The following is a 222,631-nucleotide window of genomic DNA, read 5'->3' as shown; positions in this document are numbered from 1 at the left end:
CGAATGTGTGACCGGGGGGACAGTTGGCATCCCCGAACCGCAACGCGTCACCTTGCCGATCGCCTTCCGACAGAACGAAGTGTCTAGTGACGCCCCCTGGTGGCAACATTCATCTTTCTTTTCTGCTGCAACAAGCCCTACATCGATTGTTCGCTGTTGCCAAGGTGATAGTCGGGAGACGCTCCGAGGAGCGTTTGCAAACAGAGTCTGTCTCCGGGTCACGCGATGCGAGGAGTTTTAAAAGCACGAGACTTAAAGGTTAAATGATTGAGGACAACGAAGTGGTTCGTGCTTATCAGCTGTTGGCTTCGATTTTGATTGAAGCGGATCCCATCTTCGTACTGCCGATAAGATTCCATCATACAGTCGACAGATTTTTTTCAGCATCCCGAAAAGGTCATTGGGACGTCACTTCAGGTCAGTACACAAATCTCGCTTCATGCATTCGTTGTATTTGCATTACTTCTATAGTCCACTGCATGCAAAGCCAAAGACAATCAAGGGAGCCAATAGAAGCGATAAATTTTACAGTTTAAGATTTGTATGTGTGGCTATTCAGTTTTCTTGATGATTAAAAAAAAACATCTTTATTATCATATAGAGAGACTTCTGGCAATTATCATAAATCAACATCAGTTCGTAAATCAACTTGTCTATTTCATATATATAATCATCAAGTAACGATAAAAATACCTAGAGGCTAGCTCACCCTTATTGTACGCACAATGCGCTAAAATATCATTTTTGTTATGTTGAGCCCATACACGAGAAGTTGGTTGACCAACCTATAGTATGCTAGTATCATGTATGGATAGCGTACCTAGGGAATTTTCGATCTAAAGAAACATTCAAAGCTTAAGTGGGACTTAGTTCTTTTAGAAGCAATGGTAAGGATCATTGCTAAAACTAGAAACAATTGTTGCTATGGAAACCTAGCATCACATCTTTCTGTTGTTTCAAACAAAAAAAACTATTTTTTTTAATATGTAGGAAAGAGTCATTTTTGATATAAATATCAAAATACACACACCATCCTTCGAAATGTATAAGGACAGTTTAGCCTTATCATTAGTGTAAAATCCGATACAAGGTAGCAAAGATTCGCTCAGAACACAAACAGAATCCTTAAGAGCTAAATGCTCCTCATGGTCCTGTACAATTAATACATAACGAAGTGGTAACTTTTTACAGGGATCTGTTGCAGCTGAGGAAATAATGCCATTTGTTAATTATTTCTAATAGAACGGTTATGTGCCTAAGAAAAGAGTATAAGGAATACCTGTCTCGAGTTTTATTATTATTATTATTATTATTATTATTATTATTATGTAAAGTATCTACTTTCCGGGTAGCTTATTTCGATGATTTACTACTTTCACTAAAATAATATTTTCTTAAGGCTAGCTTTCACACACACACACACACACACACACATACGTGTGTGTGTGTAAATAATATGCATCAGTATAAACTTTTTATTTGTTCAAAATTATGTCCACTAGTTCGCGATTTCTGTGAAAAATATAAAAATATCTCCCTACATGAACTTATTCATTCCTTTAACAGATTTATAGACCCTAATCAAATCTCCTCATATTCGTCTTATCAAAGTTTGCAACCTACAAGTTACAATCAACCTGTCTTTCTCTCTCTCTCTCTCTCAACTATCCTTTTATTCATTTCAGTGCGTTTAACACTGAAATGAATAAAAGGATAAAGGCACATTACTTTAACACTTAATGTCGTGTTAAAGCAATGCGCAGTGCCTTACTAGTATCACATGCTTTACTAGAATCCGAATATGTAATGTGAAAACCGTTATTTCTGACGTCTTACTAACCTTCATAAGGCTCAAGTACCAAAATCTCTAAGTTCGCTATCTTTCCAGAGTAGATTCCTGGTTACATTTATAACTTCCTTGCGTAAATACAAAGGAACTGATTTAAAGCATTAGTCCTCTTTCCAGTTGCCAGTGCTTGTCGTGTTTCGTACAGGTGAGGGGTAAAGATATCTGCTCTGCTTTATGACCGCACTGCTGAACAACAGATACCGTGATACTAAGGGAAAAATTTATCCCAGATTTGCAGACAGATGCCAGCACAACATGGAGAAAAATAATTAGTCAAAGAAAATAACCGAAATTACTAAAAGAACACTTTCTACATTTATTTTAAAAAACAAAATAAACTCTCTATACTTTTTGATTTCCAAGCGTATTTTAACTTCAAAAAATATTCAGAAAACTGACTGTATTTTTGAAATTCTAAGATCAATTTATTCTGATCACGTTCTCATCTTCAGGTTGACTTTCTTCATAGGTTATTGCCCGTTTAATAAATATTTAAAATCTTTACGTTTTGAGATACCGAATACCTTTCTATTACGTCATTATCTAAAAATCTAAAAATTAAATTGTTAGCAGTTTTCATCCGATAGTTTATATGTTATTAATGAATGCAATGAATAATTGTCTAGAGAGTTCAAGTAGCTATAGTCAGAGGCACCTAGAGATTTAAAAACATCCACACAATTCTGTATATGACATGAACATTATATATAAAATAAGTGCATGAAAATACGAATAAAATGCTACAGAAATCATGGTAAAAAAAAAGTCGTATTCGACATTTGCTAGATCTGAGGTTGGATTACAAGCCATAACCAGTCAAATCCGAAACTAGGAGAGAAGGGAAGCCCGCTGTTGATGCACCGAAATAATAATAATAATAATAATAATAATAATAATAATAATAATAATAATAATAATAATAAATATTCTTCTATTTAAAACAGTTTTTTGTGGAAATTTAATCCTAAAAGTTCCGATAGTGTTGCCATCTATGATCGAGGCCGAGAACTTTTCAGACCACCGTCGTATCAAAGAACTTATTATTAAAACGTTAAGAACACAAAAGTTCTCGGCTTCGATCATAGATGGCAACACTATCGGCAAGATTTTTTTTGTAAGTTGGTACATCTGTCATAAGCATCCATGTGAAATTACAAGTCATTCTATTAAATAGTTTGTTTTATACAGCTGTCTGAAGCAAAAGTGTTGTCTGTATCCCTTGAAATGGATAAAATTGACTATTGTGTGGCTATAAATTTCTTCGTAAAAGAAGGTTTAACACCAAACTAAATTCATTTGCAGTTCATAACAGTTTACGGGCACTCTTTTCCTTCGTTTTCGATAATTAAGAAATGGACTGCCGCGTTTAAACGTGACCGTACCAGCTTTGAAGATGATCCACGTGAAGGACATCCAAAAAGTGTAACAACACCAGAAATCATTGATCAAGTGCACGATATGGTATTGGATGAGTGGCGAGTCAAAGTGCATGAAATGGCTCAGACTATAGTCATAAGAACGTGTAGGATATATTTTGCATGAAGAATTGCAAATGCAAAAGCTTTGCGCAAGATGGGTGCCGCGCTTGCTCACAGCAGATCAAAAACGCACTCGCATGAAAATCTCTGAACAGTGCTTGGAGCGTTTTAACAAGAATAAAACTGATTTTGTGCGTCGAATTATTACTATGGATGAGACTTGGATTCACCATTACACACCAGAATCCAAACAATAGTCAAAACAGTGGACAGAAGCCTGTTGTTCAGCGCCAAAGAAGACAAAGTCGGTTCCATCAGCAGGAAAAGTCATGGCATCAGTGTTTTGGGATGCTAAAGGCATTTTGTTTATTAATTATCTTGAAAAGGGTAAAACAATAACAGGGGAATATTATTCTGATCTTTTAACCAGACTAGACGAAAAATTCGTGAGAAGAGACTCGGTTTGCAGATTAAAAAAATCATCTTTCATCATGACAAGGCACCTGCCCACAAAGGTGTTTTGGCAATGGGAAAATTAAGGGATCTGTACTATGAATTGTAAGAACATCCACCCTGTTCCCCAGATTTGGCTCCCTCTGACTTCTGTCTCTTCCCAGAACTAAAATTCTTCCTCGCTGGTCAGCGTTTTTCTTCAAATCAAGAGGAGATTGCAGCTGTAGAGGGGTATTTTGCAGATCTTACTACAGGGGCGGGATAATGGTGCTGGAGCATCGTTGGAATAAATGTATTAGCCTTAAGGGAGATTATGTTGAAAAATAAAAATAATTTTTAAATTATAAATTCGTTTTTTTCGTGGTTAGGCCGAGAACTTTTCACACTACCTCTTATATTAATGGGGGTTTAGAGAGGCATGTTTATAAAAATAAATAAATAAATAAATGGATTCTAAAGATACTAAGCTAATTTCCAATAAATAATGAAGAGATAATCACTTGATATCCTATTTCAAGATTCTATTTTTTTCAATTTCATGGAAACAAAAGTTTCCCGTAATTATATTTCTTCGATATTATAGAAATTAGAACTAAAATAGAAACACTTTAACAAACAATTTTGTGGCTGCTTCATGAGCGTGTTTGGTGTTTCTCATTTGAATGCTCTCAAGACTGACTTTCTTTTTTTTTTCTTTAGTTAATAATGAACTTGCAAACTTTTATAAGTTTCGTGTCTTGTTTACGCACGAAAAAAAAAAGTTTACAAAGTTCATTATTAACTGTAAGAGCAAGTTACACGCAAATACATATTTTAGCTTCCTTCAAGTAAGAACGATGTATTACTGATGAGCAATGGCACAAGTGTTGCCTTAGAACAATGTTTGGTAGCTCCTACTGTGCATTTAGTTATTAGTACTTTGGTCACCATAACAACGGAGGGTGTGCGAATCTGTTTGGGTGGTAGTACGTGTGTGTGTGTGTGTGTGTGTGTGTGTGTGTGTGTGTGTGTGTGTGTGTGTGTGTGTGTGTGTGTGTGTGTGTGTGTGTGTGTGTGTGTGTGTGTGTTCGCCTGAGTTGTTTCAGTCATCTGCTAATGTTGACTTTTCTCTTTGGAAGTGGACAAATATCCACGTGCGTAACAGATAACAGAGAACTAGTCCAAGATTACTGTTTACATAGAGGCAAAGAAAAGAGATCAGACTACAGAACGAATACACACACAACCTTTCTTATCACGAATAGGTTATAAAATAATTAACCGGGCTTCCTCAAGTAAGATAGATTACATAAAGTGATTAAGACGAAGCTCTTTCTTCTAATTAGTATAAGAAATACCGACGAAATTGTGTAAATACTAGTGGACGTTTCCTTCTGGTCATTGGAGTGCTTTTAATTTGCAAAGAAATGTTGTTGTTTTTTTTGTTATTGCTAGATGGTAAACTGTTGACAATGTGTTTAGCAAAAACGAGTTATCAGTAGGTCGCTTTTGAAACGAGCTGTCAGGAAATTTATTTAACAAAATTAATTAGTAATTGGAAAAGTGATTGAAGAAGAATAAAAAATCCAAGCTAGTTAGTTTCCTGTAATTCAATTAAACAAATATTTACTTTCAAGATAACCTGAAAAGAACTCCTGACTGGCAACTATTACAAAGCACTTCAACTGAATAGCACAGAAATTGAGTAGTTTTGCATAGGAAAAATAATTAAAAACACCATTATACTTACGCTGATTCCAGAGACATCATACATACATGTCTGATATTCAGAACATGAATCACCTTTGACCTACGATACACAGCATGCCAAAATAACATACTCTCTATCGATATGTAACCTAGAATTTAAAAAAATATATATTCCACCATTGCGTACGAAGAATATCTCCTAATACGGACTTTCACGGTAAGTTTTATAACTCCATAATGTTCACCTCTTTAAAATCGAGATTTGAGTGAGCTTCTCTGTAAACACTTTTATCTTAAAACCTAGATGTCATACGTTCTGATTTTGTGAGACAGACATTGTCCTATTGAGTTGTGTGAGATTCTTTGCCACCAGTACTCTGTTATTTCAAATTGCACAGTGATGTTGTAGTCAATGGATCTTTCATTAAAAACTAGGTCCGTTATTTTACATGAAATCAGATCTGTGAAGACGAGCTGTTCCCAGTTCCACTCATCTATTGGACGAAAATCGTAAATGTGTGATTCATGGTTCCATAGAATGTCTTTCCACTTTCTCTGATGGTGTAAATTCTTCTGGGAGTGTAGTAACATCGATATAAATCTGATTGTTCAATAACACGTGTTGTTCATTTGACCTCAGAATGCCACGTAGAGTGGGTTCAAATCGACAGCCTTTTATTGAATGGAATTTTTTATGAATATGTGAATAAAATCACATGAGACAGCAGCTATAAATAACCAGTGGATTATTATAGGGTACTGTTATCTCTGCGTGTGTGTGTTCTTATTATCAAAATAAAATCTCAGATACCTGCATGACTTTGCAGCATGGGCCTTGAGGTAGATTTCTTTGTCCCAATAGCAGCGCTACTCCGTAAGGTTTTTTGCGGTAGTGGCAATATCAATTAGGTACAGCTAGGTTTAAGGAACGCAGAATTTCCCCTTAATGCTGGCTTGTTATCCAAATGGGCAGCCTATCAGCTCTCCGACTAAACAGCTGTGAGTTTAAATCCCATCTTTGGCATGCATGTTTGTTTAGGTGGGAGATGAATTTCATTTTATTCATCGGCTTATTGCAAGCCTGAAATGGCTTGGAAAAAGTTTCACACTGGATCTCTACAGCAGCAGTCGCGAATTAACATACAGGACTACTGTACGATAAATTTTCAACTTTTCCACTAAGAAATCATTTGATAAATATAAGTGCTATTTTTTTAAAAAAATTATTTGTATTAATTTTCTTTTATTGATCTCTAAAGACGCACTGATCTTAGACTTTAAAGATATAAAAAAATAATAATTTTATTTGTATTAATTTTCTTTTATTGATCTCTAAAGACGCACTGATCTTAGACTTTAAAGATATAAAAAAAATAATAATTTTATATCTTTAAAAAGTCTAGGATCAGTGTGTTTTTAGATTTGAAGTCTAGCATAACGCGTCTTCAAAGATCAATAAAAGAAAATTAATATAATATATTAATATAATATACCTTATCCTTATAAGGACTGGCTTAAAGGGGCGAAGCAAGAATGCTTTTCATCTTCCCCGTTATCTGTAGAGGACAGTGTAGGGATAAGGTGTTATTGAGCAATTAAAGCTCTGATCATGGCAGGAGGGTAACAGCAATAGCCGAGCCTCAGTTAGAACTTCATTGGCTACAGCATTGCCATCCATTACCCTCCAAGGGTATTGGATTGAATGAATCAATTACCTTCAGCCAATATAATATACAAACTTTTTTGATTCAAATATAATTACTTGATGAAAATTATTAAATTCTGTTAATATAAAAATACCCTTATTATAGAAAAATTGAAATAAATTTAGGAATAATATAAAAAAAATCATTTTAAGATAACAGATGCAATAATGTTTCAAAGTACTATTTAAAAATATCAAAAATATTTCAAATAAGAGTTTTTAAACTCCCTAATATTCTTCGAACAATGTTGCTTGCGCGGAAAATCTCTGATGCTGTACATTACAGAAAAATGAGATTTTTCAGTCCATTGTTATTAAACGATGGCTTTCATATCTAGAATGAAACCTTTATTAACTGAATAGCTAAAAATGCTTAAATATCTTTTCTGTCCTTCATTGCTTTATTTCTTTTGCTTTCAGGAATTTCTGGAAGAATTCTTTAAATTTTTGCGTTTCTTTTGACTGGTAAACTGTCGTCATTTATCCCAGCTGTTTTCTTCTTAATTGTAATGCTTAAAATGATAAGAATCTTACAGGGAGAGTAAAGAAACTTCAGATAATATAGTCTGGAACTCTAGACATCTGCTTGATTAAAGATTACGCCTATTTATTCCGGTAATCTTAAATATATATATATAAAAAAAACCTTCTTCCCTGTCAAAGATAATCCGGATATTCTGACTGCTCTTCTCTTTTGCAACGTAACCATGCCAACTGGTCTGCTTGCTTCTCGCCTCTACGTCAGTTCTTGCTTGACATTCTCTGTTCGGTCTCCCACATTATATTTTAAATATATGTTTGGGATATGGGCATAAACAAAACCGTTTTACAATTATAATCTTGCCATCTCCATCAGTAATTTAGAAGCATCTACACATGCGATTCGATATAAAAATTAATTACTTTTATTAAATGATGTTTTGTTTGCTTTTATGATACATATAAAAATTGGATTTCATTGTGACGTTTCAATGTCATGACGAAGGGCGATATTTCTTATTTCTGTTTTGATATTGATCACTGTTACAGAAAACAACATAGGCGATCCAATCACTGACTTTCTCGCAAAGGTTATCAGAACAGAATCCTGAAAGTCTTTTTTCCATCTTCTCAAAGACCGATGAATTCTATTTTGTCGTGTTTTAACTCCGACTCACGAGAAATTTCCTATCAGTGAACATTAGTCATTTGTCCAGCTCTATAACCACTTCATAAAATTCTGTCACGTATCTCAAATTGTATACTGAAGACGTAGATGTCGTGAGAGTTGTGATCAAGTAGGCAGCTTAATTGGCTGAGTAGAATTGTGTCTTTACTTGGAGAGAGCAGGTATCCATTCAGCCTAATTGGCTGAGTGGATACCTGTCTTCTACTGAGTGGATAGTGTACCTACTCTCCAAGTAATCGGTTCAGATTCGAATCCTGCTGTGAACATGGATGTTTGTGACTGTCTTTAGTTGGAAGATGAATTTGAATTTTATTACTTTGTTTACTGGAGGAGTGATAAAGTTCCGTGTTCTGTCTCTACATGAATATTTTCGGATTATGTAAAAAATAAAAATAAAACTTTAGCCAAAATCCTTACCCACGGTAGTAATGTAGACTAGATTTACAACGTATCGTAGATAGGAGCACATTAAAAAATAATTCATTTCATAAGACTTTTCAGTTAACGGATCAATAATAGTGGTGAAGCCTCCTTCATTAGAAAAAGGCCTCCATCTTGTAAACATACTTTTAAATATACGTATTTCTTTTCGAAATTCAGTCATGTGAAATATTAATTAAAGAACGTTGTTAATACATTTTTGAAAATAACATTTTTATTGCGTGCGTATTTTAAAAGTAAACAGCAAAAAATAAATAAATCATTTAAATTTAAATCGATGCCGAAAGATTAAGTTGCATGGATTAAATTTAAACAACTACTTAATTTGAAAGGAGATGATGGATACTTCATTTCTTTTATTAAAATGTCAACTATGACCGAATAGAAAGTTATTATAATTTTCAATTCGGGTAAAGTTAATTGTTCCGTGCTAATTTTAAATCTATATTAGTGAGTGTTTTTTATTGCAGATGAAGCAATGCAGGTTTCTCTGACGTCAATACTATTCAAACTGCTGACATTACTCTTATTGCAAGAGTCGTCACAGCCAAAATTCAATCTGCTGGAACTCCAGTTACTCTACAACTGTATTCAATAGAATACAGCTTACCTGATTTGAAGTGTTCAAATCAAATGAATGAAATAATTAGAATCTTTTTGAAACTAGGAAAAAAAATTAGAAATTTGGAATATTGTTGTTCTTACACTGATCGTGCTCTCGTACGAATTTCAGAATTTGTTCGAAATGGAGGTTGATTTTGATGGGGAACCTCCTCTCTTACAATCGATCTAATCCTTTATGTATTTCCTCTAAAAATAAGTTAGATCTTCTAAACAACATTTTAATATGTGGAAAGTATGTGCCAAGCACCGAGAAAGTGGAAACTTGCCAGCGATTTAGAAGTGGCTACTTCAAAAGGAAATAATGTGAGTGTAGGACTGTCTGGAGCTAGAGCCGAAGCAACTGATTCTCTAAAGCTAGTTTTTTCTGAGTATTCTTCTGGCAGTTTGTCTGTTTTCTATTCGCAATGAAAATCACAGTTTTCGGGAGGAAAACCCCGTATGAAATATCAACCAAGAAGTAGCCTCTAGTTGTAGGCTACTTGTCACTTTCTCAGTATTTAATCATCACCAATTCCTGATATGTGCCCTTCAAGGAGTTTATATAATATTATAGTACTACATAAGTAACACTACGACATTACTAGCTTCATATCGACAGTTTTATTCCAAATGAAAACGCTATTTACTAGCCTCCAATATTTTCAGGTGTCACATTTTGATCTTCTACGCCTATAACATTTTATAGGCTTAGAAGCAGGCAATGAGAGCAGCATTAATCCAACTCGATCTAGTTTAGAGGAAAAACCTTCCTCTGGGTCTTTACCCTGCCACCAAGGCGTCAAACACTCATTTCGCTAACTTTTCCTCTCCCATTTTGTTTAACTGACCATTGCACTTGAGATTAGCGCCCTTCTCACAATCTTAAATGAAAATATTGACAAGCTTCGTAATAAATATTTTCATTTTTAATATAATCAAGTATCAAGTTCCTTTCTAATATGACTTACTTAATGGTACTACCTGTTCATTCCCTTAATTCTCTCATAACTCAACTATCTTATTCCATATAAATTTGTCTAGCTGGCTTCTCACCATAGCTTTGCTAATTCTGTTATCTATTTCCTAATTAAAACAACACTTTTAAATAATAAAATTCAATGTTTCTTTTCTCTAGGTCAGTATTTACTAAACCTCGGAGTGAAGTGGTCATTCAAAATTAATTATCCAATGGGAGTGACTTACGAATACTGACATCTAATACTGATAATCTAATTGGGCCTTTTACATTTCAAGCGCTGTACAACACGTTTTATGAAAGCAACATAACTACAAATATATTTTTGAAATTAACATGAAAAATCTTTTAAACTAATATGTTACTCAATTCTTTAAATAAAATAGAACGAAGTGTGACACGCTAAGAAGGTTGATATCGAATAATAATTAGTATCTCAATTATGAATCCTTTGAAAAGGTTACGTTATCGCTCTTTAATAAGTATACAACAGTTTATTCTTCACATAACGGCATCAACTCGTATATCCGTCCTAGGGGGCGTAACTAGTAACATTTCTGGCTTAACGGGTGAAGCAAAAGCTTTTCGTATTCCCGGCTATCTTAATAGAGACTGTGAGTAGAAAGAGTTTATGAGCTATATTGCTCGCCCTGAGTGGGCTAGGAGATTAATCCTCAGTGAGAGGGTTGAGGATGGCTTTAGTTCTTTTGTGCTTAGAATAGTCCATTGCATCATAGTCAGCGGCCAGTTGGATCAGTCTGTTAGGATGCACAGTTGCTTTTGAAAAGAATTTGGTTGCTATAGTTTGCATGAAGGTGTAGATATAGGGGACCTCCGTGTCGCGATGCAGTTGGACAGTTCGGATGAAGCGCCCAGGATCATTCTAAGACACTTGTTCTGAATGCGTTGTAATTTAATGATATTTGAGTTTGAAGTATGGCTCCAGGCCGGTGAGGCATAAGTGAGTATTGGACGAACCATCAGTTTGTATATGAGAAGTTTGATTCTGGTGCTCAGTTTACTGTTTCTGTTAATTAGCGGATAGAACTGGGCTATGGTTTTTGATGTGTTTGCACATCAAGAGAGTCTTGATATGGGAGTTGAAAGTCAGTTTACTGTCCATTACTACACCGAGATACTTGATCTCTGTTTTCCACTGAATTTTTGTGTTAAGGAGGAGAATATCTTCTTTGGGAAGCACTGATTGTCTAGAGAATAAGACGGCTACGTTCTTCTGAGGATTCACCTGGAGTCGCCATTTGGCAAAATATTGTTCTATTTGCAGTAGGTTTTCTTGCAGTTTCTTGATGGCTAAGTGAGGCTTTAATGATCTGGCCAATATCGCTGTGTCATCAGCGTAAAGAGCTTTAATTGAAGATAATGGGTTGTGTGGTATATCATGCAGGTATAAGGAGAATAGGATTGGTGCTAGTAAGGACCCTTGTGGAACTCCAGCCAAGATGTGTTTCTGTGAGGACACTACTCCACTTAATCTCACTTGCATGCGTCTATCGCAGAGGTACGTCTTGATGAGTTGAATGATTCTGATTGGAACACCGGATGATATAAGCTTGTATAGCAAGCCATAATGCCAAACCTTGTCAACTGCACTGGCTAAGTCTAGGAAAACAGCCCCAGTGCATTGACGCCAGTTAAAACCTGTAATGATATGTTCCACCAATCTGTGTATTTGTTGTGTGGTACTATGCAACTGTCTGAAGCCAAACTGCTCCTCAGGCAGGATGTTTAACCGGAGTACAGAATCTTGAAGCCTAGTAAGAATTACCTTCTCAGCAATTTTTCCGAGATTAGAGATGAGACTGATTGGTCTGTAATTCTGTGGCAAAGTGGGATTCTTTTCCAGGTTTATGAATTGGAACAATGTACGCCAATTTCCAGTAGGAATGGAAATACTTGTAGTGAAGTATGGAGTTGGTTATGTTTGCCAAATGAACAATAGCTTTGCGAGGTAGAAGTTTTATAACTTTGTTGGAGATACCGTCGGGTCCAGGAGCCTTTTTATTTTTGAATTTCTGAATAACAGCATATATTTCAGCAGGTGAGGTGGGTGTAATTTGAGTAGAATGTGTGGGAGCAGACTTGAGCGAATATCTGACATTACGGTGTATCTTGTAGATATGACTAATGTCAAGGTGATCGTATGCGGGTTTGCATTGATTTTCAAGGTGATTAGCTATTGCCTCAGCTTTATCAGCATCAGTGTGGATGAGACCTGAATCTGTTTGCAAAGGGGGAAGAGGTTTATTTTTGTTCTTGATCTTTCGGATAAGATTCCATACAGAGTGGCTGTCAGTGGAGATGGAGGTCAGTTTTTCTTCCCAGAGTTGAGTTCTATGAGCTGCGAGTGCATCTCTCACTGCAGAGTATAACCTATTTAAGATCCGTTTATCTTGTGGCGCCCTAGTGTTATGGTATCTTTTTCTAGCCCTATTTTTTTCCCTAATCAGATTCATAGTATCTTCAGGCAGATGGTTGGATTTGTGGGTGGTTGCAGGGGTAGTAACTGCTGCACAGGCTGCTGTAATCTGTTCTGTCAGATTTTTGACAGCTATATCAATTTCCTCTTTTGATTTAATGATGGGAACAGGACCAATATATTTTGGAAGCACCTTGGAGAGCCTTTCCCAAGGAATAAATGAGTGAGGGGGTGGGGATAATTTTTCAAGATTTCCTAATTTTAACCGTATTGGATTATGATCTGATGATAAATCATTGATTGTCATTAAATTGTATTGGAGTCTGATGTGCTGCAGTATGGCTATGTCCAATACATCAGCCCTGCCATAGGTGTTGTGATGGGTGGGATCAGCAGGGCCTATTACGTGAAGGTTGTTGAAATCAGCATAGTTCTGTAGTATCTGTCCATTTTTGTTAGTGGAGTGGCTATTCCAGGTAGAATGCTTGGCATTTAAATCACCTGCCACAATGGTAGGCTCTCCAGTATCAAATATAGCGTTCAAATCAGAAGGTAGTAATGATTTTTGAGGTGGATGGTATGCTGCAAAAAATTTTAATTTGCCTACTGAGCTCGTGAGAATCTCGATGCCAGTGACCTCGAGATTGGAGGTAGAAGGAATGTTTATGGAGTGATGAGAGATAAAATTCTTGATGAAAATTGCCGTGCCTCCACCTCTGTGGGTTGATCTGTCAGTTCTATACGACTGATATCCATAAATTTTGGGATTGTCCGCTGGTCTTAGATGCGTTTTATTTATTAATAGAACATCTGGCCGATGTGTGTGGGCAAAATTTTGGAGTTCTAGGATCTTATTCCTTAAGCCGTTTGCATTCCAGGCTATTATTATCTCTAGGGCTTCTGGTTTTAATTTTTTACCGTTCATTAGTGAGCGCTGAAATGATGACTTGAGTGTCTTTTAGAAATCTGTTAGTAGAACTTTGTGAAGGATTAGATCTGCTGAAATCTAATAGCATATTTGCCAGGGACGCGGTAATGATAGCTGTCAAATTTGGACGTGATGGTGACTGTTCTAGAGATGTCTGTTTAGGGCGGGTTACATCCTCATATGTCCTGGACTGCCAATTTAGAGTCGTTTTTGGAGGGACCTCAGTTTTCAGCAGATGGGCTTCTGAGTCTTTATTCTGAACTTTAGGAGGCTGTGAAGTAGCCGCAGATGTAGGTGAACTGATGGAAGGAGTGAATGTTCCCTCTTCAGATTTCCTGTTACGTGGATTGTACAAGCATCCTCTGTAGTTGGATGTGTGAGGACCGCCACAATTGGCACGGGTATATTTTGGTTTAGAACAGGTGTTCGTTGGGTGACCAACCCCACACTTCAAACATTTAAATTCGGCCCTACACATTTTCTGGGCATGCCCAAACTTTTGACATCTATGGCATTGCCCAGTAGAAGCTCTCTTCCTTAACGGTTCTACCGAGATTTTCAATCCACAGATGGTTGTCAAGTCATATATGTGTTTATAGGTTTGACTGATCTCGATCAGCACTAATGGCATTGGAGTCTTGTCCCTCCTGGTCATCCTGCTGACCTTGATTGGTGGTAAATCACTCGAGTGCAGGTCTGTGATGATTTCGTCGGTGGAGACATCCTCAGGTACGCCTCTAATCACAACCTTGAGATTTTTTTCCGAACCGAGTGAAAAAGTATGGTACTGAATTCCTCTGGAATTTAGTTCTGTTGTTAACCTACGATAGCCTGTGACAGTTTTAGGGTGAATTTTTACACCATCTGTGATATTCTTTGCATTGTTATATGAGATCTTTAGGTTGTTCATTATGTTCTTTAGAGTCATCCATTTGTTCTTCTCACGCAGGATAATCGGGGGGATCTTTTCCCTTGCGGAGGTAGGTGAGTCTGGGGCAGAGCCATCTTCTTCCATGACATCTATAATTGGTGATTCGGAGGTCGCAGTTTTGCGCTTTTTGCTTGCGCGAACCTCCTGAAAATCAGTGTGGTCAGTACGGGAATGATCTTCAGCCGTTGTTGTTTTTTCAGTAGCGTTGTCTTGGAGTAGTTCAAGAAGTTGAACGTCATCTGTATCAACTTCTTGGATTTCATGAACTACTACCTTACCTGGCCATTTTGTGTGTAGCAGATTTCCAATATGCTTGAAAATAGCCAGGAGCTGTTTGAAGGTGAGTTCCTCGTACGGCAGGTCTGTGGTTGGACCCACGTTTTGTTCTGGATAACAGGACATGCTTTCCATTTCTGTCTACCGTATAGTGAAAACAGGTAGTTTCTAAAATAACAACTGATGCAATGAAACAATGGCGATGCTGATGGCAGTAAGCCTAGCGTATCGCCGTTGTTTCGAAAAAGGTTAACTTACCTACTGAATTAGTTTTTATGAGCCTATTCAAGAACCAAACCGGTTGACTATACCAGTAGGACTATTCACTGCCAGTAAAAATATTTGTTGAGTTCATTAAATCACATTTTATATCAAATATCAGAATCGCGAATCATATGTATGAGCACTAGGCAAAACGCCTTTTTTTTTTTTTTTTTTGACGTATGAAAAGGGAAAGAAGGATGGGTATGGTATATTTCGGTATAAATTTGGTGTTTTGGTACCAAAATATATTATGGTATAGTATATATCTTGTGTTGTGGTTATTTTTCTTATGTCAACTGTCAACATTGCTGGGCCTAAAGGGTGAAGCAGATGCTTTTCATATTCTCCGCTGTCTGATGAGGAAAACTGTGAGAGGAAAAATATTAATGAGCCTGTTGCTCGGCCTGAGTGGGCCTGAGGATTAATCATTGAAGTTGCAGTTTAAAATAGCTTTTGGTCTTTTGTACTTGGTGTAATCTGTTGCGTCGTAATTTGAAGCTAGTTGAATTAGATTATTAGGATGCACAGATGCTATTGAAAAGAACTTAGTTGCTATAGTCTGCATGAAGGTATAAATATAGGGGACTTCCGTGTCCCGATGAAGTTGCACAGTGCGTATGAACAATGGTGCGTTCAGGATTATTCTGAGACATTTATTCTGTACGCGTTGTAGTTTGAGGATATTAGTATTAGCAGTATGACTCCAAGCCGGAGAAGCATAGATGAGTATAGGACGAATTTGCTGTTTCTGTTTATTAGAGGATAGAGCTGTGCAATGATTTTTGATGTCTTTAAACATTGAGACTTGATACGGGAGGTGAAAGTCAATTTTCTGTCCAACAATATGCCAAGATATTTGATCTCAGACTGCCAAGGGATTTCTGTGTCAATTGGAAGCATTGATCTTCTGGTCCAGTAGAAAGCATTGATCTTCTGGCGAACAGTACGGCTACGCCTTTCTGAGGATTTATTTTGAGTCGCCATTTGGTGAAATATTGTTCAATTATCAGTAGATGCTCCTGCAGTCTTTTGATTGCTAGGTGCGGTTTTAAAGATCGCTAATATCGCTGTATCATCTGCATATAAAACTTTGATAGATGACAGTGGGTTGTGAGGAATATCACACATATAAATGGAGAAAAGAGTTGGTGCCAGTTGTGATCTTGTGGGACACCATCAAGATTTTTTTTTGTATGGAGAGTGTGCCATTTAACTTAACTTGCATGCGCCTATCATAGAGGTATGATCAGATCAGGTGAACTACTTCCAATGGTATTCCAGATGTTATCATTTTATATAGCAAGCCGTAGTGCCCGACTTTGTCGAATGCACTGGCTATGTCAAGGAAAACAGCCCCAGTGCACTGACGCCAGTTAAATCCCGTGCTAACATATTCTACCAATCTGTATATTTGCTGTGTGGTACTGTGAAATTGTCGGAATCCAAATTGCTCCTCAGGGAGAATGTTTAATTTGTGCACCAGTTCTTGGTCTAGTGAGAATGACTTTCTCCGCAATTTGGCCTAGGTTGGAGATTAGGCTAATTAGTCTGTCGTTTTGAGGTCATCGCGGGTCTTTTCCAGGTTTATGGATTGGGATTACATCTGCTGGTTTCCAGTGGGAAGGAAAATATTTGTAGTGTAAGATGTAGTTTATAATGTTAGTCAGATGCACAATAGCTGTGTGGGGTTGTAGTTTTATCACCCTGTTTGTGATTCCATCAGGTCCAGGAGCATTTTTGTTTTTAATCTTCTGATTATGTCGTATAATTCTACAGGTAATGTGGGTGCAGTTTGACTAGAGCATGTGACAGAAAGTTTGAGCGAAGATCTAACATGTCGATGAACCTCGTATATGCGATAGAAGTCTAGATGGTCATTATGAGGGTTTGCATTGCTTTTCTAGAGATGTTACTATTGCCTCGGCTTTGTCTGCTTCGGTATGGATAAGGCCAGTATCTGTTTGGAGAGGAGGAAGAGGTTTGTTTTTATTCTTATTGTTTTTGATAAGATTCCATATGGAGTGATTGTCAGGAGAGATAGAAATCAAGTTGAATCTGTTCAAGATTCTTTTATCTTGAGGTGCTCGCGTGTTGTGATATCTTTTTCTTGCTCTGTTCTTTTCTCTGATCAAGTTCATAATGTCTTCTGGCAAGTGGTTAGATCTGCGGCCAACAACTACCCACAACGTGGGTAGTTGTTGGAACGGCTACTGTTGCAACGGCAGTGTTGATTTGTTTACTTAGATCATTTATAGCTGTTTCAATTTCCTCTGTGGATTTAATCAGTGGTACAGGGACCAATATATTTTGGAAACGCTTTGGATAGCTTATCCCAAGGTATATCCTGGTTTCCCAGCTTTAATAGAATGGGGTTGTGGTGATATGAAAGATCATTTAGGGTCACTACACTGTACTGGAGTCTTGCATTCTGTAGGATAGTTATGTCTAGTACATCAGCACGACCGTATGTGTTGTGATGGATAGGCGCTGTGGGGCCTGCCACAACCATATTGTTGGATCCAGAGTAGTTAGCAAGGATGTGACCATTTTTATTTGTGGAACGGCTATTCCAGATAGGATGCTTGGTGTTTAAGTCGCCAGCCATGATGACAGGCTCCCTGTTGATCAGTACAGCGTTCAGATCTAAAAACAGTAATGTTTTGTGTGGAGGATTATATGCTGCGAAAATCTTTAGTTTGCCCACCGTACACGTGGGAATCTCTATGCCTGTAATCTCAAGATTAATGGTGGATGGAATATTTATAGAGTGATGATTGGTGTAATTTTTAATGTAAATAGCAGTGCCGCCTCCTCTTCAGGATAATCTGTCAGTTCTGTACATCTGGTATCCATTTATTTTGGGATTATCTGATGGTCGGAGATGGGTTTCATTTATCAAGAGTATATCTGGCTGACGCCTTTGGGCGAACTCCAGGAGCTCCAAGATTCTACCTCTTAATCCGTTCGCATTCCATGCTATGATCTGTAAAGAATCTGGTTTTATTTTATTTTTGTTCATGAGTGAGCGCTGAGATGATGACTTGTGTGTCCTTCAGAAATCTATTTGTAGAGCATGGTGAGGGGTTGGATCTGCTAAAATCCAACAGCATATTTGCCAAGGAAGATGTAATGATAGCTGTCGAATTTGGATGTGATGTTGGCTGTTCCAGGGATGTCTGTTTAGGGAGAGTTACATCTGCATATGTCCTAAACTGTTGTTTCTGAGTTGTTTTTTAGGAGCCTCTGACTACAGCAGATAGGATTCTGACCCTTTATGTTGATTCTTTAGGAGGCTGTGAAGTAGTCTCTGATGTAGGTGTGCTAAGAGAGGAAGAGTATGTTCCTTCTTCTGGTTTTCTGTTTCTTGGATTGTGCGCGGATCCTCTGTAGTTGGCTGTGTGAGGACCGCCACAGTTGGCATATTTAGCCAGGGTAGGTTTTGGCTTACAGCATGTATTTGATGGGTGGCTCACCCCACATTTTAAGCATTTAAATTCAGCCTTGCACATTTTCTGGGCGTGACCAAACTTCTAACATCTGTGGCATTGCCCTGGTGAAGCCCTTTCCCTCAATGGTTCTATAGTGATTTTCAGTCCACAGATGGACGTCAGATCATATATGTGCTTGTAGGTTTGACTGATCTCTACTAATACCAGTGGCATTGGAGTCCTGTATCTCGTGGTCATTCTGCTGACCTTTACGGGTGGTAAATCTTGCTGGTGTAGATCTGCCGTGATTTCTTCTGTGGAAACATCTTCAGATACACCTCTAATCACTACCTTGGGGTTTTTTTCTGATCCTAGTGAAAACATGTGGTTCTGAATACCTCTGGTATTCAATTCAGAGGTTAACCGTCGATAATCCATCAGTCCTGGGTTGGATTTTAATACCATCTGTGACATTTTTCGCTTGGCCGTATGAGATTTGTAAGTTGTGCATCGTAGTACTTAGCGACATCCATTTATTCTTTTCACGCAGAATAATTGGGGGTATCTTTTCCCTTGATGAGGTAGCAGAGTCCGTGACAGGGCCATCTTCTTCCATTTCATCCGCATTGTCCTTATAAGGACTGGCTTAAAGGGTCGAAGCAAGAATGCTTTTCATCTTCCCCGTTATCTGTAGAGGACTGTGTAGGGATATAAGGTGTTATTGCGCTATTAAAGCTCTGATCATGGCAGGAGAGTAACAGCAATAGCCGATCCTCAGTTAGAACTTCATTGGCTACAGCATTGCCATCCATTACCCTCCAAGGGTCGACGTCTGTCATCCGCATTGGGTGGTTTACGTGACCTTATAAAGAAAAGTTATATGAAACAAGACCAGGTGTTTAAAATTTATTATTAAAATAATATAGATTTTTAAACAAGTAATTTTCATAATAATTAGTTTCGTATATCCCGAACTTAAAAATATAAAAGATAAGAAACTTCTGTAAATAATGTATTGTTGTAAAGCACTTATAAGGTATTTTCATGATTTCGAATGCAAAACCTAAAGAATGCTGTCTGTATTCTATCCAATTGACACTGTTGACTCAAAAATACAGATGGCGAATTTCTGTGCATTAGACGTCTGCATACGAATGGTGTAGCTATAAAATTTTCCGATATTTTAGTATTCGTAACTTAATAAATTAACGTGAAATAAGAAAACGCAACAAATTTACAAACAGTAATGAGTAAAATAGTTAAATTTATTTTTAATTATTATATTACACTCGCTGTATGAGACAATAACATTAATTCTTAGCTCAATTTTAAAACCATTCAAGTTAGACAATTGGGGGGCGGGGAATCTATGTGCCAAACCGGAACATTATAGTAATTGAAGCTACCTTTGATGGCAAGTTTATTCTTCAATAATGAATACCGTAATTTTTATAACTAGATATTATTACTTTTTTAAAATTTAATTAACACGTTATTATTTTAATCTTAAAAGAAACTTTAAAGTATTATCTTTATTTTACTTATGTATTATCTTATTATCTTATGTATTAACTAACACAATAGCGAATAGTCTTGATTTCGCATGTTAGAGCTGATTAGGCCTAATTATGTTGTTAAAAACAAAGTCAAAATCACTTAATCTCTAAAACCTTGGTTACACAGGCACGCATTTTCACTATGGATGAGTGAATGAAATATTCTGTTCAGACTGGCTATTTATGATCGATAATGTCTTTTTTTTTATTGTTGTTGCGGTTAAGGGATTGCCATTTGTAACCAAAACTGCTGTTCTATAGCCCATAACAAATACAATTCCAGTGGTGTGTCTAGAATATGAGTGCCATTATTCCCAGCAATGATTTCACACACCATTTAAAGCATTGTGTAGTGAGCAACTCACAGTATGTGACGTGAAATATTGGCAAGTCCCCCTTTCTCTTCATGGTTTCTTTTCTTTAGTTAAGATTTGGCTTAACGCAATCTTTCACAGAACATCAGCATCATATTTCGAAGACTGTAAACGGATCTAACATAAAGGAATTGACAGATGATAAACTCTCTTTATACACAAGGTTGGTGCCAAGTTTTGTTCCGATAATATTTGACTCACTCTTTCTTTATTATTAAACAAATACTTTAGATAAAGAGAACTTTTATTTTACTGTTATTTTAGTTACTTTTGTCATACAAATGGCTGTCTAAATTCCATTAGTAGACAAAGGAATAGTTTACATAAGTTAACTTATTTGTATATGTCTACATTTGTATTCCATAAATAAACTTAGAATAAAAATGACCAAAAGGTATCCGTGGTTTGAGGGTAACTGGGAAACATAGTTGTCCTCCACTTGAAACAATAACATGGATTACTCTGTTGGCCAAGTAGATGGCATATCGGCTATGCCATCAACAGACTATGGGTTCGAATCCCACTGGAGGCATGAATGTCTGCGGATTTCTTTTAGGTAATAGATGAACATCGCATTAACCCACCACACTGCTTACTGGACACATCAAGTTAGAAAGAAAATTCCGTGTGTAATCTTTGATATGTAATCACTATCTAAACATTGCATTCAGCTTCCTGTTCCCTCAGTACTTGGCTAATGTTTTTGAAATATCATTATTTTTTTTTTACTTGAAATAAGTAAAAAAGCAAAAATAGTCGATAAACAAAAAAAACAGCGTTGCTCGAAGTCTGTTGAATGATGTGATCTATCATATCTCCGGCATTTTATTATTTTTTTAAAATTCCTCCTTTACAATCCCGCCCTTCATTTTGGTCCAACTGTGCGGAAATTATCAAGAGACTTGAAGTAATATAGAAATAACTATGTTCCATATTTGGTCGAAATTGTTTGAGCGATACGGACTTGTGAGTTCGCGGAGATAGCTATCACTGCAATGCACCCCCCCCCCCCACCTCCTTTTAGTGTGATTGGATTTAAATTCTCGCTGGAGAATAAACAGGGTAATGAACATTTGCAAATTTGGTCCAAATTGGAAAAATAAATCAATAATAAGAAGAATAATGACAGTTTTTAGCCGTTTTTTCCAGCTATTTCATTATTATTATTATTATTATTATTATTATTTGGATTTGATCTTTTTTTAATCACCTAAAAATTCATTCAATAAAGTAAATACGATCGAACAGGTCACAAATTAGGATTTCTACTTTATGGAAAAGATTTCCGTAAGATGTTTAGAGGATTTTCTGCATGCACTATATCAAAATGCTTTCTTTTATTATTATATTGTGCTGCCCCTCTGTTACAAAATGTCATACATATAACGGATCACAGATTCTTTGTTTTCCCTCCCTCATCCATAGAATAACAATGTAAGGATGAAGTCGAGACAACTTTTTTTAAGACAAAGCAAGAACTTTTTATATTTTTTCTATTAGCTGCAGGTGTTGTTGGAAGAAAAACTGGAAAATTCTGAGAGATGTGCGAAATCGTAGAAAGGTCTGATCACTACCCGAAAAAACAACACGGTCAGATATGAAGATACAAATAATGGCTTGTGTGGTGAGCGTTGTTGTGTCGTCAATGCTCTCAGAGCCATCCTTTTATTCTTGATTTCTTCGTTTTTCGATATCAGCCAGGTTTGGCGAATCATAAGCTCAGAATTTCTATAGAGTTGGCATCTCTACTTTAAAGCTATTTTCAGATTAAAATACTTCTTCATGGTGGTTGAAATCTAAAAATTATAATCAGAAATTGATTCCTTCTTCTTTTATTTATTATATTTTTTATCTAAATAGATTTGGCTTTAAGCCTTTGATTCGAATAGCAACAAATTCAATAGGAAAGCACATACTTCTCCTTAACATTGAGGACAATTCGGCGTATGTAATCATTTTACTCGACGCCATTTTGTATTTCTTCTCACAGCGGATGCAGAGGTTAGTGGAAATTATCAACAACGCATTTACATAGCAAGTATTCAAGCGACGTTTGTATCGCAGTAATTTTTCTTTTCGTGATTTAGAAGTACAGAACTTATCAGAAAAGGTCGCCTTCTACCGGACCATAAATTACATAACACACCCGTTATGGAAGGGTGGGGGAGGAGAAGAAAGTTCAGTGGTTTGCAGTCACGACCGATACAACCTAAAGCTATGAGGCCAGTGTATTATGTCTTCGAATTGCATCTGTTATTCTGGAAGATTCGCCTGTTTTTCGGGAAGAGAAACACAGGAGAGTTTCAGGGAGAGTTGATATTATTAACAGTTTTTTTAAGCCACTTCAGACCTCTACTAGACGGAGCAGTGGAGCGGATCTAACTACTCAGCCAACCAGAACAGCTAATAGTAGACTGAGAATCCATTATGTGTGCGATCACTGCATGATAGGAGGAGTATGAAAATCCAAACGTCATTAATAATTTGCTGTTTTCATTTTACTCGTTTTAAACACGCAGACAAAGATATTCCAAAGTAGTCATTGCTAATAAAACATAGACGAAGTCGTTTATAAAAGACAAACTCATTTCGAATAAAAGTACAGCACAAAAGAAAACGAGCTGTTCACAAGAATCTGAAGCTAATTCTTAAAACACAAAGAAAAAGGTGGAAACAATAATTCGGAACACACCCTGTGTAAACAATCCCTTGTTAATGCGTTGCCTTCAGGCTAATTAAAGCTCTGTGGTGTCTGTGTCGGCTAACATCGACAATCAATTGTTTGCATATCAGCGGAGTCGGCAAATATCGACATGTGGAAGAAACCAATTGTTCTCTGAAGATTCAACGGAGGAAAACCTAGTTGGAACTGGTAAAACCAGAAAATTTGTGTGTGTGTGTGTGTGTGTGTGTGTGTGTGTGTGTGTGTGTGTGTGTGTGTGTGTGTGTGTGTGTGTGTGTGTGTGTGTGTGTGTGTGTGTGTGTGTGTTTTCTTTTCCTTAGAAAATTCAATGATTTTCTGCAGCAAAATATAACTCGAACTGGTCGATGAACGTGCAACGGACAGACATAATATAATGTCCCTTTAAATGCCCAGTCTTCATAGTTATAGTACGATTCCCATTTTCTCACTAATAATAAAAACATATTGTATGCTAAGTTGTATGTTTCGAATAGATTAATTCTACTCTTGTACATAAACTCCAATTTAATGCATAAAATATAAAATTGCAAGCAGATGAAAAATCACTATTATTTTAATAATTTTCACGTAATTCATGCTTTGTATATTTCACATTTGTTTCGTCTATCATAAAAGAAAATAGAAACACAGCACGTTTATAAGTATAATGAAAAGTTTAATTAGAAAAATCAGTAATCTTTCATAATTCTTACACGTAATTACACTTCGGGAAAGAAGTTAAATTTTAATACTGATGAAAACGTTGTATAAGGCACAGAAATAGCAGATAATATTTCCTAATTTCAGTCAGTTCCATTCAAGTCCACTAAGCGATTTAAATGCTGAAATGTACTACAGTCAGGGAAGAACGCATAAAATGAAATGTTTATACTTTCAAAAATAAATATAACAAATAACATTTACGTATTCTTTACCAGCTGAAGGATCTTATCTATTCGCTGTTAATATGGTGTATAAAGTAAGTAAGGGTTCCCTTTATCAAACCACTAAATAGTTTTTTATGCCCAGAGAATTCTTGCAAATATATATTTAGGATAGAATCCTGGTCAACAGAGCAACTTTTATCGGTCAATTTTCACAGATTATGTTAAATTCTATATTATAAGAAAGCATTGCTGGTGCTAATTATTTTAAACGTGTCAATTAGCAATCCTGAATCGAGTATTAACCACAACATTTCCATCGCTACGCTATGTTTCTAAAACAGAAACTATTAACACCTGCGGATTCAAACTTTTATTAAACTTGTTTTAGTTGTAATAAATGGAATTTACATAAAATAAATCAATCCTCTGACACCATTTATCGTTCTTGACAATAGGCAGAACTCTTTTGGCACCAACTTTTGGAAATCGGTGGGCAGTGGGCTCCATCTTTCATCATCATTGGTATTCGAGTGCATATCTACAACATGTGTTTGCTTACTAGCGACAACAATATGGCAGACAATATGTCATCTAGTATTAGCTGCTATTATTGTGTGAAATACTGAGTTTTTCTGAGTTGTGGATTACAACCTCGAGAAGTAAATTTCAAATTCACTGCTCTCCAACCAACAGGGTGTGGCTTCGAATTTTGCTGTAGGCATGGATCTTTGTGAGTCTTTACATGGTATATAAATTTCATTGCCTCGTGTGTACACCATTATCCTGTATGCTGGAGGCTTAAAGTAGAATCTGTACAGCCAGGATTCCGGATTATCCAATCCTTAGCCTATTCATGGCGATTGTGCTACGAATAGGAGTAAATGACTTGACTCCTCTTACGATTATATATATAAGATGTTTACGTATGTGGCGAACTCTCTAAAAGAAATACTAAAATCGTTTATTTTTCTTACTTGCGATCGATTTTACATTGTTCTTTGTCATTCTTTCATATTTCATTTTTGAAAACCATAACAAAAACAAAAAGGTTTTCAAGAGATAGGAAAGATTAAACAACAGGAAAACTACAGTAGCTTAAAAGGTCCAACTAAAAAGAAATGACCGATTGTGGAGTGACAATAACGGATATTTGTTTGATCCTGTAAAAAAAAAATAGCTTACTGATATATCGATCTAAGAAGTTCTGTTGAAGAGAAGTCAAACACCAACTAAATTATCAAATAACTTATCAAAATAAGTCTTTTTTAATTATTGGATTTCAAGTAACAGTCATTAAATTAGGTTTCCCATTTACACCACTAGAAAAATTGATTTCAATGCAGACGAAGAATATCCTTAATTATGAATACGAAAGATCCCAAATGGCACTAGTCTTAAAAACTATTTGAGGCCATTTTCATCCTATCCAAACAGTCAGTGATTATTGTTACATAATTTATTACTTAACAATGGAAAGCCAAATATTCTTATCTATTGACATTTAATAGATAAAAGATAAAAGGCTTCTATTGATATTTAATAGATTAAATGTTTCTTTCCAGAAATACGAGTACTTATATTAGTTTCAAATATTGTGTAGTGTTTGGGAATATCCCATAGTAACTAAGGCATTATGGCTGTTAACTAAGTGGGAGTTAGAAAGTGTCAAATTGGCGGAAATAAATTCCAAGGATTCTATAGAAAACCTTGTTACACTTCTGTTAATTTTGGAACCCTGTCAACATTTACTGATCAATAAAAAAATAAAAAAAAATTAAAACAAATACTAACATTAGTAGCAAGGGTAATGTTGCTTTTTCATCTCTATTATACGAGTCCAACAATAAAGTAACGTAACTGATTTCTTTATTGAAGAGTATGTAGCTACGATTGCAAAATCATTAACTTCATCTAGAGATGGCAATGTCACGAACGCTACAAATTACTCAAGTTTATATTTAGATTATTTTTTGAGTATCGTCGATTTTCTTGCCATCCATTAAATATCTTGGGGAGTAAAGCTGGGAATCATATTCTAATATTGGCCAGACTAGTTTAATGGTATCATAACTGTCTCATACGTTCTTGGTATATTCTATTGCGTATTGCGTTCTTATGTGCAACTATCAAAAGAATTTTTAAAATGCAAATATCTGTTTTATCTGTAGTCAAGTACGCATATTTTTTTTCATCACATCGTAGCTATTAAATTAGTGTATTTCCCTCGAGGGTTCAAAGTCAGTCGATTTTTAACAACTGATCTCTGCTTAACAAACCCATGCTACTCGCGTGTCCTGCTGAGTTAGAAATTCCTTCTTGTATACGATATTACAGATTAATTTTTTCACAATTCATGCATTCTTGAATGCAAGTAGGTCAAGAGTAAAGATGGATTCGTAGAATGATTATTATTAATTGCCTGTTTTCTCTGGTTGATTTGCCTGTTTTGAAGGGTGAAAAACTCGAGTATCCTTGTCACCACCATCTCCTTATGAGGCCGAAAAACGCACATTTAGTTGCAGAAATCATTTAAAGTTCCTTCGCGTCTAGACTGGGATTTTATTGAGATAATGGCTGACTTCATGAACGACATGACAATACGCCACACATATTTGAAACAGAGAATTACTATAATTTAGGAAATTCAGAACAAGTATCGAAATAACTGTAGACGATCATATATATCTGTAATGATTGAAATCTCTCTCTCTCTCTCTCTCTATCTCTCTCGGGTCTAATTTTCAACTAAAAATGGTTCGACTAGTACATAGGTTCCCAAACTTTTTCGGGTCACCGCCCATTTTGCAAGACATAAATTTTGCAACGCCCCCATTAAATTTTGTAACGCCCCCCCTATTATACACACATATATACATGCTCTATTTTCTGATTGACATAGAAAATTGACATCTATTTCTATCTGACATGGTAAATTTTCAAATGATTAAATAATTGAAATAGAAAATTGATTAAAAAAATTGATCGTGTAAGACGGGCATAAGATGAATTAAAATGCAATATTTAAATTTTAAATGATTATCTAATCGCAAAATCACGAAAATAATTAATTTTTAAATATATATTATTGATTTCTTTTATAAAGAGCCACCGACCCCTAGACCCCCCCCCAAATGCTTCTGATCCCACTATAACCCCCCTAGAAGGCTTCAGCGCCCACTGGGTGGGCGGTACCGCCCACTTTGGGAACCTATGGATTAGTACAATAGAGATACTAATTTTAATGGAGATTCTGCGTACCAAAATTTATTACATTTTATTTTTAAAAAAAATGAAACTTTTAAATATACAGCTGAGAATTACAATGTTACTTCTAACTTGATCGCCAAGAAAGAACAAAAAACATATTTTTACTAAATATATTTATATTAGAAAAGTATAGTTACTCTATTCAATATAAGAAAGAAAAGAATTCAGTGAAATTGCCAGCTAGTCATAAAGACTTTTAATACAACGATAAGTATTACCATTAGCTTATCTGCTGTCCAACTAACAGCCTGCAGCTTCAAACCCAATCCCGGCGTGAATGTCTGTGATTGGCGGAGAGATACTTTATCGACCAGTGCGAGACCATCGCCCAGCATATTTGAGGTCTGAATTGGCTTAAAAAAAGTTACATGTTTCGTCTGTACAGCAGGGTGCCCAGATTATGTAAAAATAAAAAATAAATAAATAAAAACCAATAATAAAATAATGATTATTATTCTGACCCCTATAGTTGCACGATTGCTGGCGTAGATAAGGTAATTTGTTTTCTGTTGTGGGAGAGGAGATTTTGACCAGGCACAATCGACTTAATAAATAACTACTAGTTAGGGATAGGAACAAACACGAGATAACGACGAATGTTTGCAGTATTCTCAATCGCCTTTCATCTAACAGGAAACAGAAATGCCCTCAATTGCCGTAATGGGCACTGGTGGATATGGCTGCCTATTGATTAAAAAAAGTGTTAAAAGAATGTCTCCTATTTCCTTTGAAGAACAAAAAAACTTTAGAGAATATACTTTTATTCATTTACAGTGACACTAATCCTTGATTTTACAATAAAATAAATTAAAAAAACGGATGCTAAAAGCATCGAGTTAGATAAACGAGAAATTACATAAAATCAATAACAGGCCTTGAGCGCTTTTTAAAACTTTTTTTTATTTGTAAGAAGAATTATTAGCTTTTTTTTATCCTCTATTTACAATACGTTGTGTAATTCACCAGCGTAACGCTGAGTCAACAAGTACACATTCTTTATTTCAAAGGTTAATATGATATATTAATTTCTCAAATTAGCCTCGACTTTCATATCAGCCAAATGCACTTTTCTGCTGATTACGTCAACGATAAAGTGGCGACTCCGTCTATTAATATGTCATTCTTGCATCTCGAGCGTTGTTTGTATAGTGACCTTGAGGTTTTATTACTTTGTTTATCTTACCGTTTTGGCAGCGTTTTGTGTTTCACCTCCTATTTCATCTTTCAATGCTCTTTCTCATCCTCCATCTCTCACACTGACACCAAACGAGCATCCTGGTTATCGCATCAATGTTACGCCATTGCTAGGTAACCAGCAATGGATACGATATGTGAGCGTCTCTCTATCTATACATGCATGCAACTTTTTCTTTTCTGTTATTCCACACTTCAGCTTAGTAGTATTAGTTTTACAGTTTCATACTTCTCTGGCTTTGAAAAATGAGCTCCGTCTATCTTGGAAAGCAATTTTCTCTTCGTAGAGACAACCTTTAAACTATTGTTTCTTATGCAGCTTTTATAGCCTTCAGACCATTAAGACTTTCTACAAACATGCTGTAGAATGGTCATGCTGAAAAATAACCTTTTAGCAACAACGCAGACTTACAACTATACCTAGGCAATGAAAATCAAACGCTGTGATGACAGTCAGACCTCTTCTTACAATGAAAAGATCTTTGTAGGAGTCTGAATATTTGAAAAGATTCTGCTAAAATACTTAACTTGAAATGACTTCTCCAAAAATATGTGCAATGACCATAAAAATAGGAACAAAACTGAATTTGCTTTACTTAATGCTTAAGTTGTATCATAGTGAAAGATTGCTTAGAAAGAAATTCTAAGCTAAACCCATTTCCATAAGAATAGGAGCATCATAGTAGGAGCAACAAAATTTCCATGAAAATAGAGATATCGTAACTACGGGGCACGTAAATCTAAAGCACTCAGAGAGGCAGCTATTTTCCACAAATGGAACCTATATCCTTGCATACAAGTTTTATTAAATCATACATTTTTATATCACTCCCATACTTGACAGGCCGCAATGCTTGTGGTAAATAAATGTCTGTGGGCTAAAATGTCAAGGGCAAACTAATCTGCTAATATTCTTTTTTGAAGACCTACAAGTCATACTCTTCTTTTTTTTTTAAATTACGAAACCCGTGGTGCGATCATAATTAAAGAAAACATACGTATTAACCACAGTGAAAATTATTTAATTGTAAATATTTCATCCTAAGTATCTTAGGACATCATCAGTACAGTAGTTTAAAACAATAATAGGAATAACATACAGTTAGGGCGCATGATTACAATAGAATCTCATTAAACGTGCGTAACGTGCTACAGAAGTAAAAAAAAAATATTTAACACAATTTTGTATGAGAATTTCCCATACTTTTGGAATAGTAAGAACGTCGTTGCGGTTTAAGTTTGGTCTGTATAGTAGGGCTTCAGAACTTTCTTTATATAAACGTTCATGTTTATATAACAATCTATGTAAAAGGTTAGACTTTTTCCAATTAATCCTATGGTTTGGATTTCCAATTCCGTGTTGAGAGAGGCCAGATATCTGCGGTTTAAAAAGACGAATGTGGTCTTGATGTTCCGAGATGCGTTTCTGAACAGACCTACCTGTCTGTCCAATGTAAGACAATTTGCATGAGCATGGAATCTCATAAATGCCAGGCAACATCAAAGGTGAGAGTTTGTCCTTAGGAGAAGGTAACAAGTTGTACATTTGACCTTTCCAGATGAAATAACCTGATACAATAACAAACTTGAACAATTCAACTATATCAGACGAAAATTAAATGTTCCAGAAAGAGGCCATACATTTGCGATTTCACCAAAGTGTTTCCCATATTTAGACTTCATACATGATATAGAAAGGAACGTCAACCATCTCTCCAGTATTGAAGCCAACAGACTTCGATTTGAAGTAGCTAAAGTGATCTACAATGCCAAATCTTCAGAATTAAATATCCCACCATCAGAATTGAAAGCTATCATTTCCTTAAAACCTAATAAAAAACATAATTATTACTAGAGCTGATAAAGGAAATACCACTGTTGTTCTTGATACCAATTCATATGACCGAAAAATGAATTTACTTCTTCGAGATCGTGATACCTACGCCAAATTGGATTATGATCCTACGAAACATCAACTCAGAAAATTAAATAAGCTACTTAATGAAACTTCCTCCTTAGATGAAGAATCAATCAAAAATCTTAAGACATACCAACCAAGACCTCCTAGAATTTATGGCATACCTAAGCTACACAAAACTAATGTTCCACTTAGACCCGTCGTAAACTGTATCAGCTGTCCAACTTACAAGTTATCAAGATTCTTATCTAACCTTCTCCGCCCTCACATAGGCCACTCAGTCTCTTCAATCAAAAATTCTACCGAGTTTCACACAAAAATTAAAGACATTCAACTATCAAAAACTGACTTCTTAATCAGCTTCGACATTGTCTCCCTTTTCACGAACATTCCCATAAAGAAACAATAGAATTACTAACTCAAAAATTTCCGTCTGATATAGTTGAATTGTTCAAGTTTGTTATTGCATCAAGTTACTTCACCTGGAAAGGTCAAATTTACAAGCAAGAAGAAGGAACAGCAATGGGATCTCCTTTATCACCAAACCTTAGCAAACTTGTTTCTAGAACACCTTGAAAAAAATATTCACTTTTGAACCCAAACCAAAAATTTGTTTAAGATATGTCGACGACGTATTTGCAGATAAAATTAACCTTCTTCATCATCGCATCAACTTTACGTTAGAAAAGGAATCTCCACAGGGTATCTCCTTTTTGGATTTACACATCCAAAGAAAAGAAGACGGTTCCATCGCCACGTCCGTCTTTTGCAAGCCTACATTCTCAGGTCGCTACATTCACAATTCTTCCGCTCATCATCCATCTCAGAAATCTGGCATTATTAAATCACTAGTTTCCAGAGCACACAAATTCTGCTCCTCTGAAGAATCTTTAAACCAGGAATTAGAAGTAATCAAAAATACCATCCTAAATGGATATAATCTTAAAACAACTCAAAAAATCATCAGTCACTTCTTCACACATCAAACCAGACAGGAAAAAGTCCATAGGATTCCCATACCTTACGTTAAAGGCATCTCTGAACGGCTTTCTAAAATTATGAAGAAATACAATTTTGCCACTACTTACAAACCTATCAACCAAATTTACTTGTTACCTTCTCCTAAGGACAAACTTTCACCTTTGATGTTGCCTGGAGTTTATGAGATTCCATGCTCATGCAAATTGTCTTACTTTGGAGAGACAGGTAGGTCTGTTCAGAAACGCATTTCGGAACCTCAAGACCACATTCTTCTTTTTAAACCGCAGATATCTGGCCTCTCTCAACACGGGATTGAAAATCCAAACCATAGGATCCATTGGGAAAAGTCTAAACTTTTACATTGATCTTTATATAAACATGAACGTTTATATAAAGAAAGTTCTGAAGCCCTACTACACAGACCAAACTTAAATCGCAACGACGTTCTTACTATTCCTAAAGTATGGGAAATTCTCATACAAAATTGTGTTAAATATTTTTTTTTACTTCTGTAGCACGTTACGCACGTTTAATGAGATTCTATTGTAATCATGCACCCTAACTGTATGTTATTCCTATTATTGTTTTAAACTACTGTACTGATGATGTCCTAAGATACTTAGGATGAAATATTTACAATTAAATAATTTTCACTGTGGTTAATACGTGTGTTTCTTTTAATTATACTCTTTTTTTTGTAGGAATACTTTATGGAGAAGACTATTCCACAGAATGAAGGAGAAGCTGTAGTAGCAAGTTATTTGGAACAGAAGTTCTACTGTAAAAGGATGTTGGACAATCTGGCATTCATGTTCCTGTAAGATTAGAAGAAATGGGGATATAATGGTCGCACGTTCTGTTGAAAAGCGTCCATAGCAATGTTTGTTGAAGAGATATAATGTGGAAAGTGATCGTCTAGGAGATAATGGCCGAAGACAGTTTGTGAGAGAAATGGTTAACCGAATCGTTCCACTGAAGAATAGCGAGGAAACCAATGTTCAGGTCATCACATTTATTGTGATGATCTCGAAGCTTGAGATGTATGAGCACCGCAAAGTTTATCTTCGGAGTAGACTAACAGCTCATTTATGCCACTTTGCTATATCTACACACTAACTAGAAATTAGCAGTAAAATTAGAAACCTATACATTATAACATGTAAACAACATATCCATGGTAGTAAATAGCACAAACAGAAAAAAATGTACTGAGTCTACCAAACAGCATGATAGAATTATCGCAAATAATGAAAAAAGAAAACTAGACTCGACGCTGATAGCAATTATAAACACTGCTGATAATCTACATAGTAATCGCATACTCGCATTTAGTAAAATAACAAAATTGAAGCAATAACGAAAATAAAAATATGCGCTCAAGACAGACAAAATCCATGTATAGCACAAAACATGTTTTCTTTATATCTCTTAATATACAAAGAAAACATGCCTTATGGAAACAAGACCCCTCTTAGCAATAGAGCATTACAAACCGAATACAAAAGGAGAACGGAATTATCTTACAACAGAGATTAGAAAAGCAGAAAGAACCTACTATAGAAACAAACTATCAGCAGCAGAGAGTAATATAAAGGAAACGTGGAATGTGATGGCCGATATGCTAGATAATACACAAAGCCACTACCCTTTGAAATTATAAAACACAAGTTTCATTGCGCGCTCAGATCCCTGGCACACTTGGCAAACGACTTTAACCAGCACTTGGCGAACCTTTCCACACAAGGCAACACTGTCCATTGGGACCTGGAGTAATCCATACAATGTGGTTCTCAATAGTAACAAAGGAGAAACTCTTATAATTCACCAAATTAATCCCATCAAAGGACCACGTATAGATGGAATCAGAAAGGAAGATATCAAAAGACACTCATCTAGCCTAAGTCCTGTTATTCTAAAAATGTTAAATGAAATCTTCGAATCAGGCTACATATTAGCACTGAAGATGGCATTAATCACTCCCATTATATAAACGAGGGAAAATAAATTATAAGTAACTACATAACTATTGATTGCTGGATTGTCGGTGATCGATAAAATTATGGAAGGGAGTGTATATCACAAACTCTCCACATAAATAGAAAAATTCCACATCATCCAATTATAATGTACCTTAAAAATCTTTTGACACAACAATTTACAAAACCTTGGTAGACAAGACACATATGTGAACTGAAGGACCTCTATTCTTTTGGTTCAAAGCGTACATGGAAAATAGAAAGCACATTAAACGTATTGGATCAGCACACAGCAGAGCGATACAAACAGCCTAGGGAGTCTAGCAAGGAGCTGTTCTTTCTCCAATTCTCTTTAACATATACATGCACGACGAATAATATCTTCCAATACGTAGACGACAAGGCCACAAAATGATTGATTTGTATCATTGTAGACTGTGTTTGTATCAATAATGATACAAACACAGTCTACGCAAACATGCAATACGATATTAATCTGATTACCAGCTGACTATCAGAAAACGGCACACATATAAACGCTGGGAGGTGGGAATGTAGCTGATATTCAAAAAACCCAGAAATGGCTGAAGACAGTCTGTGAATAAGAAGTCTTCTTGTTATATGCGAGGCATCATCCTTATTAATACCGTAACAGACGAATACATCACGATACCTTGGACTTTATTTCCATGATAAATTGAAATAGCCATATAAACCATCTGCACAAGAAGCTCCCGAATAATAACAAGTAGACTATATCGATTTAAAGGCATGGCGCTCACATCCATAAAACCTTAATCTATAAAGCAATATGTGAAAACATCTTAAGAAACATAATAACAACTTACGCATTGTGTGCAGACTACGAACGAAATAGATCATAATCGTTGCAATATAAAATGGTGACTGATTTACTGGGAGCAAAAAAGGTGATGCCACGTTAGTACGGCAGCGAAGACAGAACAAAATAGTTAAAGTATATGTAAAGCACTTATGCTATCATACACCTAACCTACAGAATAAGAACGGAATATCAGATAGCAAAACGACAAATGCTGTACATTACATAGAAATATAACAATCATTATGGGAAAAACCACCCGGAACTTTTATATGCCCGACATGATCAACAAACTGCTCTTCGATAAGGGAAACCTCAAGGGGGCCCTACAAAGAGCTGAAAAAGGGAAATATATCGATAGTACAGGGGGCACAGAAAATTATGGGAAACTTACACCGAATACGCAAAAGTTCTTTCAAGTACTATGGACAAGGACAAACCGAAATAAGGACACAAACATGCTTTGTCCATGTTTGTGTCCTTACGTTTGTCCATGTTTGTGTCCTTACGTTTGTCCATGTTTGTGTCCTTACGTCCTGGAGGTCTCAGGGAGTCAACGACTCATCGAGGGAGGCTATAAATCATCCAAACCAGGTATCATATCTTTTCTTAAATTCATTTACACCCCCTAAAGGCAAATTATTCCACTCACTCACTGCTCCTTGTAAAAATATTATTTCGAATTACTGTGTCAATAAAAACCAATCATTTATAATGGACAGAAAGGGAAAAAAAAAAGATTGTCATCAATTAGTTTTGAAACTAAGACTGACAACCATGCAGTTTGAAAAAGACGCAAAATATAACCAAATACGCATTCACGCAACCGAGCTCAGAAATTTTTCTTACAGGGCAACTGAATATTATTCATTTATTCAGAAGAGAAATTTCCATTGTCAATATTTCCACCGTTTTGGAGGGAGTTGAAATCAAAAGAGTTAGATCGAGTGGCAGTGCTTTTTTTTTTTTTTTTTTTTTGAAAAATCCGATGATGATGTGCAGAGTCATCCGGCGTTTATCAATCGTTTTTGGCTTTCCTACTGTACATAATTTCGGTTGGTTCGATATTGCCACAGTCAATGGTCCGATTGAAACTAAACGTGAAGAAACCCAAACGGTATCGCATTTCATTCAATTTCAACCACACTGTACAACTGTTATTGAAACAAATTATTATGAAATTTGGTATTCAGAATTGTCTAGCCATTCGCATTTTGATTTCAATTAGACCATTTGCAGACACACACACACAAAAAAAGAAAAATATATATCGAATGTATTGGTTTTTAATGATTAATTTTCTTGAGCAAAATTTGACAAAACGTTTCGAACTGATATAAGTCCAAAGGCTGGATGAAATTTGGTATTTATGCTTTCTATTGAAATATTTTATTGTTTCGATTGGAGCATTTGTCGAAGCAAAACTAAGCAAAACCAAATTAAATTTTCTTTCTTAATTTTTCTTTCTTTCTTTTTTTCGTTAAAATTCCATATTTATTGACAATACAGTTTGGAATGATTTCTTTATTTTATTTTTCTGTAATTAAATCTTTTTATTGACAAAACGATTCCAAATGATAATGATTCCCTCCTGAATTGATAAAATTAATTGCAATTTGGTATTTCGAATCATGGCGAAAATTGCTGAATCGTTTATTTTGTTCTATTTTAATGGCAAAATTATTTAAAACAAAATTAGATATATAAATAAATCTGATATATTAATAATTTTCAAATATTTTAAAATAAAAATAAAACTTTTCAATTCTTCAATAAATTTAAATTTCGTTTAAAGACACCAATATAAAATTTGTATTATTTATTAATATGTGTGCATAGAAAATGTACAAAACACGAGGGAGATGCCGTGATTAATACCCTTGGAGGGTAACGGATGGCAATGGTGTAATAATGAAGTTTAACTGAGGTTAGGCTGTTGCTGTTACTCCCTAGGGCGCTGAGATTCGAGAGTTATGAGTACGCTCTCTTAAGGTTTTTGCCTTAAGGGAGCAAAATTTGAGTCTCCGGGGGTGAAGGTGTTTCCTGCACTGCCCGCTGAGGGGCTTTGTCGGTGAATGCTTTTCTTCGGAATTTGAGTGGTTTGGCTCGGTGCTGGTGTGTGGGTGGAAGGCCATCACTGAGTGGAGCCAACGCTGAGATGGACGGTCTTTCGCCCACAATTAGTGGCCTAGGGATCGTCGGAATTTTTAGAGACGGCTTTACCTTTAAATATGGCAATGCTGTACCAGTGAAGTTTAACTGAGGTTCGGCTGCTGCTGTTAACCCCCTGGGGCGCTGAGATTCGAGGGTTTTGAGTTCGCTCTCTTAAGGTTTTTGCCTTAAGGGAATAAATTGAGTCTCCGGGGAAGGTGTTCTCCGGCATGGCCCGCTGAGGGGCTTTGTCAGTGAATGCTTTTCTTCGGAATATGAGAGGTTCTGCTCGGTGGTGGTGTGTGGATGAAAGGCCATCACTGAGTGGAGCCAACGCTGAGATGGACTTTATTTCGCCCACGATTGAGTGGCCTTGGGATCGTCCGAATTTTTAGCGACGGCTTTACCTTTACATATGGCAATGCTGTAACCAATGAAGTTCTAACTGAGGCTTGACTATTGCTGTTACCCTTCTGCCATGATCAGAGCTTTAATAGCTCAATAACACCTTTTCCCTACACTGTCCTCTACGGATAACGGGGAAGATGAAAAGCATTCTTGCTTCGCCCCTTTAAGCCAGTCCTTATAATATAATATATAAGGACAAAACACAAGATTGAGAGATGAGATGATGGGATCGATTGAAAACTTTTGATGAGATCGGACATGTTATTGTAGACTGTGTCTGATTGAATTTTATAAGGTTTTTCGGGAATCTCACATTGCACTGGCGCTAACACAGTTCGAAACGTACTGTCTCCCCCACTGCATGAAAAATTCACGAGGTCTGATGGCCGTGTAGACCCCACCCGCGACGAGGACCAGTGGTGTGGATGTGTGGTACTTTAGAAAGGTAAGTTTTCGCTCTGTGGCCAATTGAGTTCTTCACACTCCTTTCCCCTGTTATTAGGGCATTATAAACTTTAACATATATTGTTTTGCTGGTAGACACCCGTGTGTGTCTACAGGATTTGCCAGTAGACCCTCCAAAGTCTACAGGATTATCTATAGACACCGGAATATTATTTGACAATATACGGTCAACAATAATGGAAAACGTAAAAGACATTAAGGACGCCATTCAAAATTTAAACAAAGATCTGACACTCGACATTCTTAAATTTACCTTAAAGAAATTTGAGACAGAATATCCTGGCTGCCTGAGTTTCAAGTTAATGACAAGGAAGAAGTTGATGTTGACACTGAAGGGGATTTCACACCTGTTCTACCACCAAAGACTCCCCCGACACTGTGATCGGTCGCAAGAGGAACAATGAAACAAAAGACGTAAAACATCTGAAGACGATATGGAAGAGGATGTAGCAACACATGATACCCAAGTTACTCAAGATAAAAAAGAAAAGTTATCCTCCGAGATAAAGAGAAGTGGACCTCACTCTCAAGGTACTTAGGAGAACAAAACATCAACTTCTCCAGGGCAAGAAATACTGATGAGGGTGTAAAGATTCATCCTGCTACTGTTTCAGATTATCATGAGATGACGAAAATGCTGGACAACTCCAAATTGCCCTTCCATACCTTCGCACTAGCAAGCGAGAAAAATCTTAAAGTGGTGCTTAGAGGGGTTGTTTAGGGCATCACAACTGATGAGATCACTGCCGACCTCATCAGCCAAGGACTGATCCCCAATCAAAATCAGCAGGATGCTGAGATCTTACAAAAGACCAATGCCGCTAGTGTTGGTCGAAATCAGCAATACACAGAAAAGGATATATGAAGTGACAGATATTTACAGGCTCAAAATTACAACCAAGCCTCTAAGGAAGAAGGCATTGGTAGGACAATGCCATAGATGCTAAAAATTCGGTCACGCCCAAAAGCTGTGCAGAGTTACCTACAGATGTCTGAAATGTGCAGAGGAACACCAGACCAACCTGCATAAAGCCGAGATCTACACCTGCTTGTTGTGCTAACTCTAGAGGACCACATCCCGCTAATTACAAGGGGTGCCTTTTCCAGTCAAAAAATCGTGGGTCAGCAAGATGGAACCCTTCCCCCTCCCCCCATGCAATAACACCATAAGCAACCAAGTAGGTCGCCCTCCTAATCGAAATACCTCACATTCAGCAGCACAGGAAGGCACACAACCTTCATCCATGTCCAAAACATACGCAGAGGCGACACGAACTCAGATTCCTTCATCTCAAGTGAAAACAAGCTCCAAGTTAACATCAGTTCTAACTGCTTCACTTGCCACAATGTGCATGAATTCAGCAAAGAAAGCACCTCACCATCTTCCAGAAAGAGATTTTATCTAGAAACCCAATCCATATTGACAGCTCTCTACAATATATAAAAAATTCAAACCAAACTCCCTCATGATTATAGCATGGAATGCTAACAGCCTGACAAATAAAATTCTTCAGTTGCAAGAATTCGCAAACAGATACAATCCGAACATAATCTTGACCAGCGAATCCCACCTCAGACCATATAACAAAACAAGATTAAGAGGATAAATAGTATACAGGACAGACAGCCTTAACTATAGTGGTGGTGCCACAGCCATTTTTATTAAAAAATTATTTAAGCCACAATGTTTTAACCAACCATCAAACTCAAACTTTAAACCTTGAAGTGATAGGGGTGGAGATGCACACCAACAACGCAGGTAGACTTAAAATCTATGAAGCGTACAATCCTCTTAGCATTCCACTATTGACATCGGATTTAAACTCCAGCCTCGGCTCCACGGATTCCATAATTATAGCAGGAGACCTCAACTCCAAACATACAGCATGGTTCAGTTCGTCAATCAACTCCAAAGGCTGTACTTTATTTAACTACACGTCACTCAACTCACCAATAGTATCTGGACCTACCCAGCCCTCCCACTACAGCCCATCAGGAATTTCGGATGTACTAGACATAGTTATCGCCAGGAACATCAGATACCAACATCAGCTGGAGACATTAGAAGGGCTTACTTCAGATCATAATCCCATCCAGCTTAAGCTCGGTACTCAAGTTCAGACCTCTCCTCAACACTCTTTTATAGGATGGGATAAGCTCTAAGGTTCTTCCAGATCACATCGGCCCACCTCCTGTTATTCGCAAAAAAGAAGACATAGACAGCTGTAAGCAACCTAACAAAACAAATTAACACAGCAATAACATCAGTCACACAAGCCACTGTCTTCCACTCGTTCCAGTCGGATTTCGGAAGAGATAATGGACCTCATTAGGGCTAAAACCAAAGCCAGAAAGCGATACCTCGACACGAGAGCACCTCAGGACAAAACAACCTTAAACAACTTGAACAGACAGATTCGAGAAGCTCTCCAGACACACAGAAATTCCGAATGGGAATCTAAACTTACGGAAATCAACCCAGAAGATGACTCCATATGGAAATTTCTAAAAACTCTTCATACCAAAAGACAGCTCCTTCCTCTATGAAGACCAAACATTGAATTGCACATTCAGATGAAGAAAAAGTAGAAGCCTTAATTGACAATCTGGAAAATCAATGCAGTCCATCTTACGAAAACTTAAATATTAATCTCATTTATAAAGTTCATCGTCAAGTCAGAAAAGCCTTAAGATAGCCTAAGAATGATTCAGAGCTCATCACCCTCACTACTCCAACAGACATAATCAATATTATATCCCACTTGAAGAATAAAAAGGCTCCTGGTCCCGACGGCATCACCAATAGAATAATAAAATTACTCCCAGGGAAGGCTATAATTCATCCAGTACTTTCCCACAGTTTGGAAAACTGCTTACATCATCTCTCTGAAAAAGCCTAGTAATAACCTACAACTCCCCCAAAGCTACAGGCCCATCAGTCTTCTTTCCTGTCTCAGCAAATTAACAGATAAAATCATCCTAACAAGGCTACAACTAGCAGTGGACAAACATAAAATAATTCCATATGAGCAATTTGGTTTTCGCAAAGCTCACAGCACAGTGCAAGAAATTCACCGATTAACAGAACACATTATCCATGGTTTCAACTGGCACCTCCACACTGCTGCTGTGCTCTTGGACGTTGCCAAGGCCTTTGATAAGGTCTGGCATCAAGGCCTTATCTTCAAACTTATTGAAAACATCCCAATTAAGCTAGTAAAACTTATTAACTCATACCTTAGCAAAAGATACATGCAAGTAAAGCTTAACGGAATTGTTTCATCAAGGCGTAAATTCTAGCTGGTATACCTCAAGGTTCCCTTCTGGTCCCACTACTGTTCACAATTTACGTATCAGACATCCCTTGAAATTCAAGAACAACTATTACGGCCCTTTATGCCGACGACACCGCTATTCTAGCAAGGTCTCTCAGCCCTCGCCTGGCAATCAGTAGACTCCAAGGAAGTATCAAGGCACTAGAAAAATGGTTCACCAACTGGAGGATTCAAGTAACCCGCTCAAAAGCTCAGCCATTATTCTCTAGAAAAAAGGTCTACACTAAAGAAGACGAAATCTTGCTCTCTGGTCAAAAGATCCCATGGCAATCAGACACCAAATATCTTGGGGTACTACTGGATACGAAACTCCTTTTTAACAAGCACATCAATCTCATTGGCTCCAAGACATCCAAATTAATAACTCAACTCTATCCAATGGTCAACCGCAAGAGTAAACTGAACTTACAAAATAGATTACTAATTTACCGGATAGTCATACGTCCAATTATTACCTACGCCTCACCAGCATGGAGTCACACTTCACGATCAAACATTTCGAAACTACAAAGGATCCAAAATAAATGCCTAAAGATGATCCTAGATACCCCATGGTTTATCAGAAATTCACAGATTCATCGAGAAACCGTCACTCCGTACATCTCCTCCCTTCTTCGTGATCTCCCAGAAAATTTCTTCGTCAAGTCAAGTTCACATTCAAACCCTCTGATCGTACAAGCTGTCAATTACAATGAAACAGAGTACTACAAATAAAAAAAAAACCGAAGGCTATTCTACTCCCAGCTGATCATAACTAATACAATACAACTTCCCCCCAGAGGGCGAGCTTAAAGCTCACAAAACTCCCTTTCCCAAATAACTTCCTTTACAAAGGGGAATGTGAAAAGCATTTTTGCTTCACCCATCCTGACAGTAGCGTTATACGTTATACAAAACAGTAATTATGTATATTTGACGCGATGTGGCTTGATGATTCCATTAATGATTCCTTCACTTCTCATTTCAAGTTTTGGTGAATTAATCCGGAAAATGTTTGATTTGGTTTTCAGTGTAATGCATTGTGCTCGAGAAAGTTGATAACCGAATACAGCGGATATCTCCGCATATAGTCAAACAGTCACTTAGTTTTAGTTTGGAACATTAAGATTTATTCTTTTTATATGATTTCATTTTTATTTATTATTTTATCATATTTTATTTTTCATTTATTTTGATTTATTATTTCATTTTTATTTTATAATTATTATTTTTTTATTGTTAATCTCATGTTAAGATGCAGGGTAAATATGGTTTTGTTTCATCTTTCAGTAACAAACTGTTGATGACAATAATTACAAATAATTGTCATTTACGCAAATTTCGCATAATTACGCAAAATAGGCAAAACTACTATTACAACAAGTAATTAATTATATGAATTTACTTATATTACTTCATTACTAATGTTAATAGTTAAGAAGCAAACAAACCTTTGGGTCTGTTTACATTGCTTTGTTTAACGCTACCAAATAATAAAGCGCATATTATCGAAAGATCCAAAATCTATTTTTGAAACAACAATAGGAAAACATTGCTCAATACCATGACTACCTTCGTATCGCAGTCGTTAGAAATCCCTAGATTCAAATCGCATCTAGTTAGCAAAAAATTTGAATATTTTAAATTTTAAATTTTAAATATTTTATTCGTTTTTTTAAATATTTACATATATATAAATTTTTTAAAATATTTTAAATATATATAAAGTTTTTTAAATACACACACACACACACTGCTTGGAAAAAAGTCAACGGAGAAGACTCCCATGGGAAAAAGGTTCATTGTGCAAAGTAACGAGTCACGTGTTTGTAGTCGGCATAAACTGGAGGAATATGATGCTCTCAAGTCAGTGCAACTGTGTGCGTATGAAATGGCTGCGAGAAAGGAAATGAAGGGATCTAAAAGAGTCGTTTTGACAAGATGGCATGTTGCAGGCCTATCTATTCGGAAAATTGATGAAAACAGGGGCCATCCCAAAAGGGGTCAACAATCGGTGATACCATACTGAGATGGAAGCGCAGGGCTATCCGCAGTGGACGGTTCACTACACTCACCGAACCTGACCGTAAGGTGCTATGTAGGATAATATGTAAATATCGCTATTCGTCGGCCGACTCGTTGAATGCGGAGCTCTGGGCATCGACTACAAAACAAATCTACACAAAAACATTCAGAACCGAGGCTCGCAACATGGGTTTTCATGGTAGGACCGTAATATGCAAGTTCTATATTATCCGAACCAACATGCAGCGTCATTTTCAGTGGTGCAATGAGCGTGTACGGTGGGACGTGGAAGCTTTGAGATGTGCTATGGAGAAATGAATCACGTTACAGTCTCTACTGAGCAGATGTAACATGATTTGTTTCTCCATAGCACAGATCTCAAAGCTTTCACGTCCCACTGTACACGCTCTCTGCACCACTGAAGACGACGCTACATGCTGGTTCGGGTAATGTAAGACTTGCATATTTTCCTTGATTGGCCTCGGACATCTGCTCCGAGGTCAATCAAGGAAATGCCACGAACATCAACTCCGCAGGCATTTGAACATTCCGGACAATGTACCGTATGTCATAATGCTGCTGCTGCTATAATTACGTTGTTGGTTTATGGACATGACAATCACAATGACTGGCCTCCCCAGAGTCCTGATCTCAATCCTAATGAACATCTTTTTTGGAAGAACTGGAGCGTTGGGTGAGGTGAAGGTGCGTCCGTCCCACAACAGTCCAAGACCTCATTACTTGGCTAGGAAGAATGGTCAAAAATTCCCATTGATCACTGTTGCACGCTTCTAGAAAGTATGCCCCGTAGGACTGTTACAGTTGTCTCAGCGAAAGGAAGCCTTACATCTTATTAAAGTGGGGGCAATGGCTGTTTGTTCCTCAGACTAAGATGTCCGTTACCTTATTTCCAAGCAGGTGTATATGTATAAAGGAAGTTTAAACTTAAAAGCTTCTAGATAAGTGTTTCTTTTTTTTTTAACTCTTGTAATTAAAGATAATACCTTAAGTTTTGAAATTAAAAGAAAAAAAAATCCTCTACTACCTTTATTAATAAAAGATACAGGAAAGGTTCCTTTAGCCCTGACTTTTTGAAGATGATTTTCATGCTCGATTCCTCTCTAAGCTCATAGAATGGTAATATAAGGGACGAGATTATTGTGGATGAGTGCCACAATTTCGAGATCCTAAACTTTATCACTTATAAATTATATAAAAATAGTGTGAATTCTATGGTCTATTCATTGAGCGATGGGGCTAAAACACGTTTTCGGGGGGGGGGGGAGATGCGTCATAACTATAACTATCAAAGAATGACCAACTTGGTAAATGGCGAAGAAAACCTAGAAAAGGTTCCTATAGTTATCGACTAGAATCAAACCTATAACGGTCTTTCATCGGATGATCTAACTCTAGGGAAACAAATGCCCTTTCCACAAGGGTGCACAGGTACCATTATAAGATACATCAACCAATATAGCACTATTTTCTGGTTTTAAAATAATATTTAAGATGTGAAAAAGTTGCTTTGTTTTTAATCTAAATAATAAATTATTTTTTATAAGAAAGTACTTTAACGTCTTGATATCATTGTAGATATATACCGCGTCACACGAATATTGCATTTCCCAGAACCTTTATTCTCTCCAAAACTGTGAAGGCATTTTTTAAGCGCGGTCATGATCTAGAACGTATTTTTGGATAGAGGAGGTGATGAAATCTTCTCGTGCTGTTCCCAATACATCATTTCAGCTCCTCTTATGATCTTTGGGGAAAAAAAAGAACAATTGCAGTAGAGGGGGGGGGGATGGCTTATATTTTTGCTTAAATATCTTTGTGCAGAAACTATAAAACATAGATGTAAAAATATTTATGAGCCTCTGAAAATAAACGAAAAAAAAAGCATTTGGTTTTGTTTTGTGCCGTTTTTGTATTTTGTGCTCTTTAACTATTATACCTTATTCTGACATAAATAAGGCAGTGAAACATATCGATGTTTTTGTTGAAATAATTTCAACGAGATGGTTTCCACACTCATTGAATTGCAAGACATTCCATCTCATTGAATGTCTTGCGATACTGTTTGTCCTCGTGACATATTTATTTCAAAATTATTTCCACTTTAATATCACTTGTTTTGCATTATTTTATTCTCCTAACATTGAGAATATCTTGGAAATTGGACCATATTCGGTCTATTCTTAAAGAGAGAGAGAGAGAGAGAGAGAGAGAGAGAGAGAGAGAGAGAGAGCATTAATATCAAGCACTAATGTGCTAAAATCAATGTACCAACTGATTTTAGTTCATTAGTATTAAACTAATTATTATATTAATTTTATGTGTTTTTGTTTTGCATTTTTAAACATATATTTACATAATGGAAAAGACACTCTGCTACAGAGACCAAAAATCGAATTTTTCAATCCCTTCGGCCCTCCAAAAAGAGAGGCAGTGTCACACCAATCGATGAAATTTATCATCCACCCAAAAATAAACACAACAGCTGTACCAACTATTGGGGTGCGAACACGCTAATCGCTCGCAGAACCAAGGCTGGCTAATTAAGCTATCTGCCTGATATTTTAGATGGCTTCCTATATATAACACATTATTATTATTTAATAGATATTTCTTACTTTGTTTGGAAACTCTGAGCTCAAATATTGTCAAGAGTACAATGTATAATTTCTAGGTCTTTTCAGATAAAGCTGATTGAAATGGTCAATAGAAGTATAAGTATTTTTTTCCTCAAGAAAAATTTAGGTGATAATGATCTGGATTCTAGTCTAACGTCATTTATAGTGTTTTTAAAGTGAAGCCTTTAGCTTATCTCACACGCATGTGGCAGAATAACTTAGGTTCTCCTGAAAAACATAAAAGTCTGTTAAAGAAGATATAGACTTTACAGGGATCCATCAGTGAACAGAATTAATCGCCATATTATGGCATTAATTAGACTTATATAGAGAACATTAGTCGGTCATGTTTTTCGCCTCTGTAAACGGACAAACTAGTCAAATTACGGTCAAAGCAACCAAGGTTATGTGAAGCTTTGACCATAATTCCAAACAACAACAGTAACAAAAACACAGGCTTACGTGAAGACAGATTACTTAGTTGTGACAGTTTAGATTGGAATCGGGCACAATTCAAATCTCAAAGATACTCGGGTTTTTTTCACCTACAAAAACAGACAAACCAGCCAATGAAAATATGCAATTGTTAGACATTAGATACTCTCCTCGTGCTCTATATGCTAATGCTAAAGGTTCCTAATAACTAAGTCTAATATTTCAAATAATGAAGTAGAAGAAAGCGATATTTTTTCTAATTTTTCTTTATGTGAAAGTGTATCAAAAGGTCAATAGATACCGTTTTTTTCTTCCAGTAAACACTAAACAAATATAGTTTGTTGTTCATGATAGTTTTCATCTGCCAGTGTTACATCACCTTTGCCATTTCAAGAGGTGCGAAGGGACTCGAAAAATGCCATATTTGGTCTATAGATCGTGGTTTTTGGATTATCTTAGTCAGATAATGGTAATAATGTGATATAAGTTTTGTACTGTAATTACGATCGAAGTAGCTAAGACTATAAGTTTAGTATATTATGTTGTCTGGCAATTACGTGTGTTCCTCAACCAGTTTGACTGTGGTATGTGATAAAAAAAACGTTTCTCAGATAAAAAAAAATCCTGCCACCTCCGTATGAGATCATCTAATTCACATTTAGTTGAAAAGCCCTTATAATTAAATGCTGTTACAACAGCACTTCATTTATTACAACTAGAATAATCAACAGTTTCATCGATAATCATTAAAATCAACAATGAACCCGACACTGAATTCTGTGAAATTTAGTAGCTGCTCATACCGACTAAAGATATGCCCATTTATTCGTTTTGCTATATTTCTTCAGTTTGTTTACAATTAGGTAGTAGCATCAAATATTTTACTAAAATCCAAGAATATTTTTCTTAATATATTCTTCCCACTCTTTGTCATTGCTTATTTTCCACTGCATTAAATTTCTTTTCATAATCATATATATTTTGTTATCAGAAGTGACATTATAATTCCTCTTCTCCTCTCAAACTTGACAAACTATTTTTTTATCTCTGTTCAATTCCTGTAAAATTCATTTACATGAAAGTTTGTAATAACAAATATTTTATCTCTTATCAGCTGTTATTAGATAGCTATATTATTCACCCCTCTCCATTTATTGAAATATTTTAAATACTACTGAAGAGATCAGATCTTTACCACAGAGCCCACTTTTTTTATATTTTTCCTCATTTGACAACGAAATAGACTAGCAGTAGTCCTGTGTACATTTTTGTTCAAAAATTGAACTTTATTAAGAAATTTTTCAAGTGAATGGCTTACCGAAATGAAATGCATCATCAAGCCACTTTGCTCTTTAATTTTTTTAGTGTTACAAAAATGACTTATTTAAATGGATAAGATACTTTTTAATTGCATAATCTATTGCGAAGTTTAGTTAGAGAATTTTCCCAACTAAAAATCAAAATAAGTTTATGTCCGAAAGTTGTTCTAGTCTTTCTTTAGTTGATGATTGGGAATGTTTAGACTTTGTACTCTTCAACTGTAATACTATAATTTAACTGTTCTAAAATTTTTGAACCCAAAAAAAAAAAAATATATAAGAGCTTTTCAACTGCAGATGAAAGCCAGTTTCATAGAACAATAGTCAGCAAAATCCGTACGTTGCTTTAAGATAAGAGAAAGTTGCACAAGGGATTTAATGGACGTAGTTCTTGTGGTGTTTGATTTCTGGATAAAACACACAAGCAGAATTTGTAAATATGAAGAATGTACACTTAAACAAAGTGATAATAATTATTATTATACATGTTGTTTAAATCTTTAAATCTAAACCTATAATTTTATAATTTCGATCAAATCTTTTTACCCACAGTTCAGAAACGCTACTCTCATTGATTGCAATAGCGACCACACATATACCTTCCTATATTACGGACTCATCAAATAAAGCAAGCCACTAGCATCGCCACAAATAAAATATATCGTTAAAATCCAGAAAGGAAGAAGAGCTCCACCTTCTGATGCCTAAAAACTCGTCAATCGAGATGAATGAACACAATGTTATTTTCTTTCTTTTAGTAAGCATATTCTGTCATTAGATACTCTCATCAGATATTTATTTAAGAAAGAAAAATAGTGTACATTTTAACCAAACTCTGAATTGGATTAGAATTTTTGCTCTTTTTAGACTGAAATCGAGTTTAACGCACTTCAGCCTGCTCGTGGCCATGTGTACACTTCACTGGCAGTTGAAATTATTAACATTTTAATATTTATCATTCACTTCCTGTTATACTGAATTCCATATATACTGAAAACTACTGCCTAAACATATCCATATTTATTCGTTATTCAGATTTAGTGTTATCAAATGAGTTTTCTGCTCTGTTAGCAAATAATTCATTATTAGAATACAATCAAGTCCGCAGAATAATAATAATTATCAATAAGAAGAAAATAAAAACATGCTCCATGGCTCCATGGTGTATCCTTCCTCTGACGTTGCACACTTTTACTTATAAACCTCCATTAGTAATTTATAATATGTCGAAATAGCACGAAACTCCAGCTTAGTGATCACCGAGAGAAGTCAAGAGTGTCTCTAGGAGAAAAAAAAGAAAAATAATAAGAATGTCGCTGCGAGCTGACACTGGTTACAATTTTACATTCTCATTACGACTGATTTAACGTAATACTTAACATTTTTAACCTTATGAGCTGTTTTTGTTAGTAGTACAGTATTAGTTAAACTCGCTGTCTTTTTGAGTTACATAGTTTTTTTGTGTATGAAGTACAAATTCAAACTTTTATCATGGTTGTCATCATATTTTCCTTATATGCACCCTCGAGTTTGGAGGGATCGTGCTTTTCGCTAGAACTTTTATTCAAAAAAAAATATATATATAAATTGTTAAAATTAAAAACACAAAAAGCATAACTATGCAGCATTGCTACGTATTGTGGTTTATTTAGATAATTTACAGTTAGGTGTATAATAAATATAGCATGAATTCCTAATAGGATAAAAAGTCTCCATCTAGAATATATTAATAGTTGTTTTTAAACTAAGCATAAAAGGCTTAAGATCAAAAGAACTCAACTTCCTTAATGTTTCCTGGATTATTAAATGACAATTACCATAAGGTGACAAAGTAAGCTTTCACTCACTCCGGTATACATTATTCGAAGGAAGGTCTATCAAAAATGTTCGTTGGCTGAGTATTTTTAAAATAAACATTAAGCAGCGTTTGCCGGTCTGGTTGCCAGAGAGGTTAGCGCACCTGGTCTCTAACCCACAGGCAGTGGGTTTAAATTCCCTCATGGGCAGAAATGTTTGAGATCTCGTTTATATGGAAGGTGAATTTCACCACCCCACTTACTGGAAGCCTTATGTGGAGTCTTGAAAATGTTCCATGTTTGGTTTCAAGAGCGAATTTTCCAGATTATGTCAATAATAAATTTAAAATGTTTTCGATTAAATTTTCAAAGTAATTATAAGACATCGTTCCATGCCTTTATTACATTTTTGGTATACATTATATCCATGCATTAATAATGGTGAATGAAATATTTTATGGAATTTTATGAAATATGCACACAATGATGTCATTCAATCCCCTAAGGGTATTTTAAAATTGTTTAAATCTTACCTTTAGCAGAAAGACCAAAAAAAAAAAAACCTTGGTATAGGATAGAAAAGCCTTCCGTATTCGAATCAAAGCTAACACAATTTATGGATAGTATAACAACCTCCACAGGGGTAACACCAATTAACTTTGTGAGTTACCCCTGTGAAGGTTGTTTCCTAACAATACACCGGTGCTTTCCTGTCATATTTCAAGCATATCCGTTGAACGACCTTTCGTCACTTTGTAATTACTACATTAACATCAACATTACGCTACTACCGCCTTTAACCATTCCCCCCACGCTCCCCTTCCTGTATACACACACACTCTCACCTAGAAAATTTTCTAGCACGCATTTTAGCAATAGGTAAACGTGCACGGAATAATTTCTCCTTCAAAAGTTTCTGAATTAGCCTACTAAAGCTGCTTATTGTAGACACATTTACTATGAAAGTCACTTTCAAATTGAGATTGTGATCTCCTCCCATTCTTTACATTCGTGACGTATTAATACGACATAAAAATATGTCACGATGCGCGCCATCATTTATATGGCTATTTGTTTTCGTGTTGCTGGACAAACACTGAGTTAGAATTGTCTTTCTCTTCGTCTCACTATCTCATCTTGCTGTTGCGTATGTCTTTTTCTTTCTTCCTATCACTATCTTCAAACAATTATACGTTCTATCAAATTTCTTTCTTTTTTTGATCAACTAATAAAAACCACACCTTTATTTATCTCTTTGTTTCATCAGTGTTGCAAGTTTACGTGTATTTTGCAAACACATTACGTAATTATTATCACGATGATTGTACTTTTCCGGGCTTAGCTACCTTAGGACTTTCAGAGATTGATCTCATGAGTATAACAAGACGATGTTGTTCATAAAGCAAATAAAATGATATTAACTTGTAATTCGCAAGGAATATAACAAGAATTATTAATGTATGTCACGCAGTTCTTGTCTCTCTACATGTTAATCGGTATGATATGGCTGGCTCCTTGCCAGATACGACAATCACGTGTATCGTGATAAAAATCTTATTGACATTTATTGCAGAGCGAACTTACTTTGCCTGAACAGCAAATATTGCATAGAATCTCATGTGTCAAAGTTATTAGAATGTCAGTGACTGGGAAAAATGAATCGCGTAATTTTGTTGTGCATTCATAGATGTTGGATCGAATTAAGTATATCTTGCAAAGCGAGAAATCGTCATCCGATGTATTAAGAGGTCAAGGCCTGTTTAAAGCCTGAGTATATAAGGCCTATATGTGGAGCAGTGATTTCTGTGCCTATCTTTGAGATCGTAAAACCTTGAGTTTTTTTAGTGATTTATCTCCTGTGAATATATGACTTTTTCCATCGTGACCCAGTCAGGATGGAAAAAGTCAAGATGCAACTACTAAGATAAGAGAGAAAATGTAATGTTCTTTTCAGGAAACGTGTACTTATATCTTCAGTTATAGCAACTTTATTGTACAAATATGTGGTTTACTTGAACTAAACATACGAAATTTTATATTATGATAGGTATTTTTTGATATAACGTATTTCGGTAAATTGGGAGAGACCCGAAAAAGCTGTCTTACTACGAAAAAGGATGGACCTTGCAATAGTGTGAATGGAGTCTCTGATCCAAATGAATGAAAGTTAGCATTATGGATGGAGAGAGGGAGAGAGAGAGAGAGAGAGAGATGTTATACTTCATGATCCTGAAAGTATTTAGAATTAGCAGAAAGTATAGAATTCAAGAAGAATTCTGGTACTTTTTAATGTAATTTTAATGCAATTTAATGAAACTCATTAAAATTCATTTCCCGATGTCATCATTTGTTTCTGTAGATCAATGATGACCTTACCAAATGAAAAGTAGTGAAATCTTCAAATATCTAAGCAGTATAATTTCCAGTGATGAAAGCTTAGACCAAGAGATAATGAGCTGGATTTCAATGGGCCAAACCGAAACAAACCTGTTTTTTTTAACAGTGTAAGTAGTCTAATTTGGAACAATGACGTTCCACGGAAATATAAGCTTTAAGTTACTTTTTGCCCATTTTGACTTACGCACAAAGACAAGAAGACTAATAAAAAGAGACATAAGTTGAATGCAAGAAATGGAAGTGAAAGTTTTAAGGACATTGTTGGTAAAAACAAAGAAAGATAGAAATGTGGACATTAGAATAGTTTAGGACTAAAACGTGTTTGAAGGAATGCTCGTGAACTCTCGCTTGAAGTGATTTGAACGTCTAATGAGAATGAACTTGGAAAAATACCAAGAAAAATGTAGGAAATCAAATTGCAGGGGAAAGAGACCAAGAAGAAGACGGGAAAGGTGGAGGGACCAGATAAGAGGAGATCTTGAAAATAGAAACTTGAAAGAAGAATCTGGGAGGATAGAAAGAAATGATCTGAAAAAAATCTGATCCATCTGACCTCACCTGATTTCTGTAGGAAGAGTTGTTGCTAAAGAAGAAGAATAATGTAGGTTCGGCAATGACCTAAAGAAAGCAAAAACAAGTTCGAGAAATATTTATTCTGAAATAAAGTAACCTAAATGGCGAAAATATATTGAGCAAGTGCTCATATATATGTGCCTGTTTCACATTTGTATTTGTCTGCATTTATACATGAAAACTTATTTGAGCTACGGATCAAGAGGCAGCCAAACTTTTCAATCGGTCAACCAGGAGAGCATTTACTTGACGCAATTAAATACCGATTACCAGTTACGATGTAGATAACTTGTCAAGTAAAACATTAATCTCAAAAATGACAAAGCCATTATAAAATGGCATCACCAAAAAGTCACATTAAATTAACCCTTTACATGTGTATTATATTAGAATGTTTTTGTGAAAAACCTAATTTGTTCATTTATAAATTTTATAAATACTTATTATTTATTATTATTTATACGCAGAAAATGAACTTTAAATTCATAAAGACAAAAACGTAAGTCAGAATCCCGATCTAGTCAGTAACCCCAGTTTTTTTTTTTTTTTTTTGTAATCGTAAAAAAAAACTATGGCATACAAAAATTAATTCGGCGTGCGTATTGTGAGGAAGGCACTGAACGTAAGCCTCAAAGAAGATGGCGTGTCACTCAAACGTCGGATTTCGCCAGAGAAAACGCAAATACTGATGGCGGTTTGGTAAACAGCACCAATGGAAAAAACGTGTTCTAACACAGATAAGTGAGGCGTAAGATGTCGGAGTTTCTCTAAGGAAAATTCGGCAAGTCCATTTTGAGTTACGAATAAACACAAAGTGATGACAGCTATAAAAAAAGCATATCGTTTATCTAACTAATATATTGAATTAATACTGGGATTTAATTTTTTTAACTTGCCTAGGAAACACATAAACATTCCTGGATTTATAATAAACTTAGCGAAAAAGTTCGACGAATGTTTTATTTTTCATTCAGTGTATATTAGCTCATTTCCCTTGTTTATTTTACAGAGCTTCACATTATTATTATTTCACGCTTTACTAAGCCGGAGATCCCACTATATCCTATGGAATAGGATAAGTAACTCATATTCAGTACAGCATTTCTCAATGACGTGCATTTCCTGGGTCGGATTTCCAGAAGTAAAAAAACCCTATTACCACTAAAACACAGTGTAAAATACCTCCAGTAATGCGAGATTGGAAACTCGTCATGACTGGAGGCATTTTCGGCTAGGCATTTTCCTATGCATTTCGCAAAGCAAGGAAAAAAAAACATTCATTATTGAACACTATTTACCAAATGGATTGTATTTTTTATGCATGAAGTACCATGTGACATCATCTTTATAGCAGATAAATTCTACCTACAGAACATCAACCACCACCGCTCTCAATTCTGAGGGCGGTGGTGGTTGATCTGCGAGACATATCCCAATGGGGTTCACATAACCTCATCAATTTCAATGCTAATAAAACCCAGTTCTGTCTTATTTCTCATAAAAAAGAACCATTTTTTCCCAGTATTCTTTTTGATGATACCCAAATTTCCACACAATTTGAGATTTCTCTTCTTGGAATTACCCTGATATCAAACCTATCCTGGCATAAACACATCACAGTCATTGCATACTCAGCTTCAAAAAAAAACTTGGATTTCGCTTTTGCTCAAGACGTTACTTCACCCCTGAACAGCTGTTAACCTTATACAAATCACAAATCCGCCCAGCTATTGAATACTGCTGACATATGGGTGTGGGCACCTAAAGGTTCCCTCAAAATGCTTGACTCAATACAGAGGAGAGCAATTAGACTTATTATTGTCCCATATCTTACCAACTTACTCCCCTCACTTTCCCACAGACGTTTGGTTTAGGCAATATGTAGATTCTGCAAATATTTCCATGGGAAATGCTCATCTGAAATAACATCAATGATTCCTCCACTTAGTACTAAGCTGGTTGGAACACGTGTAGTTGTTGCCAAAACATCCCTTCGCAATGTACCTTGAAACAAATAGAACAAGTTTCTTTTCCTCTTCCTTCATCCCTGCAACTGCTCTAGTGTGGAATAGTCTTTTCCCTGTTGTGTTTCCCAAAGAATGCAATATACAATCTTTCAAATCAAATGTAAACAAGTTCCTCCCCAATTCACTACCCATATACGGTAATAATTTACTATAGGTTGATCAAATAACCTCTCCTGTATGGGGTCGACACACACACAAAAAAAAAGGATAAAGCCAAAGCCACACAAAAAAATATATTTTATATGTAGGGATTCTGCAACCTCTTGTATATTGGGGATTGATTAAAATGTCACTATTATCTCATTTTCTTGTTCACGTGAGTGATTCATGGAAAAACCCCCTAGAGACATCCTCTGGTTCGTCAATTTTCAATATTCCTTCTTATCCTATCTCTTCAAGAACAGAAGAGGAGATGTTATTATTTATATGGGCACTCCATGGAGTCAAAAGACTCATCGCTGGAGACCCACTCCATTCTTTACACAATACCTATCGTACATCATCTTAAACCTATTCACTGTTGGGGCACTCACAACCGCCTCTGGCAATCCCTTCCACTCATTCACCACTCTCCAAGAAAAGAACCTAGTCCACACACCCTTACTAACCATACTCTTAGACAGCTTCTAAGTGTGATCCCTTGTTTTCCCCCTACTCCCCATTTATTGAAATTTTTCTGTTGTGTCAGTCTTATAGTGTCCCTTTAGTAACTTACATAGCTCCTCTCCTCCGCATGTTAGCTAAACACTGCAACCCACACATGCCCTCAATCTAACATCATAGAGAAGAGTCCACAGACCTGTCACTAGTTCAGTCACTCATTTGAATCTTCTCCACCACCTCCCAAGTAATACTTTGATCCCCAGTTACCAAATCTATGCACAGTAGTCAATATGTGGCCAATCATAACCTTGTAAAGAGGGATAAAACCTTCTTATCTTAACTTGTCAATGTGATCTTCAAAACGCAAGTAATCGTCTGAGCAATTTTGCCAATACTTTTGCAATATGTCGTCTGAGTTTCAAATCTCTATCCAACATCGCCTGCAGATCCCTAGCCTCATCAATTTCCTGTAAACTAGTACCATCAATATGATACGAAGTGTGCAATCTTTTCATCCCGAAGAGCATTGCCTTACATTTTACAACATTGAATTGACAACCATTGTCCTTTGCCCACACTGCCAATTTATTTAAATCACCCTGTAAAATATCTACATCATCTTTATCAACTATTGCCCTCCCTAGTTTTGCATTATCATAAACAACTGAATGTCCTGTCTTCAACTCTTTTGCTATAGCATTAATATACAAATTAAAGATTAGTGTTCCCAGTACACAGTACAATCCTGGAGCACTCCATTAGCAACCCTCATTCTTGATTCTACTCCACCATAAACCACTCTTGGATCTGTGTCTATCAACCCCCCCCTCAATCATGCCCCCTCATATCCATTCCCATTTGCTCCAACTTATGTAATATTTTTCCATGCAGTATTCTATCCTCCTTTGCAAAGTCCAGCTGTATCGTAGTAAAGGCATTCTATTTATCCAATTCTGCTGTCACCTTATTATAAAATGTGAATAAATTACTGAGGCAGAACCTACCTTTTACAAAGTCATTCTGCCCCTATAACGTATTATATTCCTATTTATCCATTCCTGAATTTTACTTTTAACCAACTTTTCCAATACGTTAATCAACAACACTCCAGAGATACTAATTGGTCTGTAATTTGTTACTTCTGTTTTGGAGCCACCTTTATGTAATCGAACTATTTTACCCTCTTTCCACTCCATTGGAACCTTGCTAGAGCTGAGACTTAGATTGAACAACTTAGTCAGAAGCACTACCAGTTCACTTGTACATTCTCGTAGCATGCAAGCTAACATACCGTCCAGGCCCACTGCTGTATTTACATTGATATTTTTCAATATACTGAGTACCTCCAGTTCATCACTTCAATGCTCACAACAATTTCTGTTACCTTAGTAACTGCAAAGTCACCACCTGGATGATACACCCTTGCAAAGTGATCACTTAGTAACTGAACTATTTCTTTTGCTTCTCGCACTACCCTACCATCAGCTAATCAGCTAAAGTTATCTTTTCACAATCATTATTTCTCTTATTTGCTACGTAGAAAAAACTCTTTTGGATTTACTTTGGCCTGATTAGCTAATTTTCTCTCAAAATCTGATTTAGCCTTCCTTACCATACTAGTCACCCTTCTTGCTTGTGCATTATACTGCTCATGGGCATGCTGATCACCTTGTTATTTATATTCCTTCCACAATGCTTTCTTTTTTTGCAGTTCCTGCTTTATATTGCTAGTCATCCACTTAATCCCTACTCTACTTATCCTTGGGTATGCACTCTGATACTATCTCAAACAAACAATCCATGACCACTTCCAATGCACTAATAACATTCTTTCCATGTAGTTTCTTATGCCATAGCACTGCTCCAAGTTGTATCTTAAATTTTTCATACCGTAATTACCAGCTTTGTAGTTCTGCATAAATCCTTTCTTGACAAATTTCTACATATTGAGCAACCTTCCAGGACAAGACTGCAAGGTCACTTTCCCTGATTAGTGGTAGAGTTGCTACTGCAGTTATAGATAGATATGATGCTGTTACCAGATCCAACACTCTCAAACCCCTGGTCTTTTCCATCATGTGTTGTTTCAGGTAATTATCCCATAGTAACTGTATTATATAGATATAGTATTATCAGTGGCATCGAGTGCCCATTTCGGTTGGGTGTGCTGTCATGAGGGTTATGCAAACCGCGCTACAAATTTCACGTCAATTTGACCGTATGCATGGGAGTGCATGCACAGAAAATTTTCCGGGGGGGGGAGCTTGGAGACAAATAATTACATCGATAAATTGTTATAATTATTGATTTAATTAAATAATTACATTAATTAAATGACTTTTAGCATTTTTTGATGTAATTATTTGTCAATGTAAACTATAAATACATTCTTTTCATTTTACATCGATTTTAACGATCTTTAATTCTTGGAAAAAAAAGTAATCAGAATTAATAGTTTTTAGTACAATTTCATTTGTAAATGAAATTCTTCAGCACACATGCAATTTACAGACAAAAAAAAACTAGTTGTGGTGGAGGTGGGCGGTAGATGGCGTTGATGGAGATGATTCGTAGTAGAAGTTCGGTGTAGTCGTTGAGACACTTGTAGGTGTCCTCCCGTGATGAGTCTTCGGACTCCTTGGAGGTATCAGGAATAATAATAATAATAATTTCATTTGTAAAAAAAATCGACTGGCATATTTTATTAAAAATTAACTAATTAATTAATCCCAAATTAAATCCTAAATTAAATTATTTCAGTTTAAAAGCAAAAAAATCATAAAACTAACAAGTAAAATAATATTAAATTGCATACACTTACCTTTTAAAAATGTATTTTTCTGTTTAAATTTGTTTCACTATAAATTTACAATTCACACTTCACTCAGTGACTCACTAGACACAGAGGGCAAATGAATTGGTCTTTGTTCACAACAGTAATGAACATTTTTTCACAAATCAGAAAAAGATGAACCAAAAACAGGAACACGTGTTTTATTGCTGCAATAAAACACATGTTCTATGGCTACCCCACCATGGGCTGAGACAGGCAAACCCATAATAAAATTTTAAGACAGAGAAAGCATCCCAGGGTTGAGGGTGTAAGATTACATATCTCAATCACTTTTACGATTATAATTTGTGGAATTTTTTACTCGATCCCAGGGTAAGTTCCCTGTTTCCCCCTCCCTCTGCGGACGCCCATGACCATGTGATTGCATTTTTATCGATGTATGAAAGTTTTGAGAGAGCATAGCATATCAGCGCTCATCTTAATTGGTTCAATGCAATTAATTGCAGAATAACTTTGAATACTTCTGCATAGAGTGGAGGAACAATCTGTTTGTTTTAGGATTGATTAGAAAACAACACTGAAGGTGAATGCTAAATTTGGTTGGTATATGTGAAATACTCAAAGATTAAAATATGTGAACCCTCATTTATAAGACATGTAAGAATAGGAAAGAATAAATGTGAGCAGAAACACTTTCATTATGGTAAACGAATTATTAATAATTATCATTTGTGATATGTGTATCCTATAAGTTGTTGGGTAGAGCGAATAGCATGATCCTATAAAGTCTAAACAAGAATAACTGAATTTATGATGGCATAATTTTAAAAAAAAAAACTTAATGAAGAGAGTATTGTATTGCAGGATTAAATATGTTGGATGGAGCAGCAAATCATCTCATAAAATTTGCCATGTTATGTGTATTTCTCTGGTTTATGTATATTTCGTTCCATTTTTCAAGAATTTTATTTTGGTTATTGAGACTCAGAACATTCGATTGTTATTGGAATTATCCACACTTTCAGGAATCCTGCATTCATTAGTTTTTTTTTTTTTTAGTATCAGCAGTTCTTCCGTCTTATCAATCTTGCATATGCTGGTATTTTGTTGGATCAACAACGTCTTATAATACACAGAATACTTTTTTATTCAGGAATAGATAATTTTTTACTGTCTGTTGTTTCCAAAGACTAGAATAAAAATATCTGTATACCATTAAAAACCTTTGCAACCTCAACAGATGCTATACTGCACAAGCAAAAGAAAAAAACAATTAGCATTTTTCTCCTAACATCCACTTTCAAATCTTCAGTTCCAGAAAACATGTGCAACAGCTGTTTGTAATACAACCATCGGATACAGAAAACGCTCAACTCATGACAAGTGACAACATTCAATTGGATTGGTTGACAGAATAACCAATCACAGCCGCTAGGTGCTGGGTGAGCTCAAAATGTTAGCTCACCCAGCCCAGCCTACTCAGCTGTTTAAAAATACTAAAACGCTAAGAATTTGACCCGCTGTGCCCTCTTTACATCTTTTCAAAGGTCTCAAAGGTGTGTGTATTTTGAAAGTACACCAGGCTATTAACGTGAATGTGATGCAATGTTTACGCATTGAAAGTGCCCTCCTCATGAAGCACTAATGCTTTATTACCCTCGTGAAGCATTAGTATATCGTGTTCATTTTAAGAATCAAGCAGAGACTGCAAACATTTGGGGGAATCTTTAACAGGGATAAATGCAAAAATACAATATCACCCTTGAGTATTATACCTATATAATACATATAAACATATATATATATTATTATTATTATTAAGAGAGAGACTTTCAGGGAGTCAGGGACTCATTGAGGGATGCCACATACTACACGTACCAGCTATAATACTTATTCTTGAATTCATTCACACTGCTTGCACACAAAACATCCAATGGCATTCCATTCCAATCATGCACCACCTTATGAGAGAAAACCCTATCCCTCACCCCCTTCTTGGCAGCATTCATTCTCAGCTTCCAAGGATGCCCTCTTGTCTTTTACCCGCCCACCCATGCACCATAAATTGAAAAATTCCATCAACTGAAATCCTGTATGACCCTTTCAAAAGTTTGTAAGTCTCAGTCATATCACCCTTCTTTCTCCTGTTTGCTTATATATATTAATATATATATATGAACTATATATCTATAGTAACTTTTCTTTATTTCTGATGCTTCAGGCATTCATGTACATGCATTTAAACATCCCTGGGCCCACAGTTACCCCTACATAATGTCATTACCTGCCCATTCTGATTCGATATAGTAGTTACACTTACCACGCATCATAATAGTTGAGTCTTTCTGAGCTTGTTGCCAAAATAGCTCTGGAGAGTTTATAAACTTTTCTCAAAAAAAAAAAGTATATATCGCCAAACAGATTTTATTGGAAGCAGCCTCACATGAAAGTTTTAACTGCCTACCACCTCAAACATTGTCAAAAGGTTAATAGTAGTATGTAAACAGACTGTACTTAGTGCATGTGTTACTTTTATGTGATATGACATTATAGTAAGTCTACCATTCAAGGATCACTCCCTAATTCTGAAGCTATCACATTGCTTCAAATTCGAAATTATAATTCCAAAATATTTAAAACATAAAAAATGATCTAAAAGAAACTTATAATAAGAAGCTGGAAGCAAACTATTTGAATTGCTTTTGGTTCTCCATAGGATAAAATTAGAAACTGATTTTCAAATGTGTGTAAATGAATGAAATGAAACAAAATGCAAGCCTGAGAACTAAAATTTAAAACAATTTAGAAATTGAAAGAAATATAAGAAGGAAACCTTTTGACAAGACAATGTCAAAATGGGGGAATCTTTAACGGGAATAAATGTCAAAAAGTCATTATCAATTGTGAAGCAGGACATCACATCCAGGACACTTACCAACTATAATTCACATAATGCCTATCATAATTCTTCTTCAACTGACAAATCACTCAAAATAAACTATGCGAAGCAACCTAATCCATTCATTTACCGTTCTCTAAGTAAAAACATCTAGTCCTCATCCTTGCTAACCACAACTTCCAGGGATGACTCCTTGTTATGTAATGAAAAATTTCATGTGTCTATCTTATAAAGCCCCTTTAGCAATAATTGTTTCTATGATATCCCCTCTTTCCAATCTATCAATCATATTTTTAATAAACAAACTTTTAATTTATCCAGAAGGAATATTTCACAGACCTGACACCATCTTGTTAACCTCTCACCAGATTCTCCTCTCCACTACTTCCACATCCCCAAAAAATGAGGTTGACCAAATCTCTGCCATATAATAGTCAAGCATGAGTAAATTTTCCAATTTGCCACTTTTAAAATATGCCAATATGTTACAAATTGTAATCTTTTCATCCCAAAGTTTCATTCCTTGTGCCACACAGAACCATAACCATTATCCTTTGTCCAAACTGCCAGTTTATTTAACTCATCCTTCAGAACCTTTACATGACTTCTATTAACTACTGCCCCCTCCCCCCTAGTTTCAGTATTAATCAGCAAACTGGATATTACTCCCCCAAATCATACCCAATAAAAAATTCTATAAGTAGAGGAATGAACCTTCTCACTTATCTGTGTTCTTATCTGACATACAGATATCTGATAGTTTATTAATAAAATGAGAAAAGTACTTAAATAACACTTATGAAAATAGGTTTTTTTATTTGTGATCTCGGCTCAACCAAATTAGTGACAAAATAAAATACATTGACTTAATAAAAATTATATAATTATTTACTTTAATACAAAAATATTGATGCTGAAATTACTTTCAACTGCTATTCTTCTTCTTCTTCTTCTTTGCATAACCAGTTTCCGATATTAAATCAGAAAGCTTCATTTCAATTTCCTGTTTAAAAAAAAATGCCTAAAGGTTTGCTGATGGAAAAAATAAAAGTGCAATATGTGTTTTATAATATAAAATGCAGTTTTTATGAAGCTGTATAAAGTTCAACAGAGAAAATTTTGAACTATATTTTGTCTTGTAATGATAATGATAAAATTCATAATACCCATTCATAAATCATTATTATTATTAGTAGTAGTAGTAATCAGAAGCTGCGCTAGGGTCTTTGGCGCCCGCATGCAATTTCTATCTAAGTGCCCCTGTAACGATCCGGGCATGTGTGGTTCTGCAGGCACGAAGGGGGCGTCTCTCCGGCGGTGGTGCCCTCTTCGTAGCGGCGCCCGCATGCACTGAATGCCCGCTTCCGCCGGCTCTGGTAGTAATAGTAATCTAAGGCCTCATGGAGTCAAAAGACTCATCTAGGAGATCCTTTTGTCATACATACATACATACATACAGCTCATCATACCTTACTTTAAACACAATCAAATTCTCTGCAGACACCACAAGCTCAGGGAGAGCATTCCAATCATTCACAATTCTTCATCAAAATAACTTTTTCCTCGATTCCTTGCTCACACCCTCATTATACAGTTTCCAGAGATGTCCTTTTGTTCTCCCCCCAGCTTCCCATTTAGTGAGAAACCATCTTCAATATTAATCCTAGAACAACCCCTTACGAACTTGTACGGCTCTATCATATCATTCCAATCCTTTTCTCATATGCAACATTACAGAGATCAGAAACTATCTTAGTCAATCACCTCTGGACCCTTTCCAACATCTCTTTGTCCTTTTGAAAATGAGGTGACCAAATCTGTGCACAGTAGTCCATATGTGGCTTAATCAGAGTCTTATAAAATGGAACAAGAATCACCTTACTTCTACAAGTCAGTGTCCTCTGCATCATTCCCAGAATTTGTTGTGTTGTCCTCACAATTTTGGCAATATGTCTTCTAAATTTTAGATCCTTATCCACCATCACCTCAAGATCTCTTATTTCCTCTACCTCCAACAATATATCCCCATCAAGTGTAAATTCCTCATTCCATCTCTTTTTCCCAAATTTTAAAATCTTACATTTTGCACATTCAACTAGTGTCCCCCACTCCTGTGCCCATTCACTCAATCTGTTCAAGTCTTGTAAGGCCAAAACATCTGCTGCACTCCTCATAGTTCATCCCAACTTTGCATCATCTGCAAACAACTGAATATCCCCATCTAAATCTTACCCAATATCACTAACATGCAGGTTAAATAGAAATGGTCCTAAAACAGATCCCCCAAGCATACTATTAGTGACTTTCCTCTTTAGTGATATTACTCCCTTATGCACAACTTGCCAATACCTATCAGACAGCCAATCTCCAATCCAGTGCACAAGTCTAATGTCCAACCCATCATTGTAGTTTGACTATCAACTTATCATGCAGTAATCTATCAAAAGTCTTTCCAAAATGTAAGTATACTACTGTGTATCCAACTCCTTTGTCTAATGAAGTCATCACATTATTGTAATAAGTAAGTAGATTACTAAAACATGACCTCCATTTAACAAATCCATGCTATCCATCAATGATAATACCACAGTTATCAACCCAATTCTGGATCCTGGTTCTCACCAGCCTCTCTAACACTTTAACAACAACAACTGACACACACAAATAGGTCCATAATTTGATGCTTGAGTTCTGTCACCTCCCTTATAAAGTGGCACAATCTTGCTTTACTTCCACTACTTTGAAACAGGAGTGGAAGTAAATGATATATTTTGAAGTCCAACAGGCCTTATTAACATTAGGTTTGCTCAATTCCCCAATACCTCTTGCTCACTTACAGTCAGTCTCTCCTCATCATCAACTGCTCTCAAATTCTCCATGATTTCATATTCATAAGAATGAAAGACCTCTATGAACTGCTCACTAAATATCTCAACTATATCTTCTGTAGTAGTTGTCCTTATACCATTTTCTCCAATCAATGTCATCCATCCATAATCATTCTTGTTTTGTTTTATTTTGGCTACATATTGAAAGAACTCCCTAAGATTTTTTTTTTTGGCTTCATTAGATAACTGCTGTTCATGCTTCACTTTTGCTACCCTTACCAACCAAGTGACCCTTCGTTGGTAAGGGTAGCAAATAGCGAAGGTAGTAAAAATCAGTAATAAATTACTGATTTTCAAACATTCAAAGCAACAAATGAATGGAGAACAATTGAATAAGTAAAACATTTCTGCAATTTAATAAGCTCTTTTTGAGGACAAGAGAAGAGAATTAGCAAAGCTGGTATGTTAGGAAGTCAACTGAATATATTTATATAGAATAAGAAAGAAATTAATCAAAATACTAAACACCAAACTAAACTAAACTAGCTCGGTCCCCTCCAAGATTAAATCCTGAGTGCTCCACTGGCTGTGCTCACACATAAAATGTGTGAGCACAGCCAGTGCTGGCAAGTTCCTTTCTAATATTCTTGTTTTTAATACGATGCTGCTATTGATGCCATCTATTCAATCTCCTAATCTGTCTCATAACTCTCATAGTTGCAGCATCTAGTTTTTGATCAAGAATTTCATCTTGGATGGGACCGAGCGCTCAGGATTTAACTTGGGGGGGGGGGGGAGTTGAGAATACACACTACGCATCACATACGACCTATGACTGAACATATGCAGTGATCCTAATTCATAAGTAGTATAGTAATAGAAGACACGACACAACATAAATAAAAAAAATGAATTTGAATTAGGAAAAGATTTTTGGAAAATTTTCTAGTGTTTTTTTTCCTTTTCTTAGGGGTGCCCGGGCCCCTTTCCCCCTCCCCCCCTCTGGGTGCACCACTGAGCGCAGCAAATCTGAGGTGGTACAGTCACTTAGACAGAATGGGAGAAGAAAGGCTAATAAAACAAGTTTTTTTTTTTACTCAACAGGATGGTAGAAAAAAGACCTAGAGAAAGACAAATATTTAGTAGATTATTATTATTATTATAACGTGACACCTGCAAGGAGTCCAGAGACTCATCGAGGGAAGGCACCTACTTTACAACTCTATGTCTTCAACACGTAATCCACCAACTACAACGAACCGCAACTACTATCGTCATCTACTGCCCACCACCACCACTACTAGTATTTTCACACACAATCACAAACATCCATGCCCACGATGGGATTTGAACCCACAGCCTTTTGGCTGGAGAGCAGATACATTATCCACTCAGTCAACCAGGCTGGCTGATTGATGAATCTTTTTGGGAAAAAGAGAACGGAATTAGCAAAGCTGGTATGTTGGGAATTCAACTGAATAAATTTATATAGACTAAGAAAGAAATTAGCTGCATTAATCTAGCCGACCAGATTGATGTAACTAAAAATGCCTTAGAAGACTAAAATATAAGATCTGACAATAAATTAATTTGAAGAAAAACTGTCATTATGAAGTTAGTAATAATGTAAACTTTGAATGCAATACTAATACTAATATGCTGTACATTCCCTGAGGGTACATATCAGAAATCTGATGATGAATATCTGTTGAAAATCTGATGATGAATATCTGTTGAAAATCTGATGATGAATATCTGTTTGAAAAGCTGATGATGAATTCAAGTGTGGTGCAAAGACTAATATATCCTACTATCGACCTATCTCTAGAGTCAGGATGGAGATTTTGGGAAAATATTAGGGCCCACATACAGAAATGGGTTGACAAAGAATTTATACTTTGCAATGAACAGGATGGGTTTATCAAGGGAAGGTCATGTCTGAACAACTTGCTCACATTGTATAATAATGTTACCATTGAGCTAAACAAGGGATATACCATGATACTTTTGGATTTTGCTAAGGCTTTTGACAGAATACAGCATGAAATAATGTTGCATAAATTGGAAAATATGAGATTGGAATATAAAATTTTATAAATATAAAAATATGAAAAAGAGAATGGCTAAATGACAGATATCAAAAGTAGTGTATGGGGGATGTGAGTCTGCATGCAAGATCTAAAGTAAACAGTGGCATATCGCATGGAACAGTCCTTGATCCATTTTTGATATTCAATCCTTGATCCATTTTGTTATTCAATCTTCACATTAACAATATTGGGAAGGATTTGATAGGAGACATACAACTATTTGCTGATGATACAAAGATAGGCAAAATAATCAAGAATGCAGCTGATATGCAGTAGTTGCAAAATAATTTGAATAGGTTGGAATTGTGGGCATGGGAAAATGGCTGTCAATTCAATGTTAGTAAATGTAAAGTCATGCATTTCAGTGTGATTAGATAACCAATGTCATATTATACTGGTTGGATTATACCAGAAGAAACTGATCGGGCTAGGGAATCTTGGAGTTTTAGCAGATAGGAAGTTGAAGTTCAAGGGCCATATACAAGGGTTGTAAATAAAATAGTGTAAATGCACAAAATGTAAAATAATTTATTTATAAAGTCTATACAATTACATCCCTTCAATGCAATCTCCTTCCATATTCTGCACCTATTTTCTAATTTGTGGGAGCCACTGGATATCATCAGCAGAGCATTGGGTGTTGATATCGGTGATGGTGCAACCTACTGCTCAAAGAACCTCATGCACATCACAAAAGCGCACACCTCTGAGGGGTTCTTTCATTTTGGGAAACAAGCCGAAGTCACGAGAACTCATATCCGGTGAATACAGAGGATGTTCCAATACTTCCCATTACCACCTGTACAACCTCTCTATCCAATTGCAACACATGACATTGTGCATTTTCATGCAACAAACACAGAGGAGAGCCTATGAAAAAATGTGGTCACTTTCTCTTTATGTCTGGATGCAAATGGTGCTCTGGAAATCATCAATAGCACTGTGCATTAACAGTTTGCCCTTAGGGCACAAGACAATGAAGAATGACACTTTGAATGTTTTGTAAGTAAAACTATCAGCATGGCTTTAACTTTGCTGGGTTCCTGGTGAAGTGTTTTTCAGATGGGGTGATCATGAATGATACCATTCATTGGATTGTCTCTTCAGTTCAGGCTCATAAAGTTTTAAATTATTCAAATTCAAATTTCAAATTCATAAACTTTTTAATTTATAAAATAAAAAGTTTCATCAATGGCTACAATATGGTTCAGGAATACATTCCTTTCATTTTTGTATAGTTCCAGATTGAAACCAGCAACTGTGTACCTGTGCCATTTTTGGATCTCAGTCAAGTGATGTAGAACCCACCGAGCTGAAAGTTTGCGTATACTGAGCCTCTCTTTTAGGATGTAAAAACACTTTGGTGGTTTATCTGAGTTTCCTGGACCAACTAGCATATAAGTAGTTTTCAGTATTGAGACCACATATTAATATAAAGAATTTATTAAAAATAAACAATTAAAAAACTATGAGTTTTGTGCATGATAAGACTTACATCAACAAGAAAGACTTGCTTCAACAAGAAAAAGAAAAACAAGAACAACATCTAGATCAATCTAAAGTGGTGATTAATCTTTCTTCCAAAGTCATGTCAAAAAAAAAAAAATCCTAATGAAAGGTTTTAATTCACAGAATATTCCAAAAGTAGACATCATAGTGCAAATTGAGAAAGGAATCTGCAATCTTCCTAGTGATTCAGCAGATCTCATCCACATACAAAGTTCAGTTTTACTATTAAAATGTAAAATACTATGTAGAAACTTACCTAAATTGGAATCCATAGCCCTGAAAGAATTAAGCTGAGATAAAAACACAGTTATGAATTCAGAGGGATACACAAGAAAAATGAACATCCTAATAGAGGATTCCAATACCTATTCACCTTAGACAGGGATCCCACATGGCATGCACATAATAAAATCAATGAGTTGATCAAAAAGTCACCTAATTGGCTAGAAGAATTAAAAAGATCTTTATCATCAAAACATCTATTGGTCCCAAGAATTTATGGAGCCTCAAAAATTCATAAAAAAGATATTCCGTTATGGCCAATTGGAGATGGGAGAGATTCTCCGACCTCAAACTTAGCGAAATGTCTGACAAACATGATAACACCACACATAGGAAAAACAGAATCATTTATAAAGAATAGTTTGCATTTCATTGAAAAGGTAAAGGGAATAAATATAGAACCTTCAGACATCTCAGCAAGTTTCGATATAGTCAGTCTCTTCACCAATGTACCGAGAAATGACACAGTGAATCTACTTGGAAACGTTTCCCACTGAACACTGTAGAACTTTTCAAACACTGCATGGAAAACACTTTTTTCATTTTTCAAAACAAATATTGAGAACAAAAAGAAGGACTTGCCATGGGTTTCTCCCTTTTTTTTCAGCTCTAGCCAACCCATTTATGGAAAATTTCAAAACAAATGCATTAAAAACCTATCAAAAAAGACCCAAAGTTTGGCTACATTATGTCAATGATATTTTCCCAAAATAAAATTGACTATTGAACTAGAACAGCAGAAGAAATTACCTTTCCTTGATATCCTTGTTGAAGTAAACAAAGAGGAAAAAAGGTTATCCTTCTCCGTATAGAGAAAACTCACCAGAACGGAAAGATTTTTAAATGCCACTTCACACCACCATCCATTGCAAAAAATAGGCATAATTAAAAGTTTGTGAGACAGGGCATACAATAATAATAATAATAATAATATTATTATTATTATTATTATTATTATTATTATTATTATTCGTGACACCACCAAGGATTCGGAAGACTCATCACAGGAGGACACCTACTGTACAACTCTCTGTCTCTACCACTACCAATCAACTACATCAGCGCCATCTACCTCCCACCACCACCACCACAACAAGTATTTTTTGTCTGTAAATTGCATGTGTTCTGAAGGGCTGATTTGTCTGCATGTGGGATGAAAAACCCCAGTTTCCAGGAGAAAAAAACCTGCCACCTCTGTATGAGATCGGCTAACTCACCCTCAATTGAAAAGTTCATATAAAGATTCCCCCCATCATGATGGGAATTGAACTCAGGCCTTTTCCAATCAAAGTGCACAATTTACCATCATTCTTCCAATTGCACTATGGAGGCACTTAGATTATCTAAACATTGATATATCTAGCACACCAATTAAAAGAAATGAAGAATTATACTACTTGGCACAGAACCTTGCATTTAATGGTTTCAAACCCAAGATGATCAAAAAAATTCTTACTACTGCTCCTACAACTCCCTTACTTAAACAGGATTTCAAGAATGCAATCATGCTGCCATACATCAAAAATATTCATGAACAAAGTGGCTATGATGCTTTGCGAGTACAACATAAAAGTGGCATTTCTACCTTTATAAAAAATATCAAGATTCCTACATCCACCAAAACCACCGCATCACCTCATGAAAAAACCAGGCGTCTATGAGATTCATTGCTCTTGTGGCATTTGTTATGTAGGCCAGATGGGAAGGACGGGAGAGATTCACATGTCTGAGCATGTAAAACACATCGAAAAAAAAAAAAGATGGGAGCACAAATCAAGGTTAGCATTTCACATAGCCACTACTGGCCTCAAGTACTCAAGCAACAGACAAATATGTCATATATTCATAATAATTGTTTCATGAGAAAATTTAAAGAAGCTGCACAAATTCTTAGGATCCCTACACAGTGTGATAAAAATCAAGGCTAGATTTTACATCAAGTGTGGTCTGCCTTCATCAAAAATTTAACTGCCACAGACCTAGGATATAGCATACATGAACAACAGAATGTGACAACAACTAGCAATGTTCCAACATGCATACAGCAAAAAATATATTATTTGTATTCTGATTTCTCAATTATTTAAAAGTTGTGAAGATGATGTGTTTTGTGAGGATAGGGGTAAAAAGGAAGGCGTAGTGCTATTGATGATAGAGAAAGAGTTATGTCCATACAAAGTAGAGATGCAAGACAGAAATAGTGCCAGTGGTTTTGAGGCAGTATGGTGTGAGACAGAGGTGAATGGAATCAAATACTTGGTGGGATGTAGTTATAGACCAGGTAATGTGGATGGTGATGATAGTGAAATGTATAGTCAAATTAGCCATGCAAATAAGAAAAGGATGATCATTATGGGTGATTTTAATTATGGCAATATAGACTGGAATGATGATATAGCAACTGGAAGTAAAGAAAATGAGTTTCTTGAGTTTTTGAGGGATAACTACCTGAGACAGTATGTAACAAAGGGCACACATGGATTAAGGGTCTTGGATTTGGTCATCTCATCAGAGGATGTAATTATAAATGAGGTGTCAAATTATCCACCAATAGGTGAGAGTGACCATTAAGTGATTACCTGGGTCGTTGCCAGTAGTGTGAGGACCTCTGTGGACATGAACATGTGGACATGGACATGAAGAGCTCAGGAGACAGCTTGCGGGTGTAGCATGAAATGAGGAGTTAGTTGGAAAAGAGATCAATGCAGCTTGGGGGATTTTCAAAAGCTATCTAGTAGATGCAATGTCTAAATGTATTCCAATGGTGAGAAGGTTAAATAAGGTAGGTGTGAGATGGATGAATAAAGAGATTAAGCATGAGATACAGAGAATGCAGAGGAGAGACTGACTGTAAGTGAGCAAGAAGTGTATGGGGGAGTTGAGTAAACTAGATGTTAATAAGGCTGTGGGACTTGATAATATATCACCGTGTATTCTGAAGAAATGTGCCAGGGAGTTACACCTGTCTTGACATATTTGTTTAATACGAGTCTTGCACTCGGTCAAGTCCCTAAGGAGTGGAAGGAGGGCAAGATTGTGCCACTTCATAAAGGAGGTGATCGAACTCAAGCATCAAACTATAGGCCTATCTGTGTGTCAGGTGTTGTGGTTAAGTTGTTGGAGAAGCTTGTGAGAACTAGGATACAGAGTTGAGTTGACAGCAGTGGTATTATCTTTGATGGACAGCATGGATTTGCTAAAGGGAGGTCATGTTTTAGTAATCTACTTACTTATTACAATAAAGTGACTGCTTCCTTGGACAAAGGAGTTGGATACACAGTAGTATACTTACATTTTGGAAAGACTTTTGATAGATTACTGCATGATAAGTTGACAGTCAAACTAGAGCAGATGGGGTTGGATACTAGAGCAGATGGGGTTGGATATTAGATTAGTGCATTGGATTGGAGACTGGCTATCTGATAGGTATCAACAAGTTGTGTATGGGGGTGCAATATCCAGGAAAAGGAAAGTCACTAGTGGAGTGCCTCAGGGGTCTGTTTTAGGGCCATTACTATTTAACTTGTATATTAATGATATTGGCGAAGATTTGGATGGAGATATTCAGTTGTTTGCAGATGATGCAAAGTTGGGACAAACCATAAAGAGTAGTGAAGATGTTGTGGCTACAAGAAAACTTGAATAAATTGAGTGATTGGGCATGGAAATGGGGATGTGAGTTCAATGTTGCAAAATGTAAGGTTTTAAAATTTGGAAAACAAAGATGGGATGCAGAATTTATGCTTGGTTAGAATATATTGTTGGAGGTAGAAGAAATAAGAGATCTGGGGGTGATAATTGATAAGGATCTAAATTTAGGGGACATATCGCCAAAATTATGAAGACGACACAAAGGCTTTTGGGAGTGATGCAGAGGATACTGACGTGTAGAAATAGGGAGATTCTTGTTCTGTTATATAAGGCTTTGATTAGGCCACACATGGACTATTGTACCCAGATTTGGTCACCGGGTTTTCAGAAGGAATGAAGAGATGTTGGAAAGAGTCCAAAGGCGACTGACTAAGGTAGTTTCTGACTTCTGGAATGTTGAGTATGAGGAAAGATTGAGATGATGTAATTTGCAGAGTCTGGTGGAGAGAAGGAAGAGAGGAAGAGGGGGAGATATGATAGAGACCTACAAGTTGGTAAGGGGTTGTTATAAGATCAATGGTGGAGAAGTTCTACAGAGAATAGTGGGAGATCAAGGGAGAACCAGGGGTCATCCCTGGAAACTGTATAAAGAGGGTGTGAGTAGGGGGAGCGAGAGTCAGGTTTTTTTTCATGCAGAGTTGTGAATGATTGGAATGCCTTGCCTGAGAGTGTGGTGTCTGCAAGGAGTTTGAGTGTGTTTAAAAATGGTATGATGAGATGTGTGTGTGTGTGATAAAAGGACCTACCAGATGAGTCTTTGACTCCATGAGGTTTTGGGGTAATAATAATAATAATAATAATAATAATAATAATAATAATAATAATAATCTAATATGCATAATTAATTGTCAATAAGCTTTTGTTGTGTAAACATTTATGTACGTACCACTACTCCAGATGATTTAAGTCTTACAATTCACGAAGCTAGTTGGGTTTTTTAATTGTTTATTTTTAATAAACTCTTTATATTAATATGTGGTCTGAATACCAAAAACTACCTACAGAACTGCTTAACCACAGAAACCTACATTTACCAATTAACCGTGAGGAGTCCCTGAACAAGCTCAACATGTTCTACATATTCTAAAATGGTGGGTCATCCTTCACAGCAATTATCATCTGGGTGATCTCGCCCTGCATGAAATGCACTAACCCATAGTTTGGTATGGTAGGACATTATTGCCACAGGCTTCCCTAAGACCATGATAATGGCTGCTCACAATTTTACCTCATGCAACCAGGGCCTTAATCCAGGATCATTGTTCTAATCTTGTGAATATACCTTAGAACATTACAAACTGAGATGTTGACTTTAACCAGTTCTCCACACAAGGACATTGTTAGAATGGGCTGTGTTGTCACCTTGTGTAGATGTACAGTACATATGACTAGCACCTCTATATGTTAAGAGAGTAACACTTCAGTTATCAACTACACCTCCTGACAGTGTTTCCACTACTTTATTTGCAACCCTTGTAGCAATGGTTTAAAATATAATTTGGAGTATAATTGCAATGCTTAAACAAACCTTGGAATGCAAAGATAAGAAAGTCATTTTGTGCAGATACGGTCTCCTGGTTTTCATGATCAGGGCCATTGCCAGACTAGATAATGCTCTGAAGCAAACAATTAAATATCTCCCTTGATGGATTACAAGACAAAAATATAAGAAAATCTCCAATTGCTATTTTGTGTTTATTACAAGAGAAACATTAATGCAAAACAATTATATAATAATAATAATGAAATGTTTGCTCTAAGGGGATATCGCACAATAAAACTGCTTATAAGCTCTTCTAAATTTAAATTATAAACTATGTCCACCTCTATCGATATAGTTGCTAGACAGACCAATCTTTCTTAGGTCATCGCTGTTCAGAAATAATTTTTAATCAATTTAAGCTTGGATAAACTTCTTTCCACACTTGCTACGCTAACAATTCCTGTTACAGAGCCTACCGCAATATGGCTGAACGAGCGCCCTTATTATGCCACGCTGTGAGGCAAGCTGCTTCTATGCTACACCCTGTCGATGGTACTGTTCATGATCATTCTAATACAGTGAAGAAAGTGCAAAGGAGAGTGTTAAAAACGACATTGGGATGGATGTGGAATACAGATTGTGAAGATAAATTGAGAACTTGTGGACTGCAGCTGCTACAAAACAGGAGAAAGAGTGGGGGGGGGGGATATGATTGAGACTTACAAACTTCTGAAAGGGTTTGAAAGTGGAGAAAGGGTGTCCTTGAAAGTTGAGAATGAATGGCATCAAGAATAGTGTAAAAGCCAGATTTTGCTTTCATAGAATGTTGTGTGATTGGAATGGATTGCCATATAAGAAACAAGGCGGATGAAATGGTTGCACTAATTGCGTCTGTGCAACCAGAGATTGTCGGAATAAGTGAGAAATGGTTAGATGAGGATGACATCCTGACAGGAATAGAGATGGAAAGGTATGATGTGTTTCGTGAGGATAGAAGGGGTAAAAAGGGAGGGGGAGTGCTATTGATGATAGAGAAAGAGTTATGTCCATACAAGGTAGAGATGCAAGGGGTAAATGGGGCCAGTGGTTTTGAGGCAGTATGGTGTGAGATAGAGGTGAACAGAATCAAATACTTGGTGGGATGTTGTTATAGACCTGGTAATGTGGATGGTGGTGATAGTGAAATGTATAGTCAAATAAGCCAAGCAAATAAGAAAAGGGTGATCATTATGGGTGATTTTAATTATGGCAATATAGATTGGAATGAAGAGATAGCAACTGGAAGTAAAGAAAATGAGTTTCTTGAGTTTTTGAGGGATAACTACCTCAGACAGTATGTAACAGAGGGCACAAGAGGATTAAGGGTCTTGGATTTGGTCATCTCATCGGAGGATGTAATTATCAATGAGGTATCAAATCATCCACCAATTGGTGAAAGTCACCATGAGGTGATTACTTGGGTGGTTGCCAGCAGTGCAAGGACCCCTGTGAAAAAAGGGTATATGTGGAACTACAAGGGGGGTGATTATGAAGAGCTCAGGAGACAGCTTGCAGGTGTAGCATGGAATGAGGAGTTAGCTGGAAAAGAGATCAATGCAGCTTGGGGGATTTTCAAAAAATATTTAGTGGATGCAATGTCTAAATGTATACCACGGGTGAGAAGGTTAAATAAGTTAGGTGTGAGATGGATGAATAAAGAGATTAAGCATGCAATACAGAGAAAAAGGGCATTGTGGAGGCAGCATAAGAGAAGTGGAAGTAACCAATTTCATGAGTTCTACAAAGACCAGGCAAGGAGAGTGACTTGGTTGGTGAGAGTAGCTAAAGAGAGGTATGAACAGCAGTTAGCTAATGAAGCTAAAAAGAATCCTAGGGAGTTCTTTCGATATGTAGCCAGCAAAAGAAAGAATGATTATGGAAGGATGACATTGATTGGAGGAAATGGTATAAAGACAGCTGTTGCAGAATGTGTGGTGGAGATACTTAATGAGCAGTTCATAAAGATCTTTCAATCTTGTGAATGTGACTTCATGGAGAGATTAAGAGCAGTTGATGATGGGGAGGAGAGACTGACTGTAAGTGAGCAAGAGGTGTTTGGGAAGTTGAGTAAACTAGATGTAAATAAGGCTGTGGGACTTGATAATATATCACCGCGTATTTTGAAGGAATGTGCCAGAGAGTTGACACCTGCCTTGACATATTTTTTTAATACAAGTCTTGCACTTGGTCAAGTCCCTAAAGAGTGGAAGGAGGGCAAGATTGTGCCACTTCATAAAGGAGGTGATCGAACTCAAGCATCAAACTATAGGCCTATCTGTGTGTCAGGTGTTGTGGTTAAGTTGTTGGAGAAGCTTGTGAGAACTAGAATCCAGAGTTGGGTTGACAACAATGGTATAATCTTTGATGGACAGCATGGATTTGCTAAAGGGAGGTCGTGTTTTAGTAATCTACTTACTTATTACAATAAAGTGACTGCTTCCTTGGACAGAGGAAAAGGATACACAGTAATATACTTGGATTTCGCAAAAGCTTTTGATAGAGTGCCTCATGATAAGTTGACAGTCAAACTAGAGCAGATGGGGTTGGATATTAGATTAGTGCATTGGATTGGAGACTGGCTATCTGATAGGTATCAACAAGTTGTGTATGGGGGTGCAATATCCAGGAAAAGGAAAGTCACTAGTGGAGTGCCTCAGGGATCTGTTTTAGGGCCATTACTATTTAACTTGTATATTAATGATATTGGCAAAGATTTGGATGGAGATATTCAGTTGTTTGCAGATGATGCAAAGTTGGGACGAACCATAAAGAGTAGTGAAGATGTTGTGGGCTTACGAGAAGATTTGAATAAATTGAGTGATTGGGCATGGAAATGGGGATGTGAGTGCAATGTTGCAAAATGTAAGGTTTTAAAATTTGGAAAACAAAGATGGGATGCAGAATTTATGCTTGGTAAGAATATATTGTTGGAAGTAGAGGAAATAAGAGATCTGGGAGTGATAGTGGATAAGGATCTAAAATTTAGGGGTCACATCACCAAAATTGTGAAGACAACACAAAGACTTCTGGGAATGATGAGGAGGACACTGACGTGTAGAAGTAGGGAGATTCTTGTTCCATTGTATAAGGCTTTGATTAGGCCACACATGGACTATTGTGCCCAGATTTGGTCACCTGGTTTTCAGAAGGATGAAGAGATGTTGGAAAGGGTACAAAGGCGACTGACTAAGGTAGTTTCTGACCTCTGGAATGTCGAGTATGAGGAAAGATTGAAAAGATGTAATTTGCAGAGACTAGTGGAGAGAAGGAAGAGGGGAGATATGATAGAGACCTACAAGTTGGTAAGGGGTTGCTATAGGATCAATGGTGGAGAAGTTCTACAGCGAATAGTGGGAGATCAGGGGAGAACCAGAGGTCATCCCTGGAAACTATAAAGAGGGTGTGAGTAGGGGAGTGAGAGGCAGGTTTTTTTCGTGCAGAGTTGTGAATGATTGGAATGCCTTGGTTGAGAGTGTGGTGTCTGCAAGGAGTTTGAATGTGTTTAAGACCCGGTATGATGAGATGTGTGTGAGATAAAAGGACCTCCTAGATGAGTCTTTGACTCCATGAGGTCTTGTTTAATAATAATAATAATAATAATAATAATAATAATAATAATAATAATTGGAGGTTGGCAGTGCAGGTAGCATGAACAAATTTAAGAACATGTATGACTGCTGGTGTGGGTAATATGTGGCCTCTTCAATGATGCCCAGACACCTTGGTGGTCTCTCTTAATAATAATAATGATGATGGTGATATTGATGTCATGGCTGTATTAATGGGGATTAGTTGACTTATGCTTTAACCCTGAGATATCAACATTAACAATTACAGACTGAATGTATGTATGGGGTTAGTCCGATTTCTTGCTGAATAGTAGTGATCAAATGCTGTTGTTATGAATCAACCAACCACTGACCAGTAAAAATACCAATTAGCAATAAAAAGCTATTGGACCACTGAACATCATAATATCATCAGAGTAAATGAAGAAAAATATATGGGTTGTAAATGTTATTACCTATACTACTGATGATACCTGTATTGATGTGTTAATAATAAGAATTGCTGAATTGGTTAAACACAACTCTATTTTCAGAGGAATCAACTGAGCCAGCAGCACTATCAATTTCTACTCATTAACATTTCCATTTATAAAAATGTGACTGAAGAGTTAGTGAAACTGAGAGATGGGGGGGAAGAACTCCTTTGAAATCCACAGCTTGTTATATATATATATATGATATACTATGGGTTCCATATACACATAAATTTCTTTTTTAGCCTTACAAATATTGTAAGGCTAAAAAATAAATTTGAAGTACAGTACTACTGTGATACATACCAGAAAATCTTGCTTTGCAAAAGAAGAAGCACAATTCTATTTTTATTTATTTATTATTATTATTTTTTTGCTATAAGCTTATGATAGATAAGGTGGTAGCAGCATCAACTTAAAAATAAAAATCATGCACAAAACAGATATAGTGAATATGATGTTCAGTGTCAGATGACATGTTTACAGAAGAGATAAAGAAACTAAAAGAATTACTATAGTTATGAAAAAAAGGATACTAATCATTTGGGATAAAATACCTGTTTTTTTTTTTTTTTTTTTTTTTTTTTTTTTTTTTTTTTTTTTGTATATAGCTTTAATTGAATGACATCTAAAATCCTGGACATAGATTAAATCATCTGGATGTGATGTTGGGAGGGAACTTTTTAATGCAAAAGATTTAAAAAAAAAGCTGTGAGTCTATTAATATATTAGCATTAGTACATTACATGCATGTCGTAAGGGTTAGATAATCCTGATACCTGCACTGCTGTAGTCGCCAAGCATGGTGCATTTTAATGGGAATTTAAGCCTCCAATAAACAGGGCAATGTACTCTTACACCCAGTGATGAAATTCATCACTGGGAGATGAATTCATCACTACAACAACATAAAGACAATAATGTTAATGCCAGTAATAATGTAGTAATTGTACAAGCATTAATGTATAACATTGATGCTTGTAGTTGGAGAGCAGATATGATAACCACTAGGCTAGTTAGGCTAGCAAGTTAGAGAAAGGAATAGAGACCAAGATAATATCAGGGCTAAGAAATAACAAAATCTAACTATGAACTCCTTCCTACTTCTTATATGCTGACTATCTTATTATATGCAGACTTCTAATGCAGAGAATCTTATTATTCACTTCCTCTCTCTCTCTCTCTCTCTCTCTTTCTCCTTCCACAGATCATGTACATTATTCCCAACATCCATATAATGCAGACTATAGCAACATCAGTAAATGGATGCAGCCAATTTTTGAGAACTAGACATCTTGAAATATAATGCAACATACATTAAACTGAATTAGAATAATTAAATGCAAACAAAGCAATTACATCAAATTTCATATAAAATTAGTTCCTATGTCTAACATTTATAAATATTGCAACAAAATTTAGCGTTAAATAAACAAATGAATCAATTTTTATTATCATTATAAACTACAACATAAAGACAATAACGTTAATGCCAGTAATAATGTAGTAATTGTACAAGCATTAATGTATAACATTGATGCTTGTAGTTGGAGAGCAGATATGATAACCACTAGGCTAGTTAGGCTAGCAAGTTAGAGAAAGGAATAGAGACGTCAGAATCGAACGCGTAACGGTGGAAGACAAAACGAAGCTAAGTTACTGTATTTAGTTATATTTCATTTTATTTAATTATATTAGTACTTAAATGTTCTGATGTTTGTACTTTTTTCCCCTCTTATTTATTAATTGAATAATTATTAAGGATTACGCTACTCGACAGTAAGGAATGATGGTGGATTCAGCAGCAGTCGCAAGAGGCGTAACACCAAGTCCTCCGCCATTTAAGAACTCAATTATTAGCAATATCGTAAGGGACTTTGTGGCATGCAGTACTTGCGGCATGTATGCTTCTAGGGAATTACATATGTGGCTTGTTAAAGAGAGTGGAGAGCGTATGTGCGCAAAATGCAGGCAGTTGGAGGAAATAAGTACATTAGATATATCGATATCCGACTTTGTTGCTCCAGGAACGGAGAATGAATGTAGGAAGACAAGTAGTATGATAGGAGAGAATGAGAAAATAATGGTTGATAGTGTGGAAGGTATGAGTGACTGTGGAAGTTTTGGAGATGGTTTTGTTTGGGAGAGTGAATTTAGATTAAGAGTGACTGACCTGCAGAGGGAGATAGATGAGTTGAAAGAGGAGGTGGAATGTCTAGTGAATGAGAGCAGAAGTATGAAAGATAAGATTAGGAGAATGGAAGACATGAATGCAAGGCGAATCAGAGTAGGAGAGAGAGAGAATTTAAGGAGTATGAGTGAGAGGTATGGGGGTGCTAGAAGAGGAGAGATTGGAAACAGTAGAAGAGAGGGAATGAGAGAGAGGTATGGGAATGCTAGCAGACGAGAGGATGGAAACAGTAGGAGAGACGGAATGAGAGAGAGATATGGAAGTGCTAGAAGAGGAGAGAATGGAAACGGTAGGAGAGATGGAATGAGAGAGAGGTATGGGAATGCTAGAAGACGAGCGGATGGAAACAGTAGTAGGAGAGACAGAATGAGAGAGGGATATGGAAATGCTAGAAGTGGAGAAAATGGAAACAGTAGGAGAGAGGGAATGAGAGAGATGTATGGGAGTGCTAGAAGAGGAGAGAATGGAAACAATAGGAGCGATGGAATGGTAAGAGGTATAATGTATGGTGACTCAATGATCCGTGGTGTTCAAGATAGGATGCGTGAGGAGTGTTTGCCAGGAGGAACAATAGAAAGGGTGGCTATGGCAATTAAGAGAAGTGAAAAGGTGGATGAGATGATTGTGATGGTAGGAATGAATGACTTGAGTGGTAATGTAAGTCGGGCAGCAAGAGATATGAGATTTTTGCTTGAGACTGTACGGAAGAAGACAGAGAGAGGAAAAATAGTGTGCGTGTTGCCTAGGTATGATAATGATGAGCTGAGCAGAAGAGAGGTGATATTGAATGGCATAATAGCGAGAATGTGTGACAAGAGAGGACTGGTATATGTGGATGCTTGGAGTGTGTTTGAGGAAAGAGAGGAGTTGTATGCGAGAGACCGTTTACATTTGAATGAGAAAGGACGTAGGCATCTGGAGAGATTGCTGTTCTGAACGAGTCAGTGTCCCAGGGAGGATGATAGCAGGGGTGGCCTCTTGTGGGAATGGATACTTGGGAGAAGGGAGACAATGTCAGGTAAGACTGAGCCCAGTGGAGTCTAGAAGGGATAATGCTGGGTATAGAAACAATGGCATTTATATGCTGTATACTAATGCCAGGAGTATCCGGAATAAGGGAGAGGAATTGGTGGCGCAGATAGCATCAGCCTGGCCAAAAATTATTGCAATCACTGAGATGTGGTTGACAGAAGGGAATATAAAAACAGGAATAGAAGTCGCTGGGTATAGCATTTTTCGCCAGGATAGGAGGGGAAAGCGTGGTGGTGGGGTGCTGCTTATGATAAGTGATGACCTATGTCCTCTAAGAGTGGAGAATTTGGAAGGAAGTGAGACAAATGATTTTGAGAGCGTATGGTGTGAGGTAGAGGTAGGCAAGACAGGATATTTAGTGGGATGTTGCTACAGACCCAGGAGCACAGAGGATGGGGACCAGGAGATGTTTAGACAGCTAAGTTTGGCAAGTGCAAGAAGAATGATTGTTATGGGAGATTTTAACTTCAGTAGTATAAATTGGAGAGAGGAAGATGCATGTAACAATAGGGGAATGGAATTTCTAGAATTCTTGAGGGACAAATGTCTAAGGCAACATGTAACAGAGGGAACAAGAGGTTCAAAAATTTTGGATTTGGTTATAGCATCAGAAGAATTGATAATAACTGAGTTGACGTCTCTCCCACCAGTTGGAGAGAGTGACCATATGGTTTTGACTTGGAAAATGAATAGACATGCAGGAGTATCAAAGAGACGGGAACTTATGTGGAATTATAAGGCAGGTGATTATAATAGTCTTAGACGTCAACTTCGGGAAGTTTCATGGAGGGAGGAATTGGAAGGCCAGGATATCACCAGTGCGTGGGAAATTGTGAAAGAATATTTGTTATCAGCAATGGTAAGTTGTATACCACGAGTGAAGAAGAGGGCGCAATTTGGAGTAAAGTGGATGACAAACAATATTAAACAGGAATTGCATGCGAAAAAGAGGCTATGGAAGAGATATAAGGAGACAGGTGAAGAGATGCATGAGGAATATAAGACACAGGCCAGAAGAGTGACTCGTGTGGTAAGGAAAGTGAAACTGGAATATGAGAGGAGATTGGCCCTATGATCCAAAGAAAATTCTAGGGAATTTTTTAGCTATGTGGCCAGTAGGAGGAGAAATGACTGTGGAAGAATGATATTGTGGGATAAAAATGGGAATAGAGTGACTGATGCAGAGGACATAGTGGAATTGTTCAATGAACACTTTATTGGAGTATTTCATCCTAGAGGAGTCAGTTTTAATGCTAGAGGGATAGGACTGGTACGAGGTCTGGAGGTACAGGAGGAGAGTGTGTTTCAGATACTGAGTAATCTGGATGTCAGTAAAGCTGTGGGACTGGATGGTATTTCACCACGAGTTTTGAGAGAATGTGCTAGGGAATTGACAATACCTTTAACGTGGCTTTTCAATGAAAGTCTGGCTTTGGCAAAGGTGCCCAGGGAATGGAAGGAAGGTAAGATAGTGCCATTGCATAAGGGTGGTAACAGACTGGAAGTGTCTAATTATAGGCCAGTCTGTGTGTCATCGGTAGTTGTTAAGATCTTGGAGAAAGTAGTGAGGGACCGTGTACAGCATTGGGCAGATGAGGGTAATGTTATCTGTGAGAATCAACATGGATTTGTGAAAGGACGCTCTTGTTTTAGCAATATGCTAGCCTTTTATAATAAAGTTACAAGAGCATTAGATGAGGGAAAGGCATATACTGCAATTTTCTTAGACTTGGCGAAGGCATTTGACAGGGTGCCACATGATAAGCTGATATTTAAGTTGCAGCACATGGATCTGGATGTCAGATTGGTCAACTGGATTCAGGATTGGCTGTCTGATAGGTATCAGAGAGTTGTGTATTTTGGGGCAGTTTCAAGGAGGCAGAGGGTTACAAGTGGGGTCCCACAGGGCTCAGTACTAGGACCTATATTGTTTAACCTTTATATCAATGACATAGCCAGTGGATTGCAGGGGGATATTCAGTTGTTTGCGGATGATGCGAAGCTGGGAAGGATTATTAGTAATAGTGCAGATGTGGTAGCCCTGCAAGAGGATTTAAATAAGCTAGATAGATTGGCAAATGAATGGGGGTGTCATTTTAATGCAGCAAAATGTAAGGTCTTAAGGTTTGGGAAACATCGATGGGATGCTGCATACTCTATGGGAGGAGTTATACTGGAGGAAGTAGGGGAGACAAGAGATCTGGGGTTGATGATTGATAGAAACCTGAAGTTTAGGGGACATATTGCAAAGGTGGTGAAGTTAACACAGAGGATTGCTGCTATTATGAGAAGGACACTGACCTGCCGAGATAAGAGGGTTATCATTCCGTTGTATAAGTCTCTGATCAGACCACACTTGGACTATTGTTCTCAGATTTGGTCCCCAGGATTTGAAGGGGATAAATTAACTGTGGAAAGGATACAAAGACGGATGACAAAGATGGTTTCAGGACTGTACAAGGATAGTTATGAGGATCGGCTGAGAGAATGTGGACTGCAGAGTTTGGTGGATAGAAGAAGGAGAGGTGATATGATTGAGACTTTTAAACTGTTGAGAGGTGGTTACAGGGTTGACACTGGGGAGTTCTTTCGCTTGGTTGATCAGCGGGAAGGAGTGATGACAAGAGGCCATCCCTGGAAGTTACGAAAGGAAACTGTGAGCAAGAGGGTAAGGAGTGGTTTCTTTGTGTGGAGGGTGGTTGAGCCGTGGAATGCATTGCCTGATGGAGTGGTGGGAGCGAGAACGGTCAGTGGGTTTAAGGAGTGGTATGATAAACTTTGTGTTTCTCAGGGGGGGACCTCCCCTCGATGAGTCTTGACAGACTTTATGTCTTAGAAAGGACCTCCCTCGATGAGTCTTTTGACTCCTTGGAGGCCTGAATAATAATAATAATAATAATAATAATTATGAAATATTTCTGCCAGTCACTGATAAGTAACTCTGACATACAATATTTATTTTAATTTCTAAAAGGAGTGCAGGATATTTAAGTATTATTGACTGTAGTGGAAGTGAATGGAACTACATTAGCAGAAGAACAATATACAGCATATGATAACAGAAAAACAACATTTGTACATACCACGAATAACTCGCTGTGTAGAATTTCTTTTGTTAAGCCATAGCCATCAGCATGAATTATTTGTTCCATCTGATCCAACACTTGTTTTAAACCAGTAAATGTAATGTTTCTTCTTAAACAAGATGACCATCCCTTAGAGGAAAAACATTTAATACACTATCATTAGAACAGAACAGAACTGTATTAGAATATAGAATATCATATAGAATAGAAAATAGAAATATAGAATATTTTTATTTCCTATATTTTTCAATAGAAATACAAAATACAAAATATAGAATAGAATAGAATTGTATTAATCAATACAACACAGATCATAAAACATCATCACGTACCTTTACATATTCCTTTATTTCATTACTGATGGCATGAAGCAATGCTACCCACAGTCCTTTAAGTAAGAATTTAAATGGTATCTCCTCAAGATTCTCATGTAATGTTTTTAGGCATTTCTCAATATAATCCCTCATATCATATAGTGTCTAAAAGATATTAAATTTTTATGCTTTCTAAAAATCACTGCTGTTATTTTATAAATTTCATAAAAGTAAACATTTCGCAAATTAATAAGATTATAAGCTGCAGTAAAAATATGAATCAAGAAATTAAGATATCGACAAACCATTCTGGTTACAAAAGAAGGTGCAAAGAAAAACACCTAACAATAAAGAAGATATTATGATATGTAATTTAATTTTCTACTGATGCTTTAGAAATAGTGTTGAAGTCTGAATAAAACAAAATAATAGTAATAAGAAGAATTAATATTATTATTTCTCATCATAACAAAATAATAATAATTATTATTATTATTTTATTTGTACAATTTACACAGTCAACACAAGATATCATTTAAGCAACAATTTGATTGGTGTCTGTCAGGTAGCGTTATAAAATATGGACTGTTCCAAGTAATGCCATTTTCCTGTAGATCATGTGTGGGCATTTCATTGATGTTTATTTGTTGTATTATAAATAGCTGAATAGCTTTTTTGAAATTGCACCAAATGCACAGATAACTATTGAGATGGCTTTGGTGTGTTTTTAGCTACAGCCAGCCAACTTCAATTGCCAGATCTCAATATTTAGTGATTTTTTTCAAATTCTGTGTTGTTGATGTTTAATCGGTGGGTGCTGCGATGTCAATAATCCATACTTGTCCATGTTCAATAACAGTAATGTGAGGTCTATTGTGTACCAAATGCTGATCACTTTGTATTCTAAAGTCGAAGAGAATTTTTGCTATTTTGTTTTCCAATACTGTCTCTAATTTATGCTGCCACCAGTTATCAGAAGTAGGAAAACCATATTTTTTGTATACATGCCAATGAATTATTTTGGCACTTGATCATGGTGGTATTTATAGTCAGTTTGAGCTATCTTGCTGCAGGCACTGATTAGATGTTCCATAGTCTCATCTTTCTGATTGCATAATCTGCATTTGCTGATTATTATTGATGTTCAAAATTTTTGCTTTGATTGAATTAATTTGTTATGCCTGTTCTTGAGCAGGATAATCCTTCTGTTTATCTTTTAATATGTCCATATTGTAGCCATTGCTACATAATCATCATCGTCATGTAAATTTTTTCCTCAGTATCTTGAAGAAATTGGCCCATGCAAGGGTTTATTTTATTATTTTCTGTTCCTTTTTGTAACTAGATTTGTTTCCTGTTGCTTTTAGTAGGCCTTCATGTGAGATGGCTTGAAGCATTTGCTAAGTGCTATTGTCAATGTAATTTTTTAGACTAATTTCTTCTTCTCATGTACAGCTGGTCAGCATCACTTGGTGGATGTAATTCATGATGCATAGTCATTAATTTTCTAGTTTTGCAGTCCAATTTGTCCATGTCTTCTTTTGTCCAATCTATTATGCCAGCTGTGTATTGGATCACTGGAATAGCCCAAGAATTCATTGCACAAATTGTGTTTAATCCATTGAGGTTTGTTTTTAGAATGGTTCTAACTCTTTCGGTGTATTCCGCTTCTGCATGTTGCTTGACTTTCGAGTGGAGAATATCACTGACTTCTAAAATTCCTAGGTAATTATAGTGTTTGTTAGCTGAAATTGCTTTTATATAAAACTCCTGATCAAATTTAAAATTGCTAGGGTAATTAATTTTTCATTGTTTAATAGATAAAATTGCCCATTTATCCAAACCAAATTTCATTTTGATGTCCTGACTGAAAATACGAATCGTGTTGATTAAAGAGTCTATTTGCTGTGCCGATTTTCCATATAACTTCAAGTCATGCATATACAGCAGATGGAAAATTTTAATATTATATTTAGGGATTTCATATCTAAATTTTGTTTTCTTCAAAATCATAGACAAAGGTATGAAAGAAATGTTAAAAAGTAATGGTGACAAGGAATCACCTTGGAAAATTCCAAATTTAATACTAATATCTCAGAATCTTTCATTATTGGCTATTAAAGTTATTTTCCATGATTTCATAGCAGCAACCAGAAACAAGCATATGTTTATGCTATGATTTTTCTTCCTTTCCAGCAATAGGCCTAGTGTCTGTTACAGTCTCTTCCCATCTTTTCAAAGGCCGTCCTCTAATCCTTCTCCCTCAAAGTCAATAACTCTGCATCTCTTTGGGGGAGTCTTACTTCACTCATTCTTTCTGTATGTTATCCCCATCTCTCTTTCTCTAAAAATCAATGTAGTCTAAGGCAGGTATCACCTCAAGTTCCTTTAAGATGTCGCTATTTCTTTTGAAGTTGAGTCTATTGTATCCACCTGTTTTGCATATGAATCTCATTTCAAAGCTTATCAGTCTTTTTCTATCTGCTTGAGTTATGTTTCAGGCTTATGAACCATATGTTAGGATAGGTCTTGCTATTCAGTTATGCATTTTTATTCTTGTTTTCTTGCTTATTAAATTCGGATTTAATAATATAATTTATTAAATAATATAATATTTATTTATTATATAATATTTAATACAATATAATATATTATATAATTTATAATTTATAATAATATAATATAATTTATTAAATTTAATAAATTAATATCTGATTAATAGTTTTTGTTATTCCTATATAATTAGTAATTTTATGCCACATGTCTTTTTCTCTTTCATAAGATAAGTAGTAGCCTAGATACTTGAATGTATTAACTTGTTTTATAAAATATAGGGGGTCTTCAAAAAAAGACTGAATTTTTTAAATAGCGTGTCAACAGAGAGCATGCTGCAGCTACTGAGCACCCCCTAGCGGCAGGTTTTGACAAGACTACCATTTGCCCCATTCTGCTATAAGCATTAGTCGTCCAGTTACATCGGCTGAAGTGAGTATGTGCACAAGCTGTCATTGGATTAGTGACAAAATGACAATGAAAGAGCTTGAAGAACAATGTACTTGTGTGAAATTTTGTTGCAAACTTGGTAAAAGTTTTAGAGACATTTCAGTTGTTTAACCAAGCATACAGGGAGGACTGTATGAGCCGAACACTGAGTGGTTTAAGCATTTTAAAAAAAGGCAGAATGTCTGTCGGTGAAGATCCCAGGCCTGGATGACCTTCCACATCCACAGACGATGACCATGGCAAGAGATGTTGAAAGTTTATTTTTTACTTGGTTAGACTATAATAAATTTAGTTTAATCCTTTATCCAAGTGTAGGCAAACAAAGTTTGTGCCTGAAAATATCTTTATGACTGGGGTAAGGTAGTACAACACCAGGCAACTTGTCGCAAAGGTGGACCAAGCTAACATCACTCCTATCTCAGTATCTCCCATAATGAAAAACACATCTCCTTGCAGATATGTATAATGTTATGCATTAAGGGAAGGGCCACTATCCAGACTAGTTTCGACCTTTATTGAGGTCTCTTCAGTGTGAACCAGGCCCAGAAGTGGAGATACCAGGCAGAAGCAATGGCAAGGTCATCTTTACCTATAGGAGTTGCTAAAGTGCCAACTGAAAAGACCTCAATAAATGGCTATGATGTTGAAACCAAGATGCAATTTGTTGTATTGGGCGGATAAAGGGTCTCCTCAACCAAAAAAAAAAAGCATGGATGAGTCGGTCAAAGATCAAGGTGATGTTGGTTGGGCTTTTTGATTGGAAAGACATTGTCCACTGAATTTGTACCATGTGATCAGATGGTAAATAAAGAGTTCTACCAGGAAGTTTTAACACGTTTGAGGGATGCTGTGTGCTGGAAAAGGCCTGAATTGTGGGAAAACCAGACTTGGATCCTTGACAATGTGCCAGCTCACAGGTTGCTCCTCATTCACAGTTAAATGGTAAAACATCAGACATTCATTGTGTCCCATCCACCCTATTCTATGAACTTAGTCTCAGCAGCCCAGTAGAGCGGACTACTTTGAAGGGGACAGTGCTTAAAATATTGTAAAATGAGCAATAAAGCCTTTATAGCAAAAGTTCAGTCCTTTTTTGAACATGCCTTGTATCATCATTGCTACAAATTATGCTTCTTATTGGATCTCAGCCTTTAAATGCCATTACTCTGATTTTGGAAGTGGAGATTTCCATATTGTATGTTTTTGCTATTTCAATTAATAAAAAGGAAGGCTGCTTTCTGTAGCGAATATTCCTTAACTTCAATTAGAACCTGATCATTGGCAAATAAAATTGTATCGATGCTGATGCAGTCATTTACTGGAATGCCAAAACTGCTTTTTCTCTCCACTCTCTTATAATATTATTAATATAAATATTAAAGAGGTGTGATGATAGACTACATTCTTGTCAGACACCTACATTTATGTTCTGTGATTCAGATTTTTGTGCAGCTTTCTTTATTTTAATTTGGTTATTGTCATATATATATATATTAAAAATTGATTTAATTAACTGGTTAGGAATGTTATCATCTTAAAATTTCCAGTAGCTTATCATGATTGACATTATCAAAAGCCTTTTTATAATTGATGAATAATATATGGATCTCTAAATTGAATTCTTTTCTTTTTTCTATCAGAAGCTTGAGAATATAAAAGGTGTCTGTGCAGGATCTGCTTTTATTGAAACCATTTTGTTCCTTTCCAAAATTAGGAAAATAATTTTGGAAAGGAACAAAATGGTTTAAGAGGCTTAAATATATTTTATATCCAGTATTTAAAAGGCTAATGCCTCTATAGTCTGACATTCATTAATATTGCCATTTTTGAAGATGGGAATGATCATAGCATTTTGCCAGTTTTCTGGTGGTGATTTTTCATTTAAGATGTGACTAGGAGAGAGTGACTAGTATGGTACGGAAGACAAAACTGGAATATGAGAAGAGATTGGCCCTAAGATCCAAAGAAAATCCTAGGGAATTTTTTAGCTATGTGGCCAGTAGGAGGAGAAATGATTGTGGAAGAATGACATTGTGGGATAAAAATGGGAATAGAGTGACTGGTGCAGAGGACATAGTGGAGTTGTTCAATATACACTTTATTCAAGTATTTCATCCTGGAGAAGTAGGTTTTATAATAGGCAGATAGTGCAGGTTTGAGGTTTAGAAGTGCAAGAGAAGCGTGTGTTTCAAATTCTGAGAACTCTGGATGTCAATAAAGCTGTGGGACTGGATGGAATTTTGCCACGGGTTTTAAGAGAATGTGCTAAAGAACTAACAGCTCTGTTGATCTCGCTTTTCAATGAAAGTCTTGCTATGGGAAAGGCACCCAAGGAATGGAAGAAAGGAAAGATAGTGCCATTGCATAAGAGTGGTAGCAGACTGGAAGTGTCAAATTATAGACCAGTTTGAGTTTCATCAGTAGTTGTTAAGATCTTGGAGAAATTAGTGAGGGATCATATACAGCCTTGGGCAGATGAGGGTAATGTTATCTGTGAGATTCAACATGGATTTGTTAAGGGATGCTCTTGCTTTAGTAATATGATTGCCTTTTATAATAATGTGACAAGAGCGGCTTATGAGGGAAAGGCATATTCTGCCATTTTTTTGGGGGATTTTTTGGCTATCTGATAGGTATCAGGGAGTTGTGTATGATGGGGCAATTGTAACCTTCAACAAGGCAGAAGGTTACAAGTGAGATCCCACAGGGCTCAGTACTGTGACCTGTATTATTTAACCTTAATATCAATGACATTGTTATTAAGATATTCAGTTATTTCCAGATGATGTGAAGATAGAAAGGGTCATTAGTAATAGTGCAGATGTGGCAGCCCTGCAAGATGATTTGTATAAACCAGACAGACAGGCAAATGAATGGGGATACCAGTTTACTTCAGCAATAATTTGCTATAGCATAGTCTATAATAGATTTTGATCCTCTTGCTGACCATGTGAATTCATCGACATCTTTGTGTTTGAACATTGTATTCATTAATTCCATTAATTCCAAATATTTGTAGTGATTTTACGATCCAGTAATGTGGGAGGAAAAAAGTCTGCTGGCAGAATCGAATGCTTTCTTATAATCTTTCCATGACATGTTTAAGTTAGTTTTTTTGTCTTTTTGAATTTCTGAGGATCATTTTATCAATAAGGTTATGGTCTTTTGTTCCTCTAGATTTTTTAAATTTGCCATTTTGTTTAATCAGATAAATATGATTATCTGATTAAACAAAATGGTGTGGTAAATGGAATTTGCCATGATTGCAGTGAACAACTTAAGCATAGTTGGTAGGTATGTTATTGGACAATAGTTACTTGGGTCTGCATCTTTATCCTTATCTTTCATGGAGAGAAAAGTATTATTATTATTATCATTTCTCATCATAACAAAACAAAGTGGCTTAAGTGGCTACATAAATGAAGAAAATATCAAAATTAATTACACGTACATTTATATTGTATTTTATCTTAGTGTGTGTGTTGGGGAGGAGGAAATATTAGTAAGTTTTACTTGAAAGTCATTATTTAGCTAACTTACCATCAAGTGAAAATTCATTATAAATATTCCTCACATTCTAGATGGGATTCAAACTAAGCATGAACATCTTTTCAATTGCATTACAGAAAGACGTGTAATGTCAAATTAATATATTTTGACTTTTAAGGAATAAACTCTAATTTATTATAATAATAATAATAATTATTATTATTACTATTATCATCTTCAGACCTTCATGAAGTCATAGACTCATCATGGAAAGCCCTCTGTCACAGATACAGCTCCTCATACTGTGCCTTAATACATATGCATTCTCTGCAGTTACACAATGCATTCCCATCATTCAGCATACACTATGCAAAAAACTTGCTTGTCACTCTTCGCTTACACCTTCCTTATACAGGGATGACCTCTTTTCCTCCCCTCCAATCTCCCATCATTCTATGAAAAACCTCTTCAATGTTAATCTCCTTTACTAATTTATGTCTCTATCATATCCCACTCTTTCTATCCACTAGGCTGAAAGTTTAATTTTCTCAAACTTTCTTCATGTCCAGCATTGCAGAAACCATAAATCACCTTAATCAATCACCTTTGGACCCTTTCCAACATTTTTTCATCATTTTAAAAACCAGATGACCAAATCTATATACAGTAGTCCATATGAAGCCTAATTAAGACTTTATACAATGGAACCATAATCTCTTTACTTCTACAAGGCAGAATCCTCTGCATTATTATGTCATGCATTATTATGTCCAGATCTGATGTCATGTAACATGCTATAGAAAGAACCTTTCTTTATGAAGCTGAAAATGAAAGGTATTTACATGATGTGGTTTTTCATAACTAATAAAAAAAATCTCCAGGTTCTGTATTTCGTTATAACACAAATAGAATAAAAATAATTAATGAATTAAAAAGTTATTAAATGTTTAAACACCTTCATGACTTATGGGCCACCCTGTACATTGCAACATTGAACTGGTAACCCCCACATCTGTGCCCATTCATTAAGTCTATTCAAGTCCTGTTGTATGAGGAGTAGAGCAAATGTTGCGGCTACAACATTTGCTCTACTCCTCATAGTTCTTCCCAACTTTGCATCATCTGCAAACAATTGAATATCCATGCTGAAATCTTCCTCAATATAATTAACATACAAGGTAAACAGTAATAGTGTTAAAACAGACTCTTGAGGCATACTACTAGTTACCTTCCTTTTCTGGGATATTACTCCCCCATAAGCAACTTCCTGATACCTATTGGATAGACAAATCTTCAATCCAATGTACTAATCTGTTATTCAATCTCATCCATTCCAGTTTAACCATCAACTTATGTGGCATCTATCAAAAGCCTTTGCAAATTTAAGTACGCTTACTGCATATTCATCTCCTTTGTCACCTTGTTATGATAAGTAAGTAGATAAACATCAGAGTATTTGTCTATAACCTTATTTAACCTTCTGAAGGGTCAGAAGGTTAAATAAGGTATGTGGCATTAGTGATACATTGCTGACAGAAAATTAATTAGTGAGATAGATTGCAAGAGGTATTAATACTTTCAGAGAGGATAGAGAGAACAGGATGGGGAGGGTGGTATTGCTGATGGCCTCTATATCAATGCTAAACATGATCTTCCATTAGCAAATCCATTCTATTCATTAAAGGGAATGTCACTGTTGTCAACTGAATCTTGGTACTCATTAACTTCTCCAACACTTTAACCATAACATTTAACACATGTATTGGTCTATAATTTGAAGCCTTGTCACCTCTCTTATCAAGTGGTATAATCTAGCCTTCCTTCCACTCCTTTGGCACTTGGCCCGGTGTAAGCTTCATATTGCACAAGTATGTCAAGACACATGTTAACTCCATGGCATGTTCTCTCAACAATTGAGATGATATATCATCACATCCCACAGCCATATTAACATCAGGTGTACTCAGTTCCCTATATATCCTGCTCACTCACAGCCAGTCTCTTCTCCTCATCATCCACTGCTTTCAAACTCTGCATGGTGTTACATTCACAAGAATGAAACACTATTATGAACTTCTCATTTAATATCTCATGTATATCCTGCTCAGTGATTATCCTTTTACCATTTTCACAGACTAATATCATCCTTCCATAATCATTCCTTGTTTTATATTATACATCAAAAGAACTCCCTAGGGGTGATTTTTTTTGGTTTCATTACCTAACTGCTGCTTCTCATATTGCACTTTTGCTATCCTTACCAACTGGGTCACTCTCCTTGCCTGTTCTTTGTACTCCTCATGGAACTGATTATTACCACTCATCTTATGCTGCCTCCATACTGCTTTCTTCCTCCAGACTGTATATTTATTCTCTTCATTCATCCATTTCACACATACCTTATTTAACCTTCTGACCCTTCCAAAACCCTACTTTTTTAGCCACCTCCCAGATCAAGACTGCATGATTATTCTCACCTTTCATGCTTCACCTTGGTTATAGACAAATCCTCTGATGCAATTACTAGATCCAGCATTCTCAAACCTGTGTCCTTTCCTCCTTCAAATTTTTTCCCTCCTACGTTTCCATAGGTGAAGTCTCAGCCTCCTATCATTGAGCTTATTTTCTGATGCATAACCATCCCCATTATCTTTTGCATCCCTTGGCCTATAATACTGATGACTGTATATATTTTCCTGGTGGCCTCTAGCAATGATATAGAGGCCATCAGCAATACCACCCTCCCCATCCTGTTTTCTCTCTCCTCCTTGAAAGTATTAATACCTCTTGCAATCTATCTCACTAACTAATCTTCTGTCAGCCATGTATCAATAATGCCATTAACTTTTGGTCAAGAAGATTTAACCAATGCCATAAACTACTTCTTTTTATTCCATATATTTCTAGCATGGGTATACATGAGGTGCAGTAGACCCCTATGCCAATAATCCTTACACTTTTATATTACTATGTCTTTCTGATTTATAACGTTCAGAACTATATTCAGCATTTTTTGTTTAATCTCATACTCATCTGCCTCATTAGTCTCAGAATACATATACACATTAACCTGCATCTCCCCCCCCCCCCCACACACACACCTGGGAGCAGATGCAAAGATTAACAGTGATTATCAAAGATTATCAATGGACTTTCTTTCTGGTAAATCAAAACTGCACAATATGATCCTGGAAAATGAATTTTCATCATTTAAATACCTAATTAAAATAAAAAATAATGAAGTACATGACTTACCTTCTGTTGTGTGCTTTCATTTTTAGATTTGGCTACACCCGTCACAAAAACCTTAATTTCTATGCTCACCTAAGTGAAAAAGAGAAACAAAATCATTAGATAATATTATGAGCACTAAAAAAAAGTATCAAGTATGAGTATGGAAAGGGCAAATGTTTGCTACATTGGCCCACACACTTGGTACCAAAATTCAATGGACTTACCAATGAGATCTTGAGCATGCTATAACTAGTCAGGAGGAATTCTCTCCACTCACTTGATATAACATATGGAAACACAGCATTCTCTAGATCCTCACATTAAAACACGTGAATTATGAGAAGCAATTCAATACTTCATTTTGATTCAGGATTCTATTTCATCTATATATTTCATTATTCCTTATCAAAGTGACCTGCTCATTAAAACCTAGGTAGTCTTTAAGCTCTCACAAGTGTATGAGTCACAACAAACAACTTGTAATGCTAAATTCCTCTCCAACTTATCTTTGATACAAAAGCCAAAAAGACTCTAAATTTTCACTAGTAAACATGCTTAATAACTTACTAAATTAAAAAAAAAAAACCTACTTAATTCAAGACTTTAAGTTATCCCCCCCTTTCATTTTAAGTAAAGCAATAGATTTATCCTAGTCTAAGAAAGAAGGAAATTTATACCATTTATAGGATTTACTATGATATTACTACCGCATGTGTGAAGAAGCAGAAGAATTAGTTGAATTAGTAATCAATCTGCAAGAGAAAAACATCCAGTGGAGGTAATGCTATGATTTATGTGAAAGTGGATACTGTGAAAATAATATGGATGAATCAGAGATGCTCGGGATATTAAATATTTGAAATACAGCCATGGGATATCAATCTTTAGGCTGTTTTAATTTAAGTTTCAGTACTAGTAGAATCCCAGGGAAGTGGAAAGAAGGCAACACTGTTTCATTATGTAAGAGAGGTTCCAAGACAGAGGTACAAATTATAAACCTGTCAAGTATATTAGGAGTGATGGTTAAAGTTTTGTAAAATAAATGGATAGACAGATATGATACTCTATGTGTGGCAGCATGTCTCTGTGAAGGGGAAGATCTTGCATTAGTAATTTACTCAATTATTGTAAAGTGAAAGGTAAGCAATATCAATGTGTAGTTGCCTTTGGATAAAGGAAAAGGCTACATAGTGATATCAGTGGCCATTGCAAAGGCAATGGATAGATACTACAAGAAAATCCATTAAGTCAAGGGTGGATATGAAGGGTGGATATAAAATGGGAATGGATATGAAGCTGGTGACATGGATAAGAGGATGGTTGACAGACAAACAGCAACCATTAGGTAGTATATAGAAGTGGAACAGAATCAAGGAGAAGGAAGGTGGTAACATAAGTTGAAAGCTCTATATATACTTGGTATGCTGTTTAATTTATACATTAATGATTCTGGAATAATCTGAAACATAACATCTAGCTGTTTGCAGCAAATGTATCAAAGTGTAAAATGATGCATGTTAGGCTGAAAAGATTTCAAGCTGTGCATTGTATTGATAGGATTGTATTGCAGGAGTTTAATTTAAAATCACATCATCAATTCTTTTGCAATATCAGGATTTCAGTAGAACTTGAGCTGTTTCCAAGAACAATTAAGACTTTAGTGATAGACTTTTGTGATCTGAAGTGAGATTTGTACATTAACTGGGCAGTGAAGGGATCTTTATTCAAGACATTGTGCTAATCTGAATTTGGGTTGTCCATACTGCAGACATTTTTCATGTCCTTTCTTTTTTTTTTTTTTTTTACTATGGTAATTGACCCATCCAGTTTGTCCAAAATACTGAACACTACATTGACAGGGATACTGTAACCTAGATAATGATTATGCCATCAGATGGAAGAAAGCTAAGTTATTGCATAAATTTCACTTCAATTGGCAAAGATTGCTTGTGTAAGCAGCTCACATTTTCTACAGAATCCTGATAATTGCAACAGAACATGGTGTGATTTTGAACAAATTTTGTCATGCCACCTCATCTTCCTATCAGCACTAGTTACAGAAATCACTGTGAACAGTAGAACTCTCAACTCCAACTTCTAGCATGTGACATTTTCTATGTTTGTTAAGTGTGTATCTTTCAAATGCCTGGATAACACTAGCTCAAGCTAGTGAAACATTGCATGAAAAAATTTAATTTAATTAAATTTAAATTAAATGTTTATTTCATTATTGTCCCAGATAGTTATATTTCTGGAAAAAGATTTTCAGTAAATTTCTCTTGCACTAAAATTATTTGTTGTGAGATGGAGGCGACTGGGAAACGGAATATACAGTTGGTTTTTGCTATAGGCCCAGAAGAAAGATGTGGAAGACATCATTCTTCTGGGCCTATAGCAAAAACCAACTGACAAACATGAACATGACAAACTAGCACAGTAGAGAACAGGTCAAATAATTGTTATTGGAAATTCAACTATGGAGATGTAGATTGAAAGAAGAAGAGATCACATGGAAAAGGAAATGGTAACTATTACCCGCTAAACGAGTAGAGTGATTGAGGCATTGAATGAGTAGAGTGATTGAGGCATTGAATATGAGGCGGGAACGAGCAAAAGAGTTAATTGTATTAATTGGTACGAATGATTTGAGAGAGAACAAGGAGCATGTCAGAATGAATGTCAGGAGACTGCTTGGAAAGATAAAGGAGAATAGTGTGACAGGAAGGGTGGTCAGTGTGTTGCCTAGGTATGATTGTGGTGAAATGAGGCGGAGAGCAAGGATTATGAATGATATTCTGGCTGAAATGTATGAGGAGATGGGAGTACAGTTTGTTAATGTGTGGAATGAGTTTGAGGGACGAAGTGAGCTGTATGGGAGCGATGGACTGCATTTGAGTGGTTATGGTGTGAGTCGCTTGGAGAGACTGCTGCTGGAAGGTAGAGAAGTGAATAGAGAGAATGAATCAGATCGAGAGGGGAGTGATGTGGAAGAGCAGGAGAGTAAGACAGGAGAGATTGAAGGAGTGGAAATGAATGTGGAAGTGAGTGGTATGAGTATAGATAATGAGAGAATGGGTGTGCAAGAGGAACAGGGAAACGGGGAGGCTCAGGGTGGACAGGGATACACAGCGTGAGAAAGGTGGATGCTCCAAGAGGAGGTAAGAGAATGTGTAGGCAGGAAAGTAATGGGATGATCAGGGATCAAAAGGAAACAGATGGAATTGCAAAGGGTTCTAAAATGAAGAAGCAGAAAGGGAAATGGCCCCAGTCCAGCATGGAGAGATCACATCGAGTGAGTGGTATCAGTGGAACTAGCTGTAGATCCAGAAATGAGTTGTTGTGTTTGTATACCAATGCTAGAAGTATAAGAAACAAGGCGGATGAAATGGTTGCACTAATTGCGTCTGTGCACCCAGAGATTGTCGGAATAAGTGAGACATGGTTAGATGAGGATAACATCCTGACAGGAATAGAGATGGAAAGGTATGATGTGTTTCGTGAGGATAGAAGGGGTAAAAAGGGAGGGGGAGTGCTATTGATGATAGAGAAAGAGTTATGTCCATACAAGGTAGAGATGCAAGGGGGAAATGGGGCCAGTGGTTTTGAGGCAGTATGGTGTGAGATAGAGGTGAATAGATTCAAATACTTGGTGGGATGTTGTTATAGACCTGGTAATGTGGATGGTGGTGATAGTGAAATGTATAGTCAAATAAGCCAAGCAAATAAGAAAAGGATGATCATTATGGGTGATTTTAATTATGGCAATATAGATTGGAATGAAGAGATAGCAACTGGAAGTAAAGAAAATGAGTTTCTTGAGTTTTTGAGGGATAACTACCTCAGACAGTATGTAACAGAGGGCACAAGAGGATTAAGGGTCTTGGATTTGGTCATCTCATCGGAGGATGTAATTATCAATGAGGTATCAAATCATCCACCAATTGGCGAAAGTGACCATGAGGTGATTACTTGGGTGGTTGCCAGCAGTGCAAGGACCCCTGTGAAAAAAGGGTATATGTGGAACTACAAGGGGGGTGATTATGAAGAGCTCAGGAGACAGCTTGCAGGTGTAGCATGGAATGAGGAGTTAGCTGGAAAAGAGATCAATGCAGCTTGGAGGATTTTCAAAAAATATTTAGTGGATGCAATGTCTAAATGTATACCACGGGTGAGAAGGTTAAATAAGTTAGGTGTGAGATGGATGAATAAAGAGATTAAGTATGCAATACAGAGAAAAAGAGCATTGTGGAGGCAGCATAAGAGAAGTGGAAGTAACCAATTTCATGAGTTCTACAAAGACCAGGCAAGGAGAGTGACTTGGTTGGTGAGAGTAGCTAAAGAGAGGTATGAACAGCAGTTAGCTAATGAAGCTAAAAAGAATCCTAGGGAGTTCTTTCGATATGTAGCCAGCAAAAGAAAGAATGATTATGGAAGGATGACATTGATTGGAGGAAATGGTATAAAGACAGCTGTTGCAGAATGTGTGGTGGAGATACTTAATGAGCAGTTCATAAAGATCTTTCAATCTTGTGAATGTGACTTCATGGAGAGATTAAGAGCAGTTGATGATGGGGAGGAGAGACTGACTGTAAGTGAGCAAGAGGTGTTTGGGGAGTTGAGTAAACTAGATGTAAATAAGGCTGTGGGACTTGATAATATATCACCGCATATTCTGAAGGAACGTGCCAGAGAGTTGACACCTGCCTTGACATATTTTTTTAATACGAGTCTTGCACTTGGTCAAGTCCCTAAAGAGTGGAAGGAGGGCAAGATTGTGCCACTTCATAAAGGAGGTGATCGAACTCAAGCATCAAACTATAGGCCTATCTGTGTGTCAGGTGTTGTGGTTAAGTTGTTGGAGAAGCTTGTGAGAACTAGGATCCAGATTTGGGTTGACAACAATGGTATAATCTTTGATGGACAGCATGGATTTGCTAAAGGGAGGTCGTGTTTTAGTAATCTACTTACTTATTACAATAAAGTGACTGCTTCCTTGGACAGAGGAGAAGGATACACAGTAATATACTTGGATTTCGCAAAAGCTTTTGATAGAGTGCCTCATGATAAGTTGACAGTCAAACTAGAGCAGATGGGGTTGGATATTAGATTAGTGCATTGGATTGGAGACTGGCTATCTGATAGGTATCAACAAGTTGTGTATGGGGGTGCAATATCCAGGAAAAGGAAAGTCACTAGTGGAGTGCCTCAGGGATCTGTTTTAGGGCCATTACTATTTAACTTGTATATTAATGATATTGGCGAAGATTTGGATGGAGATATTCAGTTGTTTGCAGATGATGCAAAGTTGGGACGAACCATAAAGAGTAGTGAAGATGTTGTGGCCTTGCAAGAAGACTTGAATAAATTGAGTGATTGGGCAAGCAAATGGGGATGTGAGTTCAATGTTGCAAAATGTAAGGTTTTAAAATTTGGAAAACAAAGATGGGATGCAGAATTTATGCTTGGTGAAAATATATTGTTGGAAGTAGAGGAAATAAGAGATCTGGGAGTGATAGTGGATAAGGATCTAAAATTTAGGGGTCACATCGCCAAAATTGTGAAGACAACACAAAGACTTCTGGGAATGATGAGGAGGACACTGACATGTAGAAGTAGGGAGATTCTTGTTCCATTGTATAAGGCTTTGATTAGGCCACACATGGACTATTGTGCCCAGATTTGGTCACCTGGTTTTCAGAAGGATGAAGAGATGTTGGAAAGGGTCCAAAGGCGACTGACTAAGGTAGTTTCTGACCTCTGGAATGTCGAGTATGAGGAAAGATTGAAAAGATGTAATTTGCAGAGACTAGTGGAGAGAAGGAAGAGGGGAGATATGATAGAGACCTACAAGTTGGTAAGGGGTTGCTATAGGATCAATGGTGGAGAAGTTCTACAGCGAATAGTGGGAGATCAGGGGAGAACCAGAGGTCATCCCTGGAAACTGTATAAAGAGGGTGTGAGTAGGGGAGTGAGAGGCAGGTTTTTTTCGTGCAGAGTTGTGAATGATTGGAATGCCTTGCCTGAGAGTGTGGTGTCTGCAGGGAGTTTGAATGTGTTTAAGACCCGGTATGATGAGATGTGTGTGAGATAAAAGGACCTCCTAGATGAGTCTTTGACTCCATGAGGTCTTGTTTAATAATAATAATAATAATAATAAACGACAACTACTTAAAACAGCTTATGATGAAGCGGACTTGTGGTTTGAGAGTTCTGAATCATCATAGGATCAGAGGATCTGTCCATAACCAAGGAGGCCACATTGCTTTGGATTACGGTGGGTGATCCTGTGGTCTCAGCTTGGGAAGTTTAAAAGCCTGTAATATGCAGTTAAGAAAGGGTATAAATGAAACTACAGGATGTGATTATGACAAGCTTAGAAGACAGACCAATCAGTGTTTTAGGAGTGGTAGTAAAAGTATCAGAAAAGTTGGTCAAAGACAAAAATCAGGAATAGGTGGATAAGAATATGTGATACCCTATTGGAAACAGCATGGCTTGGTGAAGTTAGGTCATGCCTTAGTAATTTATTATTATTATTATTATGTAAAACCTTTAGGGTGTCAAGGACACATTGAGGGAGACTATAAATCACCCAAACCATCAATAATACCTTCCCTTAAATTCATTCACACTAGATGCACTCACTACCCCCTAAAGGCAAACTATTTCACTCACTCACTGCTCTGTGAGAGGAAAAACTTAGCTCTTACCCCTTTCTTTACTGTGAAAACAAACTTAACTTCCATGGATGCCTCCCGTGTTCTCTCTCCACCTTCCACATAACAAAAGATTTCATAAAACAATATCCTATAACACTCATTCAATAGTTTATAGACCTCTATCATATCACCACTCTTTCTCCTGTTAATCAGAGTCTGTAATCCACATACTTACAATTTATCTTCATAATCTATCCTATAATATAAAACGATAAGCCTTTTTTTGTAACGTTTTTATGTCACGTTTTTTGTCAAGTTATTTGAAATGTTTTAAAACTCAGGGCCTACCCTGAGTGTTGAGTCTTCAAAATTCCAGTCATCAGAATTCAAGGAGAACCAGCTTACCAGTCCGGAACTCGGTGGGGGGGTTCCGTAGGCAACAGACTAGGGGGACAGAACCCATAGTCTGGATATAATCTTTGTAACTCTTCTTTGCACCCTTTCCACAGCTTCTTCATCCACTTGGAATCTGTGAAACCAAATCTGCACACAATAACCCAGGTGTGGTTTTATCAAAGCCTTATAAAGAAAAAAAAAGATGACTTCCTTATCCTTAGATGTCAAAGTTTGCTTCAACATGACAATTATTCTCTGAGTTGTATTTGCAACTTTTGCTATGTGACCTTTGAACTTCAAATTCCTATCCACTAATAAGCCAAAAACCCTTGCCTCCTCAGTTTCTTGTACCATAAAGGACTGTACAAGGATAATTATGAGGATCTTTGTGTGGAGGGTGGTTGAGACATGGAATGCATTGCGTGATGGAGTGGTGGGAGCGAGAACGGTCAATGAGTTTAAAGAGTGGTATGATAGACTTTGTGTTTCTCAGGGGGGGGGGCCTCCCCTCGATGAGTCTTGACAGACTTTATGTCTTAGGAAGGACCTCCCTCGATGAGTCTTTTGACTCCATGGAGGCCTGAATAATAATAATAATCCTGCTAATATAATATGCTGCTGGAAATCTCATCATGCCAACGTGGATAACTTTACATTTACTAACATTAAACTGAAGCCATTTTTGTTTGTCCAAATTTCCAGCCTATTCAAATAATTTTGTAAGTGCTGAATATCAGTAGCATCCCTGATTGCCCTGCCTATCTTTGTCTCATTGGCAAACCTGATGGTAGACCCTGTCTGATGTCATTAATGTACAGATTGAACAATAATGACCCAAGGACAACCCTGAGGTACATCACTAGTCACCTTAAATCTGGCAGATTCACATCTCCTGTATACCATTTATTGATATCTGTCTGTCAATCATCCCTGATCCAAGTCAAGAGTTTATATTCCAAATCCATATTCTCCAGTTTATGCAACAGCCTTTCATGTAGTATCCTATCAAATGCCTTAGAAAAATCCAACATGATCATAGTGTATCCATTCCCTTTATCCAACTCGGCTGTAACATTGTTATAAAATATGAGCAAATTGCTAAAAACATGACCTTCCTTTAGTAAACCAATACTGCTCCTTGCAAAGTATAGCTTATTTGTCTACCCATTTCTGTATGCGTATTCTTATCAACTTCTCTAAAATCTTCACTACCACACCAGAGATATTGATAGGTTGGTAGTTAGACACATCAGTTTTTGCACCACCCTTGTACAGTGGAACTATCATACATTTATATCTTTATCACATTTGCATACCATTTACTAACTTTTAATATAGAGTGATGGCTGAGTTGAATAAAAGGAATGGATACCCAATAATACTGCTGGATTATACACAGGCATTAGACAGGATACCACATAAATTGGAACAAATGTAGATGGATATAAACTGGTGATAGGAATATAATACCCTCTTATTCCTCCTATCAACAAACTTCTGCAATCCAAACACCCTCAAAATATCCTCATAGGAAACATTCCAGAGACCACTCACCATCTTGGTCACTTGCCTCTCAATCTTCTCCACCACTTCTTCATCCCCAAGAAACCCAGGAGACCAAACTTGCACACAGTAACCCAGATGTAGATGTATTAAAGCCATACAAAGAGGAATAACAACTTGTTATTGTGTTTTTCAATTGCCAAGTAATCTTATGGACTATGTTAGCAACATGCCCACTAAACTTTAACTCTGTTTACCACTACCCCTAAATCTCTAGCTTCATCTATTTCTTGAAGTACAGTTCCACCAATGTGGTATACGGCATGTAATCTATTTATCCCAAAATGCATAACTTTACATTTCTCCACATTAAACTGACATCCATTATCTTCTGCCCATACTGATAGCCTATTTAAATCATCCTGCAACCTCTCCACATTGCCATGATTAACTATTACTCTACCTAATTTCACATCATTGGAAAACAACTGAATATTTCCTTTCAGGATATTTAATATATATTATGTCCGCGTAGTTAGCCTAGTGGCCATGCGCTTCGCAACCATATGTCCTGGGTTCGATTCCAGTCGCTGACATGAGGAGCTTAAGGATCTTCCTCAGCCATAGCCAAGTTAGCCGGTCTTGGGCATGGACAGCAGGATTTTATCCCCCAGTTTATCTGGTGTTTTTCATCCCGCATAGTTAGCCAAACCAGCCCCATGAACACACGGATCTACAGCCATAAATACTTAACCCCCATCAGGGGGCTCAACTCGCCCCAATAGGGATGGGGGAGAAAAGGGAGGAAACTCCATATGAATAAATAAATAAATATATATTATGTACAAATTAAACAGTAGTGGTCCCAGCACTGAACCTTGCAATCCACCACTAGTCACCTGTTTTTGACTTGCTTCTTCTTTTCCATATACAACTTTTTGATATCCGTCCAGCAGCCACCCTCTTATCCACATAACCAGGGCGATATCTCTTCTCCATTTGTTCTAATTTGCATAACAGAGTTCCATGTGGTATTCTGTTAAATGCCTTTGCAAAATACAGCAGAATCATCGTGTAGTTATTTCCTTTATTCAACTCAGCTGTCTTTTATAAAAAGTTTGTAAATTACTAAGGTATAACTGACACTTCACAAAGCCATGTTGCCCCTCATAGAGTATCATATTTTTATCCACCCATTCTTGAGTTCTCCTTTTGACCACTTTTTCCAGTACTTTTATCACCTGGCACAAGATACTGATTAGTCTATAATTTGCTATTACAGTCTCAGAACCTCCTTTATACCACTACCCCTAAATCTCTAACTTCATCTATTTCCTGGAGTACAGTTTTCCACCAATGTGGTATATGGCATGTAATCTATTTATCCCAAAATGCATAACTTTACAATTCTCCACATTAAATTGACATTCATTATCTTCTGTCAATACCGATAGCCTATTTAAATCATCCTGCAACCTCTCCATATTGCCATGATTAACTATTACTCTACCTAATTTCTTGATTTTAATATTATGGTTATTTTGCCTATTTTCTTAAGGAGTACTCCTTGTATAACATTATTGGCTTTTTTTTTACTCAATTTATTTAAGGCATTAATAATATTTTAAGGACATAGATAAATGAAAAATATGGAAGGAATAATTTTGGACATACCTTTGTAGGATGCTTGAAGTTGTCTTCTTTTGAAGCAGCATTCGGCATATAAAAAATTTATATATCCAAACTGCAAAATATGACTAAAAGGAAAGGACATGGAGATAGAAATATGTGGCAGTTGGAAATGCGGAAAATCAAAGATATGTGAATTAAAAGCTGAATCTCCAAGGATGGACTAGAAATTTTTTTTTTGGAAAAGGAAAAAGGCAGAATATAATGAATGTAGATTAGGAGTGGGAGAGAAGATTAGGGTTAGTAGTTACAGGGTGTGAGCCATTTTGACTGAGTGTCATCTTTGGAGCTTGTGGGCAAAGTGGAGGCTATGGCATGTTGGCTTAGTGTTTCCCACATTTCATCACATTATGCCTCAAAAACACACTATGCCAACAAGACATAACCTGCAATTTGCCCACAAGCTCTGAAGACGACACTCAGTCGAAATGGCTCAAGGCCCATAACTCCAACCACTAATCTACATTCATTATATTCTAATGATTGCAGATTAGTGGCTTCTTCCTTTTCCCAAAAAGTTTTTATTAATGAATTAAGCTTTTAATTCACATATCCTTGATTTTCTGCATTTCAAGCTCCCAAATATTTCTATCTCCACATTTTTGAACTCGTCCCCCCCCCTTCCTTTCAGTCATATTTTGCAATTCAGATATATAATTTTTTTATTATTATATGCCTAATGTTGCTCTAAAAGAAGACAATGTCAAGCATCCTACAAAGAATTATTTAGCCCTCTTTCCACTTCCTTGGAACTCTGCCTGTGCTGAGACTTAATTAAAGAGTGTAGTCAGAGGTATTGCTAGTTCCCTTGAACATTCTCTCAAAACCCCAGCTGATATTCCATCTAATCCCACAACAGTATTTACATTGAGATTCTGCAATATCATAAGAACCTTCAATTCATCCAACTCTGTTTCCACATCAGTGTCTGTCACATATGTTACAGCAGTAACCTCTCTTGGATGATATACCCTTACAAAGTGGTTACTCAGTAACACTCAGTAACTCAACTATTTTATCTGCTTCTGTCACCTTATGACCATCATCACTCATTAAGATTAATTGTTCATAGTCTTTCTTCCTTTTACTTGCCATAATGAAAGAACTCTTTGGGATTTCCTTTGGTCTGCTCTGCTAAATTCTTCTCGTAATCTTGGGTATTGACTTGGGAGATTGCAAAACATGAAGAATATTCTATCAAGAAGAGATATTTGTAGAACTACAAAGCAGGTGATTATGACATACTTAGGAAAAAGCTTAAATCTGTACCATGGCATAAAACACTGCAGGATAAGGATATCAGTAGTGCATGAGATATAGTTAAGGGTCTTCTAGAGGAAGCAGTATTAAATTGTGTACCTAGGATAAGAAGGGTTAATTGGGTAGGAGTTAGATGGATGAATAATATCATTAAGCACAAGCTGCAGAAGAAGAAAATGTTGTGGAGGGTATATAAAGAGAAAGATGACCAGCAAACTCATGAACAGTACAAGGCTCAGGCAAGAAAGGTGACTAGAATGGCAAGGAAGGCAAAATCAGATTATAAGAAGAATTAAGCCTAGCAGGCCAAAGGAAATCCCAAAGTTTTCTGTCATGATGTGGCAAATAAGAGGAAAAATAACTATGGAAGTTTTTTTTTTTTTAATATTGAGCCCATATACGAGAGGTTGGTAGATCAATCTATAGTACATTAGTACTGTATATGGGTTGGGAAAAAAAGGTACTTGTTCACATTGGATTTGAATGACTGTATATTGTATTCCTTAGGGAAAACATCAAAAGGAAGACTGTTCCATAGTATAGCAGTTGCAGGGATGAAGGCAGAGGAGAAGAAACATGTTCTGTGGGTTGCAGGGTGCACTGTGTAGGAATGTTGAGCAGCAGCTGTACGTGTTCCAACGAGCTTAGTGCTAAGTGGGGGAATTATTGATGCTATTTCTGATGAACATTTCCCATTGAAATATTTGTAGAAAACACATAGTGCAGAGACTGATTGTCTGTGCAAAAGTGAGGAGAGTGAGTTGGTAAGCGATGGGGCATTAATAAGTCTGATTGCTCTCCTCTGTATTGAGTCGAGCATTTTGAGGAAGATTTTGGGGGCCCACCCCATATGTGGGAACAGTATTCATGGTTGGGCCGATTTATGATTTGTATAGGATTAACAGCTGTTCATAGTTGTTCATAGGTTCATAGATGAAGACCCAAATGTTGCTAAGGAGCTCATAGCAACGCTGGATAAAAACAGAAAGGAAAGATGGATCTCAACCATCCATGAACTCAATTTCACCACATCTAGCCAGAAAAGCTGGTCACTTCTGAGAAAATTAGGTGGAGCAGAACCAACAACACACAGAATAACAGAGATAACTCCTGATCAAATGGCTAATCATTTATTGAAAACCTCCAAGATATGTCCCAGCTCTATCAGGAATATTACTGTGCAATCTTCTATCAGACAAATACTGAAGATGGATCCCGAGCTTCCTGAACTTGTACATCCAGTATCTTGGGAAGAGGTACATGTAGCCTTAAAATTTACCAAGAATGGCAAGGCTGCAGGAGTGGACGGTATCCTCCTTGAGTTTCTAAAACATCTCGGTCAACGAGGACAAACATGGCTGGCCACCCTTTTCTCAGAAATTATAATGACTGATAAACTACCAAATCTGTGATGGGAAGCCAAATTAATTGCCATGCCCAAACAAGGAAAAGATCCAAATGATGTGAAAAATCTACAACCTATCTCCTTGCTTTGCTCCACCTTTCAGCTCTTTGAAAGAATTCTCCTTAAAAGAATTTTGCCACTCATCAAAAGAGCACTCCCAATTGAACAAGCTGACTTCAGGCCAGGAAGAAGTTGCTGTGACCAGGTCCTGGCCCTGACAACACAAACTGAAGCAGGCTTCCAAAGGAAACTTAAATCTGGAGCCACTTTTTGATCTAACATCAGCTTATGATACAGTCTGAATCAGGGGCCTCCTCCTAAAGCTAGGAAATATTAAAAGGTGCAAAAAAACTTTCCAGCTTTTTGAATCCATTCCCTCCAACAGAAAGATCTGGGTCCATATTGGCAGAAAAAAGAGCAGGCCCAGATTCCTTCACAATGGTCTCTCTCAGGGCTCTGTGTTATCCCCTTTACTTTTTAACATCTATATGTATGATACATACCAGCTCATACCACATACCAGCTCAAGCAAGTATATGCACGCTGATGATCTAGCGATCCTACATCAATCTACTTCCTTTGCCAACCTGGAATCAACCTTGAACACAGACCTGAACATTATTATTATTATTATTATTACTACGGGCGACTCCAGGAAGTCCTTAGACTGATCGAGGGAGGCCCTAAACATCATGTCCTCACAACTATACAACATTCTCACAGTATCTATCATACCTCGCCTTGAACTCACTCACCATCCTAGTACCCACAACAGACTCTGGCAGCTTATTCTACTCATTTACCACTCTAAAAGTAAAGAACAGCTCTAACACCCCTGCTAACCACACTCTTGCCCAGCTTCCATAGGTGTCCCCTAGTTCTCGCACCACCAGTCCTGATCTCAAAAATATCCTCTGAATTAATCCTATAGAAACCTTTAGCAATTTGAATGTCTCAATCATATCTCCCCTTTTCCGCCTATCAACTAATTTCTGCAACCCACAAATCTTCAACCTGTTCTCATATGGTTCATTCCATAGACCTGCTATCATCTTAGTCACTCGCCTCTGGATTCTCTCCACCTCCTCCCCATCAAGAAGGAACCTAGATGACCACATCTGGGCACAGGAGTCAAGATGAGGTCTTATCAAGGCTCAGTACAGATACAATAACTTGCTCGTCTCTGATCGTCAAGGTATTTTTCAACAACCAAGTGAGTTGATGAGCTGATTTAGCTACTTTTGCAATGTGCCCCCTAAACTTCATCTCGCTATCCACCAACATTCCCAAGTCCCTGGCCTCATCAATTTCCTGGAGTACAGTTCCACCAATGTGGTATACTGCTGCTAATCTTTTCACCCCAAAATGCATAACCTTACATTTTGTAACATTAAATTGATATCCATTCTCCTTAGCCCAGAACTCCAATCTATCCAAGTCGTCCTGCAAGATTTTGACATCTTATGCATTCACTATTGCCCTACCCAACTTTGCATAATCAGCGAACAAATGAACTGTTCCTCTTAGATCCTTCCCTATATCATTAATGAACAAATTAAACAACAGTGGTCCAAGAACAGAACCCTGCAGCACATCACTAGTCACAGGCTGTCTTTTGGACTCTACTCCTGAATAAACTACTCTTTGATATCTCTCCCTCAACCACCCACCTATCATTCTCACCAATCCTATATCCATTCCCATATGTTGTAGTTTATGGATTAGAATTCCATGTGGTATCCTGTCAAATGCCTTTGCCAGGTCCAGCAGTATCACTGTAAACCCATTACCCTTATCCAGTTCAGCCGTCACTGTGTTATAAAACTTGAGCAAGTTACTGAGGCATGATCTACCCTTCACAAAGCCATGCTGTCTCTCGTACAGTATCTCATTTTTATCAATCCATTCCTGTATTTTTCCCTTGACTAGTCAACTTTCTCCAAGACCTTGACAACGACTCCTGATATGCTGATCGGTTGGTAATTTGCAACCGTAGTCTTGGATCCTCCTTTATGCAGTGGAACTATTTTCCCCTCTTTCCACACCTATGGGACTAAACCAGACCCAAGACTCAGATTAAACAACATGGTAAAGGGCACTGATAATTCTTTAGCCACTTCACGCAAGACCTGTGCCAGTATACCATCCAATCCCATAGATGTATTCACATTAAGGTTATGTAATAGACTATTCACCTCCACTTCATTCATCACAATTCCTGTATAAACTAATGGTTCCTTAATTTTTTCAATATCACCACCTGGATGATATACTTTTGCAAAGTGCTCGCTCAGTAACTCCACTATATCAACTGATTCAGTGACCTCCTTACCATCGTCATTCCTTAAAATCATTTTGCCGTGTACAGTTTTTTTTTTTGCTTGCAGCATATTTAAAGAACTGTTTGGGATTCTCTTTAGCTTGCATAGCTAGTTTCCTTTCATAATCCGATTTTTCTTTTTTTACCACACTCGTTACCCTTCTGGCCTGCACTTTATACTGTTCGTGTGCCTGCAGGTCGCCTCTTTCTTTAAATTCCCTCCACAGTTGTTTCTTTTTTTGCAGCTCCAGCTTAATGGTGTTATTCATCCATTTAATCTCTACTTGTTTTACTATTCGGACCCTAGGTATACAACCAGCCATAGCCTCCTGCAAATGCAACATCCTGGAAGAGTACTTCAAGCGGTGGTATTTGAAGCCAAATCCAACAAAAACTGTGTCCACAGTATTTCACCTGTGGACACAGTTTTTGTTGTGTCTGACCAGAAATACCTTGGAGTGAGCCTAGACAGAAGCTTAACCTATAAAAGGCACATCACCAACCTATCCAACAAAATTAAAACAAAAAACAATATCATTTCAAGGCTTGCTGAAACAACCTGGGGGTTGTGGTGCAGAAGTCCAACGGCCATCTGCACTAGCCCTCACATTCTCTGCAGCGGAATATTGTGCTCCTGTCTGGGAAAGAAGTGCACACACTAACATTATAGACACCTAGCTAAACTCTACCATGCACACAGTTAATGGGACAAAGCATCCCCTTTCTCCTGGCTGCCTGTCCTATCTAACATTGCTCCACCAAGCATACGGAGAAGAACAAGCCTCGATTAAAGACTTTAATAAAGCAATGAGCAACCCACTTCTGCCCCTGCACCAGACTCTCATAAATCCATCTAGTCTTCACCTAAAATCTAATCTAGAAAGCCTTTCTGGTCCATGGATGAACTCTCTTCAGCTGCCCTGCCATCAACACCTGACATGCGGAGAGGATACTGGTCCAACAGTCTCCCAACAAACGGCTTCCTGGTAGAAGATCCCTGTTATCTGCAGCCTGGTTTTGATTTTCCTAGGAAGATTTGGTCATCAATCAACAGGATCAAAACTAACCAGGGAAGATATGGCTACCTACTACATAAATGGGGATTATTCTCCATTATTGTTCTCCTGTGGCTCAGACGATTACTCATATTGTGAACGACTGCCCAAAGTGCCAATTTCACGGTGGTGGTCTACAGGACATCCACAAGGTGACAGATGAGGCCTTGGATTGGCTGTCCACACAGGACATTGACCTGTAGCTGTTCTGTATTCCTTTTGCCATAAGAATAAATAAATAAATAAATAGGTGAAGTAATGTCTTGATCAAAAGCGAAATCGTAGTTTTTAGAAGCTGAGGATGCAATGGTTGTTATGTGTTTATGCCAGGAAAGGCTTGATGTCAAGGTAATTCCAAGAAGAGAAATCTCAGATTGCCTGGAAATTTGGGTGTTGTCAAAAATAATACTGGGAGAAAATGGTTCTTTTTATGGGAAATAAGACTGTGCTGAGTTTTATTTGCATTGAAATTGACTAGGTTATCTGAACCCATTGGAGGATGGCTTGGAGGTCTGAATTGCGGGCAGTGGTGGTTGCTGTCCTGTTGGTTGAGGTGAGTTCTGTGGAGTAAGGTTTATCAAAAGAAAGGGAGGAGTACAATGTGTTGTCATCTACAAAACTGTGCATTGAGTTGGAGGTAAGCTGAAGTAGGTCATTGATATATAGTAGGAAGAGGATTGGTGAGAGGACAGAACCTTGAGGAACCCTGGCATTAGTTGAATGGTGAGAGGATAAGGAGCCATCCACCACCACACATAGTGTGCACCCAGACAGAAAGCTGGCAATCCAACTACAGAGGTCTTGAGATAGACCAAATGATGGCAGCTTGCTTAGTAAGCCCTTGTGCCAGACCCAGTCAAATGTCTTGGAGATATCAAGTCCAACTGCTTGAGATTGGCATTTGTCCAGAGATGGGTGACATATGTGAGCAGATCTCCTGTTGATCAGCAGCAACAGAATCCATACTGGTAGTCATTTATTAGATGGGTAGCTTCAAGGTAGTGTAGGAGTTGAGAATTGATGACAATTCTCAACTCCTAAACTCCTACACGAGAATTGATGATAATTGCCTTTCCAATGCACACATAATTGCTATTGGCAATTATGCATGCAATGGAAGCAAAGTGTGAGGCCAGGAGATTGGCCTTTTCTGTAGGTGATGATGCAATGAAGCCATCTGGGTATGATAGAGATGGGAATAGTGTTGGGCAGAAGTTACGACCGATCACTTTGACGAGGGACCAAAAGGCTCGGTTGCTATTTGGACAGGATGCTAATTTCCTGCTTTTATCTCTTTCAAACTCTGTTTTGGAAGCATCGATTGTTTTTTTTTGCATTTATTTTGGGTTTGGGTATAAGCTCTATAGGAGGATGGGGTTCTTGATTTGAGCCAGTAATGGTATGTTTGGTTTTTCATTTGTACAGCCTCAGTGCAAGGGTTTTCCAAAAGAAAACCAGGGTTTATTTAGGGAATGGCAGGTCAGAGTACTGTGGGGAATCTATGATTCCATGCCAGTGAGGATTACTTTGGTTATGGGTTTGATGCATGTGTTTGAGTTGGAAGGTAGAAACAATAGTCTAACCATGGGAATGAGGCATAGAAGTTGCAGAGGCTATCCCACTTGGCACTCTTATAATGCCAAGCTATTCTTATATGGGAGTGGCTGTGCAAGCGTTGTTGCATGGGGGGGGGGGAGGTGATGAGCACTAGGTTGTGGTCAGAATTGCCTAGCGGGTCCTCTACATCAGCGCTTCCCAAACTTATAGATGTCAGGGCTCCCTTTGCAAAAATTAAAATATTTCACGGCCCCCCCTCGAAAAAAAATCGTAATAGAGAGATATATTATTATAATATTTATTGTATTTATATTCAATACAAAACATACACAGTGAATATCGCAAAAATCAAATGCATATATTACATTTTTTGCCTCTTACCGTTTGGTTCTGAAGACGATGAGGGCTGTTCTGGTAAAATATGAAATACTGTCCTTTTTTTTTTTTTTTTTTGAGTCTGTTTCTGTTTCTTCTGATTGTTTGCGGGAATTTTTTTTAAATTTTTTATCAGCCACTTATCCATCTCAGGGTTAAATTTTTTAACATAGAATAGATCAAATAATATCACTACTTACCGATACTGGCACACCACAGACTGATAACATGAAATTAGTGAATATTACCTGAATAAAGGAATCCCCGGACCAGGAACATTTTTCTCTTTTGTGACTTTTCTCCCTTTACGGTAATTAAGCCTAACTCAAAACAGACAGCAAAGGCAGGTTATTAAAACGTGCATATGATTGGTGTGGTATTAACAAAAGATCGCGCAACCGAAAGATAAAAGCATAGCTGACAATTGAGTTAAAATGCTAACTCTCTTCAACCGAATTCCATATGTGAAACTGCCATAACATTCATTATATATATATATTACTTAGTTTTAACACTTTTACGAATTTTAACACGTTCGGTTGAATTTTATTGCTGCCTTGGAAAATCGAACTCGCACACATCTAATTAATAACAATAGTTTTTAATTAGATACTGTGTTTGCCCATGCAACATATGGTTTTGTTTCAGTCTATATATACAGCATAGTTTCTGTATGAGGGGACATGTGATTCATTAATTAGTGTGTTTTTATCCCAGTTGTCTCTAATTGCCCTATTTGTTGAGAAATATATTACACAGACTCCTCATACCTTATTCACTGGCATAATAAAAGTACTTGTTTTTATTGCCTCTGTGGGAGGGCATGTTGTTTACCACTGCAAGCGAGTTACTATCTCCCCACATGAACTTGTTTAAGCTTTTTTTTTTCATGTGTGAAGTATATGCGAAACTTTTATTGGTAACAGAAAACTAGCTCGGATGACAGTGATAATATAAAACGAGTTTTGATATGTATATAAAGTCAATATCAACAGTCCCTGATTACGAACGCGTGATGAAAGGGACAGGAAGATTTGGAGCTTCCCTGGAGAGCATTCGAAGTAAATACAATTAACCACTGCTTTGAAATTAAACATATGAATAAGCAATATTTACTAATATTCATTAAGTGCTGAAATACGCTGGAAGCAAAGTTTGTAAAAAATATAAAAAATAACAAAAAAGAAATAATAAATAATAAAAGTTAAATATGTTTGTTTTAAAATAAAAAAATCTACTTAGTAATTAAAATAAAAAGCCAAAAGGCTAGTTTTCTGGCAATTGAATAGATATTAAATGGATAAGAATCCTATATTGTTATATAGCCAGTAAGTGAAACTCAAGATCGATAACTACAATCTATGAGTTTCAATGCCGAAAAACTATCGGCGAAGGCAATTCGAAGCAAAGGTGGAGCAAGCTCTTTCACTATTCTTGATATTCTCTCATAATGTAAAACACAGCTCCTAGGAGATGTAATACTGTCATTACATTATGAGGGGAGGTCACTACGCAGACCGGTTTCAACCTTTTTTTGTGGTCTCATCAGTGAGTGATAGTGAAGTATAGTGAAGGTATGTAAGTTCTTTTCACTAAGCTTTGATATTTTCCAGGTCTATCTACTCACTGATGAGACCTCAAAAAAGGTTGAAACCGGTCTGGGTAGTGACCTCCCCTCATAATGTAATGACAGTATTACATCTCCTAGGAGCTGTGTTTTACATTATGAGAGAATATCAAGAATAGTGAGGGAGCTTGCTCCACCTTTGCTTCGAATTGCCTTCGCCGATAGTTTTTCGGCATTGAAACTCATAGATCATAGTTATCGATCTTGAGTTTCACTTACTGGCTATATAACAATATAAGATTCTTATTCATTTAAAATCTATTTAGTCTTAAAACATTTTAAATTTGTTTTCATTATTTCACGGCCCCCCTCAACAAAACCTATGCCCCCCAAGGGGGCCGCGGCTCACAGTTTGGGAAGCGCTGCTCTACATTCACTGTGTATTTCGAAGGGTCATTGGTCAAGAAGAAGTCTAGGGTATTTGGAGATTGGTTCGGGTGGTCAGGTATTCTGGTTGGCATCTGAACTAGTTGTGTAAGGTCATTAGTGATGACGAATGTTTTGGTATCTCTGCCTGCAAGATCTGTACAGCTGGAGGAGGAAAGCAAGTTGGTGTTATGGACATTAAAATCTCCCAGGAGGATGATTTCACTGTTGGGAAAGTGGGAAAAAATTGACTGGAGAAAGTCAATTTTTAAGGAGAGGAAATTAAAGAGTTCAGAGTGGTTGGTTGCACATTAGAGGAGTGATAGAGACAGCATATGAATTTGACTGAGTTGGGTAGGGATATTTTCATCCAAAGAAGGTCAAAGTTGGGCGATTCCAGGTTGGGTGCTCTTTGGCAAGGTATGTCAGAGCGGTTGTATGCACAGACACCACCCTTGGGTTGGAAGGAGTTAAAGAGTGTGTAGTTTGGAAGGTTGAGATGAATAGTGCTTGAGGAGGTGAGATTTGAGTTTCTGCCAGAAAGGTGAGGTTTGATAGTGGACACTATTAAGATTGGAGTTTAGGCCACAGATGTTGGCGAAGTAAATTTGTAGGATTTTGTGAGTCCTATGTTTGACTGCAGGGGTCTTGCACATTTCCTATGTAGTGCCTGCTTCATACTGGTCACCATAGTGGCGTCACTAGATTAACATTAATGAGTGATGATGGTCACGATGAGACAGAAGCAGATAAAATAGTTGAGTTATTGAGTGTCCACATTGCAAGCATATATCATCCTAGTGAGGTTACTGCTATAACCAATGTGACAGACACTAATGTGGCAACAGAGGTGGATGAATTGGAGGTTCTTGGGATATTGCAGAATCTCAATATAAATACATCTGTTTGATTAGATGGGATATCAGCTAGGGTGTTGCGAGAATCTGCAAAGGAACTGGCAATACCTTTGACTAGGCTCTTTAATTTTAATCTCAGCTCTGGTAGAGTTCCAAGGGAGTGGAAAAATAATTCCTTTGCATAAGGGAAGTTCTAAGACTGCAGTTGCAGTTTACAGACCAATCCGTATCTCAGGCATGGTGGTAAAAGTACAAGAAAAATTGATAAAAAAGAGAATTCAAGAATGGGTAGATAAAAATATGATACTTTATGAGGGTCAACATGGCTTTGTGAAGGGTCAGTCATTCCTTACTAATTTACTAACTATTTATAACAGAGAGCAAAAAAAAATAGCAGAGTTGGAAAAAGGAAATGGCTACACGATGATTTTGCTTGGATTTTGCAAAAGCATTTGACAGAATACCACATGAAACTTTGTTACACAAATTAGAACAAATGATTATGATACTGGATAAGAGGATAGCTGCTGGACAGATATCAAAAAGTGGTATATAGAGGTACAGAATCAAGGTGAAAAACAGGTGACTAGAAGTGTGCCACAGGGTTCAGTGTTGAGACCAATGCTGTTTAATTTGTACATAAATGATATAAGAAATAACCTGAAAGTAAATATTCAGTTGTTTGCTGATTATGTGAAATATAAAAGATAAAGTAATAGTTAATCAAGGTGATGTGGAGAGCTTGCAGAAAGATTTAAAAATGGTTTTAAGTATGGGCAAAAGTTAATGGGTATCATGTTTAATGTCGAGAAATATAAAGTTATGCATTTTAGGATATATTACAAGCTGTGTATCAGAGTGATGGCACTGTACTACAGGAAATAGTGAAGATATAGATTTAGGGGTGGTGGTAGACAAAGAGTTAAAGTTTAGAGGACATATTCCTGAGGTTGCTAAATTAGTCCATAAGATTACTCAGCTAGTGAAGAACACATTAAAAGTAGAGATAAGGAAGTTGTAATTCTTCTTTATAAGGCATTGATATTCCCACACCCAGATTACTGTGCTTAAGTATGGTCCCTTTGGGTTTCTTGGGGGATGAGGAAGCAGTGGAGATGATTCAGAGGAGAGTGACCAAGATGGTGAGTGGCCTGTGGAATGTTCCCTATAAGGATAGATTGAAGATGTGTGGATTGCAGAAGTTTGTTGGTAGGAGAAAAAGATCAGATATCATAGAATCATTTAAGTTGCTTAAAGGATTTTATAGGATAGATGCAAGGGAAATGTTTAAGCACTTGGCTAGAGAAACCAGTACAAGGGTTCATCCCTGGAAGTTGAATAAAGGTGTGGTTAGTAGGTGTGTGAGGACTAGATTTTTCTGCTTAGAGAGTGGTGAATGAGTGGAATGAGTTGTCAGAGTCAGTTGTGAGTGCTTTGTCTGTTAATGGGTTCAAGGAGAAGTATGATAGATTGTGTGGATAGATTGGATCTCCTGCGATGGAATACCCTGGCCTATAGCAACAACCAACTGTATATTTTTTCTTACTGGCCTTGATGTCACACTAGACTGCTTCAAATGAACAGTCACCCTTCCACCTGCCTCCTATTCGTTTTGGCTGCAATTTATTATTATTAATTTATTAAATTAATAAATTAATATTATTATTATTATTAACCAGCCAGCCTAGTTAGTCAAGTGGTTAGCGTATCCGCTCTCCAGCAAAAAGGCTGTGGGTTCGAATCCTGCCATGGGCATGGATATTTGTGATTGTCTGTGAAAATACTAATGTGTGGTAGGAGGTAGATGGTGTAGTTGGTGGATTTGAATAGTGGAGACAGAGAGTTGTAGAGTAAGTGCCCTCCTTCGATGCGTCTTTGGACTTCCTGTTGGTGTCACATAATTTTTAAAAACATTTTTCATCTGCTATCATCAGTAGTATCCCCTCCCCTTTTATTGTTGATAAGATTGTGCTCATATTTTTTCTTATATTCTTTTCAGTTTTTTTGAGGTCTTGCTTAATCATATCACATATTCCTTGAACTTCCACCTGATTTTAGTATTAGTATTATCTGCAAGTCTCCATAGAGCCCAAAGGCTCATTGCAGGAGGCCAAACACTCACAGACACAATAATTATCATTTGCTTTGAACATATTCAATGTTGGAGCATTCACCACCCATTCTGGCAATGCATTCCATTCATTCACCATCTTCCAAGCAAAAAATCTTTTTTCACCTTGTTTCTTGTACAGCCTCTAGGGATAACCTCTAGATTTTACAACACCCATTATTCTATGTATAATTCTCCTATTAAGTAGGCTCTCTCACCAGTTTATGCATTTTGGAAAATTATGGAGACTACTACGTGTTTGAATAAAAACTTTAGTTTAATATAACTAAAATCTACAATTCGACGTTTCGGCCTTTATGTCAAGGTCATCTTCTGGAGCGTACAAATATACACAAGAAACAAGCTATACTACAATCAAACTGGTTCGTTAAAGACACTGACCAACCGCTACCACAATTGTTGGCCTGACCTCTGGTGGGAAAAAAAAAAACAAATTAAAAATAAAAAATTTATACATCAACGCTAGAGTCCTATTATTTGTGTTGTCTACTATAGACATATATTAACATTATTCCAGCCAGTTGGAGTGGATGGTTTCTAATACTAGCGGATACTTATGTTGAATCTTTCATATTAGGTTGGCTGAATGTGTGCCATCCAGATCCTTGGAATTTTCATACCATCTTTGTTATTGATATTTGGGTGATTTATCAGGATTTCGCAGGATTCCTTAAATTTTCTTTCGTACCAGGTTTTTGTGCGGTGTAAGGAGCAGGTGCTTTTCCAGTTGATTTGGTGTAAGGTGTTAAGTGTGTGGTCTGAGAGGCCTGCTTCACCATAATGGTTATATTTAATGTGTCTAATGTGTTCTTTCTTGCGTATAGGGATTGTCCGTCCTGTTTCACCAATGTACGGTAAGTTACAGGTGCAGCAGATGCAATAGACTCCAGGATGTCCTAATGGGAGGAGAGGATCCTTAGAGGAGCTGAATATGGTTTTAAGTTAAGTGGGTGGTTTAAAGGTGGCATTGAGGTTATAATGTTGTAGGATTCTGTTGATTTTTTCTGATAACCCTTTAATGTATGGGATGGCTATGGTTTTACTGTAATCTAGATTCGTTTTTGTTGTGGTTTTATAGAGTATTTTATTGACAGTAATTTTGTTATAGCCATTATTTATGAATGTGTCACTAATGAATTTTAGTTCTTGTTTCAGGGCTTGCTGGTTAGAGCAAATAGTTGTGGCTGAGATATCGGGAGGAAATTTAGCTTGGAATCCAAGCTAAATTTCCTCCCGATATCTCAGCCCTATTTCAGTTTACAATGAACTCAGGCTATTTCGTTTGGCAGGAAAAATTCTACAAACAGATAGAGGGGACAGCCATGGGTTCACCACTTTCCCCACCCTTGGCCAACTTTTTCATGGAGATGTTTGAAGAGAAAGCCTTAAACTCAGCCCCACAAAAACCTACCATATGGCTTCGCTATGTTGATGATGTTTTTGCTATTTGGCCACATGGCCCGGATTCACTCCTCTCCTTCCTAACACACTTGAACAACCAACACCCTAGAATCAAATTCACCCTGGAAAAAGAGGAAAACAATAACCTCCCCTTCCTAGACACACTAGTCACCCGCCAACCTGATGGAACCTTGGTTTTCTCAGTTTATAGAAAACCCACCCATACAGGCAGATACATTCACCAACAATCCCACCCCCCCCTCACAACAATATGGAGTTATTAAAACATTATTCAACAGGGCAAAAATAATCTGTTCTAATGATCAAGCCCTAACCTCTGAACTAAATCACATCCGTGACACTTTCTCAGCCAACGGCTACCCCCTCCAAAAAATCCAAAAAATACTTAACCCAGTTATCCACAACCCACCACCCCCTCCCCCTCACAAAAAAGATTACTCTAAATCCATCACTATTCCCTACATCAGAGGCACCTCAGAAAAAATCAATAAAATCTTAAAAAAACATGACTTGACCACTTGTTACAGACCACATAGAAAACTGGCATCCCTTATCCGCTCCACCAAAGACCAACCACTTCCCCTAGACCTACCTAGTGTATACCAGGTCCCTTGCAGCTGTAAACTGTCCTACTTTGGCCAAACAGGCAGGACAGCAAATATCAGAATCTCAGAACACAAGGATTACATCCGATTTCACCAGTACAGCCACTCTGGGCTTACAGACCACGCTCTGGATACTCGCCACAGAATAAGATGGAAGAAAGCCACAGTAATACACCGCAGCAAGTTCAAGTATGAAAGACTATTCATGGAATCAGCCTCGGCCCTTAGGAACATGCCAAACCTCAACAAATTTGGATGCATGAAACTGCCCCAAATTTGGGAAACTTTTATCAAAAGAACTTCAGCCCAAAGGCCAAGAACTACCAATATAGCCCGCCAGGGGGCACCATCAGGACTTTAGGAAAACGCTAGCGTCCTAGCCTCAGTCTCATTTGTTGTATTAGTACTTGTGTGTACGTGTCTTTTTAGTAAGTTCCAAAGAAGATGGCAACGTAACGTTCGCCGAAATATCGGAAAGTGTATATTAAAGTTTATTTAATCTATATTTCCAGTATACGCTGTCAATTCCTTAAATATTAGTTATTATGTCTAACCAGCGTATAAGCCTCTCAACAAGAAGAAGGATAGACTGCCTGAAGGAAGATGTGTAACTAGTGTGTCTAGGAACGGGAGTGAATTTTTGTTTTCGATTTCGATGGTAAATTGTATGCGTTCGTGTTGTTTGTTTAGGTGGCTGAGGAATGTGTTTAGCGTTTGTCGCCCGTGCGGCCAGATCGCGCACACGTCGTCGACGTATCTGAGCCAGACTGTCGGTCGTAGCGTGGCGGAATCAAGAGCCCTTTGCTCAAAGGTTCCATGTAGAAGTTAGCGATTGGGGGGGGATAATGGTGAGCCCATGGCTGTACCTTCCTTTTGTAGGTAGAATTTGTTTTGCCACACGAAGTAACCGGACTTTAGTACGTGGGCAAAGAGTGCCGTAATGCCGGGTGGAAATTTGTTCTGTAGTAGGAGAATTGTGTCATTGATGGGGACATTAGTGAAAAGGGCAGAAACGTCAAAACTGACTAATAAGTCGTCTTTGTCGAGTTTTATGTTTTTCATTTTGTTTATGAAGTGTGTGTTTTTTATGTAGGAGGGGAAATGACCTACCAACTCCTTGAGTGTTGCCGCTAATTTCTTGGCTGGGTGGTAATTGGGACTGTCTATTCCTTCCACGATTGGTCGAAGGGGCACATTTTGTTTGTGTATTTTCAGAACCCCATATATTCTGGGGGGTCGGGCGTAGTGGGGTTTGAATTTAAAAAAAAAAAAAAAAAACTCAAACCCCACTACGCTCGACCCCCCAGAATATATGGAATTCAAAAATACACAAACAAAATGTGCCCCTTCGACCAATCGTGGAACGAATAGACAGTCCCAATTACCACCTAGCCAAGAAATTAGCAGCAACACTCAAGGAGTTGGTAGGTCATTCCCCCTCCTACATAAAAAAACACACAACACTTCATAAACAAAATCAAAAACATAAAACTCGACAAAGATGACTTATTAGTCAGTTTTGACGTTTCTGCCCTTTTCACTAATGTCGCCATCAATGACACAATTCTCCTACTACAGAACAAATTTCCGCCTGACATTACGGCCCTCTTTGCCCACGTACTAAAGTCCGGTTACTTCGTGTGGCAAAACAAATTCTACCTACAAAAGGAAGGTACAGCCATGGGCTCACCATTATCCCCCCCCCAATCGCTAACTTCTACATGGAAACCTTTGAGCAAAGGGCTCTTGATTCCACCATCCTACGACCGACAGTCTGGCTCAGATACATCGACGACGTGTTTGCGATCTGGCCGCATGGGTGACAAATGCTAAACACATTCCTCAGTCACCTAAACAAACAACACGAACGCATACAATTTACAGTCGAAATCAAAAACCAAAATTCGCTCCCGTTCCTAGACGCACTAGTTACACGTCTTCCTTCAGGCAGTCTATCCTTCATGGTCTACCAAAAACCGACACACACGGGCCAATACATACATGCGAATTCATACCACCACCCAGTACAAAAATATGGAGTCATTAACACCCTTAAAAACAGAGCCACAACTATTTGCTCTAACCAGCAAGCCCTGAAACAAGAACTAAAAATCATTAGTGACACATTCATAAATAATAGCTATAACAAAATTACTGTCAATAAAATACTCTATAAAACCACAACAAAAACGAATCTAGATTACAGTAAAACCATAGCCATCCCATACATTAAAGGGTTATCAGAAAAAATCAACAGAATCCTACAACATTATAACCTCAATGCCACCTTTAAACCACCCACTAAACTTAAGGCCATATTCAGCTCCTCTAAGGATCCTCTCCTCCCATTAGCACATCCTGGAGTCTATTGCATCCGCTGCACCTGTAACTTACCGTGCATTGCTGAAACAGGATGGACAATCCCTATACGAAAGAAAGAACACATTAGGCACATTTAATATAACCATTATGGTGAAGCAGGCCTCTCAGACCACACACTTAACACCTTACACCAAATCAACTGGAAAAGCACCTGCTCCTTACACTGCACAAAAACCTGGTACGAAAGAAAATTTAAGGAATCCTGCGAAATCCTGATAAACTACCCAAATATCAATAACAAAGATGGTATGAAAATTCCAAGGATCTGGATGGCACACATTCAGCCAACCTAATTATGAAAGATTCAACATAAGTCAGGACTCTAGCCAATCCGCTAGTATTAGAAATCATTCCACTCCAACTGGCTGGAATAATGTTAATATATGTATATAGTAGACAACACAAATAATAGGACTCTAGCGTTGATGTATAATTTTTTATTTTTATTTATTTATTTATTATTATTTTTATTTATTTTTTTTTTCACCAGAGGTCAGGCCAACAATTGTGGTAGCGGTTGGTCAGTGTCTTTAACGAACCAGTTTGATTGTAGTATAGCTTGTTTCTTGTGTATATGTGTATGCTCCAGAAGATGACCTTGACATAAAGGCCGAAACGTCGAATTGTAGATTTTAGTTATATTAAACTAAAGTTTTTATTCAAACACGGTAGTTGTCTCCATAATTTTCAAAAATGCAGTCGGATCACCGTGCAAGCCTAAAAGAAAGGACTCACCAGTTTATATGTCTTAATCATATCATCCCTCCTATCTGCCGATCTCTGAAGACCACATTCCCTCAATCTGTCCTCATACTCATTATTCCAGAGTTCAGAGAGAGTCTTGGTTATTCATCTCTGCTCTCTCTCTCTCCAATGTTTCCTTATCACCAATATAGCCAGGTGACCAAATCTGTGCATAGAAATCCAAATGCGGCCTACTTAATACCTTATGGAGTGTAACTATCATTTCAGTTTTTTTTCCTGAATTTCAGTTCCTTATCTACCAAGATGCCCAGGTTCCTGGCTTCCTCACCTGTCATTCTATCTCTCAATGTGCAATGTAATACTAACTGTCACAAAATATCCCTTGATCCCAAGTATTAACAACATCCTTCCATCACATTTCTCCTTATATTCCTTCACCGCAACATTTAATTTTTGCAGCTCCTGCTTAATGAAGCATAATGTTAATTATCCATTTAACTCTCATTTAATTTAAATTTGGGTGTGCGGTCCATTACTGATGACTTCAAACACCCCTTGATCACTTCTCACACACTGATAACATTCTTCCCTTGCAGTTTCTAATACTATTATAATGTTCCAAGCTTTCACAAAAAGTCATAATCGAGCTCTGTAGTTCCACGTACTCTTTAGTGAACACTTGACATGCGCAGTCAGGATCACGCTTATCATAGTAGCTACCTTGGTTATGAACAAATCCTCTGTTATTATTAGTCCTGCCTTTTCAAACCTAGGTCATCCATTATATGCTGTTTTAGACAAATACCTCTCAGTAGCTGCATATATCCAAGGTAGTTTATCACGGTAAGAGTTCAGGTTATTAATGCTTTCTTTGGGCCAAGAAGTAACAGAGGTAGAACATGAGACCGTTTCTGTAATCTGTTAAGGGAAAGATGAGATATGGAGTGTATGAAGAAAGTGAATCTATAATAATAAGTTTGATCTGATTTATTATTGTTATTATTATTATAATACCTCATTATGGGAGATTCACTCAACTGATGACATATTTATCATAATATTGAACCTCAAAGTCCTCAACACTCCCTGCATTTGCAACATATTCTGGTAATGTGATCCATTCACTTATAATTCTCCATGTAAAAAATCTACTCCTCACACCCTTACATAACTTCTAGGGATGGCCTTGTATAATCCCCTCTGTATTGATCTGGTAAATCTTCTCACTAACTTCTTTTAAGGGGATTTTTTCAGGTTCTATCATAAAGAAATCAAATTCTATTATCATTATATCATGATACATATTTTTCTCCTGTTCACTAAACTCTGTAATTTACATTCTTTTAATCTCTCTCCATAGCCAACATTCCAGTCCTGATATTGTCTTAGTCATTTGTCTCTGGACTTTCTCCAATATTTCCACATCATAATGGTGATCAAATATGAGCACAAAATTATAAGTGTGGTCTCACCTGTGCTTTATGCAATGACACAGTCACCACCTTATTCCTATATGTCAGTGTGCTCCTATGTAGAAGCAATGTAGTGTCTGCTAAACTCAGACAGTTCCTGAAGCATGGTTGTTCCACCAATACAATACAATACACAGCCTTATATTTCAGCACTCCAAAATGCAACACCTTACACTTATCTTTCTGAAGAGAATTAAGAATTAAGAATTAATAAATTAATAATTCTCCACAACTTATTGGAACATTATTCTCACAAGTAACAATCATAGACATTAATCTTCAAGTAATGTGGGAAAAAATATCATGATCCAGCCCTTTTTCCAGTATTCTTCTAGGTTGCAGTTTTGCTCTTCTTTCCTGCTGTACTTTTTTTTCTCAAGCTTCTGCTCTCTCTCTCTCTTGTACTCTGTTTCTCCATCTTCTCTTGGTTTCTTCTTTGTCTTTCCAATTCCAATCCATACATCTCTTGGTTTATCTACGGTCATATTCATATTGAATGACTGATCATTTACATTTAGCTGTCTTGATATTATTATTATTATTATTCAGGTCTCCATCGAGTCAACAGACTCATTGTGTGAGGTCCCTCCTAGGAAACAAAGTGAATCATACCACTCATTGAACTTATTGACCATTCTTGCTCTCACCACTCTATCAGGAAAGGCATTCCAAGGTTCAACCACCCTCCATGCAAAGAAACCACTCCTCACGCTCTTTCTCGCAGCTTCCTTTCATAACTTCCAGGGATGGCCCCTTGTCATGATTCCTTCCCGCTGTCCAACCAAGCGAAAGAATTATTATTATTATTATTATTATTATTATTATTACTACCACGGGCTACTCCAGGAGTCCTTAGACTCATCGAGGGAGGCCCTAAACATCATGTTCACACAGCTGTTCAACATTCTCACAGTATCTATCATACCTTGCCTTGAACTCGCTCACTGTCTTAGCACCCACAACAGACTCTGGCAGCTTATTCCACTCATTTACCACTCTAAAAGTAAAGAACCCAGCTCTAACACCCCTGCTAACCACGCTCTTGCCCAGCTTCCATGGGTGTCCCCTAGTTCTCCCACCACCAGTCCTGATCTCAAAAATATCATCTGAATTAATCCTATAGAATCCTTTTAGCAATTTGAATGTCTCAATCATATCTCCCCTTTTTCACCTATCAACTAGTTTCTGCAACCCACAAATCTTCAACCTGTTCTCATATTGTGCATTCCATAGACCTGCTATCATCTTAGTCACTCACCTCTGGATCCTCTCAACCTCCTCCCCATCAAGAAGGAACCGAGGTGACCAAATCTGGGCACAGTAGTCGAGATGAGGTCTTATCAGGGCTCCGTACAGAGGTACAATAACTTGTTTTTCTCTGCTCGTCAAGGTATTTTTCAACAACCAAGTGAGTTGATGAGCTGATTTAGCTACTTTCGCAATGTGCCCCCTAAACTTCATCTCCCTATCCACCAACACTCCCAAGTCCCTGGCCTCATCAATCTCTTGGAGTACAGTTCCACCAATGTGGTATACTGCTGCTAATCTTTTCACTCCGAAATGCATAACCTTACATTTTGTCACATTAAATTGACATCCATTCTCCTTAGTCCAGAACTCCAATCTATCTAAGTCATCTTGCAAGACTTTGACATCTTCTGCATTCACTATCGCCCTACCCAACTTTGCATCATCAGCGAACAAATGAACTGTCCCACTTAGACCATTCCCTATATCGTTAATGAACAGATTAAACAGCAGTGGTCCAAGAACAGAACCCTGTGGCACACCACTAGTCACAGGCCGTTTTTTGGACTCTACTCCTGAATAAACTACTCTTTGATATCTCTCCATCAACCACCCAGCTATCCATCTCACCAACCCTATATCCATTCCCATATGTTGTAGTTTCCGGATTAGAATTCCATGTGGTATCCTGTCAAACGCCTTTGCCAGGTCCAGCAGTATCACTGTAAACCCATTACCCTTATCCAGTTCAGCCGTCACTGTGTTATAAAACTTGAGCAAGTTACTGAGGCATGATCTACCCTTCACAAAGCCATGCTGTCTCTCGTACAGTATCTCATTTTTATCAATCCATTCCTGTATTTTCCCCTTGACTAGTCAACTTTCTCCAAGACCTTGACAACGACTCCTGATATGCTGATCGGTTGGTAATTTGCAACCGTAGTCTTGGATCCTCCTTTATGCAGTGGAACTATTTTCCCCTCTTTCCACACCTATGGGACTAAGCCAGACCTGAGACTCAGATTAAACAACATGGTCAAGGGCACTGATAATTCATTAGCCGCTTCATGCAAGACCCGTGCCGGTATACCATCCAATCCCACAGATGTATTCACATTAAGGTTCTGTAATAGACTATTCACCTCCACTTCATTCATCACAATTCCCATATAAACTAATGGTTCCTTCATTTTTTCAACGTCACCACCTGGATGATATACTTTTGCAAAGTGCGCGCTCAGTAACTCCACTATATCGACTGATTCAGTGAACTCTTTACCATCGTCATTCCTTAAAATCATTTTGCCATGTACAGTTTTTTTCTTGCTTGCAGCATATTGAAAGAACTGTTTGGGATTCTCTTTTGCTTGCATAGCTAGTTTCCTTTCATAATCCACTTTTGCTTTTTTTTACCACACTCGTTACCCTTCTGGCTTGCACTTTTTACCGTTCGCATGCCTGCAGGTCACCCCTTTCTTTAAATTCCCTCCACAGTTGTTTCTTTTTTTTTTTGCAGCTCAAGCTTAATGGTGTTATTCATCCATTTAACCCCTCCTTGTTTCACTATTTGGACCTTAGGTATACAATCAGCCATAACCTCCTGTAAATGCTCTTTGATCACTTCCCATGCTCTATCGACGTCCAGCCCTTGCAGTTGTACATGCCATGGCACTGATCCAAGCAATCTCCTAAGCTTGTCATACTTGCCAGCACGGTAATTCCACATATACCCTGTCTTAATCACAAATTTCACACCTTTAGCCACCTCCCAGGTCAAGACCTTATGATCACTCTCACCAATAGGTGGCAACATGGTCATATTCATTACAGTCAAATTCTCAGATACTATTACCAGGTCAAGCACTCTCACACCCCTAGTATTTTCAATTACATGCTGTTTCAGATAGTTATCCCTTAATAATTGAATAAAATCCATTTCCTTCCTCACATGTGTCCTCTCCTCCTTCCAATCAATGTTACCATAGTTGAAATCCCCCATAATAATTACCCTCCTTCCACTCATTTCATCAATTTGTTTATGCATACCATCTCCACCATCTATTCCATCACCTGGTCTATAGCAGCACCCAACTATATTTTATTCTGCCAGTATCAATCTCACACCAAATAGCCTCAAATGAGCTCCTTTCACTATCCTGCAATACTTCAATTCTCCTTGGCTGCAGTTCATCAGCTATCATCAATAACACCCCTCCCCCAATTTTATTCTCTCTGTCCCTCCTAAACATACTATAACCTACACATTCTATCCCACTAACTATATCATCTTCCGTCAGCCATGTTTCACTAATGCCAATAACCTGTGGCCAGGAAGAGCCAATCAAGGCCAAAAATTCTTCCTTCTTGTTCCTAATACTCCTGGCATTAGTATACATGAATTCCGCAGTATCAAACCTGTAACCACCTCTCAACACTTTAAAAGTCTCAATCATATCACCTCTCCTTTTTCTATCCACCAAACTCTGCAGTCCACATTCTCTTAGCTGATCCTTATAACTAACATTGTACAGTCATGAAACCATCTATGTTATCTGCCTCTGCACCCATTCCACGATTAATTTATTCCCTTCAAATCCTGGAGACCAATTCTGAGAACAATAGTCTAAGTGTGGTCTGACCAGGGTCTTATACAATGGAATGATAACTATTTTATCTCTGCAGGTCAGTGTCCTTCTCATTATTGCAGCAATCCTCTGGGTTACCTTCACCACTTTTGTAATATGCTCCCTGAATTTCAGTTTTCTATCAAACATCACCACCAGATCTCTTCTTTCCCCTACTTCCTCCAGTATAGCTCCTCCAATTGAGTATGCAGCCTCCCATCGATGTATCCCAAACTCCAAAACTTTACATTTTGCTGCATTAAACCGATACCCCCAATCATTTGCCCATCTGTCTAGTTTATCAAATCCTCTTGCAGGGCTGCCACATCTGCACTATTACTAATAACCCTGCCTAGCTTCACATCCTCTGCAAACAACTAAATATCCCCTTGCAATCCATTGACAATGTTATTGATATAAAGGTTAAACAATACAGGTCCCAGTACTGAGCCCTGTGGAACCTCACTTGTAACCTTCTGCCTCCTTGATATTGTCCCACCATACACAACTCTCTGATACGTATCAGACAGCCAATCCTGAATCCAGTTGACTAACCAGACATCATCCAAACCCATGTGCTGCAACTTAAATATCAGCTTATCATGTTGCACTCTGTCAAATGCCTTTGCAAAATCTAAAAAAATGGCAGTATATACCTTTCCCTCATCAACTGCTTTTGTCACTTTATTATAAAAGGCAATCATATTACTGAAGCAAGAGCATCCCCCTAACAAATCCATGTTGATTCTCACAGATAACATTACCTTCATCTGCCCAATGCTATATATGGTCCTTCACTAATTTCTCCTAGACCTTAATAACTACTGATGACACACGCAAACTGGCCTATAATTAGACACTTCCAGTCTGCTACCACCCTTATGCAATGTCACTATCTACCCTTCTTTTCATTCCCTGGGTACCTTTCCGGTAGCCAGACTTTCATTGAAAAGCCAGGTCAGTGGAGCTGTCAGTACTTTAGCACATTCTCTCAAAACCCATTGAGAAATACTATCCAGTCCCACAGCTTTACTAACACCCAGAGTACTTAGTATTTAGAACACACTCTCCTCTTGCACCTCTAAACCTCAAATGTACACTATCTGCCTATTGTAAAACCTACTTCTCCAGGATGAAATACTTGAATAAAGTGTATATTGAACAACTCCACTATGTCCTCTGCATCAGTCACTCTATTCCCATTTTTATCCCACAATGTCATTCTTCCACAATTATTTCTCCTCCTACTGGCTACATAGCTAAAACATTCCCAAGGATTTTCTTTGGATCTTAATGCCAATCTCTTTTCATATTCCAGTTTTGCCTTCCTTACCATACTAGTCACTCTCGTGGCCTGTGTCTTATATTCTTCATGCATCTGCTCTTCACCTGTCTCCTTATATCTCTTCCATAGCTTCTTTTTCACATGCAGTTTCCGTTTCACACTGTTTGCCATCCACTTTACACCAAATTGTGTCTCTTCTTCACTTGTGGAATACAGCCTAAAATTGCTGCCAACAAATATTCCCCCACAATTTTCCAAGCACCAGTGACATCTGATCCCTCGAATTTCTGCTCCTATTGAACTGTCTCAAGCCGACATTCAAGACCTCTATAATTCTGCCCTACAACTCCATATACATTCCCTTCTCCCGACACTCAACCTCCAGTCAAACCCACTTGGAGGTTGAGTTGAGACCAAAACCACATGGTCACTCTCTCCAACTGGTGATGAGATGTCATCTCAGTTATTATTACCTCTTCTGATGCTATGACCAAACACAAAACTCTTGAACCTCTTGTTCCCTCTATTACTGTTGCCTAAGAAATTATTCCCTCAGGAATTCTAGAAATACCATTCCCCCATTACCACATGCATCCTCCTCTTCCCAGCCTATACTGCGATAGTTAAAATCGCCCAAATAATCATCCCCCCTGCACCTGCCAAGCTCCACTGCCTAAACATCTTCTGCACCACACCATCTGTGCTCCTTGGCTTGTGGCATCACCCCCTTAAATATCCAGTCTTACCCACCTCTACCTCACACCATATGCTTTCAAAACCTTTAGTGTCACTGTTATATCATTTTTCATCAACCATGCCTCAGAGATCCCAATAATCTTTGGCCAGGCTGAAGGTATCAGTGCCACCAATTCATCTCCTTTATTCTGGATACTCCTGGCATTAGTATAAATCATAAAAATGTCACTGCTTCTACACCTATCATTATCTTCTCCAGATACCACTGGATTCAGTGTTACCTAATGTTGTCCCCCCCCTCCTCCCAAGCACCCATTCCCACAAAAGGCCACCCCTGCTGCCATTCACCCTGAGAATTCTAGTTTCCCTGCATTGACACACCAACTTGTTCAGAAAATAGTAATCTCTGGGTGGATCAGATGATTGTGATGGTGAGCATGAAACTTGAGAGGCAATGTAAATTGGGTGGCATGAGAGCTGAGATTATTGGTTGAGGTTGTATGAAAGAAAACGCAGAGAGGAAAGATTGTGTGTGTGTGTTGCCCAGGTATGATAGTGACAAGCTGAGCAGAATAGCATAATAACCATAATGTGTCAGAAGAGAGGATTGGAATGGCTCCATATGGCTCCTGATTCCTACATCCTTCCTCATTCAAATGCAAGCAGTCTCTCACATACAGTTCCTTTCTGTCCTCAAATGCCCTCCAAGTAATCCACATATTCCAATCCTCTCTTCCCCTATAGACGAGTCGCCACTGACTTCTGACATTATGGCTATTATGCTATTCTGTTCAGCTTGTCACTATCATACCTGGGCAACACACACACACATATACACAATCTTTCCTCTCTGTGTTTTTCTTTCGTACAACCTCAAGTAAGAATCTCAGATCTCTCGCCACCCAATTTACATTGCTTCTCAATTAATTGATGCTCACCATCACAATCATCTCATCCACCCTTTCACCCTGCTTAATTGATTCTCTATTGTTCCTTCAGGCAAACACTCCTCTGGCATCCTATCTTGCACACCATGGATCATCGAGTCTCCATGCATCACAGCTCTTACCAACCTGTTCCTTGATTGCTCACCTGAATCCCTCACTCTCTCTCTCTCTCTCTCTCTCTCTCTCCTCTAACTCTTTCACTCTGTGTTCCCCTACTTACCTGCTGTCCTAGCATCATTCCATCCCTGGTTCCAGCACTACAACATAATATATGCAATTATCAGGCGACTCGTCTATAGGGGCCGGGCCTAACATATATTTGTATAACTAGCATAATAATTGTAATTATTATTTTTTGATCTATTTCCAACACGTTTTATTGTTTAATAAAAAAATTACTGTAGTATTTTGTGGCAATATTGTATAATGCGACTTAGTACGGTCTCTGGGACCAGCCATGGCTGGCCCTATTTTATACGTATAGAACACAGGCCATGTATGAGGCACGTGCACTAGCAATTGTGTTTGTTTACCGGGCGCAATGCTTATCTTGGGGCCAGTTTAGTCTAGTCCAGTCACTGTGTTGGCATGTATGTACATAGCATGTGTGTGAAGCACGTGCACTAGCAAGCGTGTTTGTTTACCGGGTACAACACTTATTTTGGGACCCGTTTAGTCTGGCCCAATCACTGCTTTTGTACGTAAATAGTGCGATTCTTTCATTGCCTTATTATTTATATATTATTATTATTATTATTATTATTATTATTTATTCTCGTTGTTGATCAGTTTTATTGTTTTTTAGTGTGTTTAATTATTGTTGTCATTTTTTGTTATAATTTATTTTAAAATTTAAATTTTTATTACGTCCATAAACAATACATTTTAACTATGAACAAAATCGATAGTTTATTGGAAAAACGTTTCTTGTTATGAAGTCTGCAGGAAAAATTGGAAATCAAAAGACTGGGCACGTACCAACCCAGAGATGTGCATATTACTCAACAAGTTGGTAAAAAAAACAAGAACATTTTATGTAACCTGGTTTGACAAGAAATCATGGCTTAGTGTAAGTAATGAAAAAAAATCTTTGTTCTGTTTTTATTGTGTTTTGTTTGGTGGCAAGAGCTTGTAGACGCTCAGTGGCTGTAAAGACCTAAAACATCTTTCCGAGCGAATACAAAAACACGAATCCAGTAAAATTCATATAAACAATGTCAAATTTCAAATGTTGTAATTTCAAATGTTCGGTAAAATGAACATCTTATCTTCCATTGTCCTAACAATTTTAAAAAATTAATAGCTCAATGCATCAGTGAATCCTGACTAAACATTATTGTAATAGAAATAATAACTATAAATCAATAATAGAACCCACTATATAAATATAAAAAAATTAAGTTGTTTTTGGCCCTTGGGCCCACCTGTTTCTATTGTCACCAGCTGCTACTGGCTATTATGTATTTGATGCCAGCACTTTCTATAATCCACGTGTTGTAATTTTTATCTCTTGATGTAATGCTTCATATTGCTCTATCCATTCTTCTAAATAGTATCCTAAGCTTATTTTATTGGGTGAGAAGTTAAGTGAACCATATCTCCCTTGCTCCAAAATCTTTTTTTTTAAAAACTGACATGGATTTTGCTTTCTGAATATTTTCTACATGTTAAAATCTTGCATTTATCATGTTCTTAATGTCAGCTTCATGGTTGAGATCTGTTGCTAAAAATTGTCCTAGATATACTACAGAACTGTTACTAGAGCCATGTTTTTTATCACGTTTCAAGTTTTTCAAGTTTATCAAGTTTTGTCAAGTTTTTATCAAGTTTTTTTACTTTATCAAGTTTTTATTTGTTGTTGTTGTTGTTGTTGTTCGGATATATTTGGTGCATATTTTGTCATGATATGTTTGTTGAAAAGAAGTATATGTGTATATATTTAAATCAGGGAGTTAATTTAATAAAATAAAAATAAATTAATGCAAGACATTGTAAAGTACATTTTAAAATACAAATTAGAGCAATCAGATGTGTGAAAAACAGGAGATTATGAAAAGGTTAGTTACTCTGGCAATGTGCTTCTTATAACCAACATATATTTGTCAGATAAATTATAGCAAATTATTACTTAATAATTACTACATAATGTTTGTATTGACCTTTCCCACAATTTCAATGCCTAATTCAACAATGAGATTCAAAATTTCATCACCAAGCTTTGCTAGCTTTTCACTGGAATTTTTATCTGCAACTGCCTCTTCTAGTCCAGACTTTACAAAATTCTTCATCTGATTCTCTATTTCATCCAAATAGTTGCAAATCTGAGATAGATTGCTAACTGCTACACATAACTGAAATATAAATATGCTTCATTACTGCACATTAATGGATTTGTTTCAATGATTACATGAAACAAGTAAAATTGCAATTTACTGGAAAAATGCATATGTTATATGTTAAATCTTTGTTTTATTTTTATTCCAAGTGCTAATGCAGAAACATACCGATACATAATAATAATTATTATTATCCTCAGATCTTGGAATTAAAGTAAGATATCATTCATTATCAAACACGCAATGCTTATTATATCACTCTTTAAACTCATTTACTATTTCTACACTCTCCACAGGCAGTGATTGTACTCATGAATGCCACCAAGCAAAAAAAAAAAAAAAACCTCTTCTGCATTATATATGGTACAAAGCCTCACTAACCTACATATTTTAATGTAGGGAAGATCACATTCCCTACTCAAATACCTAGCATTCCAGATACCCTAGTTATTCTTCTCTGGGTGCCTTTCCAAAATCACTTCACCTCTCACCATCAATAAGCAGAATGGCATCCTTGCACCAGATGATGAAATTCATCTACCACTGAAAGATATACACAAACATTTTTTGGAGCGAAGAAGAAAACAAGGATTTGAGGATGCTGGATCAAGTGATTGCATCAGAGAATTGGTCCTTACCAAGTGACATCACTTTCCCACTGAATAGGTAGAGTGATCATGCAGTCTTGATCCAGGAGGAGTAGTTCAAAATTTCAGTTAAAAAGAGAGAGAGAGTGTGTGTGTGTGTGTGTGTGTGTGTGTGTGTGTGTGTGTGTGTGTGTGTGTGTGTGTGTGTGTGTGTGTGTGTGTGTATATATATATTAAAGATACCAAGCTATTTTAAACCTGGTTTTACTCCATTTCCCAACTAAACAAACAGACAAGTAAGTCAAGTTTGCGCCTACAAGTGTTGCAAGTCTGGGTGATCCCGCATGTAGTGCAAGTCAAGGCAATTCGTGGTAAAGGTGGATAAGCTCTGATCACTATTCTTAATATTTACCCTTAATGCAAAGCACATCTCCTGGAGGAGATGTGCTTTGTACGTCTATCTACATCTATCTCTCATCCTGAGATTTTTATTTAATAAGGTCAAAACATCTTATGGTAACTTGTTCTGGTAAAATACTTATAAGCTCTGTATTACTAAAATCTTGGTATTTCAAAGCCTGCCTCCCACTGATGAGACCTCAATAAAGGTCAAAACCAGTCAGGGTAGTGGCCTGTTGCCTTTAATACATAGCATCATACATCTCCTCCAGGAGATGTGCTTTGCATTAAGGATAAATATTAAGAATAGTGATCAGAGCTTATCCACCTTTACCATGAGTTGCCTTGACTTGCAGTACGTGCGGGGTCACCCAGACTTGTAACACTTGCAGGAGTAAACTTGACTTACTTGTCTGTTTGCTTACTTGGGAAATGGAGTAAAACCAGGTTTAAAATAGCTTGGTATCTTTAACATTTATTATACCCAAGGTAAAATACTTTCTACACACACACACACACACACACACACATATATATATATATATGTATGTATATATATGTGTGCGTGTATATATATATATATATATACACGCAGTAGTATATATATATATATATATATATATATATATATATATATATATATATATATATATATATATATATATATATATATACATACATGGAAGAATAGGAGATTATGACAAGCTTAGGAAGCAGCTTGAAGCAGAGCTATGGCATAAGAATCTGCAAGGAAAGGATGTTATCAGTGTATGGAAGATATTCAAGTGGTGTTTGAAGGAAGCAGATTTAGACAATATCAGGAGCCAGAAAATAAATCAGGCAGAAGTAAAATATATGCATATCATCATCAAGCAGGAACTGCAAGATAAATAAATAAAATATTTTGAAGAGAACATAAAGAGATATGTGAAGTGTAAACTCATGAGCAGCACAAAATAAAGCAAGGAGGATGGCCAGTATGGTAAATAAATTAAGATCAAATTATGAGATAATATTAACCAAGCATGCTAAAGAAAATCACAAAGAGCTCTATGCAGCAAATAAAAGGAAGAATGACCTGGGAACTTTAATGAATATACATAGTAGGGAAGTAAGGGAAGCAGAAGAAATAGTTGAATTACTGAGAGTAATCATTTTGAGAGAATATCATTCAAGTAAAGATAATTCAGTGATTAATGTGACAGTAATCAATTTGAAAATGGAGGCAGATGAACTTAGAGATGTTTAGGATATAAAGAAATCTCAATGTGAATACAACCATAGGAGTGGATTGGATATCTGCATGTTTTTACTGAGAAAGTGCAAGAGAAATTCTCATAAGCATGCCACTTGGTTTAAATGTCAGCTCCAGCTGAGTCCCAAGTGAGTGAAAAGAGAGCAAGATATTACAATTACATAAGAAGACTCCAAGACAGAGGCAGTAATTATTGTCTGCTCACTATCTCAGAAGTGGTGGTCAAGATATTGAAAAATTGGTTAAGGGTCCATTCAGGAATGTACAGGTGGGAATATGATACTCGAGGAGAAGGCGGGGAAGGAGCATAGTTTTATGGATGAGAGATCTTGCTTTCCACAATAAAGCAACAGTCACTTTAGATGAAATGGTATATGATATTGCTACTTTATAAAAGTATTTTATTATCAAAGCATTTTATAAAAGTATTTTATTCTCAAAGTATTTATTACATAAATTGGAGCAAAAGCTCCAACGAACAGGAAACTGGTGATATGAATAAGAGAGGTGTAAATGGATGGGAATCAGAAAGTAGTATATGAGAAAACAGAATCAAGGAGAAATGGTGATAAACCGTTGCATTCCACAGGGTTCTGTATTTGAACTGACTGTTACTATGGTTTAATTCGTACATTAATGATACTGGGAATGAAATGAAACATAATATCCACTTGTTTACTAGCAATTCTAAACTGGAAAGAACAATATTTAATAAAGCTAATGTAGAGATCCTGCAGAATAATTTAAATAGAGCCTGTTGGGTAAGGATAATGATTGTGAATTCAATATTGTCAAAGTTTATAGCTTTGCACTTTGGGATGGAAAGACTATAAGCATTTCATAGATAGAACGGAACTGAAAGCAACTTATTATTACGTTGAAAGCAACTTATTACGTTGACATCGTAATGTTACGATTTCAACTTAACTGTACTACCTGGAGTATTGACATTGCCATGGGCAATGCTGTAGCCAATGAAGTTTTAACTGAGGTGCGGCTATTGCCATTACCCAGCCATGACTAGAGCTTTTAGCTCAATAACACCCCATCCACACAGATTTTCTTCTTTCTGGTGACGAGATAAAGAGTCTAGGACATTTTTTTATAAGCGCCTCCATAGCGCAATTGGAAGAACGATGGTGCATTGAGCCCTTCGATTGGAATAGGCCTAAGTTCGATTCTCATTGTGACAGGAGGAATCTTTATCTAGACGATTTCAATCAAAGGTGAGTAAGCCGATCTCATACGAAGGTAGCGGGGTTTTTTCTCCTGGAAACTCGGGTTTTTCATCCTGCATACAGACAAATCGGCCCTTCAGAACACACGCAATTTACAGACAAAAATACTAGTTGTGGTGGTGGTGGAGGTGAGCAGTAGATGGCATTGATGGAGATGATTCGTAGTAGAGGTTCGGTGTAGTGGTTGAGATAGTTGTAGGTGTCCTCCCGCGATGAGTCTTCGGACTCCTTGGAGGTATCAGGAATAATAACAATAATAATAATAATTATTATTACTACTTGACAAATCCAAGGAATACAATGACTCATCACAGGAGGGCACCTACTCTATAACTCTCTGTCTCCACCACTTAATGCACCAACTACAGCAAACCACCACTGCCGTCATCACCTACACCAATGCCATCTACTGCCCACCACCACATCACTAGTATTTTTTGTCTGTAAATTATGTGTTCAAGGCCAATTTGTCTGTATGTGGGATGAAAAACCCTTGTTTCCAGGATAAAAAAACCTCTGCTATGAGACTAGGTATTTGACAATGATGGTGGATAAACTGCTGAAGTTCAAAAGATATTGCAAAAACTGGGCAAAATAGCTCAAAATATCACTTTGTATGAGTGTATTGTTACTATGAGTGTATTAAAAAATACACTCATAGTAACAATAATGCCAGTTGCTCAAGAGCTGATAATATGAGGCAATGACAAGGAAATGTATATGCAAATTAGCCAAGCAAAAAGAAAACAGTGATTTTAATTATGATAATACAGAATGGAATGAAGAGATTGAATTTTTCAAGTTTTGTGGAAAACAGCTACCTTAGGAAGTAGAGACCACATAATGATTTAGAATTTAATCATCTCATCAGAGAATGTTATTATAAATGGGGTGAGGATCATATCATCCTCCAGTTCATCAGAGTGACTATGAAGTGATCATTTGGGTGATGGCCAGTCATATGAGAACGTATGTGAAAAAGGATACATGGTGTGTGTGTGTGTGTGTGTGTGTGTGTGTGTGTGTGTGTGTGTGTGTGTGTGTGTGTGTGTGTGTGTGTGTGTGTGTGTGTGTGTGTGTGTGGCATAAAAAATGGTATAAAAAAGAGAAGAAACAGAGTGGTAAGAGGTGTGATGTATGGAGATTCGATGCTTCATGATGTGCAAGATAGAATGCCAGAGGGGTGCTTCCCTGGAGAAATAACAGACACTGTGAATATGATGATTAAGTAAGGTGAAAGAGTGGATGAGATGATTGTGATGGTGGGCACAAATGACTTGAAAGGAAGTGCAAATTGGTTGGCGAGAGATCTGAGGTTGATGCTTAAGGTTGTAGAGAAGATGACTAAGAGAGGGAAGATAGTGAGTGCATTGCACAAGAATGATAATATAGAACTGCAGAAAAGAGCATCAATAATGAATAGTATGATAGCCAGAATGTGTCAGTAGAGAGGCTTGGATTATATGGATGCTTGGAGGGTATTTGAGGATAGAAAGGAACTGTATGTGAGAGATGGCTTGCATTTTAATGAGGAAGGATGTAAGCATCTGGAGATAATATTGCTCTCAAACAAGCCAGTGTGTCAATACAGAGAAACTAGAATTATAAGGGTGGATGACAGCAGAAGTGGGCTATTGTTGGACTAGTTGCTAAATCCAGTGGAGTCTGGAGGAAATAATGAAAGGCACAGAAACAGTGACAATGCACTGATGACTCTTTATACTAATGTCACGAGCATCCAGAATAAAGGAGATGAATTGGTGGCAACGATGGCCTCAGCCTGTCCAAAGATTATTGGGATCACTGAGATATGGTTGACAAGAGATGATATAATGACATTCCACTCATTTGCTACTCTATAAGCAAAAAATCCAGTTCTGACACCCCTGCTAACTACACCCTTGCTCAGTAGTATGGCCTCTAGTTCTCCAAAAGAAAGACCTGTTCTCAAAAATTTCTTCTGTATTAATCTTGTAAAATTCTTCAGTAATTTGTATGTCTCAATATTATCCCTTTTCTGTCTTCTGTCAACCATTTTCTGTAAGCCACACATCTTCAACCTGCATTGTGTTGTTTAAGGAAATTAATAATGTACTAGATAATAACTAAAAATATTTTATTAGTATATGCTATATTTCACCGAAGTTAAATTGGCATCTTCAGGGATTAATACACTGGTATTAAACACGTGTATGCTGTAGACACACTTCAGTAACAAAGATGAAACAGGAGAAATACAGGATGACCTAAAGTCCTATAATTATGCCACCCAACAGCCAAGAGCACCCAACCAAAGCCGACAAGTGGCATAATTATGGGATTTTAGGTTCATCCTGTATCTCTCCTGTTCCACCTTTGTTAGTGAAGTATGCTTGTATGCATGTGTTTAATACCAGTGTATTAATCCCTGAAGATGCTGATTTAAGTTCAGCTAAAAATAGGAAGTAATAATTAAATATTTTCAGTTATTATCTAGTCTACATTGTCAATTTATTTAAACAGCGTGATGCTGGAGAATCAACATATAAGCCTAAACACCACTAAACGCCATTCAATCTCATTTACCTTTGGTCCTCTCCATCTCCTCCATATCATCCCAAGAAACCCAGGTGACCAGATCTTCATGCAATAGTCAAGATGGGAATCTTACCAAGGCTCAATAAAGAGATTTAATAACCTGCTTATCTCTGCTCGTCAGGGTATACTTTTGACCAAGTAATCCAATGAGCTGCTTCAGCCACTTTTGCAATATGCCCTCTAAACTTTAGCTTCCTACTCACAAACACCCTCATATTCCTGGATTTATCAATTTCCTGGACTATAGTTCCATCAATGTGGTACACATCAGGTAATATATTTACCCCAAAATTCAAAATCTTACACTTTGTCACATTAAAACTGATAGCCATTCTCCTTTGCCCAAACTGCCAGTTTATCCAAATCATCGTGCAAAATTTTAATATCATCTGCATTAACTATTGCTACATCTAATTTTGCATCATTGGTAAACAACTGAATAGTTCCTCTTATATCCTTTCCTATATGTTAAACAAGAAATTAAATAGTAGTGACCCAAGAATAGAGCCCTGTGTCATGCCACTAGTCACAGATCTTCTACTGAACTCTACTCCTGAATAAATTACTGCCTGATATCTCTCCAACAACTGCCCTCTTCTTCACTTCACCAAACTTTATATCTATTCCCATGTGTAGCAATTATATTAATTAGAATTCCATGTGGCATCCCTACAAAAGCCTTTTCAGTGTCCAGCAATATCACTGGAAACCCAATACTTTTATCGATCCAACTCAGCTGTCACTATATTTATAAAATGTGAGTGTGTAACTGAGGCATAACCTACCCTTCACAAAACCATGTTGCCTCCCATATAATATCCCATTTCTGTCTATCCATTCTGGATTTTGCTCTAGACCAACTTTTCCAATGATTGACTACAACTCCTAATATACTGATCGGTTGGTAATTTCTTATATCAGTCATAGAGCTTCATTTAATAACATATGGAACTATATATATATATATGCATATATGTAACTATTTGATCCTCTTTCCACTCTTATATTTCATAGCTTGATTGCTCCAACAATGTTATTCCCCCACCTATATCCAAGCTATATATTAAAGTCAGTGATAGAGTAAGATAACAATATATTATATATATAATTTTTTTTTTTAATTTTAGTTGGTTAGAACGTTTCAGATTTGTATCCGTGATGGGTGCATTGACTTCAAAATCAGCATATCATGAATTCTAAAGAATGAGGTTCTAATATATAAAAAAGATTAACATATTTACTATAAACATATAAATAGGTCATCCCTGGAAACTGTATAAAGTGGGTGTGAGTAGGGGAGTGAGAGGCAGGTTTATTTCATGAAGAGTTGTGAATGATTGGAATGCCATGCCTGAGAGTGTGGTGACTGCAAGGAGTTTGAGTGTGTTTAAGACACGGTATGATGAGATATGTGTGTCATAAAAGGACCTCCCAGATGAGTCTTTGACTCCATGAGCTCTTGGGAAATAATAATAATAATAATAATAATAATAATAATAATAATAATATACAACAGATACAAATTATGTATGCTAAACAATTCACTTGATCTCTCTAAGCAGATCTGACATTCATACTCTCTTTAGAATTACAATCAGTTAATTCCAATACTCTATATATGCAATTCTTAAATTCTAATTAAATACACCAGATAACTATATGGCCCTAAAGCTGGATTATATGAGCTCAAATCTCTCACTCTCTGATTCTTTCATTTAAATTCAGTTCTAGGAAATAACATTAAATACCATACAATATAAACTGAAGATAAAATTCAGCTAAAAGGTCTGTAGTTTCACTTAACCATACAGAAATTTCTTTGGCAGCATCTATTTTATCTTAAATTCCTTAAATACAATAGCTAAACATCTCACTTGACCAGTATACTTGAATACATCTTCTAGTTAGTAAAGAAAGAGCCAAAAGGCTTCATTTTGGTGATGTAAAATTACATAGGCAAAGTGGATATTAAATTCAACATTATTTCAAAGCCAAATGTTTGTAGAAACTATGAAAGTTTCATAAGTTGACAGCTTACAACAATATAATTCTCGACATCCCTGAGTTGCCTTATCTTGGACTACTTAAAATACATGGGTGCTGCCAAGTGTCCATATATTCACCATTTATTAGTCCATTTGATAAAGGTTTAACTTGCCTGACAGCTGTTTTGAATTGGCTGGTTCTCCAAAAACTCATGTAATCCCTCAAATCACTCTACTCAAAGCACAGCGAGTGACCTGAAGAATCATTTAACTTAGTGGTGGCTCTGCTTAGTGACAGGCTCACCCTACTGCTGAGCAGAACTGCTCATATTCCAGGGAAAGGCATTCACCAACACAGCCCTGATAGACGCACTGTGTAAGTAAAGGCCTCTTTAAAATTAGGCAACCCCAAGACCACTCTAAAAGAGTGAGCAGAACCATTCATATTCCAGGGAAAAGCATTCACTGACACAACTCGATAGAGGCCGCACTCAAAAACACCAATCCCCAGATGCTCAAAAGCTCTCCTAATGTGTAAATAAAGATCTTCTCTAAAAATTAGGTGATCCCCCAGACCACTTCTACGAGTGACCAAAGGATTGTGGAAATCAGCAATGATTCCACTCAGTGACAGGCTCGCCCTACCACTGAGCAGAACTGCTCATATTCCAGATAAAAGCATTCACTGACATGGCCCCAATAGAAGTCATGACAGAAAACACCAACCTCCAGAGACTCAAATTGATACTAATGTGTGAGTAAAGAGCTTCTCTAAAAATTAGGTGATCCCCCAGACCACTCCTTATGAGTGACTAAAGGATCATCCAACTCAGCATTGGTTCTACTCAGTGACAGGCTCACCCTACCATTGAGTAGAACTGCTTGTATTCCAGGGAAAAGCATTCACCGACATATGCCTGATGGAAGCCATGCCAGAAAACACCAACCTCTGGAGGGTCAAATTGACCCCTTAAGGAAAACCTTAAGAGAGCAACTCTTGTTCAGTACTAAGGAAATCAAAATGTCAGAGAAATGCATTTTTCATAAGTGAACTCTTGGTCAGTGCGTAAAAATAATTACTAAAGAAAGAGCCAAAAGGCTTCATTTGGGCGATGTAAAATTGCATAGCAAAGTGGATATTAAATTCAACATTATTTCAAAGCCAAATGTTTGTAGAAACTATGAAAGTTTCTTAAGTTGACCCGAGAGTTTATGAAAATACAATCATTGGCATCCCTGAGATGCCTTAGCTTGGATTACTTAAAAGACATGGAAGCTTCCCATCCATCCATATATTTGCCTTTTATTAGTTCATTTTCTTCTAGTTTCCTTAATGCATCATTTCTCATTTTTTTGTTGAAGTAGGCATGAAGAATGATGATTCAAACAATATGAATACATTACTTGAGGAGTTTGAAATGCCCTAATAAATTATTTTTTTTTATTTATTTTTTTTTTTTCAAAACTTTGGACTACTATTTTTCAAAACTTTGAAAGACTACTATTTGGACTACTATATTTTTTTCAAAACTTTGGACTACTTTTTTTTTAACTTAGATGGTGCCATATTAGGACTTTAGTCTTGTGTTACACACTGCAGTTACTTATACTAGCCCCACTGTTACACAATATTGTGATTGTCTCGCATTTGAAACAAACTTTGTTTGTTACAAATGTGCTCTGAAGATGCTGGATATAATACCAGCGAAATATTAGATTTTAAGTTAATAATTAATTTCTTATCAATCTGTGTTCGCATCAAAACCGTTTAAATCCAATTCAACATGAAGGAAGTTAACATGGCTGAGTATGACCTTCTTTGATAAGTCCAATGACTTCATGATGGCCTGTTAATAATCATTAGTCATATTACTTACTTGCTATTGGAGCAGACAAAAAAATATCCAATCCAGGTTCACACAATATCATTTTATTGGGACTTATTTAATTAGCTTCTGTTTTTATTCATTTGTTTCATTCAATTAAAATAATTATTTTATGGCATTTATCTCCAGACTTATTATTATTATTCCTAACACCTCCAAGGAGTCCGAAGACTCATCGCGGGAGGACACCTACAACTGTCTCAACCACTACACCAAATGTCTACTACGAATCATCTCCATCAACACCATCTATCACCCACCTCCACCACCACCACAACTAGTATCCTTTGTCTGTAAATTGCGTGTGTTCTGAAGGGCCGATTTGTCTGAAAAACCCGAGTTTCCGGGAGAAAAAACTGTGCTACCTCCATATGAGATCAGCTAACTCACCTTTGATTGAAATCGTCCAGATAAAAATTCCTCCCGTCGCAATGAGAATCGAACTTAGGCCTATTCCAATCGAAGGGCGCAATGTACCGTCGTTCTTCCAATTGCACTACGGAGGCAACTTTTAGTTCTATTTTATTTAACTGGATAAACTCATTGTTATGTTGCAAAGCTATACGTATTTTCTAGTCCAATTTTCATTACTTAAAAATTGACAAATGTTTTGTTCATTCAGTAGCACCTATATTACACCATGAAGATCACTTGATAACTTGATGACCACTTGATATCTCTATTAATTTACCTCACACATGATGTGGACTACCTTGCTATAAAGAGAAGGAAGATGGAGAAGGATGGGGAGGATGTGGCATTATTTTTGATGTTTTATGGCAGATAGCTTGTTTCTAATTACTTTATGGGAGATGACTTTATTTCTTATAAATGACATCAGAATAAACCATAATGATTTTCTGTAAGGGAAGAAATTCAACTTTTCCCAAATGTGTACTTAACATATCAGTTAATGACATAAATATTTACCTCTTTAGATATCTCAAACTCTCCTTCAACATCATAAAATCCATGTGCTCTAATCTTTTCTCCCATTTTTTTTATATAACACTGGCACAGTTCTTGAATACTCTAAATAAATAGAAAGTTCAAAATAATTATAAATGCAAATTAACTCAATAAATCAGGCTGCCACAAAAATCATGAAGTATGATTAGGGATGGCAAATTATTCTTACTGATCTTTAGAGTTGCAATGGTATAAACTTGTGATTACTCAAATTCATACTTTATACCTTTATTTTATGAGGAAAAAAATACCAGAATATCAAGAGAAAAATACCATCCCACAGCCACAGTCAATACCACTAATTTAATGTTGGAAACAATGTTCATCTACTCAGTAATCAGATTGCTACTCAATAATTGTCACTGTTGTTAAATTAATGCATATACAGTGACATTAGGTTGGCTTGTGTTTATTCACATTCATAGTATACTTATATGTTTCATACAGAGGTGACAGGAATTTTTCTCCAGGAAATTAGTTTTTCACACTGTAACCAGGTTAACTAATCAGGAGAACACACCTACTGATGCACAAAATCATATATTTAGGCAAAAGGCTACGTTATCCTAAAATTAAGGTTACAAAAATTAGCCAGTGCAGGTTGTGGGAGTATCTTAGATGTGTGTTTCAAGCCTAATACAGTGAGCAGGCATATTAAGAATACATTATAAAAAATTTAAAAAAAAAAAAAAATAGATTCCTTGTTCTTATGATTTATCATGTTATTATCTCCCACCAGTTGGTGAGAGTGACCATGAAGTAATTACCTGGCTGGTTGCCAGTCATGTGAGGATTTCAGTGAGGAAAGGTATACACCCACTGTCCAAAAAGAAACCGAACTTTTGGTAGAAAATAAAACACAGGCCAATTATAATTGTTCAAATCATTTATTTCAATTAATATACTCTCCCTCAGCTTCGAGCATTTGGCACGGTCAATTAATTCGTTAATTGTGTTTTTTATATCAGTTTTTGGGATACTGTTGAGGGTCATGGTTACTGCCGCTTGAACGTTTTCAATGGTGTCGTATTGCTTTCCTTTCATCAGCAAATAAAGTCAGGGGAGGAGAAAGAAGTCACAGGGTGCTAAATCAGGTGAATACGGTGAGTGGTCCAACATACAAACTTGGTTTTTGCTCAAAAACTGACTCACAATGTTCGAACGATGAAATGGTACATGTATCATGCAAAGGTGACCAGCTGCCTGCATCACAATATTCATGTCGTATGTGATGAATTCTCACAATCAATCACTTCAAAACTTCAAGATAAAACTCACCATTGACCGTTTGGCCAGGCGGAATGAATTCTTTGTAGATAATGCCCTTGGAATTCTAGAAACAAATCAGCATTGTCTTTACTTTTGACCTCCAAGAAACTTTTTTTTGGATGCCCCTCTTCATGATCTCCACTCAGCACTCTGACACTTTGTTTCGGGCTCATACTCAAAACACCATGTTTCGTCACCAGTATCGTTTCAAGGAAGTTTGAGTCCTTACGAGCGGTTTTAATGAGGTCCTTGCAGTGTTTAATTCGATACATTTTTTAGTTGTTGGTCAACTTGTGGGGAACAAATCACAAATTCAATTTACGAAGGCCCAAACTCTCAGTCAAAATGTTGTGCACAGTTGATTTTGGGATCCCCAATTCATTTTTAATCAATCTCATGGACGATTTCGGGTTTTCTTTGATGAAATCAACCACATTTTTGATGTTAACTTCGCTCAGTCCAGCTTTTGGATGATCCGGCTTTTCGTCGTCCTCAAGCATCCCACGACCACTGTGAAATCGCATAAACCACTCGTAAACTTGAGTACGGGATAAGCATTCATCACCGTATGCTTTTTTAAGCGTTTGATGCATTTCAGTAAAACTTTTACCAAGTTTAGCACAAAAGTCAATCTGAACTCTCTGTTTGAAACTCATTTTCCAGCCATTCGTCAAAACACACTGTCACTCTTGGCATTATAATTCAGCTTCTAATGAAACAAATGTCATAAACATATGACATTTGTTTCATTAGAATCAAATTATGAACGTTAGTGTTGATACAACACTAACGAAGGTTGCCACTTTCAACAACAAAAAGATACAACAGGTAGCACCACTAGTTTCTTCTATTTTCGAAAAGTATGGTTTCTTTTTTTGACAGAGGGTGTATATGAAACTACGATACTGGCAATTATGATTATGTGATACCTCCAGGGAGTCCAAGCACATCTACTCCACAACTCTTTGTCTCTACCTACATTCACCAACTACATCTACACCAGCACATCTACTGCTGCCAACAACCACTAGTATTTCACAAACACCCCTCCACGGCAGGATTTGAACCCACAGCCTTTTGGCTGGAGAGCGAATACACTAACCACTTGTCCAACCAGGCTGCCAAAAGAACTGTGCTTGGTTATGCTGTCCTGGCTTTCTCAATGCTATTCACAGACATGATCACACTACTGCACAATGCAGAAGCTTTTGCCTGTTGCATTTCTGTTCTGGGTCGATTTGATTCTCGCTGGGCAACCTGGTGGCTCTGAGCTCCCTCTAAGTCACCATATTGACACCATGCTTAGTGCAGACATCCAATCAACATAGAGCATTGGGAAACAGAACTCTAGTTCTCAAACCATTCACCAGCCGAAGCCTCCTACCAGCTGGATTACAAGAGACTGCCATGACTAAGATCATTAGACAGCTTAGAGCTGTAGCACAAGAGAGCTGTAACAGGGAAATGGGGAGATACAGGGTAGACAGAGGAACACAGTGTGAGAAAGGCTGTTGCTCCATGAGGATGTGAATGTGTGTGTGTGTGTGTGTAGACAAAAAGGGAAGGGGATGACCTGAGATACAGGGAATTTAAAGAGGATGCTGGTAAAACTAAGGAAAAAAAGAAATGGCTCAAAGAAAGTATGGAGAAGTCACATCTAATAAGTGGTAGCAGTGAAGCTTGTTATAGGAACGAACTGTTATGTTTGTATATGAATGCTAGAAATATCAGAAACAAGAGAAATGAAATGGTTGCATTTATTGAGTTTGTTCACAAAAAATTGTCAGAATATGTGAGAATTATATCCTGACAGGAATAGAGATGGAATATATGTTGAAAGTTTTTTCCACTTGGTTAGACTATAATAAATTTAATTTAATCCTTTATCCAAGTGTAAGCAAACAAAGTTTGCACCTGAAGTATCTTCAGAACTGAGGCAACTCATGATAAAGGTGGACCAAGCTCTCCTCACTACTTGTCTTAGTATCTCCCATAATGCAAAGCACATCTCCATGCAAACATGTATAATGCTATACATTAAGGGAAGGGCCGCTACCCAGACCGGTTTTGATCTTTATTCAATGTTCAAGTAAAGATCAAACTCCAAAAACTCAGCATTGTTCCCCTCAGTAACAGGCTCACTCTGTCATTGAGAACTCTCAGAACTGGTTGGCTCTACACCGTGGCAGGCTCACCCCACCACCGAGCAGAGCCGCTCGTTTGCTCATATGTCATCTGAGGGGTAATAGCAACAGCCATGCCTCAGTTAACTTCACTGGCTACAGTATTGCCATTCATTACCCCCCCCCACCACCACCACCATCACCCAGGACCTGGGTGACAGCAACAGCTGAGCTGCAGTTAAAACTTCATGAGCTACTGCATTGCCATTTATCACCCAAGCTTCCAACTGGTTTCAACCTTTGTTGAGGTCTCGTCAGTGAGGGCCAGATCCAGAGGTGGTGACACTAAGGTGGAAGCAATGGAGAAGTCATATTTACCTATACGAGTTGCCAAAAGGTGTCTCACCTTATTATTACTCTGGATTTAGAGAAAGATGTTGGAAGTTGTTTTCCACTTGGTTAGACTATAATAAGTTTAATTTAATCCTTTATCCAAGTGTAAGCAAACATGTGTAAGCAGGACTGAGGCAACTTGTGGTAAAAGTGGACCAAACTCTTATCACTACTTGTCTTAGTATCTCCTATGATGCTATGCATTAAGGGAAGAGCCACTACCCAGACAAGTTTTGACAAAACTTCCAACATCTTTCTCTAAATCCAGAGTAATTTAATAATAAGGTGAGACACTACTTAAATTAAGGGGATATTAAATCCCACATAGTTTTAAAACCGAATAAGAAACTCAAAGATTGGAATCAGAGAGTTTCTTGCCGAATATAGTAAACTATAAAGTATTGGCGACACTAGCATTAGCAAATGCAAGTGATCCTAGTACGTAGTACAATACCGGACGACTCGTTGCAAAGGTGGTAAAGTTCTGGTCGCTATTCTTAGGTATTTTCCATAATGTAAAAACACATTTCCTAGGAAATGTATGCTGTTATTACATTATGGAGGGAGGTCACTACCCAGACCGGTTTCAGCCTTTTTTGAGGCTTCATCAGTGAGTAGCTAGACCTAATACCAAAGTGTATAGCGAAAAGAACTTATATACTCTGCGAAGCTTATTAGCTCTTTATATTTAAGGTGAGACACCTTTTGGCAACTTGTATAGGTAAATATGACTTCTCCATTGCTTCCACCTTAATATAACCACTTCTGGGTTTGGCTCCCACTGACGAGACCTCAATAAAGGTCAAAACAGGTCTGGGTAGTGGCCCTTCCCTTAATGCATAGCATTATACATGTCTGCAAGGAGATGTGCTTTGCATTATGGGAGATACTAAGACAAGTAGTGAGGAGAGCTTGGTCCACCTTTACCACAAGTTGCCTCAGTCCTGAAGGATACTTCAGGTGCAAACTTTGTTTGCTTACACTTGGATAAAGGATTAAACTAAATTTATTATAGAGATGGAATAGTATGATATATTTCATTTAGATAGAAAGGGTAAAAAGGGAAGTGGAGTGCTATTGATGATAGAAAAAAAAGAGTTATGTCCACACAAGGAAGAGATGCAAGGGCGGGGGGAAATACTGGTAATTGTTTTGAGGCAGTATATTGTGAGATAGAGATGAAGAGAATGAAATACTTTGTTGGATGTTGCTATAGACCTGGTAATGTGGGGGTAGTGACCAGGAAATGTATAAGCAAAATAGGAAAAGGTGATCATTATGGGTGATTTTAATTCTGACTATATAGACTGGGATAACAAGACATAAACCAGAAGTCAAGGAAATGTGTTTCTTGAGTTTTTGAGGAACAGTTACCACAGACAATATGTAACGGAGGTCATGTGAGGATTGAGGGTGTTGGATTTGATCATCTCATCATAGGATGTCATTATAAGTGAGATGTCAAATCACTCGACGGTTGGTGAAAGTGACCAGGAAGTGATTATCTTTGTAGTTGCCAGCAATATGATGACTTTTGTGAGGAAAGGACATATGTGGAACAACAAGGCTGACGATTATGAAAAGCTGAGGAGACATCTTACAACTATAGCATAAAATGAAAGGTAGGGTAGAAAGGAGATCAATGCTGCTTGGGTGATGATATTTAAGAACTATCTAGTAGAAGCAATGTCTAAATGTGTTCCAAAGGTCAGAAGATTAAATAGGGAAGTTGTGAAATGGATGAATGAAGATATTAAGCATGCAATACAGAAAAAAAAAGAGCATTATGGAGGCAACATAGGAGAAAAGTTAATAATCAATTCCATGAGGAATACAAAGAACAGGTAAGGAGGATGACCTGGTTGGTAAGGGTAGAAAAAGTTCAGTATGAGCAGCAGTTAATTAATGAAGCCAAAAGAATCCCACGGAGTTCTTTTGATATGTAGCCAGCAAAAATAAGAAAGATTATCGTAGGATGGTATTGAATGGAAAAAATTATATAAGGTAAACTGATGTTGACAATATAGTTGAGATACTTAATGAGCAATTCATAAATTTCTTCATCCTAGTTAATGTGATATCATGGAGACTTTGAGAGCAGTGGATGAGGAGGAAGAGAGACTGACTGTGAGTGAGGAAGAAGTATATATGGAATTAAAAAAAATTGATATTAATAAGGTTGTGGGATATATCACTGCAAATCTGGAAGGAATCTGCCAGGGAGTTTATGTCTGCCTTGCATATTTGTTTAATATGAGTCTTACATTGGGTCAAAATTCCAAAGGAGCAGAAGGAAGGCAAGATTGCACTGCTTCATAAAGGAGATAATAGAATTCAAGCTTCAAATTATATTCCAATCCATGTGTCAGGTGTTGTGATTAATAGTTTGTGTTTCCAGTACTTTTGTGGTTAACCACAAAAGTACTGGAAAAACTGGTGATAATCACAAACCAAAATTGGGTCGGCAACAGAGATTTTATCTTTGATGAAAAGGATGGATTTGGAAAAGAAATGTTGTGTTTTCGAAATCTGTGTACTTATTACAAGGCCTATGCAGCTCATTGGAAGTGATACTCACATCCTCTGTGTTAGGTCGCCCAAAGACAGACTTATGGTTCAAGTCTAGTCACTGAATGGAAAAACTTATTCTAAGCTTTTCTTCGACTGGCTCTCGAGTTAGTCAATCTCTGGCATGGGGAAGTTGGTTTTTTCTCCTGGGAATTCAGGTTTTTCATCCCATAAACTCAAGAAAATCGACTGTAGAACCCACATTATTTCAGACAGTAAAGCATTGTGTAAGGGTTAGGTACCAAGAGATAACATCACTTGTTTGTCAGTCTCTTCATCAGTGGCCACCTATAATTAGTGATAGACATGGGCCAGATATCTCTGATTGGCTACCAGTAGAGAATGAACTGCCCACTCAGTCTCCAAAAGCTAGATGGGGTTTAAAGTCCTCGCTTATTCCCTATAAGGGAATAAAAGGTGTTAGCTTATTATTATTATTATTATATTATTATATTATTATTTTACTATTATTATATTATACTATTATGTACTTATTACAATATGGTAACATCAGCATTCATTGGATGCATCTCCCTGCATCCAATGAATGCTGATGAATAAGTATACACATTTGTATACTTATACTTTGCAATGGCTTTTGATAGATAACCACATCATAAGGTGATAGTCGAACTAGAGTGGATGGCGGTGGATATTAAACTAAATTATTGCATTGGAGATTGGCTGTTTGATAGGTATAAACAAGTTATGTATGGACAATATTCCAGAGGAGGAAAGTCACCAGTGGTGTGCTTCAGGGATCTGTTTTAGGGCAATTGCTGTTTAACCTGTATGTTAATAATATTGAGGACGATTTGAATTAAGACATTCAGTTGTTTGTAGATGATACAAATTGGGACAAACTATAAGGAGTAGAGCAGATGTGGCCTTACAAGAAGACTTCAATAGATTGAGTCAATGGGTACATGAGTGGGGATAGCAGTTGAATGTGCAAAATGTAAGATTTTAAAATTTGGGATAAAGAGATGGGATGGAGAATTTACACTTGATTGGGATATATTGTTGAAGGTGGAGGAAATAAGAGATCTTGGGGTGATGGTGGATAAGGATCTAAAATTTAGAGGACACATTGCCAAAATTGTGAGGACAATGCAACAAATTCTGGGAATGATGCAGAGGGCACTGGCTTTTAGAAGTAAGGAGATTCTTGTTACATTGCATAAGACTTAGATTAGGCCACACATGGACTATTGTACATAGATTTGTTCACTTGGATTTGAAAAGGATGAAGAGATGTTGGAGAGAGCCCAAGGTGACTAATAAAATAATTTCTGATCTCTAGAATGTTGAATATGAAGAAAGGTTGAGATAATGCAATTTACAGAGTCAAGTGGATAGGAAGAAGAGGAGTGATATGATAGATACATACATGTTGATAGGGGGCTGTTATAGGATTAATGTTGAAGAGGTTTTTCATAAAATGGTGGGAAATTGGGGAAGAACAAGAGGTGATCCTTGCAAGTTATAGTTTCTTACTCCTTTGCAAGGGATTGAGAAATAGGGTTTTTGCATGGAGAGTTGTGAATGATTGGAATGCCTTGCCTGAGAGTGTGGTGTCTGCAGAGAATTTGAATGTGTTTACGTCACAGTATGATGAGCTGTGTGTGTATAGCAAAAGGGATCTTCAAGATGAGTCTCTGACTCCATGCAGTCTTAGAATAATAATATTAATAGTTATATGGACAAACGGGAAGATCTGCTTTTATTTGTCAAGAAGAACATAAGTCATATATCAAACATCATGAACCCGTATAGTCTGGATATTTCTTACAGAATGTATATATAAAGAAACTTGTGAAACATTGCTCCATTGTGCTAACCTAAATAAATCAAATGGTCTATGTTTATCTACTTATTATTATTATTATTATTATTATTATTATTATTATTATTAACATCTGACTAGATGTTAATAATATAGCCTATGCTAACAATTCCTGTTAGTGTAACAAATGCAGAATGTGTCATTGAACAGCAATGACCCAAGAAAGATTGGTTAGAGGCAGACATAGTTTATAATTTAAATTTAGAAGAGCTTACAAACAGATTTATTGTGCAATATCCCCATAGAGTAAACATTTAATTAATATTATTATGTAATAATTGTGCAATAATGTTTATCTTGTAATAAAACAAAACAGTAAATGGAGATTTTCTTATATTTTTGTTTTATAATCATCAGGGGCAATATTTAATTGTTTGCCTCAAGGCTCGATCTAATCTGGTGATGGCCCTGCTCCTACCACTCCCTTGAAATCTGTTCTGTTGCAGGACATTGATTAAACAGGCATGCCAATTCCCTGGAACGTTCTGTTAAGATGCATGGTGATATGTCAACAAATCCTATCACCTTATTGACATCAAGTTATTTATTTTCACAAATACCTCTTGCTCACTTATAATTAAGCCATCCTCTCCTGTGTCCTCTACACTTAAGTTCCTCATTATTCCACCTGATCAAGTTGAAACTCCCTTATAAATTGATCACTGAATACCTCAAGAATGTCTTCTGCAGCAGTTACCATTTTACAATTTTATTCATTAACATCATCTTACCATGGTCATTCTACCTTCTACTTGACTTGCCACATATCTAAAAAACTCTATAGGGTTTTTCTTCATGTGATTTTCCAATTTCTGCTCATACTGTACTTTTGTTTTATTTACTGAGTCACTCTCCTGGCTTGTTTTTTATACACTTCATGTAACTGATTATTACCATTATGCATCTTATACTACCTCTAAAGTAACTTCCATACTTCCAAATTTAATGCTTAAGCTCCTCATTCATCCATTTTACAACTACCTTATTCAGCATTTTGGCCTTTGGAATACATTCGCAGACAACTGATACTGTTGTGTATTTCTTTGTGAATTCCCAAGCAGCATTTATTTCGTTACCACTCAACTCCTCATTCCATGCTATAGCTCCAAGCTGTCTCCTAAACTTGTCATAATCACCAGCCTTATAATAATTCCACATATATCCTTTCTCCACAGAAGTCTGCATATGGCTAGCTGCCACCCTCACGAACTAGAGGAAAGTGTGAAACCCCTCTCACAATTACATCCTCTGATGAAATGATCAGACCTAGAACTCTCGATCCTCACTTACTCTTCTTCAAGTGCTGCCTAAGATAGTTACTTCTAAAGAACTGAAGAAATTCATTTTTCTTATTCACAAATGCTATCTCTTCATTCCAATCTATACCATCATAATTAAAATTACCCATAATAATTACCCTTCCTTTGTTCACTAATCCAAATTGTTTATACATTTTTTCATCACCACTCTCCACATTTCTGGGCCTATAGCAACATCCAACTAAATATGTCTTCCTGTCAACCTCAATGTTATACCACACTGTTTCATAACCATTGCCGCTATTTCTCTCTTTCATGTCTACCTTATGTGGACATAATTTCTCTGTAATCATCAGCAGCACTCCCCCTCCCTTCTTGTCCTTTCTATCCTCATGAAAAATACTGTATCCTTCAATTTCTATTCCTGTTAGAATATCATCTTCATTCAACCATGTCTCACTAATTCCAATGATTTAGTGGTGAATAAACTCAATCAGTGAAACCATTTCATCTCCTTTATTTCTGATACTTCTGGCATTTGGAAACAAACACAGTAATTCATTTTTCAGGTCTATAACTAGTCCTATCCAAGCCAGTTCCAAGGTAGGGAAAATGATTTTCCCCACCACACCTAATGGGAGATATTTTTTAAATTAGCTAATCTCTTCCAACTTTTGTTATATTTAATTACCGTATATTTATTTTTTACTTAGGAAAATATAGACCATTTTTTTTGTTATCTTATGCAAGCTACTAATGTGTTGTTTTTTAGAATTTTTGTTATTGTTTATTTGCTACTGTCTATTTTTGTACTGAATATGTCTGGAAAACTGGCATTTTCAGTATAGTACACAAAACTTTTACTAATAAAAACTTCCAAGATTTACTTTGTAAAATTAACATATATATATATATATATACAGGAGGTGATCAACCTACGGTTGATCACCTCTTGTATAATATCATTATGCATGCATTATGTATGGATATATATATATATATACATATATATATATATCCAGGGCAGCCGACGCGTCTGGGGCTGCAGTCCAGGCTCCTGATGATAAATATGCTACGAGGACTCATATTAACATTTTGCAACTCAATATCAATGGTACTCAGAGAAAAATGGATGAACTTAAATACATGCTTTACAAAAACAATATCCATATAGCTTGTCTACAAGAAACAAAACTGAACAAAAATCTGAACTTCAGCATCAAAGGATACACAGTTCTTAGGAAGGATAGAAAGGAAAGAGCAGGTGGCAGGCTTGCTATCCTTTTGAAGACCCCAGAAATCAAATTCAAAGAAATCACCCTAAATCAATATTTAAATAATAACAGTTCGACGGAAGATCAAGCTGTTGAAATACACCTACCAAACCATTCTATTTCAATCAAAAATGTCTGCCACCCTGATAATACAAATATTGATACAGATATCATTGAAAAGCTAAGCGAATCTCCAACCGACACAACCATTATACTTAGTGACCTAAATGCAAAAAGCCCAACATGGGGCTCCCCCAATTTAGACCATAAAGGTCAACAATTGGAAGACCTCTTTACAGATTTGGAACTCACAACAATTAACAATGAACAGAGCACCTATCTCTCTAAAACTACAGGAACTAAATCTGCTATTGACATCACAGCTATTAATTATAGCATTGCATCATGTGCACAATGGAAAATTTCGGGAAATGCCATCAGTGACCACACACCCATAATAACAACACTAAACTTCAAGACTGATCAAGAACAGCAAATCAAAAGGACATGGAACTTCAGAAAAGCCGACTGGCTTTTCTGAAGTTCCATGTTTACTCAAACCTTGGAGCCTCTGTCAAGATGAACCTTTCTCTGGAAACCTCAACAGATAATTACAAATCCTTACTTCACACATCAGTAAAGCTGCCAAAGCAACAATACCAAGAGGCAAGCGGAAAAATACCTGGATACCATACTGGAAAGATCACAATATTGATTCAATGATTACAGAAAGAGACAATATCAATGACCAATTCAGAATTAATAAAATTGATGAATACAGAAAGAAATTAATGGACATAACACACAAAATAGAGCAGGAAATTTGGAAGTGCAAACAAGAGAAATGGGCAGAGCTTTGCAGTAACCTGGATCCAAGAAAAGACAGCCAACACTGGAACATTATTAGAATCCTAGACAACAATATCAAAAAGAGAACCAACAGAAAACAAACTTCATCATAAATGCTGGGAAACAAGCTATTACTGATCAAGAAATTGCAAACACTGGCAAAAACCTATTCAAACAACTCCAAACTTCAGTATAACAGAGAGAACAAGACCCTCAATAAACTCACAAGTAAAATACTAAAACAAGCAAGAACATACCAAACTAATGATATCTTCTCCAAAGAATTTACAGTAAGTGAACTAAATTCATCAATCAAGAAAACTGCACCTAATAAATCTCCTGGTAATGATCTTATCTTTGGTCATATGGTCAAACACCTCGGCAAAAATGCCAAAGAACACCTTCTGGACATTCTCAATACCTCTCGGCAAACAGGCAAACTTCCAAAAGAATTGAAAAAATCAATTATTGTACCCATCCTGAAACCTGACAAAAATGCTGCAGAATGTCAAAGCTATCGCATCAACTAGTACTTTGTAAAATTACTGAAAGAATCATACACTCCAGGCTTATGCACTGGCTGACAAAAAATAAGAAAAACAACTACTACCAAACTGCCTATAGAACCCATCATTCAACAACAGATCAATTATTCCACTTCTGCTAAACAATAATAGACTCATTTCAGGAAAAACCAACAAAAAAGACAACTGCCATATTCCTTGATATGACTGCTGCTTTTGATCGTGTTTGGATCAAAAAATTAATACAAACAGTACATGATATTGGAATTAGAGGAAATGCTTTAATCTGGATTGCTGAATTCATTAGAGGAAGAAAGATCAAAGTCAGAATCAATGCAGCAATATCAAGAGAGCAGAGAACCTGGGCTGGTGTTCCCCAGGGCTCAGTACTCAGTCCCTTACTATTCCTTCTATATGTCAATAACATTAATCTGTACCTTACAGAAGACACAAAAGTAACTTGCTATGCAGATGATATAGCCATCTGGCACACTATTACTAAAATCAAAGAATCAGAGGAGATTCTAAACAAATCTATGAGAGGATTAGAAAAATGGTCAGATGAACTTAAAATTAACCTAGACAAAATCAACCTAGACAAAACAAAACTAAGTGCCTTTAGTGCAGACAGGAAAAATAGACATTCCTACAATCCCAATGTCATGATCAACAACAAGCTAATTGAAAAAGTCACAAATCCAAAATAGCTTGGTATTACGGTTGATCAGAAATTACGTTTTGCACAACACATCTCTAACACTTCCAACAGAGCTATAAAAAAATTAAATATACTGAAAAGGCTTTGTGGAACAAATTGGGGTGCAAGCCAAAAATCCTCAAAACTACTTACACTACACTAATAAGGCCAATAATGGAATATGCAGCACTTATCCAGTCACCTTTGGCCTCATCAGTAAAGAAAAAATTAGACAAAATACAAGCAAAAGCATCCAAGATTATCATTGGTGCAGTCTCATCCACTAACAACATCAGAGCCCAACAGGAATGTGGGCTTGACCTGCTGGAGGACAGATGAAAATTTGCCGCCATAAAATTCATAAATAATATCAGAAGCTACCAAAGCGATCATATCTCCCTAACAACTTATGAACATTGGAATCAAAAATGCAGACTTCACAGATCATCAACTTTACAATATGATGACATTATCAGGAAGGAAATAGGTCTTGATCAGCTAAATGCCCACATAAACAAAGAACCTCTATTTTCCAGTCCTTCACCTTCAAATACCTTCATAAATCTAAAACCTTACCAAACTCTCTACAAAAAAAGAACCAAAAGAAATGCTCAAAGAAAAAGACTCTTTAAAGGACAAGACAACAACAAAAAAACTAGTTGAACTACAATAGCTGAACACACTGGTATTGTTTTTTGTTCCACTAAATTAGATAATTATTATATACTGTATTTTTCCATTTATAAGACAATACTTTTTTTCTAAAATTTTTCGACCAAAAATTGGGGGTTGTCTTATACACGGGGGGGGGGTTAACCAGTTGAGAGACCCGAAGTTGCTGTGGTGAAACTGCCGGTACCTTGTGTCTGCGAACAGGCTTCCGCCAATCACTAGCCTTTGTTAACTCTGTCAATTGATGATCATTAATGGCTGATTCTGAATAAACCAATCAGAACTCTGAAAGTATTCATACCTCTGCAACTCGTTGGCAGGTTAAGTTAATGCATTAACAATATTTTGAGCACCAGCCCATAAAAAATGTCCGAAAATAAAAAACAATGAAGAAAATGATATGCCTGGAACTGAGAGTGATGCATAATTTCTTAGTATGTATCTTAAAAATATTACCTAATTACTAAATATACTTTGAATATTTAAAAAAATATCAAATGCATTCTGTTTTATGCTTAAAATATTGATTTCTTAATTTTGGGTTCGTAAAAGTAAAGTTCGTCTTATACATGGAGGCATCTTATATGGAAAAATACAGTATATAAACTTTTAAAGGAGGAGAAGCCTCCTGCAATTTCTGCAGGAGAGGAGCCTCCTGCTGCGAATTCCTTTCATAAGTGGTACAACAAATGTCAAGAGACCAGCTGCATCTAAAGCGAAGATGCAGCTAAGAGTCCTGAGTAAAGCGAAGAGTCCTGGCCAACTGCAAAGTTTGTGGACATTTCATGTTTGTTGAAAAAACTGTAACTGGAATCGTGTACTGTGACACAATGGTGATATGGCTATTGTAACAACTTTTGAATGACAGATCCAATACTGTCTTCCAGCAAGATGGAGCACCACTGCACATCCATTATGAAGTCATGTCCCTTTTGAATATTCAACTTCCTGGGAGATGGATAGGCTGAATGAGTCCTACAGTCTGGATTGCATGGTTACTGGACCTTACCCCTACATATACACAGAGCATTAAAAATGACTGATTGTCAGATGTTGGTTTCTGTGTGGTAAAAAGTCATGTATTGTTTTGATATGTCCTGCGCTGTGCCACACATGGCACATACATACACTGAACTTTTATAGATCAGGTACAAAAACTGTTTCAATTACTATTTCAACTAATGCAAGTTTTGTATTGTTGTGTTCAATAGTTTTTGTTAAATAAATGTTTCTAATCATTCATGTCATTTTGATCCACCCTGTATGTATGTATGTATGAGTAGGATAGGATATATATATATATATATCCTATCCTACTCATCCTATCCTAGGATGGGTTGATTCCTCCCCAGTGATAGGGACTTATGACTAATTAATGCAGCTGGGTCATCACTCCTTCCTACATCTCCTAAGGGCAGTATTCCTGACTGTAGTCCATGTGTATTCACGGGACCGATTTGCCTGTTTTGGGGGATGAAAAACCCTGAGTTTCCAGGTGAAAAACCCACCTACCTCCATGAGACCAGCTAACTCGCCTTTCATCGAAAGAGACCAGATAAAGGTTCCTCACGTCACTGATGGGAATCAAACCCAGATCTTTCCAACCAAATAGCTTCATCTATACTGGCTGAGCTATGGAGGCTCTCTCTCTCTCTATATATATATATATATATTCTCTGCCACATATATGCCCTGAAATAATTTATATACTTCAATTAAATATCCTTTCCATCTCCTATTAGATAAAGTTCACAAATTATACTTAACTAACTGATTCTCATGACCATCATGACACAATTCCATCATGTGCCTGAATCTACTGTGAATTTCTTTGTTTCTCTTGTTATCCATTAAAATTGGATAACAAAAGTTGGTACAAACTTGTTATCCAGTTTTAATTGATAACTAAATGGCAAAGTTATGGTGGACAAAGTTATGTACCCATCTCCTAAAGGAAAAGAGTAACAAGTAATATGATCTAGAGGCATCTGTTGTTTAATTGAAAATCTTCCCTTAACAATATTCTAGATATGATTATTATTATTATTATTATACAGATATCTCCATGGAGTCAGAAGACTCTTCATGGGAGATCCACAACACTAGCCAACATTCACATAATACCTATCGTACTCTCCTTAAACTCATTCACTGACAAAGCATCCACAACCACCTTAAGAAACCCATTCCATCCATTCGACACCCTTCAAGCAAAGAGGATGATGAATACCTTTTTTTTTATCTTTAACCCAAGGTAACAAAACTGTAGAAAGTATTTTGCCTTTGAAAGGTAAAACACTTTCTACATCTTTCTCTCATCCAGAGATTTTTATCGATAAGGTCAAGCACATTTTGTCTATTTGTATATGAGATATATATGACTTCTGCATTATTTCAACCTTGAAATCTCTCCCAGGTCTGGCTTCCACTGATGAGACCTCAATAAAGGTCGAAACCGGTCTGGGTAGTGATCCTACCCATTATACATATCCGAAAGGGGGGGGGGTTGCTTTGCATTATGGGACATACAAGTAGCTCATACGTGAATATATTTCATGTGCAAAACATCGTTTTGCTTCTTTGGGAAAAGGATTAAAACAATGTATAAAATGTATATTTTATACATTGTTTTAATACATTGTATACATTGTATATACATTTATACAATTTATACAAGTATACAATTTTATACATTGTATACTTGACAGTTCGATGTTTGGGTTGCAAAAGATTTGCTTTTGAAGAGAAGATGGGATAAATCTGTAGTTTATTGGTGGAGTCTAGGGTCAGCTAGGTGATTAAGAAAGGTGTGAATTTGAGTCACTGGAATATTAGATGCAAAGAAAGAAACTGACAGAGTGCAATTTTCAGAGTCTCATAGAGAGGAGAAGGAGCAAGTTTTTTGTGTGAAGAGTGTATGGATAGTGAAATGCATTGCCTAAGAATGCAGTTAGGCAGTGAGTACATAAATAATAAACAAGAAGTCTTTTGACTCGAGACAGGTCTGCTGATGATGACAATAATAATAATGTTCAGTTATTTAAAAAAATAAAATAAAAATAAAACAGTCATAAGTATGACAAAAATACTTACATTAATCATGGCTGTGGTACACATAGAATCAGGCCAGTCCAATGACTTCCAAAGTGAGACAATCTGTGATAATTATAATTAATGATAGTGAAATTCCTTAAATGTTCAAACATTAAATTATTATTATTATTATTATTATTATTATATGATAGAGGGGATATGATAGAAACATTTAAGTTACTAAAAGGTTTTTATAAGATTGATGCAGTGGAAATGTTTCAGCTGTGTGACAGTGATGGAAGAACAAGAGGTCATCCCTGGAAATTAAGGAAAAGTGTGATTAACAAGGGTGTGAGAACAAGGTTTTTTTGCCTGGAGGGTGGCGAATGAGTGGAATGCATTGCCTGACTCAGTTGTGAGTTCTTCGTCTGTAAATGAATTCAAGAAGAGATATGATAGATATTGTATTAATACTTTGGGTCTCCCATGATGAGTCTATTGACTCCATGGAGATACCTGTAATAATAATGATAATAATAACAAGTTGGAACATCTGTCATAAGCATCCATGTGAAAAAATTACAAGTCATTCTATCAAGTGGTTTTTTTTATACAGCTGTCTGAAGCAAAAGTGTTGTCTGTATCCCTTGAAATTGATTAAATTGAGTATTGTGTGGTTATAAAATTCTTTGTAAAAGAAGGATTAATGGCAAAAGGAATTCATTCGAAATTCATAAAAGTTTATGGGCACTCTTCTCCTTCATTTACGACAAATGAGAAATGGGGTGGTAAGTTTAAGTGACTGTACCAGCCTTGAAGATGATCCACATGAAGGATGTCCAAAAAGTGTAATGACACCAGAAATCATTGATCAAGTGCATGATATGGAATTGGATGACCGGCAAGTCAAAGTGCATGAAATTGCTGAGACTATAGTCATTTCAAAAGAATGTGTAGGATATATTTTACATGAAGAATTACAAATGAAAAAGTTTTGCTCAAGATGGGTGCCACACTTGCTCACAGCACATCAAAAACACACTTAAATGAAAATCCCCGAACAGTGCTTGGAGCATTTTAACAAGAATAAAACTGATTTTGTGCATCGATTTATTACTATGGATGAAACTTGGATTCACCATTACACACCAGAATCCAAACAGCAGTCAAAACAGTGGACAGAAGCCGATTGTTCAGCACCAAAGCCAAAGAAGACAAAGTTGGTTCCATCAGCAGGAAAGGTCATGGTGTCGGTGTTTTGGGATTCTAAAGGCATTTTTTATTAATTATCTTGAAAAGGGTAAAATAATAATGGGGGAATATTATTCAATCTTTTAACCAGACTAGATAAAAAAATTTGTGAGGAAAGACCCGGTTTTCAGAAGAAAAAAATCATCTTTCATTAGGACAATGCACCTACCCACAAAGGTGTTTTGGCAATGGAAAATTAAGAGATCTGCACTATGAATTGTTGGAACATCCACCTTATTCCCCAGATTTGGCTCCTCTGCCTTCTATCTCTTCCCATAACCAAAACTCATCCTCGCTGGTCAGCATTTTTCTTCAAATCAAGAGGTATGATTGCAGCTCTAGAGGGGTATTTTGCAGATCTTACTGAGAACCACTACAAGGATGGGATAATGGTGCTGGAGCATTGCTGGAATAAATGTATTAGTCTTAAGGGAGATTATGTTGAAAAATAAAAATAATTTTGAAATTATAAATTCGTTTTTTTCATTGTTAGGCGGAGAACTTTTCAGACCACCCTCGTATATTTTCAGCTTGTTCATATCTTCCTGAAGAACTACTTCATCAGTATAATTTCTAATAACACTTTTCAACTTTGTGTTTGCAAGCACAAAGGTCATCCCTGGAAATTAAGGAAAAGTGTGGTTAACAAGGATGTGAGAACAAGGTTTTTGCCTGGAGGGTGGTGAATGAGTGGAATGCATATTTCACTGCATATCATTTCTTGTATTCATCTATTCATAATATCTTCATCTATTCAAAATATCAAAATATTTAAAATAAAGATTGAAAATTAATTCCGTATTTTAGAGCTCTGTGAAAGTGCATTACCTTCTTCATCCTTTAAACTACTCTCCAATGTATAACTCTGTGATATCTGTTGGATAGTCCAATATTAAGTTAATCCACTAGCCTGTTATCTAATCCCATTTACAAATTTAATGCAACCTTGTCATGCAGTAACCTGTCAAATGCTTTTGCAAAAATAAATATCATAATATATACAATTTGCCCATTAACATTTCTTGCAATCTTATTGCAAATTGTAACCAGATTAGCAAAACAAGATAACCTTTTAACAAATCCATGCTGGCCTCTCAACTTCTTCAGGTATGAGTCCTCACCAATTATACCAAAATCTTAACTAACTACCACTGAAAACACATGATCCATTTATGCAATATGATTCTCTTTCTATGCACTAGGAACCTGACTTGTTTCAAGTCTTAATAATTAATTATAGCAATGGGTCTATAATAAGAATTTTTCTGTCAGCTCCTTAGCAATTCCTTTAAAATATATGGTGAAATCTTATCCAGTCCTACTGCCTTACTGATAACATACTTCATATTCTAAATACAGTCAGTTCTTGTCTAATCACAGGATACCATTTCACTGATTCCATTGTAAGTCAAAAAGGTTGCAAGTTGGAAATCACTCCATGAACCATAAGGATATGCTAGTAGTTTTATTTATTTTGTATGATGATACAATGGCTATGAGCCCCTTTTACTGTCACCATCTCAATTCTTCACCTAATTTTATCCAGGTTCAGGACCGGCAGAGCAGATGAATCAAGCCTATGGCTGGTTCTTAATTATTCCAGACTGTAATCTGTGTGTGTTCAGGGCTGGTTTGCCTGTTCTGGGGGATGAAAAATCTGAGTTTCCAGGTGAAAAAAAAACCCTTATCTCCATATGAGACCAGCTAACTCACCTTCTGTCGAAAGAGACCAGATAAAGGTTTCTCACTTCACGGACAGGAATCAAACTCAGGTCTTTCTGACCATAGGGCTTTGAATATATAGACTGAGCTACAGAGGCTCTCATGTTAGTAGTTAACATGACAGAATGCTAAAACATTAGTTGTTTTTTTTAAATATTTTTAATAAATTTTATGCTTTGTTTCTAGTGAAATAATACAATGTGAAAATTATAACAAAAAAATTACCATATACAGGACTGTACTGTACTGTAACAAATAATGAAACATCAGTGTAAACATGAATGTATGCTCTGTGCATGCATTTAAAGAGTAAAATAGTTAGATGGAAACATGTGAAACTGAGTAATTCTTTAAAAATTCTTTTAAATCTGCTGCTTTAAACCTTTATGAATAGGATATTTCATCAGATGAAGCAGTTGAGGTTACTTCATCAATAGCAAATTCTTTAAATTCAGGAATGGCAACAAAGTTTTCAAGATGTTCACCAAATGTATAACTTATGGAAGGCACTGATTCTTAGGGAAGAAGTGACAAAATTTTTACATTACAACCAACTTAGACTGCATAATATGCCTTTCCTTTTCTTCATAAATTTCTCTCTATCAAGCAATTGTAGCCTGTGTCATTCTGCCTACTTTTCTAAATGTCTTCATTTGGAGTCCATTTAAATAAATAACTGAATTGTCTTATTAATGAAGGTAAATGCCACTGCCAATGTTTTCACTGTAATTTTTTTTGGTGATCATCTTCTTCATATTCTGCTTTTCTCTTCTTCTTCTTCTTTGCAACTTTTTGTGCTTCTAGTTGTATAAGGTCTTCATTTATGTGCCATCCTTCCAAAATTTCAACCACTGCTCTACATATTCATTGTCAATGTCCCACTCTAATAATATCTCACTCTTTAATTAACAGCACTGTCCTGTTACTTTTTGTTTTTATTTTGTTTTATTTTGTTTTTTTGAAACCTGTATATTCTCAAATTACTGGAAATGCTTTATGATGGAGATATTTGGTTGTTTCCCGACAATGCAAAAAGCATGAAAAGTTATTGTGGCAGTTATATATGCATTATCTATTCTAATGCAGAGATCCTTCAAGAAGATTTGAAGGTTGGAAGAGTGAGTAGAGCTGTGTTAAGCGTAGGTAAGTACCAAGGAAGACAAAACCTATTTTTTTCTTGAAGACTGTAATTGTTGGAGAATGCTTCATGAGGAAGGCTGTTCCAGAGAACAGAGATAATTGGAACAAGAAAGAAAGAGGAGAAACAGATTTGTTACATCTGCAAATGTATCAAAAGGACTGAAAAGAATGCTAGGTGGCTGCTGCTCATGTTTTAACAGGCCTAACAGAGAGTGGAGGAATGATGGAAGTCAGTTCAATGGAGCAGTGTCCATGGAATTACCTGTAGAAAAGGCAAACAGCAGAAACAGATGAAGAGCTTCAGTTTAATAGTTGATGTGAGTCAGTAATGGGGAGAAAGATAATCTATCATCAATATTTTGACCATCTATTTTGGACAACAGCAAAAATTTGGAGATAGGTTTTAGGTGCACCATCCAAAACATGTAAACAGTATAATAACAATTGGAAAATTTCAAATTTGTACTGAGTTAAGAGCTGGATGGGTGAAAAATAGCATCTTGAGCAGAAAAGAATACTTAGGTTTTTTGTAGCAGAATGAGGAAACTATTGATGTGTTTATGCCAGGAGAATTTGTACACTGCAGACACTAGCAAACAGGAGAAAAAGGGGTGATATGATTGAAACTTACAAACTTCTGAAGGGGTTGTACAGGATTTCAGTTGATGGAATTTTTCATTTTATTGGTGGGGGAAAAGGATGAGAGTGCATCCTTGAAAGCTGAGAATGAATGCTGTCAAGAAAGGGATGAGATTTAGATTTTTTTTCTTCTCATAGAGTGGTGAGTGATTGGAATGGATTGTCATTGGATACTGTGTGTACAAGTAGTGTGAATGAATTCAAGAACAAGTATGACAGCTGGTGTGTGTGTGTGTGTGTGTGTGTGTGTGTGTAGCATATGGCCTCCCTCAATGAGTCTCTGACTCCCTGGAGGTCCCTCTTAATAATGATAATAATAATAATAATGAGTGAAACAGAATTAGAGGCAAGTAATAACCATGACTTTCCATGACAGAGTGAGGGAATGTGTATTACAAAGTCTGATAATTAGATTAGGAGAGAAGATTGATGAAATGAATTCATATGCCTTTTTCTTAATCTCAGAAATGAGGTATTCATTGACTAGAAGGCAAATGGTGAATGAAAAGAATCTGTTGCCAGTTGAAGTAATGAATGCACCATCAGGAAACGAGTTTAAGGAATGATATTTTATTATTATTATTTCGTAACACCTACAAGAAGTTCAAAGACTCATCGAGGGAGGGCACCTACTCTACAACTCTGTGTCTCCATCATCTATACCAGTGCCATCTGTGGTTCACCACCACTAGTATTTTTATTTATTTATTTTTTTGTCTGTAAACTGCATGTGTCCTAAAGGCTGATTTGTCTGTAAGTGGGATGAAAAACCTGAGTTTCTAGGAATAAAAACCCTGCTACCTCCATATGAGATCAGCTAACTCACCTTCAATTGAAAAAATTGATATAAAGATTCCTCTCGTCATGATAAGAATCGAACTTAAGCCTCTTCCAGTTGAAGGACGCAACATACCGTCACTCTTCCAATTGCACTATAGAGGCACTTCAAGAGATTATTATTATTAATATTATTATTATTATTCATGACACCTCCAAGGAGTCCAAAAACTCATCGCAGGAGGACACCAACTGTACAATTCTCCATCTCCACTTACTACACAGAGCCTCTATTACCAATCACCTACATCAACACCATCTACCACCCACAACCACCATCGTTAGTATTTCTTGTCTGTAAATTGCGTGTGTTCTGAAGGGCCGATTTGTCTGTATGCAGGATGAAAAACCCCAGTTTACAGGAGAAAAAGCCCTGCTACCTCCGTATAAGCTTGCAAACTCATATAGGTGTTAATTGGAGTCTCAATTTTAAGATCTTCCTACAATAAGTCATTCAACTTCATGGAGGTGCTTGGACAATTATTATTGTTCAACCTGAAAAAAAATTTTCAGGTTGAAGTAGGATTACATTAAATTTTTGTGAAAAGAAAGTAATTATTTTAGTTGCCTTTAAAATTTTCTAAATTAATTTTAGCAAAAAATCATTTTGGCTTACTCTGATTTGTAGAATTTCCACAGTATCTCTAGCTGATTTCCCAAACTTCGTGTTTTCATCTATTGAATGCATCTGAAAATGTAAGTAATGCTTATTACCATATAAGTTGTGGATATATACATACATTATGTGTAAAATATCTCAATTAAGTTGCAAGGAGTCCAATTCGAATGCAGTAATCAACATTTATTTTATGGGTGATTTTAATTATGGCGGTATAGATTGGAATGAAGAGATAGCATTCGGGAATAAGGAAAATGAATTTCTCGAGTTCTTGAGAGATAACTATCTCAGGAAGCACGTAAATAAAGGATCGTGAGGATAAAGAGTTCTAGATCTCATCATTTCATCAGAGGATGTAATTGTTAGAGGGGGGGTTCACATTTTCCTTCAGTTGGTGAAAGTGATCATGAAGTAATCACCTGTGTTGTGCTAGTCATATGCAGACTTTTGCGAGGAAAGGATATATGTAGAATTATATGTGGAAGATAACTTCGAGCTATAACATGGAGCAAGGAGTTGAGCGGTAAGGAAATAAATGCTGCACGGGAACTTACAAAGAAATACATAATAGCATCAATGTACAAATGTATCCCAAAAGCCAAAAGGCTGAATAAGGTAGGAGTAAAATGGATGAATGCAGAGCTTAAGCATGAAATCTGGAAAAAGAAAGTACTTTGGAGGAAGTACAAGATGAATAATGGTAATCAGTCACATAAAGAATATAAAGAACAAGCCAGGAGAGTGACTCAGTTAGTAAGGAAACAAAAGTAGAGTATGAGCAGAAATTGGCAAATCAGGCCAAGAAAAACCTTAGAGAGTTTTTTAGATATGTGGCAAGTAGAAGGAAGAACGATCCTGGAAAGATGAAGTTAAGGGGTGAAAGTGATAGAATGGTAACTGCTGCAGAAGACATTGTTGAGGTATTCAGTGATCAATTTATAAGGGTGTTTCATCCTGATTAGGGTGGAATCATGAGGAACTTAGGAGAGGATAGCTTAATTGTGAGTAAGCAGGAGGTATTAAAAAAAAAAATCAGCTAACGCCTTTTTATTCCTGCATATAGGGAGTAGGCGAGGCCATTTTTAGCCCTATCTAACTTTTGGAGACTGAGTGGGCAGTTCAATCTCTACTGGTATCCTATCAGAGATAGCTGGCCAAAGGCTATCACTAATTAAGCGGCACACAGTGAAGAGAGACAGCTTAACAAGTGCCGCCATCTCGTGGTCCCTAACCCTAACACTCATATTTAATGTCTGAAATAATGTGGGTTCTATGGTCGATTTTCTTGAATTTACGGGACGAAAAAACCGAGTTTCCAGGAGGAAAAACCCGCTTGCCCGTGCCAGAGATTGGCTAACTCAGGAACTGGTCAAAAAAAAGCTTAGAAAAATTTCCTCTAGTCGCCAACTAGACTCGAAATCAAGTCTTCCTTCATGCGGCCAAGTGCCGTGGTGTGCAAATACCTTGGACAAGCCACATCCGTTGAGCTACACAGGCTCTCAGGAGGTATTTGAGGAAAATAAATAACTCTATTTTAATAAGGCAATAGGATTTGAGGACATATCACCATGCATCTTAAGGGAATGTTCCAGGGAATTGGCAGTAGCATTGGCATGCCTGTTTAATAAGAGTTTTACAACAGCACAGGTTACAAGGGAGTGAAAGGAGGGTAAAATTGTTCGACTGCATAAAAGTGGTGATAAGGTTGTAGCTTCAAATTATAGGCCAGTCTGTATATCTGGAGTTGTGGTGAAGGTCCTAGAGAGATTGGTGAGAAGTATGATACAGAAATGGGTTGATAACAGTATTCTCTGTGGTTATCAGCATGGGTTTTTTGAAGAGGAGATCATGTTTCACTTACTTATTTACTATAACAAGGTCACAAATACCTTGGACAAGGGAGATGCATATACAGTGGTGTACTTGGATTTTAGGCTTTTGATAGACTGCCACATGACAAGCTCTTAAATAAACTGAAACAGATGGGATTGGATAAGGGACTTCTGTGTTGGATCAGTGACTGGCTGTCGTAAAGTTATATATGATGGTGCAGTATCTCGAAAGAGAAAGGTCACCATGGTGTGCCACAGTTTTGGGGCCATTGTTGTTCAATTTTCATGTTAATGATATTGGGTTGGTTTAACTAGTGATATCCAGCTGTCTGCAGATGATGCAAAACTGGGGATAGCAATGCACAGTCAGGCTGATGTTAATGCCTTACAAGAGGACTTGAATAAATTGCATGAATGGGTAGGTAAGTGGAACTATCAGTTTGATGTTGCCAAGTGTAAGGTTTTGAGATTTGGTAAGTAACAATGAGATGCAAAGCATACACTTCATGGGAAAACTTTAACAGAAGTAGAGGAGATGAGAGATCTGGGAGTGATGTGGACAAGGATCTGAAATTCAGGTGCCACATTGCACAAGTTGTGAAGACATCACATGAATAATGGCAATGATGTGGAGAACCTTGACATGCAGAAATAGAGAGGTTATGATTCCATTGTATAAGGCCTTGATCAGGCCGCATATGGATTATTGTGCACAGATTTGGTCATCGAGTTTTCATGGTGATGAGGATATGTTGGAAAGGGTACAGAGAAGATTCACAAAGGTAGTCAGTGGTCTTTGGAATGTGTAGTATGAGGATATTGAGAGAATGTAAGTTGCAGAGCCTCATGAATAGGAGGAGTGGGGGGAATATGATTGAGACATATAAGCTGGTCAGGGGTTGTTATCAGGTAGACATGGAAGAGATTTTTCATAGAATGGGAGAGGGCAGTAGAAAAAGAGGCCATTGTTGGAAACTGTATAAAAAGGGTGTGAGCAAAGGAGTGAGAAGCAGATTCTTTGCATGGAGAGTGGTTGGTGAGTGGAATGCATTGCCTGAGTGTGTTGTGGACACACTGAATCAGTTTAAGACATGGTTAGATGAGCATTGTATGCAACAGTAAGTAAGTACCCCCGACAATGAGTCTCTGACTCCATGGAGGTCAAATGTTAATAATAATATTTTCCGAGTTAGGTGAGATCTGTGGTAAATTGAATAGTCAAAAAATTGTTAAGATACAATAACCTATGTTTTTATGCACACACCCAAACACGCATAGTTTTGTTCCATTTCTAGGACATTTTGGCCTTACATTCAATTATAGTAATCTGATGTTTGATTGGAATGATTTAATATGTCAGTTGAAGAAAATGATAACATGGTATGAACCATTGAAAGATTCTTCATTACTCATTTTGTTTATATCTAACAGAAGCTAAGCACAATTTTCATCTTCTTTAGTCAGAGATGATGGTGGTAACATAATTTCTGGAACAAATCATTTTATCTGAAGTTAATTTTTTGAGTTTTAGGAATGTTACTATGTACTCCTACATATTATACTAGTCAACACAGTGAGGATTCAGGATTAGAGCAAACAGACCTCATTTGCAATATCATGTCTGACATATTCTACATTGAACACTGTGCTGTTCATTACTGATCATAACACACACTTAATAATAGTTGCTTTTGAAAAACAATAATCACTTCATTTTTTGAGGGAATCCAGAACCTTTTACTATTTCTATAACATTTCAGTAATACTGTATTATAGGTTTACTAAGTGTGAGTGTAAGTGACTGAGAAATATCAACTGCAGCATTTTTGTCAAAATTAAAGTCAAACTCATCAACCACACTGGCAGAAATTTGGATCCAGGCATAGCAAGGTGACAGGAAAATGGCAGAAACAGTCCACAAGCATCTAAGATTGAGATTATAAAATGTATAAGTACATGTATATGAAATGTATAAGAGTATAAGTACACCAAAAGAGTGTTGTTTTTAGACCTTGGCAGACAGGAAAATGACTTGATAAGATTATCTCATCAGCTTATAAATCTTAAACATGTGGATGCAATTTATAAGCTGGTAAAACAGTCTTATCAGGGTGAGGAGAAATATTGCACAGAATAGTAAGTGATGGGAAAACATAAATTAACATATCATAAGATATGTTAGGAGCGAGTGCTGTATAGGGATTCGCTATTAAGAGGCGTAATAATTGAGAGTTTAACGAAGTCGTACCAGCCGGGTGCGATCATAAAGGACGTCAGCGAATCTATTTGACTGCAAAAACAGAGGGTGAAAGAGATGATAATCGTGGCAGGAACGAATGATTTGAAACAGGACAAAATGGAAATGATAGAGGATGTGAGGGAGTAGTTAGAATTTGTAGGTAGAATTTGTTTTGCCACACGAAGTAACTGGACTTTAGTACGTGGGCAAAGAGGGCCGTAATGTCGGGCGGAAATTTGTTCTGTAGTAGGAGAATTGTGTCATTGATGGGGACATTAGTGAAAAGGGCAGAAACGTCAAAACTGACTAATAAGTCGTCTTTGTCGAGTGTTATGTTTTTGATTATGTTTATAAAGTGTTGTGTGTTTTTTACGTAGGAGGGGGAATGACCTACCAACTCCTTGAGTGTTGCCGCTAATTTCTTGGCTAGGTGGTAATTGGGACTGTCTATTCCTTCCACTATTGGTCGAAGGGGCACATTTTGTTTGTGTATTTTCGGAACCCCATATATTCTGGGGGGGCGGGCGTAGTGGGGTTTGAGTTTTTTAACTGTGTCTGGTGGCTACAAAAGGAAGGTACGGCCATGGGCTCACCATTATCCCCCCCAATCGCGAACTTCTACATGGAAACCTTTGAGCAAAGGGCTCTTGATTCCGCCACGCTTCGACCGACAATCTGGCTCAGATACGTTGACGACGTGTTCGCGATCTGGCCGCACGGTCGACAAACGCTAAACACATTCCTCAGCCACCTAAACAAACAACACGAATGCATACAATTTACCATCGAAATCGAAAACCAAAATTCGCTCCCGTTCCTAGACACACTAGTTACATGTCTTCCTTCAGGCAATCTATCCTTCACGGTCTACCGAAAACCGACACACACGGGCCAATACATACATGCGAATTCATATCACCACCCAGCACAAAAATATGGAGTCATAAACACCCTTAAAAACAGAGCCAAACAACTATTTGCTCTAACCAGCAGGCCCTGAAACAAGAACTAAAAATCATTAGTGACACATTCATAAACAATGGCTATAACAAAAATACTGTCAATAAAATATTGACTCTATAAAACCACAACAAAAACGAATCTAGACTACAGTAAAACCATAGCCATCCCATACATTAAAGGGTTATCAGAAAAAATCAACAGAATCCTACAACATTATAACCTTAATGCCACCTTTAAACCACCCACTAAACTTAAAACCATATTCAGCTCCTCTAAGGACCCTCTCCTCCCATTAGCACATCCTGGAGTCTATTGCATCCGCTGCACCTGTAACTTACCGTACATTGGTGAAACAGGACGGACAATCCCTATACGCAAAAAGGAACACATTAGACACATTAAATATAACCATTATGGTGAAGCAGGCCTCTCAGACCACGCACTCAACACCTTACACCAAATCAACTGGAAAAGCACCTGCTCCTTACACCGCACAAAAACATGGTACGAAAGAAAATTTAAAGAATCCTGCGAAATCCTGATAAACCACCCAAATATCAACAATAAAGATGGTATGAAAATTCCAAGGATCTGGATGGCACACATTCAGCCAACCTAATTTGAAAGATTCAACACAAGTCAGGACTCTAGCCAATCTGCTATTATTAGAAACCATTCCACTCCAACTGGCTGGAATGATGTTAATATATGTATAAAGTAGACAACACAAATAATAGGACTTTAGCGTTGATGTTTTTTTTTTTTTTTTTTTTTTTTTTCCACCAGAGGTCAGGCCAACAATTGTGGTAGCGGTTAGTCAGTGTCTTTAACGAACCAGTATGATTGTAGTATAGCTTGTTTCCTGTGTATAATTGTACGCTCCAGAAGATGACCTTGACATAAAGGTCGAAACGTCTAATTGTAAAATTTTAGTAATAGTAAACTAAAGTTTTTATTCAAACACGGTAGTTGTCTCCATAATTTCCAAAAATGCATTCGGATCACCGTGCAAGCCTAAAAGAAAGGTTTCAAGGTGACTCATTATCACCTCTATTGTTTGTCCTAGCACTGATTCCTCTAATATTAACCCTAAAGAAAACTAGCTTTGGATATCAAACATCAAAGCAAGCAGGAAAAATATCTTATTCATTATACATGGATGACCTCAAGATATGTGGAAAATCATCCAGAAAAATTGAGTCACTGATCAATACAGTCTGAATCTTCAGTGAAGACATTTGTATGGAATTTGGACTTGAAAACTGTGCAACACTCATATAGTTCAAGGGAAACTTACAGGAAACAAAGGAATCACATTTGCAGATGGAAGGAATATTAAAAACTTGCCACAGCACAAATACTATAAATACCTAGGAATTCTTGAGGCAGACGATATTTTAAGTTCAGGAGTCAAAAAGAAAACAGAGTTAAAAAGAAAAAAAGAGTTACAAAAGTTCTAAATTCCAAATTGAATTGAGGCAACACTGTAACAGCAATCAATACATAGGCCATCCCTATAATCAGATGCACAACAGGGATAATTGACAGCACCGAAGCTGATTTGGATGCACTTGATTGTAAAACATGAAAATTAATAATAGTGAATAATTCCTTGCACCCACGTAGTAATGTGGATCAGTTATACATAGCCAGGAAAAGTGGAAGATGTTGTAAGTGAAGCAAACGGTGAAAGAATAAAAGCAAGTGTTGAATGAGTGTACATCAAGGAAATCACAGAAAAGATGTTAATTGAAGCTTACAAAAAAAAAAAAAGCAGTGAATGTTAGACTAAAAAAGCAGTACAAGGAGAAAGAAATGGCAAAATAATCAGAAGGTTGGAAAAAGAAAGCATTATGGTCAATATTTGAAAGATATTGAAGGGAAAGTTGACAGTCGCTTAACTTGGCAGTGGCCAAGTTAACAAAGAAACAGAAGTTCTGATACTTACTGCTAAAGAACAAACACCACAAATGAATGCAATAAAGGTGAAGACTGAAAAAATCTGTAACAATAGCAAATGCCAACTGTGCAGAGATAAAGAAGAGACAGTGTACCTTTAATTAGTTCTTACAGCAAGACTGCCCTTGCAGGCTATAAACAAAGGCATGATTGGGTAGCAAAAGCTGTACATTTGAACTTGTGTAGAAAATCCTTCCATGGACATAGATGTTTGTGACTGTCTGCCAGCCTGGTTGGCTGAGTTTTTAGCATATCTGCTCTCCAGCCAAAAGGTTGCGGGTTTGAATCCTGCCATGGGCATGGATGTTTGTGATTGTCTGTGAAAATACTAGTGGTGGTGGGCAGTAGATGACGTTGGTGTAGATGATGGCAGTTGCACTTCATTGTAGTCGGTGGATTGAGTGGTGGAGACAGAGAGTTGTAGAGTAGGTGCCCTCCCTCGAAGAGTTTTTGGGCTCCCTGGAGGTGTCAAGTAATAATAATAATATAATAATAAATATGGTTTCCCAACCTGCAAAATTCTTTGGGAAAACACAGTTGAAAAAGTTATTGAAAATGAAAATGCCAGGATATTATAGGACTTTAAAATTCAGACAGATAGACATCTTGAACATAATATGCCAGACATCACTGTAGTCGAGCAACGACATATGTGGTTTATTGATGTAGTAATACCACATGATAGCAAAGAAGAAGAAAGAGTGCACGAAAAACTGACAGTTAAAGATGTATAGAGATCTGGTGATTGAAATTCAATGACTTTGGAGCAAGAAAGTAGTTACAGTTCTAATTATCATAGGAGCACTAGGAGTAATACCAAGAACATTTATGAAACATCTGGAAAAGTTGAGACTCCTAAATATAACACCATTTCCACTACAGAAAATGGTACTTTTAGGAAAATCTGACATTTTATGATGATACCTAGTCAATTCCTAAGACTTTGGATAAGGCATGAATTGGACTCATTTGCCTGTAAAAGATTTCATTATTCTATTTCACGTTTCTTGTTACTCTTTAACTATGAACTCTGTTAATTGAATAATAGTAGTAATAACAATAAATATAATATTAATTTTTTTTTTTTTTAAATCTTCAATGAGATGTAATTTCTCAGCATTCATCCTCGAAGATTATTTGTAAGCTTATCTGAGGATGACACCAGTTAGTTATTATTTATTGGTTTGTTTGTTGTGTTGGGAAGTTACGAAATCAAACCTATGTTTAATAGATTTGATTTTCACTGCAGCTGTTGATGAAATTCACACACACACACACACACACACACACACACACACACACACACACACACACACACACACACACACACACACACACACACACACACACACACACACACACAATAACTTGGAATATCTTGATGCATCACTGAACTGGAATCTTGAACGAATATATTGTGTTTCATTAAGTTTGTATGGTATTTTGAGGTGCATGTCTCTTGTTCATAGTATGTTCTTAGAGCTCTTTTCAGGCTATTGTAGTTGGTAAGGTTTCTGTATTCAAAAGGTAATTTGTTTATCATGTCTGGGATATAGAAGTTTCATGTGGCCTTTCCGAAGTGATTATTGTATTTTTATATAATATATAATTAGTTGTATGAGGTCTTGTTATATGGTATGTATTTCTGACTGTCCTGTAGTTGGCATTGAAATAATGTTTTAACTAAGCTGCATAGTGACATAAGTGTTTTGCTGTCAGTATTTTGTGTTCTGAACATTGCAGTGTGTATAAAGTCGCTATCGTCTCTTTGTTCCTAAAAGATCAGTTTTATCATTTTGTATTGTAACAACATTAATCTATTTAGTTTGTAGGGTACACAGAAAGCATATGTTGTTATAGCGTATCTTAGTATATTTTGGCATAGTGCTTTGTATATTAGTGTTTTTAGGCATGCGGGAACTATGTCTTTTAACCTATAGAGTTTGCCAGTTATTGTTTGGAGTTTGTTGTGTAGATGGTTTATGTGGCTATTCCAGTTCATATCTACATCAAAGTAAATTCCATGGTATGGTATTGTTTCAACCTGAGTGATTGTAGTGGTTTTACTTTTCTGTGTGTTTTTTATGTTGGAGAGTGGATGTTGGATGGTTACATATTTGTTATCAACTAGTCGAGTCAGTGGATTTCTGAATATCATTAATTTTGTCTTATCTGAGTTTAGGTGTATGGAGTTTTTGGTGAGCCAGTCTATGAGCAGATTTATGTCATTGCATATTTGTATGGGCTATGCTTGCGTTATTATGGATGGATATTATAGCTGTATCATCTACATATTGGAAGATCTTACGATAATAATAATAATAATAATATTGCTATTATTGGTAGTAGCAGTAATAATAGTCATTACATTAACTTACCTCATCTAATTCCACCGCTTTCTCAATCCATGGTAAAGAAGAATCAGTTGCCCACTTAAACCACTTCACCATGCTGTCTACTCCAAACCATTCATAAAATTGCTCTAAACCCAAAGATTCTCTTTCACTATTCAGAGAAAGAGAGAGAAAAACATATGCACACATATATATATATATATATTTTTTTTTTTAAAGAATAAATTTTAAATCACTTTAAATTGAGATAAAATATTAAATTTAATGATAATGATACAACTAGTTTCAGCCTTTTACAGCCTTCTTCAGGTATCCACTAAAGGTAGAACACAGTAATAAAAACTGAAGATACAAAAAACTGAGAATTACAGGCAAAAAATGCAATACATAATTGACACAAAAATGTTGTACTTTTCAAGTCGTTCTAGCTAACGCGCTATTGTTTGTAGCATGCGTGCTTGCAGGTTCACGTGAACGCCAGTATTGAACAACCGCAGTATGACTATCAGGGATGTTATAACTCAAATTGCTGTTTAAATGTTCAGGATTAAGGAGGATTTCCCTGGACTCCACGATTTTCCTTACAAACTCATCACTACAGCAAAAAATGTTTTCGGATTTATCCCAGCACACTGAGTGACTCTGTAGATTATCATGAGTATTGTTAGAGAAAAGAACATGACTGGATAGCGCAGATGCATGTGACCTTTTATAGGAGATGTCTCTCTTATGCTCCACAATACGTAGTTCAACAGATTTGTTAGTCTGTCCAAAATAAGGAATATTACAATTGCACCATAACTTGTAAACACCTGGATATTTCAGGTTATGATGAATAGATTTCGAATGGCTTATAAGAGAACGGACTTTAGGGAGTGTAGTGAAAAAACATCCTGATGTTGTATTTTTTAAGGACTTTAGCCAATTTATTGGAGACTGAACTAATGTAAGGTATTGAGATGCTACCTTTAAAATCAGTAGTTTTCGTAGTACGCTGCCTAGGAGGATCCAGAAGAAATTTCTTAATTGTTTTTTTAGAATATCCATTTTGTTTAAAGATAAGAGAAATTTGTTCAATTTCTTTTTGGAGTTCATCTGGTTCATTTAAAAGAGATCGTGCTCTGTGTCCTAAGGTAGAAATAGTTCCGAGCTTTTATGGTGTAAAGTGATGAGATTGACAGTGCAGATATCCGTTAGTAAGAGTTGGTTTTCGATATATGGAGATTTTAAATCTATCAGAGCATCGAGTAATAATTACATCCAGGAAAGGAAGGCAGTTATTTCGTTCTAGTTCAGCAGTGGATTTTATATTAGAATGCTGGTTGTTAAGATGTTGAAGAAAATCCATGAGAGATGTGTATCCATGACTCCATATAATGAAAATATCATCAACATAACTTCTCCAAAGGTTTTGCTTAAGTGAGAAGCATGATATGGCCTTTGTTTCAAAATCTTCCAGGAAAATGTTTGCTAGAACCAGGGATAAAGGGTTGCCCATTGCCAGGCCTTGGTTTTGTTTCTAATGGAGTCCCTATATCTGAAGTAGCCAGATTGAATACAATGCTTTAATAAAGCAAATATCTTTTTAGACAATTTGTTCTTAAGTAATGTTAATACCTCCTCAGTAGGGACATTAGTAAATAATGAGATAATGTTAAAACTTGCTATGATATCATTCTCACTGATTGAAATATTTTTGATATGAAAAACGAAGTCTGTGGTGTTTTTGATGAACAATGAAGATTAATTGGAGAAACACTTGAGGTATTCTGCAAGATGTTTGGAAAGCTTATAAGTAGGACCATCAATTTCTTCACAATTGGGCAAAGAGGGGTGTTTACTTTGTGGATCTTCAGAACTCCATAAATGTGAGGTATAAGAGGGTGAAGAGAATGTAAAGAAAGGAGAATATTGTGAGGAAGTATAAATGTAGTATTTAACAGATTGTTTGTAAAGTTTTGTAGTTCTCTTGTTGGATCATCCTGAAGAACGGAATATGTAGTGTTGTCTTATTATTATTATTATTATTATTTCCCAAGACCTCATGGAGTCAAAGACTCATCTGGGAGGTCCTTTTATCACACACACACACATCTCATCATACTGTGTCTTAAACACACTCAAACTCCTTGCAGACACCACACTTTCAGGCAAGGCATTCCAATCATTCACAACTCTGCACGAAAAAACCTGCCTCTCCCTCCCCTACTCACACCTTCTTTATACAGTTTCCAGGGATGATCTCTGGTTCTCCCCTCATCTCCCACTATTCTCTGTAGAACTTCTCCACCATTGATCTTATAACAACCCCTTACCAACTTGTAGGTCTCTATCATATCTCCCCTCTTCCTTCTCTCCACCAGACTCTGCAAATTACATCTTCTCAATCTTTCCTCATACTCAACATTCCAGAGGTCAGAAACTACCTTGGTCAGTCGCCTTTGGACCCTTTCCAACATCTCTTCATTCCTTCTGAAAACCAGGTAATAAAATCTGGGCACAATAGTCCATGTGTGGCCTAATCAAAGCTTTATACAATGGAACAAGAATCTCCCTACTTCTACATGTCAGTGTCCTCCGCATCATTCCCAGAAGTCTTTGTGTTGTCTTCACAATTTTGGCGATGTGTTCCCTAAATTTTAGATCCTTATCCACTATCACCCCCAGATCTCTTATTTCCTCTACCTCCAACAATATATTCTCACCAAGCATAAATTCTGCATCCCATCTTTGTTTTCCAAATTTTAAAACTTTACATTTTGCAACATTGAACTCACATCCCCATTTCCATGCCCAATCACTCAATTTATTCAAGTCTTCTTGCAAGGCCACAACATCTTCACTACTCTTTATGGTTCGTCCCAAATTTGCATCATCTGCAAACAACTGAATATCTCCATCCAAATCTTTGGCAATATCATTAATATACAAGTTAAATAGTAATGTCCCTAAAACAGACCCCTGAGGCACTCTACTAGTGACTTTCCTTTTCCTGGATATCGCCCCCCCCCCCCATACACAACTTGTTGATACCCATCAGATAGCCAGTCCCCAATCCAATGCACTAATCTAATATCTAACCCCATCTGCTCTAGTTTGACTGTCAACTTATCATGAGGTACTCTATCAAAAGCCTTTGCGAAATCCAAGTATATTACTGTGTATCCTCCTCCTCTCTCCAAGGAAGCAGTCACTTTATTGTAATAAGTAGTAAGTAAGTTTTAGTAAGTAATTACTAAAACATGACCTCCCTTTAGCAAATCCATGCTGTCCATCAAAGATTATACCATTTTTGTCAACCCAACTCTGGATCCTAGTTCTCACAAGCTTCTCCAACAACTTAACCACAACACCTGACACAGAGATAGGCCTATAGTTTGATGCTTGAGTTCGATCACCTCCTTTATGAAGTGGCACAATCTTGCCCTCCTTCCACTCCTTAGGGACTTGACTGAGTGCAAGACTCATATTAAAAAAATATGTCAAGACAGGGGTGTCAACTCCCTGGTACATTCCTTCAGAATACGCGGTGATATATTATCAAGTCCCACAGCCTTATTTATATCTAGTTTACTGAACTCCCCAAACATCCCAACTTCAAGCAATTGAAACATTTTATTGTGGTAATCTTCAGAATTTTATTGAAGATGACTGTGGCATTGCCTTTATCTAGAGGTAAAATAATGATGTTTTGGTTCTTTTTAAGATTCTTTAAGGCCTGTCTTTCTGCAGGAGAAAGGTTATTTCTTGGAGGTTTAGCATTATTGATAATGAAGATGATATATATATATATATATATATATATATATATATATATATATATATATATATATATATATATATATATATCATCTTCATTATCAATAATTCATTATATATATATATATATATATATATATATATATATATATATATATATATATATATATATATATATATATAGACACACACACACACACACACACACACACACACACACACACACATACATATGCATAAATATAAATGATATAGATATGATAATGACTATTATCTAAAATTCTAGTAAAAATTACAGACTGATGTTACTAATTAAAAAAAAATCTAATCTGGTAAAACGTATTTTCAGATGATTATTTCAAATTTAAAAAGTGTAATCACATCCAGTTCTTCATGGCAGCAAATGATTGTCATGGGATGCTGTCAATGGTAAACAAAATGCTCATCAAATGATGTCTTTTACTCTTTCCACACTTTTTATGTTCTGAATCAATTCCATTCCACAACTCTAAGCAAAAAAAACTGTGCCTCACTGCCATCATAGCTCCTCCTTATATAACCAGGTAGGATAGTGGTGACATGAGACAGAGATCAAGGATTCTTCTTCTTCTTCATGTAGCTTCCTCAGTGAGAGGGCGCAGCACCATGTCCTTCCAAGACCATAATCCATGACCAAGGATTATGAAAGATATTATTATAATTATTATCATTACTCAGGCCTCCATAGAGTCAAAAGACTCATCGCAGGAGGTCCTTCCTTGGAAACACAAAGTCTATCAAGACTGATTGCGGGAGGTCCCTTCTAGGAAACACAAAGTCTATCATACCACTCCTTAAACTCATTGACTATTCTCACTTTCACCACTCTATCAGGCATTCCAAAGTTCAGCCGCCATCCATGGAAAGAAACTGTGAGCAAGAGGATGAGGAGCGGTTCGGCAGGAAGGTGTAATTTCCAAGGATGGTCCCTTGTCATCACACCTTCCTGCTGTTCAACCAAGCAAAAGAACTCCCCAATGTGAACCCTGTAACCACCTCTCAACAGTTTAAAAATCTCAATCATATCACCTCTCCTTCTTCTATCCACCATACTCTACAGTTCACAATACCTCAGCTGATCCTCATAATTAACATTGTACAGTTCTGAAACCATCTTTGTTATCTGCCTTTGTACCCTTTCCACAGTTAATTTATCCCCTTCAAATCCTAGGGACCAAATCTGAGAACAATACTCTAAGTGTGGTCTGATCAGGATCTTATACAACGGAATGATAACTCTTTTATCTCTACAGGTCAGTGTCCTTCTCATTATTGCAGCAATCCTCTGTGTTACCTTCACTACCTTTGCAATATGCCCCCTGAATTTCAGGTTTCTATGAATCACCAACCCCAGATCTCTTATCTCTCCTACTTCCTCCAGTATAGCTCTTCCAACAGAGTATGCAGAGTAGCATCGATGTGTCCCAAACCTCAAGACCTTACATTTTGCTGCATTAAACCGACATCCCCATTCATTAGCCCATCTATCAAGCTTATTTAAATCCTCTTGCAGGGCTACCACATCTGCACTATTACTAATAATCCTTCCCAGCTTTGCATCATCTGCAAACAACTGAATATCCCCCTGCAATCCACTGGCTATGTCATTGATATAAAGGTTAAACAATATAGGTCCTAGTACTGAGCCCTGTGGGACCCCACTTGTAACTCTCTGCCTCCTTGAAACTGCCCCACCATACACAACTCTCTGATACCAATCAGACAGCCAATCCTGAATCCAGTTGATCAACCTGACATCTGAACCAATGTGCTGAAACTTAAATATCAGTTTTTCATGTTGCACCCTGTCAAATGTCTTCACTAAGTCCAAGAAAATGGCAGTATATGCTTTTCGTTCATCTACTGCTTTTGTAACTTTATTATAAAAGGCTAGCAATTACTAAAACAAGAGTGCCCCTTAACGAATCCATGATGACTCTCACAGATAACATTACCCTCATCTGCCCCATGCTGTATACGGTCCCTCACCAATTTCTCCAAGATCTTAACAATTACTGATGACACACAAACTGGCCTATAATTAGACACTTCCAGTCTGCTAGCACCTTTATGCAATGGCACTATCTTACCTTCCATTCATTCCCTGGGCACCTTTCCTGCAGTCAGACTTTCATTGAAAAGCCAGGTCAAAGGAGCTGTCAGTTCTTTAGCACATTCTCTCAAAACTCATGGTGAAATACCATCAGTCCCACAGATTTAATGACATCCAGAGTACTCAGTATTTAGAACACACTCTTCTCCTGCAACTCTAAATCTCGAATCTGCCCTATCCCTCGAGCATTAAAATTTACTCTTCCAGGAACAAATACTCCAATAAAGTGTTCATTGAACAATTCCACTATATCCTCTGGATCAGTCACACTATTCCCATTTTTATCCCACAATGTCATTTTTCCACAATCATTTCTCCTCCTACTGGCCACTTAGCTAAAAAATTCCCTAGGATTTTCTTTGGATCTTAGGACTAATCTCTTCTCATATTCCAGTTTCACCTTCCTTAACATACTAGTCACTCTCCTGGCCTGTGTCTTATATTCTACATGCATCTGCTTTTCACCTTATATCTCTTCCATAGCTTCTTCTTCACATGTAGTTCCTGTTTAATATTATTTGTCATCCACTTTACTCCAAATTGTGTCCTCTTCTTCACTTGTGGAATATAGTTTACTATTGCTGCTAATAAATATTCCTTAACAATTTCACAAGCACTAATGATATCCCAGCCTTCCAATTCCTCCCTCCATGAAACTTCCGCAAGTTGATGTCTAAGACTATTATAATCACCTGCCTTATAATTCCACATAAGTTCCCGTCTCTTTGATACTCCTGCATGTCTATTCATCTTCCAAATCAAAATCACATGGTCACTCTCTCCAAGTGGTGGGAGAGATGTGTTCTCAGTTATTATCAACTATTCTGATGCTATGACCAAATCCAAAACTCTTGAACATCTTGTTCCCTCTATTACATGTTGCCTAAGACATTTGTCCCTCAAGAATTCTAGAAATTCCATTCCCTTATTGCCACATGCATCTTCCTCTCCCCAATTTATACTGCTGTAGTTAAAATCTCCAATAACAATCATTCTTCTTGCCCTTGCCAAGCTCAACTGTCTAAACATCTCATGGTTCCTCCCCCCTCTATGCTCCTTGGTTTGTAGCAACACCCCCCCCTCACTAAATATCCTGTCTTGCCCACTTCTACCTCACACCATATGCTTTCAAAATCCTTAATGTCACTGCCTTCCAAGGCCTCCATTCTTCTGTCAACCACGTCTGTGTGATCCCAATTCCTCTCCTTTATTCCAGATACTCCTGGTATTAGTGTTAGCAGAATGATTTTGAAGGAAGAATTGAATTGTTTAAGAGAAATATACTACATTTGAATGGTTTCAGTGTGAGTCAATTGGAGAGACTACTGCAGGAAGGGAGAGAATGAATCAGAGAAAATAAAAAATGAAATTTTTTATTTGCTCTGATTCTGATGTGAAAGAGTGGTAGAGTAGGTCACAAGAGACTGAAATGGTGCTTATGAATAAAGAAGTAGACAGCATGAGAGTAGAGAATGAGAGAACAAGTGTGCAAGACAAACAGAGAAATCAGGAGACTCATGGTGGACAACAGAACACAGCATGAGAAAGGTAGATGTTAAAAGAGGATTTGAATTTGTGTGTAGACAAGAGAATGGGGAAATAGTTGGATTTGAAGAAGGTTCTGGAATGAGTAAGGAGAAAAAGAAATGGTTTGAGAAAGGCATAGAGAAGTCACATCTAATACAGTAAGTGGTACCAGTGAAACTGGTTATAGAACCCAGATGAGCCATTGTGTTTGTATACGAATGCTAGAAGTATCAGAAACGAGTGTAATGAAATATGGTTGCATTGATTGAGTTTGTTCACTCAAATAATGTTGGAATAGGTGAGATGTTGTTGGATAAGGATGACATTCAATCAAGAATAGATGTGAAAAAGGCATGATTTATTTTGTGAAAATAAAAAGGGTAAAAGGTGAGGTAGAGTGCTATTGATGATAGAAACAGAATTAATGCCAATACAAGGTATATAGGCAAGGGGAAAATAGTAGTAATGGTTTCAAGGCAGTATGGTATGAGATCGAGGTGAATAGAATGAAATACTTTGTTGGATGTTGCTATATACCTGGTAATGTGGAGGATAGTGACCATAAAATGCATACTCAAATTAGCCAAACAAATGGGAAAAGGATATTCATTATGGGTGATTTTTATTACAGCAATATATATTAGGATGAAGAGATAGGAAGTGGAAGTAAAGAAAATGAGTTTCTTGAGTTTTTGAGGGACCACTATCTCAGGCAGTATCTAACAGAGTGCACACAAGCATTGAAGGTCATGGATTTGATTACCTCATCAGAGGATGTCATTAGAAGTGAGATGTCAAATCACTCCATAGTTGATGAAAGTGACCAGAAAGTGATTACTTCAGTAGCTGCCAGCCATGTGAGGACTTCTGTGAGGAAAGGACATATGTAGAACTACAAGGCTGGTGATTATGAGAAGCTCAGGAAACAGCTTGCAGGTGTAGCATGGAATGAGGAGGTGACTGAAAAGGAGATCAATGCTGCTTGGGTGACATTCAAGAACTATCTAGTAGAAACAATGTCTAAATGTATTCCAGGGGGTCAGAAGGTTAAATAAGGTAGGTGTGTAATAAATGAATGAATGAAGAGATGAAGCATAAAATTCAGGGAAAGAAGGCATTATGGAAGCAATATAAGAGGAGTAGTAATAATCAATTCCATGAGGAGTACAAGAACAGGCAAGGAGATTAATAAGGAGAGGAAAGTGAAGTTTTGAGCAGAAGTTAGATAATGAATCTATGGAAAAAAAAGAAGAAAAACTCTAGGTAGTCCTTTATATATAGCGAGCAAAAAAAAAAAAGAAAAAAAGAATCATGGTAGGATGACATTAATTGGAGAAAATGGTATAATCACAACTGCAGTGAAGAATATAGTTGAATTATTTAATGAGCAGTTCGTAAAGGTCTTTCATCCTTGTGAATGTCACATCTTGGAGAATTTGAGACTAGTGAAAGATTATTATGATTATTATTACCATGTGACCTCCATGAAATCAGAGACTCATTGTGAAAGGTACACACTATTGCACATGATGCTTATCCAATCATGCCTTACACTGATTCAATGTGTCTACATTCACAAAACACACTCATGAAATTCATTCCACTCACCAACCATCTCCATGCAAAGAACCTAATCCTCACTGATCTGCTCACACCTCCTTATACAGTTTATAGTGATGGCCTCTTGTTCTCACCCCATCTCCCATGCTATGAAAAATCTCTTTCATGTTGAACTGATAACAACCCCTGAATAGCTTTATATGTGTCAATCATATCCCCCTCACCTCTTCCTCCTATTCATGAGGCTCTGCAATTCACTTTCTCTCAATCTGTCCTTGTACTCCACATTCCAAAGACCACTGACTACCTTTGTGAATTTTCACTGGACCCCTTCTAACATATTCTCATCACCATGAAAATCCAGCGACCAAATCTGTGCACAGTAATCCATATGAGGCCTGATCAATGGCATCATAATCTCTCTATTTCTGCATGTCAGGTCATCTGCATCATTGCCATCATCCAATGTGAAATCATCGCAACTTGTGCAATGTGGCCCCTAAATTTCAGGTTCTTGTGCACCATCAGTCTTAGATCTCTCATCTCCTCCATTCTACTTCCTTTAAAGTTTCTGCACCAGGTGTATACTTTGCATTCCATCGTTGCTTACCAAATCTCAAAACCTTACATTTTGAAACAATGAACTGATAGTTTCACTTACCTACCCATTTATGCAATCTATTCAAGCTCTCCTGGAAGGCCATAGCATATACTTGAGTCTGCATTGTTCTACCCAGTTTTACATCATCTGCAAACAGCTGCATATCACAGGTCCCAAAACTGATCTCTGTGACACACTAGTGGTGACCTTTCTTTCATTCTTTCTTTCTTTCTTTCTTTCTTTCAAGTATTCTTTCAGAATACTGTACCCCATATACAATTTTCTGATACGTATCTGACAGTCAATCACTGATAAAACTCAGAAGTCTGCTATCCAATCTCATCTGTTTCAATTCACTTAACAGCCTATCAAATTTTTGCAAAATCCAAGTACACCACTGTATATGCATCTCTCTTGTCCAAGATATTTGTCACCATGTTATAATATACGAGGGTGGTCTGAAAAGTTCTCTGCCTTGACCATAGATGGCAACATATTGGCAAGATTTTTTTTTCAAAGTTGATACATCTGTCATAAGCATCCATGTGAAATTACAAGTCATTCTATCAAGTAGTTTGTTTTATACAGCTGTCTGAAGCAAAGGTGTTGTCTGTATCCCTTGAAATGGATAAAATTAAGTATCGTGATATTAATATTGAAAAATTTATAGACACTCTTCTCCTTTGTTTTGACAATTAAGAAATGAGCTGTTGAGTTTAAATGGGGTCGTACCAGCCATGAAGATGATCCACATGAAGGAAGCCCAAAAAGTGTAACAATATCAGAAATCATTGATCAAGTGCACGATATGGTATTGGATGACCTGCAAGTCAAAGTGCATGAAATTGCTGAGACTACAGGCATTTCAAAAGAATGTGCAGGATATATTTTGCATGAAGAATTGCATATGAAAAAGCTTTGCGCAAGATTGGTGTCGAGCTTGCTCACAGCAGATCAAAAATGCACTCGCATGAAAATCTCTGAACAGCGCTTGGAGCTTAACAAGAATAAAACTGATTTTTTTGCGGCGATTTATTACTATGGATGAGAATTGGATTCACCATTACACACCACAATCCAAACAGCAGTGAAAAGAAGACAAAATCAGTTCCATCAGCAGGAAATGTCATGGCATCAGTGTTTTGGGATGCTAAAGGCATTTTGTTTATTATCTTGAAAAGGGTAAAACAATAACCAGGTAATATTATTCCAATCTTTTAACCAGACTAGAAGAAAAAATTTGTGAGAAAAGACCCTGTTTGCAGAAGAAAAAAATCACCTTTCATCGAGATAATGCACCTGCCCACAAAGGTGTTATGGCAATGGGAAAATTAAAGGATCTACACTATGAATTGTTGGAATATTCACCCTATTCCCCAGATTTGGCTCCCTCTGACTTCTATCTCTTCCCAAAACTAAAACTCTTCCTCGCTGGTCAATGTTTTTCTTCGAATCAAGAGGTGATCGCAACTGTGGAGGGGTATTTTGCAGATCTTACTGAGAACCACTACAGGAATGGGATAATGGTGCTAGAGCATCGCTGGAATAAATGAATTAGTCTTATAGGAGATATGTTGAAAAAAAAAAAATTTTTTAAATTATAAATTGGTTTTTCATTGTTAGGCCAAACACTTTTCAGGCTACCCTCGTATATGTAAGTTAGTAAAACATGACATCCCTTTAACAAACCCATGCTGATAACCACAGAGAATACTGCTGTTATCAACCCATTTTTGTGTCCTACTTTTCACCAATGTTTTCAGTACCTTCACCACAACTCCAGCTTTACAGATTGGCCTATAATTTGAATCTACAGCTTTATCGTCATCTTATGCAGGGGGGGGGGGAATTTTATCCTCCTTCCCCTCCCATGGAACCTATGCTGTTGAAAGACTCTTATTAAACAGGCATGCCAATGCTACTTCCAATTCCCTAGAACATTCCCTTAAGATGCATGGTGATGTCATCAAATTCTATTACCTTATTGAGATCAAGGTTAATGAAATAGGAAACAGTGGTGGCCCATGAAGTTTTAAGTGGAGGTGCTGCCTATACAAAATAATTTTAAAAAATTATTTTTTTCCTAATCAGTAACCAATTTATTAATAAATAAATCTGTAGATTTATTTAATAAATAAATTATTTATTAATTAAATAAATATTTATTTAATAAATAAATGTAAATTTATTTATTAAATAAATCTGTAGATTTATTTATTAATAAATTGGTTACTAATTAGGAAAAAAATAATTTTTTAAAATTATTTTGTATAGGCAGCACCCCCCACTTAAAACTTCATGGGCTGCCACTGATAGGAAAGGATCTGAGAGAAACTGTTCGTTTGTTTGCTGATTATGCAAAGTTGGGTAGAGCAATGGTAAATGCACATGATGTCAAAATTTTGCAGGATGATTTGGATAGATTGGAGGACTGGGCTAAGGAGAATGCATGTCAATTTAATGTGGCAAAGTGTACGGTTATGTATTTTGGGGTGAAAAGATTAGCAGCAGTATACCACATTAGTGGAACTGTACTCCAGTAGATTGACGAGGCCAGGGATTTGGGAGTGTTGGTGGATAAGGAGTAGAAGTTTAGGGGGTACGTTGCAAAAGTGGCTAAATCAGCTCATCAAATCACTTGGTTACTGAAGAATACTTTGACGAGCAGAGACAAGCACGTAAGTGTTCCTTTGTATTGAGCCTTGATAAGACCCAATCTTGACTACTATGCCCAGATCTGGGTGCAAGGGTTGCTTCTTGATGGGGAGAAGGTGGAGAGGATCCAGAGACGAGTGACCAAGACGATAGCAGGTCTATGGAATGAACCTTATGAGAACAGATTGAGGATTTGTGGGTTTCAGAAATTGGTTGATAGGCAGAAAAGGGGTGATACGATTGAGACATTCAAATTACTAAAGGGTTTCTATAAGATTAATTCAGAGGATATTTTTCCAAACAGGACTGGTGGTGGGAGGACTAGGGACCATCCATAGAAACTGGACAAGAGTGTGATTAGCAAGGGTGTTAGAACTAGGTTTTTACTTGGAGAGTGGTGAATGAGTGGAATAAGTTGCCAGAGTCTGTTATGGATGCCATGACTGTGAATGAGTTCAAGGCAAAGTATGATAGATACTGTGTGGATGTTGAATAGTTGTTCTTGACATAATGTTTAGGGCCTCCCTCGATGAGTCTAGGGACTCCTTGGAGTTGCCCATGATAATAATAATAATAATAATAATAATAATAATAATAATAAAGGTTATTTATTTCCTCATAAAGCTCCTGCTCACTCACAATTAAGCCATCATCTCCTATGTCCCCTACACTTAAGTTCCTCGTGATTCCATCCTGATCAGGATGAAACATCCTTTCAAATTGATCGCTGAATACCTCTTCTGTGATAATGTCTTCTGTAGCAGTTACCATTCTACCATTTTCTCCATTGACATCTTACCATGATTATTCTTCTTTCTACTTGCACATATCTAGAAAACCTCTAGGGTTTTTCTTCATCTGATTTGCCAATTTCTGCTCATACTGCACTTTTCTTTTCATTACTAACTCAGTTACTCTCTTGACTTGTTCTTTATACTCTTCATGTAACTGATGAAGAGTATAAAGAATAAGATGAATTATTACCATTATTCATCTTGTACTGTCTCCAAAGTAGCTTCTTTTTCTTCCAGATTTAATGCTTAAGGTCCTCATTCATCCATTTTACTTATTCAACCTTTTGACCTTCAAAACACATTCACACATTGATGCTGTTATTATTATTATTATTATTATTATTCAGGCCTCCAAGGAGTCAAAAGACTCATCGAGGGAGGTCCTTCCTAAGACATAAAGTCTGTCAAGACTCACTGAGGGGAGGTCCCCCCCCCCTGAGAAACACAGAGTCCATCATACCACTCTTTAAACTCACTGACCGTTCTCGCTCCCACCACGCCATCAGGCAATGCATTCCACGGCTCAACCACCCTCCACACAAAGAAACCACTCCTTACCCTCTTGCTCACAGTTTCCTTTCGTAACTTCCAGGGATGGCCTCTTGTCATCACTCCTTCCCGCTGATCAACCAAGCGAAAGAACTCCCCAGTGTCAACCCTGTAACCACCTCTCAACAGTTTAAAAGTCACAATCATATCACCTCTCCTTCTTCTATCCACCAAACTCTGCAGTCCACATTCTCTCAGCCGATCCTCATAACTATCCTTGTACAGTCCTGAAACCATCTTTGTCATCCGTCTTTGTATCCTTTCCACAGTTAATTTATCCCCTTCAAATCCTGGGGACCAAATCTGAGAGCAATAGTCCAAGTGTGGTCTGATCAGAGACTTATACAACGGAATGATAACCCTCTTATCTCTGCAGGTCAGTGTCCTTCTCATAATAGCAGCAATCCTCTGTGTTACCTTCACCACCTTTGCAATATGTCCCCTAAACTTCAGGTTTCTATCAATCATCAACCCCAGATCTCTTGTCTCCCCTACTTCCTCCAGTATAACTCCTCCCATAGAGTATGCAGCATCCCATCGATGTTTCCCAAACCTCAAGACCTTACATTTTGCTGCATTAAAATGACACCCCCATTCATTAGCCCATCTATCTAGCTTATTTATATCCTCTTGCAGGACTACCACATCTGCACTATTACTAATAATCCTTCCCAGCTTTGCATCATCTGCAAACAACTGAATATCCCCCTGCAATCCACTGGCTATGTCATTGATATAAAGGTTAAACAATATAGGTCCTAGTACTGAGCCCTGTGGGACCCCACTTGTAACCCTCTGCCTCCTGGAAACTGCTCCACCATACACAACTCTCTGATACCTATCAGACAGCCAATCCTGAATCCAGTTGACCAATCTGACATCCAGACCCATGTGCTGCAACTTAAATATCAGCTTATCATGTGGCACCCTGTCAAATGCCTTCGCCAAGTCTAAGAAAATTGCAGTATATGCCTTTCCCTCATCTAATGTTCTTATAACTTTATTATAAAAGGCTAGCATATTGCTAAAACAAGAGCGTCCTTTCACAAATCCATGTTGATTCTCACAGATAACATTACCTTCATCTGCCCAATGCTGTACACGGTCCCTCACTACTTTCTCCAAGATCTTAACAACTACTGATGACACACAGACTGGCCTATAATTAGACACTTCCAGTCTGTTACCACCCTTATGCAATGGCACTATCTCACCTTCCTTCCATTCCCTGGGCACCTTTGCCAAAGCCAGACTTTCATTGAAAAGCCACGTTAAAGGTACTGTCAATTCCCTAGCACATTCTCTCAAAACTCATGGCGAAATACCATCCAGTCCCACAGCTTTACTGACATCCAGAGTACTCAGTATCTGAAACACACTCTCCTCCTGTACCTCCAGACCTCGTACCAGTCCTATCCCTCTAGCATTAAAACTGACTCCTCTAGGATGAAATACTCCAATAAAGTGTTCATTGAACAATTCCACTATGTCCTCTGCATCAGTCACTCTATTCCCATTTTTATCCCACAATATCATTCTTCCACAGTCATTTCTCCTCCTACTGGCCACATAGCTAAAAATTCCCTAGGATTTTCTTTGGATCTTAGGGCCAATCTCCTCTCATATTCCAGTTTCGCTTTCCTTACCACACTAGTCACTCTTCTGGCCTGTGTCTTATATTCCTCATGCATCTCTTCACCTATCTCCTTATATCTCTTCCATAGCCTCTTTTTCGCATGCAATTCCTGTTTAATATTGTTTGTCATCCACTTTACTTCAAATGTATTTATTAGTTCCCAAGCAGCATTTATTTCCTTACAACTCAACTTCTCATTCCATGTTATAGCTCCACGCTTGTCATAATCACCAGCCTAATAATTCCACATATATCCCTTCCTCACAAAAGTCTACATATCTGCTCAGTCTCAACCTCTCCATCCAGATAGCAATATATTCCATCTTCATATGCACACATCACTGCCTTTTTCAACATCCACTCTACCTATGCCATGTCTCTCTGTCCATCCAGTCTCCTTGTGTTTCCCTGTTACTCCTGCATTTCCATTCTCTCTTCATCTCTCACATTACCACTCTCTTGTTTCAACTTATTTGTTGTTGGCAACACACTGAAAACCATTCCCACCACACTGTTGTCTTTTACTATTTTCAATAACCTCCTGATATTCACCCTTACCGCTACTCCTTATGTCTACTTAGATCACAATTTGTCCCGCAATCACAACTAACACTCATTTCTTCCTTATGTCTAATGCCTGATTTATCCTACTCATTCTTCCCTCCTGGATAGCAGACCTTATGGACTCTCCCATTAACCAATCCTCTAACTATGGATTCTGGAATCACTTGTCACTTATTTTACTTTTTTTTCTTTAATTGTATTCTCTTGCACATTTTCGTTAATTTCCAATTAATGTCTAACATCACTCTGCATATTCCTCATTTTATTTTTCATTTTCAATAACTATTTCATGAAATTTTTCATTTTAACAATTTCATTCTCGGACACTCCACAGTCTCGCAACCTCTCATTCTGCCACACCTGACTTCCGTTTCCTCTTTCATACTTTCTTTCACTCACTTATCACTAACTTTTGCTTCCACATTCTTGCATTCCTTCACTCCCTCAGTTTCACTAGCTTTCGTTTCATTTCTGTTTCTTTCATTTATGCTGTCTTCTATGTTTTCAGTCAGTTTCATATTCACTGCTTCATAGTCTAATAATATATCACACTTTCTACAAATCTATACTTTCTCTCATCTCGTATTCATTCTCTCTCTCTCTCTCTCTCTCTCTCTCCACAAACACATCTCTTACACTCCACATGCATACATATTACACTCATGGCATCAAATCATTTTTGAAAAGTCTACGTCGTTAATCCCACTTGATTTTCACGGCACTTGCCTAGTCGCACCGGTTGATGCCTGTGTGATTGATCTTGTAAATACCACCATTATGTTATATTTAAAGAAGGGCAATTTTAACTAATAATTCACACAGACACACTTCATTATCAAAAATAAATAGTACAAGTACAACTAAAATTCATGAAATTTTGTCATTATCACTCAAAATAGCACTTATCTTTCCAGAGCTCTTTCCAACACTACACAACTTACAGCCTTGAAGTGAGGAGGAGACTGATGGTGAATGAGAAGAGAGGAAAATTAGCAAACTAGATGATAATAAGATTGTTGGACTTGATGATATATCACCATGTATTTTGAAGGAATGTGTGAGGAAGCTGACATATGCCTAGACATATTTGTTTAATATGAGTTACATTGGGTCAAGTTTCAAAGTAGTGGAAGGAAGCAAGATTGTACTGCTTCATAAAGGAGGTGACAGAATTCTAGCATCAAATTATAAGTCAATGTGTGTGTGTCAAGAGTTGTGGTTAAAGTGTTGGAAAACTGGCGAGATTAGGTATTCAGAATTGGGTTGACAACAATGGTATTATCTTTGCTAAAGATAATACCATTGTTGGACAGCATGGACTTGCTAAAGGGAGGTCATGTTTTACTAATCAATTTACTTATTATAATAGATGTCTTTTAACTATAATATAGATGATGTAGTCTATAATATAGATCTATATTATAGATCACGGGAGGTTGATGCACAGTAGTATACTCAGGCTCTGCAAAAGCTTTTGATAGATTTCCACATGAAAAGATAATCAAACTAGAGTATTATTAGACTAGTGCATTGCATTGGAGATTGTTGGATAGGTATAAACAAATTGTGTATGGGGAGCAATATCCCAGAAGAGGAAAGTCACTAGTGGTGTGCCTCAGGTGTCTGTTTTACGGCCATTGCTATTTAACCTGCATGTTAATGTACTGGGGAAGATTTGAATGGGGATATGCAACTGTTTGCAGCTGATGCAAAGTTGGGACGAACTATGAAGAGTATAGCACATGTTGTGGCCTTACAAGAAGACTTGAATAGGCTGATTGAATGGGCATGAGAGTGGAGTGGGGATGCCAGTTCAATGTTGCAAAATGTAAGGTTTTAAAATTTGTAAAACAAAGATGGGATGTAGAATTTACTCTTAGAGGGCATGTTTATTTTTAGGACATAATGCCAAAATTGTAAGGACAACACAACAAATTCTGGAAATGATGCAGAGGGCACTGACTTGTATAAGTAAGGAGATTCTTGTTCCATTGTATAAGGCTCTGATTAGGTCACACATGGACTATTGTGCACAGATTTCATCAAAAGGATGAAGAGATGTTAGAGAAGGTCCAGAAGTGATTGACCAAAATAGTTTCTGATCTCTAGAAGGTTGAATATGAAGAAAGGTTGAGACAATGAAATTTGCAGAGTCTAGTGGATAGGAGGTAGAGGAATGATATGATAGAGGCATACGAGTTAGTAAGGTGTTGTTATAGGATTAACATTGAAGAGGTTTTTCATAAAATGGTGGGAGATTGGAGAAGAACAAGAAGTCATCCCTGGAAACTGTATAAAGAGGTTGTGAGCAAGGCAGTTTGAAGCAGATTTTTTTGCTTGGAGAGTTGTGACTGATAGGAATGCATTGTCTGAGAGCATGGTGTCTGCAGAGAATTCCAATGTGTTTAAGGCATGGTTATGATGAATTGTTTGTATGAGAAAATGGACCTCCTAGATGAGTTTGTGACTCCATTGAGTCTTAGGATAATAATAATAATAATAATAATATGACTATAGCTGGTCTCTGTATCTTTACCAACCATGTTTACAAAATTCTAACAATCTTTCTTCTCTTTCATGCTTCCTTCCTAGTCCAAATTATCTAGTTTCTTTATATTCATTGTTCCCTCCCAAAACTGCATTAACATCTCCCATTACAGTTCAGATTATCTTTAATTGATGTTATTAGTTCCTCATATATCTCTTCTATCATGTAATCTTAAGAATTACTTGGCCTGTGTACTTGAATTATGATAAGATCCACTGATAATTGCTGTGATCAACATTCTGTCATTATGGTGGTAAGTATTTTTTTTTTACTTTCTTTCCCCATTCTTTACATAATAACAAACCTACTTACTGCAATGGATACTGTAGAGATTCTATAGTTTTCACTCTGGTAATTGCTACTGCTCTTCCATCTGATTTCACTATCCCCTAGAATTCCTACATCTTTATACTTTCTTGTTCTTTCAGTTCTTCTAATTTCCAGACTTTCTATTTTTTTAATGGATATTTATTGTATTTTGTCCAGGAATTCACACTCCTTTCCATTAAAGGGATTCCAGGAAACTCAGGGCTATGTTTTGAAGTTTCCTCTTCACAGTAATGTGCTTAGGAAAATAGTGCAATAGTTTCCCCTAGTTTTCTGCACTACAGTTTTGCAACTGTTTTCATGATTTGACTATACTTGCAAATATGTCTAGCTCTGACAAGTTGGTCAGCTAAATCTATATCAGTACTGATTAATAACAAGACTGCAGCTTCTTGTTATACTTCTAATTTTTTAGGTGCAAACTAAATTGTTAATTATAAAATCTTTAATTCATAACTACCTATATTTAAGCAATGTAACATTGCAGAAATATAAGTAGTTATTAATTCTAGTTTTTATAATTAATAATTTAGTCTATGTTGTCATTTCCTAAAAAATTAGAAGTATGTCTACCCAATGTATGAGCTTATCTACAAGCTTCTTGTTATGTTTCACTTGTTGGGCAAAGTTGAATGACCTTCATGCCTGGATGACCCTACCAGACGTACATACCCCTGACATGCTTTGTCCACTTTCATCCAAGGTAACCTCACTACCATGTTTAGGCAAGTAACAGAAGAGGGAAAGGTGTCATAAGATTAGCTTTATTGCTACAAGGTAGAGAAGCATATAAAGAGAAATCATTCCTCTTAATTTGTACTAACTGAAAATAAATTTAAGGCAAAATCTCATGGAAGAAGAAGAGCAGTTCTCCTATTCTCACATCTCTAATATATAATAATAAATGATACATTAACTATTCAAAAATCTATTTCACCTTTTACAAAACCTACTGAAAGTCAAAATTTTAAGAATTATTCCAACTTTTAGACAATTTTTAACACTTTAAAATTGCCAATATACTTAATTGTGATACCTATATTGGCATACTTATAGCGTGCATAAAATGTACAAAATGCTAGAGAGAGAGAAAATATGGGAGTGTAAAGGTAGTGAATAGGTCTGTATTATGATCCTGCTTAGGGTGGACCCTCAATGATGACTCTTGTGGCCCCATGTGGAACCAATGAAGTATGGCAATAATACAGTAATAAAAACTATAATAATAAAAGTTAGTTACATTTTTGGTGGTAATTTCTCAGCTACATAATTCTTAAGATTCTTTAACAAATAGTATATTTGTAAAATAGCTTCAATTTTGTCTTCTTTCTCTTCTTCACTGCAGTCTTCTAGGATATAATGAGCAAATGCTTGTACATAAGGTTGAACTCTATTCTCCAACTAGAAGATTCATAAACTAAAATGAATAAACTTTTAAATATGACAAGAAACTTATTTAAAAATTTACCTTTCTGTCTGTAATATAAGAATGAAAGACTGTAGCTCACTTAGTTTCAATGATGCTCTTTAGTTGGAAAAACCTGGGTTAGACTCCCATATAGGATGTGAAGAACTTTTATCAGGGGTTTTCAACTAAAGGTGAATTAGCCAGTCTCATCTAGAGATAGCTGGGTTTTGTCTGCTGGAAATCCAAATTTTTTTATCATATAAAATAAGCAAATTAGCCATAAAAACACACGCAATGTATAGCCATAAGAGACCACAAGAATAAGGATTAACAACACCATTCTGTCTGATCTGGTTTCAAAAGCATGCATGGTACAGTATGGACCTATGTGTAAGAGTAAAATAGACACAGATAGAAAGACAGAACATAAGAATGCATTCAAAATATTTTAAAAAGATTAGACACTATGTACATACACAGAGAATTAGACAGAGCAATTTTCAATACATTTAAAGAATTATTATTATTATTATTATGCCTAAAAACACTAATATACAAAGCACTATGCCAAAATATACTAAGATACACTATAACAATGTATGCTTTCTGTGCACCCTACAAATTAAATAGATTAATGTCGCTACAGTACAAAATGATAAAACTGATCTTTTGGGAACAAAGAGAAAATAACGACTTTATATATACTGCAATGTCAGAATGTAAAATACTGACAGCAAAACATTTATATCACTATGCAGCTTTGCTAAAACATTATTTCGATGCCAACTACAGGACAGTCAGAAATACATACCGTATAACAAGACCTCAGACAACTAATTATATCACATATCAATACAATAATCACTACGGAAAGGCCATGCGAAACTTCTACATACCAGACATGATAAACAAATTACCTTTTGAATACAGAAACCTTACAAACTACAATAGCCTGAAAAGAGCTCTATGGACATACTATGAACAAGAAACACGCACCCAAAATACCATACAAACTTAATGAAACACAATATATTTGTTCAGGCTTCCAGTTCAGCGACGCATCGATACATTCCAAGTTATTGTGTGTGTGTGTGTGTGTGTGCGTGCGCGCGCGTGCGTGCGTGCGTGCATGCGTGCGTGCGCGCGAATTTCTCAATCATAGATTTCGTAGCTTCCCAACACAGCAAAAAAAAAAAATAAATAAATAAATAAATAAATAAATAAATAACAACCAACTGGTGTCATTCTCAGATAAGCTTACATATAAGCTTCAAGGATGAAAGCAAAGAAATCAGTTCTCATCCAAGATGTATCATATGTAAACAAATGTACGTAATGTATCATATTACGTAATGTATGTAATGTATGTAATAACCGTAACAAAAGTATGCAATATAGAGTGATTATATCCATTGATATTGTATATATAGAGTGTAAAATTACAAAGAAACATCTGTAATAATCATCATTATGAATATGACCTCCATGGAATCAGAAACTTATTGTAAGAGGTACCATGCTTTAAACTGGTCACCAACCTCTCTCCATGCACCCTCCATCCCAACTCAACATCAACAGAGTTTAAGATTGGAACCATCAACATAAGAGGCATCAATGGAAAAAGAAATGCAACTAGTAGAAGAACTGGGTAAGCACCAGATTGATGTGATACACATCACTGAAACAAAGAATACAAAAACACGTGAGATTTTTCTGAGTAACAAGTACAAAATGTTATATTCAGGCAACAATAATCAGGGAAAAGAAGGAATAGCTACAGTATTCAACACTAAATATGAGGATAATCTTCTTGAATGGTAAGCAATATCAAGTAGAATAATATGAACAAATATTAGAATAGGAAATTGAACAATGAGATTTATTTGTGCCTATAGTCCCACAGAAGGCTGAACTGTGGAAGAAGTTGAGGAATTATTTAAAGCATTAGAGAAGGCAGCTGACACAACTGAAAAGGAAAAATTGGACTGTGTTGGAGATCTAAACACTAGAGGAAGAAATGATTATCAGACATGTAAAAATGTCTTGGGAAAATTTGCAGAAAAGAGAAAAGCTAATAATAATGGTAAATACCAGCTGGATTTCTATTCAGGACATGGACTAGTTATTATTAAAACCCATGTTTCAAAATAAAAATGTGCACAAATTCACATGGAGAAAAGATGTGAAAAATAAGAAAAAATCTCACTGACTATATTATTGTAGATAGTTATATCTTCATACTGGTTCAGGATACAAGAATATACAGAGGATTGAAAATGGAAGTAATCACCATTTAGTTTTGAGTATGATAAAACTGAATATCATCTTGAAAAGAAAAGTATGTAAGTGTGTAGGTTTCATAATGAATCAAAGTCAAGAAGCTTTCTGAAGTAAATAAACTGTAGACTGAAATACACAAACATTACTCAGGAAAAAGTGAAAGAGATTGAAAATAAGACCCAAACCCTGGAGATTCATTAGCAAACCCTTAATAAAACATGATTCATCCAGACAGGCATGTCATGAGATTGTCTGCAAGGATAGAAAAATCAAGAACTGCATGGTGGACTCAAGAAGTTAAAGAGGCAGTCAAGGAAAAGAGAAAGCTTATCAAAAAGTACCTGACAAGTAACTTGACTTGTGCTCTGAGAGAATATGGAGAAAAATGTAAGAAAAAAAGCAAACAAGTTAAACAAAAAGTCATGGGAAGACTTTGGTAAAAATACAGAAAATAAATATCAGGAAGGAGGTAAAATATCCTGATAGATATTGAAATCAAGGAAATAGTATCATCCATATGAATAACATTATGAAGGAAAGTGGTATTAAACATGATATCAAAATTGGAGATGTTAATCTCAACTCTTTACTTTATGCATGTGATGTTATATTATTAAATAAATCTAGTACAAGTCTGCAGGATTTCCTGACTAAATTGATTAACTGCTGTAATAAATTTGGTATGAAAATAAGCAATAAAAAAATAAGACAATGAAAATAGGCAGAAACATTGAAAAGCCAACTGTATCTTGAATGGAGAACCTGCAGAACAAGTAAAATATTGCAACTATTTAGTCACAATTTTTAGTGAAGATTATTATTATTAACATCTGACCTCCATGGTCAGATACTCATCATGAGAGGTACACAATATCACACACAAAGCTCATTCAACTGTGCCTTAAACTGATTCAATGTGTTTACATATACAACACACTCAAGCTTCAGATTCCACTCCTCAACCACTCTTGATGCAAAGAACCTTCTCCTCACACCCTCCTTCTACAGTTTCCAGGGATGGCCTCTTATTCTACCCCTTCTCTCATTCTATGAAAAATCTCTTCCATGTCAACCTGATAATAACCCTGTATTAACTTGTAAGTCACAATCATACCCAACTGCTTCTCCTCCTATTCATGAGGCTTTACAATTTATATTCTCTCAATCTTTCCTCATACACTCATTGTCACCCCCTAGAACAAGCAAACCATCCTCATGAACACACACACACAGATTACAGTCAAGAATATTTAAGACCCAGGCATTAGGCCTGATTCATCACCTATATCATAAGAGACTTTGTGGCATGCAGTACTTGCGGCATGTATGCTTCTAAGGAATTACATATGTGGTTTGTTAAAGAGAGTGGAGAGCGTATGTGCGCAAAATGCAGGCAGTTGGAGGAAATAACTACATTAGATATATCGATATCCGACTTTGTTGCTCCAGGAACGGAGAATGAAAGTAGGAAGACGAGTAGTATGATAGGAGAGAATGAGAAAATAATGGTTGATAGTGTGGAAGGTGTGAGTGACTGTGGAAGTTTAGGAGATGGTTTTGTTTGGGAGAGTGAATTTAGATTAAGAGTGACTGACCTGCAGCGGGAGATAGATGAGTTGAAAGAGGAGGTGGAATGTCTAGTGAATGAGAGCAGAAGTATGAAAGATAAGATTAGGAGAATGGAAGAGATGAATGCAAAGCGAATCAGAGTAGGAGAGAGAGAGAATTTAAGGAGTATGAGTGAGAGGTATGGGGGTGCTAGAAGAGGAGAGATTGGAAACAGTAGAAGAGAAGGAATGAGAGAGAGGTATGGGAATGCTAGCAGACGAGAGGATGAAAACAGTAGGAGAGACGGAATGAGAGAGAGATATGGAAGTGCTAGAAGAGGAGAGAATGGAAACGGTAGGAGAGATGGAATGAGAGAGAGGTATGGGAATGCTAGAAGACGAGCGGATGGAAACACTAGTAGGAGAGACAGAATGAGAGAGGGATATGGAAGTGCTAGAAGTGGAGAAAATGGAAACAGTAGGAGAGAGGGAATGAGAGAGATGTATGGGAGTGCTAGAAGAGGAGAGAATGGAAACAGTAGAAGAGAGAGGTATGGGAATGAAAGAAGAGGAGAGAATGGAAACAATAGGAGCGATGGAATGGTAAGAGGTATAATGTATGGTGACTCAATGATCCGTGGTGTTCAGGATAGGATGCGTGAGGAGTGTTTGCCAGGAGGAACAATAGAAAGGGTGGCTATGGCAATTAAGAGAAGTGAAAGGGTGGATGAGATGATTGTGATGGTAGGAACGAATGACTTGAGTGGTAATGTAAGTCGGGCAGCGAGAGATATGAGATTTTTGCTTGAGACTGTACGGAAGAAGACAGAGAGAGGAAAAATAGTGTGCGTGTTGCCTAGGTATGATAATGATGAGCTGAGCAGAAGAGCGGTGATATTGAATGGCATAATAGCGAGAATGTGTGACAAGAGAGGACTGGTATATGTGGATGCTTGGAGTGCGTTTGAGGAAAGAGAGGAGTTGTTTGCGAGAGACCGTTTGCATTTGAATGAGGAAGGACGTAGGCATCTGGAGAGATTGCTGTTCTGAACGAGTCAGTGTGTCCCAGGGAGGATGATAGCAGGGGTGGCCTCTTGTGGGAATGGATACTTGGGAGAAGGGAGACAATGTCAGGTAAGACTGAGCCCAGTGGAGTCTAGAAGGGATAATGCTGGGTATAGAAACAATGGCATTTATATGCTGTATACTAATGCCAGGAGTATCCGGAATAAGGGAGAGGAATTGGTGGCGCAGATAGCATCAGCCTGGCCAAAAATTATTGCGATCACTGAGACGTGGTTGACAGAATTGGATATAAAAACAGGAATAGAAGTCACTGGGTATAGCATTTTTCGCCAGGATAGGAGGGGAAAGCGTGGTGGTGGGGTGCTGCTTATGATAAGTGATGACCTATGTCCTCTAAGAGTGGAAAATTTGGAAGGTAGTGAGACAAATGATTTTGAGAGCGTATGGTGTGAGGTAGAGGTAGGCAAGACAGGATATTTAGTGGGGTGTTGCTACAGACCCAGGAGCACAGAGGATGGGGACCAGGAGATGTTTAGACAGCTAAGTTTGGCAAGTGCAAGAAGAATGATTGTTATGGGAGATTTTAACTTCAGTAGTATAAATTGGAGAGAGGAAGATGCATGTAACAATAGGGGAATGGAATTTCTAGAATTCTTGAGGGACAAATGTCTTAGGCAACATGTAACAGAGGGAACAAGAGGTTCAAAAATTTTGGATTTGGTTATAGCATCAGAAGAGTTGATAATAACTGAGTTGACGTCTCTCCCACCAGTTGGAGAGAGTGACCATATGGTTTTGACTTGGAAAATGAATAGACATGCAGGAGTATCAAAGAGACGGGAACTTATGTGGAATTATAAGGCAGGTGATTATAATAGTCTTAGACGTCAACTTCGGGAAGTTTCATGGAGGGAGGAATTGGAAGGCCGGGATATCACCAGTGCGTGGGAAATTGTGAAAGAATATTTGTTATCAGCAATGGTAAGTTGTATACCACGAGTGAAGAAGAGGGCGCAATTTGGAGTAAAGTGGATGACAAACAATATTAAACAGGAATTGCATGCGAAAAAGAGGCTATGGAAGAGATATAAGGAGACAGGTGAAGAGATGCATGAGGAATATAAGACACAGGCCAGAAGAGTGACTCGTGTGGTAAGGAAAGCGAAACTGGAATATGAGAGGAGATTGGCCCTAAGATCCAAAGAAAATCCTAGGGAATTTTTTAGCTATGTGGCCAGTAGGAGGAGAAATGACTGTGGAAGAATGATATTGTGGGATAAAAATGGGAATAGAGTGACTGATGCAGAGGACATAGTGGAATTGTTCAATGAACACTTTATTGGAGTATTTCATCCTAGAGGAGTCAGTTTTAATGCTAGAGGGATAGGACTGGTACGAGGTCTGGAGGTACAGGAGGAGAGTGTGTTTCAGATACTGAGTACTCTGGATGTCAGTAAAGCTGTGGGACTGGATGGTATTTCGCCACGAGTTTTGAGAGAATGTGCTAGGGAATTGACAATACCTTTAACGTGGCTTTTCAATGAAAGTCTGGCTTTGGCAAAGGTGCCCAGGGAATGGAAGGAAGGTAAGATAGTGCCATTGCATAAGGGTGGTAACAGACTGGAAGTGTCTAATTATAGGCCAGTCTGTGTGTCATCAGTAGTTGTTAAGATCTTGGAGAAAGTAGTGAGGGACCGTGTACAGCATTGGGCAGATGAGGGTAATGTTATCTGTGAGAATCAACATGGATTTGTGAAAGGACACTCTTGTTTTAGCAATATGCTAGCCTTTTATAATAAAGTTACAAGAGCATTAGATGAGGGAAAGGCATATACTGCAATTTTCTTAGACTTGGCGAAGGCATTTGACAGGGTGCCACATGATAAGCTGATATTTAAGTTGCAGCACATGGGTCTGGATGTCAGATTGGTCAACTGGATTCAGGATTGGCTGTCTGATAGGTATCAGAGAGTTGTGTATGGTGGAGCAGTTTCCAGGAGGCAGAGGGTTACAAGTGGGGTCCCACAGGGCTCAGTACTAGGACCTATATTGTTTAACCTTTATATCAATGACATAGCCAGTGGATTGCAGGGGGATATTCAGTTGTTTGCGGATGATGCGAAGCTTGGAAGGATTATTAGTAATAGTGCAGATGTGGTAGCCCTGCAAGAGGATTTAAATAAGCTAGATAGATGGGCAAATGAATGGGGGTGTCAGTTTAATGCAGCAAAATGTAAGGTCTTGAGGTTTGGGAAACATCGATGGGATGCTGCATACTCTATGGGAGGAGTTATACTGGAGGAAGTAGGGGAGACAAGAGATCTGGGGTTGATGATTGATAGAAACCTGAAGTTTAGGGGACATATTGCAAAGGTGGTGAAGGTAACACAGAGGATTGCTGCTATTATGAGAAGGACACTGACCTGCAGAGATAAGAGGGTTATCATTCCGTTGTATAAGTCTCTGATCAGACCACACTTGGACTATTGTTCTCAGATTTGGTCCCCAGGATTTGAAGGGGATAAATTAACCGTGGAAAGGATACAAAGACGGATGACAAAGATGGTTTCAGGGCTGTACAAGGATAGTTATGAGGATCGGCTTAGAGAATGTGGACTGCAGAGTTTGGTGGATAGAAGAAGGAGAGGTGATATGATTGAGACTTTTAAACTGTTGAGAGGTGGTTACAGGGTTGACACTGGGGAGTTCTTTCGCTTGGTTGATCAGCGGGAAGGAGTGATGACAAGAGGCCATCCCTGGAAGTTACGAAAGGAAACTGTGAGCAAGAGGGTAAGGAGTGGTTTCTTTGTGTGGAGGGTGGTTGAGCCGTGGAATGCATTGCCTGATGGAGTGGTGGGAGCGAGAACGGTCAGTGGGTTTAAGGAGTGGTATGATAGACTTTGTGTTTCTCAGGGGGGGGACTTCCCCTCGATGAGTCTTGACAGACTTTATGTCTTAGAAAGGACCTCCCTCGATGAGTCTTTTGACTCCTTGGAGGCCTGAATAATAATAATAATAATAATAATAATAATATGTCGTCCTAAGCCCGGATAAAATGAGGGGTTGAGATAGTGCCGTACATCGCCCTAAAAAAGGAGACTCATGGCTCTCATACACTCATATACTCATACCTCATACACTCATTGTCACCCCCTAGAACAAGCAAATCATCCCCATGAACACACACACACAGATTACAGTCAAGAATATTTAAGACCCAGGCATTAGGCCTGATTCGTCACCTATATGTCGTCCTAAGCCTGGATAAAATTAGGGGTTGAGATAGTGCTGTACATCGCCCTAAAAAAGAAGACTCATGGCCATTGTTTCATCATACACTAAATAAATAAATAAATTTAAAACCTTACACTTTGCAACATTGAAATGATATTCTACTAATAGATTTACAGAACTTGAATAGATTGCCTATTCATGCAATCTATTCAAGTCCTGTAAAGCCATAATATCTGCTTAAACTCTCAGTGCCCTCCCCAATTTTGCATCATCTGCAAACAGCTGCATATAACCAATTAAGCCCATCCCAATATTATTAATATGCAAATTTAACAATAATGGCTCCACTACAGACCCCTGCAGCACACCATTAGTAATCCTCCATCTTCAGGATACTAAACTCCCATATTCAACTTTTTTGATACCTATCTGAGAGCCAGTCGCTGATCCAACTCTGAAGTCGGTTTTCAAATCCCACCAGTTTCAGTTTATTTAAAAGCTTGTCTACATGGTAGTCCATCAAAAGCTTTTGCAAGATGTGACTATATCACTGTACATGTTTCTCTCTTGTCCAACACATATGTCACCTTGTTATATTACAAAAGCAAGTAAGCAAAACAAGATGTCCCTTCAACAAACCAATGATAATAACCACAGAAAATGCTGCTGTTATCAACCTAAGTCTGTATCTAATATCTGTATCCTAAGTCTCACCAATCTCTCTAGTACCATCACCACAGCTCCAGTAATACTGATTGGTCTATAATTTGTAGCCACAACCTTATCACCACCTTTATGCAGCAGAACAATTTTACCTTCTTTCCACTCTTTTGGAACCTGTGCTGTTGTAAGACTTTTATGAAACAGATATGCCAATATACTACTGTCAATTCCCTGGAACATTCCCTTAAGACTTATGGTGATATCTCATCAAAGCCTATTGCCTTATTGATATGAAGTTTATTTATTTCCTCATATACCTCCTGCTACTCACAATCAACCGATCCTCTCTTATGTCCTCTACACTTGAGATTCTTATGATTTCACCCTGATGAGGATGAAACACCCTTATAAATTAATCACTGAATACTTCAACAATGTATTCTGTTGCAGTTACTATTCTACCATTTTCATTCATTAACATCATCTTACCATAATCATTCTTCCTTCTACTTGCCACATACACTATGTGGCAAGTAGAAGAATGAACTATGTTTTTACCTGTATATGAAAATATTTTTATGACTACAACCAAATGTGGACATAAATTTATTGCCAGCATACTAATAAATTATATTATATTACACAGATTCATATTGCACAAAAAATGTGTTATAAATTTCGTACAATTTAAATTGTAATATGACATAGTTAAGGAATCAATGTACAATACTTAAAACAAACTATGCAGAGAGACATTTCAATATGAATATGTCCATCTTGAAATGAAATGCAGCTCTCACAATGTTGTACCATGCTTAGTACCAAGTGATTCAGGAGTTCTTCAGGCAAACTGATGCACTGCTCCTTCAGAGCAAGGATAAGGCCTTGTTTGTAGCCACTGTAGGCAAAGAATTCATTTTTATGGATGACAATGCCAAACCTCATAGTACACAAACAGTGAAGATACATCTGGAGGGGAATTTCAAGCAGCAATGCATCTTCCTATTGCATCTCAAACATGTTCTATGGGTGGAAATCTGGAGAGCATGCTGGCTACTTAATTTGATTAATATCCTCGGTCTCCAGAAGTATCTTCACTGTTTGTGTACTATGAGGTATGGCATTGTCATCCATAAAAAAGATGAATTCTTTGCCTACAGTACCATGTAACAATCAAACATGATGGTGAAGAACTTCATTGCAATATCATTCACCAGTCACAGTCCCTTTTTCCAGCACTTGTAACTTGGTGCATCGCTTAAGCATAATATCTCCCCAGACCATCGCCCCAGCACCGTCGTATCTATTCCTTTCAAGAACATTTTCAGGATGGTAAGCAGTACCACTTTCATGGCAGCTCAAGCATCATCTAGAATCAGAGAAAAGACTAAACAGGTTTCATGTGTAAAGAGTACATTACCCCATTGGTATCTTGTCCAATTTTTATGGATACAACATCACTGAAAACATGCTCTATGATGAGCCATGGATGAAGGGTTACAGACTACAGGACTTCAGGCATACATATAGGCTACTTGATACAAATGTTTTGCTACAGTTTGTTGAGATATCTGAGGTGTGGCACTGTCATCCATAAAAATTATTTCTTTGCCTACAGTACCATGTAACAATCAAACATTATTATTATTAATGGTATATAATTATTATTAAAATTAGCTGGCCTGGCTGCTTGAGTGGTTGGTGTATCCGCTCTCCAGCCAAAAGGCTGTGGGTTCGAATCCTGTAGCGGACATGAATGTTTGTGATTGTCTGTGGAAAAACTAGTGATGGTGGTGGTTGGCAGTAGATGGTGTTGGTGTAGTTGCGGTTAGTTGTAATTGGTGGATCAAGTGGTGGAGAGAGAGAGTTGTAGGGCAGGTACCCTCCCTCGATGAGTCTCTGGACTCCCTGGAGGTGTCAAATAATAATAATAATAATAATAATATTATTATTATTATTATTATTATTATTATTATTATTATTATCCAAGCCTCCATGGAGTCAAAAGACTGATGATCGTGGGAGGTCGTTTTTAGGAAACACAAAGTTTATCATACCACTCCTTGAACCCATTGACCATTACTGCTCTAACCATTCTCTCTCTCAGGCAATGCATTCCAAGGTTCAACCACTCTCCACGCAAAGAAACCACTCCTCACCCTCTTGCTCACAGCTTTCTTTCGTAACTTCGAAGAATGGCCCCTTGTCATCACTCCTTCCCGCTGTTCAACCAAGCGAAAGAACTCCCCAGAGTCAACCCTGTAACTTCCTCTCAACAGTTTAAAAGTCTCAATCATATCACCTCTCCTTTTTCTATCCACCAAACTCTGCAGTCCACATTGTCATAGTATGTCATAGTATGTTCATAGCTGATCTTTATAACTAACATTGTACAGTCATGAAACCATCTATGTTATCTGTCTCTGCACCTTTCCACAATTAATTCATTCCGTTCAAACCCTGGAGACCAAATCTGAGAACAATAGTCTAAGTGTGGTCTAATCAGGGTCTTATACAATGGAATCATAACTCTTTTATCACTGCAGGTCAGCTTCCTTCTCAGTATTGTAGCAATCCTCTGGGTTACCTTCACCACCTTTGCAATATGCTCCCTGAATTTCAGTTTTCTATCAATCATCACCCTCAGATTTCTTGTCTCCCCTACTTCCTCCAGTATAGTTCCTCCAATCGAATATGCATCCTCCCATCGATGAATCTCAAACTTCAAGACTTTACATTTTGCTGCATTAAATCGATACCATAACTCATTTGCTCATTTTCCATTCTGTCTAGTCTATTCAAATCCTCTTGCAGGGCTGCCACATCTGCACTATTACTGATAACCCTTCCCAGTTTCACATCATCCACAAACAAGTGAATATCCCATTGCAATCAATTGACAATTTCATTGATATAAAGGTTGAACAATACAGGTACCAGTACTGAGCCCTGTGGAACACCACTTGTAACCTTCTGCCTCCTTGATATTGCCTCACCATACACAACTCTCTGATACCTATCAGACAGCCAATCCTGAATCCAGTTGACTAACCCGACATCCAAACCCATGTGCTGCAACTTAAATATCAGCTTATCATGTGGCACTCTGTCAAATGCCTTTGCAAAATCTAAAAAAATGGCAGTATATGCCTTTCCTTCATCAACTGCTCTTGTCACTTTATTATAAAAGGCAACCATATTACTAAAGCAAGAGCACCACTTAACAAATCCATGTTGATTCTCACAGATAACATTACCCTCATCTGCCCAACGCTGTATGTAGTCCCCCACTAATTATCCAAGACCTTAACAATTACTGATGACACGCAAACTGACCTATAATTAGACACTTCCAGTCTGCTGAAATTCCATTCCAGTCAGTTCTTTAGCACATTCTCTCAAAACCCGTGGTGAAATAACATTTAGTCCCACAGTTTTACTGGTATCCAGAGTACTCATTATTTGAACCACACTCTTGCACCTCTAAACCCTGAACCTGCTCTATCCCTCTAGTATTAAACCTTCTTCTCCAGGATGAAATACTCCAATAAAATGCTCATTGAACAACTCCAATTGAACATGATGTTGAAAAACATCATTGCAATATTGTTCATCAGTCATAGTACCTTTTTTTTTCCAGCTCTTGTAGCTCGGTGCATCAATTAATAATAATGTCTCCCCACACCATGACCCTTGCACTACCATAAGTATCCTTTTCTGTGGTATATAGATTATGATTTGCTGGTATAACCACATTCCATTCATTTAAACACTACTCAGAGCCTGTATATGATGGTATGCAAGATTCCAAACTTTCCAGAAATATGCTTTCCTCAAACACAGTTTGCTTAGTGCAGCCTTTTGCCTTTTATCCTGTTGAGTGCTACCATGTGACCCCCTTTGCATGCAATTCAAAAATTTCATTGTATACCCCCATTTTCTACATGAAATCATCAGTTATACAAGCTGATCTGTCTGAATTTGTTGTTGTAATCTTCAGAAATAGTGTTTGTCCGGTAATTTTACAGTTTATCTAAAAAAAACTGTCTAGGGTTTTTCTTTGCCTGATTTGATAATTTCTACTACACTTTTGTTGTCCTTACTAACTGAGTCACTCTCCTGGCTTGCTCTTTATATCCTTCATGATTATTACCATTAATCATTTTATACTGCCTCCAAAGCACCTTCTTCCAGATTTCATGCTTAATTCCCTCATTCATCAATTTTACACCTACTTTATTCAGCCTTTTGGCCTTCAAAATACATTCGCACATTGATGTGTTGTTATGCATGTGTTTGTCAGCTCCCAAGTAGTATTTTTTCCTTACTGCTCAACTCCTCATCCCATGCTATAGCTCCAAGCCGTCTCCTATGATTGTCATAATCACCAGCCTTGTACTTCCACACATATCTTTTCCTCACAGAAGTCTGCATATGGCTAGCCACAACCCAGGTGATCACTTCATGATCACTCTCGCCAACTGGAGGAAAGTGTGAAACCCCATTTTCCTCCAGTTGGCGAGACTTAATTTTTAGATATAATCATTTCATCCTCTGATGAAATGATTATATCTAAAACTCTCGATTCTCATGTATCCTCCTTTACATGCTGTCTGAGATAATTGTCTCTCAAGAACTCAAGAAACTCATTTTCCTTATTTCCAAATGCTATCTCTTCATTCCAGTCTATACCACCATAATTGCAATTGCTCATAATAATCACTCTTCCTTTGTTCACAAATACAAGTTGTTTATACATTTCTTCATCACCACCTTCCACATTCCTTAGCTTATAGCAACATCCAACTAAATATGTCCTCAAATCAATCTCCACCTCACACCATACTGTCTCATAACCACTGCCACTATTTGGGGGTGCGCAGCAGCTAGGTTCTCGTTCCTGCACCCTGTTAGTACCCAATAGGGGAAGCTAAAGCTGCTATCAACCAAACGCAAGTGATCGAACTAAAATGCTCCCAAATTTCTGCCCTAAAGGATCTTACCTAGGGCCAAGCCTAAAAATAATATCATCTAATATTGAAGGTTTCTCCAGTGTCAAGCAAGATCTCATTGCAAATATTTGCAGAGATAATATTTACAAAAGAGAACTTGATCCCATCGTCCATTGACTCAACGAACAACAAAAACATTGAGATTATTACGATCACATTTAAAAATAATTCAATCACCTCAGTCTATAAACCACTAGAAGAAGCTTTTTTCTGACATCCTCCTTAATAATAATGCGTACATGACTAATGTTGTATTAGGTGACTTTAACAGCCATAGTGTTAACTGGGGTTACACAAAGTCCAACAAAGATGGAGAACTTGTTGAAAAATGGACTGAAAACCTTTCTCTAAACCTGACACATAATCCAAAACTTCCTGCATCTTTCAACAGTGGCAGATGGAGGCGAGGCTATAACTGTGACCTCATATTTGTTAGCTCAAAAATATCCAACGCCTGTGTTAAAAAGGTTTTAAATCCGAATACACATACTCAACATAGACCTATAATGCTACAATTCAACCCAGCAATTATGTCTAACACAGTCCCTTACAGATGACGATTTAATTTCAAAACAGCTAATTGGAAAGGTTTCATGAAAGATCTTGACCGCTCCATTGAACAAGTCCCTCCAAACCCTCAAGAGTATCCTGAATTCATAAAAATACTGAGGAAAATCTCCACCAAACACATCTCCCGAGGATGCTGCACAAACTACATTCCAGGCCTTTCCAGTGACATACAAGCCCAGTATGCTGATTACTTACAACACCAACCCCTTCTCAGAAGAGACCATCCAAGCAGTTGAAAAATTATGCTCCAAGATGGCAGAGGAAAGGCATTCCTCACGGAAAAAAGAAATAGAAGCCCTTGATATGAACCATAGTAGCAGAAAGGCATGGAACGTTATCAACAGAATTAGGAAGGATTTCACTAAGCCATATGAGCATCTGCAGGTAACAGCTAATCAAATTTCTCACCAGCTTCTGCTGAATGGAAAATTCACTAAAAAAGCACACAAAACATAAGATACTTAGAACCCCAAGTGAGGAACAAAATATGATTAACTCAGATTTCACCATCACTGAACTCAACACTGCCATAAATCCACTAAAACCTAGAAAGTCTGCAGGCCTTGATGATGTCTGTAATGAACATATTAAACATTTTGGAACCAGGACTAAAGAGTGGTTATTAAACCTATACAACACTTGCCTCAGAACCCTAAGGATACCAACTATTTGGAGGTATCCTTAGGGTTCTGAGGCCTTTGGCCTTTCTGAAACCAGGGAAAACTCCAACAGAAGCAAAAAATTACAGATCTATATCACTACTCGGCAACCTCTTTAAACTCTATGAATGACTAATTTTGAATAGGCTACAACCCCTAATCGAACCCCATCTTATTGCTGAGCAGGCTGGCTTTAGACCAGGCAAATCCTGCACATCACAAATTCTCAACCTCACTCAATATTTAGAAAATGGTTATGGGCAAAAACTAGCCACAGAAGAAGTCTTTGTAAACCTAACTGCAGCATATGATACCATAAACCATCTCACACTCAGAAATAAAATATACAGAATAACTAGAGACTATTGCCTTGTCCTCCTGATCCAATCAATCTTGGAAAACAGATGCTTTTATGTGGACCTTGGGGGGGGGGGGGGTCGGGGGTAGGAAGAGCCGCTGGCACCTCTAAAAAAATGGCATCCCCTAGGGAAATGTGTTATCACCATTACTTTTCAACACTACATCAATGATCTCCCCATCTTTCCAGGAATTAGAAATTTTATCTATGCTGATGACCTTGCCATAGTTACTCAGTCAAAAAATTTGAAGTCCATTGAAACTACTCTATCACTTGTCTTAAATAGTCTAACCACATACTATACCAACAATCAACTAAAACCAAACCCCTTGAAACCCAGACTGGCCTTTTCCACCTTAACAATAAGGAAGCCAACAGGAAGCTACAGATTTCTTGGGAAGACTCTAATATAGAACATTCCTGGAACCAATCTACCTCGGTGTGACTCTTGATCGCACCTTCTCATATAAAATCCACATAGAAAAAACAAAGGCAAAAGTGAATGCAAGAAACAACATACTAAGAAAGCTTATCTCCTTCAAATGGGGTGCAGACCCTAGCACAATGAGATCTTCTGCCTTGGCCCTTTGCTATTCTTCTGCTGAATATGCCTGCTCAGTATGGCCCAGATCTTGCCATGCTGAAAAACTTGATCCAGCATTGAATGAAAGCTGCAGCTTAATTACAGGATGCTTGAAACCAACAACACTAAAAGACCTGTATACTTTGGCTGGTATTGCACCCCCTTCAATTTGAAGATGGTGCAATACATTCTCAACTAATGAAAGAAGCAGATAAATGAATGATGAACGCCACCCAATATTCGGCCAGAATGCAGTGCCCCAAAGGCTAAGATCCTGACATAGCATCCTGGCAACTGTTGAACTACCTAAAAACCTCCCAGAGACAAGACTTCAACAATGGCTTGCACTATACCCTGAAAATAATATGAGTATTCCAACAGCCGAACATCTTCCACATGGTGCCCACTTGGACTGGAATACTTGGTAAAGCCTCAACAGACTTCGAACGACAGGACGATGCAAACAAAACCTCATCAAATGGGGCTACCTCACTGGCCCAGACAATTGTGAGTGTGGGACAACCCAGTCCATGGAACACCTTCTTTCTTGTCCCTTTCTTCCATCGCCTTGCACAAAAGAGGACCTTATATCCTGCAAAGAAAGAGCAGTTGATTGTGCAAGATACTGTAGGAATATCTGACCATATTTATTGTATATAAGTTATGCATCGTTTCCTTTTTTTCATATTTGATTATTATTCCCTGTATAATTCACCTACCAAATCTAAGCTAATCTCATTGTAATGTATCCTAATTTGTTGTAAATCATGTTGTACCACTTACTTACTACTGTACTACTTGTGTTTGGATACGAAATAAATAATTGCCACTATTTCCCTTTTTCGTATCTACCATATGTGGACATAATTCCCCTACTATCATCAGTAGCTCCCACTCCTTGTCCTTTCTATCCTTGTGAAAAAACTGCATATGGTAAATTAAATATAGAAATAGACAGCAGAATTAGTAAAGCTAGTATGGTGGGAAGTCAGCTGAATAAATTTATATGGAATAAGAAAGAAATTAATCAAAACACTAAATTAGCTGTATACAAGACAGTGTTCAAATAAATTTTAAGTTATGAATCTGACAGATGAGTTAGAAATAAAACACTTGATCAAAGAGTGGAGACCTGAGATATGAAGTTCTGAGAAAGATTAGGGGATGAACAGTTGGTATCAATGACAGTATCATATTAAAAACTATTAGGACATTATTAGGAAGCAAATTGCAGCTGTTAGCATTCAGGAATGTGTTAGCAGAATTCATCTTAGGTGGTATGGTCACTTAGAATGGGAGAGGAAAGGTTAGCAAAACATGAATTTTGACAGAATGGCAAGTAAAAGACACAGAAGAAGACCAAGGGCTAAATGGATTGATATAATAAAATATGTCTTAAAAACAGGAATATAAGATCTGATAATATTAGTCTTGGCAGATGTCAGATTTATTTGCAGGAGGGTTGTTGATACGAAGTTAATAATAATATAACTTTTTCATGTAGCACTTTCATACTATCCTGTTCACCTCTTGTCGTTCATATCAGGAATTTGATGATGATAATAAATTATATTCTTGTTTTAATTCTGTAATTAAGTGTGGAAAAAAGTTTGTACATGAAGTATCTTTACAACTAGGCTACTTATATATGGAGACAGATGCTTTCTTATCATATTGCCCTAGTATTCCATAATTCATCTCATACTTCCTATCAGATGTGAAAATTACATGGCTATGCATTATGGGTAGAGTTACTACCCAGACTGATTTAACTTTTACTGAGGTCTCATCAGCATTAGCTAGACCCATGGGAATATTTGTTCTAAGTTGCCACCCTGGCTGGCCGAGTGGTTAGTGTGTCCGCTCTCCAGTCAAGAGGCTGTGGGTTCGAATCCCGCCGTGGGCATGGATGTTTGTGATTGTCTGTAGAAATACTGGTGGTGGTCAGCGGTGGATGGCGTTGGTGTAGTCAGTTGGTGGAGTGTGGAGGCAGAGTGGATGCCCTACCCTCGATGAGTCTTTGGACTCCCTGGAGGTGACAAATAATAATAATAATAAGTATCTGCATATATCTAGATCTCACTTATGAAACCTCAACAAACATAAAAATTAGTCTGGGTAGTGACTTTTTATCATAATGCATAGTAATATACATGTTTGAAAGGAAGTGTGCTCTGCATTAATGGGATATAAATCTTTGATGCAAAATCATGCCTCCATATATATATATATAAGTAATCTTGTTATGAAGATACTTCGTGCACACTTTTGTTTGCTCATGCTTGGGTAAAGAATGAAAATGGGAATATAATTCCTTGCCAAGTATAATTTACTTTGTAACCAAAAAAAAAAAACCTTTTCTATGGCAATTATTATTCATTTTATATTTATAAACCATTCTGAAAAGAAGGCTATAGTGATTCTTTTCTAATATGAAACCATTTTCATATTCAGCAGTTACAAAATGATTTAAATTGACTTGAAATCTGGACAAACGAAAATGGCTGTCAGTTTAATGTTAGTAAGTGTAAAGTTATGCACTTTGGCGTGATTAGAGTTCCAGCGGCATATTATATTAGTGGGGTTATGCTACAAGAAACTGAAGAGGCAAGGGATCTTGGTGTATTGGTGGATAAGAATTTAAAGTTCAAAGGTCACATAGCAAAAGTTGCAAATAAAACTCAGAGGATAATTTCTATGCTGAAGCAAACCTTAACATGTAAGGATAAGGAAGTAATTTTACCTCTTTATAAGGCTTTGATAAGACCACATTTGGATTACTGTGCGCAGATTTGGTCTCCCAGGTTTCAAGGAGATAACGAAGCTGTGGAAAGGGTGCAAAGACGAGTTACAAAGATTATATCCGGATTATGGGATTTAGATTATGAGGACAGATTGCGAGTATGTGGATTACAGACTCTGGTTAACAGGAGAAACAGGTGATATGATAGAGGTCTATAAACTTTTGAATGGGTGTTATAGCATTTCAAATGATGAAATTTTTCGTTATATGGAAGGCGGAGAAACAACATAGGGGGCATCCATGGAAGTTAAGGTTGTTCTCAATCAAGAAAGGGGTAAGATCTAGGTTTTTCTCTCAGAGAGCAGTGAGTGAGTGGAATAATTTGCCCTTAAGGGTAGTGAGTGCATCTAGTGTAAATGAATTTAAGGGAAGGTATGATAGTTGGGTTGGGTAATTTACAGCCTCCCTCGAAGAGCCCTTGACTCCCTGGAGGTCTCAGATAATAATAATAATAATAATAATTTAGAATGCATTCTCATTCACTGAAATCTGAATCACATCATTTGAATAAATGAAATCAAACTGTACACCCTTTGAGGCATTGTCAGGAATTTGATGATGAAATAAATAATAAATAAAGTAATTAACTTAAAGAAATACTTACTATTGTATCCAGAGTTTTATGCGTTATGAAAGTATAACTTTGCTCCCATACACTACAGAGAAAATAAATACTAATTTTATATATTGCCATAGTAATTGTAAGTACATTACATTAATTATACTCAAATTTCTTCTACTAAAGCTTTTGCTTTGCACTGCTAATACAGACAACAGAAACGTTTCTGCCACATTAAAAAAAAAAAGTTTTCTTTTAAAGAAAAGCTACAATGGTGGGCAGGATATTCGGTGGGATATTGCTATAGATTCCAAAATAAAGAGGGTGAGAAGCAGGAAATGTTTAGATAAGTTTGTCAAGTACAAAATGAGTAATCATTATGGAGGACTTTAGCAACATCAGATGTACAGGGAAAGGAACATTCAGTAATAAGGCAGATCAATTTTTGGATTTTAAAATGGATGGATATTTTAGGAAACATGGGTGGAAAGAACATGAGGATCAAGAGTTTTGCATGCATCAGAGGATTTGATCATGAATGAGATGTTATACTTTGTCAAGCCTCTGGCTTGTCACGCTGACACAGAAGATGAATAGGCATACAGAAGTATCAAGATGGAAGGAAATTAAGTGGAATTATAAGGTAGATGACTATAACAGAATTAGAAATCAGTTTGGGCAGTACAGTGGATGGAAGATGCTGTTTAATTTTGGCAGTATATATCGGAACACAAAATTATAAGTAAATAATTATAAGTAAATTATAAGAAAAGGATGGTGAGAAAGATAGGCAAAAAAATGTTAAAAAATCAGGAAAAAAGAAAAAGAGCGATTTGACAACTGTAACGGATGTTAAAAGGGATGAAAGTGAGGCAGAAAGAAACGAAATTGAGAGAACGAATGAAAGTAGAAATTGCGTGATGCAGAAATCGCAAGTAAAAAAAATCGAAAGAATAAATGATAGCGAAAAAAGAATGAATGATGGCAAAAGTTCGATGCATGTTGGACCGAAAGTACTGAAACAAAGAAAGATGAATGACAGTAAAAGTGAGAAGAATGATAGCAAAAGTTGGATGCATGTTAGTCCGAAAGTATGGAAACAAAGAAAGATAAATGAGAGTGAAAGTGAGAAGAATGATAGTGAAAGTTGGACGTATGTTGGACCGAAAGTACGGAAACAAAGAAGGATGAATGAGAGGAGAAGTGAGAAGAGGGGGTCGAGAGTTAGAAAATTAGAAAGATTTAATGATAGAGAGAACGTGTCGCGAGGTTCAGAAGGTGAATTGGATTAGATGAGGCAAGAAATGAAATGGATGCGGAATGAAATTAAGAGAATTCAGGTCAAAACTGTTAAAATAAATCATGATGGCATGAAAGAGTTAACAAAAGATGAGCGAGTGGCGTTGTATGGCGACTCCATTATTAAAGGTGTGCTAGAGGATAAAATCCACAAGGTATGTTTTCCAGGCGGTAAAATGAGTAGAGTGATTGACGCATTGAATATGAGGTGGGAGCGAGCAAAAGAGTTAATCTTATTAATTGGTACAAATGATTTGAGAGAGAACAAAGAGCATGTCAAAATGAATGTCAGGAGACTGCTTGGAAAGATAAAAGAGAATGGTGTGACAGGAAGGGTGGTCAGTGCATTGCCTAGGTATGATTGTGGTGAAATGAGGCAGAGAGCAAGGATTATGAATGATATTCTGGCTGAAATGTGTGAGGAGATGGGAGTACAGTTTGTTAATGTGTGGAATGAGTTTGAGGGACGAAGTGAGCTGTATGGGAGTGATGGACTGCATTTGAGTGGTTATGGTGTGAGTCATTTGGAGAGACTGCTGCTGGAAGGTAGAGAAGTGAATAGAGAGAATGACTCAGATTGAGAGGAGAGTGATGTAGAAGAGCAGGAGAGTAAGACAGGAGAGATTGAAGAAGTGGAAATGAATGGGGAAGTGAGTGGCATGAGTATAGAAAATGAGAGAATGGGTGTGCAAGAGGAGCAGGGAAACGGGGAGGCTCAGGGGTACACAGCATGAGAAAGGTGGATGCTCCAAGAGGAGGTGAGAGCATGTGTAGGCAGCAAAGTAATGGGATGACCAGGGATCAAGAGGAAACAGATGTTATTGCAAAGGGTTCTAAAATGAAGAGGCAGAAAGAGAAATGGCCCCAGTCCAGCATGGGGTGATCACATTGAATGAATGGTATCAGTGGAACTAGCTGTAGATCCAGGAATGAGTTGTTGTGTTTGTATACCAATGCCAGAAGTATAAGAAACAAGGCGGATGAAATGGTTGCACCAATTGCGTCTGTGTACCCAGAGATTGTTGGAATAAGAGAGACATGGTTAGATGAGGACGACATCCTGAGAGGAATAGAGATGGAAAGGTATGATGTGTTTCGTGAGGATAGAAGGGATAAAAAGGAAGGAGGAATTCTATTGATGATAGAGAAAGAATTATATCCATACAAGGTAGAGATGCAAGAGGGCCAGTGGTTTTGAGGCAGTATGGTGTGAGATAGAGGTGAATAGAATCAAATACTTGGTGGGATGTTGTTATAGACCTGGTAATGTGTATGGTGGTGATAGTGAAATGTATAGTCAAATAAGCCAAGCAAATAAGAAAAGGGTGATTTTAATTATGACAATATAGACTGGAATGAAGAGATAGCGACTGGAAGTAAAGAAAATGAGTTTCTTGAGTTTTTGAGGGATAACTACCTCAGACAGTATGTAACAGAGGCATGCGAGGATTAAGGGTCTTGGATTTGGTCATCTAATCGGAGGATGTAATTATAAATGAGGTGTCAAATCATCCACCAATTGGTGAAAGTGACCATGACGTGATTACCTAGGTGGTTGCCAGCAGTGCAAAGACCCCTGTGAAAAAAGGGTATATGTGGAACTATAGGGGGGGGGGGGTGATTATGAAGAGATCAGGAGACGGCTTGCAGATGTAGCATGGAATGAGGAGTTAGCTGGAAGAGAGATCAATGCAGCTTGGGGGATTTTCAAAAACTATTTAGTAGATGCAATGTCTAAATGTATACCACGGGTGAGAAGGTTAAATAAGGTAGGTGTGAGATGGATGAATAGAGAGATTAAGCATGCAATACAGAAAAAAAGGGCATTGTGGAAGCAGCATAAGAGAAGTGGAAGTAACCAATTTCATGAAGTCTACAAAGACCAGGCAAGGAGGGTGACTTGGTTGGTGAGAGAAGCTAAAGAGACGTATGAACAGCAGTTAGCTAATGAAGCCAAAAAGAATCCTAGGGAGTTCGTTCGATATGTAGCCAGCAAAAGAAAGAATGATTATGGAAGGATGACATTGATTGGAGAAAATGGTATAAAGACAGCTGTTGCAGAATGTGTGGTGGAGATACTTAATGAGCAGTTCATAAAGATCTTTCGATCTTGTGAATGTGACTTCATGGAGAGATTAAGAGCAGCTGATGATGGGGAGGAGAGACTGACTGTAAGTGAGCAAGAGGTGTTTGGGGAGTTGAGTAAACTAGATGTAAATAAGGCTGTGGGACTTGATAATATATCACTGCGTATTCTGAAGGAGTGTGCCAGAGAGTTGACACCTGCCTTGACATATTTTTTTAATACGAGTCTTGCACTTGGTCAAGTTCCTAAAGAGTGGAAGGAGGGCAAGAATGCGCCACTTCATAAAGGAGGTGATCGAACTCAAGCATCAAACTATAGGCCTATCTGTGTGTCAGATGTTGTGGTTAAGTTATTGGAGAAGCTTGTGAGAACTAGCTTCTCCAACAACAGCTTCTCCAGAGTTGGGTTGACAACAATGGTATAATCTTTGATGGACAGCATGGATTTGCTAAAGGAAGGTCATGTTTTAGTAATCTACTTACTTATTACAATAAAGTGATGCTTCCTTGGACAGAGGAGAAGGATAGACAGTAATATACTTGGATTTCGCAAAAGCTTTTGATAGAGTACCTCATGATAAGTTGACAGTCAAACTAGAGCAGATGGGGTTGGATATTAGATTAGTGCATTGGATTGGAGACTGGCTATCTGATAGGTATCAACAAGTTGTGTATGGGGGTGCAATATCCAGGAAAAGGAAAGTCACTAGTGGAGTGCCTCAGGGGTCTGTTTTAGGGCCATTACTATTTAACTTGTATATTAATGATATTGGCGAAGATTTGGATGGAGATATTCAGTTTGCAGATGATGCAAAGTTGGGACAAACCATAAAGAGTAGTGAAGATGTTGTGGCCTTGCAAGAAGATTCGAATAAATTGAGTGATTGGGCACGGAAATGGGGATGTGAGTTCAATGTTGCAAAATGTAAGGTTTTAAAATTTGGAAAACAAAGATGGGACGCAGAATTTATGGTGAGAAAATATTGTTGGAAGTAGAGGAAATAAGAGATCTGGGGGGTGATAGTGGATAAGGATCTAAAATTTAAGGGACACATCGCCAAAATTGTGAAGTCAACACAAAGACTTCTGGGAATGATGTGGAGGACACTGACGTGTAGAAGTAGGGAGATACTTGTTCCATATTACAAGGCTTTGATTAGGCCACACATGGACTATTGTGCCCAGATTTGGGCACAATAGTCCATGTGGTAGTAGTCCATGTGGTAGTAGTTGTAGTCCGACTGACTAAGGTAGTTTCTGACCTCTGGAATGTTGAGTATGAGCAAAGATTGAAAAGATGTAATTTGCAGAGTCTCGTGGAGAGAAGGAAGAGGGGAGATATGATAGAGACCTACAAGTTGGTAAGGGGTTGTTATAGGATCAATGGTGGAGAAGTTCTACAGAGAATAGTGGGAGATCAGGGGAGAACCAGAGGTCATCCTTGGAAACTGTATAAAGAGGGTGTGAGTAAGGGAGTGAGAGGCAGATTTTTTTTTAATGCAGAGTTGTGAGTGATTGGAATGCCTTGCCTGAGAGTGTGGTGTCTGCAAGGAGTTTGAATGAGTTTAAGACACGGCATGATGAGATGTATGTGAGATAAAAGGACCTCCTAGATGAGTCTTTGACTCCATGAGGTCTTGTTTAATAATAATAATAATTATTATTTATTGACTTATTACTGATATTTCACAGGTGTTATAACCAGCATCTTCAGAGCACAAAAACACAGTTTGGTATAGTATGCGAGACTACAATAACGTGGTGTAACAAGGGACTAGTTTAACAAAATTGTAGCAACAACACAAAGACTAAAGTCCTAATTATTATTATTATTACTATTATTATTATTATTGTTCTGGGGAACTCCAAGGAGTCGACAGACTCATTAATGAGGCCCTAACATCATGTCCATCACAACTATTCGACATTCACACAGTATCTATCATACCTTGCCTTGAACTCATTCACAGTCGTAGCACCCACAACAGACTCTGGAAGCTTATTCTACTCATTCACCACTCTCCAAGTAAAAAACCTAGCTCTAACACCCTTGCCAACTACGCTCTTTCCCAGCTTCCATGCATGGCCTCTAGTCCTCCCACCACGAGTCATATTTTCAAAAATATCTTCTGGATCAATCTTATAGAAACCCTTCAGTAATTTGAATCAATCATATCACCCCTCCTTCGCCTATCGACCAATTTCTGCAACCCACAAATCTTCAACCTATTCTCATAAGGTTCATTCACAGATCTGCCATCATCTTGGTCACTCATCTCTGGATCCTCTCCACTTCCTTCCCATCACGAAGAAAACCCTGGTGCCCATAACTGGGCACAGTAGTTTAGATGGGGTCTTATCAAGGCTCGATACAGAGGGACAACAACTAGTTTGTCTCTGCATGTTAAAGTATTTTTCAGAAGCCAAGTGATTTGGTGAGCTGTTTTAGTCACTTTTGCAATGTGCCCCCTAAACTTCAATTCCCTATCCACCAACACTCCCAAATCCCTGGCCTCATCAATCTCCTGGAGTATGGTTCCACCAATGCGATATACTGCTGCTATTCTTTTCACCCCAAAGTGCATAACCTTACACTTTGGCACATTAAATTGACATCCATTTTTCTTAGCCTAGTCCTCCAAACTATCGAAATCATCCTGTAAAATTTTGACATCCTGTGCACTCATAATTGCTCTACCCAACTTTGCATCATCAGCAGCATATTTGTTGAGATCATATGGCTTTATAAATTTGCCTAAGATTTGGGAGACAGTCATCTTAAGACATAACTAGTACCAGCTTTCTCTCTCTGTTTTTTTTAGATAGAGGGCACCTAATTAGGACTTTAGTCTTTGTGTTGTTGTTGCTACAATTTTGTTAAACTAGTCCCTTTGTTACACCATGTTGATGTAGTCTCGCATACTATGACAAACTGTGTTTTTGTGCTCTGAAGATGCTGCTTATAACACCACCAAAATATCAGCAATATGTCAATAAGTAATTATTTACTTATAATTCTGTGTTCTGATATATATACTGTCAAAATTAAACAACATGTACGATGAACAGATAAGCCTTTCTGTATGTTAGTGAATGGAAGAATTTGAAGAAGAGAGATCATTGGTGCATGTGAGCTAATTAGATACATTTGTTAGCAGCAGTGGCAAATTGCATATTATTATTATTATTACGGGCAACTCCAAGGAGTCGACAGACTCATCGAGGGAGGCCCTAACATCATGTCAAGAACAACTATTCGTTTTTCACACAGTATCTATCATACCTCACCTGAAATAAGCAATTAAAACCTGAAAAACCTGAAAAGCAATTAAAACTTTAAGTTTCATAAGTAGTACAACCTACATCATCATCAACTTACTGCACTACCTCAAACAGAACCTTGTACTTAATAGTTTTGAACCCAAGATGATCAGAAAAATTCTTGATACACCTCCTGCAATTCCCTTACTTAAACAAGATTTCAAGAATGCAATCACGTTGCCTTATATCAAGAATATCACAGACAAAGTGGTTGTATTGCTCCTTGGTGTATGCAAGGAAGTAAAGCGCAATTTTTACTTCCTCTACACTCATCTTTGGTTATGCTCACATATTTGTCAGGAATTCTATAGCATCTAATAATTAACCATAACGTTTCTCTATCAATACTATCAAATGCTTTGGCAAAATCTAAAAAATTTAAGTATAACAAACTTCTAAATCTACACTTTGTTCAATGATGTTCCTTAAAGTAAAAATGTCATGCTTGTTTTAAAACTACTCCCACTTGTTTTAAAACCAGCTTCATGCCTTAATATCTTTTCCATTTCACTTTTAATCCCATTTATCAATATTGCACAGCACATTTTTGCAGGTAATTATTATTATTGTTATTATTTTCATGACACTTGGAGTCATAAGACTCATTGAGGGAGGTGAAAACAAAATCTATCAGACCACTCCTTAAACTCATCCACTCTCTGCATGTTCACCACCCTCTAACTACCTAATGGCAGTACACTAATTCCCTCCCCCCTCCAATTATCACATCTGGTGAGATCTCCTTTCTTCAGGATTAGGGGTATAGATATCAAGCTTCTTTCCACTGTTTCCAATGTGCATGTGTGGCATACTGTTAAAGATTAGTTGCAATTTATCAAAGATTAATAGCTGACTGTTTTGGCAGTATGAATCATTTAAAGAAGGACAGATATGGAATGAGAGAGGATATGAAAGAGTTATTGAAGAGGCAAGAAAAGAAAAGTGAGGTTATAAGTCTGTATAATAAGAGTGAAATGAGAAGAGCAGCCATGAATGGTGATGAATTTTGGATGTACACCCGAGTGTACATCTAAAAACTATACAAGATGAATCGTGTATAGTTTTTAGATGTACACTCGGGTCTCTTTTTATGTGGATCTTTTTCATGTGGATTTGAAGTTATGTGGTATAGTAAGCCCACAGATACGAGACCTTTCAACACTTCGCATGCCAACAGAAGGAGAATCCATTTCAATAATAGGGTAATCCAGAATTTCCCAAAGTTTTCCTATGATGGAACACTTCACAAATCCTGAAATTTTCATGGAACACCTTGGTTATTTTGTAATGTATTAATTAATGATCAATTGCTAATTTAGCAGATTTTTTATTATTAATTAATAATTGATCATTAATTATTAATTAATAATTAATTAAACATCGAATAAACATAAACATCATTAAATTAATTTGTGCTGGTTTTCATTGACATATCCCATTCTGATCACCAAAAATTTATAATATTATAAGTACCCATGAGTGAAGGCAGACATTTTCTCTTGTGTGCTGATAGTTTTCCCCTCCTTTTGTACATCCTGGAGATTGCTTTGTAGGCTGGAGGTGGATGAATCACTATCTGTTGCATCACAAACACTTACACTTTCAATAAGAGATTTCTTAACCCCAAAATTAAATAAAGTCCCTTGTCACTTATTCATATTAAAATTTAAATCTGTAGGCCTATTACTTTTAAAAAATCATGGCACTACAGTTTTGAAACTGTAGTGCCATGATTTTTAAGTAAGCACTTTCACCCTGCAATATGAACTTATGAAGAAAGTATTCAGTATTACTAGATCTGAGAACCAGATACAGACTACTTTGATCTTCAATTTCAGTGGAAAATTTTCTTTATACTTCCTTGCTGATTGGTCACTAGCATTTGCAACACAAATGTAATTTCGTTCAGTTTTGAGAACAGAGGATACGCCGCACATTGTTGTAATTGGCTTGCAGGCAATTTTTATGACTGGTCATAAACAGTGGTATTCCTTTCCCGAATGTTGAAAGGTGTCACTGTGTGAAAATTAATGATAATTCATGAATACTTCCACGTTTAAACATACATGGCTTGGTTTCTAACATTTGTTACCCAGATGCTATTTAGACATTCTGGGTCTGAGCTTTTAGACATATTCACGAATGTTATTCTCCTCAGAATATTTCTACTATTAAATATTTATTCATGAAAAATGCTTAGAAAACTAAAATGACAAATTCCAGTAGAACTTCTCTTGGAACACTTATTTACCTT

At 37.0% G+C, this 222,631-nt stretch overlaps 1 protein-coding gene and 1 non-coding gene across 2 annotated transcripts; both read right to left on the bottom strand.

Annotated features, from left to right (window-relative positions):
* Positions 1 to 56,956: 56,956 nt before the first annotated feature.
* On the bottom strand, positions 56,957 to 220,922 carry LOC150108025 (protein unc-13 homolog 4B-like). The gene is made up of 13 exons (XM_090415771.1): positions 220,844 to 220,922; positions 220,667 to 220,746; positions 194,211 to 194,371; positions 174,323 to 174,449; positions 164,949 to 165,020; positions 158,804 to 158,866; positions 142,198 to 142,299; positions 131,164 to 131,355; positions 92,440 to 92,508; positions 82,711 to 82,857; positions 82,376 to 82,507; positions 61,069 to 61,148; positions 56,957 to 57,089 (listed from the first exon to the last, which is right to left on the bottom strand). Exons 1-12 carry the CDS (start codon positions 220,920 to 220,922, stop codon positions 61,071 to 61,073), a joined length of 1,302 nt encoding a protein of 433 aa, XP_090271897.1. The 3' UTR covers positions 56,957 to 57,089; positions 61,069 to 61,070.
* LOC150108026 (signal recognition particle RNA) lies at positions 144,630 to 144,917 on the bottom strand. The gene has a single exon (XR_016548165.1).
* Positions 220,923 to 222,631: the final 1,709 nt, after the last annotated feature.

Source organism: Typopeltis vanoorti, chromosome 3 (genome assembly GCF_054136105.1).
Source record: "Typopeltis vanoorti isolate ZY-2024b chromosome 3, IOZ_Tvanoo_1.0, whole genome shotgun sequence".
In the NCBI taxonomy this organism is placed as follows: Eukaryota; Metazoa; Arthropoda; class Arachnida; order Uropygi; family Thelyphonidae; genus Typopeltis; species Typopeltis vanoorti.
Note: the sequence above shows the minus strand (reverse complement) of the source record. Positions and strands in the feature narration are given on the sequence as shown.

Excerpts from the sequence above, each read along its gene's own strand:
- LOC150108025 (XM_090415771.1), bottom strand. The coding sequence starts at position 220,922 with ATGTGCTGTGCAATATTGATAAATGGGATTAAAAGTGAAATGGAAAAG. Across the intron at positions 158,867-164,948 it reads TGGAAATTCTACAAATCAGA|ATTGTCTCACTTTGGAAGTC; the intron begins GTAAGCCAAAAT and ends TAATTATCACAG. Across the intron at positions 82,508-82,710 it reads AAATAAAGGAATATGTAAAG|GGATGGTCATCTTGTTTAAG; the intron begins GTACGTGATGAT and ends TTTTCCTCTAAG.